Below are 288,358 nucleotides of genomic sequence, written 5' to 3'. Positions count from 1 at the left end.
AGTCAGTTTGCTGAGGTGAAAGCCATCCAGCTGGCCCTGGACATTGCTGAACAAGAAAAGTGGCCAGTACTTTATCTCTATACTGACTCATGGATGGTGGCAAATGCCCTGTGGGGGTGGTTGCAGCAATGGAAGCAGAGCAACTGGCAACGCAGAGGTAAACCCATCTGGGCTGCTGCACTGTGGCAAGATATTGCTGCCCGGGTGCAGAACCTGGTGGTGAAGGTACACCATGTAGATGCCCATGTACCCAAGAGTCGGGCCACTGAGGAACACCAGAACAACCAACAAGTGGATAAAGCTGCTCAGATTGAAGTGGCTCAGATGGACTTAGATTGGCAACATAAGGGTGAATTGTTTTTGGCCCGGTGGGCCCATGACACTTCAGGCAATCAGGGCAGAGATGCAACATACAGATGGGCCCGTGATCGAGGGGTGGACTTGACAATGGACACTATTGCCCAGGTTATTCATGAGCGTGAAACATGTGCTGCAATTAAACAAGCTAAATGTTTAAAGCCTCTTTGGTATGGAGGATGATGGCTGAAGTATAAATATGGGGAGGCCTGGCAGATTGATTATATCACACTCCCACCAACCCCCCACGGCAAATGCCATGTGCTTACCATGGTGGAAGCAACCACCAGATGGCTGGAAAGATACGCTGTGCCTCACACTGTCCTGGGCCTTGAGAAACAGATTTTGTGGCGACAGGGCACCCCAGAGAGAATTGAGTCAGACAATGGGACTCATTTCCGGAATAACCTTATAGACACTTGGGCCAAAGAGCATGGCATTGAGTGGGTATATCACATCCCCAACCATGCACCAGCCTCTGGGAAAATCGAACGGTACAATGGGCTGTTAAAAACTACACTGAGAGCAATGGGTGGTGTGACTTTCAAACATTGGGATACACACTTACAAAAGACCACCTGGTTGGTCAACACCAGAGGATCTGCCAACAGGGCTGGCCCAGCCCAGTCAGAACTTTTACATATTGTAGAGGGGGACAAAGTTCCTGTGGTGCACATGAAGAATCTGCTGGGGAAGACAGTCTGGGTTATTCCTGCTTCAGGTAAAGGCAAACCCACTCGTGGGATTGCTTTTGCTCAGGGACCCGGACATACTTGGTGGGTAATGCGGGAAGATCATAGAATCATAGAATCATAGAATAGTTAGGGCTGGAAAGGACCTTGAGATCATCTAGTTCCAACCCCCTGCCATGGGCAGGGACACCTCACACTAAACCATGTCACCCAAGGCCCCATCCAACCTGGCCTTGAACACCGCCAAGGATGGAGCATTCACAACCTCCCTGGGCAACCCATTCCAGTGCCTCACCACCCTCACAGTAAAGAATGTCTTCCTTATATCCAATCTAAACTTCCCCTGGTTAACTTTGAACCCATTACCCCTTGTCCTGTCACTACATAGTCCCTCCCCAGCATCCTTGTAGGCCCCCTTCAAATACTGGAAGGCTGCTATGAGGTCTCCACGCAGCCTTCTCTTCTACAGGCTGAACAGCCCCAACTTTCTCAGCCTATCTTCGTACGGGAGGTGCTCCAGTCCCCTGATCATCCTCGTGGCCCTCCTCTGGACTTGTTCCAACACTTCCATGTCCTTTTTATGTTGAGGACACCAGAACTGCACACAGTACTCCAAGTGAGGTCTCCCGAGAGCAGAGTAGAGGGGCAGGATCACCTCCTTCAACCTGCTGGTCATGCTCCTTTTGATGCAGCCCAGGATACAGTTGGCTTTCTGGGCTGCGAGCGCACACTGAAGCTGGCTCATGTTCATTTTCTCATCGACCAACACCCCCAAGTCCTTCTCTGCAGGGCTGCTCTGAATCTCTTCTCTGCCCAACCTATAGCTGTGCCTCGGATTGCTCCGACCCAGGTGTAGGACTTTGCACTTGGCATGGTTAAACTTCATCAGGTTGGTATCAGCCCACCTCACAAGTGTGTCAAGGTCCCTCTGGATGGCATCCCTTCCCTCCAGCTTATCAACTGAACCACACAGCTTGGTGTCATCGGCAAACTTGCTGAGGGTGCACTCAATCCCATGTCACCGACAAAGATGTTGAACAAGATGGGGAAGTCCGATGTATACATCCAGGGGATTTGATTTTAGGGGAAAACAGCCAATGAACTCAATTGTATGCTGTTGCCTGCTTTGTAAATACTTTTATAGCCCATCAACTAGATGTCTTCAGGGCACCAGCGACTGGCCCTGACTTCCCTCCGACCGTCATACCAACACAGAATGAACTTTGATAGAACCAGACGAGTTCTGCAGCAAAGGAACGATCAGCATCAGCAGGCAATGATCCAACACTGCACACAGCCTCTCTTGCCCCAAGAGACTGTTACAAGAGATGGAACCTGAAATCATGGACCAAATGGACTCAGCAGCTTTATAGGAATTGGTCCATGCACTAAGAAATGATCTCTTTCTCTCTGTCTGTGTGTATGTGGATGTATATATATAATAGCAATGGTATATCAAAAATGGGGGATCTGAGCATGACGTGAATGATATGGAATAAGGGGTGGATACTGTCCTGGGTTCAGCAGCAGCAGTCAGTTTTTCTCCTTCTTAGTAGCTGGTGCAGCGCTGTGGTTTTGACATTCGGCCTGGGAATAATACTGATAAAGCCGATGTTTTCAGTTGCTGGTCAGAATGTTTACCCTGACCAAGGACTTTGTGAGTCTCATGCTCTGCCAGGGAGGAGGGGAAGCCGGGAGGAAGCAGAGACAGGACACCTGACCCAAACTAGCCATACCACAGCACGTCATGCCCTGGGATGTAACTGGGAGTTACCTGGAAGGGCAGGCTCTCTGCTCTGTCGGGCTCGTTTTTGGCTGGTGGTATCATATTCTCTTCCCTTGTTATTTCTCTTATCATTATTCTTATTGGTGGTAGCAGTAGTGATTTGTGTTATACCTTAGTTACTGGACTGTTCTTATCTCAACCCGTGGGAGTTACATTCTTTCGATTCTCCTCCCCATCCCTCCGGGGCTGTGGGCGGGGAGTAGAAACTGCGTGGCTGACTTGCCGACTGGCTTAAACCACGACAACATTTAATGCATTTTTGTTTCTGCCATAACTATTTGTGTAGACAGCTTCAAGATTTACTGCTTCTGCTGAAGTATTTGACAGCTTGATAACAAAATGTGTATAATAATGCAAATAACAGCCTGTGTTGCTGGTGTGGGTTTTTTTGTTGTTTGGTTGGATTTTTGTGTGGTTGGGTTTTTTTACCCGTTCTCATTTTCATTAAAGTTGTATCTGATATGCAACACTCTTTCAGTGTACATCTGTACTGCTATCAGCAGTATTGCTTAGATAGAGGTAACTGAACTAGCTTTAAATGAACTAGCTCAGATACTGGAAACTGTCTAGGTATAGCAGGCAGAGTTTAGTTCAGTCTAATTTCACTGATCGAGTGAAGAAAAGAGGATCTTGGGTTCCTTACTCTCTGGGTATTTGCTATAATTTAAGAGATCTAGTAAGCTATTCCTTTGTGAATATTTTTGATAGGATGATTTTACAAAGTGTGGTGGTGTATTGTCAAATGAATGCAAATAATACCATCTCCAGTGACTGCAGAGGGCTCATCCCAAAGGACAAGCTTATTTTCCCTCAGGGACACTGATGCTAGTTTCTATTGCTGTGTTTCAAGGTTTTGGCATCCTGGAAAGGCTGTCACCCAAACTGCAGGGATGACTCACTTTGCGCTTGGGGTTTTGAGAGAGAGTTCTTCCCCTCCCCACCCCAAACACAGAGACTTTTTACAATTTGCTATATAACTATACCACTCTTCTGCTGATATTTACTGCTTCAGTGAATAATGCTGAGAGATTCGAGGAAGATCTTATTCTTCTGTTTTAGAATATCTGATCTGGTATTTTGATTTGATGCTGTTGACAAGGGGTTGCCCAAAGCATTTGGAATAACATTTTGAATGTCCAGAAACATATTATACATTCAAAACCGCTGATAATTCTTTGAAGGAAAATAAAACAGTAACAAATAATTCTCTAGTTCTCTGTATTTAAATAGCTTAAGTCTACTGCTGGGAGTGTGTATTGGTAGGATTGGTTTGGCTTGGGGTTTTTCCTCAACACAGGAAGATTAGCATTACCAGCATTAACTCACCTTGGATTACCTCAGTCAGTCATTACAGTTAACAGTGAAATGAACGATAAATTCTTTGACATCAGTGAACATGTATATAAAATACCTTCTCTTTGAATTTTCAGTGATAGTTAAAGATAGCAATCAAAAGACAAAAGAGTATTCAATCAAAATAATTTTAAGCTTTTAGCCATGCGTGTGTGTGGGTTCTTCCCAGACAGAAACTTTCCACAAATACAGGATTGTTTAAATGAATCATGGACTTTCACTACTTTTTTAAATTACAGAAACACTGATATTTTAAAAATTAATTTTTTTAATTATGTACTGTAGTTCCTCATTAGTTATTTGGAACAGAAAATCTTACCGGATACCTGTGCTTGTAGTGGACAGTGGTGCCACAAATCCGTCCTTATGAGCAGTAACAAAGATGCATTATTGGGGGGTGTTGCTGCTGGGTATATCATTGCAGATATGATGTGTGCAGGTGATGAAATAGGAAGCATTCACCTTGCCACGTGAAGTCTTGGATTTTGATGTGCATATTACAGAGCCTTATCTGCAGTACTGAGTTACAGCGGCTTGAATATCTTGAGCTTAAACTGCAAACTTTAGTTGGTCAAAGAATATGTTTTTAATGCTAGAGCACCTTTAAGTGTGTGACTGAGTGCAAGGCACCTGGAGTTATTTTTAGATTAACTTTTGTAATCTTATACAGCTTATATATTGATGTAATACAATACTACATACAACAATACATACAAGATACATACATACTAAGACTTCAGCAAATTTTCCCAGAGGTCCTTGCTATTTGTAATTCAGAGAACAAGATGAGCCTTAGCATCAGCATGTTAAGTGTGCTGAGCCTGTCAGTACGATACAGGTTAGAAAGCTTCATATGGAAGTAAGCCAGGTACGTACTGGAGGCAGAAGAAAATTCATATTTGGACAAGCTGTTTCTGACATGATGGATGTTGCCTGATACTTTTCAAATGCAGTGAGAAATGAGTTTGGGTAAGATTCTTGGGAGTTCAGATAAAAAGTTGGTTTCCAGAATGTTCAACTTTTTGCCTACTAACCTGTTCCTTACAGCATGAGGTGTAAGGAGGGGGAAGGAAAAAAGGAAGACTTTTGATGCACCTCTATTTACAGGGCTACTGCTATGATCTTGAACGATGGGGGAGTGTCATACAGGTAACTGATAGTCTTGTGGGAGGGACTTTGTTCTTACTAACACCAGGCCTGTAACAGCAGAGGAGAAGCTGAAAAATAGCTTGATGAGCACAAAACCATGATACCTTCAACTTTCTTATGCTTTTCTTACAATACAGCGCTAAATTCCCTGCGCTATACTGATAAAGTCCATCTGGGGTGATACCTGTAAAATGTTAACATTATGTCTTAGAAGAAGCGTGGTCAGTAAAATGTTGAATGACTGATTGGTGATATCATTTATGTAATGATGCAAAAATACATAGTAGAGTATCCTATGCATTGAACAGCCTGAGAGAGATGAACAGGTATTAATTCAGTTTCCAAAACATCAGTATCAGTTGTTCCTTTAACTCAGTTCTTTTAACTTCACTACTTCTACTCTTCTTCAACAAGTTTCTAACACACTGGTCACTTCAGGAAAGTGTTCATGTTTTTCCTGATTATTGAAAAATATCTCTCATTAATCATATAATATTAGCATGTTGAGCTATTCCTTTTTTTTTTTTTTTTCTTCCCCCTAGCTAGGGCATGCAACTTCAATTACATCAGCATTACTGTCTGTACAAGTACTTCCTCTTATACTGCAAGAATTATTGCTGATAAAACAAAAGCAAACTCTAACTATGCTAACTATGTGAAGGAAGTCTTAGTTTACTTCATTCCTGTTGTTCTGATGAGACATTGTGTCTGAGATTAACTTCTTTATAGTTGGGAACAATAATTTTTCATATTATAGTACATGTGAAAGTATTCTAGTACTTAGAGGAAAACAACCTTACCTGTCTACTAAATGTTCTTTGTTCTCTCAGTCTTGTTTCATCAGTCACGCATGTTGCCACTCAGCTAGTCCGAATTTTAAGTGTGTCTTGCAGTTTGGCTGCAGCAGGGGGAGTAGTGTAGCTTTGTTTGGGGGCTCTCTTTGCCCAATGCTAAAGTTAGTTGATTATTAGCCCCGAACAATGCTGCTAAGGCTCAAAAATCAGCTCGTGGTAGGAAATCTTCCACTTTCTCTAGATGGGCTAGAAACATTATTCTGCAAGTTTTGCCTTGCTGCACATCTGTAAAGCCCAAGTCCCACAGATGCAGAAGTGTACCTTCTACGAGTAAATTATGGTCAGGTTTTTATGTCCTCATGCAGAAGCAGATCAGGCCAATTAGACCCACAGTCATGTGGCTGGAGGGATCCTTTGGACATGAGCTGGTTCAGCTGGCTTCTCAGAGCTGGGCTGGTAGTGAATGCAGACCAGGGCTTTGTCCAGTTCAGTCTTGAAACCTGAGAAAATGGAGATTCTTGCACCTTTCTGAGTAACCTATTCTAATGCTTAATTATCTTCATAATGGAATATTTTTCCTTGTGCTGTCACATGCTAATGCATTGTAGATCCCTTTCAACTGGAGTATTTTATTCTATGACTAATATCCCTTGTTCCACTGCCATGCATCTCTGTAAAGAGTCTGCCTCCTTGCATTTTATAATGTGCTTTGACACTTCACTTTGTTGCCTGCATATTCGATTGTAAACCAGGGTTTTTTTCCTACTGCTTTATTTATTTCATAGATTTCTTACTGAAGTCTCTGGTTGAATGTTTTTGGTCAGTGACACAGCCTAAGAAATTAATTATCAAATTACTCTATTTTTCATGAGACATTATTCATAAGGCATTATTGATTAATGCTTACTTTGGTATCCCCGTAACATGTACATCCTTATATTTCTTATAAGGAACTTCCTTCTGTATTACAAATATATTGACCTTTCCTGAAACAGTAGTGTCAGATCCTTGCATGTGTTTCATTGTGTTGCAGCAGCTATCTTGGACTTCTTTTTTTTTGCTTAGGGAAAGAGTTGGTGTAGATAGTGGATTTGAAAATGCAATCAAGTTCAGGGTGTAGAGCAAACAGTATGGTAATGTGTATGTATACTCTTAATATCCTAACCAGAAAATGATTTTAAAATTTAATTACTGTGCAGTCTAGTATCATGTTGGTCAAATCTAGATTCATAGATTATTTTTTTTCACCTTTATATTTCTGTTGTTTTTAGTTGCAACTTAATTTAATCTTGTGCAACACATAATATGTCACTCTGTTCCCACATGAATTTAAGATAAAAATACTATTTTCCATATATCTGCCTAGCTCTTCTCTAGTGAAAAATAGTTAGGGTATTGTGTTGCTGCCATATAATTTTAGCTGTATTACCTTTTTGGCATTTGTTGAATTAATCCCTTACATACTTTCTCAAAATAAAAATGTTATTTAGATAAGTTACTGACATTATAAAATAAAGCTTTTAAAATTATATTTCTGTATATATATATGTTTGTGTAGGAAGAAGACCAAGATCAGGATGCCACAGGTGGAAAGAAGGTTATTAGTGGGACATTTCTTTCTCTTTCCCAAATTACTGCTTTGTCAGAACAAAATGAGGAAGAAATTCAAAAGTAAGAGGCAATGATAATAATTCTAGATCCAATGTAATAATGAAACAGAAATTATAGACTATTTGTTAGATTTCTTTTGTGATAGTTCCATCATTCGTCTTTAGGGGTTTTTTTACTGTATTTCCTTTTCTCCCACCCCTCCCCTTGTATTTCATATTTATATGGTTTCTGAGTTTACAATAGTATTAAATATGCTGTAAATGAAATACTAAGATGTAAATAAGAACAGGCAAATACTGAGCTTTTTTATGAGTCTCACTTGGTAACTTTTTTGCTAAAGCATGTAAGATTTTGTACTCTAAGTTAGAGTTACTGAAAAATCAGAAAGGTCTGAAAAGTTCAGGAAGGAATGGGAAGCTGAAGAAGGTATTAGTGGGTAGCCTTTACGGTGCACTGGGGAAATAGAAGGCAGACAAAGACTTTTGATGTAAGCCCATCTTATCCTTTCTGTAGCAACATTCTCCTTTGTTATTAGTGCTTAATAGCAGCTAAATTTAGGAGACCAGGAGTTCAACCTGAGACTGTAGGCTTATATTTTAAGGACGGGACTTTTCAGAAGTGCTCGAATTATTTAGAAGGACTTGTGTCCTCTAGGAAATTCTTAGTGAATTGAAAGTCAATGGGCTAGTCCACTGGACTAGGTTGTAAAAAATTGAACCTTGTCCTTCTGAGTAGGTAAACTATTTATTAGAGATTATAATATTATTCATAATATATATTCTGTTTCTCCTATTTTTCACTGTTCTGAGAAAAAGTTCTTTCTGAGATACTTTTTTAAATAAAACTGGAAAGAAAATTTGTTCCCAACAAACAGTAATAATTGTTTAAAAATCTCTCATTTACTGTTTTCTCTTGCATGATAGGCCTCTGATTTTAGAAGAGACTGAAACGTGCAACTTGAGACTACAGTGTGCTTAATGATAAAAAGATTAAAAAGAAAAGTATTGAAAGTTTGTACATTTCTTCTTAGTCTCAACTAATCACATGTGTATATATACACACTGGAATAAGTGGAACGTGAAGTATATACTGCATCTGACTGAAAAGAGGATAGTTACAGGGCACTTTATGGACTCTAAGCAGTTTAGAAGTAACACTGAAATTTTGTTAGTTTACTAAAGCATCATGTCTATACATAAAGCAGTTTGAAGGCCACAGCTAAGGTTAGAATATTAGAATGGATCTGATTCAGTATAAGATTTTTGATATCCTGCATTCGTATCTATCATGGAGTTTTATACTGCTGTCCATCTCTGTAGTACTTGAGCACCTTCCATGAAGGAAAAGATAGCAGAGTAACTAGGGAATCTAAATGATCCATCGTTTCCTGATCATTTATAGATACTGTTGTCAGTAACATGCCTTACAGAATACTGAAAAAATGAGTACTGGCATTGTTAGCGGCATCAGAGAAAAATCTAAATCCCTGAGAAGCTCTGATTATGAAAACACAGAGTTGGCAGGAGCTTCAGAGAGGATATGGACTGTTTCAAACCTTGGAAAGTTCAGCTGGCCATGTTCCACTTCTATTTCAGTACACAGTTAAGTGTTTTTAACCGACTTGCATTTGTGCAGCCATGCAAATTTGTCATGCAAGAACAAAGGAATACATGTTTTAAAACTGATTGGATTATGTATTCCTTTGTTAGCTATTGAGGCTTTAATTAAAAAAAAAAAAACCAACAACAAAAACCAACAGCTCATCTTACTTAACACTGTATCTCTACTGGCTTGGTGTAAACCCTGAAAAATTTCTGCCTATTAGAAGGTCCGAGATTAATGCCCTTCTTAGGAAGGAATGGGGACACGCACACACACAGAAGGACTTTGCTTTCTTACAGGGGAAAACTATGATGACATCTAGCATTTGCATTGTCTGGTATAGTTAAGAAGCCAAGGACTGCTTTAATATAAAACTTAACTACCTGAGACATGGCTGAATTTATACTGGCAGAACTGCAAACTGAAGTTCTAGCCCTGATCCCTTTTCTTCACCTGGAAAAATGTGCACAGTTATTACGAAAGACATAACTAATTCTATGTTTGGATGGAGTAAACATAAATGTATCAGCAACAGCATGGTCTCCTACGAGAGAGTGTATTTTTTCATGAATTTTTTAAGTTAAAGCAAGTGGAAAAATTTCCGCAGTGTGCCAGTAAAATAGGATGAGGCTCTTAAATGTCTTGACTATTATGAAAGTGGAATTTAAAATCCAAAATATTTTACATACGTTCAATAATTATATATTATATTATTTACATTCATTTTCAAATGTAATTTTTCTTTGGAGGTGACATAAAAAATAATCTTGAAAGGGAAGCAAGATCCTTTTAGTGTACTGTAAAAGTATCTCAATCTGAGGGAAATAGTGATAGCCAAAAGTGGAGACTTCCATTTCACCTTACAAACACCTTCCTGAACAAACTGATTTTTCTCTGGAGTTTTCAGTATATTTCTTTTTGGGTTTTGTAATGTTCTTATTTTTGCTATTTCATTAATCATATCTTAACATTTAGTGTCTGTTGAAGCCTATAGGTGTTTGTTTTTTCAGTTGATATGTCCTCTGATCATTAATGTTCATATCTAGAAATTGATGTGGCTAAGTCCCAGGAAGATACACACATATATACAATAACAATATATATTATAGATATAATTACAAGCAGACCAAGTTAAACTTTGGAATTTGTAATTTATTTTAAAATTTCATTATTTTAATCTGCAATTTCTTCTAGAAGCCTGGAAGGATTTCTGAATTTTAAACATTTAAATACATCTTTAAAAGAAGCTATTTTGCTAGATTACTATACTGCGGGTTTTTGGTGGGCTAAAGAAATGAACTTCAGTCTGATACAGCTCTCAGGATTCATGGATCTATTAAATTTCCTGTTGGAGAACCTCAGTGGTAAGTATAATTAAAAACTGTAAAATAAATATCTGAAGTGGAAGACAAGATTGTTTTCCAGTCATTTTAAGGAAGCAATATTTATTACAAGTAATCGTAAAATTATTTATTTTCCCCTTGAATGTTGGCATGTTATACTGGTACCTGAAAATAACTCTTATTGGCAGTTATTAAACTTTTCTTAAAGATAAATGTAGTCTTTTTAGCCGAATATCACTAATTATTTGCTTGTACAGTAAGTAGAACAAAACCACCACGTCCTAAAAAGACCTCATCTTTGCTATGGTAAAATAAATAATAATTACAGTAGAGTAAGAGCAAGGAGCTCCTAAATTCCAATTCCAGCTGTCTTGGTGACTGACTCACTGTAGCCTTGGGCACATTTCTCTGCTGTTTGAGACATTCAGTACATCCTGTAGCATTACAGCAGGTGAATTACATTTATTTTATCCTTGGAGGTCAACTCTCAGGCAGATTGCTGTATGGCAAATGCTGCACTTCTGGCACAAAATATATTGGTTAACTAAAAACCAGCAAATACTGCACTTCTGGCACAAAATATATTGGTTAACTGAAAACTGGTGAGGGAGGTAAACTGGCATCACTGCTGAGGATGAAAAATGACAATGAAAGGACTGTAGCTCCTGTGACTATGAAGAAATTTCCAACAAAGCATGTAGCTTGCATCTAGTGGGAAAAAATAGCCAGAAAAATTCATAGCAGCATCTTCTAAAACCCATTTTCCGGAGATCACAATGCTTACTTAACATTCATTTTGAAAGTGATTATGTTGAGAAAAGTCCATCCCAGAGGAAGAGTGAAAGGACTCAGCAGTTCCATTCAAAGAGATGAGTATTTAAAATCAAACTCGTAATAGTTATTATACTCTTTTATTGTAATTTAATTCAAGAGCCTTTCTGACTTGGAATTTTGACAGAATATGTACGTGCTTTATGATCATTGGAATTCCAGTTGTCCTTCCTGTCTCCAGTGAGAAAGTATCTTAACATATGCTAACTAGATTAATATAGCAATGGAGAAGAATGGAAACGTGTCAGAAATTAGTTTTATGAGACTGTATGTAATACATGTGTACCAGACAAGCTGGTAGCATAACTGATTATTAAAGCTGACTGACATTTTTCAGGAATGTGATCTTAGTTGCATAAAACTTTGACAGACTTTAACTCTTTAAACAGAAATTTTCCATAGCAATGTCTGCCTCTGATTAATTTTTATATATAAAATTACAACTAAAACAGTTCAATGGGCTTGCAGACAGAGGCTGTGAGGGGAAAAAAAAAAAGAAAAGTATTATTTTGTCCTTTTTTTTTTTTCCCCTAACAGCTCCAATGCCTTTATGCTTTGAAATAAAGACATAAGGTTTATCAAGCAAGTGTTGTGAATTTACTTTTTGCTGTTTTGTGAAAACCCATTCAGATTTGACTAAGATACATGGCTTTTAGGGAAAGAAAATGAAGTTTGTAAATGTTTACAGGAGATTTCTTACATTTTCTTCACAGCTAAGTTCCCTGAATCATAGAATCCTAGAATAGTTAGGGTTGGGAAGGACCTTAAGATCATCTAGTTGCTTTCCTCTCCCTACACCGGACCCAAGTGGTCTGAAATGTCAAGCTGATTTGACCGTAATAGCAAGAATAGAATGGAGCAGGAAGAATGGATTTAGAGAAGGAGGCTAGTGGAAACTCATTTGAGGCTGGTAAAAAAGAGGGAAAAACTGAGTTTTGGAAGCTGGAGGCTTTGGTTGACTGGGAGCTGGAGTTACTTTACTTCTGTGATTTGTTTCATCTTCTATACATTGAGGGTAAAGTGCTACCTACCTCAGAAGGACTGTGAGAGCCTTCCTGAGACAGATAGTTTGAGCTGAAACTCAGGTGCACAAAGGAAAGAGAAAATTTGGACAAGCTGGTGACAGACCTGGGCCTGGATGTTGTGACTTCTCAGAATCTTGTTATATGGCTTCATTTCCCTACCAACTGATATTTCCAGTTCTGTTACTCTTTCTCATTTCCCATGGCTTCTATTGGTTAAATTTTCAGGGGGTTGCTTGCTGTGCGTTAAAGGGCAAAACTAGACCAGAATCTTGTAAGTATTTTAATTTGTTTTCTGTACAAAGAATCAAGAAGCAGATCAGAAGAGACTTAAAACAATAAGGGAAATAAATCTATTTCACCACTGGTGGATATTTCCCCATTTTCTACTGTAGATATTTTTAGACTTAATAAACCCCAGGTAAATTGTATTCAAAACTTTATTTTCTTTAAACTCCACCATGGTTCTAGTGATGGTACACACTGTACACAAATCAGAAAGATTAATCCTTTCTTTTTAAAGGTTCAGCAAACTGATATATTTCAGATTTTCCTCTTTATAAAGACAGTTAACAAACAGAATTTAAATTTTAATTCAAAGTTGGTTTGGCATTTGGTTTTGACTTCCAGGGTAAAAATGTAAAGTCATTATCTATTTTGAGGGGTGTGCAAAAATGTCTCCAACCTTGAGGATACATGCAGAGTATTATGTATATTAATGTTTAATTATGACTGTAAGCACTTAAAACAAATTGATTACCCATTTTAATATCTGTTCCTGTATTAATGATTTATGTAAGATAAGCCATTAATATGGACAAGGTCAGAAGAGCAATATTTTACAATACATAAAGTATAATAAATTTATTTTAAAGATAAACATACTAAGCATCTTAAATTTACATATTATTCTGCCTGTGGTTATCTCTGCATAAGTAAAGAGACCAAGCTGTAGTATCTTAAACATCCATTATTGCGATCCTTACATTATGAGGGTGGATTGGTGGGTTTGTGATGGAATTTTAATGCACATTTTATTGACAAGAATAATGGCAACAGACAAAAATGTATGACTGCTGTTGCTTTTTAAGTTTCTATGTGGCTCATAACTACTTAAATTTCAAGAAGTTTTGTAATTAAAATGAAAAAAAAAAAAAAGCACAAAACAAAAAACCAAAACCCCACCCTGTCATATTTATATGTAGTTTTTGTTATTTGGGTCTACTTTGCAGACAAACATATGAGCTTAGGAGACAACTTAAAAGAACTTGGAAGAGCAATGGCTGGAACAGGAGAAACTGATACAGAAAGCAGTGGTGACTTGAATTTCTTCAGGATCGAGCAAGCCAAAGCAGTCATTGATTATCTGAATATCAGGTATTTATTTCTACAGGATATGGTCTTATTTGAATAATTTAACGGGGTGTGGAAATAGCTGATAAAGTAAGTTAACATTATTTAATTGGATATGTTAATACTGCACATGCCAACATAAGTGCACACACCACGCTTCAAAACATTAAAAAGAAGAGAGAATATGCAAGTAGAAGTATAGATCTAGCTTCAGATGTCAAAGCCCACTAAATACATTTGGACTGGAAGCTTATCAAATGTGAGATTATGCTGAAAAGCTTCCTTCTGGGCTTTGTTTCAGGTGATAAAAGTGGGAGAGTGGTGTATAGAGAATATTCTTGATTTTCTTTTAAAGCATTCTACTTTTACATTCCAGCTGAATAAAATCCTAGGTCTTGTCTATAACTTTAAGTATTTTTCTGGCCTTGACAGCTGTAGTGGACTTCTTAAATGTTTTAAAGTTATGTACTTTACAGAATTAAGTCTATGGTCATATAAGAGTCATAGAAATGTTGCATTTCAAAATTAGCAAAAGTTCACTATCTACATGAAAAGATTTTGTGACTGGTCTCAGCTTTTAAACAGTCACAGAAAGAGATACAAACAGCAGTAATTCAATTCTGTATCTGAGGAAAAAAAAAAAAAAAGGATCTGATAGCAGCCAATCATACCTCTCCATGTAAAGTCTTAACTATAAAGTAATGTATACAGACCTTTCTTCACTGAAATAATATAGCTAAGACAGTGGCTATACTCATCTATCTCTGATTCCACTACATGATAGATGGAATGCTTCTCAAGCTGTTGTATCATCCATGAATGCTGGGGGTACGGAGATGGCAAATTGGAAAGGTACTATTGTAATTTATGCTCATGCGCTGTACTACACCTGTAGCCCTTCAGCCTATTTTCTGACCTGAGGAGTGGTTAGAGCAAGATTTTGTGGCATATGGGCATAAAAAGTGAGGTCATGACTGCCAGGAAAACTTTAACATGTCAAAAAGGTTTTTTTAGAGTGTTTTCCTGGATGCAGGAAAGTATTTCCTCTTGAAGATGGACAAAAATGGTAGGATGGCTGATAGCCTTTCTGTTTAGGGTACTCAGATTCAGATTTAAACCCATGAGATTTAAACCCATTTAAACCCAGATGGAGATTTAAACCCATCACAGGCAATTTCTCTTACAGTTGAGCTATGTCTCTCTCCTGCTCTCTGATTTTTTTTCTTTTTTTCTTTTTTTTCCCATGGAAAATATAAAAAACTTCAGGTTCTTCCTGTATGAAATGAGAACATCTCTTTAAATCTCAAATTTCTGTGGTCACAGCAAACCAATGTCCTGCCAAGCACTAGCCCTAAACTAAAAGGAAACTTGGCATTTAAGTTGTCTCACTCAACTTCTTTTACTTCTCCCTTTCTGCCTGAGCCTTTTGTGTATTTATTTGGAACAAATTTTCTTTCCAAATACTGTGTCTATAGGTCTTGTGTAAATTATCCATTCAGAGATATCTTGTCCATGAATGAATTCCTACACAGTCACAATATTTTAATTCAAGAGATTAGGTGCTCCATCCTACTATCACCAAAGTATTAATTGGGTAGGAATACAATCAAGTCACAAGACTTTTGCAGCAGAATGGTATTTTTTCCACTAAATATGTAGACGTAAGCTCAAACTGCTCAATTTATTACAAGTATGTGCTGTTGCAAAGTCATGGATTTATACACATACTCTGAAATCTGTTATATGTGTCCAGTTCATACAGTCAGTAATTTCACTAATTTGAATATTTTTCTTCTAAATAAGAACTGAATCAGCACACTTATGTGGGGTGTACTTTGACCTTTATGAACTCAGAAATAGATTGACTTAGTTTTATTACAATTCAAATTAATGTATTACTTTGACATTTTTTCTTGTTCTTCACTTTTTTTTTTTTTCCTTTATTTTAAATGATAGGCCTATAGCTTCTTTCCTACTCAAGGTAGTATGACATATTTTAGTTCAGATCACGTTTTTACAGATGAGATATAAACCCAGGGGATAATAATGGAAGTGAGGACAAATACATTGGCACAAACTGTGCAGCAACTGTAATGACACCTTCAGGTTTGGTGAAAGGTGACAGTTATCATCTTTTTATCTTGTCTCCTTGGGCAAACACACATCAACATAGATCTTGACATTTTCTTTCAGAAAACAGTGGAGCTAGGGAAATATGTCATTGTTAATCACCTTCAGATTCTCCTATGACATCATAAGAGGGGTCTATTCTTAATCTTACTTGCATGGGTAAAATTTTAATTGAGTAATTGCTAAAGACATTGGTATAGATTTTTTTTAATTGCTCACAACAAACAAAAGCATTTGTATAATGTCTGATAGAAGAAAGAAAACTGCACTGTTGTTTCAAAATAAATTCTGATGTATAATTTACGTGACTTGATTTAAAGAGTGTTAAATGGAGGAATTCTTTCCTTGATGCAGGATTAAGGGTGCCAGACTGAACAAAGTTCTGTTTAAAAATAAATTAATGAAATTCAGAATTGCTAAAAGTGCTAACTTGTATTTTGGGGAATATTATGAATTATCTGTACCTTCAACATAGTCCATAAGAAATATCGTAACACATTTAGATGGGAAGAACTGATTTTTAGGTGCTGTAAATCTGGCTTATTTCCAAGGCACTTTGAAATGTGAAGTTCTGCCAATGCAGTTTGAAAGATATATATCTTATTTCTTGTATGTCTGTCTTCATTAAAATATTTTTTTCTTATTTCAAATAATCACTGTTAGAATTTTACCAAATAATAGGTGTGTATGTGAGGAGGCATGTGTATTTTCATAAACTGGTGTGAGTCATTTCCAGGTTAAGTCCTGAAGTCTGCTTAAACATAATTCTTCAATCTCCACTGAATCATGGCAGGAATTTTTTGGTGAAGTAGTGCAATAAAAATGTACTGCAAATGAAATGGCAAATATTGTAACAACTTAATTCATAGCTGTGTTGTTTGGAGTAAGAGAGCTTGTAGTTTATAGTAGCCAAATCTCTTTTGCAAGTTGGTAAAAAAATTTGGTTTTTAACTAATGGTAATTGAATGACCGCATTAAGTGTACCTGTAGAATAAAACTTTTATATAGCACATAGAACCAAATGTTCAATGAGGCTGCAGTAATACTTCTCAACAAATTAGGAAATGTACATATGGGCAAAAATGTCAGTGCCCATTTGGGTAAAAATGCATTTGAAAGTTTCACAGATACATTTGACTAACTACTGGAAGATGTACTGTTGTCTTTTAAGAGAGGCAGACCATGCCACCATTTTATTCTCCTAATTCCAAGCTGCTTTCATGGCTTAGAAGGACCACTGATGTACGTCAGAAGGCACTTTCAGCACTGAAATTAAAGCAAGTCATCTCTGATTTGCAGTATTTCATGGAACCTCTCGTACTGTGGCATGTGGCATCATGTAAACACTGATGATGACCGAGGGAAGGACAATCAGTTAAAATAGTGTGTACTGAGCACTGACTCCCACAGCTGGCTTCTCTGTTACTTGCCAGAGCCAGGATTGTGTTTCAGATACCTGTGCCTCACAACAGCAGCCTCTCACTTTGCATGCAGCTGGCTGATTGAGCCCTTCTGCCAGCCATATGGGGATGTGAGGCTGGGTGAGCGAAAAGCTTCAGAGCTGTAGGGCAGCCAGCCAGGGTGGCACCTGCAGTGGCTGGCTCCCTGTGAGGCTTAGGGAGCACCATATGTCAAGGAGCAGCCCATGCTGGTTTGTGTGGCCAGGCGCTGGTATTGTAACCATGCTTCCACTGCATTATCATGATATTCTGCTGCTAGTAGCAGTGTCTTTAGCATTAGCTAGATAATTTTATCTGTTGGGTATACTAGTTACTTTCATAGACCCATAGAAAAATTGAGATTGGAAGGGCCATCTAGTTCTGGAGACCATCTAGTTCAAAGCCATCCTCACAGCAGGCTTCAGTATTCCAGCTGCGACCTTGCCAATGCCAAGCAAAGAGGCACTGCTGTCCCAGTTGATGGCTCTTTTAAGTAACAAACCTGTGTCCTGTCCTTAGTTGGAAAGCACAGGAATCAGTTACAGCTATTCCCTTCAAATATTGCTGTATCTTTCATGGGTACATCAGGCAGAGAGCAAGAAATTCTTGTAATCATTCTTCAACCTGGACTTGCTATGAAATCACAGAGCTGTGGTTTAAATCATATGTCAAAATGACATGGCAGAAGCCAGAAGTTCTGTATCGTGATTTTAAGAGAACAAGTAATTGTAACAGATGGGCTGTGAAACACCAAACCTTTGATTAAACAAATGCAATATCATTGATCATTAGGAAAGGGAACAGGAAAAACTATTTAAAACATGTGAAAAGGAAAGGTGTATATCTTTTAAAGGCAGATAAATATTTTAGGGCATTGACAAATTCTACTTAAAGTTACTTTTGTTGTAATGCACAAAACTCCAGTGTGTCAGTCTAGTTTAGTTTTAATTTGAGGAAATATTATGGTGATTTTGCAACATAACCTTGAGAGAATAAATGCTTCCATTCTTTACTGTTTTGGTGTTCCAAGATCAACTTGATGCCTAGATTGGCAGTCCATCCCAGAATCTGAAAGCCGATTTGGCTTTGTTAATTACTTTTTTCAGAGTAGAACTGTCTTTGCAGAGTTCAATTTCATAAGGACAAAGGGGATGTATTTTGAAGTATCTTCCTGTATTTTTTATGGCCATATGATAGTAAATGCTGTAAATTAAATATTCTGGTTTTTGTACTTGAGGTTAAACAACCAATTTTTTTTTTTTTAAATTTGGAGTATTACCATGCTGGAGAGTAACTTTTAGTTTAACAGGATTTTTAATATTATTATCTTTCCAAAGATTTACAGCTGTAATAGTACTATATTCTCTTGTTTTCCAGCTTATTTAAACACTATAAACTATATGAATACCTCTTCCATAGTTCAAGAGAAGAACTTGTGACAAGTAATGAGGTAAGTCATTTATATAGATGGAACTCATTATGCAGAGTTATTTAATGAATGCACTGTAGCATATGTTTTATATTGCTCACAGCAACTTCATGTCAACGTTACTGTATTGCTAGCGTAAAATGGCTGATTAAAGAATACAAGTTAGATGTTTTGATCCTGATAGTCAGAATTAATTTTGGATTTCAAAAAAGTGTAAATGCATTGCTTGGTTAAGATGTTAGTTGTGTTAAATCAGGAATACTTTTGTGTATGTATTTATAAGTTGATGAATGTAATTTCAATTAGCAATGCATGAGTCTGACTTTCAAAATCAGCAATCAGAACCAGAAAAGGTTGTGTTCCAAGCCTAGTCTGACCACAGTCCTAATGTTTATGTACGCATGTGTATGTAAAGAGTTTCATTTCTCCAACAGTTAATTATACTGACTGCAAGGAAACAAGCTAGCTAGAAACTCAGCATATTGAAAGTATTCAATTAATAATAGTGAAATGGTTGACTGCAAACTTTGTCATGTATTCCAACTTACATGTGAGAAAATACATAGGAAAATGCATTGATGCAGGATGTGGTCTTCAATCAAATGGACAGATTCAATTCATCAAATAAACCTTTCTTTAGCCTGACTCTGCATTTTGAGGCTATATCTTAAAATACATTGAAAAGGATTTACATTTATAATTTATATTAGGAGACAACTGGTTGCTCAGAGATGCATGGTAGTGGAATTTTTTGATGGCACTTATATTTTAGTTTATCAGTACACAGTGAAGTTAAAATTAATCCACTGGAAAATTTTCTTCACACTGTCAAGCATGTGATGTAAATGATGTTTCATTTCATCATCAAATGATAATTTCTGTCTGTGTTATTTTAAATAACTGTATTATACAAAAGGATTTTTGTTGATATGGATGCAAATATTTGGAAATTATTCTCATCATTTGTAAGATGGGTTACGATTCCAACTGTGATGAAATCAGTGACAAAGCTGTCATTACATAAGTAGAGCAGGACTTCAGCATTACTCCCTTAGGGTTATTTTTTTAGATTAGCTAATCAGATCAATGGCTGGGTAGCACTTTCTAACTGGCAAAATTATTTTTAATAAAGTTTTGTTTAAGTAATTTCTTGTGTAAATTTGAGTAATGCATCTTATCAGTTGTAGACTAGCTTAAATTAAATGTCTTTGTGTTTTCTTAAAACCCATTTCTGGGTGGCTGAGATCAGTGTACACTGTCCCAGCCACAGAAGAATGTTTGCTCTGCACAGTCTGTCTGCTGGGGAGAACCACCTCTGCTGAAGCTACGACCTCTACTAAGAATGGCAGAAATCTGTTTCTTTGAATTATTTTGGTGACGATCCATCAAAATAACAAGTGCAATCTACAGTTATAACTGTCATGAAAATCCTCATGACAATTTTTAGACTTTTATGGCCTTTTCTTACCTATGTGACAGTTCAGTTTTATCCATCTGTTTTGTATTCTGAGTTACATGGCAGAAAGTCTTTAATTTGTCCAGCCACACTGCAGTCCCAAGAAAATCAATAATCATATTCCAGTAGAGTTTATTCTGATAGGGTGATGCATTGTTCTCCAGTAAGTAACAGTTTAAGGCATTGAAGCTACACATACAAATTTATGGTATTATTTGCATTTGCTTTATGTGTTAAAATGTGATGGGAGGTGAACCCAACATAGACTTCAAGTTCTCTTGCTACAACTTTATAATATTTAGAAATTCTTATCCATAAAGGAAAGCATTCCCTTCTATGTTCGCAGTCCCTTAGACTATCAGCTGAAACCCTGATGAGTTAGTGGGGCTGCTGTGGTTTGGTGGGGTTGGCCATGGCAGGAGCGTGCCTGGAATTGCATGCTCTGCAGCGTCTGCTCAGGGAACAGAAGTAGGCAGGAGATCAGCTGGGAAATCTGCAGGGTGAAAGTAGGTGATAAATCTGTGCTGAAAGGCTGACTGCTGTCTTGCTATGTAGATCAATATCTTGCTAAAAAAAAAAAAAAAGGTAAAAAGCCCATGCAGGCACACCATGGTCCTCAGCTGGATGTGATCCTTACTCTAAGCTGAGTGCTGCTAATGTCTAAAAGTTTTCTTTTAGCTCCAGCAATAAAAGTCTGTCATTTTGGAATAGGGGACTGTAAATTGTAATGGTCAGATTTGTCAAAATAACAAAGAACCATGGTTTTCCAAGACTTTAATTACAGTATTACATCCTTTTGCAAATAAAGGCTTTGAGACAAGTCAGTGGAATGACTTGCTTTAACTGAAATTATTTGCTTCAACTGAAATGGCTTGCTTTAGCTCAGTGAGTAAATTTGTGCTGTGTGTGCCAAAAGTAGTACCTACAGAAAAAAGTCGAATAGGCTAATGAGAAGACCTGCTTCTTTAAAAGAGATGCAGCTTCAACAAATAATAGCAATACTTTATGTTGTAATGGATACCCTTTTAGAGAAAACACGGTATGTATTTTCCAGAGAAATCTTACTGTGATGGATTGTAAACTCATTGAATTTTACTTTTTCTCTAACACAGGCAATTATAACAGTGTTCTCAATCAGGTTTCCTTTTTGATCTTTCACTGCAGTAATTTCCAAATGACCCTGTCATTTCCTGTGTAAAATAAAATCAGACAAGAAAAGGGAAATGACTCAAAACTCGAATTATGCATGCGATATCTGTGGCCATGCCACTTAACAAAATTTAAGTTACTGAAATGTGGCAGGTAATTAGTGGAGCTTCACAGTCTGATTAATATTCTGTGTTTGATGCAGCTAGCATAATAGAACCACCTTTGTAAAACACAGACAGTATTTAAGTCTTTAAAAAAAAAGTAAGAAATACCTGTCTAATTTAAATATATTTTTACATTGGCTAAAGCCTTTAAACCAGACTGCCTGAGGTGATCACATTGCCTATGAAAAAAAAGGTTAAAATTGAAAGACATGAATGCTTGGTTAGATGATAAAACACATATTGCACATCTAACCTACTTTGGCAGTATTTAAAATTTAAAACTTGCCTTTCTAGCTATCAAACTACTTACTTCTCCTTCATTTCAGATCTACAAAGACCTATATATTATATATGCATGAATACCTGTTAGAAAACAAGATGGTACAAGGAATTGCTGAGAAGTGTTAAGATTGCCAAGTAAATTCATTGTTGGGTTTGGTTTTTTGTTGTTTTTTTTTTTGCTTGGTTTTGTTGGGGTTTTTTTGTTACTGTTATGAGCAGTTCCCCACATTTAGAATGATTACAGAAGAAGCAGTGCTTTAGCTGTTCTGTGGCTGTGATCCAAAATAAAATGCATGTAGCGCTAATGTACCAGAGTTCTTCAGGAATATTGTTGTTAAAGATACTGTTTTTAACTTTTGCCCATTCTGGAGGTTTTACTCTCTAGCTGTGATTTAGTACACTTATATTAGCTTGCAGTTTTAAAGAGCAAAAGGAGTACAGACTAAATCTTCATGTGCAGAGATTCAATGAAGCAATTCCTATTAACATATCACAACTTATAACAAGGGTTTAAATTGTTAATATGTGTATTACATAGAAGACTTTCTTTTTCTGTTTCTATGTTAATTCATTTTTGCTTTGATAGGATGATAAATTACAGCACATCTTGTATTTTTTTCTCACATTTACAAATTGTACTTTATACCGCAGTTCATGTTTTTGCTGCTCTCTGTTGTGTATTTTTGGATGGAATGAGACTAAGGTCTTTTGGGATTATGTCTGCTTTGAAACATTTCCTAATAAAAATAATGTGGTTGGTAAATCTACTTTTATTCCTAGTTGCTTTAGCCAGCCTGACGAAGTAATCTGCTATTTTATGGCCCAGATGACTAGCTAAGTTTGACTTCTTGAAATAGTAGTGTACAATGTAATTTTCTTTAGAGATCTCATAGTGGGTCAGGTTGCAATAAAAATATCAAAGATTAAGTTTAATGGCAGTGCAGAATCAGTATTATAGCAGTTACTAGATATCATCCTCTGTACTTAGAGTTCCAAAACTGTTTCCATTAATGCCTTCTTTCCATGTACTCCTTACTTTCTGAAACATTAAGCTTTCAGACTATGTCTGGTCTTCATCCAATTGTGGGTTGGTTTGGTTTCTGGTTGTTTTCTTTTTTTTGAAAGTTTGAACAAAATCCCTTCTGTGTTTGAATTTAAGAGGGTTGTTAGGAGGAATATATTATTTGAGGACTAATAAAGCTTTTTTTTTTCTGATGGCAAAAGCCCTGAAGTCTGGAACTTGAGTTTGATATGTAATCCTCATTAGGTGTTGCATATTTAGATTGGTTAATCAATCATGTTTAAACAAATTTGCTCAATGATTTCTCAAGAACTGCATTTTAAAGATGTATGAAACCAGAATATTTCCATAAGCATATCAGTTCACACTAGAGAGACTCATTCCCCAGCTAATGGAGTGCATGTTCTTCAAAGCTTGGAGGTTTCAGATATTTGTAATGCTTAAAAACCACTGAGTTGATTTTCTGTAGCTTTGTTTTGTAAATATCACCATGGCAAAAACATCAAGACTTAAAGGAAATAAGAGCACAGGACTGGAAGGGACCTCGTCAGTTGTCAGCTCTAGTGCTATTTTCTCATAGGAAAACACGCAAAATCCTCTTCAGAAACTTGTCAAACTCTGGCTTAAAAACTTAATTTTTTTGTCTTTGCTCTTCCAGTCAGAAAGGTGCCCTAGTGCCTGGTTTCTGTAATGGTTATAAAACTTCTAGTTTCCAGTCTAAGTGTATTCATGACAAGCTTATGTGCGTTTCTCCTTGTAACAATTTGTGCCAGCACTGACTTTTAGTTCTTGTTCCATCCCCAGTGTTTATTTTACTAGTACATAAAGAGACAGCCATCTTATTGTGAGCCTTCATTTAGCTAAACTAGAAAAGCCAGCCTTCTCTAATCTTTGCTCTTAAGGTAGGCTTTTGACGCATGTATTCTTACATTCTTAAGGTAGGCTTTTGATGCATTCATTCTTACATTCATACCAGCCTTTAGTCATGCTGTTGGCCTTTTTCTCTAATTGTTCCACTTTAAATCACTTTTGTTTGAACACAAGTGAACAAACTGACATAATATTGTTCCTGAGATAAAAGCAAGGCCTTGTACAGTATCAGTAGTGCTTTCTTTTTCTCAGCTTGGAATAGCCTACAAGTCCTAGAATCACATTTTATACCTGCATCATATGGCGCTCTTGTTGTAGGTCTGTTATTCTGGTTCTCCTTTATTACTGTGTTTTCCAGCTGAGGTACTGCCAGTGCACAGCAGCTTTTTGAAAAAAATTATGTTCCTACAACGTCACCTTACAATTTGTCATTGAATACAGAAGTGAATAGTCTCCAAGGTCATTTAGTCCCATCTGTATTATATTCTTGTCCTCACATGAATTGTTCATGTCTCTCACATGTCTTTTGTCTAGAAAATCAGTTATTAAATAAACTATGAAATTAGTCTGGCATCATGCATCTTTGATAAATAGATGTTGTGTTATATTCCATTTTTCTTTAATTTCTGTGTCCTTATTTATTTTTTTCTTCAAAATGTGTTCCTCAGGCCTTTACTGCTAAGAAGATCAAAACTACAGCTTCAGGAGTAGGTTCATTATTTTACGATTATGAATGTTTAAAACTAGCAAACTGGTACTTGGTCTTTTGATGTCTGTGGGGAAATTTTTGATGTCCTTTACAGAAGTATGTAGTACCCAAGACCAGATTACTGAAGTAACCAGCTGGAGAGCCAGTCGGTTTTGTGACAAAAATCACTGATATTCAGTCCTTTGATCTTAGAAGCTTACTATGGCCATAACTAGAGAGACCTTGAAGAACTTGTGATTATTCTGAATGAAAAGTGGAGCCTGTTGGAATTGTATGCAGTATTTCTTGCAATTTTTGAAGCATATCTATATCAAAGATAGTCTTTGGTATATTCATTTGCCAGTAGTGGACATACACTGATCTTTAACAGTTACGTTTCCACATAGGTCACATGTTAATAGTCTTCTATGGCAATTTTAACATTACTGAGTTTTGGTAGTTGAGCTGTGCTGCCCTGACAGCCAGTGGGGGCTCCAGAGAGCTAGTGGAATTCATAAGCCAGTGCTGAGTACTTTACAGTAGCTTTAGAGAATGATTGACAAAATGTTTTTAAAATTATTTTCTAAGGAAACATCAAATATGAAACAAACCTGCTTTTTAATTCAGTAACATGCATGAAGTCATGAAAGTAAAAGTTCAGGCAGGAAAAATACCAAATATCTGACATAGGCTATGCCTTCAGTATGCTTAGCACTATGGTTCTGACGCAGCATTTAAACAAGCGCCTCTTTTTAAGCACATGGGAACTTGTATTTCAATGGACCTATTCACATACGGAAGTTAAACTGAGAAGTGACTGAGGTCACATTGCTTAGCACCATGGAGGATGAAAAGCTAAAGACACTACAGGAAAAAAAAAAAAAAACAAAAACAAAACAAAAGAACATTTTGAAGCTCATCATAACTTCTTATTTCAGTTGTACAGTTGACAAAGCATCACATTTTTTGACATATTTTAATGTTAGAGAGAGAGGAAAAAAACTTGAATTGTTGGCAGTAAAACATTTCTAGAACTGTACAGGAATTAATATACACAGATGTGCTCTTTGAGTTATTTAGTTAGAAAGTGGCTTGATTTCTGTATGTGTATGTGTTTAAACATAGTTCTGGTAACAGCAGTAATGGCTTATTTGTTTGCTGGAATGCAGATCAACTAGGAATTGTAAGGCTTTGACTACAAGAACAGACAGTACATGAATGGCAGCATCCTTCTGCTATTCATCAGAATGTTGTAAGATCCAAATGACTATGTGCTTTATCAGAAGGCTATTGTACATGTTTAAAAATATTAATCAATATATAAATATAGACAATGAGATTGGCAGACATGTATTGACTTGAAGAAATTTTCAAGTAGCTGAAGGCAGAATATTAGGCTATGAATTTTGTTTCACTTTTCTAATATTCCTGAATAGCTTACTCTGTTGATGCCCTTTGGGAGCTGTTCTTGTTTTACTTGGCCAGCATAAAACAAAATAATTGGAGCTGAGCGAAGATCAGTAATTTTGTTCCATAGAAGATTTTGAGATTTTTGCAGCTTGATTTAATTCCAGTTTAAACAAAACAAACAAACAAAAAACCCAAACAAAAAACCACCAACAAAAAACTCCCCTTTAACAGAATTGCTATTCTTACATGTCTATGTTTAAGCTTCCTCACACCAATGCAGTGCTCCTGAAGACCATTTCAAGCTCCGTCCTGGCACCATACAGCGTAGTTGGCTCTGCCGGAGCAAGGTCCACATGATTCTGGGGTCTGTAACATGCCCTCAGTTGTCCATAAGGCATGTTGTTGGGGAACCAGGAATCTAGAAAACAGGTTGCTAGGTCAGCCATCGTGGCAAACTCTCAAAAGAGCTTTGTGTTGTAAATAAGCTGTGGAGAACTAGGTAGGCTGCTGCTGGCACACTGGTAAAAAATAATATGCGTAAGCTCCATCCCAAGTTTTAGGTAGTTCAAAGAACATAATTTGTAAGGAATCTGCCAAAAAAAAAAAAAAAAAAAAAGACACATTTTACTTGAATTAAGCCAATGCATTATGTCTGCAGCAAAACAATACTATTTTCAGTATTAAACTCTTCCATGCATGGACCAAGGAGTTATTCAGGAAGGTACTGTGTTTCCCTTATAATTTGCTGGATCAAATTTAGCTGTTTGTTAGACTTAGTGGATATTGCTTTGCCAGAACAATTGCCCTATTTCCAAAATTTCCAGCATTATTTTTATTAATTGGCAGACAGACATCCATGAAATTATTCTGCAGTGGACAACTATTTTTATACCCCCTACCTTTATCTGCAGCTTTTCATCATCTTGAAGATTAAACTGTATTCATAAAAGAATCTGTGGAATGGACAAGTCATGTGATGTTTCATGGGAATGTATCCCCATGAGTGAATATTTATGTATCAAACTCATACATCTTGTGACCTTACGTTATGAATACCATATTGACCTTATTCATCTAAATAAACAGCATGGCATTTCTTTACTGTGAAGATTTATAATCAGTATACATTTTTATTAATTTTTATCCCTTTAGTTGGTTTTATGAGGACAAATGTATTCAAAGTCTAAATAGACAAGTTTTGCAGTCCTTTAAAGTCCCTTTTTAAAATGCATCAGAAAATTTGTATGTTTTGTAATTTCACCTTGAATTTTACGACTTGTCATAAGTTGCAACATAAAGTATTTTTACTGAACATTGAATCTGATGTATTTGAATATTTAATTCATAAAACATTATTTTGATTTCCTATGAATATGCTATGTTCAGCAAAACGTAGTGTTACTAATTAGGAAGCCGAGTTTTATAGGATGTCTGGTTGGTATGTGAGGTAACTTATACTGCTACTTAGGCTCACATTTAATAAACCTTTGCTAGGAAAATTGTTTAAATTTCAAAGAAAAGATAATAAATAAAATGAGGGCATAGAATATTAATGTGAGCTGTGCCTTTATTTTGTTAAAGCATTCAAAGTTAAATAGTGGTGGTCTGTTAACAATCTAGGACTATTTGGCAAGTCTCTTAACTTACTCAATAATCAAAACATAAAAGGACAATGGAAACTTTTCACAATAAAAGGAGAAGGAGTTGAGTACAGAAACCAAACAAATTATTCTCTGCTTTTTCTTGGTAAGGAGGTGAACTTTATAGGAAGGGCAGCAAGCTCTGAGTTACAGTTGCCTTTTCCTGTCTTTGTTATAAATTACATCTGTCTGTGAAGAATCCTCTCCAGTTATTTTGTGGTTCATGGGTACGGGGGAGGTGTGCGTGTCTATCTGGAATGGAGCAGAGAAAGGCAGATTTGGGGGGGAGCCTTCTTTTAATTTGACTTGGGTTTTTTGTTGTGGTTTTTTTTTTTTTTTTCACTTAGGAAAAGGCAATTCTTCACATTAATTTTCCTTGCTTACTAAATATACAGCTGGATAAAATTCCTAAGATCCCAGCTGTGTAAATAGAATATTAACAAAATAACTGTTTTCTTCAACATTTGTATTATTTATTATTTTAGCTTGCTAGACTTTTGGAAGACTTCAACACCATTTAGGTTCAGCATAATCATTTGAAGTGTTTTTATTAGGGCTTAAATGGAGAAAACATCTGGTAAAGGGGTGGACTTTATCCAAAGCATAATGCTTGGTTCTTTCATGGGAGCCTGAATACACTGCAACAATATTATGAAGCACCAAAAAAGTGGAAAGAAGCTGTCAAATGGTACTAGGAGGAGAGCCATATACTTGAGCTTAGTATGCTCTTCATGTTCTCTTTTCCCCATATCTAGTGAGCACCGAAAGCAAACAAGCTGAGGTAGCCCATATGCAGCTAGGCAAATAGGAGAGAGAAGCCATTACCAAGTTCCTATACCTTTTCTTTCATCATTTCTTCCTGAAGTCATTTACAGGTTGCTAGCAATACAGCAGTGGAGGAAATTTTGTCCTTCCAGTCCTCTTCTTCAGTGTGGGCTGATGGCAGCTTCCACCAGCTCTAGCCCACTGATCTTCGCTATCTTTTATTCTTCTGTTTTAGGAAAAAAGTCCATCTGTAACTTTAATCAGCCTAAGCTAACCTCGCGCTTTGTGAGTCTCCCTTAGATCCACTTCATTGCTTATGGCAGCTAAGACTTCATTATGTATTTCCAGCAGTTGCACTCAGAAAAACTACACTGAATAGGCAGACTATACTGCATCTCCTCAGGGTGGGCTTGAAAAGACAGCGACTGGAGTCTCCTAGAGTGTTTCATGAGTAAGACTATTATTTGATGTATTTTATGATTTGGCTTCCCATTACACTGTTGAAAATCTGATAACGAAGTCATCCTTAGTCTCCTCTTGACCAACTTTAAACAGCTGAGGAGGAATATTTGATTGTTTATACCTAATGTTTGCTTTTTCTTATTTATAAGAGTGGGTAGAATCTTTAGCTTTTTAGGTGGTATTTGTATGAACTTTTTTTGCATTTTTTTTTCAGACTGATTTCATCCTCAAATTTTCTCTTTGTCTCAGATTGCAAAGCCTAGGCCAGAGACCACATAGGTTCTGCAGAGTTCCTTTGCAAATGGTGCTGTGACCAGGGTAGAGCACAAACAAACATGGCTGTTTTCAGCTGAAATGCATCCGCATTGTGTTCTACACTTTTTATGATGGGTAGCCCTTTTTATCTTTTTGGTTGGTTCTACAAAATCCAACAGTATCGTAAACTGTAAAAAACATACTGCAGAAAATATTGTTATTGTCCTCAGCACAGAAAATTTTGCATGAATTACACACTAATACGTGTATCACTCTGTTTTCTTACTGTTAGAATTCATGCTTGGTAAAAGTTTTGTTGTCTCTATTCTATTCAAATAATGCTACACAAGGAACAATATCTTCTGTGCAGTTGCTCTGTAGTTTGACTGTGCATATCAAATTTGGCTTGTGAATACAGTCTAAGGAAATGTTATAGATTCCAAGTGATAAAGATGAATGTTGTGTGCTCCATTTATAGCAGACCATCCAAATATGGTCTCAGAGTTGTGAAAACATCCCATGCTTGAGAAGTTTTGAATTTTGGATTGATCAAGGCTGTGAGCAAGTTTCAGGCGTGAACAGGCTGGAAATCAGGTCTCTATCTAGATTCACTGAATATTGTGTGTTGTGAATAAATTGCAACCATTGGCAATGCGTGGAATGCTCTTGTTTAATAAAATGGAGGAGTGGTAGGAATGTTCTTTACAGAGTATTCTACTTTGAATATCTGCCCAACATTCTCTCAGAGTTTCTCTTACCATTCATTTTGTATTCATTACACCTATTTATCATTTTCATCTTTGTCTGTTATACCTTTAGGACTCTTAATGATTTTCTTTTATTTTAAGGAAGATACTTTACCAGTGTTTTGTATTCTTCAGGAGTTAGGATGTAGCTGAAGGTTTACATTTGGAGAAATGTTAAATTATCTGTAATGATGGTATTTCAAATGAAGTATTCAAAGGTTTTATCCTCACTTAGGTTTGTTGTGGGAGACTATTTTCAATTTTTAGCATTACTGTTGTCCATGCTTTCCCAGATTAAAAGAAAGCGAGGGCTAGAAGCTAGGTTGCCGACTTTGTTTTTTTTTTTCTCTTCCTCCTCCCCATCCCCCCCAGTCTCCCCCGCGCCAAGCCCTATTAGTGGCGCATTGTGGTGCCCTCCGGTGGGATTTCTAAAAATGTCGTTACATTTCTGTGCGTTTTGAGAATGACCCCTTGAGTCATTACTTGATAGGTACATGCATGTTGGCATGTAACTCAGTACTGAAGCATTCATTTCTGTTTACTAATGACATTTTGTTTGAGAAATCAAGAAATTGTCAAGATGGAAGTACAGAGCCAAATATTACTCATTTTGCCGTGACAGAGATTTTATCTCTTGTCCCTCCCTCCTTGCTGTGCTTGCAAATATAGCTCTCTGAATTACTGAATGCAAAATTAATATCCTTTTCTTTGCAACCCTGGCACAGCAAAACACAATAGAAGAAGTTAAAGACAGGATTTCAGTCTTATCTCCATACTCCTAACTACTGCTGGTTTGACTTCAGTTCCTACTCTTGTTATTCATACTGTTTTTATTGCAGTAAATTTAATTGTCTCTCTTTGTTCTGATCAATCCTCAATTAAATGGGTAAATCATAAAAGAAAGAGGGTACATAATCAAATTACCAGAAGTAATTGGTCAGCCAAAGCATTACTGGAACTTTGTAATGAGCGGAAAGAACAGGGCTTTGGTATCAGTCATAAAGGCCAAGCCTTTAAAACTGACAATGCAAACACATTGCTACACTGGCATATTTTTTTGTGAATTTAAATTACAAATTATTGTGTATAATCAGAATCAGAGCAACTGAAAAATCATACAGCATGGATAGACTTTATTAATTTTGGATGCAAATGACAGACATTAGACAAGCTTAGAAGTCTGACAGACTAGGAGAATCTTATTATTTGACAAGTGCAAGATAAAATGAAAACTTGTCTTGTGGATTTTTTTTTTCTTTCATAGTAAAAGGAACATTACGCAAACTAATAAGCAGCAAACTGTATGCATTAGAATAAAATGTAGAAGTCTGCGGTAAGGGAGCTTATTTAGGAAACAGGAAATTTAAAGACTGTACATTAAATGGCCAACAGGACATGGTATATTAAACAGAGGGCTATGGGTTGATCTGGGAATTGGGAATTAGGCACTAAAGTTTCACGGTGCTCGATTGCCATTTTAATACATTTACCACTTTGCAGATTATAACATGAATTTTTCTTGTTCCACTTCATAGCGAACAAATACAATTAAAAAGACAACCAGCTTTCTTCCTTAGCACTTATCTGTTGGTGTACTACCAATTTTAGAAGGAAATTAATTGCTTAATCAGATAGGTGTCAATAACCCCAACCTACAGAGCAATATAAATTTGTATTTTTTCATTTTTATTTCCCCTTTTCTCTTTCTGTCAAATCAACTGGGGAAGAATGGATGAAAAGTAAAGAAAAGGTAGCATGACTGTTAACAAACTAAACTCTGCTCTGTGGAATTCAGTTGTGTAAAAGGCCATTTTTATAGGTTTGTGCCACTTACAAGATTCTGTATGTCAGGTTTGGTAAGATTAGTATAGTGAGGGAAAGAGTAAAGGTTCTTATTAAGATTATGCTAAACTTGCCCAGTGCCTCAATAAGCAGTAGTTGTGCAGCAGGGTATTTTAGCTTTATTTTTACTTTGTGGCCAGATTGACTAACTAGTTCCCGTTTAAGACCCAGTTTACTTGGACTGCATTAAAACTTCAGTGTGGTGCTAAAATTCTATTGAGCTCTATCTTCAGGGAACAGTAATTTCTACTCATCAGTCACATCTTGAATTTGAAAATTAAAGAAATTGTTGAGATGGAGACTTTTGGACAAAATCATCATGGGATAACCCACGGGAAGGCTTTTAATGTCTGTGCTTCTTTTACTGCTGTCAGGTATAAATTTTGAGTGTGCAGCTAGAATTTACAATCCAACTCAGGTATCCTCAATCCAGTGTATCCCAAGTAATTTCAGGGGATCTACTAGGATTGCATTTAAAATAGACATATTACCATGGTATGTAATGGTAGCAAAATTAGGCCTCAAACTGAAAACTATTAAAAAATATTCTTGCAAAAATTAAAAAGCCTGTATTTACAGTTGTATAAAATGCTGCTATAGCTTTGTGATGTGTGTGTATGTATACGTAAAGTAGAAAATGCTGTATTAGATGGTCTTGTGGATCATTCCCAAATACTACTTCATATTCAAAACATTTTAACTAATTTCGCTTTGTATTTTCTCTAGTAAATTAAGGAGCCTTGTTGGTTTTCAACATTAAGGGAAGGTTGCTGCAGTATTTCTGCAATATAACAGGAATTATGGTTAATATACTTTGGAGGCATTTAAATTCTAATCACACAGACTAAAGGAAATTTCAAATAATGGCAAGTAAATTTAAATCACACAGCAGTAAAGACTTTCATACCTTTGAAAATATTTCAGCACTGGCTTTTTTTTCACTCGCTTTGATTATCCATGATCACAGCAGTGGAATTCTATTGCTGTTGCCATAATTTCTAAAGCATAACTGTGCTAACATGAAATATGTATATACAGGTACATTTGCCAACTTGTTCTAATTTTTGTATTTGCTTTCCACCTCAGGTACTGGGAGGGGCTGCTGATCAGTACACTGACTGAAGGCAAATGCAGAATTGTTGTAGGAGAAAATGTAGGTATGCAGGCAGTATTTGCAGAAGAAGTATGCTTTTTTACTGTAGTTTCAAAAGAGGACTAGGTTTCTGTCCCATAAGACCTGCTTCTGAGACTTCTGGGATCCCTCAGTATGCTAGCCAGCATTTGCTGGCCAAGCATTTGCAAGTGTCTCATAAGCACTGTGTAAGAGAGTGTTTTTGTGCCACATAAATTCGCCAGCTTTGCACCCATTGAAAACGACTCTGGATCAGGCCTCACAAGCTATGTGTGTCTAGAAATCTAATTCATATAGTTTAGCTCCTCTTCAAACTGGGTCTTGGCTAAGGTAGAAGAATGCAATGCAAAACAGTTAGTGACTGTGGAAAGGAGGAAGATTCTGTCCAAGGAAGCGTTTTCCTATCCTTCTCCAGCTTGATGCCCTCCCAGCATGAGACTTTCCACCTCTTCAGCAGCACCTGCTCTTTGTAAAAATGAGAAGGGAGAACCAAGCACCACTGTGACCAAAAACCAGAATTCCCCTATTTTTTTATTGCCATGTTTAACCTCTGCTCTTTTAATTGCATGCACAGCAGGAGAAAGGGGATGTGCTTTAACAACTTGTCAGGTATTAAGCGGTGCAAATTTTTAGCTGGAAATCATGCTGTCAGTTGGAAGTAAACAATAAGGCCACATATATTTAATTTTTAATAAATTTTGAGTTATGCTATTCTTTTAATTACATTAATCAGGCAGGCTCCAACACTGCAAGCCTTAGGGCTTGAAGTGCAGTTTCAATGCTTTGTAATAAATTTGCCGAACTTTGGAAAAAGATGAAATGGCTTAATATTAAACATTTGCTTGATTTAAATTTTACTAACCCATGCACTTTATAATTCATATTCTTTCAGTGCAATGTACTGCCACAGCAGAATGGTGGTAATAGTAATTGTGAGTAAGTGTTCCTTTTGCACACAGGTTTTGCTTATAAACTAGATGAGTAAAGGGGCCTGGAGTGTCGAGGGAATGCTAAAGATCTACAGAGTCTTTCACTTCAAGGTCATTGGTTCAAGCACGCGTCATTGAAGACAGAAAGTTAACATCTGACTGCTGCTTCGTAATATACATGAAATGAGTTAGTGGTGTCAGTGGAGACAAGGAAAGAATACAACCAGTTTAATAGTAAGAGGTAGGACTAATGCGTAAGTCCAAAAAAAGAGAAGCAGTCAGGAGATACTCAATTTACCAGGAGGCCTCTGTCTTCTCCTGCATGCAGTCCTAAGGGCTGGTTTTGTTCTTCAGCTTAAAAAGGTTGTAGCTACCCTTCTGGGTCTCATTTGATGTCATAAGTTTAATTGAATTGAGCTGGGTAAATAGTGTGTCAAAAAGAAAAATTCAGGTAGAAGATAGTTTGATGATGAAGTAATAGTGACCCTGGTTTGATGCTGCTAGGGCGCTTCACAACAGGCTCTTTGAAGGAATCTGCAAAACTGATAACCTGACCACTTGTCATTACCTCAAGCATATGAATCACAACCAGAAAACTGCTGGCTGTGGTGTCCTCATGACTGCCTTCCAAGTGAATTAATTACAGCCTGCCAATGATAATTCCCCTGTAAAGTTAATTGAACAAGGTACTCTCTCTTTTGATCAGTCGTGCAGTGTTGTTGTTTAAGTCTTTTTTTAAAGAAGTAGTTGCTTTTCAGTGCTGTGATCCCTTTATGTGGGACCTCTAAGAAGATTAGGTGTGTTTAGAGGAAGGAGTGTGTATAACATGGCAGTGATTTTTATAATCCATTTCATATCTAGTTGTCAAAAAGAAGTAAATTCTTTATGTCTACTGTTGTAAAAAGTGCATTATTTTCCCCTTTTGTTCTATGAACCACTGAGATTTTAAAGGTTACTGTTCTGCAGCTGTCTTTTCCTTTGGTCTTATTGTTGTCATTGTTTGTTTTGAAATCTGGGCTGAGACTGGACCCAGGACGCCTTTGCTCAATGTACTTGGGGTTTAGTGAAATAAATTATTTCAGCCGTTGTAAAAGAGCCCTATGACGTCTCCTTTCCAGAGTGGCTTTAGTTATGAACATATAGAAAAGTATAAAATAACCCCAGCAAGCTTCATGTAAGTAGTTACTTTATTAATAAGCTCTCATGAAAAACTTTTTACGAGTAAAAAGGGAAATAAGGTGAGAAAGATGAGAAAGACCAGAGAAGCAGAAAGAGCCTTCTAGACAAGGGAAGAGAAAAAGGAGTTTATGGGGAGAAATAGAGATATGCAACCCGGCTTAGTCTGCTTCATTTCTTTTGCTCTTTAGCCCTTGTTACTTGTATACTTAAAGTTTTTAGACCTTTGGAAGAGGTTTTAGTCACAGTTTTTTTGTGGTTTTAATATGTGTATACATTGAAAATATTTAGTCATATTTTATATGTAATGTTGGATTTTATTTTTATTCTCAATACTTGCCTGGAGCATAAAGCTTTTTTTTTTTAAGAGCTTTTACCTGTCTGAGCCATTGAATTAGTCTAACACAGCAGTTATTAATTTATAGGTGGTTTCACTTCATTGTAATGCGGAAGATTTTGTAATAGAATTTTATGAATGAAATTATGGTTTACCTGTAAGTAAATATTCACATCATAACTTTGTTTTTTGGCAGTGACAATTTAAAACCTCATCAGGGTCAAAAAAAGGAAGGAGCCAGAGGTTAAAAATCAGATATTTTTGCAATAGTCCAGGGGAAAACCTTTATAGCATATGGCACTGCGCTTCCTGAAAGAAAAGATAGTAATTAATCCCTCACTTTGCAACCTGTTTTTTTCACCTCTGAATTCAAATGCAAAACCTTTTTGACATAAAAATGAATTAGGATCTAAAATTATTGTCATCTGTTTAAGAAAATGACACAGATTTGAAGTAATTATTAAAAAATTCTTTAATCACAGGCTATGGCAACCTGCAGTATTTGGTTGAAGGATTTTTAGGGTTTGAAACAAAAAAAATGGATCCAAGAGAACTTTTACATTTCAAAATATTAGTGCATCAGCTTTATTGGAAAAAGATGAAATTGTTTGAGTGACCTCAGTAAAACAATTTAGACTGTGATTCCCGGAATGCTCGTGAAGCTGACATGTCTACATGTTCTTAAAAAAAGTCATAATCCATCATTCTGATGCTAGATCGATGGATTATGACTTTCTGATGTCAGATCTGTGAATTAAGGCTTTTTTGAGTACAGCCTGCTATCCAATTATTGCCCCTATTCATATATTATAAATCATTATTCCTTCACCAGGTCATCAGCAGTTTCTATTTCCTAAAGTTTCAGAGCCTTCTTTTTTTAGCCAGTGTGGCGCTCCCATTAAGCAATCAGAAATGGGAAGTGCTGACCTGGAAAACAAAGCTTCTATCACAGCAAATTATTGAGGGAACAACATTCATTTCTAATTCTTGTACTTTCTGTTGAAATAAAGGCAATTAGATTAGATTGAAACAAATCTCATGCCCTTCCTGCACAAGCAAGCAATATAATAAATTAGCACAAAAGTTTTTGGCATGTATTGACTTAATTTTTAAGTGCTCATTCCTGAGTTTCTTAAAAATGATGCTTTCTTCTGATAATTTTTTTTTTTTTTTTTTTTTTACTATATGAAGACAGATCAGCTTCTGATTAAAAGCTGAATATTGGCAGCATGTTACTTTAAATGATTGTGTCTATTAGGTGCTGTTAAACTGAAATTCCTTTGAATTAATGATTTATAGAACAATAAACTTACCTCTAATGCAATGGAGTATAAGATAAAAGTAGAAAATGCTTTACTGTAACCAATTTAGGTGCATCAAATCAAAATGCATTTTAAACAACTTTATAAAAAGATATTCTGAAAAAGAAGAGCTATTTTAGAACCTATCATGCATCCAGAGAAGTCATTAAATGAAATGTAATCATGCTGTGTTGGAGAGTTATCTCAACAGATTTCTCAAGCTGAGGGAATTTAGGCCTAGTCCATATGTGGATGGAAAAAAAATCGATAGTATGATCTTGTTGTTGGTTTTTTTTATGTCATTTTGCTGTACTGATAGTTCTTCATTAGGATGCAGTTTTCACACTAGATGGCTGTGCATGAAATATGTCCAGTCAGTACATGGCTAGCAGAATTGTTGTCAAAAAAGATAGTAATTGATGAAAGGGAGGGTGATATAAATGGACATTGTAGAACTCATCTTCTATTAACTATTTGTTCTAGTCCTGTGTCTGTTATGAGAAACCTGTTACAGCACTAGTTTGTTCCTCATTTTCTCATTTGGGTGGTCACATGGATTCTACGTTCTGTGTCCCAACGACTGTTTACGTGACACTTTTCCTGAAAACCAAAACTATGTATCTCATCCTGGTTGCTATTCAGTCAAGGATGTTATCTGAAACCACATGAGAAAGTTAATGCAGTAGTTTGCATGTCCTCTCATCAAGCAGTCAGTGGGGGTAATGCTTTAATATGTTTTAGTTTAATTCTTAAGGGAAGACATTGTCTTGGCATATTTGTCTCATTCATTATTGTTTATTTCAGGACATTAATGTCATCTTTTCCCTCACCTTCTCTTTTCTGTTATCTGTTTTACATTTTCAAATTTTGGTCATTAAGACTTCCAGAGTGCTGCAAAACGTTAGAAAGAGCTGGCTTGTTGTGAGAGCAGAGAAACAGATATTCTGCAAATGCTTCTGGAGAAAGCATGATTTCAAGGGCACATGCCAGCACAGGACGGAACCCCTGGTGGGGCTCCAGAGCCTTCCTTGGTTTAGATTGCTTTCTGATGCGATACAGCTTTAGAGCCCAATTCTGCTGATAGGGAGTCTAGCAAAACTGCTTCTGCCATCCACGGAAGTAGGCTCCAACCCATTTTAAAGTTTCCTGGGAAATGCTGTTGCCCACTAGATGGAGACACAAGATTTTATACATTAGTGGATATACAGATGGTAATCAAACCCACCAGCTGCCGCCTGCTCTTTTCAGGCACCTTGCCAACTTACTGGCAGTATGTTGACTGGAAAGCAGACAGTGACACACTTTGATCGAAAAGCTTGTATGATGATTTTTTTTTGTTGTAATATTATTGTTTTTTTAAAAAAATGATAAAAGAGATCAAGACGTGTATCTTGATCAAAGGGTACTGCTGTCTGCTTCCCCATCAGCAACTTCTAATTTATAGAAATCAGATTGCGTGGAAAGCAATCAGCAAAGGTTTGAGGTCTTTCTTGTTCTCACTGCCAAGACGTGCTGACAAGTGAGAAAATTAAAATCAGAGAAAGTAGGGAGAAAACTAGTAAAACACTGGTTGAAATATAATTATTTAAAGTTCATAATTTTAATAATTTTAGAGCTTTAAAAAAACCCAACAAACCAAACAGTTAAGAGTGCTCAAACTGTCTATCCCTTATATTATAAGAGCACCTTAAGATCTTCCTCTGTTGGAGGGTGTTGCTTGAAGACTAATTTACCATTAAGAGACAAATATATCTGTTAAGTTACTTGTCACAGAGAAATAAATTGTCTCTAGGTTTGGGGCCAAGTTTTTCAAAGGTATCCTATCAGCTCTGTTTCTTCCACATGGAGCTGTGCATCCAGTATGATTTATTAGGATGTATACATGATATAATGAACACCTGCAAAGAACGCTTAAACTAGTCAGCCCTGTAAATGTGAAGATACTGTGTGCAGAGAGACTACATTGAAAATTTGACTATTAAATTTGGTAAGGTCTTGTCTCTTTAAGGTCTCTAGTGGGGCATTTTCTCTTTTCAGCTTTTGGTATTGATTCCTTCTTTAAAAGCCATTTTTTGGTTTAGGTTTTTTGGGGGGGGGGGTTTGTCTGGTTTTTGTTTGTTTTTTTTTTTAGCCGTGCTAGGCTTAAACAACAATTAGCAGTTACAGACATATATATGTGCACATATATGGATTGTGTTGGCTGGAGAAAGACTGTGTTTTGGTGCATAAGTGAATATTTCTGGCCAACATAAAAACACAAACCCAGTGGCAGTTGTGAGAGTTGGTTCAGTTTCTGCCAGATGTTGAAATCAAATTAAAGAATCATGACAGGAGGACCTAAGTTATGTGACATTTTGTCTAGATGGAGCAAGGGATTATCGGGTGGAAATAACCTGAAGTAGTTAAGGAAGTGAATAGGGCCCACGTCCAGAAGTCTTTACAGTGCCATCTTTGATATGATATTTGGGTTATGAGTCTATTGAGAAAGAAAGTTAAAATCTTGGTTTGGTGAGAAGAGATACTGTGGTAGCCACACTAGACATTCATCTGCTTCATGCAGCCTGGCATGCTTGGCAGCTGAGGCCAAAGGGGAGTGCGAGACTAGAATAGTAAGTGTACTGTTTAGCATTGTACTCTGGTACCAGAGTGGTGAAGATGCATCTGTTCAGCCTCACTGTCTCTCCTCCATGTGTGAGACGTTCAACTCTGTTGCTGGCTACTTCCCATCGCTCGCGTTCACCTCTTCTGCATGTTGACCCATGCTTTTGCCAGAGCTGCTAAGTCTTTCCTTCCACAGGACTAATTATGTTCTTGTGTCTCCATCCACTCTGCCTTTCTCTATTGCCTGCTGAGCTTTCCAGCCATTAGTGGGTTTTCTACGATTTCCTCAACTTCTCTGCTTGGCAATCCAGACACATTTCGTGTTCCTGATGAGTGTTTCCTTCTGAGGGTTAGATGGAAAGACAGCAGCTTCAGAGTAGGCAATGTCATGCTTCCAGGTATAGCTGTGCATTCTTATAAGAAGGTGCTGCTTTTTGGTACTTGTGATGCTGCTATTTAGGAAAGCTGCCAGGGGAAAGGTGTTGCTAAAATGAATGGATAAATCCCTTTGACATAATCGCTTCTTTTTTTTTTTCTTTTCTGTCAAAAGCTGACACATTCTCTTTATCTCATCATGCAAACTCTGTGCAAACTTTATGATCACATTATCTTTGCCTATTTTTGTAGAACAGAGTTTCTCAAAAGGACAAAACACAAGGTGGGGTAAGAGGAAAGTGTACAGTTCAACCCAGTACCTTTCACATTCACTTGTTCTATAGCCAACCTAAGATTTTCAGTTCAAAGTTTGAAACATTTGCTCTCAATTCTGACTTGTGTTAAAATTCTGTGTGATTGTGGAAACCTTTTTTGAGCATATTGCATATTTTTGTTGGTTTTGATACCTATGTGGAAATTTTCTAGAAGATGAAGTTAACATAAAGTTTATAAGAGATAAGGAGGTAAATGAGTGTTGGTTTGTTGGGGCTTTGGGGTGTTTTTGGTTTTTTTCTTTTTTAGTTTGGGGAGGCATTATTTGGTAGAAATGTTTGTTTCTTCTCATGCTTTCTTTAAACAAATTTTGAAATCTCCACATTGGATTATATGATTTGTCATGAGCTTCCCAACAAGCCAAAGCAGAGTGAGATTTATGGACTTTTTTCCACCAGAAACCATTTCATGCCCCAACAGAAATGGAAATGACTCTTCTCAGAAACCTTCCAAGTTGAAGTGGGAGGAGATAATCTGTAAAGAGATGTTACCTTCTCAAAAACAACCTCACATCATCCAAGGTGTGGCTGGCTTTGGCAATTTACCAAGAGGAAATTTAGTAGATTTCAAATCACCCACCAATCCAAGCTGTGCTGAAACAAAGCCTTGTTTAACTCGCATTTACCAGACTAGCCCTGCCCTTATACACAACTGCATTTTTATTTAATATGAACGACAGTATTATAAGATAGAGTTAAAACTAACCCCAGCATTCAAGATGAGAACCAGTATAAACAGATTTATGAACATATACTGTTTACAATGGAGTATGAAATTCAAGTGTCATATAAGGAAGCGATGGTTTCTTTTGACTGACAGGCTATGGTTAGAATACTGCAGATTCCAGTTATGTGGAAATGCAGTTGTAAAGAAGTACTGATGTCTTAAACTTAGGTGGAGTTTTGTGTGTACTGGTCAAATATTCTGGTGTTAAAATAGACATTTCACATAGAAAGGTGAATAAAAACTGTATCTATGAAATTTGTGAGAAAAACTGGCTTACTTCTGAATTCCCAAATTGGTAAATGTATGTTAATAACTTCATTTTTATGATAAAAACATGAAAAAATAACTCCCTAAAATAGTCTTGAGTCAATTTTCTGATAAAATAAAATTATTTTCCCATTTGTTATTAAAATGACCTACCGTAAGATTTTTTTTAACCAGGTGTTAATTAAAAATATGGAAATGGGTTTAAAAAGCATTGCAGTTCACAGGGGAAGAATTACCATAACTGATTTGTTCTCAGAGCCATGCCTGTTTTGAGATGTTTTTAAGATGTCTAAGTTACTGGTTGTTTTTCTGCATGATTGTTTCCAAAGCAAAATGTGATTCCAATAAAAACAGTAATTGAATTACAGTCCACAGGACAAATTGTTGTTTTAACAGAAACTTACACACTCAGGCAAAGACTTTATGTTTTAGGTCTAATAACAAAGAACAGAAGCTCCCCATTTTTATGTGATCATATATCCTGAAAAGTTTTGTAATGTAGCATATTTTTGAAAAATCTGTATTGTAGTTTTTAAATTATGAGATCAATTTTTTTTCTTTTTAGCTTAGAATCAATATTCTTTAGGTTGTTTGGTTTGGTTGGTTGGTTGGTTGTTTTTTTTTTTAATGAAACCTTTTAAATGTTAGGGCAGCTTTTTTCTGCAGCATCAGCTAGGGGTGAATCAATATAGACAAGCATATACATACCTAATGCACCTGATAACTGAGAGGAGTATAGAAAGAGCTTGTTCCTTTGTCATTGGTGCGGGAATGTAGAGAGTATGAGACAGTTGTGTGAGGGGCTTATCCAGGACCAGCCTTGCATGGAGGAAATGCTGGTTTCAGAGGAAATGGGTAGGAAAGGAAGGCTCTTCAAGAATGGCGGCAGACAAAGGCTGGAGGTGGGACCTCTGTCCAGCTTGAGGCAGTGATTGCACGTTACTGTATCAACACCAAAAGATAATTGTTCTGCTGCCAGACTTTCTCGGCAGGAGCTCCCAGTCTTGAACCTTGAATCCTTTTGATTTTAAAAGTTTCTTTTAAAGTTTTCCTAGTTTTGGGGGAATCTTCTTTCATGTACATTGTACTCATGTAGATGAAGCCTGAAGACTCACTTACTGAACTAAGAGAAACCCGGTGGGCATACACACAGCTCTCTAGACACATGCCTGCTGTAACTGATGTGTACACAGCATTAGACGTGCCAGGAACAGACGTAAATGCTGGAGATAGGCATGTCTACATTCGCTTGGTTTTGGCAGTCCTAGGGCTGACCCTGTAGAACAGTAATAGTTGGTGAGACATTGCTGCATCACACATGTAACACCTGGGAAAAAACAGCCCAGGATAGTGCCAGCAGCCATCTGACTTTTACAGTATGCACTCAGGGCTGCAGGAGGAATGTATGGTGCTGTTAATCCCCGCTAAGTTTTTATAGTTGCTCTTTGAATAAATAAGGGAATATTTCATATTTCCCAGCACCAGGCAAACTGAGTAATCCAGCTTTCCTCAGTTCCAATGGGAAAGGTAAAAGGCTGTGCTTGCTGTAGTCCAGGGGAGGTATATTAAGCAATTGTTAGGTTCTTAATTTATCTTAGCTGCTCTGACTGTTTCTCAGGAGATGCAGTCATCTTTGCGCTTACTTACAAGCAGGGGTTTAGGGGATTGACAAAGCCCCTAAAGCAGGTGTGATGAATGCCACCCCCCTAAGCAATTTACGTCTTATAGGCCGTTTTGTTGCCAAATGCATATGCTCTCATGCAAATTGATTTTCTGACAGTATGAGATGGCAGCAAGTCTTTAGAAAAGGTATGAAGCCTCCTTCCAGAAAGAGGTACCAAAATGCACCTGGCCAAGTATGCTTTCAAATTTTTGTCATAGTGTTTTCAGCATTCATCTCAGATCTTCCCTGATTGATTTGGAAAAGAAGAGATGTACAGCAAGGAAATGTACAGCCCTGACCTCATAAGGTGTGTGCAATCAAAATATTAGACCATCTGCTATGCATTGGGTTCAACAGAACCTACTTTTATGGTTTCTAATGTGATCATATGACTAATTTTAAAAGTCCTTACTTTTTTAAAAGAATATTTGTAAATCCAGAAAGTTTGTTACTGTGGGAAAGGTGCTTGTTTTGTTGGTTTTTTTGAAATGGCTTTGGATCCCTGTTAAATATAACTGTACAGCCACACTAGGAGTTGCCTGTTCTTTGCTTGTCTGATGGGTGCTCTTGAACTGGAAGAGGCGGACTTGTCACTTTGAAGAGTCCTAATATGCAAGAGTTGCACTTTCAGGTACTAAAAAAATACGTTTCACCCTTCCTCAAAATCTGTATGCATTGTTTTTAAAACGTTTAAAAAGGAGTTTAAAATGGTGAGACAGACCTTCAAAAAATCATGAATGTTTCTTAAAAATATTAAAAAATATTAAAAATAAAGTATTTTTTAGTTTGGTTCCTTCTGCTTGCAGTCTGGTTTTTGAGCTTTCACGATTTATGTTTTCAATCTTTTCTCTGCAACTGTAAGAGCTAGACACTAACTTTATTTTAAAATGAAAACTGAGATGCTCTTGTAATCCCATAACTCTAGGAGATTTGGCAATGCTAAACACAATGTGAATCTAGAGTGACCATTCCAAGGTGAATCATTTAGTGATGTGTCCTCAGCATGAAAGCCAACTGGGGATTTTTTTTTTTTTTTATCTCTTATTCTGTCTTTCTAAATAATCTCTGAATGGTCAGTAATAATTGGAAGCTGGGTAAAAGCAGAAGTAGATGACCGCAGCCCAGTTAAATCAGTATTATTTTTTTCTGGTATGTTAGGATATTCTTAAGATATCTCTAGAGAGGAAGGCTTTGGTTGTTATTGTAGAAGCACTCTTTTCTACTCAGTCAAGCATTAAAATTGGCAGCAGTTCCTCGAGTAGCAAGAAAATCCTGGTTGTTGCCCTCATCTAGTTACTGAAAACAGTAAGAGGATATGTAAAAGCTTTAACTCGAAGGAAAAATATTTGTAACTCTGACAGTGTGTTTCCTTACAATAATTTATGGGCAAAATGTAGGAAAGGAGGAACACAAGCTATAAATAATATTCCATATGTAAACATAATGGCAGTAGCAAATTCTTTTTTATTTAAAAATTAATATTGATATTCATTAATATAAATTACCACATTTCAGATGACTCTGATGTCCTTGAGGCCAGATGTCACTGACTGATTTACAGCTTCCTGGGAGGAGGAGCAGATCCTGTTTTGTCAATGTAGGCACCAAATTGCTTCAGATAGCTATTTTGGACTAGATTAATTACTGATGTATTGTCAACAACGTTGATTCACATCTCGGCTCAGAAGCATGGAAAATTCTCTTTTAAAAGTATTAACTTGAATTTTGAAATGCAGGGAAAAGGGCATAAAGTATGTGTTTGACTTACTGAACTTTTGTCTCATTTGAGAAATAGTGGTTTGAAAGATCCTGCCCAGGAACATGCACACAGAATTTCCATGTGTTTCATTAGCAACTGGGGAACATGATTCAGAGTCCAAGTTTAATCTCTCATTGATCTTAATTCTACTTTAAATATTAATACAAATGTGTACAGTAAAGGCATTCAGAAGAAAGCTCTGCCATCTTAATCACACGACATAGATCATATGTCTGGATTAAGTTTTTAAATGCTTCAAAATATCCTTCAGTCCTTTGGACCCTGGGTATAGCATTGCTGCAGAATAGGATGGCAAATATATTTGTAGAGCGATCAACAGCCTCCCAGAAAAACCCCCTGTGAGAACGCTGCAGGGCAATGCCTGAGAAGGCAAGTAGGGTGGATTCATTGTGTTTGCATATGCTGGCAGGTTAAAGGTGGGGAGGAAGGCAGGTTTGAGTCAGTGTGGCAGTGCATCTCTGTCCATTAGTTATTCATTCAAATTCGACCACATAAAATACAGGCAGCTAACAAACAATATCTTGTAAATGCCTTTTATTCCAGCTACTGAAATTCAGCACATTTATAGGTGTGTAGCTGGGCATGCTTAGCATGAATGGCAAACTAATGTAAACCCTGTATTAAATATTTTGTTTCATAGCAGATCTCACATTCATGTATATATATATGTATGTATATGAGAGAGGTCTGTGCAGGTCTCTGGTAGCACAAAGTCCTGTGGCATACTGTTAGAAATACACAGATGATACAAATATAAAGAATGACACACAAAGAACACCTTTTTTAAAATGCTCCTGCCATTCATATAAAACCAAATCCATATCAGTTGGAAAGCCATTGAAAGGCTTTGAAAGATGTTACAAGGCTTTAAAAATGGTCTGTGCTGAACTTGGGATATTTTTTCCAATCCTTAAAATCATTGTTTTCCTATGTTTGGTAAGATTAGCTACAGAGAATTTATGTTAAGACTCTGTGGAATGGAGTACAGAATTTCAGATAATATTAAACTGAAATGGTGGTTTTAAAATGTTTCTGTGTTACAAAAGTCTTGTATCAAGGAGGCAAACACACCACCCCCTCAGTCTCTTTTCTCATTTCTGAAAAAGTAAACATAAACTATAAATTCTAATTTTCAGCAAGTATGTTAGTAAATCCAAACTGACCTTGACCTTAGCTTTGCTAATTTCCGAGCTCTGATATTTATTCCCAGAGTGGATTGTTTCCCTTCATACCACATACATAAATACTGCAAACCTTTCCGATGACTTGAATTAGAGTGTAAGTAAATAGCTGGTTTTAATCTACATAATATTTTGTGAACAGACGTTCTGTGCTATGACTATTAAGATATACCCAGCAGCCATTTGTATAATACTAAAATCTCTTATATATAGTATTAAAAGTAATACTATCAGCCAGGGCTTGTTTTATGCCACAGAAACTTAAATAATAAAATACAGCATAGATAAAATCTGCAATAATAGTAACTTAAGCAAAATTAATTTAAGTAACAGATAAACATCTGGGGGAAAATGTAATGGCATACTGGTAAGTTATGCAAAGCTAATTTTATAGTAACAGCCACATCTGTGGAACTCATTTATTAGAATGCTTTACCAGTCTTCTTTCCTGCCATTATTCTGTTTTAAAAATTTTCATGTATACTATTTTATTGTCTTTGCCTACATTTGTAAAAAGGTAATTTGCTAGTTCTTAACAACAAGAAAACTATGTGGGTTTACATACAGAACAACATGACACTTTTGATACTGACCTCTCTTTATGCACACTTTTACTAGAAAGAATTCCAGAGAAAAATAGTGGCATGGGGCTATACATTGAGAGCGATGTTTGAATACCAGCTACTCACCTGTGACTCCACCAAGACTGGGGTGGGAAAGTAAAGGTGACACTGAACAATATTTCCCACATTAAGTTCTCCTGGATGTTAGAGCAGCCTCTAGCCTGCTCTAACTTGTCCAGATTCAAGAGGCCTTTTGGAACCCCACCACACCTAGGAATTAGTAAGACTATTGTTTTAGACTATATAAGACTATTAACTTCTGCTTCCTCCAGTCTCTTTAAGAGCATCCTTTTATCTGCAGCTGACACTAATATGCCATCTACATTTATGCAACTGCCTTATGATTTCTTTATGTTTGAATTCTCATGCATCCATTGGGCCGCAGTGTGCAGGAAAATATTCCCGGTAATTTTAAGGCATTATCATCTTGCCAAACTGTTTCTCACATTTCGATAGTTACATTGATTCAAGAGGACACTTTGAGTAATACATCTTTGTCATAGTGAATAATGCTCACATAATGACAAATCTTCAGGAATTAAAAAAAAGGAGGATGAATTTTTTAATGTGGGTCAGCGGAATTAATTCACCATAAATATACTCAGACTTAAGAAACTAACAATGTGTTTTTAAAGCCACTGTGACTGTATAAAACTTACTGTGTCTCCTTCTCTGTTTTTAAATAGATTTTACTACAGAGCCATTGGCGCTATTAAACATGAGGTTTTGTTCAAAGGAAATACAAAGACTTAATTGTTTGGGGTTTGGGTTTGTTGGGGTTTTTTTGGGGGGGTTTTTTGTTTGTTTTTTTTAAGGAAAGTATTGCATCAGAAGGATTCATTTAAATACGTTTGTTGGCTTTGGGCTCTCACCACAATTCATTCGTTCTAATTTTCCACTGGACTAGTTAAGGACACAATGTATATGAAGGAGCAATGCAGAATGGCATTTTTAGGTCACTATATTTTGGCTGTAAACTGTAGTACTGCTAATAAATTTATTATTACTAAACAAAATACTTCATATTTAACACTGAAACTTCACAGTCTTTTAAAAAAACTTTTGGCTGAATGCTGAGACTATTATGGCTCATTAAAGAGACTAGTTCTGCTGTAATTTAGTTATTTCTTCAAGATCCAAGGGTTATTATTAGACATGGAACAGATGAGTAAAGAATGGCTCTTTTTAAAAGGATGCAGTGAAGTAAAAATATTATTCTAAAAGAGGACATCTGAAAATCTTATCCGTGCTACAAAACTGTATTTCATCAGCTAGAAATTGATTTAAAAGCCCAGTCTAGTTTTTTTACATTATTTTTTTTTTTAAATTTGAAATGGAGGGAATAAATGGAACAATGATTTAATCTAAATTAAGAAATTATTTTGAGTAAATAGTTAACTAACAAAAAATACGTTATTTTAAGGGAATAGAAAGTAATTGTGAATTCTCATCCAATTCAGTGAATATTTTTAATAAGAAAATATAAGGTAAGAAATCAGAGAAAATTGAAATATTTGCTAAATCAAAAGAGCTCTAGGTTTTTGGATTTGGGTTTTTTCATTTTTACTTTTTTTTTTTTTAGGAATTTGAAATTAAAGTTTCTTTTTATTTTAGAAATAACATTTAGCTCAACTCAAGGTTTTTGCATTTTGATGCGCAAACTACACTTTCTACCTATTCCTTTTGTGAGTCTGTAGGCACTAGCACAGTGCTGTAAAATTTGAGTCATTAGTGATACAGAAAAAATGTTTCTATAAAATCTGATTTTCTTCTTACTTAAATTCAGGAAATCTTCCTGTCAGGCTCTTGGGTTCTTATAAACATGAGTTAATACTGTCTACTTTTTTTAGTGAGCTCACACATGACAGGGAATCTTGAAGATAAAGACAAAGTCAAAACATAACTTCTGAACAATTTCCAGAACTACAAAAGAGATTTTTAATGTGATAAATTATAATGGCTAGGTCTCACTTTTTATTTTCAGTTTTTGTTATGACTTTTGCAAATGTATAGACCCTTGAACATTTTCAGCATGTTTAACTGTAGCAAGTAACTAAACAAACCAAATATCAACCTAGCTGCGATTTCAAAGGTATGAGGAAATTAATTCATGGGAGCTGCAATTACCCTGATGTGAATTAATGTAGTTACATGTTTGTAATAGCTGACTCAGAACTGGAACATCTGCCTGGTATTCTCAGTGGGCACTTCCCACTGCAGAGGCCCTAGATATACCATTTTAGTATTATATGCTGTTCCTTGCTTGTTCAAAAAACTTGTCCCCCTGTTCAATCTCATCAATTAAAAAAAAACAAACCAAAATACAACCCACAAAAACCACACATGCAAAAAAAGACACAAACTCTTGTCCCTTCAGAGGATGCAGGGCCACCTTCTGCATCACTCACAAGAGCCCAAGCACAGAATAAGTACTGCATCCAGCTACTTCAGAGGGGAAAAGCCATTCCCCTGTCAGAGCATTCCTGGAGCCACAGTTCACGCGCCAGCAGAATACCAGTGAGGTTCCCGTGTTCACAGGAAAGTGAAGTGGGAGCAGGCATGATGAAGCTGCAAAACTTGTCCCATTGGCAACTCTTAAATTATAGCTACATATTTCTTAGGGCCTTATTTGATGCAGAGTGATTATAACTTTACTCCAGCTGATTCCTTTGATAGAGTACCCTAGTGGTCACCTGGGCCCTTTACTTCCAAAATGCAACCAGATCCCTGTTCAGAAGTGATATATTTGTATTGGGAAGACTGCGTGTTATCTAGGCACTGTGTTTTCTAAACTTAATTATCCACACGAGTAAGACGCTGTAGTGTTATGAAATTATGAAAATCATCTGTTCTTGCCAAGTATTATAAAGAGGGACCCTTGAGATGCAGCTAGAAATTAAAGCTGATCTATTATCATTTTCAGTATGCTTTCCAGTTCTGAGCACCTGGATAGTAACAAAAAAGGTATTGTTTTTTGTTGTTTGCCAGCCATTTTGTTACCACTTAGAAAAATCTGCAATAAACCTCTGAGCAAAAATTTAATTTGAATTACTTTTTCTTTTTCTTACATTTTTTCTCTTTTTTTTTTTTTTTTTTTTTATATTGCCAGTCTGTGATTGAACTTGCTGAACCTGCAGATCCTCCCTTCCCTGCTCTGCTGGAAGAAGGCATACCTTCGGACATCTATTCGTCATTCATAACATCACTAACAGCTGCAGAGACAGAATCTAAGGTAGAGGGTTTTGTTCTTTGTTTTGTTGGGTTTTTTTAAAGATAGTTTTCAATGGGTCTCCTACCTCATTTATTTCTCATTGGAGCCCAGACACTAATGACATTTACTCTCAAGAACATAGCATGCATTCTCTCCTAAGATTGAATGATATTACTTTTAATGCATTAATCAGTTAGCAGAGGACATTTATTTGAGTCAGCACCTCTGAGCTCTCAAACCATGCAACTTCATAATGATACGCGGTTTGACTCCACAACTCGCTGAAGTTGTAAAGTAGGTATGCTTTTATTCAGCAGGATGGGCAGGCAAGGTGTATCTCAAGCCAGCAGATGTTTGGGAGGCTCTGTCTTTGAACTAACTGATAAGTAGAAGGATGGTGTGAAATGTTATACTTTAGAAGGCTAGTGTGAAACAATTAACTCATGTTTAGTGGGGCCCCTGAATTCCACAGATTTATAACATAGTTTTCTTTCTACAGCTTAAGTTAAGCTAAAAAGTACTTTATATTTTCCAGGCACTAGCGTTTCTTATATCAAGCCCCCTGTATCAATAACCTCAGGCCAACCTGGCCTGGGCAGTGAGAGAGACACACTGATGGTCTCTATCAGAGCAGGAGTTCTCAAAAGCAGGCATCACGTGTTGTTGCATGTCTTCAGGTTTGACACTGTTTGGTCTTGTAGACAGCAGGATAATGTTGTAACTCACACATTTCTTGTGGTTGGTTGCTGCTAGGGGTCTGACCAAGAGAAATCTGATCAAGGGGAAGAGCCCTGTCCAGAGGCAGATTCCTTTGAGGTAGATGCTGTGGCTGCTATCACTGCCGAAGATCAGAAGACCGAAGAGTACGAAATCCTAAATGAAATTATTGGCAACCTTGAGGTACTAATATTAGAAAGCTATTCACCGATTTTGTCTATGGTTAATTAGATAGCTCAGCCTTAATAAATATAAACTGTATTCATGCTAAAGCTGGCAAAAAGCCCATCCATATGCTGTAAAAATGTGAATTAACCTCTATAAATAACTCCTAGTTTAGTCAGCTTACATGTGATAAGATAAAAAATATTCAGTAATATAACAACATATATCTTCAGCATTACTATGTGTTAAGAAACATGGGCCAAATCCTGCACTCAGTGATGTCAGTGATAAAATTCCTCTTCAGTGGTTCAGGATCAGCTGCTGTGATGGAGCATATGCAATGCGATGGAGCAATGTGTGCTTAATATAAATTGTTAGATGCATCTGTGTTACACATCCTTCAATATGCGTAAGAAATAACACAATTATGCCAGTTCTAGACTTGATTTGGTAGGTGTGTAACTATACAAGAGCTGCCTTAATGGAACACATCAGGTGGCCCTGGCCTGCAAAACCCTGAGGAGTCTGTAAGTTCTTTCTGCAGGATTCAAGAAATGGAAGGAAACTACTGTCAGTGAACGGACTTAAATTTGTCGTAGAGTGACCTGCTTCTCTACGGGGAGGTCTGTAAATTGAAACGTGGAAACCCAGCAGAGTAAATCATTGTTATTTTGTAAACTGCTCCCTCAAGTGTATGAAATTATTGAAAGCAAACCAGCTAGAACTCAGTTCCACCAAGGAACTGGTGGAATTTGGTCTTACTTGCAACAAACAGGTGGCATTAGCACTTTAAACTTTAGATACAGTGCATTGGACACTGTTGAAGAAGCAGTTTATTAAATTATGAAATAATATAATTATCATTAATATAAAAATTATTAAATTAGGAATTCCCGAGGTGGGTATCTCCAGAGAGGGGCCTTCAACTCCGGAGCGAGGGGAAACCCCCCCGTCCCGGAGCCTCAGCTCTGAGCAGCGAGAGCCACCCAAGGAGCGCAAGCCTTTGCCCGGCCTTGCCCAGGGGCGGGCAGCTCCGCTGACGCGGCAGGGACTCACAGGGGGCGGTGCCAAGAGGGACGGCCCCGCCCTGAGCGGGTAGAACGCGCCCCGGGGAGCGCTGGAGCAGGGCGTGGCACTGCAGTTGGTGCCGGCAGCGCGAGCGGGATAGGAAGCGCTTGCCTCAGGGCCAGGGCCTGCTCTGGGAGCTCTGCTCTGGCTGCCCTGGCTGTGACAGCGTAGGAATTAGACAGAGCTGATGAGAGGGGAGGCGGCAGCGCAGAGCTCGGGGTGTAGAGAGTGCCTGCACTGGTCTTGTGAGGGGAGGGGGCACAATGGGCAGGGGAAATCCTTCCTGACCAATTTGGTGGCCACCTATGATGGGGCTGCGGAACTGACGGACAGGGGTAAAGCAGTTGATGTCATCTACCTGGACTTGTGCAAAGCGTTCGACACTGTCCCACACGACATCCTTGTCTCTAAATTGGAGAGATGTCAATTTGATGGGTGGACCACTCGGTGGATAAAGAACTGGCTGGATGGTCACATGCAAAGAGTTGTGGTCAATGGCTCGATGTCCGGCTGGAGACCAGTAACGAGTGGTGTCCCTCAGGGATCGGTGTTGGGACTGATCTTGTTCAACATCTTTAACGGTGACATGAACAGTGGGGATTGAGTGTGCCCTCAGCAAGTTTCCCAATGACACCAAGCTGTGTGGTTCGCTTGATACGCTGGAGGGAAGGGATGCCATCCAGAGGGACCTTGACACACTTGTGAGGTGGGCTGATGCCAACCTTATGAAGTTTAACCATGCCAAGTGCAAGGTCCTGCACCTGGGTCAGAGCAATCCCAGGCACAGCTACAGGTTGGGCAGAGAAGAGATTCAGAGCAGCCCTGCAGAGAAGGACTTGGGGGTGTTGGTCGATGAGAAAATGAACATGAGGCGGCTTCAGTGTGTGCTCGCAGCCAAGAAAGCCAACCGTATCCTGGGCTGCATCAAAAGGAGCATGACCAGGAGGTCGAAGGAGGTGATCCTGCCCCTCTACTTTGTTCTCGTGAGACCTCACTTGGAGTATTGTGTGCAGTTCTGGTGTCCTCAACATAAAAAGAACATGGAACTGTTGGAACAAGTCCAGAGGAGGGCCACGAGGATGATCAGGGGACTGGAGCACCTCCCGTATGAAGACAGGCTGAGAAAGTTGGGGCTGTTCAGCCTGTAGAAGAGAAGGCTGCATGGAGACCTCATAGCAGCCTTCCAGTATCTGAAGGGGGCCTACAAGGATGCTGGGGAGGGACTCTTCATTGGGAACTGTAGTGATAGGACAGGGTGCAATGGGTTCAAACTTAAACAGGAGAAGTTTAGATTGGATATTAGGAAGAAATTCTTCACTGAGAGGGTGGTGAGGCACTGGAATGGGTTGCCCAAGGAAGCTGTGAATGCTCCATCCTTGGCAGTGTTCAAGGCCAGGTTGGATGAGGCCTTGGGTGACATGGTTTAGTGTGAGGTGTCCCTGCCCATGGCAGGGGGGTTGGAACTAGATAATCTTAAGGTCCTTTCCAACCCAAACCATTCTATGATTCTAAATATCTAATATTACCTGAAAATAGTGTGATATTAATAAATTGTTTTCCATGGGTTGTGCATAATTGGGGAATATAAATTAGAATAATGATACTTATTTGATTTCGTATTCCATTTCAACATGTCTTTAGAAACAGGAGGGAACCTTGTCTATGTTGTCTTGTTCCTATCCCTACCTACAGAAAAAATTAAGTACCTGGTTTTCACTTGACCTTGATTTCATTAGCTTCAGTGCTGTGAGCTTTTTTCCTTTACAAAACCTGCACAGAGAAAAATGCTTTTTTTTAATTTTAGTTTTTGTTAAGTCTTCCACCAATGTATCTTTTTCACCTGATTTCTTGACCTTTGAGGTAACCTTATAAGTAGATTTTTACCTAATACATGGTCAGACTCACCGTTTTGTTGTTATGAGTGAACTGTTGATTTCACAATCTGCATTATTTCTCCAGGGAGCACAAGGCAGCTGTTGCTCTAGTTGAGTATAGAAAATAACTTTTAGTCTAATGCCACAGTGCTGACAGTAATCACAACAGCAACCATAGTGAAGCATGATGGCAGCTGATTTTCACTGAAGGTAGAATCTGAGAGAGAGGGATGTAAAAACTGGAGAAGAAAGGCAGCTGGATTGGCTGGGAGAGAATTGGCATGGAGGGTTAGTGTTCCACAGCAAAGCAATGAAATATGCATGTAATGTGAAGGGATAGGGACATATTTATTGATACTTGAGGATGGATTGAATATGGCGAAGGCCGTCCTCAAAGATAAAAAGTTGAGGCAGAAATTCCAGCTTTTTGATGCTAATCTGAGCTACTGAGAACTTTGAAAACATTTTAGCTGTCGTTGTGTGTTGATGGGTTGCAGTATAGCACTAATAGGGATTTCTAGGACTGGCAAGCCAAAAAGTTCCTAAAATGGCAAGTTACTGCAAGCTTTTCTGGGCCAAATCAGTTCACTTTATCAAAATTACATGAAGCCCACTAAGAATGTAACTCTGAATTTTGGAACAGTTTATGCAGAGCCTATAAAGGACCTATGAGCCTGTTTCAGTTGTTTAAACAAAACTTTGTGACTCTTCGAAAGATTGTCATAGTAGTCCTTCCATTTATTGCATATTTTTGCAGTGATGAATTCTGATATTGATAAATGTACATAAATTCCCCATAAAGCCCCAGTATTTGTGGCCTTTTTCCCAGTGATCCTACATTTCCAAATGCTGTAGAATTAAAGATTGCTATGGATTATCACTGCCAAAGATTTCACTAAAAAATGTCACAACCCTCTTACCTTCCCCACAAATGTTACACTGTAAATTAAGCACTCAATGTCTACAACAGTCTGGAGTTCTAGAATCAGATGCACATTCATAATTGTGTTTGTAATTAAGACAGACAAGCAACATCACAGAAATATGTTTTCTTATTGTTCATTTTCAGTAATGTTTTCTAATTCCAGCAATGTTTCAATAAAATGTATTACACTAGAGAACAAACATCTGCAACAAAGGAAAACAGTGGCAACAACCAAATCCCAAAACAATTTTTCTGATTTGGTGTTTATTGGTAAAGGCTGTTTGAAAATACAGGCAAATTAGCCTATCTCCCAAAACAAGATTACATGAGAAATGGCTGTTCCAGATCACTTCCTGTTCATGGCAGTCATGCCATGCATCAGAGTTGTGCACAGTAATATGATAAAGTGTTATCACGTAAGTACAGGCTGAAACACCGTTATGTCTGAAAAACAGGAAGGTGTGTAGGATAATGTCTGTCTTACTGCACTACAGTGTGTCAAAACCACAAAGACAATGTGCAGCCTAAGATAGCTCCATCATAACCTGTTTTTTTCTTCTGATTTTCTTTACAGGCAGACATAAATGAAAAGCTGCAAATGCAAGAAGCAGCTTATACTTCGAGTACAGAAAAATTAAAAAGTCCTGAATAGCCAGATAAGAAAGGTGATCTTGAATTTCACTGAATTGGACAGTAGGGGATGGCACGCACAGGAGACTGGCCCCCTGCCGGAACGTAATTATTTTTGTAGAAAGGAAAATGGCTCTGTTAACATTTACCTAGAAATAGTTCATCCCAGTTCCTCAGATTTACTGTGTTCTGCCAGTGGTGTTGTTTAGTTTAGACTTAAGTACAAGATTATAAACAGAAGGATGCGTAATTAAAACATGTTGAAGTTCAGTTTATTTCTGAAAAGAAATCCTAATTTAAAAGGAAAAAAAAATTACTGTAGTTTCGTTCTTTCCTTTTTCCAGTTGTGAAATATAACTAACAGTTTCTGCTTTACACCTATGTTTTTCATGAAATCTTGCTAGAAGAAGAATACATAGAGAGAAAATCTCATTTTGAGGCACTGCAGCTAGGAGTTAATTTAGTTAACAAGTAATTACACTTCTCACTGTAGTTATTCATTAATAATATGTATGTTATTTCATTTTGAATTGCTTTCTAAGCTTTAAAACTAATCTAATATCTTACACTTCTTGTATTTCCACTATATTAAAATTGCATAAATGAAGAGTTTGCACTTGTACAGCATTCCCAAGCAGAGTTCCTTTAGATTTCAGTGGAAAATTTTCTGGAATGCATATAACCTTTCATCTGAGAATGCTTCTATGTTTTGCCAGACATTATAGAAATGTTTCAAACTCAAAAGGAATCCAATCAAATAAATTTCCTCAGAAGAACTGTTTTAACGTTTATGTTTCAAAATTGTAGTCTGTATTAACTGTTGTGTCACAGATCTCTGTGCCCTAGAAAGCATGTTAAATACAAGTCATGTTTTCAAGCATAAAGGCTGGATTGGATTACATGTTTAGTGGAATATTTGAGAAATAGAGTGTTTTATTCATTACTATTTTATATTTGTTTCTCCCTAAGCAAAACAAGTTAGTTTTTTGTTTCGTTTCATCCCCATTTTTTATGGTGATAATGAAAAAGTTTACAGGCCTTACTCAGCCCTGTCAAAACAGAAAATACCTTGAAAAAATTTTCCTAAAAGGTCTTTTTTGGCATTGCCTGACTTTCAGGAGCTGCTGCTGGCTGGTGCAGGGAAGGGGCACTGCCTCCATGCTCATCAGTGGGGAGCAGTCCACAGCTGAAGGCAAATTCCAGTAGCTGCTTCTGGGTGTCAGTAGCCTGGGTGTGCTCGTTAGACCGCAGGTCACACTGGGCACAGAGCTGTTCTAAAGCAATGGTTTGACATTTTAAGTGGGCAGAGTATTTTACTTGGTCTCATGTGTTGAGAAAACTTCTTCCCCTAGTACGTGATTGGGAGAAGTAAAGCTCTGTAACGATTCACTTCCAAGTTTTCTTGATTGCTCTTTCCAGCACTGGCTAGCAAATTAGTGACAGCTTCCCTTCAGCTAGTAAAAGCTAACTGTTCTGCTTTGAACACTGAAGGAATTAATGCATAATTACAGGTTTAATGCAGAATTAAAGGTTTTACCTTTAAATTTTTTTTTTAATATTAAATTTTTAAATTTGTTAAGATTGCTGGTTATATTCTTTGTTGTTTCATTGCTTTGAAATATGGGGTTGGTTTTTTTTGCTATCAAAACTTTCTCAAATCAAAATGTCCTTTTTGATATATAAAATCAGCTCACAGCGCATTATGCTAATGTCACAAGTTTCCCTGGTTTTGAACTCAAAGGTGAGAACAGAGCTTCTGAAGAGAGCTGTCCGTATGGAAAAAAGAAAAAAAGGTATTTAAAATACTTTTTAGGGAAAATGTGTTACTGGCAACTCAGCATTGTTTAGCACTTCAGACTTTAATCTGAAGACTACATTCCTGCTGTAGCATGAAGCAGAAAGGGACTAACTGTGATTTATGATAAGACCAATGCTAAACAAAGGCTTTGCCCATATCTTTTCCTCCCTCTCCCAGATTTTGTAGAACCTCTGGGAAATTTTAAAGTGCTTTGAAGATGAGAAATTGTATATTAACATCAAGTATTGCTGCAATGATTTGTTAGCATTCAGTCTTAGTACATATGCATAACAGCTGAGGTATTGCAGAAATCCAAAGTGAAGTTCAAATCCCACAAACTGTATTTGTAACTATCTTCCTGCTGAACTAAATAATGCTACCAATAAAAAATAGCCCTAGGGATTTTTTGGGAGTGAGAGGGAAGGATAGTCAGGAAGCTGAAGGAGGGAAGATGAGTAAAAGGTAGACATAATATCTCTCTAAGAAGTCAGAGTGCATGTTCTGACACAGCATATGAACATCAAATTGAAGAATCTTTTAATGTCTTCAGAATGTTAATATGAAATGCAAAACGTCATGCTTTGGATAGATGGATAGGAACAAAATGTTCAGATGCAATATGGTGCATTAAGAACAGTCTCCATTCTGCATTCCTGGCTTTTCCATTGGTTTAAATCAGGCTTGCTGTTTCTCAGGTCTCTCGCGTCATGTTGAGTTACTGCTATAGTCATCTCTAAAAATAATTATGCTGTCATTCCTGGGACCTGTAGTCGAGGCTTTGGTATGCCAATCTTTGATTTCTATTTTTTTCTTTCCTCCTTTTTTTTTTACCCCAACACTGTTGCTGTAACATTTTTTTTACAATACACATATTTAATGTAGTTCCTAACGTGTTCCCACCCTACAGAGCTTTCAATTCAAATCAGATCTTGTGGAAAGGAAGGAAAGAGGTGTTATGATCTACCTTGTCTGCCACAGAAGTGGTAGTTTATCCAAGGGACAGAGGACTTATTTTTTTCCTGTGTAAGGTATAATATTATAATATTGATGCTTTTTGGCATCTTCATGGTAAAATCCTAGTTTTCGCCGGGATTTTATAATGAGACAGTGAACAACTTGTAATTATCCTCTAGCAAAAGAAAAGCTCTATTTTCAGGCAGTGCTTTCCTGCATTATACTGACAGCATGGTAGAAGTTTAGAAGAGATAGAAAGCATTTTTTCTAGTAAGAAGCTGGCTTTAAAAAATATGGGAGACAAAAAGAGAAAACAGTTTTTTACCTGTTTCATAGTGTTTTGCCATGACCTTTTCTTCTCAAGCCTTGCTTTTCCTCTTCTGTGCCAAAACTTGATTTGAATTTGAAAATTACCACATTGTTTCCTTCCTAAAATTGTAACTGGCATTCCTAGAAAATTTGCTTTCCCAGAAAAGCCACTCTGCGTAGGCTTCAAATTCAGCTTTTCACAAGTGAGAAAAATACATTTTCTTCCATAACCTACACTGCCAACCTGACCACAAAATGTGTGCAAAGTCAGCATTGCGCCCTTTAAATCAGATTTTTAAGTGCATGCTACAGCTGACCACCAAAACACATTCATCCAGATATACATATCATAGAATCATAGAAAGGTTTGGGTTGGAAGGGACCTTTAAAGATCATCTAGTTCCAAGCCCCCTGTCACAGGCAGGGACACCTTCCACTAGATCAGGTTGTTCAAAGCCCCGTCCAATCTGGCCTAGAACACTTCTAAGGATGGGGCAGCCACAGTTTCTCTGGGCAATCTGTGCCAGTGCCTCACCACCCTCTCTGTGAAATTTTCTTTTTTAGTATCTAAATCTCCCTGAAAGTCCTCCAGAGCATAGGTTTGATCCTGAGCTAACCTACAAGTGCATGGAAGAGATCTGCTCAGAAGAAAGTGTGCCAACATGGGCTTTATCCTCTCATCTGCTCCTTGCACATATTGGTGGTGGACTGTGGATGTGACAGGTGAGATAGCAAGGCTGGTAAACTATTCATAGCTAACATTTACAGATTTACTTGTGTGAAAGGGATGTTTGCACCGGCCAGTATGGCATGGCATGCAGCAGTGAGATACACTGCAGGTAACCAGACAATTAACCCCCTCTCTTTCTTCTCCACCCTCCCTCATTTTAGGCTGGTGTTACACCTGCCCCTGCCACAACATGGAACTACATAGTTCTTCTGTAGGCTGCAGTCTAGGGAGGGGGTGTATTCAAGGTGAAATCACCTCCACTTCTCTGCCGTGGTTCACCAGGAAGTAACAGTAATGACAAAGCACGCAAGTCAGCGTTGCATGCCACGAGCAACTCAAAACTGAATGTAACATTTGAGGCCATTCTGTTGTGGCATTTTGGGTGTGCAGAGCAGGCATTGGGCTCCAGCAATTACGGGTTCAGATTACATGTACGTGACAAAAAAAAAAAAAAAAGAAAAAGAAAATCAAAGGATAGTTGCAGTGACTCATGTAATTGAGAGTCCCATTCAGATGCTGAGCATTAAACAGAACTCAAAATTAGTAATACAGCAAAAGAACAGAATGTGAAATATTTCCAGGGCAGAAACAACCTGACTTTTTACATAGTAGCACTTATATAAAGCCTGTGCTGTCACTGATGCAACAAAGTCTGCATTAAATGTGAGATTTTGTTCATTCAGAGCTCTGCACTCACAATGTTGCCTAGGCTTGCTAGCAGTTGTATGTATTTTGAATTTTTATGCAGATGCTTCAAAGAACAAAAAAGGAAAAGGTGAGTTGCTGCAAGCACCCTGGCCAAGGGGAGTTAGAGGGAAGTCCTATGGCCTAGTGGGAAGAAATTATTTAGAGGCTACAAGAAAGAATGATCCATAAAAGCTATTCACCTAAAATGGGTATGGTACTCTTCTTTGCTGGAAAAAGCTACCGGAGCTGTATCAGTTTGGGATGCTGATATGGATGGTGACTCATGGTGGAAGCCTCTGCAGTGTGCTCTGAAGCACCATCTAGATAAGACAGTTGCTCCAGTGACTGCAAAGAAGGCCTCAGGGTTTTGCCTCCCTCCCCTGAGTTGGTCTATGTGAATATTTTTCATTTAGCTCTTTTTAACCCTTTCTGAAGATGTCTTACACAACATGTTCTTAAAATTTGAATCTTAGGTCTTTTAAGCTCCAGACAAGACAATTTTTCTTGTCTATTCTTATGTCTATTCTTACAGTTATATTGGTTATAGCATAAGAAATATGACTGGACAGAGCCAGTGTCCCAGGATCTTTCCTTTAGCATTGGCTAAGGGAGATGCTTAGGGAAGAGTATAGGAACAGAGAACCCTAAGGGTGATTCACCGCATGAAGGCATACACTTCCATTGATCAGTGCTTTAGAAACTTGTGGAGCCAGACTGTGCACCCAGACCCAACAGTAGCTTGAAATCAAAGGGCACCTTCTCCATGAATTTGTCCTATTTTGAACTCAGTTGTACTCCTGGCCACCATACTGTTCGATGGCAGAAAGTTCCACACTTTAATACTGTGTTATTGATGGACCCCAGCTGGAATGCATACAGGAGGCTGAAGATTCCTCATCTCCAAGGCTCACAGGATCCTCAGTTTTATTGGTAGCCTGTGCGTGTTGAGGTGGTATAAGTGGTTAACCACAAAGACGCTGCCTTTCATGTACGCCAGGAGGAGCTGAGATCCAGGTAAGAGAAAGCATGTGTCATACTCTGCAACATCGAGCCTACATTTGTGCCACCTGACCTGTTACTTTTCATCATGTCATTTTGTGCCATATCTAAGTTACATTATAATGCTCCTGAGCAGAGATGCATCATTCAACCTTTATCTACGTGTCGAGGGACACAGATGTGGCCCTGCCTGAATAGAGAGATACTGACAAAGGGAGGAAAAATGACCGTCTTTGGTCTGTCAGGCAGACAGTGAATATTTTGCTATTGTAATCATCAGAGTAGCAAGTTTCTTTGGAGTGTTAAGTCATAAATCACCATGCAGCTTCAAGAGGAAAACTTTGCCCTTTGATTGTTTTCCAAAGAAATGTTCTCAATTCCTTTTCTGCCAAATTCATATTACAGATCATACTAACAATTTTTCCCAAGCTTTCTTGACCTCCTCCCTTCTTCACAGTAGTAAAAGAAACTTCACTTACCACAGAGAGATGTTGAAGATGGCTAAATTTTGCTGATTTAGGAACTGAGTGAATGAAACAAGTTTACAAAAATGTAGATACCACACTGCAGAAGGCAGATAGCTCCACTAATAGGAAAAATGGAGCTTGTGATATTTCTGCTATTTCATAGCAGGTTAGTAAAGTGCCCCCTGTTAGGTTGGGGGTCTGCAGGCGTTCCCTCATGTCAAGGCCAGAGGTGTGCATATGGCGCCAGGGAGCCCTAATTTGGGATGATTTTTTTTTTTTTTTTTTTAGCTCTTCCATTGCCTTACTCCAGCAAATCTGTGCCTGGTCTTACCCAAGTAAGACAAGGTAACAGCGATGTTCACTCTGCTGCTTTGAAAGGTGTTTTATTTTGATTGGAGCTTGAAGTTCTGAATGTTCAGTAGCGTCGATTCCTCTGCTACTAAATTATTTGTAGGCAGCTGAGTAAGCCTGTCACACCTCTAGCCTGAGTAAGGGGTTTGGGATTGTTTTTCTGAATGAGCAAGGTGAGAGAAAGCCACCCCTTTACCGTGCTTCCCTGCTATTAGAGTCTTGTGTAATTGTCACAGGACAATTTTACCACTAACATCAATTTTTCACTGGAGTTTTCTTGCCAGGTGGCTGCTGGGATAAAAGCAGGGTTCAGATTTTGTGTTTGTTTTGGCCTGAGATCTCTCCAGCCTTCTTCTGAAATGTCACATTTCAACTTAACAAATTGCCGGTTCATGCAGCTCCGATGCCCCAGAAAGCATTTCCAATGACATACTATAAAAGCAGGGCTGATACAGATCTCTCTGACTGCATTTCAAAGACACACCTTTGGATTATGGGTTGCAGATGAGAGTTTAATTCTATAGAACTCAGTGGAGAGATGTTCATTTGCTACCAAAGATTCTTGCTTTAATTTTTTTTTAATTTTACTACAGTTTTCTGTGAGCAATATAGATATGGGGGCTGATCTTCTATTAAAGAAGTCAAATCAATTATTCAGCTGAATTCAATTACTATCAATGCCAATATTTCTGTGAAATTATTATTGTGTAGGGCTACATGAAGGTTTGTCTTTGTTATATACGACAGCTTTTGATATCGTCTCCCAAATATAAATTATGGGGCTAATTTTTAAGCCCTTAATCTCAGTTTTACTACCTGCCTACTCAGGCAAAATGCTTCTTGATCTCAGTAGGCCTGTTTACCTTGACGTGACTCAAGTGTAAGAGAGTCATGTTTGAGTTGCTTGGGGCTGTCAGCTTGGACAGCAGAAGCAGTAACCTGCAATGAGCCAGGTAGAGTTGGGCATGAACCGGTGCTGAGGAACCAGAAGACTGGGGCTGAGTCCCCTGCACCCACCACATGGTATAAGGCAGGTGTAGGGCCTTCCATGAGATGGGGAATCTCACACCCACTGGTGGTTTTCTCTGAGTAAATGCAGAGCTTTAAGCATCAAGCTCAAAGCAAGAGTTAGGATCTGTTTGCACATCTCTGCACTGTGGTCCTAACAGGTTAAGCATGTGTGTGTGTTACATTATTGAGAAACAGTGTGATTTAGACAGATGCACATTATTCCTCAGCTCTGTGGCAACAATCAAAAATGAGCTTTTGGATTTATTAGTTCCCAATCTTGCACCTATCTTAAATCATTACCATATAATAAGTACTCTATATGGTGCATTGTCAATAAAACCTAATATTGAGAAGATTACTGATCGTCTAGTGCAAATGGAGAGCACTGTAAATGATTTAGAGAATACGTGTCAAACGTTAAAGCTATCTAATACATTCTAAAGTAGGTTGATACTCATAAATCTAAGATAAACGACCTGTAAAACCACTTAAGAAGAAATAATACTCATTTAGTCAGGTTTCCAGTGGAAAGACTAGATAAGAGAGCAATTCACAAGGAATTATGAAATCTCTTTTAATTCAGTACTCTGATAAAAAATGCAAACCTACATTTGACAGGCAGTCTTAGTTACCTAAAACTATTGTTGTAACAGCCCTAAATTATGACCCCGCTGAAAAAAACAAAAGACCAAAGGGCTTCCTTCTCTTTTATGGTTTCCCATTTTTCCAAATTCAGCACTGTGTGTATCACATGGAGATATGAAGGGTATTTATTGTAATTATCGTTTTGCTGGATCACTGGGATGGAGTGCTGGATTGGTGTTGGTGTGGCTGTTCCCATTCACTGATAACAGTGGGTTCGTTTAATGCATTCCCTGAGAGGAGCAAGGCGTTGTTTACTGGGACAAGCCTGATTAAAATTACAATGAAACAAACTCAGTTATCACATAGTTGAGGGGTAACTTGTGCAAACTTAATCTATTGAGTTTAGTGTTTTCTGCACTTGGATCCTGAAAAAAAAAAATCTGTTTCCTTTTCTGCCCACCCCCCATTTAAAGGTGGCTAAATGTGGGTGGTGGAAAAATTAGGTCATTACCAAAGTTCTGTTTCTTCACTTCTTGTGCAGACAAAACTTCCATTCTCTTCAATAAGCTTTTAAGGCCACTTGTTAATTCCTGTTCATCCTTTAGGCTTTATCACTGCCAGCATTTATTAGAACTTGATGCAGAAGTTTTCTTGAAGCAACTGTAATAGTATATTTAGCCACAGAGCAATCTTTCCAAAGAGCAGTGTGCTGTGACTCATGTGACTCCACTGCTGCTCTGTTGACCCTAGCAGACTTACTCATTGTTTGCATAGTGGCAAACAAGATCAGATTCTGGCTTGATGCCTTGTTTCACTTGATGCAATAAATGTGCAACTTGCAAATGCATTCTACTTCAGTTCACTTTTTTTTTAAGATATACTGGGTATCCAAATTCTTTCCTGTTATTGCAAAAAATAAGGCAGCTTGAATGCTGCTCTGAGTAGAATTAGTGAATGAAACGCAAATGCATTTCATCCATATATAACTGGTTTATACTATAAAAATAACCAGGGTATGACATGGTTGTAGTCAAAATGTAGTATCACCTGCTTTCTTCTTGCTTGCCCTCCATACACTCAAGCATACACATGCTTGCTCTGCAACAGCTGTAGTTACACCGAGTTGTAGCAGCGGTGTTTGAATTGTTTGGGTTTGTAATAGGGGTGCAACCTTAGCAGCAGATTTGCATTGGCTGTGCATTTTTGAAATACTGAAGTCTATCTGAAAAAAAACCAAGGTTATTGATTTACTTTCTACTTTCTCTTCAGCTGGCATAAAGCTAGAGTCATTTTACTAAAATGCCAGTTGAACAGAGCATACATTAAAGAAAGATAATTTTGGATACCTGACAGCCTTGGGAACATTGCTTTTCCATTTCCTAAGAATACCAAGGAGTCTTGCTACTCTTAACGCAGAGCAGCTGTTGCATGTATGTGTTGTATGTCCATTGTGTGTGTGGTGTATTTTTTATTAGTTTAAATTAAAAACAAAACCCAGAGCCAGCAGCTGGACTGACTTTTACCTGGTGTGTGGTGGTTACAGGAACTACCCTGTCTGCCCGTTGAGAGGGCAGAGGAAAATTCACACCTGACTGAGAACTGGAAAAGCCTCTGAGAACTGGAAGCTGAAGCCTTCAATCATGTAAAATGGGTTGGGAAGGGCAGAATTGCTTGGAGCTGATCAATTTTTATTTTTATGTCAGTGCTTTTTAATATCTGTGTTTTGGGGTTGTGCAGATTTTTTTCAAACACTAAAGGATGATAAAAGAGGATGATGTCAGGTAACTAGTTACCTAGTTGCTTTATGGTAGTTAATTTATTGTCAAGTCTGGGAGATACAGATGGCTCAGACCAGTTGGAAATGGGAGGCCACTGGGATTTGATTAGGTATCAACAGTTTGTGTTGTTGAACCGTAAAGATCAGCTAAACAAGCACACAGGACTGCATCTTTGACTTGCATGAGCTGCAAGAACAGCATGAAGGGGCCCTTAGCAAGGCTTACACCAGTTGAGCACCTGCCCCCTCCTCTTCCACACTACATGTGGGAGAGACCATCATTCCTCACTTATAAGCAGGCAAATCACACATGCACGCACACTCCTGGGTTATAATTAAATTAAAATCTCGCTAATTTGGACGCATACCTATCATGTTCTCTTCTAGGAAGAAACTATTATTTCTTCTTTTATTCTTTTCTGCTTGGATCCCAAGCTATCAATGGCTTTCAAAGAAAAAGGAGTTTTTCTTTAGAAAAAAGTCTATTCACATTATTCATGATTTATATCAAGAAGGGACCTTTCCTCTTTCAACTAGCAAAAAAGGGGAGTTTGATCTTTCTCAAAATCATTTGAGAACCTTGTACATTTCTTTCCAGAACTAAAACTTTCTTACAAAGCTTTGGATATTCAGCAGAATAATGACTGTTACATAATTGAAGCTCAATACAATACCATGGGGCTAATAAATGGTTTCCTGGTTCTATAGAAAATGTAACAAATCATAATAGCACTTACTGGGACTAGGCCAGGCACAAATGACAAAGCTGCTTTTGAAAGTGAGTTGTGGCCAGAAATACTCTTGGACCAAAATCATTCTCTTGACTGTCAGGGGGACATTTACTCCCTTTAATTTTCAGCCTAGATTTTATGTTGATCCTGCAACATTGAATAAAATCAAGCCTGACAGAACTGCTACTGCAGCTGTTACAGATGTAAATGTGAAGAAGGCCATTTGAGACAACTCTTGTTTCCCTGAATATGCTATTTGGAAAGTATGCAGATTATATGAAAAATGGCTTCATATGTCCTTATTGTGTGTTTTTTTAATGGAAGAAAAAGATGCTATATTATTAAGTGGTTTATTAACATTTCTGATCACAGCTTTTTTACTTAGAAAATAATTGTTCTGTTGTGTGCTGTGAAGCTGCCTGTAAACAACTGGCAAAGGGGTATGCTGCTTTGTATTCTTCATGGAGAAAATATCAAATTCAATTGATTAATCAAAGGGGACATTCTTTGATGGAAGGGAATCTTTTCAAACTTTATTAAAAATATTGAATAAACCATGAGCAATCAAAGTTCATAATCTGAACTTCTGCTCTACTTTCTTGGATACAGTAAACCTTCAAAATAACTCATAAAGCAGGAGATGAGATCTGTGTAATAATATATATATAAAAATATAAGAAAAAAGGCAACTCAGAGCAGCATATTCCAAAACCTTTATCTTGATCTGGATCTCAGCTACACCATTGTGCTTCTTCTGCTTATACTGGAGTCACTCTCTATTTCCACTATGGATGCTGATAATAAGAATTGAGCCTTGGACCTTTTTTTACTGAGTAGCTAGAAGCATCCTTGCACCCTCTGTCTTTTCATGGAGGGTTTTCCCCTTATTCTAAAAGAAGAAATCAGATTGCTATCAGCAAAGCTGCCTAGTGATGAAAGATAATCTAGGTATACGACCTGCAGGCTGAATGACTGTCCTCTCTGTTTCGTATTCCAGGAAGGAAAGCGATCATATGGCCAAGTGCAGGATGGCTGGTGGGAATAAAGACAAGTGAAATGGAAATTCCCAGAGCTGAGGAGAAATCAGAACTCAAGCAGGTGGGACTATCATATCTTTGTTTGCAGTTGGCACTAAAATCATGGGCCCTATGTGAAATATTATGTGTAATATTATGCTGTTCTAGATCAAATTCAAGTGGACATTAGCAAATAAAATGCTCATATTTAGCAGCAGGAAAAAGTTACTGGAATTTTTCCAGGTATTTTGATGGGAAGAAAAAAAAACCAAAAACAAACAAAAACAATTTAGGGAAAGAATAATTGAAAGTATACCAGCAGAGAGTGAATGGGAGGAAGTGAACACGCTGATCATGGCACAGTAATCAGATGCCATTTTTAGTTAGGTCATAAGGTAGAGCAAGCTCAGAATAAGAAGCATTGAGACAGCACAGAGGGAGAGAAAGGTGTCCTCTGTGGTCACAGGGGCTCAGATGTAGACTCGAGTGATACCCTTGGCAAGCAGTTAGCCCATATAACTATATGACAGCAACAAGAAACATGAGGGTTTCATGGGCACCCTCTGCACAGGCTGTACCTCACAAAGGGATTTTCAAAACTGCACCAGACCAGGAGGTGAGAGTGGGTAAAGTATAATCCTGCCTGAAAGAACTGTTGGGCATCTGTCAGCAAAGCCTCTGTCTCTAGTTGAGTCCTTTGCACTGGAAGCAGAGATTTGCAGTGAAGACTCTTGCCAGTTCCCCACCAGGGTAAATTCAAAACCTGTAAAACTTTGATTAGTTGTTTGGGTCAAAAAAGATCATACTATACAAAAAGCAACCTTCCTGCATGTTATCCCACCCTATGCAGTACTGCTGTTGAAAGGGCTTATTCTAAATACTCCATTCTGATACGAAACACATTAAAAAGAAAAAAGGACACTTTATTAAAAAAGAAGCCCTTTCACAGAGTGACAGATGAATGTAATGACAGATTAGTATAAATTTTAAAACCTGAACATTATCCTCCAAGGGGAAAAAGCTCCTAAAGACACATGCAAAACAAAAATGGAAGAGAAAAATCTCTGACAATGCATTGCACAGAATCATTTATTAGGTCTCTGTAAGTGATCATTTACATGAAGCTTGCATTTAATCTAGTATTCAGCCATTCCCTTTTATCTTTTGTCCGCATATGTTTGTGGGAGACAGTGGTCCCGCATCCTGTCTCATCTCCTTTCCCTTACCAAGCTGCTTTTTTTCACTGGAGTATATGTGCAGAGGGACATAAGGCAGAGAAGGGAATTTGAATATCCCAGTTTCAAACTCTTTCTGCTTCTGGCTTAGACAAAAGAGGAGAGCAACCACCTCTGCTTTAGAGGTGAGCAAGTTCTTTCAGCAACAAATAAAGCCTCTGTTGTCCTCTTGGCAGTACAGCCCTTTTGGGTCAAAGCACAGGGGAACTGTCTATAAGCTATAATGCAGTCTAGGGTGCACAGAAATATTAGCTTCATTACACTGTGTCGATGGACTCTTTCTGGGATGTTAGCAATAGCATGTGGACTAAATACACGAATTATTTACTTGTGCTGCTATTGCTAAAGCACCTAAGCAAGGTATTTCAGAACTAGCCCCATGTATCTGCACGTGTGGCCATCAATGAAATTGTTGCAGTGTGAACTCAGCTTAATACCCTGGATTTCATCTGAGAACTGTTGCAGACCTGGGTTGAGAGCTAAAGCCACCTCTTTGACCTGCCTTTAAAACTAGTTTGCCTGGGGAAGTCAGCATGATATGAAATCGTCTCCCCTCTCAAAAGAAGGTGGCTTACTGCTTCTCTGGGCCAAATTGATACCTCTTGTCAAACATAGGTGGACAACACAGGTATAATACTTGCTTTGGAGATCTCAAAATCTATGTGCTTCTTTCCCCATGTAACCGCTTGTGGTGTGCGCTCAGCTGCCTTGCTAGTCTCCACCACTGATTTCAGTGAATGACAACCAAAGGCATTTCAAACTGAAAGGAGGTATTTAAATACTGTCAGGAATAACAGATAAAATGACCTCAAACAATCCCACATAAAGTCCTTTATTATTTTCAAAGCACTTTCACAGCTTGACACCTTTGCTTTTTTATATCCAATATAAAATTCAAAATGTTTTATTCCAGTGCAGTACATGAATATAAAATAAAAATATATCAAACCTCACACTACATTTTTTGTGCTACTGCTTTGAAAAAGGACCTGAAGTAAACTCAGTGTAAAGATTGAGAAAATCATTGAGAAAATTCCACTTCTCAAACTTTTGTTTCCCATTGTCTTGTATGTTTTTAAAGCAACTTTGCTCAAGCAAGCATGCTTACAGCAGTGAGGAGCAGCCTGGATGCAGATGGCTCTGTGGTTAACAGCTCAGGACTACTTGGGAATGAGCACACTGAGCTATTTCAGATATTCCTTACACTGGGGTCCCACAGACAGACTGGCTGTCCACTACCTCCCCCAGAACACCATCCCCTGACATCCGTGCTGCTCCTCTCCATGCCCATGGCTTTTTTTGTTTACACATCTTGTCATTACTGTACTCTAGTTGTTGCCAACTTCTTGTCAAAGACAGAGGTTGCTCTTATGCGGCTACCGAAGGGGCAGAATCTGTTCCACTCAACTTTACATTCTCTTAGGCTCTGTATTTCTCCAGTATGACCCTCAGCACCACCTCTCCTCTCTTAGTTACTACCATTACCTGTGTTATTGATATTACTGGGGAACTTACTTCCATGCTGCTGCTGTCCTCCTGTCCAGTAAACATGGCATCCTGCTGGTGCTTACTATTTTACAAGGTTTCCTCAGACCTCCTCAGTACACAGCTTAGTACAAGAAGCAGCATAATGACTTCTATGCTGTGCATGGCTTGGGACAAATCAGTCCTTCTGGTCAGGAGCAGGGTTGAGAGCTGGAGTGAAGAAACGCAGTCTCATCTCTCAGAAAAGTACCTGGGGCTGTGCAGTGAGGACCAGCGTGAAGGTGCATGGACTGGAAATCCCTCCTGGTTTCCTGACACCCTTTCTCTACGATGTAAAAGGTCAGTAGAAATGGTCTGTTGTGGTACTACACCCAGAAAGTTGGTATCTGATTTCTGCTTTCTCTTCTGCTAATTGCTGTTATTAAACAGCTTTGAAATTATCTCAGAGTAACTGGTTACAGGTTTGGGGCCATGTGCACACAGAAGAAGTAAATCAGTTCAAAGATGTTTGGAGTAGACATAGCTGGCAGCACTCAGCAAAGCAAATAGTTGGATGAATTTGCATCTTACTTAGTATGTCAAAAATTTTTTTTCAGCTGTGACTTGGAGAAGTCAAGCCAGGAACAATAAGCTTGTCTGGAGAATTCTGGTATTAGAAACTAAAGGATATGGAATCGTGTCCAAGGTAAATATTGACATGACTCAAGATGAACTAGTAAAACATTTAATGAAGTTGAAAATAAGGCATCTGGGATAGATGTTTATTGTTAAAAATGAAACATTCAAGCAAAAGTAGCATAGTGATGATGGAGGTTATTCATAGGGAAGCCAAGTTGGGGAAACAGCATCATCTGAAAGAAACTGACTCCAGCTATTTGTGAAACATGGAAAAAAATAGAATTATTACAGAGCTAAAAATGTAAGCGAGTAGAAGCAGTCATTATGGACATTCAGAGTGGATTGTGGAGAATGAATCATACCAAGGGACAAATTACTCAGGTGTTGAGAATAACTCTATTGACTTTGACGGATTTCAGTGTATTTGCCTTTGTGTAATTGAGAGTTTACTCCCCTACACCATATGAGGACTGAATATTAAGAAACTTTGAGAGAAAATATTGACTTTTGTTCATTCCACTATCATTCTCTTGCTGATAGAGTAAGTCACATTAGCTTCACAAGGCATTTCAGGAACACATTAGGAGCTTTTTTCCTTTTGTGCAACAGGGAAAAAAAAAAAAAAACACAAAAAATCTTGTACAGTGCTGTGAAAATAATCAGAAAGGCTCCATTACACTGGAAATGGGAACAAATTGTGCTGCTATATTGGAAGTCTTACTCACATGCAAGTCTATGGTGTTATCAAAATGCTCTGTTGTAAAATCCATCACGCCAGACTGTGGTGAGCCAACATTACATTCACATGTTCACCAGTGATGGCAATATTGGGGAAGAGATGCCAAAAGTTGAAATTGTCTGCTTAGGAGTGCACTATAAACCAGCTTTTTTCTCCCTCACTTATGCAACACTGATGCCTAAGGGCTGATGCATAAGGGCTGATTACATATGAAATGTATGTTCCCATATAGCATGCCTATAGTTGTAGTGGCATTGCTATGTTATATATATAGAAAAAAGTAGAGAGCAAGAACATAACATATATATATGTATATATATAAACTCAACAAACTATCTGGTTATTATGTACATGCAGCTGCAGTCCCACAGATGGATTAAAGTGCAATACAAGGGCACCCATTCCCCCCAGCCCCAAGGCCCAGGATAATCCCTATGGCTGACCATGTGGCAGAAGGAATAGAGGCAGGGCAGGAGGAGAAAGAGATAGGGATGCCCAAGGAAGATGGCAATTAGGAGAGCCTGCCATGCTGGGGCAGTGCGTCCATCCTTGCTCCTTGACTGCTTCTGATGGATTCAGGAAAACAGGAATTACAGAGTTTGGCTCTGCTCCATTTCTCAAAACCTTTATCCTAGGAAGTGGCAAATGCTACAATTTCTCTTTGTCCCACAAGCAATCTTTTGGAAAGATGGGGTCCAAAATACTTAAAGACTTTAAGCATAACTACCAGCTTCTTGGATTAGATTTAGAAAATCCACAGCCAACCCATCCACTTCCTTCATCTCCTGTTTATTGAGAAGGTTTCCTTTGGCTAGGCTTCTTGTTAAGGCCGTGATCAAATTGTCATTGCCAGCAGATTTTATTACCAACATAAACAAATAGCAGGTTATTTTGTTATTGTCCCAAGCTTCAAAGCTGAAGCTGGTCTTAGCATTAGTAGGTTCTACCAGTACTGACATGCAATTAGAATACAAAGAAGATGTTGATAATATAAAACATCTTGTTTATGTAGATCATTGACAGTCACTTAAATGTTCTCTGCAAAGCACCTCAGCATGTTGATTGACTAGCAACCCCAGCCAAAATAATGCTAGATCTGCAAATTCTTTGAGAGGTGGCAAAGTGGCATCCCAAAGGATGCTCTTCCCACCACTGCTCACACCAGAGAAGGATGTTGACACAAGTGGCAGATGTGTAGGATTACTCCTGGCACTGCTCTCTGAAACTTATGATGCAGCAAAGGTCTTCTCCAGGCATAGCAAGAAGGATTTAGTGAATATATCATAAGCAATATATCATAGTGAATACATCATAAGCAAATAAGGTCTTTTTGTTGACACTGCCCCTTCTCCCACTCCCCCTTCCCCCCCCAGTATTTTATTGGTTTTGTGCTCATAAAAAAATTAGCTGATTAACTCACTATCAGAAATGCAAAGCTGCTAACTAAAAGGTGTGTACAAAACTAGATATGTGTAATGCCTTGATAGTGGCAGGGTGAGATCTTTCTTTTTCCTGCTTCCTTAATTTTAAAATCCAGCCAATATAACCTTTTTCTGTCATCTCAACATTTGGTGCTACTCCCATATGTACAGATTGCAACATCTGCAAGTTTTAAAAATTAATATAAAGTTCCATAATTGTGTAGGCCTTTTTTAATGGTCCTAAACAAGCAACTTAGCTTTGATGCAAACCAAGATGCAGTCAGTAGATAAAGGTCTTTACTTGTACAAAGCAGACTGTTCTAATGGGTCTGGTATGTCCGTTTAGTTAACGCTCATGTGAATGATGATCACAGGGTAGGATCATGCTGTTGAGGAACAGAATGTGGACTTAAGTTGCTGGCACACAGAAACTTGGTAGGTTACCAGTAAGTGGAATCACAGGTATTAAATTGCAAGGCAATGGCATTGTTAGAGCTTATTTCTGTCACCCACTGTACATTGAGATCCAGCAGGAGAGGATGACCTGTTGTCTTCTGCACTGCTAGAGATATTTGTCATCATTATGCATTGATCACAAGGTGATGCACAAGCAATAGAAAGCTTTGTGGAGGACAGACAGTCATGCAAGAGGTGATGGAGCAGGCTGTGAGTGTCCTGGCTCTACTCATTAGCCCAAGTCATTGCACTGAGAAGTATTGTGCTGATTACAGAAGAGCTTGTCCAACGTGAAGGGAGAGAAACCTCATAATTTGCCTGTTTATAAGTTGCCATTTATTATCTATGCTTCTCTTTGCCATATAGATTTAGTGTTAAAAACTGAAAGTTAAACATTTAACTCTTTTAATTGTGTCTAAAAATACTATGGTTGTGTTGAGGGTGAGAATTTGCCACAATAGAGGGATTCCTGGAACTGCCTGTTTATCTGTGGCTGCAGCCAGTTAGCATCCTGCACTGGGCAGCTTGTTGTTGCTGTGATGCATGTTCTGGAAGCAGACAGGCAGCAGTCTGAGACTGCTTCCCAAGAGCAGCTGCCCCTGTATTTGCAGCTCTAGCACTTGATCTTGGTACTGTAGTCCATGTACTCTCCCCCAGCGTTTTCCTGTGAAGAGGGGGCTTTGCATCAATGTGGCTGATGTTACAGTCCAGATAGTTTAAAAGTTAAACCAAACAAGAGCATAAATTGTGGGCCATGCAAGACACAACACAAGTAGTCACTGCTGGTGTGTTCCACGGAGCAAGTCACCTGTCTCTTGGCTTCTTTTTTCCTTTAATTCTTTTATTTCTAGGTTTGGTGTTTAAAGTTTCATTTTGTCTCTCTGAAAAGCATATTGTATGTGTCTGTGTACTTGAATTTGCATGTATCTTACTGAAAGCCATAAAATGACCTAGTCATTACAGATTCAGAGATGTTGGAAGTATGGTTCAATATTCCAGGTTTATTGAAATAATGGTCCCTTGTTTGTTTTTCTAGAGGCAGGCAAAGTAGAAACATAGCAAAGAACAATAACATAAACCTCACTACTACCAAGCACTTGGCAAGCAGTTTTAGGAATGCTTCTGCTTTTCCTGTGTGTATATAAAGCCTTAGAGAACTCTCTGACTGCAATGTATTTCAGTGTAAGGGAAGAAGAAATAAAACCCAGGCCCTATATTTCATGCGTTTAGTAATGGAGGATCAAAGCAGGAAGAGACAGGTGCTTTTCTGAAAAGAATGAAAGAGCTGAGCAGCTGATTCATGGTGAAGTAATGTGCTTTTAGCTGAGGTTTATTGTAGCTGAACCTCATGCCATCCCTTTAGCTGATATCTTAGATGAATCAGCAACTTGCTAGTTTTATCTCAGCTGTACCAATAGAGTTTATAATATTGTTCTGTCAGTGCTATTTATACATCATCACATGCCTGACTACTCCAGGCTGTGCTTTTTTTGCACAGTCTTGGATGATGTCATCATGAAGTAGGCAGTTGTATTGAACAAAGGCTTTCTCCAGAACAGAAACAATTACAGCTTATGGCAGAGTACAATACAGATGCCATTGAAATACACAGACAAGCTTCCTTTAGTTTTAAGGTAGCTCGAGATAGGGCTTCCAATGTTTTAGTAACTGGTTCCCCTGGGGAGTGGCTTGAAGAGAAGTTCTGCAGCTGGCAGAGCCACGCCTGGCCTTGGAAATGTGCAGGGAGCAGCACGCTCTGCACAAAGAACTCACTAGTTGTGTCATTATTAAAAGGGAAAAAAACCAGCCTCCTCCAGGAAGGGAGATTTTCTGCTGTGAACCCAGCCTAGATCTTCACTCAGCCACAAACGAAACAGGGTTTCTCTTTTCTTCTCCCTGAAGATATTCATCCACCTTAAATGTTTTCTCCTGTACTGGGAGCTTTTCAGGATGCCTGAGTGGGCTTGGCCAACCTGAAAGCCTGCAGCCCTCTCATGTGTGTCTTCTCAAAGCCACGGGACTGAAGCCCATTCTAGTATGAAGCAGTGAAAGATCTACAGATGATTTTGAAAGGAAGAATTCAGAATCCTCAGTTGATTGCCTTTTCATTTGTAATGTTCCAGCGAGACTGAAATTCTTCACTCCATCCCTATTCCCCAGTGTGTCACATGCATTTTCAGCTGTTTATCATCATTCCACAAGGCCAGCAACATCTCAGCATCAACAGCTGTGTTCTTCTCATCTGCTACTTGTATTTGAGCTCTTAGTTTTAACCACTGAAACTGTTGATTGGTACTGTTCAGATGCAGTGTACAGATTTTTCCTGGAAGCTGTTTCTCAGGAGCTCCGTATGTCTTCCAGCCAAGCCATGACAAACGTGTCACTCGGTAACAGATGAAGGCAAAGGACAGAAAGTGCTAACCTCCACCCTCTGCCTATGTTTTGCAATATGATCACAGTAACTGAGCAATTTATTTCAGAAGTAGTCATCAGACACAATTACTGGCTACCGCAGAGACAGAGCTGGGACATGCTTATGCTGTGGTCTTCAACCTCTCTTGATTTGCAGACCTCTACCTCCATTTTCCAATAGAGGTTCAGAGCCAGGTGTGGAAAGCTGCTGTCAGCAAGGTTAGTCTTCTCCCCATTAGCCTTCATAGACTTTCCAGTGTGGTCCACAGACCCTCAGCGACCTGCTAGGCCTTGCCGGGCAGGAGAGCACTGGCCTAGGCCTGCAGAAAACCAACCCAGTTGCCTTTTTACAGTTACAGCGGCCATCCCTCGCTTGGGAACCACCCTTCCAAGTGCTCTGGCATTTTTTAATGCCTCCTTAAATGACTTCTTTCCAAAGCCTCCGTCCAGAGTTTGGCTCTGTGTGACACATGTCAGCATCTGATAAAGGCTCAAACCAGAAACATGACGGTATAAATAGAAATTAAGTAGATTAGGAAGAGGTGCCAAAGGAGCAAAACACTAATGGTATTGTGGCTGAGTGTGCATGTGCAGTGCAACCTCCAGCGCTCAACAGAGTGTCAAGCTGCCCCTCAGTATTCTTAGAAACATGGCTTGGACGAGCTTTCCCAGCTTCCCACAGGCTATTTAGAAAGCTTGGGATCCTGCAGAGATTTGGTGCCAGAGCCCCTACCAAGCCTCTCTGTGGCTGGATTTTTTCCTACACTTGGTAAGCTGTGCTTGCGTCATCCCGTCAATGCAAATAGGCTTACCCTCCCTCCAGCCAAATTGTGTGGAAATTGTGGTCTACCTACTTGTCAACTATGCCATGATACTGGATGGTTTTACTTCTCTTGTGAACCATGTAAAACCTGAGCTAGATTCCCAGGTCGTAGGAATCAACATCACTAAGGTAATTTGTACCACTTGATGGTCTTCATTATAGCCAGGGCTGGAAAGATAGAGCACATTATTTGCTACTTACTCATTATTGATGCTGGGTTTTCCACAGGGCCATTGATCACAGGACATAAATGGGTGACAGCCATTCCCTGTAAGTTGCACAACAACAGTGAGTTCCAGGTTGAGATCCTTCCAGAAATGTGGTGTTGGGTCTGCTCAGGTAGCCCTGAACCCTTCAGCTGGGCTCCTGTCAGTTTTTGCTTTTCCATGGATGGCAGCTTGCAGTTTGGTCCCCACAGAGCTGTGGGGAGTTGGACGTCACCCACCCCAGGCTTTTGTCAGTCTTGTTTTTCATCCCCAGTTCTCTTTATTTTGCACATTACATTCTTAGTTTGAAAATACAGTCAAGATTTTAGGAAACCTTTTGAGATGAGAACAAGATACAGAGTCTGGGGAAGAGGAATGAAACAACATGTCAGTCTTGGGCTGCTAAGACTATGCATATATTTTGGCCCTACTTGAATTGAAGACCTGTGCTTTTGAGGAAGAAAGGGAGATTTATTAGGTCTTTATGGGTTGCTGCCTTGCTCGAATTTTTGCTGATACAGATTGCCTTGTGCTGACTCTTTCTTGCCTTTTGCTGTGTCCTGATGCTTCTCCTTGCTAGCTTGGCTTGCAGGTATGTGGGAGGTGGGGGGACTCTGGGGCATGGGAGAGGTAATATTTGCTCTTCTGTGAAAAGCTTTGGTCTCCTGAAGCTCAAGGGAAGCTCTCCTGAAGCTGCCAAGTACAAGCAGACACAAACTGGAGGCTGTCTTCAATGCCGCAAAACAAATGGGGAAACTGAAATGATGTTTTAGGGAAAGATAACATCTCCTGTTAGACCAACTGATGCACTCAGGAAAAAAGCGGACAAGGTTTTTGGGCACATGATCCTGCGTAATTAAAAGGAGCATGCTGAATGAATGGGCCTGGAGTAAGGGAGGCAAAAATAGAAACAGCCATCTGTCAGTGCACTACTGGATGGCTAATTAGGAAGCCTCGGTTCTCAACTGCTAAATGTCCTGCCTCATTTCCTTACAAAACAGAGACAGCATCAGCAATCTCTCCTTGGGGACTGGGCACAGTTCAGTGCAAAGGGGCGTCTGGGTGAGCTCCCTTAATGCACTGCTGCAGCAGGTTGGATGCTGCAGCACATGCCAGGAGGCATTTCTGTCCTGAGGACCACCATCTTCCTGTGGCCAGGCAACAGGAAAAGTCATCGTGGCAGAAAAGGTAGGGAAAGGACTTGAGGCAGGTTCATACCTGCTGTCTCCACCTGCTTGGCCAGGAGAATTTACTTCAAAGTGAAAAGCCCGGCTGCAAAGCCTGAAACAGAGAGGAGGCAGTCCGGTTGGGGCTATTAGATTTATCAAGATCAGATCCTTATATTATTTTGAGATGTTGTCTCTACAAATGGTACTTGAACATTACAAATGTACATGCAACATGTATGTAATGGTTGATTTCATAGTCACCACACATGTTGGAAACATCATTAATGTTATGCTATAGACAGGATTTAATCGAAATTAAAGGCAGGAGATTCCAAGGTGGTGTTCTTATGGAAACTGTGACAGCCAAATTATATGGGCTTCTTAAGGGACTAAAGATAACCCCATTCATAGTAGATAAACACATTATGTACGAACAAGGAAACTGAATTGCAGTTGCAGTGGGAGCTATAAGTCTGAATATCTTGACTGTTGTGTGCAGTAAATAGAAACTTCACCATGTATTATATTAATTTGGTACTTTTTATTTAGGAGCAAATCTTGAAATTCTTCATAAAACTCCAGTGGAGGTAATGGAGAGTTTTTAATCTAGAAGGATTCAGACATGGGGATTCAATGTCCAGTTCATATAGGTGAGATGAACTTCTATCTTGATTGTTTCTTCTGTCGTGGCTTGGTGGAAGGAAAGCATCCTGAGTAGTCTTCATACTTGCTGGGAGGAGACTGTGTGACATGTAAACAAATATCGGAATTCATTTCTTGCTGATCAGAGTCTCCTGTTCTGGGACAAAACCTCCAGGATCCTGGAGAATAAAAGCCATCTGACAACATCCATGGCGCACCTCAAGGGCCTGGTACCCCTTCCCACCACACATGTCTGTTCGTAAACTGGACACTCACAGACTGTGTACAGCTTCTCAACACTTCTTGGGATGACCACTGGGACAAAGGGAAATGTCAGATATATCTGGTGCCATCAGCCCTGCTGTGCCCTTGCAGCTGCCAGGCAGTTGGCTTGGCAGAGGATCTCAGAGGAGCACTTTGGTCTGAGGAGAGCATCCTCAGTGGAATTCACTGTTACCTTTGTTTGGGGACGACTGAAAGAGGCAATGGGTTTTGCTACCTGCTGTCCCTACAGAGTGCTCATCCAGAGGGAGCATCCTGGCAGCTCCTAACCCGAGCTTCCAGGCAGGCAAGGGGAAGGGATGCCTGTGATGGCAGATCTGCGTGGGGATGCTCTCCTTCTAGCATCAAGTCAGAATTTTACAGTATGAAAATCTGATCAATGTATTTCAGCTGGTTGTTCTTCATGAATTATTTGAAACCTGGCATCCGTGCACTGGCTGCACTTCTGAGACCCAGGGGAGCAGCCAGTCATTTGGGCTTTCTCTCTGTGCTGGGCTCGGGCTCTGGCTCTGCCCCAGCTCTGGCAGAAAATGATGTTTGGGTTTTCCAGGGTGGCTATGGGAGAAGTTTTTCTGTAATTTTATTGCAGCAGCCCAACCTCACCACTGGTGTTCCTGCTCTAGGGCAGTAATTGGTCTGGTTTGTTGCCGTAACGTTACACACCTGGAATATGAGACCTTTTGCTTCTGCTTTGCTTTGTTTTAATCAGGCTTGCTTGAAATGTCATGTTTAAATGAGACAGATGCCAAGCTGTGGAAATCTCAGCCATAGACGGCAAGGCAGTAACTGTGTACAGAGCTTGACATGAGGCACTGAGACTACCTGAGATCTCTAACTGCCACCTATAAATATCAAATATCAGTGCATATAAAGGTGAATGCAGAGGACAGAAAATAGTTTTACTCTATCCTGTAGTATGATTCATGCTTTTAAGATCAAGATTAAAAGTCTCCGTTAGGTTCCAGACCATGATTTTATTTTCATTTACATCAAAGGATTTAAGAGCCTTCAAAACCCAGCATTTTTAAAAATAACTTAAAACATACTGTCTGGCAATGTGAGTCCCAGTTAGCGCAGAAGCAGCCAGGCTCTCCTCATACAAAGCAAATAACTGAAAAATCAGAATTAAAGAAATGCCTTGTCCTCAATTTAACTCTAACAGCTTGCATTGTACTTTTATTTCAGGAAAAATACTTCATGAAACGTGGACCCTTGTTGCCAGGACATAGCCCCAGGTGGTAAACCCTGCAGATCACCAAAATCCATGCACCATAAAAGCTTGTGCTTTTATGCAAGGTTCGGAGCCTTCATTTGAATTGTTGGGCTTGTTTGTGTTTCAAAAGCAAAGCTACTGAATTGCATCTTGAAAACCATGTTCCGGTGTACATTTCCTCAAAACACAGCCCAAGTTTGATGAAAAGGTTCTCAAGTCTGAAAACCTTTTGACAAACCCAATGAATGTTTATGTTTTCTAAGTAAACCCCAAACCAAGTGCATCTGCATGGGCTCTGGCACCTTGCTGTGGAGCTTTTCGGTTTGGGTTTTTTTCCCCCAGTTCCTGCCAAAATCCTATCTATGCCATGGAACTGGGCTTTCAAGGTGGGAATTCTAGCATTTTTATTGATAAACAGGGCAGCAGGCACAGAAAATAAACATCTAGACTCAAACAAAATATTTAGCTGTATTTGTACAACACTGAATGAAAAGCAATTTTGTATTTTGGTTTAATGGCTGTTCATGTGGATCAGACTGCACAGTGTTCACTTGTCCAAACCACTGAGATAATCCTTGCTGCATATAGAAATACATTTTAATTACAAAGGAATAAATAATGTGGGATTTTTTTTATTATTTTTTTTTGCTCCATGCATTTTTCTATCAGCAGACAAAAGCTGACATTTATTTTACTGATAGCTCTGTATTTCCCCTCCCACTACCACTGCAGCAGAATTTCTTCTGCCCAAGGAAATTGAGAGGATCAGAGCACATCTGATGTCCCATTAATTTAAAACGGCTGCCAGGACTTGCATATTGTAGCAGCTTTAAAGTGATTGAATTTGGATTATTTCAAACTCTGGAAAGTCTTGCCTCGCCTTACAGAGGCATATCAAGTGACAAAATAAAATACAACCCCGGTGTGAGATATCTGCGCGTACATGCGTCCTCTTCCCCGCGCACACAGTCTTGCAGCAGACAGATTAGAGGCAATGGAAATAAAAACCCGAATATATTTCCCCCCTTTTGTTGGGTTTTTCTTTGGTCGCAGCCCCCTTTCTGGAGCTGTAACCCAGCTAAGTGGAGACACCTGGTGTTTGCTGCAGCAAGTTCACTGAAAAGCAAGTGAAAGGGGGCGAGGAGAGCAGGGGTGCCCGGAGTGTTCTGTCCTGTGCACAGGGCTTGGCCGTGCAGCTGGAGAATCCATCTCATCCCTGCTGCCAGGGCCTGCCAGCAGCACGCTGCCTTCCTCCACTCTCCTCCTGCCGAGGCAGCAGCGCCCGGACACAGAAGGGCTGTTACATGAGAACTGTGTGCTGGAGGGGACTTCAGCCTATCAGGTGTTAAATTTAAGCGCTAACTTTTAGGTAATCACTGTTTTGTAATGCCTGGTGAGTAACTTGTGCAACGTCGTTCCAAAAGCAGAAACAGTTTACACACGGCCAAAGGAATATTAAAGTTTCACTACAAAAGAAATAGAATGGCTGCCAAGGCCTGATTACTCATAAAATCCACAGCATTATCACCATCCATCACTGCCGTTCTTTTAATGACCACACTAAAAAGAGAGACATCAAAGTTGGGGGGGTGGTGGTGTCGTCATTTTTTGAGAGTAAGTTTCCCTAAATACAGGATGAATATTAGAGCTCGACATACTTTTCACCCACCCCCACCCCCCCCCCCCAAAAAAAAAAAAGAGAAATCATTTGAATGAATCACAAAACATATGTTATGTTTTGCTGTAAAAGCCATGAAGTTTATGCAGTGCTCTATTATGGTGACTGCTTGGCTTTTCATGCATTCCTAAATTACCATGTAATCTAAAACCTTGTTTTCAGCTGCTCTATATTGGAAAGTCCCCTGCAATAATCAGGATGATTACAGGCTAGTGCAGAGAACAAAACTTGTTTGTATTATTGAAAATAAAAATGTGGTTTATCAGAAATTTTACCTTTCAAGGGAAAAATAAAAACAATAATAAATAAATAATGATAAACTTTCTCTTTTCTCTTGCTGGAAATATTATAAGCACGGAATTAATTTTGGCCACTCTCTGACTTAAAAACACATGGATACTTGGTGTAAAAATATGCTTCTTTCCTGTAGGGACTTGACTCTAATCGGTGTGCCAAAACTATCTCACAGAGATTTCATTGTCTTATCTACTTACATCATCTTAATGTGATTTTATTTTACTTTGTCAAAGTCATATTAATGTAAATGTGTTCTTGATAGCAAACAGAGTCCTTTTTTATGCTAAACAGGATTCAGCTGACTCTAATAAAACAGCTTACAATCCATTAGACTATAACTGTAATATAGTTATTTTGTTTCCCAAATAAAGACTGTGTCAGAAAGCTCTATGAGGATTTTTGTCTTGTTTTTTCAAAATAATTGCTTGGGTGGGGTTACATTCTGATCTTTAAATGAATAGTATCGCTTGGAACAAACACTTCATATATCTTTTATCTTCCCCTCGCAATACAGTTCTGAGTTTTCTTTGAAAATGCAAAGCTACTTTTCCAGATAAGTCATCAAAATGTTTCCAAAGTATTTTAACTGCCAGATTAACTATATCTTGAATACAAAGATAGATGGCTTACATTCTTTATGCAGAAATCTTGCCAATGCATAGCAACTAGCAACAAATTAATTTCTTTTGCAACAGTGGGGGGGAGGGGGACGGACGGACGAAGGGGAGAAGAAAACCCTGCTTTGCTATGCAAAGCTCAAAAAGGTAAATAGATATTTAAAGAGAAAATAAGGTTACTCGTTCTGAAAGAGTAATCTGTAAGCAAAGAACAGAGGATTAAACACACATTTGCTATCTTTTCAGAGTCTGTGTTCTAGCCTTCCCTTAATGTATTCAGCTAATTAAGGGCTGCAGTGACCTTGTGGCAGATTTGGAAATCTAGGAATTTCTTTTTTTTATTTATTTATTTTATTTTTATTTCTTTTAATGCTGCCTCCCCCACAGAGCTTAATACAATCTGTTTCAGGTCAAAGTCTGTTTATGTCAGCAATGTTCATACTACACAACTAAAATGTTTTAATGCATTTATCAACTGGAAAATATTGCAAACATTTCATTTCCTTTGATACAGACACAAAAAACCCTCTGCCTTCATTGCAAATTCTTGTTCATATGAATCACTCTGAGTAATATTTGCTTTAACTTTCGTGTGGTTCTACAAACAGCCTTTATATGGCTGGACTTCAAAGCTGGTAGAAATAAAGGTTAGAAATGTGATAGGAGTAATCTATTATTAGGCATGAAACATTAAACCACTTTTAGTTACAAGCCTTAAAACCTGAATAATCTGGGTTTTTAACTTGCTGCATATTTATTGTGTTTTCACTTAAAGTCATTTAGCGTGGAGGGACTGTTTTGAAAAGAAATATTTTCCATAGGGATACGAACCACAATTGGGTTTAATTTTTCCTAATATTTAATTTAGAAAAACTGCAGTATTGTAACAGACGTCTCGTACGTCAAAGCTGAAATACTCTGCTTGGTGTTTCTCGCAGTGCAAAATTAATCTCTTACCAGCACACTGACCCGGAAGGCAGGTTTTAGTAAAATAGGCACAGGGTGAAGGCAAGGGGGTGGGACAGGAAGATAAAATCTACTTCTTTAAACAGAAGGGAGGGAGGGGGGGAAGTAGCACAGAGGAATGTCACAGGCCACTATTGACATCGAATGACAAAACCTGACCCAAATATGTGTGTGGGAAGTTTCTTTGACCCAAACACCCCACACCATCCACCATTCATCCCTAGCTGCCCCACGTCAGGGGACTGGTCATTGTTAGTTCTGCACAAGGGCATTGCTTGTAAGGGAGCCCTTTGGTCTGAAAGCCAGATGTTGTGGAGGGATCGCAGCAGGTTTGCGGGACTTCAGACTGGTTCAGCTGATCAAGGGGTAGGAACCACAATCCACGTTGGTAATGTTTTGTTCTTGGTTAAGTCTGAGTACTAATACAGTAGATTAAAAATAAGCCCAACAGTCAAAAACACATACCAGTTCAAGCCAAACAGGTCAGCCAGAAATAAACCACCATTTGAAATCCAGATTTTTAAACGCTTATTAGTTTGGGAAAGTGCAGGGGTGCAGCCTGGGCCTGATCCTGGTCCCGCAGCAGCAGTGGGAATTTTACCATTGACAATGTGAGCCACATTTCTTTTTCCTGTTGATTTCAATCCTAAACAATTGATTTTGTTTCCCCAGGTCCCGCTGTGCCAAGTAACTATGGCCACTGGCTTTCTGGCTGCCCTGCACAGGATGGGATTGTGGGGATTCACTCACCCCTTCCCATGGAGGTATAGTTGAACTCAGCACCACTGTGGGCTCCAGCCCCTCTTCCGGGCATCGACTGCCTTGTGTTGCATCGCCAGAGAGACCTCAGCAACGTGGAAAACCAACCCAAGCCATCATCATATTACTCATCAGAGCTGGCAATATTCATATTTACAGTGTGAGCGTGCCGCAGGCAGGGTCTTGGGCTGCCATGCTCCGCCATTGATGTCATTGGATTGTGAGGAATTTGATGGCTTCCCTCGCAAGTGCATGCAGAAAGGTCCCTGGGTGAGCACAGGGGCAGAGCCCAGGGTCACGCCTCGACCGGGTTTGAAGGAGGGAGGTGAGGTGTTTCAGGACTTTCAGACTGACTGGGCAAAGTCACCATGCACTCCATCATGAAGCTGGAGGCACCAAGCGAGCCCCCTTACGGCAGGGTGTCGGAAAGGTTCCCTTGGCAGCGGTTGTCCCACGGGGAGTGGAAAACTCTCGCTGGCTATTTATATTTTGTTCAGTGGAAGAAAGAGGCCACACCCCCATTTCATTAGTGTAAAAAAAGCATCAACAGCTCTGTCAGTCTCCACCTTTCCTTCTCCCATGCTCCTCTATCGCGCCTGGTCCTGAGCCAGCCCAGTTTAATAGGTTACCCTGCAAACGCGGGAACTGTGGTGCTGTGCAAGGTTGCACATTCACAGGAAACATATGTGCACGGAGCCGTAACAGCAGCAGACTAGAGGAGCGATAGCCCTGGCCAGCAACGGCAAGAGATGTTAATATTGCTGGGGAAGGTGAAAACATAATTGAAACCATTTATATGGGGGCATGTGGGACTGGATGAGGCGATAGTTTCTGAGCAACAAATATCTGTAATTCACTTGCGCCGGTCTTATAGAGTTTTAATTTGCTCTACAAATTTGGTTAGTTGGAGAACATGTAAACACCAAGAACTGCACAGGGCAATCCATTAAACATTAACTTATTGTAGACTTAAAAAAAACCCAACCACTCTTATCATATTAAAAACACAAGGGGAAAGGGATGCCAGGCTAGTGAATGAAGCCAGCTGACTGCTGAGAAGAGGCTATGGTTTTGCTCCGTAGCTTTGCCGTTTTCAGTAATCTGACTCACTGAGGTATATTTAGACGCGGTAACAGCCTCCGTTGTTAGGTAATTTTTTGTTTGAATTTTCCTCAAATTATGCTGTCCTCTTGGCCCCCAAATTCCTTTCTTCAGCGAGGCAGCACTGCCCTCCACACCCTGAGGAGGAAGGGGAGCTGTGGAGGACTCTGATGATTTGGACCACATGGTGGAATAAGATAGATCTCAGAGCCAGGTTGGCAGGATATTTCTCTTTCTTCAAAGGTCTCTAAACACAGAAAGCTTCTCTTTGATATCTTTCCAAACGGATTTATCAGCATTGGGGCATACATTTGTTTAGATTGTTCCTGTAGGGTGGGACTTTTCGAAAGAGCAGAAGAGCGCCAAGTGCCAAATTCTCACCAAGTTCTCCATACAGATTTCCTTAGCTCCCTTTGAAAATCCTAGCTGTGTTCCACATTGCTCTGCGCATCCCTGCTGGAAAGGTGCCTATGGTACCCTCACAATGTGGGCACAGGGGATACAGGAAAGATTGTGACATTTCAAAAAACAGGCGGAGGAAGAACTGGCTCTAGACAGAGGAAATGCATGAAAATGTGGAGGTTGGGAGGAAGCAAAGAGGGAAATGGAGACTATACTCCCTAGACCCATCATCTTTCTTTTCCTTTCTTTATCCTTCCTTTTTGTTTACCTTTTCTTCTGTTGGTTTTCCTCGACATGTTGTTGTTGTTGTTGTTACAAGAGAGGGGAGCATACACTGTGTATAGAGAGCATGGGCAGAACTCAGATCCCACGACACCTGCTCATGCTCTGGGCTTGAGGTGTGTTGAAACAGATGCAGGTGACCTGATGACGCCAGGTCTGATCCTCCTTTGGCCTCCTAAAGGAAAAGCAGAGGCTGCTGCGCTAGGACAGAAGCCACAGAGGTTTGGCATCCGATAATCTTACGTGCTTTTCATAAAGTAGCAGTTAAGACCGTGCCAATTTTTATGCGCTACCTCAGGAGTAAGGAAGACATCTATGGGGAGCTGCATAGGAACATCCAGGCTAGTAGCTACTGAATAACAAATGCATTGATGGCCAAGAAAGGGCTGCCAGAGCTATTGTTCTCCTGCCCTGAGGAAAGGGCCTGATGAGGGCTGTTTGGAAGGGATGTCAGAGAAGGAATCTTTATTTTATGAGTAAGGAGAGACAGTGGCTATTTCTGATCTGTTATTGGTGCATTAATGATTTGTGAGCTACAGCAAGGTTTGTGTGTCCTTTGGTTTTGGGGTGTGTGTGTCAGATTGAGAAGGTCTTTCCAAGTTCTCTAATACCATATTTGTAGTCATGTACCTGGCTGGGTTTTTTTAAATACTAAGTACCTAAAGATTGCCGAGAGCCACATCATGTCTTAAATCTCGTTTCTCCTTACTGCCTCTTGATTTCCAGATGGAATTTAAGATGCTGATTTCGCTCCCAAACTCCTAGGGCTTGGCCTTGGCAAGGAAAAGTGGTTCTGTTAAGATTGGTCATACTATTACAAGCTCGGTAAGCCTCAGCACATCACTTCTTGTCCCACGTGGATCCAAGGATTAGGTGTCAGCTCCCTAATTCAGCCAGGTTGGGCGCAGATTTGCTGCAGCAGCTGTGCCCTCTGAGGAGGGCAAGGGCAGTGGGGTGCTGGGTCAGGGAGGGTGCAGGGACCTGTGGGTCTGTATCACTCGCAGAGAGACGGCGGGCAGAGGCGAGAGCCTGGAGGGAGCTTTGGAGAGACTCCCCAGTTTGCACTGGGCCACTGGGGGCCACTGGGCACTGCTGGCATCTGACTTGGGAGGTTCTCTAGATCTCAGGAACTGGTGTTTGTGCACTCCTCTTGGTAAGCTTTGGGAGATCAGAGTCCCCCTTTGATTTAGTTCAAACATTCAGCTACCAAGAATAAGATAGGAACCTTTCTTATGTGTTTTGGAGATCTAATAAAACATACAAGTCTGCAAAAGTCCTTTGCCGTGTGCAGTCAAACCACCACTACAAATCTATCTGAACATGGCACTCCAGCATCAGCCTCCAGATGCCATGTAATGCGTTTGTGGTTTGATGGTCTTCACTCAGAACGCCGGCTAAAATATTTTTATCTTTAGATTTATTTTTAGAGTTTATGGTTGAAAGATTTCAGCTCCGGGCAGCCCTTCCCATGGCTTTGAGCAGCGACACTTGCAGTTGTGTTTCACATAATTAAACAGCCAACAATACTTAATGAAGAAATAAATAACATCAATAAAGTAGTAAATAATTATATGCAGGCAAACACCAAAGACATTATCCATCAGGCAGCAGCTGTGAGCATTAGTTTTGATTAATCAATAATGTTGTGCAATAGCAGCAGGAATGCTGGCCAGGCCTCTGGGGGAATCACCTCTGCTTTTCCAAGCAGCAAGGTTTGTGATTTTAAGCAGAACTTTCACCAGAATCCTTAATTAAATGTAACAGCCTGGAGCTACTCCACCAGCAAACGCTCCACTTCTCAAAGCAGACCGAGAGGCACGAGTTTAACCAAGGCTGATTTAAGACCTTGTCTGTATTTTGGAAGGTTTGTGGTGTATCTGTGTAACGGGGTACCACGTCCATCAGTAAAGGGGCTGTTTGGCTGAGGATGCTTTGGCAGGGTCTAGGCAAACTTGGCAAGGGGCTGGCAGTACCTGGCTTGTGCTGCCTGGGAAAAACAAGCCAGCACTTTTTGGCTGTGCCTCCACAAAGGCGCCAGCCCAGCCTGCGGCTGGTGGCTGCGGGGCCTCATCCCAGTGCAGGCAGCTTCTGGAGCAAGCGCCATTCTGTATTTGGTTTCAAAATGCAACTATGGCTGACATTCCGCACGTGTGCTGTGACTCCTCTGGAGCCCAGCGAGGGCAGGCTCGTGCCGGGGTCTGGTTCATCTTTAGGTGTCCCTCCTGGGCAGAGGAGCCTCAACGAAGCTTTGAGGAGAAACTGATCTCCTCCCAAGCACATACCTCTTCCCGAGTGCTCCTGCCACCAGCTCATTGATTTCTACAGTGCTGCTGCCTCCTCGGGCAGCAGCCCTGAGTTGTGCTGAGAGACTCCTCTCCAATTGGTCAGCCCGACTGCGGGCTTCTTCCTTGCCTTTTTGTTTTTTTCCTTAATATACAAAGATCTTTACAGAATGCAAACCTTTCAGAAAGACCTATCACAGCACTAGATCCCAGCCTAGATAACAGGCACAAGGTTTTATAGCCTTTACCCCATTAAAAGAGAAAGAGAAGGGACAGGGGGGGGTTTCTGGTGTGTCAGGGACAGGTTTCCAGAACCCATGAGGGCTTGTTCCTCATGAAGCCAATCACTGATGGCTTACTGGTGTCTGAGTACACAACAGCACCACATCGCTTCCAGCGTAAATCCAATACTGGTGATACCTGTCTACCAGCAGAGATGGGAGCTCAAGGAGAAAGAGGGGAGCAAAGCAAAGGGCTGTTGCTTGGCTTGAAAGATGGAAACAAAACAGACGTGCAGACCCACATCTGAAGGTTATTTTAATTCTGCGTGATGGCAGGTGCACGTACGAATGTTACAAGCCTGAGGCATACAGGGTTGTTGAGCTAGAAATGGCAATGCTTCCCAGAGGTATGGACAGGGAAAGCCCTCAGCTCTTGTTTGAGAAATGGAGGTTTGCAGAAGGCAATGAGGGAAATGTCGCACTGCTTAAAAGCCCAAGCATTTCCCAAAGATCAACCTTGGAGTCGTTTTTTTCCAAACCCTATCAGAGGGAGGACCAGGAACAGAAATCTTGCATGATAATTGCTGATAGCACAACAAAACCCAGAGGGTTTCCTTACCCACTTCTGAACGTGCAGGTGCTAATAAACTGCTGCGATAACATTAATACTGCTGATAGTCTCTGTGGACGTCTACCTAATGTGAATTTCATTATCATCTGCAAAAGCGAAGTACATTGTGGGTGTTTAAAGGTGTAGCCTGTAAATTGTGGCATTGCTGCCTGTTCACAGCCCATCATATAACCCATTTTCAAAGCACCTGCCAGCCAGGTATGGTAGCACTGACTGCACTCCCTGGTCTGGCACAGCAAATAGGTATCACCAAATCTATGCAAATCCAGTCTGGTCCCAGATAAACGATACCGCGTGAAATCAAGTGAATAGTGCTCACAGTTCCTCTTCAAGATCCAAAGATATGATTATGGGTCTCCTCCTTCACCTGTAAAGTTTATTGGTCTTCCTTACCCCAGCACTGTGCAGAGCCCGTGTTTGGTCAGTCATCCCCCACGATATCTGTTGTGCATCCAGGGGCGCAGGGTACACACACACATTTCTCTGTGTGGGCACTAAGGCTGATGAGGATAAATCAAATTTGTTTCCTGCAAAACAAATCTGCATGTTTTAAAATAATTAATACAGTGTAGGTAATGTATAAAATTTCACGGCTTTTCTTTTCTTTAGAGGACAAGAAAGCGTATCAATAAGCCAAAGGTAAGGGCAAGGTTTGGGGCTGTTTTGAGTTCTTTGTCAACTTCTTTCACAGAGTACCCCACTGGCTGCAGGAGCAGTGTTTATGGAAGGTATTGGTTTGTTCAATGAGATAAATTAAAAATAAGTACAGACAAAGAAAAGCTTTCGGTAAGATATGGATCTCACTCCAGAAATCGTCGTAATAACAGATAATGTTGGCATGACTTCAAAATGAATCCTTGTTCTAGGTCCAGAATAAGTACCTTAATAGGTACCTTATTATTTAAGTGCCTTAAATAATATCTTTTCTTAACTGGAATGAGGTTTGTGCAACCCTTTTTTCCCAAGTAGACAATATTTAGCATCTTGTGCACTGCATCAGATAAGACAAGTGGATGATATTCAGGTATTTCTCTGCGATCCTGTTATTCCTGCTTTGTTTTATTGAGATGAAGCCCTGTATTTCTAAACCCAGGAAGGGCAGATCTCAGCAAGCCGCCTCCTTTCTTGCTGTCCTGAGCCCGTGGTTCCCATTGACTCTGCTCAAAACAGGTTTTCACTTAAGCTAGTGTTTTCTGACTGTTTTTTGTACAGGGTGGAAGTGATCCCCCCAGGTGCGCAGTGTCAGGCAGCCAGGTCTCACCTTGCCTTCAGCAGATGACCCTGGGGCTGCCACCATGGACCTAACTGCCCTCTGATTTCACCGAAATTCTGGGGTTGGGAATAAGATCTTTTTGAAGAACTGCAATTTTCGGAACCCTTTTTATTGCAAAGCTAGGTAAAGCACCTCTCAGGATCATTATTCAAATGTGGCATATGTTTTGCTGTGAATTTTCAGTAGAACTGTCTCCAGTGATTTCCAAAATAAATGAGACTTTGCATAGTACTTTTTCCGTATTTAACACTGCCTTCCCAGTGTGGCAGCCAAGGCTTCCTTTTAAAGGCATGTGCATGAGATTATGCAATCGTAGTATTCCGGATACCCAAAGCAATTAAAATAAATCAGGCTAGGTATAATGAAGATGAACCAAAGCATCTGTTTCTCAAGAGGATTTTTTAACTCCAACCAACTCTATCATCCCCAGAGGCTTGGACCCATGGTGGTTAGACCTCAGAGAGCCTTGTACTTCGGAAACGTGTCCAGCACTCGCTTGGGTAAGAAAAGTTGGAGCTGGAAATAGAAGAAAGACTTTCTGGTATGGAAGATATCCATGCTCCCTGGAAACAGCAGCTGGATAACCCCATGTGTTTGGCAGAGCTGGACTTGCAGATCAATTCCTTTTCCCTTCTAGTATTTTAGTTTGACGTGTGTACCTGAACTGGGGGGAGGAGGAATGATTTCCGCATCCTCTTCGGTGTTTACCAGACAAGTCCTGTGTTTATAATCATGGTTATTTCAGCCTGACTGCAGGGCCGGTTCAGCGCCACAGAAACCACTGTTCCCCCCTGACACCACCACCAGGGACCACAGTGACCTAGGACAGCGGAGCACTCTCTAATGGGGACAGTTGTCCTGCAGGGCAAGAAGCAGCCTTCAGGACGCAGAGCTGAGGTACCAGGAGCTATTTTGCTTTGTTTCTCTCCTGCTGCCACTTGGGACCAGATGCCAATAGCCTTTTCCAGGCAAAATTCGGGAGAAGGGGTGTTGCTGGGCAGTCCCCCGCAGATTGTTTGCTGAGCTGCCTCAAGTATGTACTTAGGTGGGAATGGCTTGAAGACAGCTTAGCCAAAGGTTAAATGTTGCTAAACTGTGCTGGATGATTGACTCACCAGTTTTGTTGCATCTGTAACTCAGATAAAGGATGAAGACATGGGAATAAATGTGTAGAAGTGACTGCTACAGTTTGCAGGGGAAAAAAACCCCAAGGTTGTGGTGGGGGACACACGAACACACCAGCCCTGCATCCTCCAGCAGTGAGCACAGGACTGGCCAGATGCCCTGCGGGTCCTTGGTGTCAGGAGCCCTTCCTCTGTGTCACTGTATCTCATCCTAGTGATGTTAAAAAAGATCTCAGTAACCGAGAGATCAAATGTTCTTGCACAAACCAAACTAGTTAAAACCAGAAAAACTCAATCCTTAAACAGGAAAGCAAGAGTTGGCAGAAGCAGTTAGACAGAGGCAAGGCAGTCAAAGTCAATGAAGATGTAAAGTCCTCTGCTTTCGAATGAGGGCAGGGCTGAAAAAACGCCAATTTTCAGTTTGGCTGGTGCATCCCCTGCCAGGGAAACCTGCTTTGCCCTCCCTGGCTTGCTGTCTGGTAGCACTGGCTGCTCTCTCTGGGATAGCTGCTTACCACCCTCTGGAGCCTGCCAAATGTATGAAACAAAAAGGCCATGATGGCTGAGATCTGCTAAAGGGAAAGAGGTCAGCTTGTTTACTTAAACTGGTTTAAATCTGGCATACCGAGAACAGCAACTTGCTTTGACCACTGACTTGGGTAAATACGGCCTGGCATTCTTAGAGCGATATTTCCAGCTCCAGCTATCTGCATCATGCAGGGGTATATATACATATATGTGTTTTCAGTAAAAACAGTTAAGGTAAATTATTTGACAGGAGCTGGATGTGAAATGGCTGGCGTGCATTTCCTGCATGTCGTTTGGAAACTGAAGCCCATCTAAAGCCTTACCAGGTGACATCCCCTTCTGAGCTTTATGGTTAAGATAGAAATAGTTTTGGTCCAGTGGAGAGATTTTATTTAGTATTTTGTGAGAAGGCAGCTATTTTTAGCAGACAAATTAGCATGTTTTCTGAAGTGATACAAGCAGGGAAGGACAGCCAGGTAGAGCTGGCTGGACAGTGATGGTGTTCCAGCTTTGAAATGACAATTCAGCCCTTCCGACTCAAGATTAAATGATCCCTGTGGCCTCAGCTCCCCTCTTTCTTTCACAGCCATCCACGCTGCCACCGCACATAACAAGACATAATTTTACATAAGTAGAAGACTGTGCTCTAAGCCAATATACAAGTCATACCTGATTGAATATTGCCATTTCAGAGCTGGCACCTAATCACATTTTTCAGGTTGTGTGAACAAAATAATGTTGTTATAATTACACACACTGTTTGTGTGTATGCACGCATGTGTATTATATATGTATAATGACATTAGGATGATAATATAGGTGTTTCTATTAGCTCTGTGGTATTAATAAGGTATGACAGAAAGTTATTTGATACCATTTGAAATCCCACTTGCATTTTCATATTGCTCTCAGATGTAATTCAGGGACTTGATTTTTATGAGTTATGGCTCTGATGTCACTTGAATTTTTGCCCTTAATAGGTCCCACTGGAGCAAAATTCATCAGACTCAATTAACAGCATCTGAAAAGTGTATCTTGGTTAGCAACCGATCAGGAAGAAACTGTGTGGGCTCTGTTTTAGCTGACCCATCACCCTCTGCCACTACACGAAACCAGCTTCCCAGGCAGCAGGTAGCAGCCACCTCAGCTCACTGTTACCAGGAGACTTATGCAAATATTTTGGGGACTGCTGAATCCCATGACTGCAGCCCTTCTTATGGGGCTCCTAATGCTCTGCAACCATCTGGGCACTCTCCTAGTTTCTGCATTTGCAGGTGATTCATCCCCCTACAGTCACTTTTTTACCATTAAAGCTCTTGATATGCAGTGATGATTATTTTTCTTAACCAGCCTGGTCTGGGAGCCCTGGGGCAGCGGGGTGCTGCTAATAGTCCTACAGGGGAGCTTAAAATATGGTGCCAGGACAACAAAAAGAGACGCAAGGTAAATAAAAATAACTCCAAATGCACATGTGAATTAAAGGCTAGGATTTGAAAGCTGATCTCACGTTGGGTTTTATGGTCGGTTAGGTGACTCATTGGAGCTGGTGGACTTTTTGGAGGCAAGATAAATGCTCTGACTCCTGGTATTTTTAATGCTTCAAGCCGGCGATTCGAATGTCTGAGCTGAAGGGCTCCCGAAGCGAGAGACCAATCCTAAAACCTGCTGAATGAACACTGAGCCTCCAGGCACCGTCAAAAGGCTTTGCCTCCCACCCCATGCAGGAGCAGGAGCAGAGGCTGGCGTCATCCTCACAGCTCCACCACGGATCTAGCTCCCACCCTGAGCACTCACGACAGAACTCCTCCATGTCTTCAAGGCCTGGAAGAGAAAAGCTCCAAATAGAAAATCACCAAGAGACCTAAAGCACCTCACAGCAATGCTGGCTTGCCAGCCCCATGCCAGCACAGCCCTGCTTGCAGAGTGGGTCAGGCTGGATTTCCTCCGGAGCATAAAACCAGGCTTGAAGACTCCAATTGCTTCCTGCCTCCCAACATGCCTGACCACAACTATTTTTAATTGTAAGGCATGAAAATAAAGTTATTTAACAAATTAATGCTTTGAATGTGTTTTAGTCTGGCTGTTTGTTAGGATCAGCCTTATTCAGCTTCTATGTACTCAATTCCAGCTACTGCTCAGTCTGATCCCCATTTTATTCCCTTCGTAATCTACTGATCTTCTGTTGTTATCATTGCTGTGCTTTATGGTTTTGCATCACTTTATTGACTCGGCATACTGTAGGCTGCTTTTTTTTCTCCCTCCACTGAAAATAGCCTTTTATGAGAAGCTTAAGCAAAAGCCTGGAATGTCCAAAGGAAAGCACAGAAACTACAACATTTTGCACATTTCTTTTGGCCAGAGAAAGTTACAAAATATTCATATGAAGAAACTTACCCAGTGCCTGCAGGACAAAATCCAGCATTTGATTATATGTGGAATTTCAATTTCTGCTATAAACAGGCTGTGTATTTTTTTTATATATCATTTTGAAATATAAAGAGGTTGTGGGGAGGAGAAGGCTCCTATACAATTGATGTAAGAGCAATGATGAATACACATACCCTTGCTGCCAGGATTATGTACTCCTCAGCACTGCTCCAGCCTCTGCTGCTATCCCATTCAAAATGCTACCAACATTAGAAACTGAAGCAGGATGCCGGAAGTCCTACCAGCCAGCAGCGCTGGCCAAAGAGGCACCATGGGCAGGGGGCTGGAGCTGTGGGGATGGAGGGTGAACCCCTTCTTTTGCCCATACTGAGCCCCTTCCCCTGCCCTACAGACACTGAGTTGGGGTGGCAGGGAAGGGACCTGCAGGATGATGGATAGATGGACATGCGCAACTCATCCTCTTTGAGTGAAGCAAATCTATACCTGCAGGAGACTAGATGTCCTCTGTAAGTGGACTGGCCCTCAGGAATTGCCTTTTGCTGCTGTCTAAAGCATGAATTTGGGCCGCTAGCTCACTCTGGACACCAAAACTTCAGACAATTGAAGTTCAGTGAGAAGAAACCTACCTACTCAGGGATCCTTTTATATCTGGGTCTCCAAGTGAGCATCAGATTGTCCCACCGTCTGATTTCTGGCTTTAGATGTAAACTTCATAGACATAAGCTCAACTTTGGAGTTGAGCTCCCTGGAATCTGGAGGTGAGATGGAGCCCTGCTGAAGCTGGGTTCATGGAGTGGTGGCTTGGGTCATCATGCATAAGCCCTGCTTCCCACCATGTTGCACAGATAAGCAAACCCTGTTCAAAGGACCAAAATGTGCCGTTGCACGGTTATCCAGCCTCACCACCTTCTTGATAATAGTTACAACACCATGGCTTAGAGGGATGCTCGCCTCCTGTAGAGTGAGATTGTGGTTGGAGGGAAGGATGGGGCTCTGCAACCCTTAGAGCCACAAGCGATGCTCCGTGCAGTGGACGGGAGCTCAGAGCCAGCACTGAAGCTGCCAGTGGTGCCTGGGCCCCAAATGCGGGGGCAGAAGCAGAGGGATTTAGGCACAAATGGAGATGAGAAGTTCGCTTTGCTACTTGGTTATATATTGTGGGAAAGGAGCAGCCTTACCTGCCTGAGATAAAGAAAATGAATAAACAAATAAAAACCTGTTTGTGCCCAATATATTGCAACAATCCTTTGAGGATGGTTTTATCTGTGTGAGAATATAACCCTGATTAAACATGCCAAGGTCTGTGAAAACAAAGGTGAATTTCTGAAGAAATGCAAGTTATTCGTGCTGGGAGTTCACTGGGGGTGAAATGGAGCAGCACTCCTCATTCTACAGGGATGTGTCGAGGTGTGGGTCTCACTTGCATCACCTCCCATACCTACCCAACCTGCAAAGCATCCTCCCCTGAGGAGACTGAGCTCCCAAGCACAAAGTGTCAGACTTTAGTGGTCAGAAGAGCTGCCTACACACGACTCTCCCGAGTTGTTCTGCTGGTTTTGCCCATCCAGGACACACACAAGCTACCGATGGCCGGTGAAAGCCCAAGCACTGGTACCTCTGCTAGCTTCCAATCTGCTCCATCCAGCATCCCAGCATACCCCCAGTGCTCACAGCCAGCTGCTCTAGCGCTTGTCCTGCCTGCTCCTGGTTTCTGAAGCCCTGGGACAGCACATCAGCTTTTCCACAAACTGAGCTCCAGCATCTTCATCTCTGGCTTGCCAGACACTAAGGGCAAATTCCCCTTCCCTGGCACTGAAGATGCCAATCTTCCACCTCGACACAGTATGAGCTCAGAGGCTGTGGGGCCACAGACTGGACAGATGCCCAGGGCATCTTAGAAGGGCGTAGGGCAGGAAACATGACACTTCTTACAAACTAGAAGGAAGAATTTGGCATTTCCTCCAGAGGAACTATAAGAAAAGCAGACTCCCCCTGGAGAAGCACTCAGCATCCGATGGGAGCCCAGAGCAGGTGCCCAACCAGACATGAGCACCAAAGGTGTTGGAGTGAAGTCCCTTGCACTCATGGTGCCATGACAAGCACTGCCCAAATTCCCATGCCTTCACCGTGCGGTCTGCCTGGGGCAAACAGAACCTTCACCTACACCTCGCACAGGGGTTGCTCCTTATTTCCCCTCACCAAAAACCACACCCCGCGGCTCACAGTGGGGTGGCCCCACACGCCCAGCGAGATGTCCAGAGTGCCAAGGCAGCCCCGCCTGCTGGAACTTTATGCTCCACTTCATCAAAACCATTTTGCCCATATACACAACACATGAATTCGGTTTCGTGACACGGAAAGCGCCCTTCTTTGCTAAATGCAAGCAAAACCGCCGGGCAACGGGGCTCACAGGACAGGGCACACGGAGCAGGGCTACCCGCGCTATAGCCGGGGCGGCGGCGGCCTCGTGGTACTGCGGGCGTGCGCCAGGGGTCGCCCCGGCAGCGGCGCCGCCGCCCGCACTTGTTGCTGCCCCCCGCGCCGCGCTGTGTCGTGATGCACGCAGCGCTGACGTCACCGCTGCCGTCATTATTGAGGATTTGTATTCATTTATTTATTTATTTGCGTCTGTATTTATTTATTCCCGTTCCCGCTGTTTCGCGGCGGTAAGGCCGGACCCGGCCCGCTGCGGCAGCTACGAGAGGGTGCCTGTCGTTCCCACCCCCGACCTGGGAGCAGCTTCCGCGGGGGGGGCTTGGGGGGAATGAGCCAAAAAAAGGGGGAGAAAGTGCCATATTGGGGAACGGGCCAAGTAGCCGCTTCGTACCGCCTTCCCCCCTCACCCTCCCTCCCCGCGGATCCGCGGTTGGCAACACCCGAGGAAAAGACTGAAGCCCCCAAAGCTACCCTCCCGTCAGTGCCCAGGGGTGGGTGGGGGCTGCGCGGGCGCGGAAGTCCGCGCATCGCCGCCGGACTCACTGGCGTCTACTCGCGGGGCGGCAGCTCATGGGGCCCCTATGGAAACTTTCCGTGCCCTGTGCTGCGGGAGGGACTTGCGCAGGTGCGGTGCCGGGATCCGCCGGCGCGGATGCTTGCCCACAGTGGAGCAGGAGGCGCCCCCCCTAACTCGCCGAGGCTGTATGCGGCTGCGGCTCCGCGGCGGTGCCCCAAGCTGCCCGAGTTAGCGCGAGGCCGCGGATGCTACGCAGGATGCTCGGAGCCTGCGGCTCTCCCCGACGTGCGGCGCTGCACGGGGGGTCGGGCGGGGCTCAGGTGAGAGGCCATGCCCCCTCCGCGGGACATGTAGCCGCCCCACCCGCCACCCCACGGACCCTTCTCGTCCCCGCGGTGGCGGCGCCGTCAGCGCTCGGCGGATCAGCAGTGCCGGCACGTCCCGCTGCGCGTTTCGCGGGTGCGGAGGGAGCGCGCCCATCCCCGCCGCGGCGGGACGCGCCTCCCCGCGCCCCCTCCCCGTTTTGTTCGTTTTTCTGGCCGAGCCGCGTCCCTCCGCGCGGCGCGGCGGCGCATGAATATTGATGTGTTTATATAATCGATAACCCACTTTTCTCCTTTCCCGGGGAGAAACGATAAATAAATTACTGACAAGCCGCCCGCTCTCCCAGGGCCGCTGGGGCGGCCGGGCTGGCCCGCTCTGAGAGACGGGCGTAGGGGACCTGGCGGCCGGGCAGCCCTCGCTCTCCGCGCTGCTCCGCGCCGCTCCGCAGACCCAGGCGCTGGGAGCGCGGCGGCCCCGCCAGGCGCGCGCGGGGACGAGCAGCGCCCCTCGCGCCGCAGGAAATGGTCTTTATATTAGACATATACAGGCAGGTCCTGTCAGATCCGCAGCGCGCCCGCCCGCCCTTTCGGGACCCCAAAAATCGCCGGGCGCCGCTAGGGCCCCCGCCACCGCCCCGTCGGCCCCGCGCCGCCCCCCCGGGGCCCGCCGCCGCCCCGTGGCATTTTTGCCGGGCCCGGGCGGGCGCCGGGGGTCCGGCCGGCGTCAGGAGGCGGCGGCGGCGGGGCGCCGCGGGGAGGCGGCGGGGCGGCGGGGCGAGGGGCGGGCGGCGGGGGGGGGCGTCGCCGTGCGCCGCGGGGCGTGGGGCGGCGGTGGCGGCGGTGCGGCACGGGGGCGGCGGCGGCGGGGGGCGGCGGGCGGCGGGGCCGGCTTTGCCCTGCCAGGACCTGCCGGGCTCCATTCACGCCAACAAGTTTGGGAGAATGTTGAGTTCAATCACGCCGGAGCCGCGATGGAGCGCAGCGCACTGCAGGTACCGCGCCGCCCCGCGCCCCGCCCCGCGCCCGTCGCGCGGAGCCTCCGCGCCGCTGCGCGCCCCCTCCCCTTCCCCACCGCCCTCCCGCGCACCCGCCTCCCTCCCTCCGCCCGCCCGCCCGCCCTCCCTCCTCCTGCGCGGCGCTGCGCGGCGCGGCGCGGAGCCGGCGCTGATGCCGCTGCCGTGTTGTTGTTCCCCGCAGTGGGTCGGCGCCCCGTGCGGCTCGCACGGCCCCTACGTCTTCTACAGAGCGTTCCGCTTCCAGCGCCGCGGCGGCGGCCGGGCGCGGGTCCTCTCCCTCGGCGACTTCTTCTTCGTGCGGTGCCGCGCGGAGGAGCCCGCCTGCATCGCGGAGCTGCAGCTGCTCTGGGAGGAGCGCACCAGCCGGCAACTTCTCTCCAGCGCCAAACTTTATTTTCTCCCCGAGGACACCCCCCAGGGCAGGACCAGTGACCATGGCGAGGTGGTAAACGCAGCGCCGGCTTCCCCCCTCTGTCTCCCGTGCCCGTCCCCACCTGCATGCCCAGGCTCGGGTCCCCCCCGCTGCTCCCACCCTTGTCCCCCTCCCCGCTGTGCGTGGCGGGGCAGCGCGGAGGGGCCGCGCCGTCGGGGCGCACCGGGAACTTGTACTGGCGGGGAGGGGGGAGCGGGAGGGAGACGGGGTCCGGGGCGCCCCCAGCCCGGCGGACAGCGGAGTGCGTACGGAGCTCGCTCTGACCGTGTCCGGCTTCGTTAACAAAAAACCCCTAAAACACACAGAAAAGAGAAAAGAATAAAAAGGAAAAAACCAAACCGAAATGGTTGGGGGGATTTCGATATTGTTCAGGGCTTTTTTTTTAGTATTAGATATGTTTAAGAGGGCGGAAATTACGAAATGGAGGCTGAGGGAGATCAAAAGCTATTGAGCTGGCAGGGACGTGTTGAATAAAGTGATAAATGACAGGTACGGGAATAATACATTCAAATAACTTGCAGATATGCCTGGGCGTATTTCGGAGCCGCCGTGCGGCCGGCGCAAACACGCTGCGCGCCGGCACCTACCGCCGGCGCCCGCGCAGCCCCGCGCCCGCCCCGTGCCACCCGGGATGGGGCCGCGGAGCCGCGCAGGTTGCGCCTCCCGTCCCCGCCCCGGGCCGCTCCCTCCGCCCTGTTCCCGCTCCCTCCCGTTATTTGCTTTTCAGATTTATTGCTCCAGCACGGGCCGTGGTCTGGGGAGGGGGGAGACTGGCGTACCCTGAAAGGGCTGCGGGGGTGGAGAGAGAGGGTCCCCGGGAGGGGATGGAAACCAGACGGGGGGGAACACGAGATGTTTTGGAAGAACTTATGTTGGAGATGTGAGAGGCGTGGGGTGTAGGTCCAACGAGTGGCCGTTGTCCACAGGGGCTGTTTCGGAGTCACGCGTGGCTATAGGTGCCGACGTAGCTGTGTACCCGTACACATGCGTACGCAGTCGAAAAGCATTTCAGAGCCACCTTCGCTCGCTGCCACCTCTTCACTTTAATTTTCTGTGCGTGCCACTGAGATAAGGCACCGTTTTCCTAAGAATCAGGGAGATGACAGTGAGCAATGGATGCTCTGAAATTGCCCGTGGTGACTATTTAAAACTGTGCCTCTCTGTGTCTCGTATGTGTGTGTGTGTAAAATGAAAGATATTTGGAAGGGAGGGGGGTGGGGAAAGGGACAGAAATCATTTTAATACGCCTTAATGATCAGCTCATGTTACTGTGGTAGGAACATCAGAGAAAATTAATCCTACCATTACGAGTAAAACGCTGCTCCGGTACAAGAGTTCTCAGCTGCATGTACCTTCCTAATAATGTGCACAATTTTATTTATTTTTACATGCAAACACCGCTAGTACTTAGCCGTGTGATTATACTTGTGCATTTCATTGGGGCTTTAACTGATGTCATTCTGCATTATTCAACCATATGAAAACAATTTTCAATTAAGATAATGGCACGCCTTGAAATTATGCAAATGCGGTCGTATTGTGCAGAATAATTATGACAAATGTAAAGCAGGTAAAAAGTTTCCTAATGCAGTTGTATTTTACACCCCGGTGATGTCATTTCCCCTCTGGCCTAAGTTAGTCATTCATTAGCAGAGTAGCAGCAGCAGCAGCAACAGCAACAGCTCTGAGTGATACTTCTCTGGCAGGGAGCCTACAGAAACCGGCACTGAGAGCCAGGGCCTAGAGAGGGCAACATAACACTCCCATTAAGAAATGTATTTTGTTTTCACTTACTCCATTAACTTGTTTATAGACATCGGAATGATTTTTTTATTATTGATTTTTAATAGTTTGGAACGATCTGAGTTGCACTCAGGGACTTGCAGGCAGGCAGACGAGAGACAAAAGGCTGGGTGCTGTCTGACGCTTTGCAAAGTGCTGTCTGGGTGGGGGGTAACTGGCTTCATCAGCGCACAGGGCACCCAGTTCACCTAACCACACCGTGGGCACGGTTCCTTACATAAATGACATCTATTTCTGTCGCCAGAGCAGTGGCAGGGTTGCCTCTGGGGTCGCAAGGTCTCCTTCTGCAGAAGGAGACGCAGCTCTTGAGTCAGAGGCAGCTTATAGCCATCAGGGTAGACCTTATTTGTGGTGTGGGACTGCTGAGAGGGTAGAACTCCTTGTCTTGCATTCAGGGAGCAGGGATGGAGTGAGCCAGAGTGCTTAAACATGTATTTCAAACCTGTGGTGTCCAAGGCAAAGGGTGACAGAGGTGCTCCCTGTCAATAAAATTGTTAGTGAGGGGAGCAAGTGGTTGAATCACAGGCTTGTGATCGAGCCCATTGGAGATTTAGGCATAGTTGCTAGCAGCTACTTGCACTAGCAGCATGATTAATAGAAGCAGCTCGCTGCCTTTTTTCTGTAATAGCAGCATTGACACTATGACAATATTCGGCTAGTGGCTGTGAGGAGAAAGGAGAAGTGACGAGATATGTAATGCTTCTGTTACTCAGAGACTTCTGATGGCGTGTTTTATCTGATTGCCAAATGTTTGAGCTAATCAGCGATGAGTGTAAATATAAGTCTTTTTATAGCTACCTGAATTCATCATCCAGATTTAAATATATCCCCAACTGCTGCTAAAACTGGGTGTTTTCATATGCTGTGGCCCAGACCCTGCGAAAGGTTTAAGCCCAGGGGTGCTTCTGCCAAGGCACCCGTCCTTCCGCCTCAGTCTCAGCATCCCAGTAAGCATGGCAGAGAAGCTCTTCTTCAGCCCCAGGAGATTGCTTCCTGGGGTGTCTCAGTGGGTGGCAAACTTGGGGTGGGGCTGGTCACACACTGTCGGTACAAGTGTTCCTGGCCCCAATTGATGCTTGTCACATTCCAGAGCAACAGGCTGGGACCAGCTCTGGCATCATGATGAGACCAGGAGTATTGCTGCACAGGAGCAGTGGAGACATTTTTGTGAGAGCAGTGGTGCAGTAGGGGACACTGTTAGATGAGGTAGAAAAGTTTTTTGGTCTTCTTCAGTGAAAACTTTGTTGCTGCTTTTGTAACACAGGGGCCTGGGTGTGCTGCTTCTGACCTGGCTGCCAAGCCCAAACACTGCAGCAGGTACAGCACTGGTCAGAGGGCAGGATCAGCTCTCTCCCCCTTCCCTCCAGCAGGGAGAAAGTGGCTGTCCTTGGTTCCTGAGAGGGCCACCGCTGAAATGGAGAAAGTGTCTGTTTTGCTGGAGGAAGATGCTGCCTTGCCCTGGTATTCTCCTCTGCTCCTGGGCCGGGATGGTCCTCCATGTCCCCTCTCTCATGGGATGGGAAGACCTCTGTGACAGCAGGCGCCTGGTGCAGGGCTTGGAGGAGTATGCTGGGATTGCCATGAAGGTCGGGAGGGAGTGGCTGTAAGAACATATGATTGCTCCTGAAACAGTTTCACAGGGTTTGTGGGGAAAGCAGACCATCAGCTTTTCTAGTGCCCACCTATGAGAAGTAGATGCTGGCTGTCCGCTGCCAGAAAGCCCTTGCCCAGTCCCCTCACACAGCACCCTGGACCTGTGGCACTTGAGGATCATGAGGTGGCCTCAGCCCCAGGCCCTGCAACCCACAGGGTCCTGGCCAAAGCCTCCTCCGGCTCATTTACTCCTCTCTGCTCCAAGGGGTAGCATGAGGCTATGGAACGACTAACCTTTGCAGAAGCAATTCTAGAGCAAAATGCTTGTTAGTGCCTTGTATTTTCGTGGTTTTAAAGGTGTTGGCATTAATTAGACTGGGCTTAAACATATATATTGGAGCTCATGCTGGTTAAATCCAGGGGTGGTATTTGATGTGATGTGTACAATTTCTAAAACCCCCCAAACAAACATTTTGGACGGTATGACGTTCCCTGCATTGCCCCCAGTTGTGAATGCTGCTTGCGCTGAGGCTGGACTGTCAGTAGGGATCTGCCTTTGGTTCATTCATCAGCAGCTGAGTTTACTACGAACTCATGTTGATTTCATCTCTTCTCCCAAACTGGGTATCTGATGCAATGCTTTTCGCCTTGCAAATAATCCTTACTCATGCAAGTAATTTACATGAGTAAGCATTGCTCATACAGAGGAGAGGAGAGAGCTAGTTTCCTGTAATTATTTCCCTAGCAGTGTTTTGCATTTTCAGACTAATTGGGAGGAAGAAAAAAAGTCACTCCATAAATGTATGTCATTTATAATTGTAGAAGAGATTCTTCCAGAAAGTTACGGAGGCAGCAGGTTTGGTCTCTCTTCATTTTGGGACAGCTGCTCAACAGCATCCCTTGAAAGCCCGATTCATTTTGGAGGCACTCTCTGTGTGTGGGAGGTCCTACCTCAGTGCATAAGGGTAGCACAGGCTGGCCCAAGTGTGGTGTCTTACGCTACTAGAGCGTATTGCCACCCCCATTGAAAAATGTGATACTCGTTTTGCACAGTAATAGATTTTTTTGAGAGACGTAGGAATATGTATGCTCTTATTTGAAATGAGAACGGCCCCGTTTTAGTCTCCACGGTGTGTGCCTTATGCTTGTATCTGTCAACAGTGGTAATGACAACATGTTTCAAACATGCAGATTATGATTATTAAAGGGTGCTTTAAAAATCATGCTAATAGCATCAATCTCCAATGTACACTTGCTCAAATTAATTCAGCTTTGGAAATCAGGCGCACTGTAATAGCAGTGTTAGAAAAATGGCATTTGTCATAAAATATCATGGTTTTGGTAATTGCATATCCACTCTGTGTATTTTTATCTCTCTTTGCAACCAGTAGCATATGCTGGCAAAGCAAGAAGAGGGCAATGATATTACTCAGAGAAGCCACATGTTGCTAGCCATTAGCCAGCAATCTGGCATATCTGGTCACTTAAGGCAGATTCTCTCTTTTTGTTGTTTTTGTTGTTTTGGTTTGTTTTTTTTTTTTTTTTTTTTCCCTTATCCCCCCCCCTTCCCTGTGCATTCAGACTGTAAAATACACCCACTGCTCTCCAGAGTTGCTGTTCCCAGTCTGATCAGTGGCACTAAACATTAAACTCTTGTCTTTGGAGAATAATAGGCCTCACATGGTACACCCTCAAGCATGTTGAGATACTGTGCAGGCTGGAAAATAAAAATGTTCTAATTGTGTCTTTTAAATAAGCATAGGAGTGAATTAATTAGACTATATTTTGTCTTTAGTTGCTTAGTTACACAATAGTATTCCTAAGCACAAGTAAGATAAATTGGCTCTTTTTTGTGCTGCTTGTCCCTTAATCATAATTACTGTATTGCTCAGGAGAGTAACGCATACATAGATTTTGCATTTTTAATAATATTCAAACAATATGCGAATGATACAGAAAGTATGTTCTGATTCAGGCTCTTGTATGCTTTTATTCGGGATGAAGTTCTACTGTTATGGGAGCAATATTTGCATTAGTTGCTCAGAGATGTAGTTCTGGGAAATACATAATTGAAATATTCTTGCAATGCTTGTTCTGGCCCTTTCATTCGCATTCAAAATAACAATGCCTTAAGTCTCTGAACAGTCATCCACTCTTGATTTAAGAGCTTTTTTCTTTGTGTGTTTGTGCGTGTGCAGTGTGGGTTCACACCCAGTGTTAACCCTGCAGAGCCTAGACGCTTGCGGGATTCATAGTGTCGTATCAAGTTGAGCTTTTTATTTTGTAGCTAACATGCAGTCAGAAGGTCAGATGAACATCGGCATTTTATGGCATCAATCCAATGACCTTAGTGCTTGGCAGGCGTCCCTGTTTCTATGCGAAGGTGCCAGGGTTATAGATAATAAAAGAGTTTGTTTTCATTTCTGGACATTTTAATCTTCCTTTGCAAAGCATCGTCTCAGGTTTGCGGGGCTTGGGGCTGCTCCTGGGGTCCACAACTTTAATGTCTTCCCGGATTGTTGAATGCTAGCTGCTAATGATGGGCAGATTGATACAGATACTGAACAATGGAAGGTTCTGGCAAGAAACCCCCTAGACATGCTCAGTGGATGTATGTGAAAATTGGCTCCATTGTTCTGCTGTATGAAAAGCAAGTAAATTATTTACAGATATTTGCTAATTAAAGCACATATTGTTTTACCAGCACAATAGAACACAATATAACAAAAGACAAAAAAATAAGCTTGCATAATTTAAACCTGCTAATGCAATGTACTCCTTGTTAAGAAAAATATAATTATGTAATCTATGAGGAAAGCTTTTCATACTGTAACTGTAGTAGGCAAAATTAGGAGTGAATTGCTTGTCAACTTGCCTAAACTAAAACAGCTCTTTGAGATCTGTGAACTATCTGATGGGAAAACATTTTGACTGAAGCCTATTTTCTCTGTGGTCAGAACTTCTATCTGCAATGACTGATATAAATTCAATTTGAACCTCTCCTCAGGAGTGGGAGGAGGGAATAAAAACACCCCAGAAATGAAGGAGGAGGCTTACAGTAGAAATGTCAAGTCTAGCTGCTCACAGCTAGCTGTCCCCTTGTGTGCTCTACCTCCACCTCACTTCTGGCTCAAATGTACCACTATCCCACTAAGCATCCTGCAAGAGCATAGTGCTGCCCTGCCTCAGGACATTTTGTGTGCTTTGCTCTGGAAATACTGAGTTGTGCACAAAAAGCTGGTTGCTGATTACAAGGGAAAGTGAATACCATAGGACTTAATGTGCTTCACCTGCGTCATTTGTCTTGGTCTCTTCTTTGGGGTTTTGGACCCCAGCGGAAGGGATGAACATGTCAGAGTGTAAGGTTCTCTGTCAGCATGGGTTTCAGGCAGCTATGTGCAGCTGTGCTTAGGCTGGGGAAACAGTGCAGTAGGCTGGGGAAATACCTGTCACCTGAGTTTAATAAGATCATTATAGCCCTTTAAAGTAATTAGTGAAGGATTAGCAGATGAAAGGTTTTGCTTCGGCCTCTTTAAAATTTTCCTGTGTGCCAGGTAAATTCTTGGGCTGTGCGTGTTTCCATTCTGAAGGCTCTCCTGTAGGTCGACGGGTAGAGAGTGGTGGTCTCTGTAGGTTCCTACATGCTGGCGGCTCTGGGGAGCATTGCAGGCTCAGACCCCAGTGGTCAGTTCTGCTTCACATATCCTTTGGGACATCTCTGTTCACCCTGGGCTGTGAGATGCATGAGGAGACACCACCAAATGAGGCACGCAGAACAGGTAATGGGGAAAAGAAGGCTGCCCTTGCTCATGCCATGTGTTGGAGCCTCTTGTGAGGCTTCCCTGTCACTTGGTGATCCCACCTGAAGAATGGGAGCAGTGGTTCCCACCTGGCAGAGCTGTGCCCCAGCCACCCAGGTCTGCAGCCTGCTTAGAAAGGTGTGCTGGAAGAGCAACATGTAATAAGGGAGTATATAGCAGTATTAGTTTTCCTTGTAGGGTGGCTGAATGGGGCACTTCCCAGAGCCAGCCCTTTTCTATGAATCAACCACAGTTTTTCAGCTAGTCTGTGATCCTGCGGTCTTCAAAGACCCCATATATACACCATGTCCACAGCAGGCAGCAGGGTAATGGGGCCTTCTTACTCTGGAGAAAGGCTCTGAGAGCAAAGCAGTCCTGTACAAACATTCTCTGCACCTTTTGGGCTGAGTATAGTCGCTGGAGGAAAGCTTGGGAGAAGTGCTGCATGTAGGAGGTGACTCTGGAGACCTGGGTTCAGGTTCCTGAATGACTTTTGGCAAGTGGGTTAGGGATGAATTGAGATGACCTGGTTTGCACCAGTGTCCCAAAGCCCTTGTAGCATCTCTATGGCAGAGAAGAGTTCTGGACTATAGACTCTGCTAACAGGGCCTTTTGTTGATTATGCTGTCAAGTAAGGGCAGTGGTGCTTTCCTCAAACACTTGGGTAAATACAGTGCTACAGAAGAGGTGCTTATTGGAAGTAAGCCCCCTCTTCCCTTTCTCCAACTCCACAACATGACTTTCCACTCTTCAAAGGGATCTAGAGCCGGAAACTGGATTCTCAGGGCAAGAACTGCATTGTTGCGCAAGGTGTGAAGAAAGTCCTTTTCACCTAAATCCCAAAAAAATAAAACATACATGGAATGTAAAAAAAGCCCATAATAACAGAGGCCTTTATGCTCAAATGAAATACGCAGTTCTGTTATCCTTGGTGAATGCAGTCCGTAAAGAGTTGCGCTATATTTTTTGCTTCCATGGATGAATGTATTTTCAGTAGCAGTGTACTGGGTTGGAAAATATGCATCCCCAGCTATCTGGTGTGCTAAAGGTTTCAGTAAAAAGGCTTGAAGAAGTTTTCTAGTGCAAATTGTACTGATCAGATAAATGACACACAGTGTCTCCTGTAATTATCAGCAAGAGCTTTTACAGTATTTCTCCTGTTTCTGTCTAGGCCACGTATTTGATGTTAGGAGACAGCCAAGCAGGTGTTCAACTCGCTCGTGCCCTCCAGAATTCCTTAAATGACCTCTGGAAGCACTGGAGTGAAAACAGCCTCAGCACGTCAAAATTTTGAGATATCTCAGTTGCTGTAATTCTTTTAAAGGCTGCCTCGGCGTCTCTAAAACATAAATCTTTCCTAGTTATTGGCAATGTGACGTACCGTATGCGGGTGTGCAATCAAGATGTACGACCTCCATGTGCTGCCCTGTGACTCCCTGCCTTGTAAGAGTTAATATTTCTTCTAAAAAATAATTATCTGCTTTAAACTATTATATTTACCTGACCCCCTTCCCTGAATGTAAGTATTTCAACCATCTGCTGAGTCAGGCAATATAGCATTCTGTGCTTTCGGGAGGCTGTGATGGTTGCTTAGACAACAGTGACATAATATTTAAGCATAACGGCTCTCAAGAAGATGCTGTCCTCTTCTCCCTGGATGACTTCTCTGAAAATGCAAATCTGATACGCTCTTAGAAAAACAAGAGAGGGATGAGAAGGGTTTATATCACCATCTTTCTTAACCATCTCCCCATTTCCCACTTGATAGGGGAAAGTATCATACATTGCTCAGGAGTCTTGTAAGATGTGCTAAAATTGCAGGCTGACTAGATACCTGCTTTTATAGAAACAGAAGAAAAAGTGCCTCTTTTTATCGTCAGTGCTTCTTTAGAGATTTAGACAACTTTGTGGCTGGGAAAAGTGTTGCCATTGGTTGGTCAGTGTCCAAAAAGGCCCATCCAAGATAAATCTCCTTCCTGAGCAGAACTGAAATCAGTGCTGGCTGTTTCCTCCTGCAAACCTCATCTTACTGTAACAGGAAAACACTACAATTGAAGACTTAACCATGCAATGGAGTCCTCATAAAATATCACTTCAGAGCGTAGCTAATACACCACCAGTTGATTTTTGCATAAATATATATTCAATGTATGCGATGAGGGTGGTTTTCTATGTTTACGCAGTTATAATTATGAATGACATGAAGGTTATACAGCAGATTTCTTTAATCTTCTAAAGGTTTGTTAGTCATGTGTCACTGTGTACCTGGTTTTTATTTATTCAACATCTGTATTCCTTTGTCATCTTGTTGATAGTGTTTCTCTAGAAGGGCTGCAGCAGTAGGTGCGCAGCAGTTGATACCAAATGGTTATAAGGGCTCCTCCAGCTGGTAGAGACCTGAAGATTCAAAAGCAAGTTTTGTTGTGACAGAGGGCTACAAGACTTTTTTGTTAACAAAAAAGGAGAGGGGCCCTTTTTTCACCTGCTGCTCCAAAAAAAAACCCCAAACCGCCCACAACTTATAGTTTGGGTCTGAGCACTTGGAAAGGTTGCTTAAGAATATGTGAAAGGTTGGCAAGGTGCATTAAAATCCCAGAGCTGATGAAATTGTTGGGTGACCTCTGTTTGAGTGGCATTGGGGCAGATGACCTCTTGTGTTAGCAAACAGCCAAGACAACCTCTTGGAAGGGGAAGACAACCTCTCTGGAAGCTGGCTGGGGTTGGGCTCCTCAGAAGGGGCTGAAGCTACCCACTGTGTTTTGCTGGGTCACAGTGCTTGTACGATGAGGTGCTGGGGTGAAAACATCTCTGGAGATATGGTCTGTTCGCTGGCAAGATCAGCGTTGTCAGTGGTGCTTTCAGGAGGACCATGGTCTGACCTGTAACTGCTGTGGTGTGTGGGCAGTTGGGGAGAACATGGATGGTTGTCTCTGAATTGGGTAGAGCAAGAGCTTAAAAGATGAGTGGTGAGAGAGAGCAGGTCTACTCAGTCCCACTGTGTACAGGGTAAGGCAACCTAAGACAGGCCCTGAAATATATAGGGTATATTTTTGTTCGGTTTGGGTTTTTTTTTGGGCTGAAAGTATGCTCGTACGTATTTTCCTTGTGCAGCTGTCATGATCACTAGCGGTACAAGGGAGGACACGAGGCCGATGCTGGTGTGGAGGATGGCTGGGCACTCCCAGGCCCCGGGGAGCCACCGCCACCTGGCCTTCCTCACGAGGGGCTTATCCTGCAGCCATGTTCTCTGCACTCTAGGCCTGGCCTTGGCCCTACTTCCTTTGACACAACCCCAGGATTCCACAGCAGTGTCTTTAATGTTAGGAACAGCTCTTGCTTTTGGCGGAGTTGATGGCAGTGGAGTTGCAGTTACTGCAGGTGCAAGATGGGCTTTCTTGTCCCAAAAGCCGTAAAGCAGGTGCTGCCATTGCTTGGTAGTGGCACAAGGCCCAACCTAGCAGCCATGTGTGCCAGGCTTGTGGTCAGCTGTCCTCCTAAGGTGATCCCAGATGATTTTGGGGGCCAGCCTGGTGCCCCTAGGGACATGGCTGTCACAGGAGTGATGGGGATTGGTCTCCTGGGGACACAGCTGCTGCAGAGGCAGCGCCAGCAAGGGGCCATTGCCTAGCACAGCCTGCATGGAGGGGGTTCAGCCCACGACCTGTGTCATGGTGCAGTAACAGCCCGAACTTCTGTATTTTATATTCGTGCACTCCACTTGTATGCTTAGCTGCTCTGTGGTGCCATTCTGAGTGCCCCTTTGCACCACAGTGGCTGTGTTTAAGAGTCCCAGTGCCATTTTGTGAAAGGCTGAGGCTAGTGCACAATGGTCTTTTCCCAGGATCTTTTCCCGGCCCCTCACATTGGTGTGGGGATGCTAAACACCACAGGTTTTCATGGCCATGCCGCTGCCACAGAAAGCATATGGCCGGGGTATGTTTGCCCCTGCCTTTGAAGGCTGCTTTTCCCCCTGCCCCTCCTGTTCCCCCTCCGTGGCAGCCTGGACAGAGCCAGCAAGTGCACCAGCACCGCTTCACCCTTCGCCCTTGTTGCAGTAGGGTTTCTTTTTTATGCCCCTTCCTTTTTTTTTTTTCCCTGTGTACACATCATGTGCGTGTGTGTGAAGGTTGTATTCTCGAAAACAAGTTTATTCATTGATGATGTAATAATGATTGTACTTTTCTTTTGGTTAATAAATTGTCTGCTCAGCTTACTTTGTATGCCAGCCAAAATTAGTCATACCAGTTCTTGGAAAGGATATGAAGAAACTGGTAATTGAAATCATAATCATTTGATCGTGAAAGCTATTTGGAAAATAATATTTTAACCAAAAACACATCTGATTTCCAAGTCAGGTTGGTTTAGATTTAGTTTGGGTTTGTTGGGTTTTTTTATACCACTGCTAAACAGATTTCTCTTGTGTTGAAGATTAGAAATTGTGTAGTAGCTGGTGACTGTATTCAACATCCTAACAGAGCAGTTCATCCAGAAATTGCTGAGACTGTCTGCAGGCAGGCTGATATTTATATATATGTATTATTTTTTTTCCATCCTGACATTTAATAATCACCATGTAATAGCTATAAAATGCATAGCAGCTACAGCTTTTTTATTTCAAGTGGATGTTGTAATGAAATTGGGTGAAACCATCCATTGAAATTGTAGTACCCAACGCTTGTTTACAAAGTATTGACGTTTGTCATAAACAGAGATTTAAAACATGACTGTTATTGTTTGTTGTTCTGTGGAAGCTCTTATGCTGTGCAGTGATAAAGGAAAAGATTTTATTACAAGCTTGCTTAGCATATAAGCATGCCATTCATTTCTGACCAAATATTTGTTATTGCACTAAATGTAATGAAGGTGCCTGCTTATAAAACGATTTTGTGTTATATAAGGGAGAGTGCAATATCAGATCTGCTTTTTTTAGTGGAGATACTTCAGGTTTTGTATTGTGTGTAACTTGTCACAATAAAGCTTTTTTTTTTTTTTTTCCCTATTGAGCAGTATTTTATTTCCTGAGGAATGTGTTCAGTGGGAAAAAAAAAAAACAAACACCCAGAGAGAATCAATCATGCTTTTCCCTTTGTTTAATAACTCAAAGAATTTCTCTCCCCTTTGCAAATACTTATGTTTATTTGAGAGAAAAATTGGATTCTGGTTTATTTATTTCAAGAAGCTGTAACCTTATTTAGTGCTAGAAATGTGCAGTGTGCAAGGTGTGGTGTGCACTGAGCTCTCATTACAACGTAAATTATTTCTGCTGCTTTAACTAAAAAGTCAGGAGTATATCTTTCTGGATATGTGTGTATGTTTGTTTATTTTTGAGGCTTTCTTGAGTTCTTGCATGCTGGAGTCAGCTATAAAACATTGTGCTTATTCATCGTGACTGAGAGGAGTTGATTGTTTCCTGGAAGGTTAAAATCCAGCAATTAGAGCTGTTTAATTTAAGTATATGTTCTGGAGGCTAAACTAAGTTTAAGTGCTTTTCTTAGAATGTATGTTTAAGAAGGGGAAAAAAAAATACAGTTCAGATCTTGAAAAAGGTTTTAAGAAACATGAGAATGTGCAAGTTTCTTTTGGTGGGAAGCACATAACATTTATGTAGTATTTCTTTTGGGATTACGTCACAGTTTTATTTAATTTTTAGGACAAAAGTTAAATTCAATATTTGTGTATAAGCCAAGGGAAAATGTACCATAAACACAGGAATTTTCTGGTGAGTCAGAGTTCCAAGAATCTGAGATTTACTTAGTCCATTTATTTCAGGACTAGCTATAACCATTAGTCATCCAGCCATGAATTTTTACATTTGCAGCTAATTGCACCTAAAAAACAAACTTTCCCTCCAGGCCTTGCGTTATACAGAATGTGATTTGGCAACCGGCATTTCAAATGCCTTTTAGGATCAGTGCGCTGGTCCCAGAAATTGTCTTTAGATCATGTGTATTTGCTACGAGTAAACAACTAATATTTCCACTTATGTGGCAGGAGGAATAAATCAAGTACTAGCTATTCTGTATTACAGAAAAATTAACCTGCCAATAGCAAGATAGGCTTTTCCAATAGCCTATGGCGGGGTGGCGTTACGGGTTTATCAGTCATCATGGAGCCCTGCGTGACATGTTGTATTTTCATTTGACCACTTCTTGCAGGATGAAGTTATTGCTGTTTCAGAGAAAGTTACTGTAAAGCTTGAGGACTTGGCAAAATGGGCACAGTCCGATTTCTCCAAGTGGAAGTGTGGTTTCCGGGCTGAGCCGGTCAAGCTGATGGATGTGGGGAAGAATGGGCAGGAGGCTTTGATGAGATACAGACAATCCACGCTCAACAGTGGCTTGAACTTCAAAGACATCCTGAAGGAAAAGGCTGACCTTTGTGAGTATCCCATACTTTCTCCCATGGGGAGGGGCCTGTGGGTGGACATCTTTCAAAGACAGATGAGCCCAATCCTACCAAGCCATTGCCAATTCCCAGGATATAACTGTTCTCTGGGTGGAGGTGTGGTGGTGAGATACCCGAGCAGTATGAGTGGTGGTGAGCTCATCGCAGGCTCCCTTGAGATTAGTGTGGGCTATCTCTGTGATACCTGCCTGCTCTATAGACATGTCCCTGAGCACTAAGGCTCAAACCTTGAAGATGAGCACACAAATAATTGTCAAGGGCTCTCCCTGGGGCTCTGTAGGCAGAGGGATCAGGTCAGAGCTGTATATTGTGGGGAGAGGAACCTGGAGACTTCTTCCTGAGGCCTCCTCTGACAGGCAGGAGAGAGCAAAGGCCTTTCACTTCTCATGTCCCACTTTCTGGAAACACAGCATTGTAAACTGCTTCTGGTGCTTCTCCTGCCTCCATATGGTTGGCTTTGTGTCTCGTTCAGTAGGGAGATGTCCCTTCCATAGCTTTCTATAGCATGTCCGTGTGAGCTTTATGTTACTATACAGCATAGGCCTGGGCAAGCACTTCACTGTTCTCTTCAGATAGACCTGTGCTTTCTGTCCCTGTCCATTTTTAGGGAGGAAAATGGTAGCACTGCTACTTTGGATGTTTGCAGACAGGCTTGCAGCTCGGGGGCTGTTTTGGTGTACAGACTCTCACATCTCTAAAATTCCGGGGCCCAAGGTCTGGGGAAGATGGGTCTCCTGTTGGTAAATGTGCCTGTTTGTGATATTAGGACCTTAGATGTGTAATAACTGTCAGAGATGGCACTTTGAAGTGAATCCCAGGGATGTTTCTCTGTTGTACCAAGCTTCTAACAAATGTTCCAAGTTTGAAGAGCATCAAGTTTAGGCCTTAATGAGTGGAAAGGTAAGAAATTAAAAGCTAAGGCTGATGCCTGTGAGGAAATGCTTTTGTACCTACGTGAACAGGAGATGGAGGGCCAAGTTCAGTTTTATAATGGCATGACTGTGTTGGCATTGAAGCCAAGTTACACTAAGCTAAAGATATGTCTTGGAGGATTTATCTTCTGCATCTTATTTTTCTGATCTTATCAAATGATGAAGTGATTCTGTCGATCTCACATTTCACCATTAGATATGTAGGTTGGAAGTTTAAAGTACAATTGTAAGTTGATCTGATTTTTCATTACAACTCCAAGGGAAAAAAAAAAAAAAATGCAATTCTTTCTCTTTTCCTTTGCTTTTCTGTGTGGTTTCTTCTGGATCATAATTACATGCAGTAATTTTCTCTGCTATTGCCCTGGCATCTTCTTTATGTGTTACATGTATTTGCATTTGTTTGTTGCGTCAGAAGAATCTTAATGTTTTTCAGACAGAACTTTTGTGTGTTACTGTTTTCTTGGTTTTGTTTGTAACAAACAAAAAATTCTCATGGTAAGTTGTGAAATTGCTGTTATGTACCCTAGGAGCCAAAGAAAATTATCTTTAAGCCTAAAGCTTATAGTTACATGTTAAGCTTTGAAAGTAGGGGTTATACTGAAAACATGTATGGAATGCAAACTATATGGTATAATTTTGATAACCCACATTCTGATGTTACTCATTTTCAGTTGGTGAGTCTGGCTTTACTGTTGGGTCTTTTTTGTTGTTGTTTGGGTTTTTGGGTTGTTTTGTTGGGTTTTTTTTTCAGTAGAGAAGGGTATTTTGACTGATGTTGGATTATGATTGCTTTTTTCTTCATCATGACTGGTTGACAGGAGTGGAACCAAAAGTTCAAGAAGACCTCTAGCTGATTAGGCACGTTGATACAGATAACTGATCTAGCCTATTAGAGGCAATCAAAGAAATTTCTTAAATCTGGTACTGAGAGGATTTTTTTACTATTTGAGAGACACAAGAATTTAAGCATATTTTGCTTCCCAGATCTGAGAAAAAACTCAGAATGGTGATCTTCATTGCTTGTGAAACAGCCCGACTTGGTTGTGTCCTGTAGGCAACCCATGAGCTTTAGTGTTTGGCTTAACTATGGGATGGAGGTTTATCACCCACCAGGTGAAGAAGATTTACTTCTCTCATTCAGAGTCAAGGCTGGCATTGTGCTCTGGGAACTGTCATCTTCCTACCTGTAGGGAAGGGCAGTAGCATAATGTGCAAGTGTCCAAGGCATAGAGATGTGAGCTGCTGGAGTTGTATCTTCTCTTCTGTCAAAATGATGGGTTTACTGCCTGTTACGATGTGTGCCCGCAGACCTTTTTCAGTACTCTTGCATCTTGCCAACAGAGCAACGCTCAGCTGCAGTGATCAAAGATTTATTAGCAATAACTTCTGCAGTAGGTCTCCAACACAACGGGATGGGGTATTTTTTCTCTTAAAATGGGGTTCTAAACTGTGAGAGAGTGCAGTGCACTGTCATGCAAAGGTCCCTCTGGTGAGAGCATCAGCACAGCTATATTAGCAAGGCTGATCAGCCCAAATGGAGAAGTGATTTGCACATACACCACTTCTCACCACCATAGCACGATTCCCCTCCCAGTCTGTTAGTTACTCAGTGGAGCATGAATGGGGATATTTTAGGAAGGGCTTCCTCATTGAGCAGAGTGGGGTGGCTGTGACAAGGCAGACCACTCTGTACAGAACTTGGATCTGAAGGGAAAAATTCCCTTCTTGTGCTAGTTTGGCAGGCAATGCAGGGATCTGTAGTGATGACCACGTTTAACCCTGAATGTAGATGAGGAAGTTTCTGAACCAGGTGTTGAAAAGGTCTAGATAAGCAAAGTGATTTCCTGGACCCCTTTTTTCCTATGAAACAGCATGTTCCCATTACAGAGAAATCCCATGAAGGTGAGTAGATTCTGGCATTCTTCCTACTAGATGTTTTTGAACTGAGCTGTAGAAGGTACTAGGAAATTATTTCCATATCAAAGAGCTTAAAAAAACTTTATAAAAGAAATGAAATCAGTTTTCATACACTATTCAGGAGTGGTGCAGGGTGGAATAACCCGGATGAAATGAAAACATGATTGATACAGAACCACAGAAGTGGCACTGCACAAACATATTTAATTAAACACATTGTTCCTGGAAGCAGGGTAGCTTTAAACAATAACCAGGCAAAGTCTGAGCAGCGTATACTCTGTGCCATACGTTCTGTGGCACTTGGCTTAGCCAAAACAAAGGTGACACCTGGTTAATCCACAACTTGGAGAAACCAATGCACCCATAATTGAAAGTTGACCCTAATTCAGAATCAGTAGTTCTGTCTCCTTTTTTATTCTTTTTTTCTCCTTTTCTTCTCTTTTTTCCCCCTCTTGTCTTTTTTCTCCCTTCTTCTTTTCTTTCTTTTCTCTTTGCCTTTCTTTTCTTCAGTAACAGATATTTTTTTCTGTAAAATGCCGTTGTTTTTATCACCAGTGAATTATGCAGAACTTTTCCTTAGGACTGTATTAAATAAAAGTTCTAGCAATGGCATATTTTTTGGGTGAGCTTCAAGTTTTCAGCCTGAAAAATGATTCTAAAGAACTATTTCTTTCTGCATGTTGAGATATTTATGTTACACATTCTGTCCCTTTCTACAAATACGTCAATATTGAGTGCTAGCAGTTTATGTCTTAAGACTATTTATAGTTTTCTGAATATTTCTTTCAAATATTGAGAAAAATAAAGAATAACAACAATGCAGCATATAAAAATAGAGTTGCTCAGGAATGTATTATTCATAATGAACATGAGAACCTGTTTTTCCAGAAGAATTGGTCTGATAAAATCATTCACTACTAGGGCCACTAGTTATTTATTTTTGTCTTTAGAATTATTTAGGGGATTTTTCTTTGTAACAAATGGACTTGTATACCCATATTTGGTAAACCAGTGAGAAGTCACCAAATGAGGAATTATTTCATTTTACAAAATTTTTAGCAACTAAGCAATGTAAACACTGTCAGTTAAATATGGCAAAGTTGCATATTTGTATTCCTTGGGCTATAGTTCGAAAAAAAATCAAATTATTTTATATAACACTGCTTCTTACAGACTTCCTTTAAGTGAAGTATGAAAGCTGCAGTGTAAGCTTTATTGGCCTATAAATATGTCATTATAGTTGGACTACATTTATATGCTTTGGATTGTTGTTTAAGCCAAGAAAATATGTCTCTACAGGTTGACTTTTTATTGAAACCCTTTGAGGCATACAACAGAATGTATTTTAGGCCAAGGTTATTAAAACAGCATTTTCATTTTTGCAGCAGACTCATTGTCAATTATGCTGCCACAAACTGTCTGTGGATAGGCATTTATGAATGGTTTCATCTCTAAATGTGTCTTTAGAAAAAGAAATAAAATATAGAGGAGTCAGAGCTGAAATTGAGAGAAGAGGCTGAGGGGAAAATGACTGAATTTAGTGCTCGCTGGCTCTGTTGGTTTGGGTTAGGCTGGGCTGTGATGCGGTGCTGCCTGGGTTTAGCTGAGCAACAAATGGCCCCTGTGCCTGCACTGGGCGGAGGAGGTGGGAACTCCTGCTGCCCTGGGCTGGGCAGTCTGCATCCCTCTGACACATGAGTCTGTCATGACAGAGGTCTAGGTTTGGTCCCCAGACTGTCATTGCCGCTCTTTCTGTCCGTCCTTTATGAGTCTTTATCATGCCAGAACGGATGGCTGAGGTTGTTGCGCACTAGATACTCAAATTCCTGCAGTGGCAGCATTAGTAATAGGGATGAGCAAGTTCTGGTGCTTACTGAAGAGGGTCTTGCTGCAGTTATTGTTTGTTTGTTTGGGTCCATTGAGGGGGAAGCCAAAGAAAATTCAGCAGTCAGCCCTGTGCTGTCTTTCATTCTCCACCCGTCCACCCCCCACATTTGGGGGTGTACAGTCTGTATCTTTGTTATCTGAAATCCAAGAAAATCAAGTACGCTTCTAGCTGAGGTTTATATTTTAGCAGTCACCCTTTTCTAGTCTATAGGTGGTGTTCCATCAGTTGTTTCCTACTTCACTCTCTTGAACCTTCCAGCAGAGCTTGCTGAGCTGGGGATGAATGCCGCAGGACTGGCTCACCCTCTCATTTCCTTCTCTTCTTTACCAGTCTCGTAATTTGCATAGCTTCACCCAGGAGATCGCAGCTCCTCTTCGGATCTTGTGTTGCTGTATAAATTGGCCAATCTGCAACGGATTGCAGAGAGTTTGGTAGGAAAAGCAGAGCAGGGATGAGCTGTCTTGCAGGAAGGGGCCCACTCCCCAGTGCCTGGCCAGCCATGGTACCTAGCCCCAGCAGGCACTGAGCTGTTGCACAGACCTTCTGATTTCACTTGCCAGTGGCCTTGCAACAAGGATGACTTCTCCAGATGAAGATTATCAAGTTGTAATGTAGTCAAGTCATAATATTATCAAAACTGATAATCTGCAGCTGTAGTGTGCAAGAGACACTTGTGGTGACTTCTGAACTGGTACTGACTCTCCTTTTTCATTGTTTGTCGTGTGCTGTTGAGTTCAGGCTTGCCTGGCTTAACTTGACGCAATAATTTTCTGACCACCTAATTGTTTGTCAGAGTACAGCTACTTTGGATACTTTGTGCCTAAGTCATGCTTCTCACTCTCTTCCTCTCGCCTTCTTCTCTGTCTGACTCTTTGTCTCTTCCTTGTGCCTTCCTGTCCTCATTGCCCTAGCTGAATGCTATTTTGGTCTTGATAAAGCTCATATAAGTGTCCCGTTATCCCATTTTCCCCTCTCTGCCCTTGTGACCTGGATGTTGGTTTTTGTCTTGTGGATCAGAGTGACCTCTCTAACTCATTTTAACTAGCCCAATTGATACAACTCTTTTGCCATAGATGAGGCTATTACATGGCTTGTCTGTTGTGCTCCACGGAGCCTGAATGGAGGAGGATGGCTTCCTTGGAGAAAAAGGAGTGTGGCCTGGCATTTTCTTCTGTGTTTGTGCAGCTGCTGGCACATGCCAGCACTGCTCCAGGAGAACAAGAGCACCAGCAGGCTGCGAAGCAGCACTGAGAGGGGCTGTGGAGCAGGAAGGCTTCCTTTAGTTGTACATCTTTTGCTTTAATTAACACTTGCCTTTAATGTTAGCATTTTTGGGACCAGAGATAACATGAGGTGCTGACTAGACAGAGAATTTTGTCTGGCCTTGCATGAAGAGGGCAAGAAAAATGTTTATTTTTTTCAACCGTTTGGTTTAAGATCACTGGTACTTGCTGGCTTCAGTGGCTGACTGCTTTTTAAATGCTAAAAGGTGATGCTGTTGTTAGGTACAGTGTATCCCTAATACTCTTGTGGTAATAACATAATTTTTTTCTGGAGGTGGTAGCAAAAATAGATACTATCTCCAGTATCTCCAGTAGCAAAAATGCTGCTATCTCCAATAGCATTTCTGGGGTCCCTTCCTTCTCTTTAGCCACTGCTTCTCTCCTCTGCAGCTTCCCCAGCTTCCTTTGGAGGAGGTTGGTGGGATCCTCAGGAGATTGTCCATAGCCACCTGGTCCTTTCTGAGGCCACGTGTTTGCCTGAGCAATGCTGTGGTGATTTAAGTGCTGTTAATTTCTGCCTTTCTCTGGGGATAGATTACTTTGTTACAGTGGAAGTGTATGGAGGTGACAAAAACATTTTAATATGCAGTACTGGCTATGGAAGCCTTTCATTCACCACTGGACTGTGTTGAGCCTCATCTGTTTGTGGCTCTTGAAAGGAGTTTTAACACCACACATCTCAAACTTCAAGCGTGCCTTATCAAAGAGGTGAATTTTGGATTTCTTCTCAAACTTTGACCTGCCTTTGAGCTCTTATAAAAGGGGGTGGTAGTGTTGCCCCTGGGAATTGAGGAGGTGGGTATTTTGTTCTTTGAAATGCAGAAGATCTGCCAAGAAATGTAAACAAAATCCCACGTACCTTCTCTCTAGATAGCCCCTAAATCACAGTGCCTGTTCCCCACCCCCACTGATTCCTGCAGTAGGAGCAAGCTAACATGATTATCAGAATTGTGCTGATAGCAGTTGTCACTGTGTCAGCGTTTTCAATTATGAATTGGTATGACAGGGCACTTTGTCACTGGTGTAGAGCACAGCCATTTGCAATTTCAGTTCTGGTATATTCAGAAACATCAGAGAAGGAACCACTGCTGCAAAATGAGAAGAGGAAGAGTTAAATTTTACTGCCTTGTGAAGCTAGAGGGAACTGCCGCACATTCTCCTGAAGCTGAAGTTGCAGAAGTTTGGACCATCAACAAAAGTTTTGTTGCAGCCTCTGGTTGGGAAAGGAGTAGCCTCTATAATTGCAAAATTAGTAGATAAAAAATAAGGGCCATTCACAAACAGTGTCAAAGCAGCCAGTGTGGGACAGTGTCCCTTTAAAAATGTTTGACAGCTTTTTTTATTTTTGTCTGGTTTTAGCACCGAGATTGACCTTGCCAGGCTGTGTAATAACCCACATGTGTCTGCTCTCCAGGATTTTTTCCCTTCTAGTCACTGTTGGATCTTGCATTTAATTCTTACTGACCATGAGGTTTTGTTCCAGTAACTGGAATTGTGTGCCTCCTGGTGCAGCGCTGCTGAGCTCTGAATCTGACTTTATCTCAATATCTGCCTATTTTTTTTTTCCTTTTTTTATTCTTAATTTAACTTTCAGGTTTAGAGGGTGCCGTTTTCCTCCCCAGCCTTCCCTCTAGTTTCCGTCCCTGCCCATATTGTTTCTGGGTCCCAGGGGGACCCAGTTTGGGATGTCTGTTGTTTTGTACTGTACTTCCCTTACCCAGCACCATGGAGGGTGGTGATCAGCAGTCTCCTCTGTGTGCCACAGTTGGTAGTTAGAGCCATCAGTCCCTCAGAGATCATCAGTGCCTTTTTTCCTGCATTGTGTCCTTTCCATGCAGCCAGCCAAAAATTGGCTGAGTACCAAGATCTGTAAACTGAACACCTATATAACATGGTATGGTTGGGTGGGCCTCGAGGACATTCTCCTTCTCCTGCCTGGCTGCTTTCCTGGGTTGTAATTCTGCTCTGCTGGAACCCAGGTCTTGAAGTCCTATAGTTAACTGACTCTGAGTGCTCCGTTAATCAAGTTGAAGCTGTCTTCATACCAGCTCATGAATCATTCTGGCTTGTGACCTGTGCTGCAGTGCTGAGATGCTCAGACTTCTCTGTGGGTGCTGTTGACACCATGGCCAGACCTGGGTGTCAGTTCCTTTCCAGTGGGGAGGAGAAAAGCCAGACCAGACTTACTCACCACCTCCTTTCCAAGTAGCTCTTCTGAGTTGCTCTTCATTACTCCCATGCCCTGGAAGACGACTTGCCATTTGTTTACACGTGCACTGCAGCATGCCTGGCCTGTCATCGTCTGTCTTCCTAAATATCTTATTCTGGTTCTGACTGCTGTGTTGCAGAAAAGCTAGTGCTTGTTCTCTGAGATACAGTATTCATCTTCTTATCGATGACCCATCTTGTGCTATGGGAGTTTGTCAGAGCATCCTTTGTGCATCTGAAATTGAAGGAGGAGACTTGCTTTTTCTCCCCCTTCTCCTTCTGTTTGCAAAATCATTTTCTATGACAGGCAAACAGGAGCAAAAGCTGGGCTGCCCCCAAGCTGTGTGGGGCTGTAATGCCAGTGAATGGGTATGTCAGCATTTATGAAGTCTTCAGCAGGAGGATGTGGAGTTTTGCTTGGGCAGGCAAGGGAAGGTGGGAGATGGGTAGGCTAGAAAGAGAAAGAAGGTGTTGGGCAACAGTGTGAGAAGAGTCTTGGCTCCAGCAGCTGAGTGGGCAGTAGCAAACCTGCCTTCTCAACATGGGCAGCCTTGGGGTTCTCCCACAGCATTTTGTGTCACGTTTGTGAGCACCTAAGGTGGCTGTATGGGTACACTGGAGAAGAGTGTGGTTCTGGCGTCCTTGTCCTTGTTAACTGAGTTTTAAGACTCAGTGTCAGTATTCCGACTGCTTAATCTTAATTGGTTCATGCTTATCTTTGCTGGTTTGGTGATCCTTGTATGATGAGAACACTGATGAGGATATGTGGGAAGGGAAGGGTTAAACCCACTATCTGTAAATTTGAGTGCAGTTTGTGGGAGTGGGTGATAGAGAAAGCATGTATTTGAAAAATGTAGTAGCATGAATTGTAACTTACTGGGTAGGTTTTGTATTGGAGAGCATTGTGGCATAGCCTTTATTTACTTCATTTAGTAAAATCTGTACCATGTAAAATAAGTTTCTTCTTAATTTTACTGCTAATAGTAATTTGCATGTAAACATGAATCCTCAACACTGTTAACCTTCAGCTTAGGTCTCTCTTGCTCTATTACATTGTGAAGAACAAATGATTAACACCATAAAGAAGCTTTTTTTAGTGATAGATAGTGTGTATTATTTTAGCAGGAGTATATTTTAGCAGCTTGTGAAAAATCGAGGTGGATTTTTACATCTGTGCACTGCTGCATAGTTAATGTACGTAGAAGCTGAAATTCAAAATAAGCTTCTGGAAAAGCACACATTTGATTTTCCTAAACATTTAAATATATGTATCACACCCTCATTTTAAGATGCTGGTTAATGACTTTATGAACATGTTGGCAGCCAGAGCATTACATGCGGTTTGAGAAATGTGTCTGGATATGCTTGGTAAGCAGTATTGTTCTGACAGTGTACTAAAGGCCATCTTCAGTTTGACTGTGCTCTGTTTTGTTATGCTGTGAAATAAAAAGATAATTCAGCAGAGCATTGTGCTGTCGGCTGGAGATGCCACACTTCAGAATACAAATACTACTAAGGATAAATGAATCATTAAAAGAACAGTAGCATAAAATATCTGATGAATGAACTCCAGGAGTCTCTGCTGGAATAAATTTAGCATTCATGGACAGTACCATAATATGTGAAATAATAGTATCAGTTCTACATTCAGATGCCAGAAACATTTATGGACCCAGAATAATTGTGAATTACAAGGCTATAAATACATAGAGGGGATTTGGTGATATCATAATAAACCATGAGAAATTCGCTAGGCTGGTTTCTCATGTTACCAGAACCTGGAGATATATTTACAACCTTGTTCACACTCCTGCAGTTTTAGGGGGCAATTCTCCTTTCACAATACGTTCGTCATTCCCATTAGTGCCAAGGGGAGTTATGCATGTGTGTCATGAGTGGAATAGATCCACACGTGTTGTATAATTCAAGGATCTTACAACAAATTGAAAATCTTATTTAAGAAAAAACTGGGAAATGTTCCCTCTCATCTTCCTCCAAGTTCCTCCATGTCCTGTGCTGCTCCTGTGAATGAGGCTAGTGAAGGGAAAAGAGGTAAAGGATCAGAAGGTAGCTGCTGTGTTCCTGATTGTTTTATCCACAGCTGCATAATTAATTTTTTTTTTCCACACTTTATTACTGAGAAACAAAACAACCAAAGCCCAGATGTTCTGGTCCCAGGTTTCTTTAAAGTGCAGGCTAGTGCATTTTAAAAGCATGTTGTAAATACCCAGGGAAGGGTGGGATTGTCAGCCGGTCCACCAAAAGGAGGCTTTGCTGTTGTGATACCAGATCCATGCCTGATAAGAACAGTTAATTGGGAACTGGGGCTCAACCTGATGTGATATTCAAGAGCATGTTCAGCTTTCAGCATGTCCCACATCACCTGTTTGTAATTAAGCCTGATGTCCTGTGCCTTTCTGAATTGAGGCAGTGACAGAGTCTCCACAGGTACTTAGTGTCGGTTCACACATCTCAATATTAGCTGGGTTACAGCCCCTGCTGCCGGACCCCCACCTCTCACCCCCAGCCAGCTGTACAGTGTTGCTGGCCCCATCCTTCTTGTAAATCATCAGCAAAATATGCATGTTCAGCGTGGTGCAGAGCAAGTCTGCTCAGTAATTCCACATTCCTTAGTGTTGCAGGAGTTCTCTTGAATGACCAAGCTGCAGTCTTTCTACTCATCTTTCTTGCAGGTTTGTGCTCCTGGCTGTACACCTAGGCCTTCCAGGGCATTTGTGGCATTTACAGTGGGAAGGGTGTATGGCTTGGTTGACATCCCTCCACACGATCCCTGTTTTACTTTTTGTGTCTTGGTAGACTAACCCCCTGATATCAGCAGATGAATGATGTCCTTGAGGTACATCCTGGATCTTCTGTTCTTGTCAGCTGATGAAGCGAATGGAAGATAATACAGGACCAAAAAACCAACAGTGAAGTGGTCGTCAGGAAGAGGGGGTCCTTGGCAGCCTTGTAGGTGACTTGTAAGCTTTACCGTGTGTCAGTGATAGGTCCTCATTCCACTAGTCACTGAGCCTGAGTTTTGTTCAATCACTGCCAGTTTATTTCATTCTCTTTCTGTCTTGAATTCGTGCATGGTTTTGCTATGGCAAGGTCATGAGATTATTGATTATTTGTTTTAATTAACTGCTAGTGGCTTTAACTTGATATTTTCAGCAATATCTGTGTGAACTTTCATAGCAAACCCAGTAGACAGGGTGTAATGCAATCTTAATGCATGCTTTTTCTCTTTAATTATTTTAAAACCACAGTCTCCACTTTTCTTTCACACTGAGTATTTCCAGATTAAAAGCTTTGTGGGCTGGAAATCAAATGATAAGGTACTATGAAAATCTATTTCAAGAATCTTGAATGTTTCAGCTCCATCTTTATTTTTAGTTTCCTTACTCCCTGAATGACCCTTATTTGTGACAGTGTTTGTCATTATACACTTCTAGTTTTGTTGCACAGGGAAAATAGCTGAAAAAGTCCTTTCACACTTGTGATTTTATTCCTCTGTTCAGGTACTTAAAAATGCGGCCCCGTAAATTCTGTGGTACAGTAAAAAAAAAAAAAAAAAAAAGCCAACCCAAATAATTTTGGCAGTTCAAATGCAGAAACTAAAAATAATTTAATCTGCAGTGTGAACATAGTTTCATATTTATACTAGCATCTGGCCTCAGGAATTGAATACTCCATTCTTTAAATAGCTTCGCTCTGGCTCTTGAATGCTTTTTGACTAGAACATTACCCTACAGTCATACACCTTGTTTACATATTTCTGTTAAAAGGCAAAAGAACTTACAGTACTTCAAAACATTGGTATAAGTTCCCTCTTCCCCTCTTGCCTTGGAAAAAGAGAAGTTAAAAAGAAAAAAATGAAAGAGTGGTCTGAAAGTGCATTTTAAATTTAGTTCTCTCGGTTTGCTGCTGGGTACATATTTTACTGTCATTTGTATAAAAAAAATGGAAGAAAAATTTTCCAAAGAAAATGTGTGCCATTCCAGATGCCCAACAGTAGTCAAACACAAATTTATGTACACTTTATTTGTGTGTTTTTTTTTAATCTGGCAAACATCTTTGTCTTTAAAAACACTTTGCCTAGAGGTAGTGGATCTTTTTTGTTACACATATGGTATAAATAAGGAGTAGGTCCCTGTGAAGGAAAAATATCAGAATAATGTAATAAAAAGGTAAACAGTATAAATGGATGGTTAATGATTAGCTTCTTGCAGTCTTTAGGGACAAAGTATCTTTTTATAGTTTTATGATCCTTGCCCAGCCCGACTTCAGGAGGGAATTGCATTTTCAGAATTATATATTTGCAACTTCAGCTGAGCTTCACAAATTTAGTAGTCCAGCCTAATAGTCTTACTGCTATTTTTTCATTCACATGTCTTGAGGTGAACCTAGGAGCAGAAGAGAAAATATCCCATTTTTAAACCTTAATCCAGAATCCATTCCTATGGGTCATTGAAACCAAATCATAGTGGTTTGGCTAAAAAAGGCTTCGTGTCCAAAGGGAATGTTCCTTAAAATGCTGGCACTTTTGCCACAATGTTTCTTGATTCTGTTTTATATGTTGTCTTTGTGCTATTGTAAAACATCAAAGTTTGGATCCCTTAGTTTTGTGTGTGGGAGGCTCCCGGTATTTCAGTGGACTGGTCAACTTGCATGAGGGCAAGGGGCTTACTCCCTTGAGAGGTGTTCAGCTCCATCATCTGCCCGCTCTTCTCCTCCCTTAGGGGACACTTCCTGCTCAGGTAAGGGGAGCTTGAAGGAGTATTTCTTTTTAATTGTGGTAACTATTCAGTGTTGTACCATGGGCTTAGGCTTGCTGCTGTGATGCTTGGTAGCAAACTTTGCAGCAGTGTGTCAGGAAAATCAAGTTCTGTCTGCCTTTGTGAAAAACTTTGAGGGAGGGTTTGTTGGTCTGTTTTTTTCTATCCAGCTATTATATCCCTCAACAGGAAGGAGCCCCTGGGATAATCATCTCACTTGGGTTTTGGGTGATCAGGGCCATTTTCTGTAGGCTTCAGACTAGCCTGGGATGCATAAGAACGTCAGTGCCAAGGCTGTACTCCGCCACAGCTGTCAGCTTTGATCCTCCCATGATGGAGCAAGAAAGAGGCAGCACAAAGCTGGAATAGGAGCAGGGATGAGGTTTGCTGCAGATAGCAATAAGGGCTGCTTCTCTACATTGTCACTAGGTTTTTTGGTGTGTTTGGCTTGATGCTTTTTGTTAGCCTTCCCTGCAGGGAAGGCTGGTGCTCAGTTTTTGCTTTAATTTTTAGACCTGGGCCCTCTGACTTGCATAAAATGAATGTGAATGGTACAGGATTTAGCCTTTGGTCATTTTAGGTACCATGTGATTCCAAGGCACAAATCATGATTTATTGGGTAAAGCCAATTTAATATCTTAAAAACATAGAGTAGGAGATCAGATGTGAGCATAGCAGCCTTAAAATATATTCCCTGACAACGTACTTAAGAATGCAGAGGTCTATATGAAATACCCAGGAAATGAGGCCAATTTTGTCCCTGCTATTTTGACGGCAGGGTGCTCAGGAGAGCGTGTGGACAAGAGTTCGTGTGTTTGATAATGTGAGCCCACCGTATTTGCACAAATGGAATAGGAGCATTTTTCACCCTCTGCTGCAGAAACTCTATCGGTAGTTTCTCTGCCTTTTTGAGAGACTTTTAACTGGTCAGATATACCAGCAAATCCGTATATGTTAATATGAAAAGTCATTCCCTCATCTCTGGCCATTTGTGTATGCTGTTTGCACAAAGCAGTACCTGTTTGCCATCTCTGTTGGCTTGGGGCAGCACAGGGACCTGATTCTTCACAAGTAAAGCTGCTATTCTGTATTAAACACTTTATCCCTCATCACCTTGTAGACAAAGTCAGAATAACAGTAGAGAAAAAGTTTACATACTTTTTACCAGGAAAACTTGTTAAGTGTTGTTCCTGAAACAAGAGACTTTCAAGAACACTGAAGCATAGTATATGGCTGGTTTGCTCAAATAAGCACTTTGCTTTCTACATTTTAGGAAAACAATGCAATTAATAGTCTTATTTGAAGAGGAAGATTGTAACAATAGTGCTTGGAAATTTTACTGTCCTGACTCTGACAACATCTTGAGTTCATTTGTCTGAAAGCGTCATTTACACCTTGCTGGGCATTTTTACATATGCAAATTTCTTATATAAAGTAATGTAACATTTCTTGGGCAGCAGGTATTTTTAGTTGGCCATGTAACTGAGGTTTTGCATATGTTTGGTTGGGTGAGTGGAAACTTGGAAAATACGCTATGGTTCAGTTTTCTCTTGTTTTTACAGTGGTTTTGTCACTTGTGCTTCTTACTGTCACAGCATCTCCAGCTGCAGCACAAGCTCTCAGGAAACAGAAGTCTTTGGGCCCAGTCCCGTTAAGTACTGAGTGGCACAGGTGGTGTAAGTAATGCTCTGATCTCATTGAGGCTGACAGGACACTTACTCTGCCTCACTGGAGTTTATCAAGACATGACAGAATGGGATGGCGTTCATAAAGAAAATGGGACTACAGTTTCCATTTTGTTGCTCCTTTTCCTTTGGAGCATGTCTGTGTGGATTGCATGTAGGACTGCGTTTTCTCTGTGCCTCCTTGAGATCTTTGCCCTAGCAATTCGTAAGAATTTCCTGCCATCTTCATTTCCTAGTCAGTTCACTAGCCAGATCACCCGTACTAAAATAGGACAGAAGGCTCCTTGGAGGAGTAGCTACAGCAACAATTTTCTTTGTCGTGTGCATTCACCAGAGGAAGTGATACCAGTTCCATGCCAATGATTGCTAACTCTGAAGCCAAGAAGCCCTCTTGTGTCTGACAGCCTGAACACAGAGATCAAATTTATACCAGAGTGAATCCTCAGTTTCATTTGGTGCAGGAACCATTTTGATATCTCTGCCTAAGATGCAGAGGCATCATGGTATTAGCAACAGAGCTATGGTAAGTCCCTGCCATTGCATTCTCCATTTGTAAACTTGTAGGGATAACAAGTACCTTATGTTTGCCATCCTCACAGCCGTTGACGGCTCCCTCCTTGGTCAGAAAATCCATGTGTTGAGCACAACACCACGTTGCAGTGACAGTCACTGCTAGGCACTCTGAAGCTCAGACTGTCCTGCCACAGTCTTGAGGTATCATTACATGTTGCTGCCTAAGTGTTGGGTAATTCCCATTGAACTTGGAGACCTTGGGTGATCACAGAATCACAGAATCCCAAGGGTTGGAAGGGACCTCAAAAGATCATCTAGTCCAACCCCCCTGCAAGAGCAGGGTAACCTAGAGTACATCACACAGGAACTTGTCCAGCCGGGCCTTGAATATCTCCAATGTAGGAGACTCCACAACCCCCCTGGGCAACCTGTTCCAGTGCTCTGTCATTCTCACAGTAAAGAAGTTTTTCCTGATGTTCACATGGAACCTCCTATGCTCCAGTTTACACCCATTACCCCTTGTTCTATCACTGGACATCACTGAGAAAAATCTAGCTCCATCATCCTGACACTCACCCTTTACATATTTGTAAACACTGATGAGGTCACCCCTCAGTCTCCTCTTCTCCAAGCTAAAGAGACCCAGCTCCCTCAGCCTCCCCTCATAAGGGAGATGCTCCATTCCCTTAATCATCGTTGTGGCTCTGCGCTGGACTCTCTCCAGCAGGTCCCTGTCCTTCTTGAACTGAGGGGCCCAGAACTGGACACAATATTCCAGATGCGGTCTCACCAGGGCGGAGTAGAGGGGGAGGAGAACCTCTCTTGACCTACTGACCACACCCTTTCCAATGCACCCTAGGATGCCATTGGCCTTCTTGGCCACAAGGGCACAGTGTTGGCTCATGGTCATCCTGCCGTCCACTAGGACCCCCAGGTCCCTTTCCCCTTCACTACTTTCCAGCAGGTCAACCCCCAACCTGTACTGGTACATGGGGCTGTTCTTTCCCAGATGCAAGACTCTACACTTGCCCTTGTTGAATTTCATCAAGTTTCTCCCCGCCCAACTCTCCAGCCTGTCCAGCTGTACAGCCTTCTGGCGTGTCAGCCACTCCTCCCAGTTTAGTGTCATCAGTGACCTTGCTGAGGGTACATTCAGTTCCCTCATCCAGGTCGTTGATGAAAATATTAAACAGCACTGGTCCCAGCACCGACCCCTGAGGGACTCCGCTAGTCACAGACCTCCAGCTAGATTCTGCCCCATTGACCACAACTCTCTGCCTTCTTCCTTTCAACCAGTTCTTGATCCACCTCACTACCTGATCATCAAGCCCACACTTCCTTAGTTTATCTATGAGGATGCTGTGGGAGACAGTATCAAACGCCTTACTGATGTACTGTTCCAGTATAGGAGTCCAAAGAGCGGCAAAGAAGAAAGCTTCTACAGTGCCATTCTGGGACTTGTTTGCGAGGTTGGGAGTTTGGGAGAGCATTTTTTCAATCACTAACTCTGTTTAGCTGGCAGAGTTAAAGCTTCCTTGTAGTATCAAGTGAAATAGTGTGCTGAACCCAGGACATGTGGCTTGGCAGTCATAGTGAAGACCTCACTGTGGCACACATTGGCTAGAGTAAGAAAAGGTCGGTATTTCCCCTTCCTCTAGTAATTGTGACTTTTCCAGATTTTACTTTCTAGACACTGTCACTGCCTGTTTTTCAAAGCCCCCTGATAATCACAGTCTTGAATTACAGGGGGGCTCTAGTGTTCCCAGCCTTGTGCTGGTGCATGAGGAAGCAGCCCATGAGCCAGGAACAAAACGCTTTGCATCTCTCAGAAATTCCCATCTCATTTGCATCTGGCATAAATGCAGTTTATTGAGTTGCTCATCATGGGCACCATGGTTACCATGCAATAAGTAACTATTTTTTTGCATGTTCTTTTATTCCTAGACATTGTAAGAATTAGTGCCTCAGTTGAGTAAGGGCAAGAATGACTAAATGAGAGTGAAATGTTACAGGTCATTAAACAAACAAACAACCCCACCTTCATTTTATTGACGTTACCTATAAATCTCATCAGTTTTCTTCTTTACAGCTAGTGGACCTGAGGGTCTGTGTGAAAGATTGGGCTGTTAGCTTAGGCAAGTTAGATGGCTTTAAGCAGCTACGAACTAGTTTTATAGGGCTACCAGCCTATTTGGTTTCCAGAAAGTGAAAGTTTGAAGTAGGTCCCAAATCTGGTTTCTCACCTGCAAGATCATTTTGCTACCCATGACCTAGAAATCAACAATGAATGTATAAATTACAGTCATGAAGAAAATTCTGAACTTACTGTAAGGTGAGTGGAAGTTGAAATTCCCTGAACTTCAACTGGGAAGAGAGAAAGAGATCACTGAATTCTAAAACAGTCTTCAATACAGACAAAGAAAATGTTATTTTAGGATAGATTAAACTTATGACTAAGATATAGAGGGATTATTGTGTCTGTTTCAGATGTAATTTCATGCCTGAGAATTTACATTGAAGGCAAACTGGTCTGGATCATATTAGCAAGGGCCCTGTTTTGCTGTCAGTTTAATTAAATGGAAACTGCTGGCAAGGAGACCCGAGTAGTTTTATAGAAGCAATACTATTTTGCATGTTGGAACAGGAAACTGTTAGGTCTTCCAGTTTGAAAGGGACACAAAAATGAAACCTGTGATTCATTTTTGTTTACAAACTCCCAGCTATATACAATGACCTTAGTGATAAATTAACTGCAATTACATGTTATATGTTGTGGGCTCTACAATAGCTGCAGACTTTGTAGTTACAAAAACCATGATCTTTGACAGGGAGGTTAGAACATGAAGCTTTTCCAAACAGTGCCTACATCTTCAAAAGTATTCATGTTTCCTTCCTTGTTTCACGTGAGTAGATTGACAAGATGTGTGGTGGGTGTTCTGTTTGCTCACCACAAGATTGTTGTCAGGCAGAAACCCCCCAAAACAAAAAAGCCCGCCATTCGGGAACATTGATTTATCTGTTAACTGTGCCTGGCATGCTGCCTTTTGGCTTTGATTTCAGAGAGAAACATACTTGGTTACTTTAATAGGCAAAAGCACTGAACCTGACTTGTAGGGGAAAAAATTGTTTTCTTTCCCTTTTTCAGTTCTGTTTATCGTATCCTGACGTTCTGTATCGTAATTGTGCAGCAGTTCCAAGTTGGAGTAAAGAAAAGTGGAACTAGATGTCAGGCTCCATCAGCCTCATTATTTGAGAGCCAGCTTTTCTAGGTGACTCAGTGAGACTGAAAATGAATGTTTATACCAGTTAATAGCAACCCCATGACACCAACTTAGATGGTATCAAATGCTTTTTTGTTCTTGAGAATTGTTCACATCACCTATTTATATATCCTCTTTTTATTTATACTTGCTTTTATCTTTTAGAAATTTTTGCTGAGCTTGAGTTGACTTGCTTCTTCACCCCAAATCTGTTTGTTCATGCTTTTTTGGTTCTTTTACATATATTGAAAGAGAAGGGGGTTTTCTTACTATTATTCTTTGTCTGAGAAAATTCAGGTCTTACCTATTTTCAGCTACTTCATGATGTCACAGTGTGAGAGTAAAAGTTGAGAATTTCAGAAAGTAAGGGTTTTAACCATGCTACAGTGATTATATTATTTATTCTGTATGTATGTACATATAGTCGTCTATGGATATGTGTGTATACACACAACTGTGTACATTTCTGAGCTCTGATACCCATAAAGCACTTGGCCCAAAGTGTATCTTAATGAAATTCTCCACATTCTTCACATAAGTATCAAAAGTAATAAAATACATCGTTTGAGACCTACAAAGATCAAAAGAGAAAGAAGGGAGAAAAAGATATTTAAAAAAACTACAATAGCAGCAAGAAAAACAGAACAAGAAGGTTCTTGGAGATCTCCATCCCTGTGAATGCAGTGTTTTTTTTCAGTGAAGCTGTAGGAGGAATCCATGTTTTGATATTAACTTCAGTCATACTGTAGCCCAGTGCCTCCAGTGAGCATGAAGCTCTGCATGGCTGGAAGGTAGGTGGAGATGAGATTTGAAGAACTGTTGCGGTTTGTAGTTGAGGGGAGGGAAGAAATGCCTCAGCCAGCATCAGTGCTTTCCCCTCTTACAGTAACTAACACAATGCAGTCCGTGCCAGAGCACTTGGTGGGGTCTTCATATGCTGGGGGAAGCACTGGAGGGCACTTGCGCTCATCTCTGGTCCTCTGCCTCAGCTGAGCAGTGGTCTCCAGAGGGCTAGCTCTAGATGGCAGTCACTTAGTAGTAATTAAAAATCAACGAACAGGCAGCAAACTCTCTTCAAATCCAGGGGCTCTCCATCAAAGCTTTCCCCTGGCTCTCACCTCTGTGTCCTAGGGGTAGAAAAAGAGCAAGAAAGGGTCAGTTAGTTTTGATCCTGACTGTGGTGAGGTAAGAAGTGCAGAGAGGTGAGGGAGGAGTTAGTACATTATTTTGTGAAGGTAAGCAGCAAAATAATTCACATGCTGGGGCAAAGAATGCTCAGTTGACTCTGCTTCCACAGCAAGGAGAGCCTTTAGCTATCTCCCTCCAGGGTTTCTAGCATGACCAGCTGGCGCAACAGCAATGGCAATACTCAGCCCCTGAACCTGTGGCCCACCAGGCATTTAGATGGCTGCGGAGAGCTCGGATAACTTTGTTTCTTCCAGCCGTGGCTCCTCATTATCTTAGACTCAATGGCTGCAATGCAGACACAACCGTCATACTACGGAGTTGTGGAATTTCTCAGTGCAGCCGTGCCAGTTGTGTTGGAAAGCTGTAAGGAGGCAAAATCTTTCAAGGCAACCTAGGAAGGAGAAAAGCTGATGCAGTTGTAATAGTGGTGGTGAGACTCAAAGCTGGGAAAGACTTCCAGTCTCTAGAAAGTGAAATGAGATTCTTTACCAGCTAGTTTATTTTAATTTTTCTTTTTCTGCTCTGCTTCGTGACAGAACTTCAAATAATTATGTTGATTTATGATTACAGGTATTTTAAAGCTGCAGTATACTGAAACAAAGCAATGCCAGCTTATTGTTTCTGGCCCTATCCAATTATACAATTGAGTGTAGGCATGTAATAATGTTATAACAGAAATATCCATCATGATGTATTGAATTTCATGAAGTACGACACAAGAATATTTATAGCTCCATTCTTAAAGCAATTTTTGGGTCAGAATATGCCTCTTTGGTATGGCCTTTAAAACCAGGATAAAATCTAAAACTTTTTTGTGTATGGCCCCTACCCCAGCCTACCGCAGCCCATTGCCTACACGGAGAGGGGAGTGTAGGTTGATGGCAAGCAAAAAATGATAGAATAGAATAATTATTTCCGCTAGAAAATGAGGATTTGGCATTATTTTTACAGTTACACAGAGTCATTATTTGACTGTGTCACTGTAATGAAACAATAAAGATCATGCTTAATTTAAGTATCATCTCCCAAAAGACTTCTTGCTCTCCTTCTACCATTTTGACTATTAAAACAAATTTAAATTGCTGGTCTAGTTTCCCACTGCTTTTTAGAGAGTGGAGTGAGCAAAGCCTCCCCTCCTCCCAGCTCTGTTTAAATGCAGACCTTTGGCATTCCAGAAATCTGACCTTGTTTGTAGGGAATAGCTCATTTTTCTATAATGTAATATGAAGCACTCCTGTGTTTTGATTCCATGAACTACAGAGTTTAATGTTCCAGCTTGCCATGATAAGGATATGATCTGATTGAGATAGAAATGGTAAAGGAAATTAGCTATTGTACTATTCTTTAACATATTGTTTGCCTAGCAGTTTCATTTAGAATCATTTGGAATAATCTCAGAGTACTTTTCTAAAAGGATTTTTTCCTTTTTTTGTGGGGTTTTTTTTTTGGTTTTTTTTTTGGTTTTTTTTTTTGGCCTGCATAAAAAGTGGGGCTTTAAGATATTTCTCCTAAAATAAATGTGAGGCCGCCTCATTTATAGTCAGCATGCCTTGATTACTTGCAGACATGCTGGAAATTTACATGTGCTTTTCTCCATTATAAAACACTGATCTGTTCAGATCATTAGCTCCCTCATGACTAGAGTTTGGCAGCAAGCCAAGCCAGGCTAAATCTGTAGCTGTAAGTCGTGAGTTGAAATAGCAGAAAGTAGATTTGTAACTTAAAAAGTGTAAACAGTTTGGAAAATGAAGTAATTTTAGAGTATGATTGATTCCCTTAAGATTGCATTTTAAATTAGCCTAGGATCTCCGATGCAGATATAGGCACTAACTGCTCATTATATATTTTCACTTTTCTTTGGAACAATGGCATTGTTGGTAGGCTTCTAAACAATGTATGCTTCTCCTAGAGTGACCTTTGAGGAAATGAATAGTTTTATTGTGTGTCCATTACTTTGCCTGAAACAACATTTTTGAGTTATTGATTTGCTGTGGACTATAAATAAAGGAATCAAAATGCAAAGCAGCTGTATTATGCTGCATACAGTTCATCAGACTTGTGCTTCAGCATCACCATTTGAGATTGATAATGCATTGTACAAATAATTTTTTTTTCCCCTGAAAAGTAAGTAACCTTTTGCATAACCTGTGGTTGCTAGAGATTGGTCCTTGAATCTCATAGAAGCGAAAATGAAGATTATTTTTAGCACAATTAGTCAATGTTCTGGGGGACTGGCACACTGCATTCACTTTTTCAAGGACCCTGGTTTGCTTAATTGTCTAGTTGAGTGTCAGAAATGCGCTGCCAAGGGTGTCTGGAATAAGAAATGTGGAACTTGTATGGTCAGTGCTCTTGTCTCTCCGTGGATCCCATGTATGCTGGTATTCTCAGCACCTCTCTGGAATAGGAGCGGTCCACTTAGCACCCTGCATTGCGGCTTGCTCAGTCCTGGACAGTGCTGAGCTCTTACCATGGAGGAAACATTGCTTGCCTGCCCATATGAGCAGTGGGCATATGCCAGCATAGCATTCCTCTGGCAGAAATGGGAGAAAGGTAATCCCAGGCTCTGCAGCCTGTGACCAGCAGTAGTCAGTGTGGGTTTCTGGGAGGCAGGCATGCCCAAGCACTGGGTTGTAGCTGCCTGGTGCTGGTGATCCCCAGCAGCCATGGCTGGAGATGAGCAGCTTGGAGGCATGGGAACACAGTGTGGTTATGGGGAGCATAAGGAGTCAGTGGGATGGGGGGCTGTGGGCTGAAAGGGAAGGTGTCACTGAGAGGCACGTTCAGGCGTATGAAAAACATATATATTAGATTTGGAGTCCTAATGGTTTAGGGTATAATCTGCCCAGCTCGCTCTGTGCTGGTCAAGAGGAGTAAGTAGTGGGAGCTACAGCATGCAGATGGTTCAAGGAAGTGTGTGCCATTTAATACCTGGTGTCTTGCGAGCTCTGGCTGTTTGCAAATGGTGGGTGAAGCCCTTTGCTGCTCTTCCCAAAGAGATACAAAATCCACCGATTTTTGTATTCCTGCCTACCAGGACACTGTGGTATCTAAAGTCACAAAGGTTTCTAGCATGAAACAACACCTCAGTGTGACTTTGTGGGTTTGGGCGCATAACTTAGGAATGTACATAGGAAGCGTATTTGTTCTGTGTATCCAAGGAGTGCTGCCTGCTGCCCTTGCATGTTCGCCATTGGAGAAATTAAGAGTCTAAAGCTATTTAACTGACATTGGTGGTGGTTTCAAATCACAATAAATGGCTGTGACTGCTTGAAGAAGATATGTAACAGAAACTTACAATTTTGTATCAGAGTGTGCTTTTCATCTCTCTCCTTGTTTGGTATCTGGCATTCAGTAGATACAAGGCTCTGTTTTGTTGCTGTTCTGGAAGCTTCTTTCCCAGAGAGTATTTTTTCCCATTGTTATCACCCCTCCTTGATCTTCTTTCCTCTCTCCCTCCACATTTGAAATGAAGATTTTGCGCTTGTGAAAGAGGTATGGCTGATCTTTTGAGGTCCCTTCCAATTCCTAATATTCTCTGTGTGTGTGTGTGTGAGAGGTCTGAGCACAGGTCTGGAAGCCAGGACCTGCTGAGAGCTGAGCTGTGACTCATTCGGTGGCCTTAAACAAGTCAGAACATCTCTGATGAGGTTATTTCATATGTAAATCAAGGGAAATAATACTTATCTATCTACCTGCTTCATAGGAATGCCCTGAGGACTAATTAACGTCCATTAAGTGCTTTGAAATAGACAGCGCTATCTATTATTCGAGCAGGTTCCATACTAGTAGATAGTACATCAGGATTGTTTTCTACTTGGGAGCCTTCCTCTCTGCTGTGTGTCCCATCCTAAGCCAAGCGCAAGCTGTCTGGTGTTTTCTGGTAGATGGGCAGCACTCTGCTGGGCCCTTCCTGGGTAGATTCACTGGAGATTGACTCTTGTTGAAAAGCTGGAAAGAGAGTTTGCCTAGAGAAAGGAGTGGGAGGATACTTGCTTATTCTTTTCAGCTCATAGGCATAACTTGTGCTGAAATCCTTTCTCACCCTGCCTCCACCTGAGGCCTTTTCAGATAATTCAGGTAGCACAGCTTCTCATCTTCTCCAGGAATGGTTTCCTGGTCCTGCAGAAGAGGAAGAGAAATCATGTATGAGTTCCCAGAAGGAATGTGGGTCTGGGCTGGTAGGTTCCCATCGCAGGGAGCCCTTTCATATTCAAAAGGCTATTCCTCTTTCTTGAAGAGCAAATGCTTGTATTCTTACCCTTCACTGGGTAACAGAGTCCTCTGTGAAGTGCTTAGAAGGTAAAATCTAATTTTGGGGATAGGATACTAAATTCTGCAGGTGTGTGTCAGCTGAAGTCTGGGAGTATTTTTGTCATTGTAACAAGGGTTGTCACCTGACCAGCAGCTCCTTTCATTCTCTGGTGCATCTTCTCTCACCATATACTTTTGTACCTCATACGGATGCCATAATAATCTAGTTCAAAGGACCCAGCCCTGTTCTCACTGAAGCCCACAAGCCTGTCTTTCTACCAATGAGACTAGGACTCAGTCCAAATTGACTGCAGAGAAGCTTTATTTCTCTCCATTTGCTCCTCATGCGTCTCTCAGGCCATGAGTAATGTGCAACAAGACGGCAAAGCCTGTGTGAAATTTTCCAAGGGAATTTTCTGTGTTTTAATAATGTTAATGAAATTGCTTAACACTTCATCAGATTTTTCAGTGTATATTGCTTTGACTTTTCTTCAGGCACTCTGACTTTTCTTCAGTACCAAAGTACTCTTCCGTTACAAACAGACTGAGGGTTTGTGTGAGCATTTTGTCCAATGATTGGCCCTTAGCCCAGCAGAAACCTTTTTTTGCATAGATATAGGTAGATACCATTTGGAGGAGGCTCTCTGCACCTCCTCTTGTGCCTGCAGGAGGGGGAAGGGATCAGGAGCAACTGACCCACAAGTTCTCACATGCCTGCAGCTAATTCCTTTTCCACAGAAGTGAGGCTGTGCCATGGAAAGACCTAATGATACAACCTTCGTTACACTGGAAGGCCATGGCATTGCTGAACTTCAGCACAATTGGTTTGTTCATTTTGTCCTACATGTCACTCAGTTCTTCATCCTCATGTCCGGGGGGGAGAGTTCATTGGCTCCCTTTTCCTTTTCACGTTTTTCTGTTACTCTGCTTCAGCTTGAGTCTACTTTGTTGTGATGCAGAATTGGATCAAGTGAGCAACCATAGATTTACTCATATACCTTTAACAGCTATTGAACCTACATGTGGTTTTTCAGAGCAGTAATTCGGAGTGCAACTTGAAAGGTTTAGTTAGGAGGTGTGAATCCCCAGGTAGCTGGGAGAGTGTGGTGTGGGGGAGTTGGGTCAGTCGCTTGGAGTTGGGCAACTCCCAGCTGGTCTTTGCTTGTGATAGTCCTCATGCTGAGTTTCATGTTGTCACCAGGAAGGAGAGGAACCAGAGTAAGATTGTATTGGGGAACAGGTATGTACTACATTGGGATGAGATAAAGGATAGCAAACTCTTGGAAAAAAGTACATGGTGCTAGCATTTTTGTAATTGCCTTTTTTTTTAAAAAAAAAAAAAAAAGAAATGGCATCATGCTAATTCTAATTCTGTGCCATTCCTGGATTTAAGCGTTATTACACTGCAGATGATAACACAAGTTTATCTGTAAAATTCTTTAACTGTGGTTTTTGTTTCCCAGCTTGACTTCTTTTTCTTTTCTTGTCTTTGATTGGCTTCCAGAAAAGTTATTAACATATTGCAAAACAAATACAAGGGGCCACCGAAACTTATTAAAAATGGTTTCTTTTGTTCATATCTGGCAGTTGACAAATTGTCTTGTGCTCTATCTTATCTGCTCCCGTGTGAAAGGTTACATGAGAAAATGGCTGCAAATAAATTGCCATTGAATGTTGTTGAAGACTAAGCATACAGCTTCTCTATTAAGGACCTCTTTTAAAGCTTTCTATTCAGGCTCCCCCCCCCCCCCCCCCCCCGCATGTCTCTCTAACACTTGTCTGTTATATTATGTTTGGCACAGAAGGAAACATTAAATAGAAAAGCAATGTCTGACTGTGGTGTTTCTAGACCCTATTATCCCTCTGTCAAATGTCCACATGAGAAGGGTAAAATTTTTGTCCATATTGATGATGATTTCTGAAGGTTTGATGATTACTAACTGTCTTCAGAGGGAATTGCTAGAAACAAATGAAATTGAAAAGCATATTTTTGCAGCTTTGGAAATCTTACTTAAATCAGTGTAATGAGACGCACTCAGTAAAATGTAATTATTCTCACTTCTCCATGTGTCAGAGAAATCAGCAGTATGGTTAGGGAGCGGAGGGTTACAGTGAGCTTGTTATTTTCGTATGGAGCCAGATACTGCTTGTGTGTAGTATATTGGAAATAGTAGATAATGCAGTTTTTACGTGTCCTAAATACCCTGCAAGAATTAACGAGGTTGTTACTTCATTAAAAGTTTCAGAGAGGGCATAAACGTCAAAAATGGAGCTCGACTGTTTAAATCACTGGACCATTCCCACCCTCCACCCCGCATGTCACAGCTTTGAGGCCGGCAGCGTCTGCCGTTGCTATTTTGAGGAGGGTGCAGTTCCTCCGAATTTTCAGAATGATAGTGAAAGGGCCTCATGTGAAACACCAAGATAAGACTTTGACTCATACTTTTGTGGGTAATGGAAGATGAAGGCAGTTGATTTTGCTGGGTGGAAGAGGTGGTGTTAACAGTCCCTTATAAATAAGGCTGCGTATGCTTCTCTCTCATTTGTGCTTGGATGGTGTGTGGAGGTGAAAAAGAGAGGAGACAACAGGAGACCTGGTTACTCTGATGTTAAGCCCAGGTTTTTCATGCCTTAAAATTTTCTCACTCAAACATGGATTTGTCGTGAAACTCTAGCAGAGAGGGCAAATAACGGACAAATAAACTCATCAGGCTGGATAATATCTTCAGGTAAAGAAGATTCAGTCTTGAGCACTGGATAGGGGAACCTGTTATATGCTTGTGCTCGTTCCAGCGATCAGTTGTCATTGCTGTAAAAATGTGTGTGTCCCTCTCTTGCCAGTGGCTCCGGTTGCACGCTTCTCTGCAGCACCAGTTTTTCATTCTCCAGTATTTTCTCTGTGCAGTGTTACACATCAGAAGGAGGGAGACCAACACACATAATCATAGTAATAATAATAAAGATGATGAGAAGGTGTTGTAAGAGAAGTTACTGGATGTGACCCTCTCTGTGAAGGCACTTTAGGGAATGTGTAACTTCAGTAACAGCAGCAGTGGAAGTACTTGTGTTTGTAGCATAACTCCCTTACTCAAGTATTTTAAGGATCAGGCTTTATGTGTAAGTACTGAAGTGTAGTTCAGTGGTATGTTGGATGGTGTTCAGAGATTGCTGAAAACGGTGCATTAAATAGCACTTTGAATTGCAAAGTGCTGGTTCAGTTTTGTCTATGAGAATGATAACACTTATTATCTGATTGTTCCCTGTGCAAATCTCACCTCAGGAAAAATTAAATTATGTTTGAATTCAGCTAAAGCAAAGTATATCATTATTTCCTTTCGTTATTAAAAGGGATTTTTACTGTTCGTTTGTTAAAACTAAAGCAGCTGCCATGTCAGAGCCATAGATGATTTAAAAGCAAATACAGAGGCAGAGCCATTTACAGTACAATTGGCTTGTTTAATGTGATTTAATTTCTCTTCTTGGCTTCATCATATTACCAAATTATGTTTTCAGCCCCCCTCCTCTTTTTAATTCTTTCTTCTTTTTTGTTATCAGCAGAATTGAAGCATTATCAGTAACCACGACAACCAGAATAAATACTTGTTTTAAAGCTGATGCACATTCAACCTGAATGGTCCACATGACCCAGAACATTCAAGAGGACAAGGCAGCATGTGCTCCCTTCTACAGTCAATCCCCCCCCCCCCCCCGCCTTCTCCCCATCTCCATCTGCTTTAGAAAGCTAATAGGGCAGTTTAAAAACCTTGGTTTTCCGTAGCCAGCCGTGGCTGTTTGGACATGGGCTGGCCTGTGCCTGTGACCTGAGCAGTTAAGAACAGAAGGAAATTTTGGGAGGTAGAGAGGCGATTCCACAGCCCGGCTCTGAACTTGGCTGCATCCCCAGCATGGGGTCACTTTTCTTGTGCTCCTCCAGTTATCATTGCAGCCGTCACCTACCATTCTGTGGGAGGGCAAACTACTGCTTTGCAAACACTCCATGAAGGGGGAATATAATCCCAGCTGGGCAACAGCTAAATAAAATGAAGGAGTGACTGGGACTGTGCGAAACTGAAAATAGCTGTGTTAGGAGACAAGCCTCTGCCTGGTTAATCCCCTGTCTCTTCTGAAGGTAGGTAGGCTGGCAGAGGTGGCCAGAGACAGACAATTCCCTTTTGAGGAAATTTAGGAAACTCTCTCTCACCCAGAAATCCCCCCAAAAGGATTTTTGCCTGGCTTGTTTGCTCTCTCCCTTGCTTTCTAAGTTGCTTGATGCTGCAGAATAAATCCTTTAAGCTCTGTCTGTCTCAGTTTCTCTCTCTGTATAATGGGGATAATAATTTTTACTCATCTCCATAAAGCAGTTTGAGGCCTGTGGAAGGGATATATAACAGTTGGAAATGACGATTGTCAGTCATTCTTCTTTTGATTCTAGAAACACCTCATAAACCTGCTTCCTAAGGTACAGGAAGATCCTGGGAGTGCAGGGTAGGAGCTGCAGTTAGGAGGAGCTGAATACTGGATTAGGGTCTGAAAAAGGATGTTGAATGCCTGGTTGGAAACTTTTTCAGTATTTCAGCTTCTTCAAAAATTGGATTTATTATTTGAATTCTAAGTGATTTAATGAAGTAAATATTATGGAAGAATTGATGATATGAACGTCCTGTCAGTTATCGATCAACATACTCGGTTTTGTCTCTGTCAAGTAGTAGAAGAACTGAGATCCAGATCACCGACTGTAAAATGTTCAACCATGTGCTGTCTTTTTTTCTTTTTTTAATGACTGTATTGCTGTTGGTTTGAACAGTAGTTTCAGTCTCCAATAGATTTGTAAGTATTCTCTTTCTTTCAAATGTTAAACTAATCTCAGGAATTCTTTGAATGGCTGATGCTCTGCTGGCACTGTGACAGAAAACAGAGGGCTGGGGAAGTGGCATGAAATTCTGAGAATTAGCTCTGCGTCCTCCTTAAAAGGAAAGAAATATCTGATACATGCAGAAAGTCTGTGCATTTATTCTGTATGTTGGCAGAAATGGCTTTTGCCTTTTAATCAATTTAAAAGCAAAATCAGGCAGGCAAATATCCACCTAAGAATTACAGGCAACTTGTTAACAGCATCATCATTATCAGGTGAACATAAATGTAATCACTGTGTTCCCTATCCTGCAACATGTTGCCTTTGTTCTTGATTACATTAGCATTCAAATAGAGGGGGGTTCTCAACACAAGGATGAGTAGTGTGCGTCCTTCCAACAAAGCAGTATTCCTGTTGTGTCAATAATTTATCCAAATTTATTTAAACCCAAAACCACAGATTTAATGTCCCATCTCATGGGGCTATATCATCACTGTATTTGCATTTATCTGAAAGAAAAATATGATTCTTAGATTAATATTTTTAGGTCTTGTGATTAATTGGCCAGCTAAGGCACACCAAGTGGTGTTACCAGAGTGAACAAAGGCTGTGGGAATGAAAAGGCAGGGTGGATTGGAAGAGCTGTGTTTGATAAGTCTTCCCTAATCACTGGAGGGAAAGTAGATTAGTGTGCTAGAGCATACAGAAGTAGTTTTGTGACAATGATGCAGCTATCTGAACTCCTCAGCTGTTGCTCCTAGATCACAGCAGCCTGGTGCAAAGGGGCATGGATTCTTGCTAGGGTTCTTAGCCTTGTGTTTGCTCAGAGGCTTCAATGTGAGAAGTGGTCAAGCAAGAATCCAGGCATTATTCTCCTGTCAATAATTGTTATTCTCCATATGAAGACAGGCTGAGAAAGCTGGGGCTGTTCACCCTGCAGAAGAGAAGGCTGTGTGGAGACTCCATACCAGTATCTGAAGGGGGCCTATAGGGATGCTGGGGAGAGACTCTTCATTAGGGACTGTAGTGCCTTGGGTAACAAAGACAAGGGGTAATGGGTTCAAACTTAAACAGGGGAAGTTTAGGTTAGATACAAGGAAGAAGTTCTTTACTGTGAGCGTGGTGAGGCACTGGAATGAGTTGCCCAAAGAAGTTGTGAATGCTGCACCCCTGGTGGTGTTCAAGGCCAGGTTGGACAGAGCCTTGGGTGACATGGTTTAGTGTGATGTGTCCCTGCCCATGGCAGGGGGTTGGAACTAGGTGATCTTAAGGTCCTTTCCAGCCATAACTATTCTATGGTTCTATGTTTTATGATTTTATGATGGTTATTTCATTGGAAGACCCATCCTTTCTCTCACAGGAGTACCCAGAGATGCAGATAATGGTTGTCATTGCTTCTTGGCCAGCCATAGTTACCTGGGTGATGATTTGGGGGTATTTGGCAGATTATGACTGTACTGTGATATGGGAATGTGTTCTTATTGAACTATTCACCTTACAGGTTTTTAGGTCATGAAGATCCAATTTCTTTGACTTTCTGATTACTCTTTCATTGTTCTGCTGTTTCTGTTGCTTTTATACTTTTTGAGAAGTTCAGGGGGTCTAGTAATTGTGTAGTAAGTTCATTTCTGTCTGCTGGAAAGCTGTGCTATCTCCCTTTGGGTTGTTGTTAGAACAACAATCCATTTGAGATGTACAGAGCCTGAATGACCTGCAGTTGTTGGTTTTGAGGGGTCAGCTATGCATGTCTTTGTCTTGTCTACATCTGTGTTCTCATCCCATACTGCAGAAAGACTTTGCCAAAGGAGTAGCACAGGGGAAGAACTGGATCCTATTTTAAGAGCTGGAAGAGCCAAAGTCCATTGCCATAGATGAGACTGACCTTTTTATCTTGATGGCAAGGGTATCAGCTGGGAGGGGATGTTTTGCCATGCATTTGGACCATCACTTTGACATAAAGGAGAGTGCGTTGTCGCTTAGGTAGAGTTAATTTCACTCACTTAATTCGATCTACAAGTGAAGACTCCAGACTAAGCTAGTTGTCGTTGATGAGGGAGTAGTAGCTCCAAAGAGTGAGTTGATCCATGTCTTACAAAACAGCATGTTGGAAGGCAATCTCTCTGATTACAGAGCAATCTGCACAACTGTCATAGACTAAAACTGCAGTATTAGATGTAATGAGTCCCATCATATGTGCTCCTGTGGGTTGCTGACAGTCTTGGGAGGGCAGTGACACTTGAACACTGGCCTGCAATAGTGAAGAGACATCCCATCTTCAGAGTTACAGCCACATTCATTCAGCACAGTTAAGCCGTGCCGTTCCCAGTCCCTCTAGACATCCTCTGTTACCTCTGTGTCTGCTACATATTGATGGCATGGTCAAAGCCATGCATACAAGCAATGATAAACTATGATATGTGCATCCCTTGGGAGAGTGCGACCCCCTTAGTAACTGAAGGTAATGAAAGAAGGCAGAGTAGCAAGGGCATCATGCAGAAGAGGAGCCTGATGGGCAGAGCCCTGCAACTTCCCTCATTTTCACTCTGTATTCCAAACAACTCCCTTGCTCAATTTGCTACCCACACACCAAAGCATTGTCCCATTTTATCTGGTTCCCCTGATACTTCCGTTGCTTGTCTTATGAAGATCTGTGTCAACATTTATCAAAACAAATGACAGGCCTGGGACCTTTTAAGTAGGTTTTTTAGTTAATAAAACCAATCTTCTACTTCTGTTATGTTAAAAGTACATTATCTTTTTATTACAAACTCTCTACAGCTCTGTCTGTTTTCCTTCTTGGCAATTTCATGACTGCTCCAGTTGATTGCTGTATGGAGAATTACAAAATCATTAAGGGTGGGGTTTTACCAGCTGACTTACAGTACAAGCCGTTTCTCAAAATAACCACAACAGTGCAATACTGATGTGTAATTTACGTCACAGTATGTTTTTATGAAATAGTTTGTGGCTTATTCATTTAGATTTAGAACCGAATATCTCTTCTCTCGCTTTTTAATCAAGCTTTCTTCTTTCTTTTTTTTTTTTTTTACTCTTTAATATTTTCCATTCCTGGGCTTGGCTTGCCTCCAATTTACCAGCTACAGTGAGGAGGAAAAAGATCTTTTTTTTTTTTTTTTTTTTGTCCTTTTGCCTGCAGTTTAACTGCAAGTCTGTTTTCCTCTTTGATGTATATATTTGTGTTAACTGCCTCAGAAGAGATGGTAGATTTGTGATAGAATATATTGCACAAAGCTTGAGCAGGGAATTGATAAAAGAGATGCAAAAGTTCAGAATTTCAAACCATACCAAGAAACTGACGCTATTTAGCCTCCTGCTCTAGTACATTTCCTTTTTAAAAATTACTTTCTGTATAATGTCTTGTAATTAGAACAGGAAATCATTGAGTAACTGTAAGAAGAATAAGAGCACTTAAACTGAAAAGAAAATTACCTTCTGAGAAATTATATTCACAATTTTTTTTTTCCCTTAAATCTTTTTTTTTTTTCTTCCCTTCACGTTAGTGTGTTGGTAATGATAGTAACAGATGTACATACCCTTATCTGTATCATTGTTCTGCTTATGTTTTTCTGGGTGAAAAAAAAAGTCATTTTCAGTAATGCAGAAAATGAATGGACAGAAAATGGGAAGTGCCTAATTACAAAAAATATTCTGTGTCACAACAGAGTAGCAATTAAATTGAAACTTCAATATAATTATCAATAACAGTTGAGCCTGGAAGTGTGCCAGGCGCGTAAAGTTGGTGCTCAGCCTTTATGTGGTTGCTAGGAGCACGGCGAAAAGTATAAAGCTTAGAGAAAGGAATGTCTAATGTAATAAAGTAACAGAAGGTAGCATAAATCATTGTGAGGGCAGTTCATATTGACATTATTTTACTTAAACTGGGTTGAAACTAGACATTTAGTCTTACAAGAGGCACAAATTCATATTTCTTCTGCAGAAATAACTGTGCTTTCTGGGAAGAAGTGGAGTGTGCTTTCCTAGCACCAGCCTCGTACATATTTGGAATCTTTTAAACAAAAATCTTTAAATGTTTGTTTCTGTTGGCATCCAGATGCATTTGCACTAATACGATTAAAAGAACTAAAGGGCAAAATACTTGGCAGCTTTTGCAGTTGAGGTAATTAGGTACAGGAAGGAACATGCATAGTTTTTCCATCAAGCTCTATAAAATCCTGGTGTGAAGGTCTTTAAAGAAAAAAATGCTTACTGATGTTGAGAGTAGATTATGGCGGTTAGCAATAACATTATAGGCTGATGTTTCCGAAAAAAGCAAACAAAAGGCGAGTTATAGTTTTTTTATTTCTCTGCTCCCTCTGTAAATAGTTCTGGCTCTGGATGGATTTGTTAAGAATTCATGCTTTTAGCAGGCTTTATTTTTTTCTTCGGGGGCTTTTAATTGTCTTGCGTTACATATTAAAAATAGTTGTGCTGATTTGAAAGTCAGTTCTTGCATAGATTCATTGTGTTTGGCATTTCATGCATCTCTTACTTACAAAGACAACTTGAAGAACATGTAATCCAACATAAATGCCAGGCTGTGCCAAATCCCAGCTCTCTTTACCCCTCACAAAAGGAACTGTTGGATTACTTCTATGCATATATAGGCAGTGCTCAGAAGGCAGAGGTGGAACCTTGACTCCTAATTACAGTTTCTCTGTTTTCAGCCCTGAAACACATAAATAAATGAAAAATTGACATTGGAGTGGGTTATTAAAATACATAATTATGATATAAACATGGGATTAGAGTAATTTCAGTGGAGCCTTACAAGCAGTGTACTGTAAGTACCATGTTCTCTCAGCTGAAGCTAAAATGAGATTCAGAAATAAAGCATCTTGGTTTTCTCAGATCTCAGTTAAATGTTTTTAGAAATTACTTCATTTTTCTTGGTTTTAATGGAATGCGATCCACATTTTGATCACTGCTTCTCCTAAGAGTTAACTCTAATATAGTATTTATGAAAAATATTCAGCAATATACATTCCACTGTTAAACAGCACATGTTAGATTTTGCTAGAAGAAAAAAATAGTTCTTCTTTGCACTTGCATTTTATTAGGGATTGATCTACTTTGATTTCTCTTTTCTCACGTGGGCATGGTTGAGAAAAAAAAGTCTTTGTTCCAGGAACACTCTGTTTGTCTTTCACTAAACAAATCTTCAGTTTATTCAGCCTTTGTTCGTTCTTAGATTTATCTATTGAACCTGGAATGAATAAGGAAAGGAAACAAATGCATCATGAAGTACTCGTTGGAATTGCACAAGCTTGTATAAAAGTGATCCTGTATAAAATGACTTGATTTTAATTTATGCCAGGGGTTTGAGTCAAGTCATCAGTTGTCAGAGGTAGAAAGTTTGTGTAATTCTGCACAGGGATTTACAGCACATTTGTCTAGAAACTAATGGTTTATTACAAAGGCACATGGAACATACATTTATATACACCCTGTTTACAAAGCTGACCACAACCTGGCATAAGAAAAGTGCTGTCAGATCAACAGATTCAGCTCTCTACTATGTATGCAAAGGTATAAAGTAGTAATTATTGTCAGGCAGGCATATATGAAGCTCTCGAAAGAGCTAAAGGATGGATCATGTGCTTGTTAATTCCTAGAACAATTGTCCTGATCTGATTTTAGAGTTTCTTAATAAAGAAAAGAGCGTATTATTCCCAAGAGCAATTGGCTCAATCGTGCTGTTGTAGGCTTCTGGGATACTTACTTGTTGAAAACAAAGAAAAGCTTGATTTTATTGACCAAAGCATCCTTATTGACCAAAGCGGTTATAGGACATGCATTTTATTTTCTTAGAAAAGTAATGTCAGTTTCCCAAAATGTATTAAAGTTACTTTTTTACACAGTTTTTTTGATCTCCCCACCTACATCAGGGTAGTGGTGAAAGTTCTGAGTTTTTAAAAGTGATGGCTTTCAGGAGCTGTGCTTGTAAAAACAGTACTTCCCAAGTCTGTCTGCCATGTTGATTTTTTTTTTTGCAGCATTGCATTCATCTGCAGTGATGACATTCTAGGTGATATATCTGCTTCCAAGGACCTCTTAAAGTTTAGCCTTTTATGTGTCAACATTTCCATTGCCTCACCAAATCAAGATGAGTTGTGACACTGTGTTTAGTTGGGGTGAACTGATATGACAATTTCTTTCGATATCTCAAGTGATTTTTACTTTAAGGGTAAGAAAGGTGATTTCAGTATTGGTAATGGGATTAAATAGAAGACTTTTTGTCTCTGGCAGAAGAAATATCTGAGTTATTCAGTAATCATAGTACAGCAGAAAACATAAAGTGAATGCTCTTGCTTTGCCTTCATTGGTATGCATGGAAAGTCATGTTCAGTTACCCCACCTGAGGAGATAAATGAGCATAAAAAGAAGCACTGTTAACTATCAGCTGCATACCTGCAAATGAATAATTTCTCATGTTTGCATCTCTGGTTGGGTTTTTTGCTGTTAGGTTTCCTGCTGGTTATCATATGATGAAACTTGATTGTGATATTTCAAAATCTGCCACCTTTATTTCTAATATTGACTAAAACCTGGGGAATGGAAAAGTCCGAGCTGTAGATTGCTTTGTATCTTGATCCCACACTTCGACAGTACAAGCTGTTTGAAAATTAATTTGCTCATTATGCTCTGCAGGTGTTTTATTGAGTCCTGCTGCATTTGCAGTTAATGTGAGGAAAGTTATTTCCACCTGTTGGGTTAGCTTAGCATCAATGACCAGGTCAGATCAGCCCACCTCGCTGGCCCAGGACCCTTTAGTAGTTGCCAGTATCAGACACTTCAAAGGAGAATTGATAGTTGTATGCTCCTGGGCTTGTATATTATTATTTTTAAAAGAGGCTAGCTGGTGTAAACATGAGTTCAGTAAGGCTGTATAGGAAGCTGAGTGAAAATGACAGATAGTGTTCCTATCAAAGCAGCCAAGTTGGCAAAGTAGAGCACTTTGATTCAGACTGCTGGCCAACTTCTGCAGAGTGGTGTTTTCTTACTCATACAGGTAGAATCCTTGTGGATAAGCATGGGAGAATTGAACAGAAAGCCAGAAAAGAAGCTGTTTCAATAATATTTGGGTTTTTTTAAATTTCTATTTTTAACCTTTCTTTCGAAAACCACTGTGCTATAGAAGATAGGTCTTGAGAAAAGATTGAACCAGTGGGCCATGGGTTTTCTGACATGTTTGAGTTACAGCTCATGTTTTGTGTTTTTCTGATATACTAAGAGGGTGGCTTTTTAATTTTCTTCTTCCAGGTCAGGATGATGAAGATTCAAACCTGCTAATTCTGAGCTACCCACAGTACTGTCGATATCGTTCCATGTTGAAGCGCATTCAGGACAAGCCTTCGTCAATACTAACAGACCAGTTTGTTTTAGCCCTGGGGGGCATTGCAATAACCAGCAAGAATCCCCAAATCTTCTACTGTCGGGATACATTTGATCACCCTACTCTAATAGAAAATGAAAGTATATGTGATGAGTTTGGTAAGTTACATTACAGCTATTTTTCTCAAAAGTAAAGACATTTTCTTCTTTTTAAGTTTCCATTGATTTCCAAAGGGAAGATGTGATTCCTGTGAAATGAAACAATACTATTTATGTTTGAAATGTTATTTATCAAATGTGCTCTTTCCTCTGTGAGACTGAAGGATTCTAGTCACTGGTGATCTTCATATTGCAACTTAAGTTTATCACATTTAAAGATATTGTTACATGGGTAGAGCATGTAGCACAGTTATTCGGTATGAGTGAAAGGGTCCCTTGTCTGGATTCGAAATTTATCTACCTTATCTTTTCACCTATAGCTTGTCTTTCCAGAAGCTTTACAAAGCACGTGGGGTATTTTTGAAGTCATTGTTGGTGCAGTGTGCTAGCAAATGCAAAATATGAGAGGGTCCCTGCACATCCCATTGCTGTTGCAGAGCACTCAACTGCATGTATGCTCCCAGGGCCCAAAACAAATGTCAGCTATAGCTGGTTTTATCTGGCCTTCCTGGAACGTGAGCTTTTTCAGCAGCAGCTTTACCAGTGCAAGGAGCTTGATTTTACAAGTGCAGATACACTTCTGGGAGGAGACTTCTTAATTCAAAGGTTTTAGAGAATACTCTGCAACTTCTTACAGCTGGGAGAGAGTGCTGCAAGATTTGACTCCTGATCTCTGTCAGGTGATTTCACACTTTTTTTTTGTGTGTGTCAGATCAACCCAAGGGCAGCAGATTGCTGCTAAATGTGTGACAGAATGCACGTTATGTACACACACAGGGTTATTCTAGCGATGGGTCCAGTGTAATTTCTTTAGCCGTGAACCCGTGCTGTGAGAATAAAGTTTATTACCCATATCACCTGATGGATGAGCACTGCAGCTTATGCCAGCAAGGTCTGTTTGCAAAGCGATGGTGCACGTTTGCTGTGCAAGACCCCTGCATCTCCGCAATGGAGCTCTTGTGATCTCTTAGAGAGAGAATTTCTCATTATGCAGTCAAGATGTAATAGTGGGAGTGAGAGGTAAGGGATTCAGTGATGTCTGTGATGAGAGAATAATCTCCCCCTTTCTTGAAACTCTAGCATGCTGGCTTTGAACTTGACGCCTAGTCCAGGCCTCCTTATGTTGACAAAGAAACACTGACCCAGCTGATGGCATTGGTGCATTTTGTGGGTAGCGCAGACTGCTCCTCTGTTGCTGCACCAGTCAGCTCCCAACAGGCAGGAGAGATCCTTACTCACATGATGTCGTCACTGAAGCACATTACTGCTGTAAATAATTATAATTTTGTCATGTCAAGCTTTTGCAGGATCAGGCCTAAACTGTCATGTCTGCTCACTCTCACACAAAACATTTACAGGCCTTGAATGAACTATGAATAAAACTGTTGGTTGCTCTTAGGGTGGGGGTGGTGAAAAAATAAATGAAATACCCTGGAAGTTTGGTCCAATAACACAAAAGTATCATGTTGATTTTTATTTACTCTGAGCTCCAGCTCAGAATATAAAGTTCAGTTTTAATTGACTATCCTTTTTATATGGAAAAGGTTATTTTAGGCTTGAAGGCGTTTGATGAGTGTACCATCTGCTTTCTGTGGAGTATTTTATTCAGGGTCATTCCTTGATTACAGGTTTGTTGAAATAGTTGGATCCATAATGTAAGCGTATCATGGAATATTAGTAATAGATGAACCAAAGGCATGTGGAGTGATGCAGAAACTACGCTTAGTGAACCATAGCAAGTGCTTTGTTCAGTCTCTGAAAGCTAACTATGCCATTCTCTTGACCTTTGCAAGGCGATTATCTCATTATCAAACCAGAGCCACAGAAATCTTAGCCATAGAAAGTAATAATGTGTATTTAAAATTTAGTTTGCTTTAAGAAGCGGCTTTTTAAAATGCCTATAAAACCAAAAAAAAACCCATAGTCTTTAAAAGTATTTCTTATGAAAATAATGATGCAGTAAAACTTGCAAGCCCTGCTATATTAGGAAGAAAAAAAATGGCCAGTGTATGGTTCCATTTCTGTATTGCAAAGTGTATGGTGTCAATTATACTACCTTTGTTAAGGCAACAGGCAAAGTGCTATTTTATTCTTTTCTTTGCCGGCAGGACAATAAAACGTACACCACTTTGTTACACAAGCAGGTTACATTGATATCATGTAGATTGATGTCACATGTGGAAAGTGATGACTGCTAAAACTAAACAGAGGCAGGGTGGTACAGTAGATAAATGGATTACTCTGAGGCACTGGTATTTATCAGTCAAATCTGGGGGAGGACCAGATTTCAAAAATATGACTAAAATTCTTAAAAGGTGTCTATAAGGAGATCCAGACACATTTAATTTGAAGAGCTTGGGTATTTCTTACATTGCAAATGAAAGAAGTGTGCCAAAGGAGCAAGATAGGAACATGTATATTTCCCTATCACCTGAAATTCTCCAAATTCTAAAGTGAGTACAAAAGTTGGGAAATAGTCTACTAATGTCTTTATATGGGAAGCACTGGCTTCCCATACAGATGCCAGATCTTCTACGGAAACACTGCTGTTGGGAAAGGTGTTACATGTTCTCTGCATGTTGGAATACTGTGTGACAGATACAGCATTAACAAGTGAGACACCCGAAACACCTTTACAAAAAGCCCCGCTCACTGCAGCATATAAGCTGTCGTCCTTGTAAGGCAGTTTTAATCGAAATGTTTTTTGCAAAAAGTAGTCTCTCTACTTTTATTACAAGTTTAGAACAAAACCAGCTTTTTTTCAGTTTTGACTCCTTCTCATACTCCCTCCTTTTTTCCCCATTCTGTAAGGTTTAACAAAAATAAATAAAGAAGGAAACGAGGAAGAAAAAGTAAGTTTTGTTGACAGTAAATAATGTGGGGTTTGGTGTGGGACTTTTTTAAGTAGAAAGGGGATGTAGATGCTGTTTGTGAGCTCCTCCAGGGATGGCTGGAAGATATGCTTTAATAGCTCAGGCAGTCCAGTGTGGATGGCTTCTGTGTTTCCATAGAGCTTTGTTAGGGGTTTGGCTGCCTTAAGCTTCCCCACCAGCTTCAGTGTGGGCTACCACAGCCAGTGCACTGCAGCTGCCTGTATTTGCCTATGTCCCGCCTGTGTGCTGCTCTATGGCGCATGCCCAAGTGCCATATATATGCAGGAATACTCAGGGCTGTTTTTCTTGCGGAGTCCTTTTCTGATTCTTCTCTAGCTTGGTTCAGTGTGCCACAACATCCCATCAAGGAGGCTGCTGGAGAAGTAGGCTGCTGAGGAATTGGCTCAGCATCTGGAAGGCTCAAAGATTTACATCTGTTTCTTTGGAGCCTGACAAGGAAGAACTTTCTCTCCATTTACAGAGGAAAGACTGCTCGAAGTGGGAAGCCTCCTTCTCCCATTCTTGTTGATGTAACTACTGATTAGTTAATCTATCTCCCTTGGAGGTTTCCCTCCAGAATGCAGATAGGCCCAAAAGCTTGCTTCTCTTCAGAACACAGAGGATATAAGCCATGCTTGATGTCTTGATAGCAAAAGTTCATTGATATGACCACAGTCAGACTGTATACTTATTCCCTTCCTGAAAAAAGAGCAATTAGAGGTCTTCACCAGCATGAAGCTGTCCAGGTGGATAATGAAATGCTGGTGTTGCTGTCTGGGAACAAGAAATCTGAGATTTTGAACCTGCACAGGAGGCTAGAGTTGTCCATGGCTGAACTTGAAGCAGAAAAGCTTGATGCCTACCTTATGGTGCCGCCAGGCTTGCAGGCTTACACGTCGCACTGAGCAAGGGCCACAGGGAGACCTCAGGCTGGACTCCATCAGCAGTGGCAGCAGCAGCAGGACCAGTGGCAGAGCAGGGCAGGCAAATGGGATCAGTTTTCTTGATGGCCTCATTTTAGTTCTCTGCACAGACTAGAGTTCACCTATGCATTTTTTTATCTAACTGCTCCTGTTTATTAGCATGTGGAAAAAACCAAAACCCTATTTCCTCGTTCCCCCCCTCCCTTAAAATGAAAATAGTGTGTGCCAGCTGAACAATTTATTTCAATTCAAGACATTTTTCAAAATCTTTTTCATTTATCAGCTGTTTGAGTTACTGTTACTGAATAACTTTTGTAAATGCTTATAATTTACTGACATTTGCTGTGTGGTCATACATGATGCAAGAGAGAAGGAATGAAAAAATAGGGATCCTAATACTTTTCGTTATAGACCAAAGAGATCTAGCTGGAGGCAAAGCTGCCTGTGTGTCCAGAAGATGTATCTGAGGGTCACTGGGCAGAAACCAGTGTGCACTTGTTGCTGGAGCAGCTCGCATCTTCTGCATTTGGTTGTCTGAAGGTGACTTGGCCTTCTACCAGACTCATGCCTGCTCCACTGCATTGAGTTCCTGGGCACATCAATGAGCATGGATGCTTTTGCGACCCAGCTGTGGGCTATGTTGCCAAATGCATGTAGGCCCCTACAACAAGGGAGAACTGTCTGCACAGATATCATCAACATGACCTCCACCTTCTACAGGCCTGGGGACTTAGAGCAGATTAGAAGTAGAAGGGTCTTGTGCTTGGGTGATGGTGGATTTCTACAGCTGCATCAGCTTTGACAGGTGAAAATCTCATACAGAAAGATTTTGTCATGGTGCTTAGCTAGATAAACATTATCAATCCTTCCTGCTAAAGATAAACCAGAAGGCTCACTTTCATTCGTGAGCATGGGGTTGCTTTTTCTATGAACAGCAGTGGGAGAGAAAACTGGATACCTTATTTCTTCTTGATTTTTAAAATCTATTTGGTAATATTTTAACCATTCTGGATTATTTGTACAGCATGCTGGGTCCAATATGCCATTAAACAAGCTGTTAGGTCCCGAGTGTACTGCAAACACATGTTCACCCCCAGAAGAAGATTAAAAGTTTTATTTTTGTATGTAAAGACCAATTTTTTATACAACATTTCATACCCAAAAGTAAGAGAACTATATCCTGCTGTGGTATTAATATAATTTTTTCTCTGAAAAATGAAACTTCTTCATTTTACCATAACGTGAGCAATGCAGAGGGAAAAACTGCTCATTGAAGAAAATTATGTATAAAGGGCATTGCAGTCTCCACTTCTCTCCTCTCCTCTTCCCCCCCCAAAAAAAAAAGAACCCTTAATGCGGTATCACTTGCATTGGAAAAATCTTCTACATTCAAAACAAAAGAACAAACCTTCAACAATTTGGATCTCCCTGTAAAACAATGCAGAAGGCAGGTTCTCTCACTTCCAGGGCTGGGAGGGAGTGGTTAGGAGTGCAGGATAACTTACCCATCCCTCCTAGCCACTGAGTTTCTGAGCCAAGAATTTCAGAAGGACTTCCATCTTGTCATTGATCAGGGAAGCCATTGCAGGACAGTGCTATGAAGAAGAAGGGACGTTTTAGGGGTAGGTCATGTGCCAGAAAAATTGTGTAGGGTGAAAGCTGATGATTTGAGGATATGGAGTGGTACCATTACTCCTGCAATAGCTGAAATTTGGTCTTTGCTTTTGTTACACATCTCAGTTTACACAAGTTTGTGACTCACAGATAAAATCAGTTGTTTAGGGGAAGAACATAACAAACCAAAACTTTGGCAAGGAATGAGACTTAACAAGAAAAAAAAAAAGGGGGGGGAAGAAAAAAGAATGTTTCCAGTCTAAATGAAGTACAGCTTTCCTGTTGGTGGCTTGCTTTATTTGTGTGAACGTGAGTCAAAGTTGGCTTTTCTTTTAAACCAGCTCTAGTACAAAAATTTTACTTTGGCCTGAAAGGGTGAGGGTTTTTTTTTAATGTTTCTCAACTGTCATAAAGTATCAGCATTATTGCTGTTGACTGTTTTGGCTACCTGCAGGGTAATTAGTATCAGAGAAATTCAGAACCACCTGAAGTTTCCAGATAGATACTTTAGGCTTCTTTGTTTTAACACAAATGTGATTTTAGAGTGGGATAGGTGTTAGTGCTCTTCTACGGCTAGAATGTTCAAGGATTTAGAACTTCAATAGGAAGAGTATAGAGGCTTTTTATTAGTGTGGATACTGGGACTTCCTTAGATGGAGTTTTATGGTGGCATATCCAACAGTCTGAAAAATATGTAAATCTTTTCCAAGGTCCTGGACAGAGTGGCTTAGCTAAATATTTCAAATTTTAGCTCTCTCAAAACAAAAACAGGACATAGCTGGAGGGGAAGTAATGATTAATGTATGATAGTGCTATATACAATATAGATAAACGTACATTTCCTCTTGCCTCCCTCCCCACCTCTGCAAACATAAGCTTTTAGCATGAAAAAGCAAATCTGGAAATGTTCTGCATTCTGGTCAGACTTCTTTCTTATTTTGTTAATTCAACTGTGGAGTAAGATATTAATGATCCCCAGATGTTGTTTATAATGATTGATTTTTCAGTTGTGAAAAAATACTTGCAGTTTTTTTAAACAATTGATATTTCATAGTGTGCTCTGCAGCATTTGAATAAAATGTCTGAAGGCAGAGCTGTTTATGTGCCCAACATAATTGCTTCTGTTAAGTGATTTCTTCATTCTTAACATTTTTAGCTCTTAATTGCTTTTTCCCCATACATCTAAAAATAAATATTTGCGAGTTTTGCATTCTGTCACTCATTGAAATGCATAAAATATTTGTATACTCAAAGCAAAAAGCACCGATAAGGGGTCACATTCTGTCTCACTTAGTGGCGTAAATCCAAATAACTTGATCCACTTCAGTGGCTGTTACTCAAGTTTTTCACCAGTTAACCAAGGGCAGAATGTCACCCGATGTTAACAGCAAGCTGTTAAGCGAACGTAAGTAATGTGTGGCAAAGTAAGATAAAATACCTTTCTGTCTGCAAGAACTTCAATAGAAACAAATGCTGTTAATTTGTTTTGGTTGTGGGGTTTTTGGGGTTTTTTTCTTTTTTTTAGTACATTTTCAGGAGCAACCATAGCTGTAACCTGGATAAATATTAAGATAGATGTTTTTTCACTTTATAATCAAAACTCCTTTATGAAGAACACTGATTTTATTCAGGTTGCATATTCCCACTGCCCTCAGGAAGACAGCAGATGCTGAGTGGAGGGACAGGAGCTGCCTGAAAAGGTGCTTCTGCCCATTTCCTCTGGCCCCCTGGCATCACTTCTCAGACGGGGCTGGTGGTGACTGGCTGTCCTGCACAAGAGTAGCTGCCCAAGAAGCCTGCAGCGGCTGTTGACACCACTGTGAGAGCACATCTCCCAGGGCGAGGGCACTTGGGAAATCGGTATGGCTCCTTACTTCTTGAGGTGCCCTTGGGTAGCAGTACGGGAGAGAGAGGGGCTGATGCTGTGAGCATGCGGTGCCATGTGCCCAGCTGCTTGAGGAAGCACCAGGGCTGTGAAGTGTGGGGTGGCCGGTAGGGCCTCCCTGCAGGGACAGGAGGGGAGGTAAGGTATCCTCACTCCTTTGAAGACTCCATGGCAGAGCTGACAGCTGCGCTTTTAGCAGCTTCTCCTTTTTAATTTTTAATTGAGTAGTGACTGTGTGATGGTATTTTGGGGTTCACATGTTTTATTGGCTGGAGTTTGGCAGAGAATTAATGGGTTGTTCCAGCAAATGAAGGGTTAATAAGTGAGCTAGTTTTCTGTGCCTGATAAATGTAACTTATCACATGGCGTTTTGTCGTCTATTACACAGGCGTCAGTTTTATTGGTGTCCATTCCCTAAATTATTGTAGATATAAATTACTAATTCCTCCTATATAAGAGTCCTCCTCAATGGCTAGTTTTATGGTGCAGCTATCAAAATGACATTCTGTCATTATAGTGAAAAGTAAGCCCAGCTGTGTTTATCATGAGTGTAAGCCATGTCCATCATACATGTTCTCATTTCTGAAGCCATCTTTTCCCTGCACCCCCCAATATCCCTTCATTAGAGCATCCCTATTTGACTGTCCCTCCTGGTTTCAGTGCCTCCCTTGGACCACCAGGCCTGCCCAGACACTTGAGCTTTGTTTTTTGAGAGCTTTCGGTCCACTGGCATCCCAAGCCTCATGAGCAGCATCCCTGAGGTGCCATGGCTCAGAGTGGCTGGGAGCAGGGGAGACCTTTGCACGCAGGGAAGGGCCCCTGTTCCTGTGCCTATACAATGGAAAAGAGAAGTGGTTTATGTCAGAATATGGTCACATTCTTCTGATTAAACCCACTCAAAAAAGACAACATTGTAATATTTTCCAATGACTGTTTATCATGAATTACGTCAGCCTTCTTTAAATTGCTATTATTTCTCCTTAATGCTTCTTGGTGCCTGCATAATTTACAGCATTGGCAGCTGCGGGACTATGAAATAACCTTTCACAACCACCATACAATAGTAAAGAACGTGAAGTTTTTGTTGTTAATTATTATGGGACTACTTTAAGTTTTTTACAAAGTGACATAAAATATTGTTGAGGTATTTATGGTTAAAGCTACTTTTACATGGATCTATTTTGCTTCTGGCTAGTTCTTTACTAAAGCAGTCATTTGTGGTTATTATGCCTTGGGAGATATTATGTCAGAACTGGTTTAAGAGTATTATTATGTATCACATGTCATATATTACATGTCAGCACTTGAGGCTGTCTTTCAATAAAAACAAATGTAATTTTAGTTAATGGTCTTTTAGGTATAGGCCATTTGTAAACTTACCTGAGTTCATTTGAAGGTATACTAAAAAGCTTTGTTCTCCCAGAGTGCACTTGAGTAATTTCATTCTCACTTCGGATGGAATTTCCGAAATATTTATCATTATTTCAATCAGATGGTGCTGCCTCTAAAAAGCAAATAGTTGCCCAATACTGAGGTTAATGTACACATTTTAAGGAGCTGTAACTGTTACTAATTACTTTGTTTACTTTTCCCCCCTCCTGAGCTTGTGGTTCCCAGGTTCCCTACTGGTCGGGCTGATAGTAGTATCCCAGGCAACTAAGCCACCTAATGACGATACTTCACTGCGCTATTTAAATTAACAGTTTGTATCTTCTAGATAATCTGGATGAAGGGGGTATAAATTAAAGCTTGCAGACGAGTTTTAGGTTCCCTTAAAGTTTCGTTTCAAATCTGGAAAACGCAAACTTGCACAAAGCAAACTTCAAATTAATATGTCATTCCCCTTGGTTCCAAATACTATGCATATTTTCCAGTACTTTCTTATTTAAAGCAAGAAATGAAGCATATAGGGTGTGCCAGAACGTTCACAAAGAATGAAAACACATAAATGACTCATGAACTTTTTCTGATTTTTTTCTTAAAATGAAATTAATTACTTACTGCTAGGCAAAGAAAAAAAAAAAAAAAAGCATGATTTCTTCCACCCCCTCCAAGCTATGTTTGAGCACATAACAATGATCAAAGCCCCTATTTGTCTCTAGTTACATTTTCCTCCATGGAACTACTCATTTTGGTAACTATAGTAGGGAAAGGAAACCCTGCTGGGCAAAAAATCAGTCTCTGTCCCCCCCCAAATGCTCATGCTGGAGATGTGAAGTTGCAAACATGAAATTAAAAAAGCAAGCAAAGAGCAGGGTGAGCATTTCATGTGTTGCTAAGGTGGAATTTAATAAGAGGAACATAAAATGGAGCTAAACTTGCCTGGATGCTGTGAGATTTTTTAATATTAGGCGGCATGCTTGATTTCCCTGGAAATGAGCGAGCAATCTGAATTTAGAGTTGTTTGGCAGGGGGAGGGGATGTTTCGTTCTCTTTTTTAATCAAAGGCATTTCACAAGCCAATTGCAAATCAAAGGGGAATCTATCATTACGTAAGAATGTAGCAAACTTTTCCATTTACTGAATGAATATTAGGTATTTCAGGAGCAGATAAAAGAGGAAGACAGAGCTGAAGTCTTAGATATTTTAATAGAGATTGAAGTTAGTAGTGAAAAGGTCAAAGTGCCATTTGTTGAGCCCCTGCTTCTGGCATGGTTTCAAAGCTCACAGTGCTGACTGGGGGCTGTGATGTGTGTTAATGAACAGTTGTGGCACTTAACTGAGATCATGGGTTGGTCACATGAATATATATAAAAGATATGAGTGAAGATTCCCCCCCCCCCCGGCTTTTTGCTGCAGTTTGGCTATTGGAAGGGCTAAACAATTAAAAGAAATATTTGAAATACTTGAACACCACATTAAGTCTCCTAGTCTGTAAAGAAAATCAGCTATGAATAATAGAATACTGCTCTAGTTAAATATAGTTATTCAAAATTGTTTTTAGCTACAGATGTTATGCCATTTTAGAAACTTAGACTAAATAATGTCAGATTGTGTTTGCTTTTTTAGTATGTTATTCATTTATTGGGAAATCCAAAATTTAAAACAGCTGGGAAAGGGTTTGGTGTTCACTAAGTAATCTTTAAAATGTGTACATTTCAGCCTTACTCTTATAGAGCTGTTTAGAAATGACTGAATTGTATATTATAGTTATAAAGTTCTGTAAACATGCTGTACCATGTAGATGACAGGGAAACATGAAATGGGAAAATGAGATAATTCTGGAGCCAAATTTTATGTATTACAGACTTGATAAAACAGCAAATGGCTTTCTCAATTTAAATAATTTGTAACTTTCCAGGAACATGCATGGGTGTTATGAACAGTATGTGTAAAATAGCAGCAGAAAATAATGTTCATTTTCCTTTAATTCTCCCTTTGATGTTTATGTCAAAACGAAGGAGTTAATTTATCTAAGAGTTTTGCTGCTTGAGTTGGACTGTACAAAACCAATCATGTAGAAATAATAGACTGTGCTGTACTATTGCAGTTTTAATAGCTCTTCAGTTCTGCTCAACAATTAGTCCATACATTTTATAGCTGTGTCTTTAAGAAACTGGCACACTCAGCAAAATCACAGTAATTGGGAGATGATGCAATGTGGGGAGAAATCGGAGGAAGAAAATAATTGAAAAATAGTGTTTTGTTCAGATTTGGGTTTGTTTTCTTTTAAAATTTTAAACACTGCAGTAGTAATTACTGATGGATGAGACTTCAGCAGAATTTAAATTCCACGTGGCTGGGGTTTTGTGAAGTTGTTTTTACATCAAATTGCAAAAGAGGCAAAATAGCACATTAAAATTCTTGCTATGGTTTTCTCTCTCTGAAATCAAGTGAGGGCATTAAGAGTGATCCGGAGGAGGGGTTTTTTCCCCTTTATTGACATTAGTGCTGTTTGAGTAAGTTCTCATTATCTGCTAGATTCTTCGTAAACCAGACAGATCACAAATAATACGTGAATTAGTTTATCATTCGCTCAGACAGCTAAAGAGGCCTGAGCAATCCCTTTTTGCTTGTGTCCAGTGAAAAAGGTACCAGTATGTTATGGTATGAGCATCCATCTTCCCAATGATGGCCAGCGGATGCTGGTAGTTTCTTCATAGGACCTTGTTTTTATGCATAAGTATATCATGCATATGAATGCAAATTAACAAAAATAAAGTTGCTTTTTTTGTAGGTTTGTCATTGGCAATTAGGACTTTGTAATGTTTTTTAATTGATTTATTTTCCATCATGGGCTAAAGGTCAGTGAAGCAGTGAGAGTTTGCATTTCAGTTGAAGTTTGGGCCTTAGTATTATATATAGCTGTCTTAAGTCTTCTAGTGAGCAGACAAGCATTTCCTTGTGCCTCAGGGCTGCCGTGTTGGTCTTAATGCCGTAAATTACTTGAGGGTAATGACAGATAACCAATTGACTGGAGTAAGAGAGCAAACCTGGTTCTTAGATGAATAAGCATGGGAATAGTGAGAAGAAATAGAGAGGTATTACTACTGCTGCATATAATGCTAGAGGAAATCATTATCAACACCCCTAAGAGCTAACATTTTGGTAAGTCAGTCAAATGATGACGGCTTTCTGCGAAAAGGATGATAAAATTTCATGGGATAACTGCACTACTAATACTCAAATGTATTATTCTGAACTATGAGCTGCAGAGATGGAAGAGCATGGAAGAACAGGAAGAGTTTATTAGAGGGATTTTTTCCCACTTTCAGCTTTGTGCCCAAGTCTGACATCCATGCTTTGCACATTGTATTAAAATACTGGACAGGGTTAAGGAGGGACCCAAGAAACAGTTCATAGCACATAAAACTTTCCTTCAAGTGAAAGACTGTCAATCCACTTAGTGCAAGGAGGAGGAGGCTTAAGAAGCAACCTGATCATAGTCTGTTAGTATGTCCATGAGGAGAAAAACTATGACGGTAGAGGCCTCTCTAATTTGCCAAACGGACACATAGCAGGACCCCATGCTTCAAAGTGCAGGCAGATAAATTAATGCTGAAACTAAGGCACAATTATCTAGCAACAAGGGGTAATTAGCCATGTGAACAACTTAGCTAGGAGTAACATAGATTCTTTATTACTTGAATCTTTTAAATCAAGACTGATTTTGAAAAGACATGATCCTTTCGCAAGGAAGAGATACTGTCTTCATCCAGCAGTTACTCTGACATTAGCAGTATTTGCAGAAAGTAAACAAAGCACAAAATCCTACCAATTCCTTCTGGCCTTTAAAAATGTTACTGTATTAATATATGTGATTTGTAATATCTGGCCAGCAAAGGATCTTGTGTCTATTACACAATAAAACAAACCTTCCTAAAATTTGCTCACGCTGTTAAAAAGACAAGGCAGAACTTTTCATCTTCCTTGTGGACCAGAGGCTGAGGAACAGGGTTACAGAGGAAACTGGTAGGTTAGGAGCTAAACACCAGTGTCTTCACTAGTCCACCTTGCTGGCTGCTGATACTCCATGTCCTCTTTGTTCTCCTTACCTGTCTCCATCCACCATAAGCAGTTGCCTCTCTCAGCACCAGTTGGGAGTATGCTCCTCTGCTCTGGTTTCTGGGGACTCATCAGTCCCTTGCCTGTTCTCTTTTGGGGAGATCATCTCAGACAGAATTGGATCTGGTCCATTTTAGGCCACTTCAGTAGCTTCTACAAAGGGCAGTCTTCTCCGTTGAAGTATAGAAAATGTATCTCACTCAGTAGCATCTTATTTAAATGGGCAGCCACACACTGCTAGATCATCAACAGACTTACTGTACCAACTTCATGAGTCTTCATTGATGGATCCTTCACAGACATCTCCAGTCACCTTACTGTTTTGCATAATAGCTTTGAAAAACATGTTAATTAAAAAGCAGGTGTTAACAACAAGTAGGTAATAGAGAAGGTGGAATTTATTTGAAGTAAGCAGTTTCAGCCCACAGAAAGGGTAAGAGAATATGCGAAAAGGCTAATGGTGATCATCCTGTTAACATGGGTAACACTTGCAGATGCTGCTGCTGCTTCAACAGAGAGGTACTGCGCAGACTTCCAGCTCTGTCATCACCCTGCAGTGTTTCACTCTGGATTTGCAACTGTTGTAGTAGAAGTTAAACTCCCAGTGAAAACAGCTCTTTGCTGTGGGGTGGCATGTTTACTTTAAGTAGGTGTTGATGATTCTACTTCTCACTTCATTGACTAAATAAGTCGCTTCATCTTCATCTTAAAGTCTTACAAACCTCAGCTGAACTTCCCTGAGATGAGCCTGTGTCCCATTACTTACTTTAACAGAAGCAAAGCACAGGTTTGAAAAATGGAAAGATTATTCCCAGGGTCTTTAGCAGCTCTTAGCTCAGAATACCATGGTCAAAATTAGCAGTATTGCTGCCATCATTCTTTTATAGCGTCCTGATTTTGCAGCGAACCATAATAATTGGATTTGCCAAAAAAATGACGGTTCTTCAGGGCTTTTTTTTTGTGTGTGTGTTGCTTGTTTTAAAAGGCAGCCTGTAATTAAGATGAGTATGTGTACATTGTGAGTGTTTAATTATGGTAGAGATGGGTTTGTTATAATTCAACAACAAGAACTGCAACAACAAACACCCCCAAAATTTCCTAATTGCAAATTATTGCAGTTGTTTCATTTAGATGTTTAAGTCAAGTTATGGAAGTCTGTGTTTACTATCTTTAGAGCTTGATCATGACATTGGAATGTATTTTGGAAAAAAAGACCCCATAAAATGAAATCCACATTTACGGGTAAGGAGCGCAGAGCACTTAGGATCAGCAGTGAGGCTACAGTATCTCTTTGAAGCGTAACAAGGAGGAGTACTTGCTGGTGCCATTTTGGGCTTAGAAGGTAGGGAATTGATACACTTGGTAAGTTCTAACACTAGCTGTAACACCAGCTGACCCAACACCATTAATTTCATGAAAATGTGGATTGTAATATCCCAATGACAGCAGTCAAAAGATAAAACTAGATCTGAAGCTCTTCATTTAAAATAAAACTTTATAATAAAGTCAAGTCTCCTAAGACGCTTCTTTTGTGCTGCGCTGTGTGTGAGTAATCTTGGTGAGTCATCTAGCCTCTGACATACTGCAGCCATCAACATTCCCAGCCGCGAGTGTTGCCCTGCATAAGGGAAATATCCTATTTTTGGTATGGCAATGTCCTCAGTTTTAAAGAATTTTCCTTTTTTAAAGTGCTCAGACAATTAATGCCTCATGCATGTATTCAACAATAGTTGCCTAGCAACCATCAGAAATATTCGGGAGAGCAAAGGAATCCAAGATGAATGAGCAGAAACATCAGCTCCCATTTCAGGTGAGCTGGAGAAGGCGTCAGGGCAGCGCTGAATGTTTAGGTCTATGCATGAATATCCGTTAAAACTGGACAGGCCCAAAGTAGCAAATACAATCTCCAACTTGCATGTCCGTCAGATTCAGAGATGAGACAAGTCGCACAGCCACAAGCAGTTGCAGGAGGTTGCCGTCAGTTGGGCTTTCTTAGTTTTAGAGCCTAAACCAAAACAATGTAACAATGGTTGAAATAAATTATAGCAAGTCAACAAACGCTCCTTAATAGCTAGGAAAAGCTTTGCTAGCTTGTGTTGTATTCCACCTGCGGCTAGAGAATGGGTGAAGTTCCCACTTCCTTTGGTAGAGGCTTTTGGACATGGATCTAAGTATCAGGCAAACTCCTTGCATGGGGCTTGGCTCCAGCCATTCTCTTGCATTGCCACCTGGTTCCCACATTCTCATTTTGCATTTTAGTTCTGGCATAACTTTTACATCACAGAAGGTTTTCTCACTCTTCTGAGTCAAGTCCTTTGTGCCTTTTTTTTTATATCAGAGAGGTTGAAATTAAATGCTTGGTCTAGGGTTGGAAGGACTGAACTTTATCATGCTGGATTGACATACTGCTGGGGACAGCTCTGCCACAGCAATGTTAGTATGGCCACGTCTGGTGCCTGTCCCTGTACCAGATGAGATTTGGTGCTGCTCCAGACTCCCTAGTGGTTGCTCCATCACAGCAGCTCAGGGCGCTCAGTGCTCAACATAGTGGAGCATGGGAGCACAGGACCCTGGGACCCATGGTTTAGTGAGACAAAAGAGTTTTGATCTGTAGAAGTATTTTCAGTTGGTTTCTTTTCATTAGACACATTAAAATTAAAGGGCCTGATAGTTGCCCATTAGTGTTGCTCAGAACGTTTTTGACTGCCTGCCCAATTTGAAGAAAATTATGAAATTCTGACATTTTCCTGTTGGATAAAAAAATCAGATTTGTGACCATCTCTACTTCAAAGGTAAAGGTTAAGAGCAAGATTATGATCTCCTTTCCACTCATGTAAATCCACAGGAGTCAATTACTTTGGATTGACAGTGATGTGATTTAAATCAGAATCTGGCATTAAAGCTTTTGGGGGTTTGCTCCTATACCCATTGACTTCAGTGCCACTTGACTGCCGACTCTTTGCTTTTGGTATGTGGTAGTGGTATTTGCATGTGGAAGCGCCTCAGGGGCCCCACATAAAACATTGGTTCACTAACTTTAGTGGAGTTTTTAGATTAGATGTTAAAATGTTGAAATCAAAATATGTAGGGGGTGGTTGGGAAGTAGCAGATGCACAATAGCAATTGGAATAATGTAATTTTTTAGGTTGCTAACTCATGACTTAGAGCTGAAAAAAATCCTTTATGTATCTTGGAAGTCAGAGACTTTTTCTGATTATAAAAGGCATTTATTTCTGGCCTTGATGGTTCATGAGATATCAAACTTAAAATACGCCATGATCCTATAGTCTGGTAGTGCTTTCTGGCACTGGGCAGTGACTAAATATAGCCAGTTTTGAACCGCTGTGATAAACCTGGAAATAACATTCAGCAGAAAATTCTCAGACAATTCCATAGACAAATGTGGAATATGAAATTACTTTTCTGGATTGCATCTTGTTCATACTGTATCTGTTTTTGTGCCCTGTCTCTCTCATCCCCATGTTTTCCAACATCTATCCTACAAATGTTTTGTGGTACAGATAAATCTTAACCAAAGCATCTCAATGGTTCATGTTGGTTCATGCTAAAGCAACAAATAACATAAAGGATTTTAAAATCCCAGTTATTTCACACATTCCTTTTGGCTTTGTAAACCATGCTGCTTTGTTTTTACAAAAAGGTGTATTGTAAAAAAAAATAAAAAAAAAAATTATAGCATGTGTTTCCAAAAATCAGTGATTCAAACGAGCATAGTCCTGGAACATGCAGATTCTTGCATTGTATTATGGGATTAGTGGTATTCATCTGTCATGCATAATGTGAAGGTGATATTCAGAGGAGGAAAAGAGCTTTTCTGAAAGGATTTTTTTTTTTTTAATTATATACTCGCATTTGGGGGGGGGTTTATTTGTTTGTTTTTTTTTTTTTTAAACTCATATATAGTTCTACTAGGCTATGTTTAATTTCAAGATGGTGTCTTTGCTAGAAAGATAATCAGATGTAATGTCTTCCACAACCTTTTCATATGCATGACTGCATAAAGCTTGTATAACAGTTTATTATTATAAAATTAGTATAGCATAGCATAGAGCAAACTGGGCCCTTGGCCAGAGGAACTAGACAATGAATAGTTATATAAGGTTTTGAAGCACATGTATTAGAACACAAGCGCCCTGTATTTTCTTCTCAATTGTCTGCTGTTTGTTAATGTTTCCCTTTCAACGTGATTGCATCTCAATTTAATAGCACTTGCCATTTCAGGGTTTACTGTGCCAGCGCTCGCATAGTTACATCCCCTCTGTGCTGCGAAGCCTGCATGTATATTAAAACTGAACTAGGCATGGTTAGCTAATGGGTACTTCAAGAGATATGCACTTATAGAATTAAGTGATGTATGTAATTGTTAATTTTGTGTTAACAAGTTTGAAAAATGTGTTTCACCAATAATTGTAAAGCTTTGTTCTGTGCAAAGTCTGACATTTTTATTCTTGTTGAGCAGTTTCCTACCTCTGCTCTGTGTTTTCATGGCAGGGTATTATTTTGCAATCAAGGTAAAAGCATTATTTATTAAAGTTCTAAAATATTATATTACTGGGAGTTTTAAGCTGCAGATCAATCTCCCGTTTCATCAAAGCATTTCATTGATTTTATTTTTTTTAGTTGGTCTTTGAATTTAAATTTAAGTTCCACATTATAGATTGCATATGATTCCAGAAGCAGGGGGATGTTTAATTGGAGACTTAATGCAGTTTTAAATGCAATGATGTACCTGTCACAGAACTGTGGGAAAGGCTTGCATTTGGCATATGCAGCTTTGGTACTGTCAGATCCCAGCCTGCTGCATTTTTGGCACAGGGAGTCCATTGACTTGGGCTGTGGGAAACCTACATTCAGCACTATCAGTCCTTGTGTCTTTTTTCTCCAAAGGAACTTTTGTTAGAGACTTCATGTCTTTGGGAGTCAAATAACTCTTCCACGCTTTCGGTGGTGCAGGACAGCCTTTCCACAGGGAGAGGGTGCTCGATAGCTTCTGGCTGCAGTAGCCCAGGTGTTGCCCAGTGGAAGAGTGACACTTGCACCTGCCTTCAGGGTTTTACTTGTTTTCTGTGTGTAATTCGAACAGCCCAGGAGTCCGGGTTCCCCTGTTCCCCATTGCTTCAGACCTCGTGTTCATCACTTCCTTGTGCCTGGCATTCACGTGTTGCCCCGCTTCATTGCATGGTCCCATCCCTGTCCTTTTTCCCACCCTGGTCCCTCTTTGTTATGCCAGAATAATGCCATTTCTCTTATGGCAGCCCTTGGTGGTTCATTCATGCCATTGCAGTTGTGGGACCAAAACCTACTTGTTACTTCCTCTTGTGGAGAATAAACTCATTCTTCCATCCCTAGTAGGCTAAAACTATGAGATTGCATAGAGCAAGCTCACACTTTTCTTCCAGCTAACAGAGACTTCATTGGCATGTTCTGTGTCATCTCATCTGTGAAGTCTGACCTTATGCAGACTTACTTGGTTGCCAGTCAGCAAAGGAAGGCAATTTAGAACAGGGGGACCACCACCGTCCCCCACTGAGTTCAGGAGCAGCTGTGGCTAGGATTTGACTTCCCAGCAGAGTAAGATTTTTCTCATTTGCCAATAAAGATAAAGAAAGGGCAGGGTGGGAGAAGCATAATAGGCTTAAAGCACAATAAAAATAGCAAAGGAAACAAACAGTTTGTGCCTAATTTGAAACCAGCTGATCTCCATGGTGATTGCAACAAATCTGTGCTATGTTTGACTGTTCAGTGAAGACAAAGGTTAGAAATAGGAGTTCATGCACCATGCTAGACCATTTGAATGAGCAGAGGAGAAGAGTTGGTACTTTCCTGATCATTGAGTGGCTGTGTGAAGGTGCCGAGGAGAATTCAGGAAATAACCTCGTTGAAACTCCAGAGGATTTGAGTGTCTTTCTTCCTCATGCATCTTCAGAAAAATCAGCCTTTATAAATTTCCTGGAATTTTTGTTTTCAGTGGTGCTGTTTTGTGTAAAGAAGAGTCTGTAGCACTGTGGCTTCAGACAAAAATAACATGGGAGAAGATAGTCAGAAACCAGGCAGTAAGCCTGAAACCTTAGATAAATAATAGGACTAACATACTTGCCACAGTAAATAATTGGACTATTAACTCCCCCAGAATTCTTGATTGACATTTTCTCAGAGTAACTCCTTATGTGAAATAGAAGCCTCAGATAAAATTTCAGCCTTAATTTACAGATACTTGAGGTGGAGAGAGGAGGGAGTGCGTTAATCCTTACCAAAGAGGAAATTCCTGTTCATGGTAGTCTGAAATACTGTCATGTGATGAGTCAGAAAGTTTTTGTTGTTCACATCTTCAGAGGTCAGGGCTAATGAGTTTTGGCATGCAGACTGGGCAGGTAGCATTTGCAAATCAACACGTCTCCTTTTGCTGAGGCCATAGACACAGAAGCCTTCCTGTTTGCAGTAGGTGTGTGTAAGTTTCTGGGGGTTTTAAATATTAATTCTAGAGGGCAGAAAATTATACTTTTGAAGTCCTTAGTCATAACGAAAAGATTTCCAGAAGCAGCTGATGAAGACATTCAGAGTGTATGCTGCACTACATCAAGATCTAGATATTCTTGAGTAAATACTGACCAATTTGACCTTTGCTTTTTCCTCCGTCAATATTTATCTCTTGGGACAATGAATCTTCATATTCACCTTAGTTGAAGTCCACTTAACAGTGTACTTGGAAATCCAGGAGTGGTGCTGATTTGCCTTTTATCTGTTTAATATTAGATATACAGAATGTTTGGCCACTCACGTCACTTTGTCAGATTTCCTGACCAAGCAGTGTCAGGGTCATGGCTAGTGAGGAGCCTTCTAGGAAAAACCTAGATCTGGCAGCAGGCAGAGTGAAGTGGAGCAATCCCTTTATTGGAAGTGAGGGTGAGGATTGCCATACAATATCAAAGCCCTTCCAGATGCTATCAGGAGAAAGGGACTGACTGGGATTAGTCAGTGAAATTCTTGCTGTGTATTTCATGAGGCAGAAAGAAAATGGTTTTGAGCTTTTTGAACCTCCCACAGTCTTCCAGCAGCCTAATCCCACATTACCCTAATCAGGTATTGTGTAGTACTAAGGAAAGGCACAGCCCAGGAGACCGATCTGCAGGCAAAGGGGACAGTGGGTTACCAGGGGTCCCATCCTTTCTTGAGATACAGGTGTGCACAGGTGAGCCCCAACACAGCTGGCTCAGTGACCAGTTACTTCCCTATTTGAAATGGCCTTTTACAGGTCAGTATTAAAGTTACTCCCCAGCCGCTGCTCCCCACTACTGGGCTTGTTATGTCCCCCTGGCTTGAGAGCTGGGCTTGGAAACCCTGCAAAAGCTTCCTGTGACTTTGAGAGCCAGGATTCAGTCACTAAGGGCATAGAGCAAATAGAGTAGCCCTGACCATGTATGCCCTGTCAAATAGAATGCTAATACCCCCCTTATTATTTCTGTAGCAATTTCAGTATTTTGGGGCCCTGGCTTAGGTGAAGCTGAGAGACAGCTTTCTCCTAGAAAGTGGAGATGCTGGGGCAGCTTACTTGCTTGGTTGCTCTGCATCTCCTCTTTACAGTGTCCTACAGCATTGCTGGGTGCTGCCAGCAAAAGCCTTCTGTCACCAACAGGGGCAACGCTTTGGCGTGGAAAGCACAATTCCTGTCTTGTGAGCTACACTGTGGGTGTGAGAACAACTGGAAAGTGCTATTCAGACTGTGGAGAAAGGCGGTGCCTGACAGATATCTGCTTATGCAGATCAAATAATTTGTCTTTTTAAAATGTTCATTTCACCTTTTCCCTGATGATATTTTCTGAATTGCCATATGCATTTCCTGTGATATTTCAGTCTTGTCAAATTAAGAAGAGAAAGCCTTATAATTAGCTTAGGATATATACCAAATAAAGTAATGTTTGTCATTTTTACTGTGTAATCAGTCAATAATATTACAGATGGCCTGCAAGTTTCAAAAAAAGGAAAAAAAAAGTCTAACTTGTTTTTGTAATCTTACAACTATCAAAGTTATTTGTTTGGGGAAAGAGCTTTGAGAAAGAAGGTAATTTTAAAATTGCACGATTACAGTAGAAAAAATCAGAGCAGGCAACCTCACGCGTTTCTGAAGAACACACTGTTTAATTTTATAGAAACAGGATTTTAAGAACGCTGACGGTACATAGGAAAGAGGTGAATACTTCTTATTGCAAAATCCTCATGGTTTGATGTATTCAAAATAGTAAGACTTAATCAGCCCTGGATTTCTCTTAAGAAAAGCAGGACATTTTGGGGAAAAAAAAAAAAAAGTAAAAAAGAAAGCCATCTGAAGCAGTAGTGATTTGTCAAAGCAGCATTCAAATAAAAGAAAGGTTTGGCATCCTTACTTAGGATAGGCTGGGAAATGCATTTATGTTTTCATGTACCTTTTTTTTTTTCCTGATGTGCCTGATTGACTTGTTTTAATACCAGTGTTATTTACATTTCAGGGATGGGCCTCTATTATGCAGGAAATTGTCCAAACCCCTACAGCTGTATTTTAAATTGAAATGAATTTTTTTTTTTTTTTTTATGAAGTGATTGTGCAGACTTAATTTAGTAATCTATTATTAAATTTATAGTTTCAGGCTGTATAAAGTCTTTATATAGAATGAAAATGGGCACATGCGAAGATCTAGGCTATATATACACCTGGTTTTGTATATTAAATCTTTTACATATGTTGGCCATTTTCAGAAACAAATAAACTGCTGCTTTTGAAAACTCAGCTTCTCTTCCATATTAGGGAATTTTGCAGACTCCCTATGTTCCTTAGCTTCAGTATAATGCTAAATCAGTTTGTACATTAGTCTATTTTTAGTTATGAATGAACTTTATGGAGTGCAGCGCACAGAATGATTTCAGAGATTCTAGCTCATAAAACCCATGTGTCATGTGCCGCAGTCACAGTGGTAAACATTATGCAAGGTCTGGGCTTACAGGGGCCCAAGCCCTGAAATTTCCAGGAGGGGAAAAGCATCCCCTCTCGCTCTTTTATACAAAACATTACTCATCTAGTAAAACTCATCACGTGAAATCAGGTTAAATTTTGTGACCTTGGCTTCAGCAAGCGACGGGCAGGCTGCCTGGCATGGCAGCCGGGTGACACTAGAGGGCAACTGAGAGTTTTCTTTAAACCAGCCAAGCTGGAGATGGTTTTAATATCAACTAAGTGTTTAAACTTGGTAAGGATTTATTTTCCTGTCCGCAGATTTCACATAAGTAACCTCTGAGTTTCCATTGACAGCAAGTAATAATCCAAGTGAACTTCTTCTGGGGGAAAATACAGTGGGAGCGGGTCCGAAGCCTGCTTTTGCCCAAATAAGGCTTTTTTTGCAGACCCCATGTGTTAGATAATGATCAACTGACAGTCGGTCATGAGTTAATAATGCTGGATGCTGAAATATGCATACCATGTGGTATACAGCAGTTCTGTGGGGAGAGACAAACACAGCTATAATTAGACATCTGAAACACAAGGAAGTGTGTAAATTGTTTAATAGTCTTTCCATTTAATTCACTCAGATAATTTCCTAAGAACCAGTATTGACTACGGAAGAATGTTGCACAACCAACTTCATACTTAGTTTAAACCCTGACCTGCTCAGATAAAATAATAGATACAAATCAGATTTATTTGGATTTTTCTGAGTGCTAGAGATTTACTGAGGCAGTAATGCAGAGATGGGCTCAGTTTGGTTTATGGTGGTGTTTAGGACGATTACACCAAGTTCACAGGCTTGCGCTTATTTAAACTGGACACGTGATCTTACCATCAGGACTTCAAAACCATCATTTTTCACGTGTTTTGGCAGTTATACAGATTCCTTTTCTTTTAGTACACAACCTGACAAAGTTACTGGAATTCCACTACTGTGTTTTACCAGTGAAAAAGTGCAGATCCCTCCCCTGCTTAGCAATACCAAGCAGCATCACCTCCGCACCCCAGCATTAAAGAGCTGTGTCAGATGTATGCAGGTCCCAGGGGTGGGAAGGCTTTGTCCCAAACTCTGTGCCAAAGCAGAGTTATTCCTGAACCTCTTTACAGCTATGTGCACTGCGATGGGATGCCTGTCCAGCCAGCTGCTGCTATGAAGTTGGTGATGACCCAGAGATGTGAATGGGAGCAGGGCTTAGGCTACACCAGCAGCTGCTCCTGTCTCCACCTAATGCATTGAGTAGTCCACATTGTGGTGGCAGCTGAATGTACGCATCAAGGGGGAAGCTCTTTAGTTTCTGTGTCACTTCATTAATATCTTCATGCAGGTTGATTATGCCTAACAAATTTTGATTACTTCGTAGTGCAATGATCAAGTACAAAGAAAAAAAAAACAAAATTATAATATTCTTACACTAAAAAAAATCTTTCTTATATAATCAGTTACAAATCAGAAATGCAAGAGATGTAAATAATGTATTTGCCGTTTTCACGTTGTGTACAAGTGGATGATCATTGCTTCGTACCTGCTGTTGTCATTCCTGAAATCAGGGTCTCAGGAAACCATGCATTTTATGCTTCTTGCATTAGTTTCTGCCTGTTTAGATTCATGCACAGCGTCCAGTCTTTACCAGTCAATTAGCCCCTCTTATCTGTATGTCTACATGTGTACAACTGGCTATGTATCTATTGTATTTCTGAGGTATGTAGGTCACGTCTCCATTGGGTACTGCTGACTCTGCTAGATAGCAATTTCACAAATACTGGCTTTTACTGGAGAGAAAAAGAAACATTGCTAGGAAAGCTGCCTTAAGATTTGTCTTTTAGTTTCTAAAGCCCTCTAATGGGAAGTCTACCTTGGGTGTTCTGCTGAGTGTTGATGAGATAGGCTGACTTGCATGGGTTTGCTGAGCATTTTCACTTCTCACTGCCGTGTTTGCGCTGCTTTTCTCTTGGCTATTACATAATCTGTTTATGCCTGCTCAGTCTTTCCTCTGTTTTTTTCTTTTCTTCCTTTTTTCTTTTTTTTTTTTTTTTTTTTTGTTTAGCCCAAGCTACTCTGAGAAGTCAGATGTGCACTTTTTGAGTATTGCTGTGACTCTCCTAAAGAAACTGGAGCCCCTGTCCACTGGGTGCAGCTTCCCATGAGGTGACCTTTGGGGGCAGGGGGCTTCAAGACTGGAGATTGACTGCAGATTTCTGAGGGCAGGGGAAACTTGATGAACCCATGTCTGATTCTCTGATGCTGCCCAAGCATGTGGTGTTTCATGATGAAATACGACGATTTCTTTGTTCAGTGCTTGAATGCTTCTTTCCCACTAGTGACAGAGCCAGTCATGCCGGCTTGGTTGTTTCCAATGCTTAACACAGGCTCAGCCTCAAAGATGTAAATAGCTCCAGTGAGGTCATCAGAGGTCTTTGCATGCTCCAGGTCTTTACAAGTTAGGCGTGCGCTTTGCTGAATCAAGGCTACAGCTCTTCATGTTCCTTGTCCTGCATAGCACAGTACTTTACGGTGTTTGATCCTATACTCATGCAGTTTTGCACCAGAAGAACCACTGAGTCATTTAATCTGGTATGAACCCCAAGTAGTGGCTCATCGGCCAAAATTACCGGCAAATGCTTTCATCCAGTTCACCACCTTTTTTCTGCAGAAGAAGGGAAACAGCTGTTTGAGCAAGGACCACAGCCAGACAGCTGGACGCCTCCTCTGTGCAGCCAGCCAGGCTGCTGCAGCCGCCCGCAGTGACAAGGCTGTCCAGCAGCAGCCTGGACCTGGCTCTCACTGTGACTGAGGCGGGATGTCCAGCTTCAGTGTGATACCTTGACAAAGACCCTCAAATGCATTTCTGGCATGCATTTCTTCCTGCACTGTGCACACCAGCTTGTGTCTGGCTCAGGCTTTTCCTGAAAGCTGGTCATATGCATGCCTGCGTATATTGGCATACACTGCAGTGTCTAGGCATGCCTGGTTATGCCTCCTCGCTTCTGAGTACCAGCTTTTTCTTACCTTTGAGGCACTCAGATTACCTGGTGAAATCACTTCTCAGTCATTTTTGCTTACACTGGGCACAGCTTGAGTTATTCAGACTTCCTCCTTGAAGGCAGAACTCCCTTTGGCCACAGCATCTTCCTATGAGGTGTAAGTTGAATTTCCAGTGTGGGGTGGCCTGTAAAGTGTCACCCTTGGCTTGGTGAGTGGGACCTGTAGTCCTTGCTCACAGATTTCATGCTGGAGCTGTACTGAAGAGCATTGTGTTTGCGTGGTCCATTTTTCCTTCCGATTACTCATTTGTATGACTCAGTGTTAGCATTGTGCCAGTCCTTTTGTCATTGTGACTGTTACTGTCAGGGACCTTATATTTATTTCACTGACAAAAACACTGAATACTAGCAAGACTAAGAGCAGCCCCTGTAGAATCCCACCAGAAATATTTTCATTTGATAGAAATTCCTCACTGATGCCTGCTTTTAGCTCTGTCATTTAGCCAGTTCTTAATCCATTTAATATATGCTTGAATAAAATTATGTAGTGCTCTTTTTTAATCAAGGTGTTATCTAGTATTAAATCAGCTGGCTTACTGAAATGCAGGTAAGTTCCATGCATGCGATTAGCTTCTCTAACCAAGCTTATAGTTCCAAAGTATAAAATAAGGTGCTTTGGTTTTCTTTTCTGTTGTTTTAAGATCTGGTTTCTGTAAAACTAAGTCAATTGACTGGCTTTAATTATATTCTTTTGCAAGCGTATCATCTGGCTTTTTTGCAAATGTGGAACAAATATTTACCAAACACCTCTGCCTCTTCTTGAATCATTAATAATAATCCTGTCATCTGCAGCCAGAAATAGGCCTACACTGGATTTTTATTACTATTATTATTGTTTTAATTTGCTGTAAGGTCTGCTTGAATGTCATTTATTTGTCAGCCATACATTTTTCTCTGAAGTCTTCAGCTTCCCTTTTCAATTTGCCACACTTCATAATTTCTAACACATGTATAGATTTTGGGGGAAAAAAAAAAAACAAACTTTTTCAATTTTTTTTTAAACCAAAATTAGTCAGCAGGACATAAAGAAGCCAAAGATCAAGCAAAAAACTTGCAACCATGCTGAAATGAAGAAAACAAGACTCCAAGCCTCATCCTGAATCTTGTCCCCATCTTCCCTGGAAATTAAAAACATTCAATTTTGGCATAATTGGCCAAACTGATATTTGTAATGCCTCAAACTTTTCTGTTAAAAGCAATGCTAGTCTGAACTGTAATCCATGAAAAATACTACCTTTTTGTTTTTTTCCAGAGATTGTCTAGTCAGGAGGGGGGTCAAAACAACAGTCTGCAGCAAGTCATGTGTCTCCACATTAATCCACACAAGGAAGTGTCTGTTTCACTTATTTCCAAATGAGGAATGTTTTCTTTAGAGAGGTAGCAAATTGATTTTCCCCACATGGAGCATGGGATATCTCATTTCCAAAACAAAACTTTAAGAAATGGCTTCACAACTCCGCTCTTTCTCAGCGTGGGTTAGAAAGCAGTGTAGGTCCTTAGTGTTCCCTGCAAGGCTGATCGCTGCAGTGTTTCCAGGTCAGGTCTGGCATGTTCAGTTCTAAAGAAAGGAATAAACAACAGTTTGCACTTTTAAAAAAAATCTAGTGAAAATAATATTAATACTCAAATTATGTGCAGTTTGAGTAAGCAAGAGATGTGTGTTTGTAGATAGCCTGTGGGACCTCCAGAGCTCAATGAGAGCTTCAGTTCTTGATAGGTGCTCATCGCTGTCTTCCACAGGTGTACTTAGGATCCTGTAGAGAGTTTCCCAAAATCAGCTGACACTGTTGTTCCTAAACAAAGGTCTGGGGGGGGGTTTTAGTGTAGTCTGATCTTTTGCTTTATTTTCCTGTTACTTCAATTTCTGATCCTTTGATATAATACTAGGTTGGTTGCAGCTTGCTTCTCTCCACCAGCTCTGCTAAGTGTGCCTGCGTGATAAATGCTCCAGGCCCTCTTTCTCGGACCCTGTTTCCAGGAGGCAGAAGCTTTTAAATAAACTTTGAGGGGTGCAAGGGAAATAAATGAAATGTAAGATCCTGAACTCAGGATGCAGAAAAGATAATGGTGTAGGAGAGAAAACAAAGAGATGGAAGCGATGAGAAAATCAAGGAAGCAGCTGGGACTCCAGAGCAGTATGCGAGATTAACTAACCTTTGAACGTTTTTTGAGACGGTGCTTAAACATAGCAATATGCTTTGCTTAACTTTCAGATATTACAGAATGCCAGAAGCCCCCTAGAGGGGTAAGTGTTAAAACCATTAAAACTGTTAACGTTCTATTCATTACATTTTAAAAGGTGCAACATGTAAGCATGTTTTTCAGCCAAGAGCTGACTTTTGCTAGGCTGCTTTAAGGGTGTCCTCAGCAACCAGGTATTTGCCACCTGCTAGCAGGCATGGTCACTTCATGGATTTTCTGGAGATCAGGGACCATTCTTCTCACCTTGACACTGATTGTCAGGCACCTCCATATGCCACCTCCAGCTTCTGTTTGGTACCTGAATCATTAATAACTCTGTGATCTGACACATCCTGCCATTTCCACCTGCCTAAGAGGGAAAGTATCCTAGTTTGCTGAGTAGCTACAGATACTGGTTTTGGAGCTTAGGGCCAAGCATTCTGCTGTCACAGCTTTTGTGCATGTGTGTAAAAACCGGAAGGCATATGAAGGACTGGCACAGTGCAAAAGGATTCTATGAGGAGATGTTCTGCGAGGTGTCCTACAGGGAGGAGACAGTGTTGATGTATTTAGCAGGTGTGCTGCAGTTTCCCTCTCGCGAGCACACTTCTCTTCTGAATCCATCACCACAGTACATCCCTGTTTATTAACTTCCTGCAGCTTGCCAGTGCTCCACCTTTGTGGTTACCTCCCTCTGGTGCACTTGCACCTGACTGTGTAAGCCCACCCTAAATGTAGACCCACATCTTCCACTGGCCCTTCTTTGCTGATGGCCCTGGACATTTTCACAAGCTTGGTTGGGATTTTTTGTGTTCTCATACTCTTGCAGTTGGCAAAAATGCTGTTGTTCCTTCCTTTTTCCTTCATCTCTCCACAGGGCAGAAACATGGTCACAAAAACAACAGGAAGCCAAAATCTGATTGACTGTGTAAGTTGTAAGTGCATTAGCAATGCTGAGCAGCTATCTGGGTACATTCCTCAGTGAAATATGACAATAGCTGTCATTTTCTTTTCCTCTTTACCTTTTTCGTCTCACTTTCTACATGTTTCTGAGAAACTGGAGCACCAGCAAGCCAGGACCAGAAGTCATATCAGGAAATAGTTACACAGATCAGAGAGGCCTGGAAAAGGCAAGAAATTTGATCATGGGCATAGCAGTTGCTTAGATGTTGTCTAGAGTAAGTAATATGGAGTGAACAAGAAAAAGGTACATATTTGAGTCATGAGTACAGTACTGTTTTCTTACATGGTTTGTTGAGCAGCCACCAAGGTCCAAGGTTATTTTGGACTCAGCATGAGTAAGTGATCCAGGTACGACAAATGAAGTAATGCATTCCAGGCTCATTAAAATCGCTTGGCTACAGCACTAATTTTGACAAAGTGCCAACATAGCTTGACCTCAGCTGTGTGAAGGCCACTATTTTTTTAACACCCTCCCTATAACAACACATCTTTTACATCAGCCTAAATATGTGCATCTAGAGAACAGTGTTACGGGGTCGGTTGAACTCACTGGACTTCCGGTGATAATCAGAGTCCTAAAAAAAAATAATTCTACTGTAACTAACCTGCCAAAGTGAGGTACCCCAAAACCACAGCCATTGTCTCTTAACTTATTTGTGCACCTAGTGGTGGCAGTACATTGAATTCTTGGCATGGACATAGCTCAAGTGAGTCTGACTTGATCACAGGGAGATAGTAAGTCCAGCAATCACTTCCCCTTCCTGGGAATACAGTTAAAGAAGGTGGCTGGTTGAGGTGCTGTCTTCTTGTGGCAGCCTACACTTTTCAGTCATATGTAGTGTTCAATCATGGCTGACCTCGGCAACTCCCATTCTTTGGTACATCTCTTTCCCCTGCATAGAACTTACATCATTGGGTTTAACTCAGAGCTGGGAGTTGTACTGGGCGGTGAGGCTTGGAAATGCTCCTGTTTCCCATGTCCTGATGAGCAGACAACTTCCCTGAAAGCAGAGCAGCTGAGGGTGGTGAAAGTTGAGCAGCATTAGAGCAGTGGCCTTTAGAATTTTCTGAATAGCTGTCTCCTTCCTCACCTTCTGTCCCTTTCCCGATCACTGCAATATTCTGATGCTTGCACAGGCTGATGAGAGTGCTGGAGGGGAAGATGTAATTTTTGAGCAATGGTACTGTTTCATGGTTTCATGAACAGCGAAGACCTCTAGCTTCAAGAAAACATCTAGCTGGTCTGAGCAGTATTAACTTTGAGCTCCTCTCTTTTCTGTGTGGCTCTCTTGCTTTGTGGGTCAGAACCTGATACTCAGCTTATCTCCAAGACCTGGTCTGTAATTATCTGCTGCAAGTGCCTTTGGATTCTCCTTGTTCAATTGTGGTGGTCTGTAGGCAACTTACAAGAACAGGCTTTGGGCTTCGGGATCACCCTTCTTCATAGGGCACATTTTAGTCAGCAGAAATTTGCCAGTCTAAATCTAGAGGCTCTAGGCTGCACGTAACACAGGGTTTGCATTTAACCTCTCAGGTGTGACGGTTTGTAGTCACATGTAGGATATTGCTGGTGTTTTGGCACTTGAGAGCTTAGCCACAATTGGGAGAGGAGGGTGCAAGATACAAGTTTCCATTTAGGAAGAAGAGCGATTAAACCTGAATTTCAGATTTTTGAGGTTAGTTACGTTACATCAGTGACTAAATGCTTTTGGTTTTGTTAAAGGCAGGTGTGCACGTGAGGATTTGCACAGAAGAGGTGTCAGTGGCAGCTTCTGCACTTCACCTTCCCTTTCACTCCCTACTCATGAAGACAATGGCTGAGTGCTCCTCCTTTTGCTGTCCTGCAGGCCAGCAAAAGTTGCTTCCCCTACCTAAACAGAAAAAGTTGAGGGCAGTACTCCTCTCCCTTTCACCCCAGGGACACATGCAGGGGAGGGAACAGCTGGGCAGAAGGATTATGGCTGCCTTCTCCTGCACCCTACTGACATCACACACTGGAGACTGGCAGAGCATGGGTGGCTGGCTGTGGCCTCTCCCACTATGTGGCACAGGAGGAGCGGACTGGGGGCACATCTCCCACCTCTCCCCTCTCTGGCTTCCCATCTTCTCTCACTTCACTGGCATGGGCACAAGCTGTTCCCGTTTTTTAGCTCCCCAGTTTACTTGTGTCCCACTCGGTCATGAATTAATATTTCATGGTCTTCCGAGAAATACTGATCCCTCATGTTGAATGACAAGCATCAATCTCTGTGTGATTTTCAATGAGTACCCATTTCCAGACAACACGTAGGGCCTCTTTCAGACATGGAGGGGAAGAAAACATTCTTGTCTCTGGGCAGATTCCTATAAATAATTTTCTTTTCCTTGAGAATTTACGACTAAGATGGCAATAAGATATATTCCACAATGGGAAGAGTTGTTAAGATACAGTTGTCGTCACGGCTTGTGTAACTGTTGATATTCATGACATACTCATTTAACATGCTTTCCCTAATAGGAGGCACAACACTTTTACCACCAAGTAGTAGTCAGCTGAACAACGAAGTCCACACCACATGCATATTAGTTAATAATCACACCTTTTGATCTTTATGGTTACAAATGCTTGTGCTTGAATTAGGTCTTTGTTCATCTTGGATTCTTGCTTGATTCCTTGTGAAACCCCACGCATCCTGAGGAAACAGCCTCAGCATCCTCTGCCATGCTGGGCAGCATTGCAAGCAGTGGTGGTTGCATGGCAGAGACAGCCAGGCTGGTGGGCTCTGAGGGACAGGTTGATTTAAATGATGCCAGCTGCATCTGCTGCTCAGGGAAACAAAGAATCAACACTGATGTAGAACTGACATCCAAGGAGTGCTGAAATTGTCCCTTTGAACTTAAAGGTAGCAGGCACAACAGTGATGTATATGAGAAAGATAACCAGCCCAAGATGGAAAGCATGCCCTTGTGCTCCTCCAGCTTTCCAAACAGGAGTTTTAGCTTGTGCTGTGAACATTTTGCAGCAGGCTGTGTTTTACTTGGTCATACGTGAAATGTTTGCCAGATTAGCAGGTAAAGTAGCTTTCCCTGCTGGGCTCTATAGCTATTGCACCTACAGATTTTGCAGAGAAGATAATTTTTTGTGTGTTGTTGCCATTTTCCAAATGAACTTGCCCTTTGTGATGACTAGCAAACTTGGGATGAGCTGTAGTCTCAAGAAGAGGCTCCTTGAGTCAGCAAGGCATAGGCTTCTGTGGACTTCAAGTGGATGAGCATTTTTTTGCTTCTGGAAGTCTGAACTTGGAGATTTAGGCCATTTGTATTGTACCAGGTGTATGTCTCTGTTAACAGCCCTTCCTTGCCTGCCTGCCTTGAGCAGCAGCAGCTCTGCTCTCCCAAGGCATTGTCACCTGCTGATTGCAGGCAGGGGGGGTGTTCTGGTTTGCATTCCAAACCTCAAGCATGCAGAGCACCTATGCTGTGCTAATACCAGTCCTTTGAACCACACCAAAGTAGGGGCAAAAAAAGTTCCCAGCAACCAGTCAAGCAACCAAATGTCCCAGTGGTCATTTTAGTAGCTGATTTTCCTCCTCTTTCAGATACGTCAGGAAGCAAATAGAAAGAAAGGAAGGGGAAAAAGCCACACAAATTGGCAAAAGCAAACATCTTGTCAAATGCACAGGAAAGAAAGTATTTAAACTGGTACTCTAATAAACTGGTATCTCTAATACTCCTGTTTCAGACATTTAGACTAAAGAGGTGGCAAATGAATGTGAACTTTTTCCTGTATGTATTTGTTCCATTTTGAATTTAATTTGCTTTGCTTATGTTCACACCTTCTGGGAATGTACAAGTTATCAGGTCTCACTGCCACAAATGCTTTCAGAAAATGAATTTGAAAGCCATATGCACAAACATGTGAAGAAATTAAATTGTTTCACATATTCTCAGGTAGTCATGCCAGAAGTTCTTCTCTACCAGAAAGCAGAAGAAAACATGTGGTATTCGCTTAGCTGTCCAGTACATACTGAACATCTGGTATCATCAGGAAAACAGTCTGGGACTAAGCCACAACATGTTTAAATTGCTTTAAAATACTTATGAATAACGAATTCAAGAAATCTACAGTGCGCTCATGAGTATGTCATAAATGAAACAAAACCTGAAAAAAATTAAAACAAGTATGTGACTTGTAAATTATTTCTTCTGTCCTAGTCATATTTCCTAGCTCAAGAGAACGAAATGGATATAGCTGAAATACAAATAATCTTCGAATAATGCATTTATTCATAATGATTTAGGAAGCAGATATTAATGGCTTTGTTTCAAGTGTGACTGGAACTATTTCAAATGTTTTGTTTTCTTCAGATGTTTTACGGAATAGATACTAGAGAGAAGGACCTTCTCTTCTGGTATTAATTCCTGCTGCTACTTTCTTGTTAATTATGTGTCTGATCTGGAATGGCTTAAAGTGATTTACCATTGGATGTGTAGGATGGTCTTCATGTGTGCTGCAGGCAGACCTTCCTGCTGCAGCTCCTGAGCCATGGGGAGAATACAAATACCCTATTTCATAGTGGGTTTGTGCCAGTTCTGCCATGGAACCCTCCAATTCAAACAGTGTTTATATGCAAGCTCAGTATACCTGGAATTTAGAAACAAATGCCTTCTTGCTTTTAAAGCTTTTAGCAAAATACTAGAAGTGCTTTATAGTATGATACAAAGTACAGAGTACAGTGCCAAAACTCAGGATAGCAAGTATGTTTGGAAAACATTAAGCCTTGAACTAGTTTATTTATTAAGAAGAAAGAAAAAGTAATTCACATGCAAGTATACTCGATCCTAGCTGGACCACATCCCCCTCCAGCCGCTGATTGGACTGGGCTGGGGGATCCGTTCATTTGAAGGTTAACGTTTTAACGTGTGTGCCAGAGTGTAGTAAAATGAGGGAACATTGCTGTTTTCTTATTTTTAAAGAAGGTGTGACTGCTGGGGCTAACCATGGTTTGGGATCTGTCCATCCCTTCCAGGTCATGTGCAAAACAAAGTAGGCATCAGAAAGACATCAAAGACAGAGGGATGAGCCGGGTTTATAAATACAGGAGGGCGGCGTGGCTGGGGCTGGCAGTCTGGCAGCCGGCACTGGAGTCCTCGGAGTTCATCCCACGCTCCCGCCGAGTCGCTCATCTCTGTTTATATGAGTAATGGAACGGCTGGGGGAGGGGATTTGTAAGCACAGAGCAAATACTCTTAGTGTTCATTTTGTGTAAGGCTGACATCCACACCAAGTCAAGACTTCCAGCAACGTGGTATGCAGTCACATGCTATAGCATTCATGAGTACAGATATAAATCAGGCAGATGTTTGTCGACTGGAATGGGTAATAATTTCTTTCTCTCTTTGTTTGATTTTGCATGTTAGCCTCAGATGACAATTTCAGAATTGCTTTCTGCCGTACTTTTCAATAAGCAGAATGTGCTTCACTGGGGATAGATGGAGATATTTCTGTAGGGAGATAAACATATTTTTATATAGACACAATTATGGACTTACACACATATGCACATGCATATATATATATATTTAATTTTTTTACCGTGTGCCAGTGCTGGGGGAAGAAAAAGGACATCTCTTCTGGTTTTAAACCCATGGCTTTTCCTCTGAACAGACCGAATATGACACTGTTACTCAAACTATAAGATCAAATTAGCACCCTTTATTGTGTTTGTAAACTAATTAAAATGTAAAATGTCGTGAAACCACTGACTTACCGTGTGACAAATGTAAGATTAGAAACAATTAGAAGGCACTCAAGAGGTTTGTGGTGTTTAGATTTCTGACATTGTTCTAATCATCCCGTTAAGTAATGAAAACAATGGTTACCTAGAAATTAAAGGTTTAACGGAAATTATGTTCTTCGGTACAGTCATTAGTTAATGATTGTTTATCATTTTAAATGTTGCTATAGTAGGCTGAGGCTGATTTTTAAATCTGAAAGCAGGCAGGACACGTAATAATGAGCAAACATCTGCTTCATCTATTATTTCTGCATGTGAACATAATTTATATTGTAATATCACTATTGAAGGATGAGTCTGATATTTTTGATGATGATCCATATCCCATTCTATGTATGGCTCAGAGCTGTTAGGATTTAGTCACTGTGTTATTTCAGAACTGTTTTATCTTAAGAATTGGAGAAAGCTGAAAGTGATTCATGTTAATTTATATGTGTGGTATGTAACCCTTATGAAACAATCAATCACTTATTTCAGTACTTGTCAACTTCCAGAACTGTTGTTAAGGGGCTTTTTTTGATCCATTTCAGGACTCAAGGGTAATTTTTAAATTTTTTTTTTATTTTTTTTTTAGAACTTTGACAAGAATGACAGGATATATAAACATTTCTTGGAGCTGTAAGGAATTTCAACATTTCAGAATATTTCCAAAACCAGATGTTTCCTGAAGTTGGAAATTTTAGTTAGTACTATTATTTGAAGATTAGGAATAATAAAAGCAGCAGGCTGATTAATGCAAAGTTACCTATTAATATTCTGGGTTATTCTTTTTTGTACCATGGAGAAACATTTGTGCTTTTCCTCTGATTCCTTCGGAGACCAGTGTTTGACTTTATATTAATTAGCTGTGTGAGAGTAGAATAGATTAGCCTTGAGGTATATTCTATAGAAACATACAGTGTGTCAAGATGTAACTCATGGAGGATGGGAATCTTGTAATAAGCATTTACTGTAGACAGATGTGTACATTTCTGTGATGATTGTAGTGGAATTATTTATTATGCTTTCAGCTGTTTAAAATCTAGTATAAGACAATGTGCTCAAATTGTTCTCCATTAATTTTCAGCACCAAATCTTAAAGGCAGACCACGCAAAAAGAAGCCTTGCCCACAGAGAAGAGATTCATTAAATGGCATTAAGGATTCCAACAATAATTCTGAAAGCAAAGCTGTTGCCAAGGTAAATCACTTAATAATACTCTTTTCAGCACACTCTTCTTTTTTAGGTACAGCCCTGCCTTTGTTTCCCAGCATGCTGTTTCAAATTTAGAATGTAACTTATTTTCTTCGGGGGGTAAATGTAATTTTTTTTCAATAGTTTTATTCTTTACTTTAAATCATGTCTGTGTTCAAAGTTACCAGCAACTATAATCACCTAACAACCTACTACTATCAGCTTGTTGGTAACTGGTAGTGCTTTAAGCTTTCTTGGCATCTAGTGTTAGTTTTCACATTCTGTGACACACAAGCATAGTTTGTGACAGTATCTTTGAATTAAAAATAAACCTGGGAGCAGCTCACGCTCTTACAATGTACTTCTAAATATAAGTTTGACGATAAACAGGCTGTGAAACAAGAGACACTTCAGTAATGGTTTCTAAGAAGCACGCACAAACGACATTACCCTGATGTTACAATCTCAACCTTTTTAAATTAGATTAGAAAAAAAAAAGATAAAGAAGTTCAGTACAAAAACTTAAAAAAAAATTGGGGCCATTTCTTTAATACTTAGTGAGCTGTGTGTTCCAGGGTTTGTTGAATAGTGCATGCTTTTACAGAGTCTTCTGTATGTGCTGCAGTGCTTAGCCCATGTTGAAAGTAAAAATTGGATCATTGATTTGTATTTATAGGCTTAATCATTCAGATATTTATGGGTTTGTATCTTTTCCTTAAAATATTTAAAAATGGAATTTCTGTAGTGTAATTTACATCTTATTTTCTATGTTGTCTAAATGGCTTTAAATAGGAATTTGGTTTCCTCTTTAAAAAAAATCAGCAGCACAAATGGCTCCTTTCAAGATGATTTAATTTGAAACTCTAAGATGCAAAGATGGAAAATTACTTAGAGCAATACTTGTAGATTTTTATCTGAGGCAGAACTTTGTCAGTGTGATCCTTTTGAGCTAAACAGCTGAATAGGTTTGCATAGACTGAATTTTTAGGTAAACTCCTCCCAAATCCATTGTTTCAATAAATTAGATAGATGTGTATCTGAAAAATGCCTCCATTGTTGTAACTATCTCTTTAGGAAATACAGTGGATCTATACATCCATTTGCCTTGGTATTGTTGTATGCAGTGAACGTCCTGGGAGATTAGTAGTTTAAAGAGGTCAAGTGGAAGTGTTCTGCTCTCCATTTCTCATAGGAAGGCAAATTAAATTCCACCTCCTCCTCCTCTCTAGGAGTTCAGTTAAAATTGTGCCTTCTGTTGATGACGATAAAAGAGGCTGAAGTTCATCATGAAGCTCTGCCCTTAAGTCACTTTCTCTTCTTTTTGTGCCCTATTGTGCTCAGTTGGAGTTTTACTATCATATTAAACAGGCATGGCAAAAGGCAGTGGAGCCTGGTATGTTGAGTTGCAGGGTTCTGCCAGATACTATAGAGTTTGCCTGAATGTTTTTGCTCTGTGGAAGAACATGCAAAATCTGTGGTGTGAAAATGTCTCAATTTGCCTCAATTTGTCTTCTCCCTAAGCAGTTTTTCATGTTAAAATATTACCAGCAAGCTGCAGCCTGGACTGTGTTGTCAAAGCACCCTAGACTGTAGCACAAGTAGTTCTGCCTATTCTGCACCTGATATATAGGTATTAGATAATTAAAAACAACAGTAACACTTCATACCAAATTGTTTATCCTTTCTGTTTATATTTGGGTTCGCACTGCAAGTCAAATGGGAGGATGTTTCAGATAAGAAGTAATTCCACCTATTTATCTAGTCATACTGTGCTCATCATTGTGCAGATATTAATAGCATTAATTATCTTGGCCAGCTTAATTTCATTATAAATAATAGACATGTTCATGATATAATGTCCTTGCATGTAGTCACACTGACTTCACTGTGGTTCTTCACATCAATCTGTTTCTCAGGGCTTTGGAAATATTTTAATAAGAGGAGGACAGTGAATCATAAGCCCTCTACAACAGATGCACTGCACTTCATACAAAACCTGCCTGTTGGTTTCTGTGGAAGGAGAAGTGTATTTGAGAAAGGGAAAGGAATGGAGACTCACCTACTGTCTTCTCACTGTTGGGAGCTGTTGGGATGTTAAGTCATCATGTTGGGCTTCACCACCAGTTTTCCTCCTCTGACTTGTGCTGACAATAGGTCTATGGAGAGCATGTTTGAACACTGCTAGTGTAAACGGGACAAACCCACTTGTGTCAGATGCTGAAGCATTTTGGCAATGGTCTTGGCCGTATTCCTGTTCCAGCTAAAATCCCTTTTGATAAGAATTTGTGCTGCTTTCATCCCTAGATATTGACATCCAGTGTCTGACAGCAGCTTCATTTCTCATGTGGCAGGGCAACTTCTCTGATGGAAATGCAGTGTCTGTACAGTTTGAGTCAGAACATGGCAAAAAAGGCACTCTGAAGACAGTGGGTTTGAGCCTGTGAAGACTAACACAAGTGACATGACCATAATGACTCGCTGGATTTCATGTTCTCAGCTGCCAGTGACTAGAAAGCTGTACATCTTTTTACAACTTCATTCTCATTAGGCATGTTTGCGTTGAACCATTAGCAGATCATTTTGTAGGCTTTTACCATTACCTGACACAGAAGAGTGTTTGGTTGAGTAGGAACAGCTATGAGTAAATTCCAGTGTAGGTGGCTTGTTAAAAATAGAGTGATAGCGGAACAGACAATGTGGTTCTGGATATGCAGGTGCTGCCAGGGAAAGTGGATCTGTCTTGTACCACTTACTGCTTTTTATGTCCTTCCTGGTCACTGCATCCATTTTGATGCCTCCTAGGGAAGATCCCAGGGGAGATCCCTTCCAGACTGGGAGTGTAAAAGTCACAAGAATATGCAGCCATCTACTGAGACAGGATCAGCTCTCCTGGAGAGGCATTTATCAAGCTCTACTCTCCAAACACTCCCAGGACTCTGAAGGCTTTCGTGCTTCACGTGTCATCAGTGCTGGATAGGCTTTGGGGACTTTCAGGATCCAGCATGACCCTTGTCATACCTACTTCATGCTCCCAAACAGTGCTTGCACTGAAAGACCTTTTAAAACTCGGTGATCTGACCATTTTGAAGAGCTGAAAGGATTAACACCTTAAACATGGAAATTGTCCCCAAATTAATCTACTTATTACATATCCTGGTGCAAATGCTGAAGTAAATCTTTCGCTTCATTTTTACAGCCAGATCTGGGAAATCTGTTTGAAAGTTGCCAGGATATGCTTTTCCTGTGGCCACAGGTGGCCTGACATGCTCTCAGACCTGGAGATGTATTCTGAGCAGCTCAGCCATTATCTGATTGAAACTTTAAAATGCAAGTCTGTGGTGGTCTGTCTTGTGTGTGACCTCTGCCAGAAGACAAACACATGGGTGCACCCATGAGTATTCACAGGCCATTTGGTCATGGATCATAACCCTGATGGAACACACAGCAGGAGGTGGTCACATGTTCCCAGTACCTGTATCAGTGCACCCTGGCATATCCACACTGTGGCACTAGGTTGCCTGTCAGGGCCTTAGTCCTCAGTTTCATGTTGGAGGTGTTACATGGAGGCTACAGTAAAAGAGCTTTAACTCCTCCTGTGGAAATTGAACTCTGCCTTTATAATGGAGTCGTTCAGACTTTCTGAGCAGAAAAGAAAACAGAGCACAGCCAAGCAAAACTCTGCATTGAGGACCTTCTTCCAGATTTTTGCCCTCTAAGAAAATTCAAAATTGTGTTCTGAAAGAGAAGGGCATTTTGTGATGCCTGGTGCAAATCATGGAATCACAGAATCATAGAATGGTTTGGGTTGGAAAGCACCTTAAGATCATCCAGTTCCAACCCCCCTGCATGGGCAGGAATGCTTCACACTAGACCATATTGCCCAAGGCTCTGTCCAACCTGGCCTTGAACACCGCCAGGGATGGAGCATTTACCACTTCTTTGAGCAACTCATTCCAGTGCCTCACCAGCCCCACAGTAAAGAACTTCCTCCTTATATCTAACCTGAACTTCCCCTGTTTAAGTTTAAACCCGTTACCCCTTGTCCTATTGCTGCAGTCCATGATGAAGAATCCCTCTCTGGCATCCTTGTAGGCCCCCTTCAGATACTGGAAGGCTGCTATGAGGTCTCCACGCAGCCTTCTCTTCTCCAGGCTGAACAGCCCCAACTTTCTCAGCCTATCTTCATACGGGAGGTGCTCCAGTCCCCTGATCATCCTCGTGGCCCTCCTCTGGACTTGTTCCAACACTTCCATGTCCTTTTTATGTTGAGGACACCAGAACTGTACACAATACTCCAAGTGGGGTCTCCCGAGAGCAGAGTAGAGGGGCAGGATCACCTCCTTCCACCTGCTGGTCACGCTCCTTTTGATGCAGCCCAGGATGCAGTTGGCTTTCTGGGCTGTGAGTGCACACTGAAGGCAGCTCATGTTCAGTTTCTCATTGACCAACACCCTCCAGTCCTTCTCCGCAGGGCTGCTCTGAATCTCTTCTCTGCCCAACTTGTAGCTATGCCTGGGATTGCCCCAACCCAGGTGTTGGACATTGCGCTTGGCCTGGTTGAACTTCATGAGGTTTACATGGGCCCACTTCACAAGCGTGTCAAGGTCCCTCTGGATGGCATTCCTTCCCTCCAGTGTATCAACTGAAACACATCTTAGTGTTGTCGGCAAACTTGCTGAGAGCGCACTCAATCCCCACTTGTCCATGTCACCAACAAAGATGTTGAACAGGATCTGGCATTGCTTGTTACCGGCTTTGATACTTTTACGCTGGATTTACACCAGTATTTCCCAGAATATCATTTAGCCCTTTTGGTTCTCGTTAATCATTGATCATTGCATTCATCCATATCTCCTGTCAGACAGTGGGGAAGTTCCAGAGTGAGGCTTGGGCCTTGAGCGCCAAGCAGGTGGAGCATTGCAGCCTTCATCAAAGCTTTGTTGAACCTGACACTGCTTGGAGTCAATCCATTGCATTTTGGCACCCTTTGAATTCCACAGGCTCTTTGACCTCACTTCTCTGTACACTTGAGTGAAGGAGGTTGTGTGTAACGCGGCGTATTCTCTCTTCTGGTGACTTTTTTAATCTTACTTCTTTGTTTCCTTTTCTCTCCTTGGAAGCAACATCCCTTACCATTAGTTTACTTGCACAGCAATGAGCTCTGATTTCATTTAGCATTAGTGCCTAGCATGTCTTGCAAACGTAGTTCTGAATTGTCCGGTTTGGAAAAGAAAACCCATTTAAAAGATTGATTGATTGATTGGCTTTACCTAGCAAGTGGGTGACAAAACTGACAAATTGTTTCCAGTGAATTTGTTCCAAGTTTTAGTTTGAACAAATTTGCAGCTCAAATTAAAACCCTTAAATTTATTTAAATCATGGGTTCATATTGGGAGTGCTAAACCTGTCTTCGGTATAGCACTGAAAACTATGACAGTGTAATCTAAACTTTATAAGGGGAAGCTGTTAAATAATTTTGTGAGGAGCCAAAGTAAAAAAGTCAAGGGATTTTCTGAACTGAAAGTGGATGAGGAAATCCAAAGTTAATTTAATAGGAAAAAAATTCCATTAGCTCCATTGAGTTTCAGATGAAACCCAGGATCTTTATAGAAGTTTAATCAATAAAGATATCTTTTACTAAAAGGCAGAGCATGGTGTCTTATGCTGTAGGAAGACAATATCTCTTTGAACCATACAACCAGAGAATATCGAGCAGTAGAGCAGACATACTTCAGCAGCAAGTGATGAAGAAAAATCCTGCAGGAAGACCATTTCCCAGTCCCTGCTGCATTTCCTGGGAGGTGTGAGCCTGTAACCTGCAGTGTCTAACAGCGAGATTTTTCAGCAGCATTGACTACCTTGGAAGATTTTGGCCACTTGTCTCCTTTGGTTGGTGTTGCTTTGTCTAGCATTTGTGGAAAACTATGGAGGCAGCTAACCTTAAGTCAGTGCTTTCTGCAAAGTTAATACTGTGGAGGAGTAGAAAAGATTTTGCTTTCACTGAGCCTGAAACACACAGTAGCTTTATTGAGAAAAAAATAAGCACATCACGGTCTTTGAAATTACATGTTTGTTGTTTGCTTACAAGCACCCATGTAATGCTCTTCATAGCACTTACTTCCAAAATGCCAGCAGGTTTCCAGGAAGCACTTGTTTTAGAAGGGACAAGATTGAAGGAGAGTCAATGGCTTACTTGACCAAAAGCTCCTGTCTTGTTCAGCAAGATACCCTGCTTTCCAATGCTGTCCTCCTAAAATACCAAATACTGGCTCGTACGGTCTCCCTGCTCTGTCTGAGAGCACAAAGGACATGTCTTGGATGGGGTATGGAGCTGCCAGAAGGCTCTTTGCAACACTAAAAAGCATTGAAGGAACAGTGCAAATGAAAATGTGGGTAACCATCTCCACTACCTTGTGTTAGAGGAATTCCAATATTTCACTAGAAATGCATCTGGTCTCGGTCATGGACAGCTTTAAATATCAGTTTGCAAAATTCTTCTCTTTTTTGTTGTTGTTGTATGCGTAAATTACGGGAATGCTTGAGTTGTAATTTGCTTGATTCAATGAGAGGATTATCTTCAGGAGGACTGCAGGATTAAGCCAGTCTTGCTGGATAGTTTTCCCCATGTTTGAATACTGATGAGGTAAAGTGGTTCCAATTGGTTGACTTCCTGACTGGCATTCATCTGCTGGGGAGGCCAGTGGGAGACCTGAAGCTCAGGGACTTGTGTGCACTGGGACTGCTGGTGTCTACCAATAGAGGCTTCAGCTACCAGCCTCTTCCATCTGCTGAATACTTAGGGCTGTGCTTAAGTTTAAGCAGTTTAAGCAGGTGCTCAAACCCACTTGACTTAAGTCTGTGCTACAGCAGAACCTCCACTTGTGTGTGCTGAGAGCTTTGCCTGGGTAAGGCCTGCCAAGGTTTGCTTCCATTTTGATGGGCCGAAGGAGGGAAAAATGTGTCATTTCAGAGCTGGATGCTGAGCGTTCCTGGAAGGGGCTGAGCACCCTCAGCTCCGAGGGTTGTCTATGGGAGTTGACAATGCTCAGTGTCAGTCCTGGAACGAAGGTTATTATTAGACTTGCTAATGGCAAGTGTATGTGAGAGATGGGAGCTGTCTGTGACATAGCGATGTATAGTCATAAAAATGCAGATCTGGAGAGCATTACCAATGGGTTATAATGATTTAAAGATGTGGCTATTTAAAAATGTTGTGACTAAGATTCAGAACAAGACATTTAGCTCTATAAATAGCTTCCTTTGTTTCCCCTCAAACACAGTTGCATGGTTTGGCCTTCATTTTTTTTCAACAAACCGTTCTGCTAGGAGAGGATATTTATTCCTTAAGTGAAAATTAAAGGTTACCCAGATCTGATATGACATCTTTTCTTTTCCCAGGTAAAATATGAGGCTAAGTCAGCTTTGCCCAAACCCAAGAGTAACAACAGCAACTGTAAAAAAGGCTCAAGTGAGGATAAATCAAAGATTGCCATAGGTGAAGAATGCAGAGCTGATGAGCAGGCTTTCCTTGTGGCTCTTTATAAATATATGAAAGAAAGAAAAACACCAATTGAACGAATACCCTATTTAGGTTTTAAGCAGAGTAAGTATCTTTTTTCTCACTTTCTTGTTGACATTTTAGAACAGTTTGGTCTCTCCGGAGAAAGCATTTGCACACAAAGCCTAATTTAAAGCCTTATGGATGGGGGGACCATGTTTATATCTACACATTTTCCAGTCCAGGCATTTCGCTCTTATGCCTAGATTTTCATCTCTTCCTTCTTGGGGTAGTTGCTGCCAGATATTTATAGGTTTAAATCCGCTGATTATGACTAGAAATAGGCATGTCGAAAACTCTCTAGTTTTCTGTTTTGTAAATCTGCAGCGTCTGTAATGCCTTTCTTCTGAGTTAATAATATGACGTATCTTTATTGTGCCCAGATGTTCTTTATGAAGGGACAAATATTAAAGGAAGACATTTAAAGGTGGTCAAGAAAGGCACAAAAGGGATCATATTTTTAAGCCCCAAAATGTGTTTATAGTTAATAAATTATTGACTTCGGAGAATATAAAACCAGACTGTATCTGTTTAATACAGAATGCAGTGTTTAGAATTGCTTTGGCATGTACAGTTTGTAGTGACACAATCTGTAAAGCAATTGCGGGTGGAGAAGATACAGTTGCAACTAAATTTTACATAAATATTGCAGTGCAGTGCAGATCTTTCAGAGTTTCCAATAAAAGCTGTAAATGGGGGTATTTTTGCTCTTTATCTATAGATCGAATGATCTATATTTCTTTTATTTCCTTAAAGGGAAGACTTCATGGATTGGAATATTGTTTACTCTAATTTATCTCCCAGATTAAAACCATGCGTTATTTTGATGAAGAATATCAAACCTGTATGTTTTACATAACAATTTGCATACCTAATAGCAATTGGCACTGATTGCAACAGGCCTCCAGCAGCCATTATAAACTTAAATAACTCCGAATGATTACAGTGTTTGTCTGAAAACTGGCTGCTTGAAATGGAAGTAAAATTAATGTACTATGAACAGTGTCGTTGCATTATGCATTGATTCGGATTAAATCAAGGCCTAAGCAAAGCTCTTGATAGCTTTGAAACAGTACAAGGTTCAATGAGGCTTTCAGAATATTTTGTGTTGAAGAGAGGATTTCCCCCCTTCCGCCCCATTTTATTCTGCACTTCTGCAAGAATGGGGACAGGGTAGGCTTGAAAGACAAGCTGAAATATTATTTCTAAAATGCTCCACCAGAGGTAGGGCTCTCTGCTAATATTTCACTGAAAAACACTGGAAGTTGCCTGACATTCATTATAAATGAGGGGCCTGATCCAGCAAATACTTAAATGCCAAGAGAAAGTATTCTGAGAGGAGTAGAAATGTTTGCAGGACAGGGCTTTGTATTTATCCAGCAAGGCTTGTGCAAACATTGCCAGTATAAATAGGTTAGTGGGAAGAGGCAGTATGTACACATGAGAGAGTCCCCCTGTGAAGCAAGAGATCCTGTCCTCTGTGGTCTGCAGCGTTATTGCTGAGCCTAGCCTGAAGTATTTGTAGTGCATCTATGGGGAATCACTGTTAGTGAAGTTGTGCATACGCATTTCATAGAGCACAAGATATTAATCTTTCTCCTAGCAATTAAAATAAGATAAAAATATAAAATAAAATAAAACAAAATAAAATAAAACAAAATAAAATAAAATAAAGACACCATGCAATAGTGGGCCAGGATGAAAAGCACATCGGAGAGGAGACATTCTTCCAGGAAGTAAGAAGAGTTAGCACATCTTTTGAATTGAGTTGCCTTTGCTCCTGCGACCCCACAGCCATGGGCAAGGCACAACCATTCATGCCATAATTATTATGGTAATTTTCATTTGTGCTCCCTCTGGGTTCATTCATGCCGGACCTGTTAAAATACAGCTTATTGTTTATTGATTATGGAGGCCATTATCTGAGCTCCGGTAAATACTGGATATTGTTGTTTAATCAGTAGTCTTTCTCTGTTATTCAGTGTGTGGATGGATATCCAGTGTGTGGATATCCATGCTTGCTTGCTGATGAAATCAGTATTAAACAAATAATTAAAAGCAACATTCTTCCCAATAAGTAATTTTTATTATCAAAGTTATGGAAATGTGCTACAGTCATTACACTGTGCCTCTTATCAGCAAAGTCAAATGAGCCCATTACTTTTGTCTCAGTGTATTTTTCCAATCCTGTTAAGAAATCTTAAGTGTGTTCTCTTATATGTAATTAAAATTATATATAGTATGGGCTAATATTTACTCTTCAGATTATGTAAATACCTCTTTGGAAAATGTTTCACAGAAGGTTTTTCAAGGGCTGTGAGCTTTTTTTGTCTATTTTTTTTTTTTAATGTTTAATTTTCATTTCTTTGAAATATGTTGGTTAATGCAATGCTTATCTAAATACTTATTGTCCCTCTAACAGTTAACCTTTGGACTATGTTTCAAGCTGCTCAAAAACTGGGAGGATATGAAACAGTAAGTGTTTAAGTAACTTAAATGAAATAATTGTGCAATCTTAACTTTTCCCTCTTAGAAAAAAAATGTGAAAGCAAACAGTCATTTGATGCATTTTAGGCTAGCTGTACACATTGTGGGTTTATTGGACCATTTTTGGAAGCAGTCCCAATTAGTTCCAGGTTTGGCAAAATTGTAAACTTGTCGTAAAAACTACAAGTGGAAAACATATGTAACTCTTCCCTGTCAAGGAAATTAGTTGGGTCTGTAATTTTTTCCCATGTTGAGAAAAGGCTATTATTGTACAACAAGCCAAGATTGCATAAAAGAAATTTCACTTGGCAACATCCCTGACATCTGTTCATGTCTAATATGGGAAATGTATTAAAGGCTTTCAAAAGTAATCAGCATTGTCCATTAAGGAATAGTATGCTGCAGTATCTTCTCTTATTCCAAGTGTAAAAGATCTTTATTAGACAAGGGTCAGTACCACATAAACAGGAAGTTATCAGAGTAATTCAGAAAAGTCTCTGACACTTTTTATCAGCTAACCATATCTGACAAGAGCAGTTTATTTTTAGTTCACAAGAAAATTTGATGGCCATGGATTTTACAGCATGTATTTTTAACCAATAAAATATTAGAGCAACAAACTTAGATTAAAATCTTGAAATGGGAAGAAAGAGCTGCATTAATATGGCACATCAAGATGACATCTGTAATAAAAAACAATTGACATAGGAAGATGTCGTCATTGGAAATATTTTCTTTGCACACAATGATCAGATTAAGTTGTTCAGTTCCTGCCGCAGTTGGATGAAAGAAATTATTTTTGCTTTGTTTACGAAGTAATCTAGGACATATCTGTCTGTAGAGAAATAACAAGAAGAAATGCACTATCAAGAAACTGAAAGTCGTTTGAACCAAAATGCAGAATTTACTGTTTTCCTTCCTTACAATAAAACACATTGTTCTATAAATCAGCAGCCCAGGTTGATTAGCATGGGCGTGGCTGGGATTTCAAGACACATAAAATCTAACATTCTCAACAAAAATCTATGCTTGATTTGGCTTTTATTGTTCCTTTATCTTTCATTAATCAGCACATACCATGCTTATGTACAGGGGTGTGTGTAGGTGTGCTCATGGGTATATATGAATGAATAGCTACCGTAGGTAGATTGTTACAGCAGTTATGAGCCAACAGTAATTGCTGTGTGTTGTAAAGTGCAGTGAAAATGAGGGCTAACATCTTGAATTTGATTCAGAGCACAAGGGAAGCCTGGGAGGGAGATTGAGAGTGGTGTGTTCAGAGTGCATAGAGAGGTGGGAGATTTTCACAGCTATGTTTCAGGTCTGCTTGAAGGGACCAAGTAGAAAAGCAGGGATGCCAAAGTGGTGACTTGCTGGAGAGAGCTGAATTTTAGTGCCGGAATGAGAGGGAGAAGGATGTATTTAGAAATGCTGGAGAAGGTGAACCTCTGTGCCTGGAGCAGAGCAGGAACAGGATGGTGCATTTGTGAATACGAGGCCAGAGAGCCAGGTCCGGTAGCAGAAACATGAGAGGATTAGAGGGGAAGGATCACAAATGTGAGAATGTCATCCAGAGTAGCATCAATCCACCCTTGCCTCAAAGCTCCTGTCCTTTTCTCAGTGGCAGACGTTCTCTATTGTTTAGGGGCATTTGTCACCTCTGATGAAATGTACCAGGGCTGCTTATTTCTTCATAGAGAAGAAACTAAGCAATTGCTTGCTGGCCAGTAAATGGCAAGGCAAGCTTATCTGACACCCTCTGACACATCTGAGAGCCCAGCTTTGGTTTGAGACTGGCTGAAGTGGTGGGCCTGGTACTGTTTTTATGATGTGAATGGCATCTGTGCTCTCTGCAGAAGAGCTGAAGCTGGGAGGACCATTGTGATGTAACTTAAGTTGTATGTGAAGCATGAGGTTTCCTGACCTCATTGTCTTCTGTTAACAATCTCATCCTCAATATTTATCTGCCTTTGCTTTACATTCCTTGAATGTTAAACCAATAACTGTTGTAATACTTTGACCTGTGCACACCCTGGATTTTATTATTTTATGACCAGTTGATACTCACTGAGTTTGCCAAGCTGTGTTTGTTTGTATATGTTTTATCATGGCAAGCATTGCTAAGAGGCTTTTGTGTTTGATTCGTGATCCATTTTTCAGCAACACAGTGGATGACTGGGGTGACAAGGACCTCAGTATCATTTCCAGAACCTTAGGCAGGTCTGCTTAGATACAGAAATTTTGAATGAGTGCTGTAATTCAGTAATGACCAGAATCCACCACTCAGACACACTGTGCCAGTATCTGTTAATGATGCAGATCAAAGGCTTTCTTGAACTTGTTCTGAGTAATATATGTTTATCTATGGACCCTTCCATCTAACTTGAACAAGTGATTTGTCCATTATAAGAGCTTTATCATCTTTAACTTGTTTAAAAACTTCAAAAGTTTCTGATTTGGGCATTGAGATAGAAATGAGTCTTTTCTCTTGGAAGTATTATAAAGAAAATAATATTTGAAATTAGATATTTGGCTTCAGCGTGTGACAGCTGTTTTATGAACAGGAAACAAAAGACTGGTTAAAATCACATATGGGATCTTAGAGTGGTCAGATGACTAGTTCTTTACTAGTAAGTGTAGAAACCTTCCCAATTAAAGTAGTTGCAAACTTTACAGCCTTGTGTTTGGTAGAACAATGATAGTCAGCCCATTTTCAATTTCATCTTGGCCCTGTCCACCTTGTCCATGTATAGATGCTTCAATGGAGTTTTAAAAACATCTTTGAGAAATGAGCAGACATTATGTATGGTGTTTTTCAGCTTCTGCCCAGATTATAGAACGGTGAAAGACCTCTGAGTTCAGTCCTGTTGGTTAAGGATCTGGGAGTGAATAAAACAGCCAGTGGTCTGATTTGAAATGTGGAGAACAACTTTCTTAGCCGTCTCCCTGACTTTCCCTTATTATCATGTATCAGGGGCTGGAATGCATCCAGTGAGGCTTGACAGAGAGTATTACCTATACATATGGGACATACATACAGGATATCTAGTAGTGTCAAGTCATGATTGTGTGTCATATTTAAAGGCTCTCCTTTTGGAGTACTTGCAAGGGTCATTTCTCATGTGTCCATTATCTGTTTGATTACTAATTCTTAGTTAGCTGTCATCTGTAACTGCGTAATACCACACTCCTATGCACTTCTTGTTGAACATAATACAGGCTTAATAAAAATAGCAATCTGTAGAAATTGGTTTAAGTCCTTAACAGATGAATTTGCCTCTTTGGAATTGGTGGGATCATGTTTCTCTTAAACAAAAGATACATGAAATGAGCATCTTTGTTACTAATAATAGAGTGCATTGGTAAGTACTGTATAGCAGACCTTCACAGTATGAATGATTTAAAATGTCCCCAAATCCCTGGATGAAATACAAAACAATGTCACATTTTAGGGGGCTGCAGTGGAATTTAACAACCATTACCTGGAATTTTCTCAGTTGGCCTAAGTCAAGTTAGTATAAGGTTCATAGATGGGAAACTTCCAGGATTTACCTAGAGTTGTCCTTGGCAAGTCATGAAGTGGTGTTTTTTTCTTTAGAGCCAACACAAAAGGAGTGCCTTGGCATGTTTGCAAAAGGCTGTCGTGCTGAGTGGACTCTACCTGGGGGTATCTTAGAAAGATAAATCTTAAAAATAAAATTAGGTGGAACTTAACCTTTGTGTGTAGCAGCTTAATTTTTGTGGAAGGTCAGTAGGATCCCGTTTAGCTACTGCTTCTGGAAGCAACAATAAAGGGCTTTAGTTTTTAAACATTAATGATTGACGTATACAGCAGTCCTGCATCTGGGCAGGCCCAAAGAAACTGATATATCAGTGGAATGCAAAGCTACCTGGGTTTGTTTCATACAGAGCTAACACCCAGAGCTGTGTTTTGAAGTGTTGTGAACATCAGATACCATGACCAGAAAATCCGCCATTATATTTGCAGCAGGAAATAAGCAAGAAGATTTTTCATGACGCTGGGAGCTGGGATTGCAGTACAGAAGACCTTAAGATTTCTCAAAGCAGAAGACATCATTAAAAGCATATGTGTAAACAGTCCTTTAATAGATAAGATCATTGCTTTAATTTGGTTGTTCTTGAGTACCAGTCACTGCCTAATACTGTGCCTGTAGAAACCAGATCAGATCTGCTGTCAGATCCGTGGACAGAGCGTTCTCTTGGTTAACTCCAAATTCTGTTGATTGGGAAAGATGTCATGGAGGTTTTCGAAGTTCCTGGCTTCCAACGGGCTCAGCTCTAGAACAGTGAAGCTATAGGTTGGAGCATATTTTGGGAGGGGTCTGGAAAACAGAAGACTACTTTAAAACTAAAGCCATCATTGGAATTGGAAGCTGTCAGAGATGAGACTGACCTGTGCAATTGCCCTGATTAATGTGTGAGCCTGCGCTTTCAGAAATGTGGCAGGCACTGAAGGGATGTGTATACTGGTAGGAGTGAGGAAAACAAATTGGAGAACTGAAGCAGCAGAGGTTCTTTGTCTTCTGTATGTTTTCTGCTGGAGCAGGTCAGCTTACATCAGAAAACTGAATTAATTTAAAGCGTGAAATGAAAGTGGTGAGGACATTTGTTAAAGCTTTTGCAAGATCTTAGTTGTCTTACACCACTACAGCTCCATGCCCTTAAAAAACCAACACTTTGCTTCTGAATATTCATGGAAAAATCACTGCCCAGACAGCTAAAATATATTACCATTTTCATACCTTTTGTTACCTGCCTTTCTGTTCCTCATGTGGCCTGGTCATAAATATAGTGCTAACGAGGAGCACATATGAGCCGTTTCAGTTACAACCACTGTGTAAGAGAGGCAAGACTGGCATTTTTGGTAGGAACAGCAACCATAAGCAGAGCATTGCCAAACACTGCCCTTTCCTGGGTCTTCAGAAAGCTCTTCATCACTGTGGTGGCTGGGACAGACCTGTATGAAAGAAGAAAGCAGTCCTCAATTTGGATGTGGCCAGCATGAGCATCCAGCTTGATCAGTACTGCCGTGCATGACAGCTGAGGAGTTTCCACAGTGCAGTATTTTGCTCAGATTGTTTAAGGATGTAATTTACCAGTTACTTTAGTCCTTTGAAGTTTATTAAGCATAAAAAATAAAACATTCCAGAGCAGAGGAAAACTCAAGCCCAGGCTTTTTTAAGAATAACAATCATTGCAGGGCGCATCAAATTTAAAGTCAGGTCTGTATGTGGGATGGCACAACTCTGCTTATTACCAAGGAGTTCTGGTCCATTGTAGAGGCAGAATTGGATGAAACTGGGCAAATGTTTGTGAAAATGCTATTATTCTAAGCAACACAGAGGAAAGAAACACCAAAAATGGTGCAAGGGTCTCAAAGGGATTCATTTTTCCCATTAAAGTTGATTGTGTTTACTGATGTTCCAGCTTGAGGATTGCCTCTTGAGTCAGCTCATAGTTAATGTGACTTGGGCTCTGAGGTTTACATTTTACTGTTGAAAATAGAGACCATGCTTCTTAGTCACATTGGGATGTTTAAAAAGGGGACTTGCAGTAGTCCTCTTGCTGACTAATCCTTTGCTTTCATGTATAGCTTCTGCACAGCGTCACTGTACTTAGCCAAAGCAGCAGGTTCTGGCCCACAGCCTTGCAAGCCAGCCAGGCTGTGCTTGCCAGAGGGCCAGAGCATAGACCCCAAATTGGCTTTGTGCATCTTTCTTCCCCTAGTCTGCAAAGCTGCCAGAGACTTGATTTAATATAAAACCACTTGCAGCAGTCCTCAGGGTATCTGTGAGCTACATGAAGGCAAGGGCTATCTGGCCATGCCTCCGCCCTTTGCCTGTCCTGATATGTGTGGGAGGCAGGACCAGGAGTAGCTTCACATCCAGGCATTCCTCCGCAGCAGGGTGCTTGGTCCAGCTTTTTTTGACCTTTCAGGTTGCAGAAGATGTGTCTGTTTGTATTATCGGAAGGTGATGTTCTTTATGTTTCATTCATTAGGACTCCAGTTCTTCAAGACTTTTAGCAGTAATAATAGGTAGAAGTGTGGATAGTCTAGGGAAGAGACTGCATAAGAACGTAAACAAAATAGAATTAAAATTAACCTGATCCTCAGATGAGTGTTTGATTTGTGTGTGAATAATTACTTTGTGCAGGATTTATCCTTGAATTGCAGTCCCTCTGTTGTGCCTGTTGTCTTTGGGTTGGTTACAGAAGACAGAAAATAAAATTAGTTATTCAGTAATGCAGTCCATTTTGCTTTAAATAAGGTTTAAGATAAAACACTTTTTTTTATCTATAGGTGCAAAATACATAAAGGTGCTAATAGTGAGTTGGAGATGGTGATGCTTACTAAGGAGAACTGTATAAACAATAAACTTGAAGAAATCATAACATTATCAAATTATAAGTCTCCAGCCATGCTTTTGGCTTTGGAGAATAATTTCTGCAAAGGAAGGGTTTTCCTTTTATATTGAGCAAGAAAGAAATGCCTCTTACCCTATAATGACGGTAGCTATCTCCTCTTGTTTAGATTAAAATTACAGGCCTCAGATTGCAAGTTGTAATATTTGTTTTCTCCTGATTGCTGCCTTTAGCTCCTCAGTAAACGCCATTGACTGCTCTGTGGGTAACTCAGAAGAAGCCTCCGGGGCTGAATATATTAAAATCCACAGCATTCCACAGAAAATGACAAAATTCTCCCCAGATTGCCCCCACAATTTTCCACTGGCCTTCTTTATGAGATGCAGGCAAAAGAGAGTGATCTGTTGTGCTTGTCTTATTCCTGTTTTTCTTCCTGTTTTAAATATAGTAGAATATATAAAATAATGAAGTGGTATTCAGAAACAATTCTTTTGCCAGGTCTTCCATCTGTTATTCTGTATAATCCTAATTTCTGTACAGAAAAAACCAGAACCATGGTATGCAACTCAATATGTTACGAGATGTTTATTTTCATCAGCATGGTCCAATAGAGTACATAGCTCAAATATTAACATTGGAGTATGTTTTCTTTATTATTTGATCTATATATTTTACTGACATAAATGGATAAAAATAAACAGCTTGTAACATATAGAGTTACAGACTATGCTTTTGTGGATTTACAGAATTCTGTGGTGGATTTGGATTTTGCAGCAGATTTATTTTCTCTAATTCAGTTAAAATAACTATGTAATCATTATTTGTGCTGAGTATGGTTTGAGGTTCATTTTCATAATTCACCATGGGATTTGTCTGCATAACTTCTGATGCTTAATGACCCTGTATTGATTGAGATTCCCTTTTGTGAGGCTGTATTGCTTGTGACTTGATAATGAATCAGTCAGAACACTCCATTTTAGAGAGAAAGAAAATAGAAATACTGCTAACTTACCAAAAAAAAAAAAAAAAAGGACACCCAAAGCTCTGTGTACTCTATATATTCTGTAGGGACTTTTATAGTGCTTGTAGTACATGCTGTTCTGAAAGTGTCACACATGCATTTGTTGTTGTGAACTCAAACGCTGTAGAATCTGTAAAGATGCAAGATTAAATTTTCCATTGCCATTTTTACAGATAACAGCCCGTCGACAATGGAAACATATTTATGATGAATTAGGTGGTAACCCTGGAAGCACAAGTGCTGCTACATGTACTCGCAGACATTATGAAAGGTAAGATAACAAATCTGAAATGCTTGTTTAATAATGAAAAAATTAATTTGGAGAGCCTTCAAAGCTTTTTATAAAGAATTAGAGAAAGAGAGAGAGAGAGAGTGAGGCTTCTTGAAGATATAGTTAATATTCCCCTAACAGTTTAGTCAGATAATCTATTGTAATTTAAACCAGTGTATGTCTCTAGCAACTAAATAAATAAAACGAGCATCTGATTTTTCTTTGGTACGTATCTTAATTTTTACAGCAGCTTTCCAGTTAAGCTGAAAAACTGAGCAAAACATAGTCAAGGAATAATAAGAAACGACAGCTAATTGATGCGAACACTTGTCTTCTGTCATTTTTGAGGAATGCCAATTAAGCAAATTGTGGTTGTGATCAAAATGATGGGGTGGCCCACAATGCAGGGTGCTGTTAATGTTGTAGGTCATGCAGAGCGTTGCATTCCTCTTCTTCATTGCATTCCTTCGCTCCTCCCTGCCTGCAAGCTGCTGCCAAACGCTCTTTCTCTGCAGCCGTTGTTGCTGGTCAGAACTGTTGATTTCTTATTCTTCCCATGTAGATAATAACTTCCAGGGCTTGTGAAGCCAGCACACATTGAATAAAATACTGGAGCTGGAATGTTATTCTGGTTTGATACGGGTTTTAGAAACAGCTCTCCTCCTCCCTTTTTTTCCTTTTTTTTTTTTTTTTTAATTTAATTTAGTCAAGCAAATTGTAGTAAAAGCTCTTCAATTTCAGGCTCAGATAGAAAGTTCAGTCTTTTGTTTGTTGGTCATAAACAAGTTACTTTGCTGGGGTCAGGAAGAGATTTCATTTGCCTGTGCACAAGGTGGCACAGCAGAGCTGAACCCAGTGGGCAGTTGTTCATCTTCTTTTAATGCCTTCTGCCCAGCTAATGGAGGGGAAGGTTGATCATCCTCACTTACAGGAGATATCTCCAACATAAGAGCTTGGGTGCACAAATAAGTTGCATGTAATGCCACTATACAAGTTAGAGTTAGAAGCTTTCTGGAGATCAAGCCAAGCAGCAGAGCAAATTGAGTGGGTTGCTGTGCATGTCAGACAGGGCTTTTCCCTGCCTTTGTGTTGCAGAAAAATGTTATAGATTGTTTTAATTGACTCATCAGATTGTGCGTATTCGGCTCTTCCCCTCCATCAGTACAGCCCTGAGAGTCTCAGGGCTTCCTCTTGCACCCAAGCCAGCTGATGGGTTTCCAACTGGCAGTCTGGGTCTTCCCTCACCAGATGTGCTTTGTAGGATGCTGTTTATTTGACAGAGGAGACTCAGGCATGCATGAGAGTTAGGTCTCTGCAGGCCTAGGTCAGAGAGGGAGCAAACATTGCTGGGCTCTGTGTTGAAATCCTAGAGTCACTGAGAGAGCACATCTCTTGTAGTTTTGGAAAAATAAATGAGCCATTCACAAATACTCCATGAACCCCTGTCTCCTTCTTCTGCTTTCATGATAGTGGTTTATTTTTTTACATGCAAACCCCTTCAATTGCACTCCTCTTTGATGCATAGAGACTTGTCCATGTGACTTACTCAGCAGTTATTCAGGGGTATGCTACGTGCTATGAAGTACCACAAAGCCCATTGTGCTCACTAGAAAACCGGAGCAGATTCATGATGCCTTCAAAATGGAAAAGCCTTTCCAGGCTACCCAGAAGCAATTCTGCTTGCCTTGAGCCAGTCTGAGGAAAGAGTCTTTTAGTTTATGATTGAATGGGTCTTAGCACACCAAAGAGCTCAAATCTGAGTTCTTGGATGCCAGTCTATTGTGTAGTTCTAGGTTAGGTCTGATATGAGGCAGCACCTGTTTTCCATTTCTCTGGCAGGCTGTGGAAAGATGGCATTTGGAGAAAAAGTCTTGAAGGATTTTTGGGTTAGCCCTGAGTTTACCTAAAATATGCTTTACCAAATCTGGTCTGAAAACCAATTATACAAAATAAACCTCAGTGACTGGTCCCATCTCTAGATTTCTAGTGTTAGACACTTCCTTTTTTCCACCATAGGAAAGCTGTATTAAGCCTCAGACTTGGAAAAAAGTAAATGAAATTGTCATGGTTTGTTTCAGCTGGTAATTCTAGCTACAGCACCTGTAAATGTAAAGCTCATTTATAGCCAAAGTGCTCAGATGACATTTAATCTAAAACTAGAACTGCAGTGCAGGAATACACGTTCATGATTCAGCACATGCATTTTCTAACTTGAAGGTGAGCTGTAAAGCTAAACTGGAAGTTGAATTAAGCTGGGAAGTAAATGTTGAATAAACCTCATGATTTTTCCTTTCTGAATCCCACTGGCCTTTCCTTGCTTACTGGAGGCAGAACAGGCAGTACCCTGACTTCACTGATCCTCTTGGTGTTTAACTTAGCTGTGCCATTCATCTCTACAACTGGATCTCAAGGGCATCCATGTTGTGTTAACTAGCTGTCTTCCAAGATGACAGAGAAGCTTCTAGCTGTTTGCACCAGCGTTAACATATCAAGGCTGCTTAGGTGGCAGAGGCCTTTCAGTGAGATACTTAGGATGCTGAGGCACATATGTCCCATTCAGGTACTGCATCCCACCTTCCTGCCCTCTCCAGGTTCCCCTCTCCAAGGTGAAGTTTAACATACAACTTCTAAGGGCAAAAAGGAGTGGAAAAAAAAAACCTGAAAAAAAAAAAAAAAAGGGAGAAAAAAAAAAAACCAGAGAAAGGAAAAAAAGAAGAAGAAATCAAGAGGACAGAATTGGCTCTCTGTCTGGCAAATCCCATGAAGAAATGTTGCTTTTCTCAAAAGGTGCTTATAACCCCTAAAAAACCAGCATGTTGCTGCAGATCCATGATACCAAGGATGGCAAAAGCTGAAACAATGCCAGATTTAAAGGCTGTGGAGAATGCTTTGCTCCCCTCTCTGTGCCACTGTCTGGCAGGGGTTGTAGTGGTCACTACTGCTGTGCTATAGGTAGGCAGAGTCCTTCAGTCAGTGTAGTGTTTGCTTTGTTTCCCTGGTAAAAGAGTAAAAAAGGGTTTGTGTGCATTATCAACTGATTCATTTTTCATGTAGTACAGTTTGTGTTTCCAGTAACTGGTTTCATTTTAAAACAAGGCGAGCCTGCCAGTGTTTCAGTAAGTGTTATTTGTATATTAGTTAGACAACTTTTGTTTCATTAATGAGTATAATAATGAAAGTGCAGGTTGCTGAGTAGAAGCAATGGGTGTTTTTATTTAAAGCATAGCAGGCGTCGTATAATGCCAATGAATGCGTTATTGTCACTGTAGGCATGGCTGGTCTGAACCTGCCTCTGATTGGGTTATTCCAAATAGGCCCAAGCACTTCATAAAAATGTCTTTGTCAGCCTAGTTTTCCTTCCAAAGCTATTCATCTCTGTCAGTTTTTAATATTAGTACCAGGCTCTTGGCTATAGTCCATTAGTACTGTACTTAATTGCTCATGTTACAGATGATTACCAGTATAAAAAGCATTAATGTTTTCCCATCGTGGGGCTGTTGCTCTGTACACAACTCAGACTGTACAGAGCTTATGAGTTGCTGTTTAGTCTTTACTTTCTTCATTTGTGTTCCTTTAAGGCACTTACCTTGTATGATCACAGAAAAGTAGAGGCATGTGTGGTTGGTATTGACTGATTCAGCCTGAACCTTTCCTGTGAAGCTCTTACAGCCCTTGTCAGTACCCTACATCTCTCTCTCTCTCTTATCAAGAAACCCTCAGAAACGGCTACTTTTCTGCGAAGCACTCTTCTCCATGCTGCCTTCCCCTAATAATGCAGATGTGGTTTTCACATACAGGGTTTGAGGTTTCTTTTGCTTTTACACAAAACACTTGATCACAGCTTTAATTTTCCGGCATGAAAGATAGACTGTATTTCTTCAGTGCTCATGACGTTGTTAGGGATTTTTCATAAATATTGCACCACCACCACCTCACAAAAAAAAAAAAAAAAAAAACCAAACAAAAAAAAACCAGTGTCCTATTTTGCAAGGTATATAAAGGTCCCAATAAAATGCATTGAACAAATATTACAAGCAGTTGCCTTTTTCTGCCTCCAAGTCTGGCTGTGATTCATTTTGGTTTCCTCCAAAGCAAGCCTTGAGCACAAGCTATGCACAGCCATGCAAGGGACAGGGAACTGTGATGTGCAGTGGCACACAGTAACTCCTCAGCTTCTTTGGTGAACAGACATGTCAATGTTCAAAACATCATGGCAGGCAGCTGGACAGTCCCATAGAGCAGTAGCCCTCCTGGCTTCTACAGGTGCTGCAGGGAACCTGGGTCACTTAAGGTCTCCAGCAGGGATAGACCCAGAGCATCCCACAGGCTGTCCTGCTCTTCAGCAGTGTATCTCATATCCTGGCCCTCAAGAATCATTAATGCCTTGAAAACCAGACAGTCCTGGTCAGACTCATCTGGAGAGGTGTTTGCTAGGCTTTATACTCTCATCAAATTCTGGCAGCCAAGTGGGCTATGACCACATGGGACTTGATGAGGATCAGATAGGTGAGATGGGTGCCCAGAGCGGGCCATGGTTCTTCACAATCCGGCAGGTTGGCTGTGCCCTGGGTTTTGGACGCAGACCTGCAGAAGGTTTTACTCTGGCTGTGAATGTGGCCCCTGGGCACTTGCAGAGCACCCTGCACATCTCTCTGTTGCCAGGGGACTAAATGCCAGGAGATACAGTGTCTTGTACAGTTCAGAGCCAGTTCTACCATTTTTCTGTCTAAATCACTCACACAAATGTTATATATTATCAGAAACACAAGGCAGGTCAAAAATAAGTCTCTTATATGGTTTCCCTTTAACAGCCGTTAAGTCTCTCTACCCTAAGGATATTGTGCAGCAATTCAGTATGCAAGAAAGCCCTGTGTTCCATGCAAATGCTGTTTGGTTTTGTTAAAGCATTTGGATAACTTTGGTAACATGCAAGCATTTCAGTGGAGTTTTGTAGCAGCCAATCTTTTAGAGGGAAAAAAAATTAGGAGTCTAGTATAGCATCTACATGAAAATGCTTATGGTTATCTTTTAATACACATCATAATTAATATAAGGTTTTGATTTACACTGTTAAGTGTGAAAACATCCTCAGGCAAAAATTAATCAAACATTATGTCATGCTGTAAACTACAGCTCGTTCTTTGTTTGACCCAAAGAAAAACTTGCCAAGCAGCAGTTTTTTCTTGTCATACTAACTGGGTTGTTTTATTTTTGTCTTCACCCCACTTTCCTGCCCTCCTCCCACTTCAGCTAGTCCCAGACTCCCAGAAAACTTCGCAAGTTGCAAATTGTCTCAATAGTTTTCCATCAAGCACGAATTTAAGCCTGAAGATAGATGAGGTGTCTCAGTTCTCTCTTTCTTTTCCTGGGTTTTTGGTTGGGGTTTTTTTTTTCTTTTTCCTTTTTGATAAATAACAAGAGGTTTCTACTTATGATTTTCTGCCCTCAGGGCTTTATCATTAAGATTAAATAACTGTACTCTCAAGCATACCACTGAACAAACATCTTTTCAATTATGTTAGTAACAGATGCTTTAACAAAGGAACTATTGAAAATTCAGAAAGCTTCCCCCCTCCCCAAAATTTAAAAAGTATCAGATGACAGAGGAATGTAATTGTTTACCATTAAAACAGATCCTTAGCTGTCCATTCAAAACATATGAAAACACACGGTTTTTTTCAAAATTTCTGGTGTTTTAGTCTCAAGAGACTTACTGGCCAGCACTGGAGTCAGAGGGAGTCCTTGGCTGCAGGAGTGCTAGACAGTTGGGCACTGCCTTGGATCTCTCTCCTCACAGGGAATTGTTTTCCCAGTCACATCTTCCTTTCCACTCAGGATCTTGTCCTATCAGAATTGGGTGATGCTTTGTGCTACCCAGTGCTCCTGGATGGGTTGTCACCCAAGCAGAGGGAAACTTCCCAAACATGCCTGCCATACATATGCACGTCAACACGGTCTGGGTGCTGAGGCTCTGCAGTGTGCCCAATGCTCTTGAGGTCCCAGCACTCCTATAAGCTGAGCTGAGTGCTTGTGGTTGGTCAGCATGAGGTAAAGTGTGTCTCACATGCTAACCTCATTTCTTGACATCCAGAGGTAGGGACAAGGCCCTTTTCCTTGCTGGGAGTTGAGTTGCCCCAAGAGCATGCTGTGTGATGGGAGATAAGCCATTCTTCTTTGCAGGAGCAGCACCAGAGATGGAGAGCAAGATCCCCCTGATTCCTTACAGATTCCCCAGGTCTGCTGGGAATCTCCACCTTATACTGTACTTACACTGTTCTATTAGCAGAACTTTGGTAACATGGCAGGGGTTGCCCCTCATTTGTTCAGCTTTATGCAACGGAAATGTGGCCTAGAGCTCTTCTGGGAGGGTCAACAGGATTTTGGAGTCCTTGCAGGAGACCTGCATCCCATAGGCTATGCAAAACAGCATCTATAAGCTTTTCCTGAGCATAGAGACCAAGCATTTCAGGGACTGTGTGGACTTACCAAACAAAATGTATCTGTGTTTAGATGCAGAAATGGTGACTGTGGACAAAACAGGGGCTTGTAGCAATTCTAGTAGAGTGACCTGGGGAAGCCGTTCTGCTTTTGTCACCTTTCCTTTGAATCTTTCCCATGCAGTAAATCTGCACCAAAGGCAAAAGACTAGGGTTGTTCATTTCCCCCTGCTGAACTGTAGGATTGAGAGAGTACCTGAGCTTCCCTTGCCTGGCTCTGCAGCTAAATCAACAGCTGTGTTTGTAATGTCACTAATTTCCAGTTTACTTAAAACAAAGTGTCTTTGAATTCTTTTACAGCAGTGCAGTTCCCACCTTTCGGCAGTGAGCCATTCTCATTACCCACCAGCACTCCCAGTGAGCTGTGAGGAAAGTTGCTGGCGAAAGGATGAGCCATTTCTTTAAGGAAGGAAAGTTCTTTGGGAAGAAAATTTAACTCAAACATTTTTTGCCTTTGCTGATAAAATACATGCCAGTTTTGTACTTCAGACAAATGGAAATAAACCCATTGCTATTGTGTTGTGCACAAAAGCACGAGGCTTGCTTTCATAACCCTTGGATTGTACAATGAGGTCCAGAGTGATCAGGCTTGAGGAACAAACTGCTTGATTTCCTGAATATATTTTATAATTTATAAGACTGAGACCTTAGAGTTTGGGTTATTCCTCTCCCCTCTTCTCTGATGAGAATTTGTCCATGGCTGTGAAAAACTGCTTCCTAGTCCAGGCCATCCCTACCATCTGATTGCTGTTGAAGGTGGCTTGTTTGCCTTGCTCACACTGAGAGCACTGCTTCCAAGATTTATGCCCTTTGAAGAGCATCAGGGTAAAAAAGACAAAACTTCTCTTGGCATCATGAGAGCTCAGGCATTCCTGCTGTTCCCTTAAAACTACTGAATGCTTACCCACTGAGTTTCCAGGGAACAAGAATCAGGTTTCTGTCACTAAGGTTATCGATACGGGCCCCTTTGCACTGTGGGGGCTGTTGCTGGAGCTGCCCTAGCTCGGATGCCACTCATCCCAGCCCTGCACTCAGACCCTCTGGCTGCAGGGGGTGCAGGCATTTCTGCCCGGCTACTGTGAGGAGAGGACCTATTGAAACAGATGGTTGCCCTATTGAACCAGGCAGACAAGCTGTCCCCTCCCCAACTCCAGCAGTGCCTTCAGAGGAAGGAGCAAGAGCCACTGTGGCATAATGTGCCCAGGAGGGAAATGTTTTCCAAACTCCTACCAGTAAAGAGATTTATTGCCTGTCCCTTTTCAGTGTTTTTGAAACTCTAAGAGCTTAATGTTCTCATGATTTACATTAGCATCTAATCCTTGCATAATCTCACTAATCCCTTGGCCCCAAGATATCCATTGGCAGTGAGTTCCACGGGTTAACTGGTTGCTGTATTCATTTGGTGAAGCAGATTTAAATCTTTTTTTCCATTCTTGTTGCAATCAACCTTCTTAACCTTCTGGCCAAGCACAGGAATGGGTCAGCATCTCCCAAGGAAGGAGCTTCGGTATTTTAAGTTCTTCCAAGATTATTCTGTGGCTGACAGGCTCCATTGCACACTGTTTTGTGTTGGGCTTGGAGCCCTTAAGAAATCAAGATGATGTCTATGGGAGACATACTGGAATATTTTATTTTGCCAGAAAGAAAACAAAAATAAACACAGAAACAAGCGATATAAAGATTATTGTAGAGATTGTGCTGAATTGCCTCCTTCCCTCCTTTACCCTCTGTGTCCTGGGCATATGGTTCCTCCCCAGCCTGAAAGCCCCGTCATATCCATACACAGTGGGGAGAATTAAAGAGGAAACTGGCAGCCTTAACATTTAATTTCCTTCCTGTTTCTGGGCTGGTCAGATCCTTTGCATTATTGTAACTACTTTTTTTATCATGTCTATGAATAGATATGCTCTCATGTGTCCCGTGAAGCAGAGTCTGGCCAAAAGAGTCATTCATTCTGCATAATCAATACATGAAAATGTAATGGTTACTGGCGCAGATGAGATCTTGTATTGTTAGTTCTGTAGCTGGGAAAAAATGTTGACTAATAAAGATTAAGGGTGCTTTCTTTTTTTTTTCTTTTTATGAAATGCTGCTGCTGAAGCCATGTTTGATATAGTGTGAAATGCATTTCTCTAATGTGAAGTTTCTGCTTTTTGTTGGGAGAGAGATGCAATCCCTGGAGGATTTTCGAATTTGTAAATATAAAATTATCTGCTTCAGTGTTTTTTAAAAAAAGATTGGCAGAAAGCCAGATTACTTACATTACTGTAATAGATTTGCTGACCTCTGACATCTGCTGCAGAGAAGTACATTGAATTTTTCATAATATCAGATGATGCAGATCTAAAAACTCGGTACACTCTGCACCATTATTTAATTCAAGACTTAGTAAAGCTAAATCTTTTTTTGAGTAGCAGTTTATACGTGATTAAACTTCATATTGCCGATTGTAATAAATCAGGATTAGTATAGTACTGATTTGTTAATCTAACTTGTATTGATTTTAAGTTGTCTTTATTTAAAAAAAAAAGAAAAAAAAGACTGGCTTTTCACAGTGACTGAATTTAATAAGAAGCCCTGTGATAGCAAAGACTCCCCTACTGTTTCTGCTCTTGGCTGGAAAATGTTATTCTTGTATTATTCCAGGAAAAAAAAAAACAAACCTTCATGCTGCTAAAAATCTGGTGCCTGTGGAAAGATTTTTTAATACACTAGTGCTTACATATTCTATTTATGTTAATTGACTTATAAATAATACATTTTATTAATCTTAATATTGGAATCTTGATCATGAGAAAGACCCTTTTATTTGGTCTCTTCGCAGGCTTTACAAGTAAATATTCTTTAGACCACAGAATATTCTCCCTCTCTTTCTTTTTTATTAATACTTTGATACTTCCCCCCTGCCGTGAAACACAGCCACAGTTCAAAGCGACTCAAAACGTGAATGTTGTTTCCAACGTGTGATACAGTCAAGGTATCTAGCTCTGGTTTTTTGGACGTCGACTTTACCTCTCCTTGCGCAAAGATTGATTAAATCTTACCTGCGCTGCAAATATTTCTCAAAAAAAAAATATTGCGTGCTGGTTTCAGACATGTCGCATTCTGCTAAACTATTTGGCTAACAGCAGATCACATTCTTCGGGTGTTGGGCAATATTGACCTTAAATTGGCTAAGCCAGCTGCTTTCATGGCATGTGAGCCGGCTGCTTACATGTTCCGAGAGCTGTATTAGCTTTATTACTCTTGCACTATAAAAACTTCTAATAATCAAATGATAAGATCATATCCTGTGGGTAATTGTGTTGTACCGTGACAGGATAACTGAAAAAACATTCAGTGAAAATTACAACCGACGGAAATCTCTATGTGTAGCAGCAATTGTTGACGTTGCTTGACTCAGTGCTGCTCCCCGAGATCTCACAACCCATGTTCCTGCCCAGCTCCTCTCCAGCTGCCCCCAAAGGCCACCTCGGCAGCAGCAGGGAACGGCAGCCTGCTGGCTGTCGTTTCAGATGAGGAGGAGAAAATCCTAGAACAAGCCATGCTTGTGTTTTGATTCAGTTTTACCTTAGTCATGCCGCCTCCCCGATACATGAAACATTTCATTCCAGATTTCCTGCCGCTGGCTCCGGGCCTTTGACCGGCTCTGTGAAATGTATTTTTACTGCTGTGGGCCTGCCAACTGCTGAGCTCAGTGAAAAATAACTAAAATGAAAACCTTGTACTCCCACATGAATCCTTAATATCAGAAAAGGAAATTTAAGCCACAGTTACTAATTAGCACCAACGCTAATGAGTTCTGGTGAGGTGCAGCAGGAGGAGGAGGAGTTTGCGTCCCACGTTACCCTACAAGGCTCGGCGAAGAGCACATGAGCAGTGATTAATTGTGTCGGCCTGGGCCTCACTCCTGTCCTGGCCATAGCCATGGGGTTAATCATATGGCATCATTGACGGAAAGGCCCACTCGTGGGCCGGGAGCATCTCCATCTCCCAGGGGACACGGGACAGTGTCTGAAACCTTTACGGATGGAATATGTAGATTTTTAATGGGCAACGCGTTCCCATGGAAACAAAACAAAGTCAAACACTCCCCTTGCAGTGCTAACAATTATTGTAATAAAATGTGTTTTTATTAAAAGCAATTTTAAATATTTAACACATGGCAGAGCGGCCTCGACATTGCCCTATGTGAAACCCAACCCTGTCTCTAGTGAAGTCCAAAGCGCTTTGTGCAGTGCAGGGAGGAATTCAGTGTTTTCACCAATACTGCAAATGAAATGCAGCAGCCTCAAGTATGAGCAAGATTTTTTTTTTTCCTTATTCTGCTTAGTTATGCTTTTTATTATATAAACATTAACTGTAATATTACAGTGGGAAGCAGGTATTTGGCAACTACGTATTATTTTGCTAAGTTTGCATAGAGGGAGCAGTTTCCAGTTTTAGCAGCTGTAACATGTTTAAACTCAGTTTGTAATGGGATCTGAAGATGAATATTCCCTGTGGGCTCTGCTTAGCTTCATTACTGGAGCCCTGCCAAATTCAGGGCTAGAAAGTATTATTCACGCCTCTTTGCACATACCATGTCAGAGCATGCTCAGTTAATGAATTTTGTTTCTAATATAGCATAAATTAGGTTTATATTTTAACATAATTTATGTTGTATTTTATTAAAATGTAAAATATTATGATCACGAGCAATCTAATTTCTGCTCTCCTAAGCCCAAACTGTGTTTGAACATCTAAGTATGTAAATCAAAATTGCATGCTTAGAAACTGATTCTAGGATAACAAACGAATATCTGAACCAAAGAGGTTTTTGCCTTGGAGTCTTAGATTAAAGATAATTAAGAATTCCTGGTATTTGAACAGATTTATGTTGTTTATAAGCAAAGTACATTTTCTTCATACAGTCAACTGGGGCTTTTTTTAACAAATTATGTTTGCTGTATTAAAGTTTGTATTTTAAAAGTCTGAGTCTTGTATTAATCCCACAGTGAGTCATTAATCATACCAAACACATTATAAAAACTTTAATCACTGAAGTTGAAACTGAGATTGTAATGCAATCCATCCCTTTTAATTATATCCTTTTTTTTCCCCTTTCAGATCAAGATTGCAAAGAGAAAACAGATAGATTAAAACTCAGTGTGTTTGGATATTTTTTTGTTTGTTTCTTACTTGCTTTTTAAAAGCAATTTTGTGCATTTTGTGGTGGGCAGTTACACAGTGAAAAAATCCTTCTCTTTTAACTCTTTTCCTCTCCCCTTCTTTAAAAATGACTCACTGGCGAAGGCAGGGACCATGGTGCCTGCCACCATATGGGTACATTGCAGTGGTGGCGGTGGGCTGGTGCTGACTGCAACTTGCTGGGTGCTGTGCTCACTACTGTAGATTTCCAGCAGCCCTACTCTCATCTTCTGCCAAGTTCCTCACACTTGGCCTTGCGCTCAGGGGAACCACCAGCCTGGAAATTGTGTAGCTGTTATCAGCTTGGCTGTGGCTTTGTAGGTGTTTTCCTGGCATTTGTTGCATGCTTTTAAGGGTAAGGAGGGAAAATAAAAATAAATGGTGGAATTTTTTTTAAATCAGTCTAAAACATAGTGGTTCCTATTCTCATCGCGTACAAATTGGTGTAGCCACACAAACCACTGCAGCATTACTGACAGCCAGTCCACACCAGCTCCACTGAATTTATGCCACATGATAATCTTGCCAAATAAATTGATTTATCATACTTGAATTTATAGATGTACAGTTTACACCGTTGCTTTTAGGGTACAGAAGAAAATGGATTTATTAAGTAAACTGCTGGTAGTAGATACATTTTGTTCTTTGCTAGAATGACAAACCCTGATCAATTATTTGTTCCTTAATCCCCTAGATTAATCCTGCCATATGAAAGATTTATTAAAGGAGAGGAAGATAAGCCACTGCCTCCAGTGAAACCTCGAAAACAGGATAACAGTTCCCAGGAGAGTGAAGTGAAAACAAAAGTGTCTGGAACAAAACGCATGAAAAATGAAAACCAAAAGAGCAAGAAGGAAAAAGATAATGCGCAGAAACCCCAAGATGCATCTGAGGTTGGTTGCTTTCCTGCTTTTCAACTTTTCAATTAAGAACGTGCAGCTTTAATCACGTGAAATCCAGTGACAAAATACATAATTTAAACTGGAGAATTCCAGCCAGTTGGCCTTTGAGTTTGCTCGGAAATTCAATTGTTGTGGTATTGTCTGTGTTGGGATTTTGCTGGCCTACAGACGGCAACCGGTTAGCTCCATACTGCACAGCAGTGATGGCAGAATACCAAGCACTGGATGTAACAAGTACCATTTCTGCTCATTGTATTATGCAGTGGTCACCATTAAAAGATCAGCAGCTGCCAAAAGGAAACCACACAACTACCACAGTTATTTCCTAATCTAAGTATAGGGCGCGGGAACCTCTAATACTGTTGATAATAATGTGGTAACTGTTGGAACCAGCTGATTTTTATAATGGTAACCTCTGGATCAGCCCTTCTGTGCTCACAGATGTATGCATGTCTGTCAAAACACATATGACTTCCCAGGATTTTTATCATGTTATGCTAAATTTCTCTTTAGTCTAAAAGGTCAGAGTTTGAGGGAACCACCTTCCAAGCCCTACCTGAGACCAACTTCCCTGTCACATGCCACAGATGGTTTTCAGCTGAGATAGGTTCCTAGTCTGTCACCAGCTTCACCTGGTCAGGCCTAGGTTTTTACATAAAGCCATGTTACCTACAGACATAGGACAGCCCTTAATAGAACAGATTTTATATTCACAGCCTGGGGTAAGAGAGATCAGTAGAATTCATATTTATCTGCAAATAAGGGCAAATTTCATATGTTGTTAAGTGGTATAAATCAATGGAGGTTTTGCTACAGTATTACTTAAGCACTTTCTTTTGCACATCCTGCCCACTCTCCCCTGTGCCCTGCTTGCGCCCTACACGAACAAGGCAGTGAAGTTCCTCACACACAACCCCTACACAAGACATTGCTTTTCCTGTCTCAGTCTGCCAGATCACAGCTGCCTTCAAGGCGTTGCAATGAAAGCAAGTACTTAAAGAATGTCAAAACACATGACATGCCTAGCAGACTATGGCTGCTCCTTTGACTTCATTGCTGTCTGGCAGGTACGTAAGTCCTGTACCTAAACCAGTTTAGTATTGGGTCAGCTACCAGCAATCCTCCCTCTCATTGTTTAAAAAAAAAAAACAACAGTGCAGGACCAGTAAACATGGATGCCTCAGAGACTTTGTGTACCCAGTTTTGAGAACAGGAGATTTCTGGTTTTGAGTTCCACTACCTCGTTAAGTTGTGCTTACAATTTCAACTCCTGTCCAAACCAGAATTTGTGTTTTAAATTGCCTTGATCAACAGTGCCTTTAATATCTAGTGTGAGAACATTCCACAGAGAGGGGAGGTATTTTTGTTTTCTCTCGCACCGTGATTTTGAAGCAGGAATCCTGTTGGGGGAAAACCTATCAAATTCTGAAGAAAAATACATAGAAAGCGTGCACAAACCTGCTTCAGTGACTGGAAGGTTGCAACACAAATTGCCCAAAGCAAGGAGATATACACTGAAGACTTGTCCTCCCTTTCCCTGTCATTTCTTCATGCCCAGTTACTTATTGAGGGGTCTTGGATCAGCACGATACATTGCACACTGTCTGTACTGCCATTGCGAAGCACAACGTAACAAATCAGCAACAGAGCATCAGCCTTAACTTTGAATTTCCTTGCTTTTGTTGTTCCCTATCTCAAACTTCCTGCTGCTTAAACTGCAGTTATTTTTGTGTGGTTTGCAGGAAGCGCTCTTAAGCTGTGCTTATCGGAAATGTGGGGAGCCTAGACGAGACAATAAAAATGTACAATTACAGCAGTTTCCTATTGTAAAAATGGTACCTTTTATAGCAGAATTCACATCTCTTCCCTAACTGGGATGTAAGACATGTCCTGCACCGTTTTAATGAGGGTGGGCTATTAAGGACCTCAGCCTTCACACAGGTCACCATATAGGTAGTTGGTCACATAATGTCCAAGCAGTGAAGGGGCCTGCAGAGGTGGCTGCTTCCACCCAGGATGAGTGCAGGGCTGCAGAGCTCGTGTGCTGTGCCATAGGGAGGGCTCCCTGCCCAGAACATGGCCCTCATGGGGCCAGCAGAAAGGAGACATTCAGCTTCTTTGGGTGGAGCAAAATCCAAGTCTGCTAGAGCCAGGCAGAAGGTTATATGTTGCTCTCACCCCAGCTGACCCCCAGCAGTGGAGCCACATTGCCAGGCTCCACATGTGGGTGCAGTCCTCATCCAGGCACAACAGTGGTGGTGTGTTGCTCACAGGGAGCCTCTACATATATGGCTCCAACCAAGCCACCACTTAGGCCATTTTTGCATGTGGCCTAGAAGCTGGCCATAGCCATGAGCTATAAAAGAGTAATCAAGTTACAAAAATGTGTTTTCCTCTCAATTGCGTGCTCAATTTATACACTGTTAAGAAGTCTGCAGATAGAAAATAGAACTTTAATTTATTAGGGTTGCATTTGCTTTTGTGCTCTTCACTGTTTTCCTGCCATCACAATGACATTGTCAATGTAATGAGATACCAGCCAAAATGCTATTAGCCTTAGACTGCACATTTCTTCACAATAGCTGAAACTTCAATCAAAATGTTGCTTAACAGAGAGAAAGAGCAGAATGTACAGTTATTAAATATGATTCCTCTTTTTTTTCTTCTCCTTGCTTTGCTCATCTGTCTGGTATTTTCCTGTAATTTTGTAAGCTCAAGAGACTAGTGATGGTACTTTGTAAAGGACCTAATGATGGTGTTTGGCTGCAAAAGGCAGCTATGAGTTTAAAAAGAAGTTAGGATGACTAACAGACATTGTAACTAATAGGCCAACCAACCAGACAGGAATATTTAAAAGCAGCTGTGAAGAAGTAAATCTCTGAGAGGGTTAGATTTGTTAGGACCTTCTACAATCCCCTGCTCCTATGACAGACCATAAAGCAGCATTTAGATAATAACTTTCTCGATGCATCTTATCTTTACAAGGAAGAAAGAAAGAAAGAAAACAATAATAATAAAGGGCTCACACAATGCTGCTGTTTTATGACTGTCTTCTGCCACAACCTGTCAGAGGAGAGTGACAGCAGTTTTGAAAAGGTCTGTCAGTCAGCTGGATCACAGATGGGACGCTCTGGTGACCTCTGCGGGTCACAGTTCAGCCAGCTACATAATGGGATGAATAGTGTGAATTGTGCACACAAGCTTTATTAATGGGGGAGCAGAAAAAGCTGCAGTCCCATTGATGATAACGTATAAAAGCCATGTTTGTAATAGCAGGCACACACACTTACTGAATGTTGACAACTTCATTTTAATCCGTTAATAAAAAAATGTGTGTCCTAGTTAAGCTGTGGCAGTGATTTGCTGCCTACAATAGGGATTCCTAGTATGCCATTTCTATCATTTTCACACTTTAATGCAGAACTGGGTGTGAGTGATCTCCTCTGTGATTACTGAATTTTAAGATAGCTATGCTGAAGAGACTTTATGCAAGAAAAAACATGGGAATCATGTTATTTTCATAGGTGAAGTTGGCTAGTGGGATAAATTTCTACAGCTTTGTCATTTCTGTTCTGAAATCTGCTCTCCTGCATTTCCCTAATTAATTTTAAAAGAATATAACCTCAGTGTTTAGCTGTCTGCTCAAGCTCATCAGGTTACAAACATCTGCTGTTCTGAAATGCCTTATTGTGGCCCTGGCAGGGGTGGTGTATTTCTGTATATTTCCAGGAGGTACATCTCTTTGTTTGAATCCAATACCTGGCATTAGAGCCTTCACATTGCAGCAGGGTGATTGACAAGTACTCCTCTAAAAGTAGCCAGTGGTGTACTGTGTATAATCTTATGAACAGTCTGCCAAAATGCACCACATTCTTAATTACTGTCTGTTGAATCATTTTATTAGGTTTCATCAGAACAAGAGAAGGATCAAGAATCAGCAGACCAGAAAAATTTCCCTGAACACCCTACAGTGGGAGAGATGAAACAACCTGTGCAAGGCCCTCCGTCTCTTTTACCAGAGACAGCTCGGCCACTGCCCCTGGAAAAGACAGACCTGACAGAAAACAGCATAAGCAATGAGAAAACTAAGGAGGAGGTTCAGCACTCATCCTCTTTCTCAAGTACATCCATGCCCCCGGAAGAAGACACTGTTCTGGATGCCACCATCACAAAGCAATTACACCCCCCAGCAGATGCCCAGGAAGACAAAAAGCCTGAACAAAGACTACACAAAGCTTTTACTGACAGCTTAGAAAACGAACCTGCAGAAATGCCCTTCACAGCTTTCCCAGTCCAGCTGCCCACTCAGAGCGACATGGAAGATGACAAATTGCCAGAGATGGCCGATTACATCGCAAACTGCACAGTGAAAGTGGACCAGCTGGGAAATGAAGATATCCACAACGCACTAAAGCAAACACCCAAAGTACTGGTGGTGCAGAACTTTGACATGTTCAAGGAAAAAGAGCTGCCCCGATCAATGAACGATGACTCCACTTTCGGTTACACACCGCTGCTTTACTCAAAGGGTAATCCAGGCATCATGTCACCCCTGGCAAAGAAGAAGCTGCTGTCTCAGGTCAGTGGGGCAGCCCTGTCATGCAGCTATCCTTATGGTTCTCCTCCACCTTTAATCAGCAAAAAGAAACTGAACAGCAGAGATGAACTGTCCTCAAGCATGTCACAAGGTCCCCATGCCCCTAATTCTGATCCTGTAGCAATCAATAGGCCCTCAGTCATACAGCATGTACAGAGTTTTAAAACCAAGGAAGAAAGGAAATCAATTAATGATGTTTTTAAACATGACATGCTAAGTAAACCAGATCCTCAGCGCTGTGATTTTTCAAAACATCACCTCAGTTCGCTTGGTGAGTCATACGTACCGAAGACAGACGTCCAGGACTGCAAAGGTAAAATGAGTGAGAAAAGGGGACTGCAGCACTCCCATGTGCCCACTTTCTTGGCAGATTTTTATTCATCACCTCATCTGCACAGCCTTTATAGGCACACAGAACACCACCTTAATAATGAACAGACATCAAAGTACCTCCCCCGGGACATGTTCAGAGAGTCTGAAAATATTTCTACTTTTACTCAACACAAACACCCAGAAAAACTAAATTTAAATTATCACCCATCTTTGCATCAGCAAGAAAAAAAGGCAGCAGTGGAAGCCTCTTCAGATGATCAGCCAACAGATTTGAGTCTTCCAAAGAGCATACACAAACAGACTGCAAAGGCTCTGGGCTCCAGCCTCCCTCATTCATCCATGGCCCAGCAAGAAGGCAAAGGTATCTCCCCGTTCCAGGCTGCGAGCAGCCAGGCGGTGAGCCTAGACTGTAACCCCAAAGCTTGCCGTGTGTCCCCCATGGCCATGACAGCCCCGAAAAAACACAGTGAGTTGCTCCACAGGTCTGGGAAGCAGCAGGCCCAGAGGCTGGAGAATCTGAGGAAGATAGAGGGGATGGTGCATCCTATCATCAGCCGCAGAATGAGCCCTCAAAACGTGGGGGCTGCCCGGCCTTTGAAACGGAGCCTGGAGGATTTGGACAAAGTCATTTCTGAAAAAAAAATCCGAGCTGTCTCTCCTCTGCACTTACCAAAGGAGACCACGGCGAAAGACAAGGTTCCCGACCCAGAGGGGGAAGGCAGCAAGCCGGTGCATGGCCTCCATTCTGGCAGCATGCTGGAAAGCCACAAATATCCCCTTTCAGCCCCCATCTTCCCAGGCTTGTATCCGGGAAGCCTGTGCACGGGGCTGAACAATCGCCTCCCGCCTGGGTATTCTCATCCCCTGCAGTACTTGAAAAATCAAACCGTGCTCTCCCCACTAATGCAGCCTTTGGCTCTTCACTCCTTCATGGTGCAAAGACAATTCCTCACATCCCCTGCAAACTCTCAGCAACTGTACAGACACTTAGCTGCAGCAACACCTGTAGGAAGTTCCTACGGTGACCTTTTGCATAACAGCATTTATCCTTTAGCTGCTATAAACCCTCAAGCTGCGTTCCCACCTTCACAGCTATCCTCTGTACATCCCAGCACAAAACTGTAAACCCCCTTGCTCACAAAAGAAGATCTGAGGAGAAAAGTTAAGTTAGCGACATTCCTCCCCCTGTGACGATGCCTCACAGATTTAGCAATCTGTATTTTTGTCAGCCAGGATGCAGTCGTGTCTTGCCTAGAGGAGCGCTTCAGCGTTTGATGGAGACAGGACTGCTTCTTTAAATCTGACTCCCACATCAGTCCCCTCACCCTTTATCCCTGCCCCAGAGAAAGAAAACCAACCAAAAAAAAGAAAAAAAAAGAGGAAGAAAAAACCCCATTGGATCTTGCGTATGTGTTTTCTGAAAGGACTTGTATATGGTAAGAGCAGATGTTCAACGGGAGCCGTGGAAATGCAGGCCCAGTCCTGAGCTCACTGAAGTCCCATGCGAGGGCTGTGTTTGCCTTTCACTGAGCCAAGGACCAGAGGCCATGCGTTGTTGCCAATGACTCGAGGACTTGAGATGAACCTGGAAAGGAGAAGTGGGCCGAGAATCCATACAATCAGTGGATGTGCTTTTTTGGGTAACTTTTCCTGACTTTTAAAGATTCAATCAATGCAATGTATAGTAAAACGGCAATAGATTCTTCATTTTAACACTATTAGAACAGAAGGGTAAACACTGTTTAATTTGACTGTACATATCCACTTCGTAAACTACCAGTGTCACATTTGGTCACAATAATTTATATAGTTTTGTTTGTCCAGTATATTCTGTGCTCTTTATGTTTGGTTTTCTGTTTTGGGTTTCTTTTCTTTTTTTCTTTTTTTTTTTTTAAATTAAACAGTATCATTTTATCTGCAACTTTTTTAAAGGCTGTGGCTGTCCTATTTTTTTTCTTTTATGTGTCTGTAATTTTTCCAGTTTCTTTACACTTTTGAGCAGCATTTTTGTTTCATTTTTGTGGCAACGTTTACAAACTGAAACAACTGGTTCAGATTAATCTTAATGGTTATAAACATACTGTAGGTAATGTTATGGTGCAAGGGTGCCAACAAGGTTCCTTTCCCCACAATCTGCCCCTGTGAGGTGCAGAGCACCTCTTGCCCTCCTCCCATAGTTGTGATGGCTCCCACGCCGCTTCTCCCCTCCCACCGAGCTTTGCTTTCCCATGTCGTGGTCCATGAATTTGTCGAGCGTTGTACTTAACCTTACCTAGGCTGCGAAACCTTCCTGCCTACCAGAGAAACAGTCTAGAAAACAAAACCTCCCTGGCACGAGCTGCTGGATGACAAAAGAGCCCAGAAAATGGATTTGTGGTTTGTGAGAATGTCGGGAATTTCAGAAATCAGGACAGGGGCCAGTGTTGATTTGGGTCAGAAGCTTACAGGTCCTGTGCCTCACGAGCAGGCCAAGCTCAGTAGGATGGGTAGGGAATTGCATGCAGTGGTTGGGATGGACCTTTCACACCCCCAAGGGTATCTCAGCCTTTCCCTGGGCATCCTTTCATAGGGGGAAAGCCTGGGTGTGGAAGGGCTGAGTTTTCCTAAAGAAAGAGCTTCTCTATGGCTGTATATTCACTTTGCAGGACATCACCACCACGCAGCCGAGCATAGACATCGATAAAGCAAAGCGTGACCTGGAGGCTTTTTAGAATGTGAAAATTGGTTGTGATTCAAACCATCTCAGTTACTGTTCAACGACAGCATAATCAATACGAAAAGAAAAATGGAAACTGCTAAGAAACACTTTGCATGCTAGGCATGTCATTAAATTTTCCCGTGATATGAAGCCAAATACAATATATAATGTATCATATTTAGTATCCAAAGGTGGAAACCAGAATAATATACTCATCTACTGTTAAAGATCCAGCTTCTTCAATTAAATACTTTATATTCCTGTGGTAAAGCTATATTTAAATGATCGATAAACAGACTAGTAGAACTTAGAACATGGACATACCAGTGCAGAGCATCCTGCTGCTCCACAAATCGTACAGGAAACAGAACCACAGGCTCATCCAGGCAGAGACCACAGTGTGGAGGACATCTGTTGTAAAGTTGCACTAGATCTTAATCATGTGAGAATCAGGGGTTTAGGGGTAGGGAGGAGGAGGGCGGGGGAAGGGGAGAGAATATCAAAATCTACAGCAAATGCAAACGGAAGCTTGTTGTGTGTTTGGCAAAGCAGACACTTCTCTTCTGTCTTTTGGTTGTGTGTCCTGGAATCGTGCATTTGTTTATGCAAATTGTCTGATTTCCCTTTTGGTCGCATCCTGTTGGAGTTCCATGGCAGGCTTTTCGGAGCTGTGCTGGGGCAGCGCAGGGCTGGCGGACGTTGAGAGGAAAGGAAGGATCCTCGCTTGCCCCATGAGGAGGCTGCCCACCGCTGGCTGGGGAAGCTCATCATACACTGTGCAAATAGTAAGGGCAATGGAAAAGAAATGATAGCGTAAACCCCAACAGAAGCATTATTTGTTTAAAAACTTCTAACAGAAATCTTGGAAATCTTTCAAAAGACTATTGAATTCCCTATTGGCTGAAAGGTCCTTTTTTTTTAATGTCTTAAATGGGGCTTTGTTTGCATTGTTTGAGTTCAAGGGGCCTTATTATTGAAAGAAATTGCACAAGCTTTTCTTTGTGCAATCAAACCATTGTTATTGGTAAGTTTGTAAAGGAAACTGTGGAATCTAATTGGTAATAGCGTCATAAAATCTATTTACCAGGAGCCAGTTCCAAGAAATGGTGCAATTCAAACGCACTATGTCCAGGATTCATTAGGGATGCTGAAGGTTGTGAGATTCAAAGGAAAAGGCCCGGCAGCAAACAGCTCGCATGTAGCTTCTGGCCGCACGCTGAGCCGGACTTTGCGGAGCACGTGGGAAGTAAGGTCCCGCTCCCGGTAAAATCCAACCCCCTCGCTGGGCTGGGCAGGAACAAGCTGCGTTTTGCTGCAGGTCTGTCCTGCCAGTCTGGCGGGAGATGTCCCCCCCGCTGCATCCGCGCTTAGGAAGCAGTTAGTCCAGGCTGCAGAGGTCATCTTGACAAGCGCCTGGAGCTGGTGCAGGGGCAAGTGCTGTGTCTGCCCCCCCGGCACCTGTGGCCTGTGCGGGGCAGCAGGGCTGCTGCCTCCTAGGGCACCTCTGGGGTCCCCCCCGGTCCCTTCCTTTGCAGTGGCCAGTGAAGGAGGTCACACCTGGCCCAACTGTGCGGGTGTCGTGGTTTTAATGCTGAAGGGGACTTCATGCACTGGTGTGAAGGGGCAGCATGGGCAGTGCAGCCGTGAGCGCACCCTGGGTGTTTGCTGTACGCGTGGTGGATATTTCACTCGTTCTCCTCCTCCTCCTCCCCTCTCCCTCCAGCCCTGCAGTTTTAAATATGTTCTAATAATGGCAGCATAATCTACTAGCTGTTTATACTTTTTTAACTTTCTTTTGTTGTAAATATTGTATACTTTTTGTGATTCAAGTTATGTAGCCTATATGCTCTGTAAGGTGATGATTTGTATATATAAAAATGGCCCAGTAATATTATATAGTTTCCCATGTAAAAGGTTATTGAGTAACCTTTGCGTTAAACACTACCAGAAATAAAGCTGAGCCAACTATAAACACTCAATTTTTGTATGTTTTCCAAATTGTACTTATTAATGCTTTTGATACTGTATTATGTGCCAATAGTTTCCCAATCACATAGCAGGCAAAAGATATTTTGTACTTTTTGATCCACTGTAATATTTAATAAAAAATGTTACTATCTGTTCCCTTTTACGTTTGATTAATAATTCTGTAAACAGCCGTTATCGCAATGGATTACATATTATCCCATCCGACCTTTCAGCCCTCTTATATTGGCTTTTCTGGAGAAAGTATCTCCTCCTGCAAATGGTTAGATTAAAGAAATGGAAGTCTGCAATTTCCTAAAGGAGGAAGAGACAAGATCTTCAGTCAGTGCCCCTCTATTTTTGCAATGTGCTCACATTAAAGTGTGGCTGTGGTGAGGCTGACTGAAGGAATGGCTTTGGGGGGGATAACATCCATGCTTAGCCAGTGGCTTCTGCAGCAAATTTGCTCCATTTGCATCTCGGAGCAGCATTTTTTCCCACCAGTGCTGCAGGCTGGAGCCGGGATGTGAAAATGGCCCCATTCTTCCCAGCACAACCATGAGTAAGATTTTGGAGTCAGATACTAGCTGGTAATTTTGCAATCGCCAAGTAAACTTAATGTGTACTCTGTGCCTTGATGGGTCCAAGAAGCCCCCCAAACCCTGGTGGCCTTTGAGGAGCTCTTTACCACAGCAAGCACTGTCCAAGTGCTCTTACTCTCCTGGTCTTCATAGATGAGAAAATCATCTGGTTTTGTGTAGGTCAGAACTGGCAGTGCCCTCGCCCGGCACATCCTGGCCACAGGGGCAGGGCCACCTGGTAATCCCACATCGTGGCTTAGCTCTGCGGTCCTAGGGGAGCGTGTACAGAGAGCCCTTCCCCATGTCTGGGGGTCCCAGGTGAGTGGCAGCGGGTGCGTGTCTGAGGCTGTTCGCTGCACCAGCCTTGGCTGGCACACAAGTAGCTCCTTCGCACTCAGTGGCTGCGAGGGCAGCCCAAGCCCAGGGAGCGGTCCCGGTGCACAGCACTGTCAGGGACCCACCCCAGCCTGTGGGGAAGCACGGAGGCACCGTGAACCACAGGGAAGTTTCCCCCCAGCGCTGCTGCAGCCGGGCGAGCAGAGACCAGTTTGACGTCACCGTTAGATGGGGCTTCCAGATACGTGCTGTGGTTAAGGGAAAGTCTCAAGAAAACCCGCATTTCTTGTGTGTGCCGGGAAGTGAGGGGAAGTACCAGCTTGGGGAAGAGCAGCCGCTGGGCGGGCGCAAAGCAGCACGGTGCCACTGCACACGTGGGGCGGTGTGGATGCCCCCACTGGGTGTGCCCAGGGGGAGGCAGGGCGATGCCTGCCCCCACTGCTGCTCTAGGGGAGATGGTCCAGGAGCAGGACAGGCACCAGGGTGTGGTGTCCAGAGCTCCCAGCAGCACAGCTCCCACCAGCACAGCTCCCAGCAAGGCACTCCCTGAGACAGTGCGAGGGTCGTCACTGTGCTTAATTGCCCTTGATAAGTTCTCTTGTCTTCTGATGTCTGAGTCCTTGTTCAATCATTTGCTGTTTAGGGTGAGCTGTGCCAGGACTGCCATGGTTTCAGTGTATGCTGTGTATGAGCAGACAGAATAAACCTTCCTCTGGTTTAACCTGCTGCCTGATAACTTCCTTTGATGCTTGTATCGTGAGAAATGGTAAATAATCACATCATATGTGTTGTCCCCACACCAGCAGTGAAGCTATGGGAGAAGATGGGACCCTCTAGCAAATAATCTCCTCCATCCACTTCTGTCTTTGCCAAGCTGAGGCATTTTATTCTTCCCATATTGAAATACTGCCTACTGGTGAGCATCTGAAGGAGGTGAGGGTGAATGCAGACACATATGGATGCTGGCCCTAGCCGTAGCTGCAGAGGTGGCCAACACAACTTGGTTTCCAGCACCATGTTCTCTTCCTTGCGCTTTTTTTTTAGCCCTTCCTAGCCTGTGGATTAATGTGAGCCAGCGCTGCATGTTCCTGCTGTGCTGCTCTGCCCACACTGCGCAGCATAGCTGGAGGAACACCCCTGGGAGCAGCATGCTGGAGGTTTTCGCACCCAAATGAGCCTGGCCTGTGATGGCACTGAGGGGTTGCAGCATCCTGCCCTGGTAAGTTTGCTGGGGTCACTTGGGTGTCGGGAAACCCACACGCATGTGGAAGTGATGGATCCAAGGAGCCTGTGCTAACATGCCTCAAAGGGCTTGCAGGGGAACACAGGCACCCCCTTGGGGCTCAGTGGACCCCACCATGTGCTGGTGAGGCCTGCAGGTCAGAGCCACACTTTGGAAGAGTTTGTTACCTTATTAGCGACTCGCAACCACTTCTGGTTTTCAAAGTGAAATGTCCCGCAGTCTGGGTGAGGACAAGGAATGCTGTGCCACTGGCTTGTCACCTTGTCACACCCGGTTTTAGTTCAGCTGCCAGCAGTGGGAAGTGAACAGTTTTGGGAGTCTTAAGCAAAGTAGAGATGCAAAAGCAAGCGATGCTGATTGCAGTTTAGTTCTCCGAGCTGAGCTCTGGGTCTGTGTCCTGCTGGCTGCCATCCTGTGATTGCACAGCAATGCCCCATGCCGTGCTCCTTGCAGTCACAACCAATGTGCAAGAACGATCTGGAGCAGTTCCTCTGGTTTTCCCTGGTTTCTGAGCCACAGCAGCCTGCATGCCTGATGCCACACAGGACCTTCATAAGCCTTTCACCGGCAGACAGGGCACGGAAGGCTGGAGGCAGACGGGTCCTGGGGCAGGATCCCCCTGCCCTGGATGGATCTCAGGGTGTGTGGCTGGTTGCAGATGCTCAACCAGCAGCTGCATCTCCCAGCAGTCTCTTGGGGCCATCCCTAGTCCCATGGTGATGCTGAGCCATTGGGAGCAGGGCTCTTCCTCTCCCCCTGCACTGCACCAGCCATGTCTCTGCCCCAGAAGTTTTGAGGAACAATTTTAGCCAAGTTTCTGGTGCTGCCAGGAGCAGATCAGGCACAGACACCACCGGTGATCCTTGCTGGCCCTGGAATTGCCCTGGGAAACGCAGTGCTTACCTACAGGCTTTCCAGGAATATCAGACACCTTTGACTCCTCCTGCAGCAAGAAAACCCGAGCCTATATCTTTGCCTTCCCCAGGTGGAGCCGGCTCACAGCTGAGGTGTTATCAGAGGGTGCTGCCTCCCCAGCTGAAGGGAATACCTGGGAGTGGCCTCTGGGAAAGCAAAAGGAGGGCCACCGGAGCATCCCCTGTCCCCTTCGTGTGCGTCCGGGCCTGCGACTGCTGGAGGTCTGCGTTTCTGCAGGAGAAACCATGGCTGAGCCCTGGTGCAGGCATTGCCGCTCCTGCCTGCTGCTATTGAGGCGGCGCATGTCCAGTGAGCAAACAGGGATGCAAGGGCTGCTGGATACAACTTAATCTGTGTTTTCATTTAGCTTTTCAATTTATCTTTCATGGGATTAAAATACCCAAGTATTCGCGATGTTAGATGCTCCATCTAGTGTCTCACCTGGGAAATGAGCCCTCAGTGCCACTGCAGAGCCTGGGATGGGACATCCACCCCCTGTCTGGTGCTCGGTACATCACGGACTGGACCCTCCTTCTCTGCAGCAGTGAGGTGAGGTGCGGTGAGGTGAAGGCCGGCAGGCTGGGGCGCTGGGGACAAACGTGTTCAAACTGAATAAGGCAAACGCATGAAGACTTTTGTGGCTGCTGAAAACCAATGGCTCAAGTTCAAGTGCTGCATTACAGGGAATCAGAACGCCTGAGCTGCTCAGCTGTGAAGATCTCCCTGTGCTCACCAATGGGTAGGAGGTGCTGGGAGGGGTGGCCATGGGGCAGGATGTGTACCTTGTCCTTGGGTGCTGCACCCGGCTTTTTTGGGGCTTGGGGGTATGAGGAGCATAAAAGCATTTAAAAAATTGCTGATTAGCCAGTTTGCATCTCACGGCCATCACCGTGGCATCCAGCCCAAGCCAGGTCCCTTAAGAAAGTCAAAAAGGGGGAAAAAACCCAGAACTTGCAGATTTTATTCAGTTTGCTCTGAAATGTACTCAGGAAAGAAAAAAATCCCCCCAATGCCTGAGGCAGTCCCATCCCCCAAAGCACATGTGTGGCCACGGGGCAGTGGTGGTGGGCTCCCTCCTCTGCTGCAGACCATGCCATGGGGCAACACTGTGCTTTGCGGTGATACCATCAGGTGATGCCACGCCATAAGGTGATGCTAGGAGGTGGTGCCATGCCACTAGGTGATGCCATGCCGTGAGGTGATGCCGTGCTGTGAGGTGGCGCTGTGAGGCAGTGTCATGCCATAGGGCCATGCCAGGCTGTGACTCAATGCTGCAAAACTCCACATCTTGTACAAGCCATGAGAGATGCTCTTTAGCCATTTTGGTGCCAAAACCATTTGTTTGTTGAAATAGCCAGTTTGTAACCTCCAAGCACCTGTTCTCTCAGCAAATGCCCCCTCATGCTGGGAGACACCAGAAGGATGAGCAATGGCTCCTGTTTAGGGGCCCCCACACCCGAGTGCAGGACCTGCAGTACCAATGGGCAATGCTGTGTCCCTAGGGCTGGACACTGTCCCTTGTGTGAGGAAGCCGCAAGTGGGGCTGAATGTGTAAGTACCACTGTTTTCTTCTGGTGGTGCTTTAGTCTGCAAGCTCCCCAAAAAAAGCTAGGCAAAGCAAATTCTCCCCCTCCTGCCCCCCCAGTGCATGTGGAGCTCTCAAATGAGGGATAAAGCCATTTGTTTCTAATTATATTTGGCAGCCACTCAGAGAATTTAGGACTAAAGCACGCAAATTTTTTTGCTCCTGATTAAAGCACTTGACCTCATAAGCGAAAAGCAAAGATTTCAACAAACGCCCACAAGTAGGCGAGGAACAAACTGCACAGAAGAGACCAGAAAGAAAAACCCCTCCACTCAGATACACAAAATAATCCAGTATGAAACAAAAGGCAGAATATTTAGTGCATAGCTCATGCCTGCCCAGGGCTCAGCTAAACACCCAATTACTGCTTTAAACACCCAACTGTCTGCTTTAAAAAGCAGAGGGCTCTTATTCTGAGCTAAGGCTCATGCGGCAGAGGCCCACATGCTCCATTGGGCCCATGGCACAGATGTGACCGAAACCCATTTGCTGCCCATGGAAAAAAAAGCATTTTCCATGGGATGGCTCAGCTTGCTGGGCTGGCAGGACAGCGGGGCCTGGGACAGGGGGTATGTGAGTTGTCATCGGGTTTGGGGGGTTTATCCCACATTCCCAAGCTGAAATAGTTTCTGCCCATCAGAAGAAGGATGCAGCATCCTTCGCGCCTAATTTCAAGTTGTGGCTGCCCTGGAGTGCCGGTGACAGCGAGGCAGAGCCTCCTCCCTTCCGCCCATCGACACGGGGTGACACAGCGTCCAGCTCCAGTGCTTACTATTTTCTCCGTCTTTAATAACCACGCAAGGATGTGTCGCAACTGCAGAAGAGTTGTCTGGCTCCCAACCAAGAGAAATAGCAGTGATCTTGATGGCACCCTTTAAAACAGCGGAGAAAATAGCTCAAACAGAAATTAACTGCTCTGTGAGGTTCTGTGGTCTATAAAATGCTTCCCCTGGCTCCATGGTTTTAAAATAACATGAAAGAAATACTTTCCATAAAAAGCAGTTAACTAGCTTTTTTTTAGTCATAATTCTGAGAGTCACACCCAAACAAAATAGTTATACAAGCATTAAATTATACATGAAAGAAGGCTGATAAAGGCAGTTACAGAGCTACCACGTAAGATTTCAGATACACAGATAGCAAGCGTTACCAACATTTCTATTAAAGGTGACCTACAAAAGAGGGACAAAAATAATCTGTGCCACTTCCGATTTCTTGTGATGCGGGAGAAAGTGAATGTGAAATGGCTGGAGCCCAGCTGCCACCCAGTCCCTCTGTCACCATCCTGTCGGCCTCCGCTCTCCATCCTCTTCCCCAACAATAAATGAAGGAGAGCAGAGATTTGCTTTCAGCCAGGACTGCAGATACGGAACTGCTGATGTTCTCTGTTTGTGCTGGGGAACTTGCTCAGAGGGCAGAGAGAGGATGTTTTCCTCAGAGCTCACCTGAAGCAGCGTGAGGATGGGATTTAACAGAGATAAATTCACTCTGCTTGGTGGGCACCAGGGGTTTGACCACAGAAGCAAGGGCAGCAGTGGGCTGGGCTGGTTGCGGGGCTGGGGAGGCTGCCTTCTGATGGGTAGCTCCTCGCAGAGGGCTCATCCTGCATGTACCCTCTGTCGGTTCTTCCCTTGGGGGTTCCCCAGGGCCTGTGAGGGTTGGTTCTGTGCTTCAGCTGTCCCTGAGGTGGGGGGTACCAGCTGCCTCCCCACCAGCCACCTGCAGGGTTTCATAAAGCCTGTGGGCATCAGGAAATGTGTAACTATAAAAGTATATAATAAAATACATTAAATATATTTTTATATAGATAAAGGCATATAGTATGTCATTATATATAAATACATAACGAAATACTTAACTACCTCCAAGACTGCTGCTCCTCCATTCCTGCTGGGTGGGATTGTTTAGCAGGTTATGTGGTTGCTGTTAGTTTCAAAATATATTTGGAGGAAACCAAGGAACAAATTGAAATGCACAGGCACACACGGAAACACACCACAGCTGCATAAGCAGCGTGTCTGTAGGTGATTGAGCTCACAAAATGAGGCTGCCCAGTGTATTTGCTTTTTCCTGCAGCCAATGGGCTTGGCTGTAGGGCTGCTGCTACCGCTCTGTCCAGGTCCCCCCAAGCCACCCGTCACATTTGAGGACCTGTGGATAGATGGGAGCTGACTTTCTGGTGGAGAAAACTGCCTGTAAGGAGCAGAAAACGTTGATTTTTCGATGCAACACTAACATACAGAGTGTGTGTGCTCAGTGCTGCTACTGCACGCCTGCAAGACTGTGTCCCTGTCAGGGTGGCAGGGGCTGCCGCCCTTGCCTCTCGCCTGCTGAATGTGAGGGAAAAGTCTTTTTCTAGATGTCTCTTGAGCAAGGAAGTGAGACCAATACAAAATAATGCAGAAAAGATGGTTTATTTCTGTTAACCCCTAAAGTTCCAAGGACCAGCATTCTCCACCAGAGCAATGGGGTTAACAGGATCACTGTGGGTTTGCACCTGAGCGGCTTCCTGCAAGGAGCTGGTGGCTGTTTCTTGCGGCGACATTGCCCAGAAACCAATCATTCAGCTCTGGTTTTTCCTGACCTTTCGGTACAGTTGGAGCAGGGATAGGGATGGGGAAAAGCCAGTGAGGAGGAGGAGGGGTGGGAGAGGTGATTCCCATACTGGGCAGCCATTGGCAGAGCCCATCTCTGTCTGTGGCAGGCCTGTGCGATCAAACACAGACACCGGGGGGGGGGGGGTCGCAGACCATCTGTGAGCTGTGTCAGCCCTGCTCTGTCACTGCAAACCTAGCACCTTTGTTCCATCAGGGATATGCTTGAAGCCGGTATCTTGCTCTGGTGCTTCGTCTTTGGCAGCAAGGGATGGAGGAAAATGGATTTTATTTTCCCACCTGGAGTTATATTTCAGCCCAGGCAAACATTATCCAATAACTGATATAAAATAAACTTGAAATACATAAAATAAAGCCTGAGAACAACCACTATTTTATGAGTTCACCTCAGTGAGATCAGGCAAAACCATTTCAGTGTGGGCAGGTTTCCAATCTGAACAAGGTCTCCTGTAAAGCTGCTGCTGATGCTACTCTTCTCTAAACTAGTACAAAACATCTAAGGGTAGAAAAGAAGAGTCTGCACTGCAGCAAAGGGACTGGCCTCTGAAGCAGGAATGGGAAGACAGGGGTGTCAATCATTAAAGTGGTAAGTATGCCAATGGGAAGGCAATTTTTCTCTCAGTAACTTAAAATGCGGATGAAAGGCGTTTGTTAAGGTTCCTCTCATAGAGGCAGACCCTGGCCTCCATTTGTCTCCATCACCATGCCCTGAGCTGCTGGCTCTCCAGGGCTGCAGAGGAGCTCTGAGAAAGCAGCCATTACCCCAACAGTCCCCACATCATCCTCTGCACCTTCTGCTTTCAGCTGCTAACGGAGACTGAGGAACAACTCCAGGAGTGGAGCCACTGGTTGCATTTTGCACTGGCTGCAGTTGGGGTGTGTGTTTGTTTGTTTATCCCCTTCTCCCTCCACTGGTGTGTGATAGCTGTGCTCAGAAGGAGCGCCTGTTCTTCATTTAGAGCCAGCATTAAGCTACTTTTGCAACAGGATTGATGGAGGCAGGAGGAAGTCAAATGATTCATCCAAATTCAGAGGAAGTCCCACTAAATAGCTTGCCCATAGCACTTATTGGTTATCGGTCCTCCTTTGCTCAGAGGAATTGTATGAACCAAAGAACTGAAATGAGTATGGCAGGGAACAGCGGTTCCCAGCTCTGTCCAGATTCAGCTTTTCAGACTGGCCCTTATAAGGCTATGTAACGAAAATCCCAGAGAGGGCAGAAGGAGCTGTATGCTATTAGAATTAGGCTACATCTCCATATCAGATGCAAAGGAATTATAGCCGCACACTGCATCCTTCAAACAAAGCAACAAGGTTACATGGCCAGCAGGTTACAGTGGCCCCTCCATCTCCAGTGGGCTGGCTGGGGCTTTGCATCCTGCTGCGTCCTCCTTGGTGCCATCCCTGCTCCTCAGCACTGCTCCCTTCTCTGGCACAGCAGGGTTTGGATACATTATTAATCCTTATTCTTACTGGACTTTCCAAAACCGACTTTCTTTGATTATTGAGTATTGCTGTATGCACAGTTGCTGTGCTTTCTCTCTACACAGTGACTCTGGGTTACGCAGGGTGGTATAGCTGTGCATCACTCTAGAGGCACGTTAGGATACCAAAAGCTTCCCCAGAGATATCCATGTTCTAAGCAGGCACAACAAACCACCAGTAGCCTCTACATGCTGAGAAAGAAGAGAAGGAACAAGAGCACAGGCAGCAAGGTCAAAGCAATAAACTGTGGTGGAATACTTCAGCAATGGAAAATAACTTGGCCAAGAACCGTGGGGCACTGATGGTTTCCTTTTACTCCCATGCCTTCCCCAGGCAGACACACACACAGGTTTAATTGGCAGTAGAAATGGGCACTGCCTGGTGGTTTCATAGCTGAAGCTGCTCTTCCCCTGGTCTTCTGTCCTGGCTGATCTTTCTGCCCACCAAAAAATGCGTACTCCCAGTTTTCCCCCTTCCAAGGACTTCCTTTTTCTCTATTTGTTTTTCTTGTTTGCCACATCACTTTTTGGTTTAATCTCACTCTTATTCACTGTCAAAGGGAGGTTTGTCCTTTTCTGTGGATGAATGTCTCTCCTCGGAGCAGGCAGCCCAGTACCTCTTGCACTGAGAGTGCAGGGAGCAGCTTTGCCCAATGGGAGCAGCGTGGCCAAGGGCTGCTTGCCGCTTGCTCTGCTGGTCAGGGGTGCACCCACACCTGGGCCCCTGCGCTGCCTGTCACTGAGCCCTCCCTGTCTGATCCCCCTGGTAACCAAGCTGCGTGGCATAACTCTGGATTAATGGCATTAACCAGGCAGTGGAGCTCCTGCTTGGGCTGATCTGGCCTCCTGAACACAAACTGCACTTGATAGAAGAGCACAGCATGTGATGTCATGATAGCTACGCTGCTGCTCCTGCCCAGGCTGGCTGCTCCTCATGGCCATAGCTACTGTTGTGTGCCAGATCATCTGGAGCTGAACCGGGCACTGCTCCTCAGCACCCTGCTGCAGCATGAGGACCTTGACTCCCCTCCACCAGCGCAGAAAAGGCAGCCGGCAAATTAGCAACAGTGCCCCATGGCCAAGTGAGAATTGCTTCATTGACATGCTCTGGCAGGGGGATTGGACTAGATGATCTTTTGAGGTCCCTTCCAATCTCTAACATACTGTGATACTGTGATACTTCCTTCACCCAGGTGAGCAGCCCGCAGTTTTGACATCGGTATAACCAAAATAGATGGTTGTAAGAATTGCAAAAATTCTGCTTCTGCCTTTTTATTTTGTTTTCCTTACTCAATTGAAAGAGTAGGAGAGGAAAGGTCTGATGCTACTGCTTAGATTCATCTAGCTGAGAAGCAACAGGCAGGTGCAGAGGTTGGCTGTTGCATTTTACAAGCGCTAGGACTGTGATGCAGGGCAGCCTGAGCCCCACGAACCCCAGCTGCCCAGGTTCCCATTGTATGTGTCTTAACAGGCTGCAGACAGTGTTGAAATGTACACATACGTGTATGCACACAATAGACAGCACAAAGACTTTAAAATTTTAACCTCAAGGTAATGGTATGATTATTATCTGGAGTAAGTATGGATGCAATCTGTTCCTCCACTCCTCCTGCTCACAGCCCCTGAATTACACTCTGTGCTGAAGAGGCAGATTCTTAAACACTCTGGTTTAGGTTGTAGTAACATGTAACATTTAGGTCTGGCTGCTAAATGTGTTCAGAAAGGTTTGCAGTTTTTGGATACTTGTAATTCTAGAAGGACAGATTTAGATCAGATATTAGGAAAAACTTCTCCCCTGTGAGGGTTCCCCAGAGAAGCTGTGGCTGCCCCATCAAGGGCCAGGTTGGATGGGAATTGGAGCAACCTGGTCTGATGGGAGGTGTTCCTGCCTGTGGCAAGGGGGTGGAACTGGGTGATCTTTAAGGTCCCTTCCAACCCAAACCACTCTGTGATTCTGTGCTGAGGAAGGTGATCATGCTGCAGACCTCTGCTCTTCTGGGGAGTTTCAGGTGTGACCTCTGCAAAAGCTGAGGTAATTCTGTGCTCAGGTATCATCTGTACCAATTATAACCAACTCTTCTGTCAGTTATCCTGCAACTTATCAGGTGAGAGAGCTTCTGTGATCCACCCTGAACAAATGTGAGCTTGTTCTGCCCATAAAGATAACCACGTACGAGCTGTGCTTTGTAAGGACCCGACTTCTCCCAGCTTGTACCATCCAAGTTTAGCTGGTGTTAACCCTCTTACCCACTCACAGTGATAGAGAGAGTTTGGTGGTAAAGGGACACATGAGAGGTGCAGAGCAAAGTCGAGCTATTAGAAGAAAAATGCTCAAGCACTTACTACTACTGCCATGGGGAGCGGAGGGATATTATTCAAGTTCAGTATTTTGTATGAAGACAATTCATTGCAAATGTCTCTCATGTGAGCCAGGCTGGACTCCCTCCAGGAAGAAAGACCCGATAGTGTACCATGTGCTCCACCGATTCCTAATTTCAAGCAGCTTGGAGGCACCCATAATGCAGTTTGGGTAGTGCTGACTGCTGCAGGAGCATGGGAAGACTGCGCATCCACAGCCATAGTGGAAAACCTGAGCAGCAACATTTCACTGACTTCCATTAAACTGTGAAGGAAGTAGGAGGGAAACAAGCGCCTGGCAAACCTCTCCAGGGCTTCAGTGAAGGCTGCTGATCGCGAGCTGGGTATCCTTCCCAGGGAAGCTTGGATTTACCCAAATAGCACACTTTGTGGAGCTGTGACAAACCAGATCTCACTGTGGTGCCCAGATACGTGTCCCCCCTCCCTGGCTGTCCCCGCGCCAGGAGCTGCTGTCCTGTGTGGCCCCTCCAAGCTGTGCTGCAGGCAAGACCCACCCTTCACAGCCAAAATCCTCCCAGCTGCTCTTGTGCTACTCGGGCCTGGCTTTCTGTGTTGCGCTTACGTGTGTGAACAGGCCTTGTGCTTGGAGCCTCTGGGCATGGAAGCATAAACACGGCTATTCTCAGTAATAGATGTGCTGAGCACCGTGTGCTGCAGCTTATGCAATCCTGCTTCAAACGAGTGTGAGGAATTCATAGAATTCTCATAAATCTTGATCGCTTCACTTTCACTGGGGGGTTTTATTATTCCTTTTTTAATTTTGTTTGCTCTGTTTTCCTCCCCCCATTAATCATTCTCTTGTTTAGAAGTTTCCTCTCTCCAGTGAGGGAGAATTAAAAAGCTCTGCTTGGCAGAGCTGGTGAACCACACCAGCTGCATACTAACGAGGATGAGGATGGCTCTCGAGCAATGTGTGGGCAAAGAAGGGATGCAGCCACTCAATCCAGCATGCAGTCTTCAATGGAAACCTGGATGCTCTTCGTAAGCAATCTGGAGTAACCTGATCCTAACCTCAGTCTCACCATTTTGGGGGATGCCACTGCAAGCATCATGACATTTGGCCATCTACATCATGCTCCATCTTCTGTAGTTCTGCAGTTAACTATGTTTTTATGTGTATGATCTACTCTTTGGCTAACCTGCTCAATTTTAAAAGGTTCAGTACCTTGAAACACTCTCCTAGATAACCATTGTCCTTAGATACCACACCAGGAAAAGCAGAGAATGGGGCACAAATAAGGTGGAACCAGAGTATCCCAGTGGGAGCCAGCCAGGAGGGAGAAGATGAGTGGGACAAGCCCTGAAGTAATCTACAGAGGAGATGGGGATAGAGGGATGCTGGAGCAAACCATGGGGTGAAACTGGAAGTGTGCCAGCACTGGTGCATGGAGAGTTTTGCTTCAAACAGGCAACTTGTGGGGTTTTGTCTAAAACCACCATATTTATGAGTCTCACCTTTCATTACAAAATAGTCTTGGAGGAGAAAAGTCCCTGAAGCATGACCTGCTGGACTGAATAGCCAAAATGTCAATACGGGTATTCCTCTGTTACTTTTTTAAAGACAGCTGCCTCAGCATTAGGATCTGAGGTTGGCCAAGACCTCATTATTCTTAGCAAACAGTTGTACTTACAAACCTGCTTTACAAGCCCATGCCATGTAGCCTCTAGTCCTGGTCAGACACTCATCTGGAGAAAGACACTGCGAAAGGAGCGTCAGACTTGAGTCCTGCAGAAACCCAGCAGCGCCATTGCCCCTTGTGCTGGCAGAGCACCCCCAGAGGTGGGAGCAAGGGTGCGAGAGAGCCCACAGATCACAGCTGCCTCCCCGTCCTCCGAAGAGCAAAGAAAGAAAGAGCCGGTTGGGGCTATCAGCAGCAACAACCCCACAGCCTCTGACCATGCAGCGTATCACCAGTGAAGTGGCTTTGACATGTCCCTTGCCCTGATTATTGTATTTTTAACAGTAGTTAGGTGGTTAATTACCTGAAAGTTGCAAGTGAAGTCTTGTTTTTCATACGTGACCTAGTAATTAAATTACCCCAGTTGCTGTTACATAATGTAAGTAACAGCTACATGATTTTAAAAGAAGAGTCAAATTTGGCAAACAGTTTAGAGTAATTTCATTTTATATTGGAGCCTAACACTAAGAGATTGCACAGAAAGCAGAAGGCAGCTGCCTGGAATAGTTTGAAATTAGCATGTGGAAACCAACAACTATTATTATTGCATTACTGCTTGTAATTCCCAAATGGAAAATTAAATTTCTATAATAGATACAGTTTTTTAACAAAAAAAAACCAAACCAAACACAAACAACCAAACAAAAAACCAACCAACCAACCAACCAAAACTTCTCTTTTTCTGGCAAGGAAAATTCTTTTAGGAAATGATACCATTGAATGCATCTTTCCAAAGTAAGAAGTGAGGGGAGAAAATACCCAACTTTGCAAGATTCCTCTGCACGGGGCTTTGGCCTTCTGCAGATGCCGCTACAGGATTGTCTGAGATTTCTTCTAAAGGGCTGGCAGAAAGGTAGATTTATTACTTAGAGAAGAAAGCAAGTTACTTACTTGGCTTTTGAGCTGTAATACACGTTCACGGTAACTCCATTTAGCTTGGAATTTTGCATTCACTTGCCAAAATACAAGATATTCCTCCTTCCTCTACAAACTGACGAGCCTGACAACATGCATCTGACCAAGAACAGTGCAGAGAATTACAAGGCTGGTCCTAGGAACACAGGATCACATTTCAGGCTCTTGGAGCTTGATATTGGCTAGTAGATCTTTTACCTTAATTTTAATAGGCTTTTACTTCTGCATATCAGTTTCTGTGGGAAGGCTGGCTCGGGCATGGGGACCTGGCCACCAACCTGGTCTCCCAGTCAGACCAACAGTAACTCAAACAATCAGTGCATCTTTAATTTGAAATGCTTGATGACTAATCTCTTATTTTCTTTAATTAACGATCTACAGTTAATCATTATGAATGGTAAATAGTCTATTTCAGCATTGGTAGCAAGATTTCCTATGGGAAAATCTTCCCCTATAGCTTTAATTTAAAGTTGCATTTTCACATCACACTTACCAATTCCTTACCTTTATGCTATTGCATGATTACAGGTCCATTAACTAATCACATTTGACAACTTGTTTATTGAGGGGAGCAACTACTTTACATCTCTTGCCTGGGAAAGAAAACACTCTAACAAACAATTATTCAGCAGCTGCAATCATGGAGCACTGAATTAATTGCTTTGAAGATTTCAGTCAAGATCTTGATAAAAATCAAAGAAGACGTTGTTTGACAGAATGCATGAATGAGAGTGCCAGAAGGGACTCTGGTTAGGGAAAGTACAGCCCTGCTCTCAAGGATCGCACCTTGAAAAGCCAGACTGCAACGGAGGAGGAGGCAATGGAAAAGCTCATTTGCTTGTTTGTTCTTTTATGATTTAGTTTATCAAAACTGGAACTCATACATATATTTTGATTACAGGATCAAGATGGTGCTAAAAGGGCAAACAAACCCGAGCACGCTCAGGTCTATAAAGGCTGACACATGGATATTTCATACATGTAACCTCTGTGGCTGACTTCTCTTGCCATACAAATAATTAACCCAAAGAGTAATGTGAGGCTTAATGATTATAAAGCACTTCAAGACTTTCTCTGGAAGGGAGCTGCTGTGATTGCACTGGCATGGGATAAAAAGCAGAGCAAGGCATGAGGCCCTCTTGGCTCTGGACCTGGCTGGGCAAAAGTGTCTCCATGCACAGCAGTGCTCGGTGTCATGCACTGGGAAAAACAGCAGTGCTGGTGCCGTCTGCTCTCTGCCATGTGTCCAGGGAGGTGTCAGGAGAGTTTGCGTGTCGAGTGTGCATACTGGTGCTTCGCTACGACTAGGGCATTGTGGAAAACAGGAGGACCATTGCTGAATGAGCATCGCTTGGAAAGGAGTTTCTGATATCTCTTCAGCTCCCTTGTCTGCTGGGCATTCATTGGAGTAATTGCTGCTCTTTCAACAGCACAAGGAGGATCACAGTGTCTCACAGGAGACAGTCCCAAACTCTGCTCCACAGACAAGACACAGCCTGCAACACTGGCCAAGCACAAGGCCTTCTTTCAGCTGCTGTACCTCATGTGCTTTGCATGTCAGCTGAGATGAAATATGTTCCTGCCAGATAAAACTAATTCCTATAGTAACACTGAAAGGGAAGGAGAGCTTAAAGGTTCAAAACCCTCTATTGTAAGGGGCTTAAAAAGTGAAGTACAAGGACTAAACAATATAATTTCTGAATATTATGTCACTATTCAAACCAGAAAAACTTGCCCAGTAAGCTGAAGAACAGTTATAATGCCATCTATTTATTAGAAAACATCCTAATTGAGCTGTGGGTCATATGAAAATCCCAACAGTCAGCTTTTCAAAACTGCCCTGTTCTCACATTAAAAATATCTTTGTTAGTGTCATCTCTCTAGAAACGGGGAGAGCTTGAATTCTTTTCTCTTTCCTGCATGCCCTCAGTTTAGAAGAGTCTGTGAGGAGGGTAGTATTTAGGTCATGGCCATGAAACGTCTTTACTGTTTTGCCAAATTCAGCACCAAGGAGGACTAATGCCTCAAAAGGAGTGATGGAAAATACTGTCATGACTGTCCCTATTAATAAGTGAGGAGCTGTGCAGCCGTGGCCCTTGTATTGGCTCTTGTTCAATATAGGTGAAAGCCTACATTGAACAAAATTTATACAACAGGATTATACATTTGCAATTATGTATCCTGATTCAAATAACTGTTTCTGCCGTAACCCCTTGGCTCTCTTTCATGCTTCAGTAAGAGACAGATGGAGCCTAACTAAATAATTGCCTCTGTCTTTTGCTTTTTTTGTTTTTGCAGGTATGGTTGACAGAACTTGCCCTGCTGAAGGAAATGTAGAAAAGTAAACAAATTGTTGCTAAAGTTTGTATTAATCACTCCAGCAAGGTGTAGGGTAGAAGACAACTGATACATTCTGGTTATCCAGATGAAAAATGTAAATAGCAGGTTACACATTAATGCTTGGAAATCACAAACTTTATTTGCCAAGGAATTATACAATTACTTTAAATGGATGGCTGGAAAAATGTGCCTCAGTCTGTAGGCTTTACTGGCTATTGCATGCACCAGGATAGATCTGAGTTAGTCCCAAGACAGCAGACCTTTACTGAAGTATAATGATCAAGCAAATATTTAAGAAACTTTCTAATCAGGCCAGGAGTAGAATGTGATGTATTATTAGACACACAAATGAACTCTTATTAAAATAATAAAAATTGATATATTAAAGGCATGGTATAATAAATCCAATTTGACCTGCAGCTATGTGTGGAATACCATTATTAGGATTTGTTCTTAATAAATTTTATTAAGCAAATGGAAAGCTTGTTAAGTGAGACTCTCCTAACTTTGAGCAAAGTTTCTTCCATGTTTGAAAAGCTAGACTGCCCCACACCACTTCAAATGGCCCATGCAGTGAGATAAAGCTGTGCTGGTGCGCAGAGCAGCCCTGTCCTCTGCGTTCAGTCAGTAAATCTGGATTCAGGCCCTCAGTTTTTGTACAAGCCAAATACATGCGCTAAGCACCAGGCAACTCAGTACTCTGACAATTGCAACTCTGGCTCATACATCCACATCATAAGAACAGTCAATTAAAATGTGCTCAGTTTATTTTAAAAGCTCTCAACCCTTGCATACAGACATGCGGGACTACAGAGTAACAATCATTCAAAACCAAATGAAGTAAAGCAGCTGCTGCCATCTGAAAAACAAATGCTGTGTGGACAAAGTGACTTTCTTGTGCCAGCTACACCTCCCTAAGATTTTTCCTACTGTTGAGAAAGTTGCCAGATGTTAAGCTCACCGTAACAGCGCTAGGATCTTTCTTAAGGTGCACCTTAATTTAAGCACAGACCATTCTGGCCATAGAGTGATGGCTAATGAAGAACGAGCAACTAAAATGGATATAACACTAATGAACATATTACGTTCTTGTAAACCAAAGGCACCCCTGAGCTGAAGTGCATGTTCAGCTCTGGACACCGAGCTCAAGAAAGATATCGTCAGAATACAGGAGAGATTTTGAAATAGACAGTAATTAGAAAATGGAAAATATAACCCAAAGAAAGATGGAAAAGACTGGGACTGTTTGCCTTCAGGGTGAAAAAACTTAGGCAAATATATTCATATTTTGGTATCACCTTCATAGCCAGTGACAAAAAAAGGAAGATGATGGACTGACTTTTTCCATGTTAGCAAAGGAAAATACACAAATTTTAAAGTTTGGAAAGAAAACTCCTGTGGCATACCATCAAACTGCAAGTTCCATGAGGCAGCAGTGATGCCAAAATGTAATTATATTAAAAAAATACAATTTTTTACTTTTAACTGCCACTATGAATTCATGTCCAGACACAGACATGCAGTGAAACTTTGACAGGATAAAAGGCTTCCCATGTCTGCATATAAAAGAGCCTGTAATTACTAACGGGCTAGGAAGAAACCATTTGTGTATGAAACAGGATTCCTCGACTTCCTTTTGCAGGTATTCCTGTATCACCTTCTGACACAGGTGACACTGGACAATATCAAAAAAACCCTCAGGTGAGATAATGTAGGTTACAAATTATGTTCTTTCAAAACTATTTTGGAAGAAGTTTGTAGAAATGTGAAGAAAAGCCTTAATAGAATAAAAGAGGCTTCACTAGTTACTATAATTTTTCTCCCTTTGGGGAAGTACATGAAGAACATTTAGAAAGCTATCTTGAGATAAGAACCTTGAAAGATTGTTTTTTCCCCCATGAAAAACAATTTATTTTGATGTCTCACAGATTTTTTCTGTGGATATACAATACATATATGGAAGGATTACAGCTTAACCACTTGCTAATGGTTATACAAAGAGATCATCATATATTACTTTACTATGATCCCTTAAAGCAAACTGCAGCATAATTTTCATTAAATCACTCATCTGCATTGGCTTGCCTTGCAATTATCAATCACACTGTTTTTTTCATGGACTCTTAAATCAGTCACATATTCTAAAATTGAAATGTCTAACAATTCCTTCTACTTTTATTACCATTCTTTTACGATAATTGGGCCGAAAGAACACTTTACTTGAATGGCACAGTTGGTTTTAAATTAGCAACGCTACACCAAGCTCTAGCCGGTGAGGTAAACAGGAGTTCCCCTTCAGCACAAGGCTGCCTATGAAAGAAAAAAAATTAATGGCTGGTATTAGTAGTGTCAGTGACTCATTTATGAAGTCACCTTACACAGCAGATGGAATTATGTAAATCTGCTTCATGACACATTTTCTTGCAAGACTATGCGAGAAGTAAAAAAAGCACCTGAACTATTTAGGCACATTTGTGGAAACAAGGCACAGCTCATGTAACATTTCTAACGTTACACATTCACACAGAGATCTCTTGGACACATTGGACAATTCATTGAGCAATCACGCTAGCTGCCAGATGTTTGGGGTTTTTTCTCCCTTCCTCCAGCTTAGAAAACTGAGGCAAACACTGTTTGCTACTGTCAGCCTAGAGGGATACATTCTGCAGGCCCAGCAGAAAAGTATCTACCCGTAAGTTCTTATTTTACAGCAGCCATCACCCGTGGTTTATAAACTGGAGTAAAGCTTAATGCAGTTTTAGATTGAAGAAAATTACACCAAAAGTCTTTTACTCTAGGAACTTTAATTTCACTTGCATATTTTAACAGAAATACATTATGTTAGCAGCAAAAGATTTCTATTCTAACATTTCACAATACATTAGTGTCCAAATCTGCATTTTTCTACCAAGGCAATCTACATTAACTGTACATCAGCTCTGACAGTATTTCCAAATATGTACACACCACTGTAAAATAACTATTAATATAATTACCATAGAAAAACATAAAATCACAATACTAATAAAAATGTAAACACTTTAAGCTAATGTAATTAAAATTGCAAAAGGTACCATCTACCATTCCAAGACCAAGTGAACAGCTGAAGACGTTAGATATAACATAAAAAGTTACTAAATTAAGTCTTCATTCAGTTAATATTTCAAAAGTTGTTCCTGTTCTGTGAAATTTATATTCAAGTTTGGGATAGCAACTGCTTTCAAGTTGTACTTTCTAAAAGAAGAGTTGAGGTTGACTATTGTCTCTGACCAACTTCAAGACGGCAATCTCACTACTTTTTAAGTAGCAGTTAATTCATTCCAGCAGCGAACAAGCAGATACAGTTTTCAGAGCAGGCCTGACATATTCCTCATAAAAGTACCTAATCACACGTGTAGTTCAGCCATAGCAGATGCTACCAATGTCTTTACTGTGCCACATTGGGTAGTTTGAGCTGTTCATTCTGAGTGCAGTGACTCTGAACAAACGCTGTGTTTCCATAGACTCCACTGCCAAGCAGCAGCACACCAACTTACCTTCACACATGGGAACATGGGGCAATGGGACCTAAGGTCTACAAGAAGCCACAGGCTTCCTGCTGTCTTCCAAGCCTTGTCCCAGCAGGAGGCTGGCTAATATCACCTGTGCCTGTGTAAAACATTTCCTATTTTGGCACTCTTTATAAATACTAATCAAGTAACTTCACTGATATTTTGACTCATGCAATTAAAGCACCCTCATGATTGAATGAAACTGACAAGACGACTTAATGGGTACATTCTCCTTCAGTGCCGAGAAGCAGCAGTTAAACAGTTTCCACCATGTCCCATAAGAAACAGGCTGCTTCTACCTCTTTGCTTCTTAACACCCCTTCACCTTTACTCTGAAGGATGGAAGCTAACAGCTCCCCAGCCCCACGTGCTACCAACAGATGGGCTTCTGTTGCTGTCTTGGGCCACGATCTTAAGACAGCACAGCCTGGGAAGTGAATCAGTGCAAAGTCTAAAATGTCACTGTACCACACTGCAACATAGCTGCCTTCCTCATATTAGTTCATATATTCCTCATATAGTGCTTGGATACAAGCAATGTATTCATTTTAATTCCTGTTTTGAATATTCATCCTCATTATAGCCAGGAAAACTTGGGGAAAATAAACAAAAAAAAACCAAAAAATCTCCAAACAAACCAAAGGAAACATTCTAATTTCTGAGCAAGCTTATGCCATGATAAGGGACCAGTATCAGTAATAACGTATTATAATTTGCCACTATGTGGAAAAGCCAAAAAAAATGACCATTTGCCTCACAGATATATCTTCTAATTGCACTCTTGAAATTGTTCTGTTTTTATTACTAATATTTATGTTCTCTTGCATAGACAAAAGCTGAGTACAAATGTATTTCCTATAACTGACTTTATTGTATAGTTAAGATTTGCTGGTAGCCTGTAGTTTTTATCAGTTAAACCAACTTGCTTAACAGAAGATTCAAAGGCAACAATAAATGGCAATACAAAAGAGAAAAAAACCAAAATGACTGAGTCAGTAACAGTAAATACTAAACCCTGAAGTCAATTGATGCTTCATAATAGGGATTATATAGTGTTTTTTTAAAATAACAAACTTTCAGTAGCAGAAGCCTTTCCAGCTATAGGAGCTTAAATGTGCAATTAATTAAACAAGTCTCAACATTGCCATGACATTTCACAGGACTGTAAGAACAGTACTGTTGTTCTGAAGCAGGATGATCCGGGTAATTAATGGTCTAGTTTGCTTAGTAGGGATCAGGGTAATATAGTGAACTGGCTCATATGAGTCTAATTTAAGGATAGATATAAAATGTCAATCAACACAGCTTCCTGGAGAATAGATCTTGAACAACAGCTTGAATTTTACTCTTTGATATAGTAAGCTTGGCTTGCAAAGACACCTGCCCTTGAGGTGTTACCCACAAGAACCCTAAGTCACGTACTGACAACCAGATGAACGTGTCATTTTCCTTAAAAATATCAGTACCAGAACAAATCAATATAGAATGTTATGCTGGAGACAGAAAACTAATTTCAAAATACGGCATTAACAGGGAATCCATAAGAACTACAGCTGGTTTCCATCTTGTTCAATTTTTTAAAGGTTCTGAGGAAAAAAGGGACACAAACTCAATGGCCTGTTTGCTTTTCCCCACCTCCTAACCCATGTCACTGATGTAATAAAAACTTATCACCTCTCTCTACAAACCTTGCCTTGCATTCAATTTTAAAAATCAATGATCTGGAACAAACTGTAAAAATCACATGCAATAAATTTGCAAAGGACATGCAGACTGCTGGAGTAGTAAAGAATGAGGACAGGTCACTTACACAGAGCAATCTGGATCGCTTCATGAGCAGTATTTTAATGCTGGTAAAATACAGTGTGGATTTCTAAGAAAAAATAAGGTAGGATAATAAGAGGATGATGTACCGCATTCTTGAAAAAGGCTCTGAAGAGGACTTGAGCCATAAAAGTCAGTATCCAAGACAATGCTTCCACAAAAAAAGGATAATACCATTTTTGAGAGAAGAAGGGAATGAGATATTAATCAGAGTAAGAGGATCACGTTTTGTTTTTGTATAGTCCTGATGGATCATTATTGACATGTGGCATCTAATTCAGATGTCACACTTAAAAATATTTCAATACATGAGAAGCACAGAGAAGAATGTGAAGATTAATTAGCCTTGTATAACATTCATTGCCATAAGAAAGTTAAGGAATTCAGTGCATCTCATCAGAGAAAAGGTTAAAAGGGACAGAATCATGATTTATAACTGCACACAAGCAATTAGAAAAGCTGATACTACAGAGATCAATATAAGCAATCAAATGCATAAAAAGACCAAAATAACTTAAGGTGGAGCTAGAAATGCAAATAGAAAATCAAGTGTAAAATGTACCTGGGATAATTAACTATTGCAACAGGAGGTATGAGTGAATCCTCATCACTTGAAGGCTTTAAATTAATATTAAATGCCTTCCTAAAATATGTATGTTCAGTTCAAAACAAAGCCACTGAATTTAAGAGAAACTGCTCGTTGAAATTCAATGGCCTGTTGAATTTAAAAATAAATCCTCATTACAGTGCCTTCCTGCCTTATATATTTATGAGATTTATTTTTAAATATAACAACTAAATGGAAGGGGGTTACTAGGAAAAAAGTATTCATTCTTTCCAGGGCACAGTAACATTTAAGGCTAGACTTAAAGCTAAGTAAACGGCAGCTGCATTTTGGAAAATATGGCTTTTCTTCCTCTCTTTATTTTTTCCTATTTCTTGTTCAGAGTTGCACAGTCCACTGTGTCTGATTTACATAATCATGTAGTTATTCCTCAGTTTTTCTGTTCCTATTTATAAACCATTCACAAACCATACGCTTAAATAACAGCATGATTTATTGTAAGAATTATTATGGTTATTTCAGAGGGAAAATGGAACGTGATTAAATGAAGAACGAACAAGGACATTCTAGAAACAAAGGGCTCTAATCCTGCAAAAGGATTTGTAAATGAAACCTGCCTCTCAAGCCCCATCCCAAATAGGCAATGAACTACTGAGGGAATTCAGCAGACACCTTTACAGCTGTGCAGCCAAGAGCTTAGCAAAAGACAAAAATTAGACAAAACAAACCAACCATGCACACAATATCTTCTGGAGAAAGAGCAAAGCTCTCAAAGCCATCTGCATTTTACAAAAAAAAAAAAAAAAAAAAAGAAAATTAATGAACTGTATGTCTACTGTTGCTCCTGGATAAGTTTCAGCATCTGACATAAATGCATCAGCTAAGGAAAGGGTTGGATATTTAAGTTGTGGATCCAGGAAAACAGAATCCATTTGCAATAGACATTTTACAGGTGCCACAGGAATCCTAATAACTCATGCTTCTTACAAAAATGGTAAGTCTAGATGGACGAATAAGATGGACGAATAAGATGGAAGGATATCAAAGTTCAGTATTTTGACCTGAAGTACTTACTCTCTGCTATTTCAGAAAAAAACAAGTGGTGAAAGACCTGACTGCTTACCAGTAACACTGCTGTGTTTACAAACCAGGAACAGCTGAGAGACTCCACAAAGGAGAACCTATGCTACAGAGCCCTGTTTGTCAAAAAAAACCACAAACCCAACCATAAAAATGAAATCTTGAATAGGTGTTCATATGCAGTACAGCTTTTAAATGTTCATGTTAGTCTGAAACAAGTAGCAGTCATGGATCATGTTCTTGCTCATACACAGATAATCCTGGTCTACTTGGACAGCACATGCACCAGCAAGAACGTAGGCTATCCCATGCTAAATTGATAGAACTGTTTCAGAAATTCATACGGAGTTATAGAGCTGTTCAGAAGAGTACTATAACTTTTCATAGAATATCACATTATAAGGAGCGGTTCCCAAACAGTAAGGGAGAGAGAAAAATATTTTAGGTGATGCCAAGCACGGAGCCCAAGAAAATCGATTTTGCGAGATCTGTGCTGAGTCTGTGTGAAATTCCCACTTGAACTAACCTGAGAAGATGCAGATGGGCTAAGCTAATGGTCTGGTAGAAGGTAATGGTAACAACCCTGCTGCAGGGATACTGAGTTACCCTGAACGTTGCAGTTTTTTCAAGGGGAAGGCACTGAACCACTCCTCAGAAGTAGCACTGTTATTTCAGATAGAGACAACCCTCCCAGTTATTAGTGCAACTATTTAGATGTTAGTGATACTGAGTACAGCTGAGACTGCAGCTAGGAGTAATGCCCTACCTAAAAGGAAAAAAACAGCCAACCAAACAAACCCAAAACCAAATCCACTTCAGCTTCAATAGTTATGAGCTTTATGCTAAAATCTATTTTCATTCAAGAGATGTAGAAGGCTGAGCAACTTAAAATTCCAGACACTTCTCTAAACTAATTATTATGTCTATGGCTGTAACCAGGATCTAGGGTCTAGCATTTCTCTGATGCATTTCTGTCTAGGGGCTGGTACAGGTTTGGTTTCAGACTCAGTCTTGTTAACCAATGAAATGGGATTCCCATGGCCAGCTAAAGTGCTTTTATTACAAGGACCAATTTTGCAAGGAGCAGCAGTGGGTGTCTGCAACTGCTGCAGTTTTGCAGATAACTTCGAATCAAAAGAAGAACTATTAGCAGATGTGCAGTCAGGCTTCTCCCAGTTTGCCTTGCCCACTTGCTCTGTGTTCACCTGTGCTTTTGCACTATAGGGTGACTTATCGGAGGGTGGAGGTGGAGCTCTTCTTTTCTTTCCTCTGCTATCATTAGGACTTGTAGTATTTCTTTTTGGGCTCAGATGCATGTTTTTCTGAACCACCATCTCATGAGATCCATCAAAGAGTGAAGCCCACAGGGAAGATGCAGACTCTTTTTGCTGGCCAAGCAGGAAATCACCATCAGTCTCTTCAATTTTTCTTTGTATGATAGCAGCTAAGCCCTCATGTTTCACTGGAGAATCAATGCCTATAATTTTAAGGGACAGCAATTAACTCAGATTAAAATGCTACCAATGATTTTACTGCTACCTATTTTGTTATTACTATTCAGAATACAAAACTGTATTAGCTGTGTCTTGTGAAGTCCTAACTACTATTAAGAGTGTTAATGGATGAAACGGAAAAAATTACATATGTTTTCAAAGATTGCTCTGAGGCGACAGGAGGGAACTGTTTTCATGACAGCTGGCATTCAGGTAACAGTGTAGGGCACTGATATTTCTTCCCAAGTAAAAGTAGAAAAGATGATGTGCTATTAGAAAACCTGTATGTATTAAATATTAAACATCTTTTGTTGTATAGTGCTTTGAAATTTTCATTTCACAGAAGGCCTATGAAAAAGTCTATGACTAAACGTTTTTGTACTTCCAGCCTGCAGAAAATGGGCTATCTTCACATATATCATTTTTCTTTATGTGCTTTAAGATTGTCTTTTCCCATTTCTTGTCCATCATATTGAGTTTTCTGGGTATACTGCAGTAATACTAGCCTCAAACAGCAGCAGTATCTTTTCTATTGCAGGCCACATGTTAACAGTTTTCAGCACATTTTTAAACACAGGGTTTTACCTATAGAAGCATAGAATCATTTAGATGGGAAAAGACCTTTAAAATAATCAAGTCTAACCGTTCATCTGCCACTGCCCAATCCACCACTAAACCATATCGCTAAGTCCCATATCTACATGGGTTTTGAACATTTCCAGGGATGGTGACTTCACCACTTCACTGGGCTGCCTGTTCCAATGCTTGACAGCCTTTTCAGTGAAGAAATTTTTCCTCATACCAAATCTAAACCTCATCTGGCACAACTTAAGGCCATTTCCTCTTGTCCTATCACTTCTTACTTGGGAGAAAAGACTGACCCTCATCTCGCCACAACCTCCTTCCAGGTAGTTGTAGAGAGCAATAATGTCTCTATTCTGCTTCCTTTCCTCCAGACCAAACAACCTCAGTTTCTGTAGTCACTCCTCATAAGATTTGAGCTTCAGACCCTCTTTCAGCTTTGTTGCCCTTCTTTGAGCCTGCTCCAGCACCTCAATATCTTTCTTGTAGTGAGGGGCCCAAAACCAAACCCATTATTCAAGGCACAGCCTCACTGATGCCAAGTATAGGGGGACTTTGAGTACTATAAATAAGCAGGAAAATTTGTATATTAAGAGTGAAACAGAGTATGCGTGCTGCTCCTCACTAATGTTCTTGAGTGTCAGCAGAATTATGCTACCATGTTACCTTTGTAAAACTTCCATATAGGTGATTTACTGCCTTTCTGCTCTGCATTCTTAGCTTAGATAGGACTCTCTTGATTGTTCAGTGCTCTGATGCACAGTAACTCAATGACCCACACGGCATTTTGAGCATCTTCACAGTTCCAATCTTAAGCAGCAAGCAGTCAAGCATTTATAGTTAAACAGTATTTCTCAGCCAATAGTGTATCAGATCCATTAAAACAAAGTGACCTACTTTTTCTAGTCTGTAAATATTACTTCTGTAATGAAACTATTAAAATAATCCTGCTGCATACCACTTTCCTCTGTAAAAATACAAGTCTCAAATACATGCTAGCTAGATTTTCCAAGCATATTTTCCAACATCATTACCAAAGACCAAAAAATTTGATAAGTTCTGCTTAGTAAGCCTTTAAATAGCTTTAAGAACAGCAGGTTAATTTCATGCAACTAGTTAAAGACATTATCAGTTTGCAGACTGGACTATTTAACCTTTACATTTCTTGAGCTTCATATTACTCTTACGACGAATGTTTACTTCTAACGACACCTTTTTGAATATGCTCAGGACTCCCTAGTTATAACTCAGATTACAGATTTCTTTGTGTCAAGGTATAAAAATGTATTCATTATTTGTGCTATTACAAATTCAGATTTATTATGTACTCCTTGGTATGCAATTTTGTTGCTCTCTCATTGTCTGAACCGTCCTTAAGAAACTCAGTGTTTCGACATCAACGCCAGAAGCCATCTGAATACAGACAATGTTGTTTCTGTTACCCTGCAACTTGAAAACACAAATCCCACTTACTCATATCATGGTAGACGAAGGTTGCTTCTTTTGTCAAGAACAAAGGTGGTTTCCGTGGTGACATAATCTCAATTTTCATAAGTTCTTCACAACAATGTTTCCACTGGCCTGAGAGAGAAAAAAAGAACAATGACTGGAACTTAAACACTTCAGCTTGAAAAAAGTTGATGTTATTCAGCTGTGTTAGGAAACTGTCTCCAATGCAATGCTAATCAATACGCATTTACTTTTGTTTAGCAGAAACGCTCAGCATGCATTTTTATTTTCAATTCTGTACTCTCTTAGCACACAGGTCTATCTCCAATTTAAGCATTCTAGCAGTATTGTTATACTATGCAGGTTAAATATCATAATTTGCCTTCAAATCCCCGCACACAGTATAAACTCACCAATTAAAAAAAGCTTCATGAAGTTATTGGGGACAAACTCCAATATACTGCAAGACGGATGTTATACAACTATGTTACAATGTTCTAGTAAAGGAACATTATGTCTTTAATAGAGGATAACTTGCCTTTTATCTGTTAGCAGACAAGGAAACCTCTTTTTCTATTAATAGATTTTGACCTTAAGGAAAACAAGACATGGTAAAATTACTTTGTTCATACCAATCATTCCAAGTTTTCAGAGCACATTAATTTTAAGGGAATTTTAGAAGCAAAGAAGAAAAAAGGCATTTAAATGCCGAGTGACCCATTTTTTCTGAACCTAAGGAAAATGTCTCAAAAAATCCATGGGTATTCTATCTATAATGAATAAGAAGTAGTTCTTTTACCCTACTCTACAGTTAATTTAAAGATGATGCCCTAGTTTTTTCTTGGTGTGTTTCTTTAATTGATGGAGCCTTTTCTCATTGTAAATCAGAGCTAGAAAGGACTAGAAATACAAGTACAATACCGAGTTTTCACAGGCTCAATTCACTGATTTTATTGGTGTGGCCTCTGACTAAAGACTAATATTTCATTCACTGACCTGGTTCTGTTTTTTTGAAATGATAAAAATGACTACTGGGAACCAACTAAACCTGTCAATGTTGGCACAGTAACTGACACTTGTTCTTTACTCTCAATAAACCTGTGAGTCAAACTACTAAAGCAGAAGAAAAAGATGGAGAGGAATTAATCAATATTGTTCTTATAATAAATATTTGATGTTAAAACAGCAACACAGTATACTACTTCAATACCATTTCGCTGTTTTACACCAATAAATGAGTTTCTTCTCTCATGAAAGAAGAGTGTTGCTCCAGAGGGTTAGCCAAACAATCAGGGTGTCAATTTCTCATTTCATTCATATCACCTATTACAAAGCCTCAGGTACAGATTTTACCAGGTTCAAGAAGTATGTATTTGCACGACTGGACTGGAGTGTGGCTGGGTAAGCATACTCCTGTGTGACAAGGGGTACCAAAACCTTAGAATTACCAACAGAATCAAGTAATCCCTATTACAAAAATAGTGATTTAATTCAGCTATTCATACTGCTGAGCAAAGAATTCCCCGATAGATGTGCCTCCTTGCAAGGGCTGGCTGAATCTATACCCTAGCCAAAGCCCGAAATGAATCCAGCATCTTTATCACTTCCCACTAAGGCTTCCACACCCAAAGGTTTCATACTTGCAGAGTCTCACAAAACCAACACAACACTGGTAGGATGTCCAGGCAGAGGTGAACTCTTCCTGCTACAGTGGAGGAAGAGATGGAGAGAATGTGGCAGTCCGTAAAACAGATTAACTAGAATACTGCTAAAAGACACCAAGTTCAGTTGAGATTGATGGGCATATTCCGCCTCTGATTTCTTGCAAAACCCCACACCAAACACATTGAATTTGGTTAGTCAAATATTGCCTTCCAATGCCTTAGACCACCACCAAATATTATCCCAGAGAACATTTTTCCTTCTCTTTTCTTGCAAACAAAGGCTTAAGAGGCAGTTCCAATTCAAATTGTTCAAGGATCCCTTTGATGTTACATAACAGCCCACTTGGAGGGCGCACTGCCAGCACTGCCTGCTTACTTACTTAGGTCATAAAAGTGCTGCCAGAAAGCCTCCATCCACTCATGAAATTCATCCCTACTGTCAGTAGCAAAAAGTTGCGTCACAGCCTCTCCAGACACACGGTTGATAACAGAGAAGTTTTTAGTCCCTCTTTTGGAATCCTTATCCACAGCTCGAATTCTGGTTTCCTAGGAACGACAAACTGTGATTAATGAGTTATTGCTTCAGCTCCACACTGGTATCACCTTATGGCCAATGACACTATAAGGGATGTATAATTTGTCTTTTTATCTAATCCATATTATTTCCAAAACAACCAACTGGAAAAAAAAAAAATAAAAACCCAAACAAAAACCCCAAAACTAATGTCAGGAATCACTTATGAAAATATAAAACTATTAAACATAAAACTATTAAAATGACATAAAATATGAAAAATAAGGGAATGAACAATTATTGCTGTTTTGTTTAGAATGTACATTTTACGTTTTCCTTCCCCCTGCCTTAACCAGCTCATCTCACACTGCTCATTCTTCACAGTAGTTTAGTGAACCTAAAATAAAGGCAAGTAGCTCCTTTTCTCCAAACTCTTCAGCTGGACAACCACATTGTTACAGCCACTGTTTAGGTCTCCTACTGTACTTCTGTGGGCTGCTGATTATGCAGTATTGTATTATTTTATGTTCATCTTGGTGAATCAGGACATTCAGGGCTCGTACTATAGTGATGGGAAAGGCAAAAATTAACTTATTTAGCCCACATTTAAAGAAGCATTTGTAGCAGTTACCCATGCAGTTCTGATAGAATCAATTTCCAGGATGAAAAAACCACTTTGCTATAATATAAAAAAAATCCTATTTGTCATTTCAAAATAGACATTTTTGTTATGCCTTACTAGGCAGAGCTACACAGAAACAATTAAAAAATGTATGTGAGAAGTATATCACAGGTCTATCAAATTTCTTCAGCTATGTTAGAAAGACTTTCAGATTACACAGCAGCTTTACACTTTACAGATTACACTGTTACAACTAAGGTTTCCCCTTCTGTTTGGGGATGTAGTTCCTTAAGTGGGGAAAAGAAAAAAAAGATAATTCATACGTAAAATACCAAAACATTTTGGTAAAAGTCGGGTAAAACACAACTGAAAAACTTTCCAGAACACAACTGGTCAACATTGCTGCTCATCACAACCTGATGAACAATTAAAAATAATGAATGTTACTTTATTTACAAAAGTAAATGCAGAAACCCTGGGAATATCTTTGCATATACAATTCAACCTGACTGAACAAGCAATGGCCTATTACAACACAGCCCTTAAAAGAATTTTTGGCATACCCAGGAGAACAGCATAATCCCAGATCCTGTTGGGATGATGAGTGTCGGCGCCAAGGAGTCAACTAGCACCCTACATTTGGCCAGCACTAGAGCTTGGCAGGACATGAGGCTGCCTAACACATGCTAAGACCACACAGCACCCTCGTGACACACAAGGGTGCCCCCTGGCATGGGGAGCGCCCCAGGTTTTGAAGGAAGCTAACAACCATAGCCACAGCTGTGTTCAAACGTCTCCTGTCTCACAGGACAGTGTATCTGACCACAAAGGTGGCCTTGGGCATTCCTCAAAATACAGTGGGGACAGCTCAACCATGTTCATTTGTACACAATTCCACCAAATGTCAAACATCTGCTAAAGATGTTAAACATACACCTACAGAAATTAAGTTTACACATGGGATCCCATGGGGATAAGCCTAGTTCTGACACTCAGAAAACCAAAAAATTATTCTACAGATTTTAAATGCATTACTGAAGTAACCATTTGAAATACCAACAGCTGCTTGTAGCATATCTGATGGATATGCTCATTTAAATTCTTCTGTCTAAAAATAGGAGATGAAGTAATTCATCCATAAGTGCTCTATATCCCATTAACTCAGGTAACCATAGATACCAGCAAAAAAATTAAATCAAATAGATTAACATTTGACAGGTAAGAACTTCAAGTATGCCATACACACAAGTTTACTTAATGATGTTTGCTGCAGGTTTTATCCCACAACTATGGTATTATTCAAAGGAGATAAATCCTCAAGCAACAATCTATATCTGATGCTTGAATATTTAAGGAGTGATACAAGATGCTCTTACAGTAATGAGCTTGATGATTTTACCAAGCTTGGACGAATTACACTACATGTCCAGTCCCACTTAACCACAAAACAAAACAAAAACAAAAAAAAAACCACACCAAAAAAAAAAAAAAAAAAACAAAACAAAAAAAAAAAACAAAAAAAAAAAAAAAAAAAAACACCACACCCAAAACAAAACCAGAGAGAGAGAGGAAGTTTTTGTATTGCTAAAATGCAACACTTTCCTGCTAGGCCAATCCCAACACACTGGGGAGCAATGGTTATAAAGGTCACTTTAAGACATCAAAACAAGCCACAGTTCTTGAGAAAAATATTGAATAACCTAAGATCCAGACCTGTGTATTTATTTTAAGATTAAAAAAATCAAATCACATATAACAAACTTCCTTCATGTTTTCAGTACCAAAAAAGAAGCCAAGAAATAACATGACACTGGAAACAAAATATAATCTCTTCATGTGTTGGTTGCTGTAATGTTAATAATTTCCATGGGGTCTCTTTCAGGCAAGCAGAGAAATTCAGTTAAATTTAAAATTGGATTTCAAACACATTAATGCACAAGAGTGGATTCACCCTATCAGCTATGAATACTTCCTCCTTTCATCTTCATTGTTTCGTGAACTTCTGTTAACATAACATCTTTGTGGCCACTGGGTGGTAAGTATTATGTGTAAGTATAATATGGAAAAGCAATATTAGGATTTCTATGTTATTTTAGCTATCTTAGGTACAATGCAGCAGCTAAAAACCAGGAGGAGATGGCATTGTATGACCAACCAGCATTCTGTGGAGCACCAGGGAGCCTTAATACATAGTTTCCAAACCACTCAATTTGAGCATGTGTGTTATAAGGTCCACCGTGTGGGATCTAGTTATTATATCTGCTTCCCCTGCCCACATTCACAACCTCTTTCAAGCAACTGCAAGACTAAATTGAGCAATATGATGTGAGATACCAGACATTCGGAGGCACTTAACTAGTCTGTGCTTTTCCAAATTGTTTTCACATGTATGAAGGCTTGTTGAAGCCAACCAGTGGGACAAAGCCCTTACTACAGAGAACATAGATATTCTCAGGGCTCCTCTCATTTCACCACTGCTGAAGCTCCCTGACGCACACAGAGAATATTGCTCACATTGCTGGCTCCCTAAATGTTCACATGGTCAAGAACTCAAATCAATATACTTCCGCTCCAGACCAAGATTGAACTCCCTGGTTGCCTAGAAGTTACATTGCTGCAGCCATCGTTACCTTTTCAAACAAACACTACCTGACCTAGCCCAGAACAGGTGTTCCAACAAGAACTGTCATTCAAGGTAACAGTTTGCAAAAATCACACAATCATAGAATGGTTTGGGTTGGAAGGGACCTTAAAGACCATCTAGTTCTAACCCTCTGGCATGCGGAGGGACACCTTCCACTAGACCCGGTTGCTCAAAGCCCCATCCAACCTGGGCTTAAACACTGCCAGGGATGGGGCAGCCACAACTTCTTTGGGTAATCTGTGCCACTGTCTTACCACCCTCACAGTAAAGAATTACTTCTTAATATCTAATCTCAATCTATTCTCTTTCACCTTAAAGCCATTTCCCCATGTCCAATCACTACATGCCCCTGTAAACAAGTCTCTCTCCCGATTCCTCGTAGGCCCCCTTAAGGTATCAGAAGGCTACATTAAGGTATCTCTCAAGCTTTATATTCTCCAGACTGAAATACCATCTTGATTTTGCCCTTTCACTCCTGCTACACTGTTTAGCAATCAGTCTGTGAACCCTGAGCCCAAGGCTGCAAACATTTGCTGTTTCTCATCCTGTTGACCTCAACAATTAGCATGAACAGATATAGCTCTAGGCCTGCTGCACTGCATGGGGCCACAGCAAAGACTGCAGTGGCAAAATATGCCAGGAAGGAAATCACAAGCCTATGATAATTTGAAACGACATCCCAGAATTCCTCAAGCTTCAGGCATACATAGCACACAAAAAAGGTTTTATAATCAATAACAGAGATACAACAGAATATGTATTCCAAATACTGAGCCACCAAATGCTGGCACACACCCCTATTTGCTAAGCTATCAGGTGTGGGCAAGGCCTTTATTATTCATTTCAAACTAAAGAAAACTGGAACTGGCCCACAAGGAATATTTCTTGTTCAAATTGGATTCCAGCAAATTTTCTTTGCTACAGAAAAGATCATTTCTCTTTTCCTACTTAGTTGTGCAATATAATATGTTATAATCACATTTAGCTGGAACAATAATAGTAACACTTGCATAATAGGAGCTGCAGAACCATTCTTGCTCAACAGCAGTAGCAGTGAAGTCATCTGAAGTCGAAGTAATGACTTCGCTAGTCTTAATGGCTTCTTTGAGTCTCAATTCAAAAGGAATGGGAAATAAGGCTACCAGTGTGAATATTTTCCAGAGAGTTTCTCACAAATCCAGATGATTTCATTACTTTTCAAAAAGTACCTTTCAATTACATGTAAAGGATCAGCTCCACATTATAAATGAAAATGCCACATATGCAACCAGAAGAGATTTTAGTTAGAATGTCTAGAGTGGATGCTCAAGCTCAACTTTCATTTTGAAATTGCTGTTTCTATAACAACACATAACAGACAAGCCCATATGATTAGTCTGCATTTAATCTGTAAGAGAAATTTCATAACAAAGAACTCAAAAAATATCTGCAGGCGTTAAGTTATTTTCAAGAGAAGCTGTTTAAGTAGTAAAGTATCCAAATACATTTAAATTGATTTTTTTTCTGGTTTTAATTTAAATTGAAGATTCACAGTCATATTCTCCAGCAGTCTGACATTTCTGTAAAATGATATAAGATACATTATTTTTGTACCTTCTACATGTTAGCTTTAAGGATAATTCTGCAAACACATGGACAGTTTCTAGGCAAAGGTTTATTAAGCTGGATTTTAAGTTCTGAGCATATTGGTAACTTGGAGGGAGCAAAATACCTTAGTAGAATATGGATATTTTGAAAGGAAAAGCAAAACTAGGATATTGATAAAAACAGAGATGAGACAAAGATAGATACGAGGCAGCCTGAGAGATACTTTTAAAAAATAATTACTGCCACATTTTAGAAGATGGATTTAATAATTCTATAATTTACTAAAGTTTAACATTTCTCAACTCATATTGTGAGCAGCTGGAAAACAGTATTATGGCAAAGGCTGAGTAGTACAATTAAAAGTGATTGAAGATGTATGCAAGTAAACTTGCTTAAATAGTTTCACTATAATGACATTCAGGCATTTAATGTAAATGCATGATCAACTGGAATTAAAAATGACTTTGTTAATAGATACAGCACTAGCAGAATGGTGGTTTTAAGGAATCAATTTGAATCTTAGCAAATTAAATACAAAGTACTAACACAAACAGGTAACACTGTTATACTAGTTTAAATGTTTGGTTTACATACAAGTCTCACTATAGGTAAGAATACAGCCATATTTTCCAGAAACTTTAACGCCACCAAAAGCTGATATTGCTGTTGTAAGAAGCAGTTCTTTATTAATCCATGTCCCTACTCATTCCCAGTCGTAGCCTAGCCCCTTTCTCATACCACACAAGCATTTGTGTAGCCATGTAGTGAACTGGCTAAGAGACTTTATTAAAAGGAATCACAGTTGAAGCCAACCCTCCTCCTGCACCCAAAATGAGCTAATTTTAACCCACACTGGTTCTCTTGTCCAATTCATCAGCCAGCTGCCCTAATGCCTGCCCTGGGTATAAAACAGCGCAGTAGCATTAACAAGTGACTGGACAAGAGGAATATTTCTTTCAGAATTAGTGTTGGCATCAAGCATCCACAGTAGTACAGCATCAGAATCCAGATCGACCTGTGCTTAACACAGTTTTCATATGTGTCTGTCTACTTACGTAAGATGAATCCCCCTGTGTCAATTGCAAATAACATTAAATCCCTTAGCTCGCCCTTGTGTGCTAGTAACTCTTGATAACTGCACCAAAACCAGGTTTTGAAAGCATCTGTTCACTTTAATGATCACCATTCTAAAAAGTCCTTCCAATAATATTCCTACATTGAACACTTAAACATTACTTCTAATTAAATACTTAATGCTTCTTTAGCCAAATAGTAAGTAACATTTTAACTTTACGTTTTAAACTTAGCCTTTCTAACCAGGGCATGAAAAACAGCAATAACGTCATTCTAGGGAGCAGAACTTCCAAAGTTATTGTGCCTTATAAAAAAACACTATTAAGAAAAGCAGCTTATTTTAAGGCACTGAAATATTTTGAACAATTTTCTAGCTCTCCTTCTAATTAAGACTGTGGCCAAATAACACAAAAGCAGCTTTTGCTAAATTCCACCTTGCTGAGGACAAAATTCTACCAGAGCTTTGCTAAGGGACTGTAAGCAATACATTTCCAAGGGCTGTCCTATGGAACTGTCATATAAGAAATTAACACTTTTCCCAAAGAAAAATATCCTTTTTTTTACCTTTATGTTAACCAGTCTAACACAATAGAAGGAACTTACCTTCTCAGATAAGAAATGTAATATCCTTGCTAAAAGGTTCAGTGACTGCAAATTTCACTGAAGCATATCCCACCCACATACTAACTATAGAGCATTCTGCATACCAGCAGCTTAGAGCCCAAATGACAGTATGTCTTAAAAAACATCAACCAACCAAACAAAAAAACAACCTCCCCTGAAATAAACAAAACCCAAACAAAATAAAAAAACCCATACAACAAATTTTACCTTGTTGATGGGAACTGTCAATGCTGGCTCCAGTTTAGCTTCAATTTCTTCTGGTGAGTTGTAACAAAAGAGTTTGCCACCCCTTAGTATGCAATACAGCCTCCTCCAGCTAGTTAGACTTCCTGTCATTTGCTAAGAGGAAGAAATAGTCATAAATTGCCAAACATAAACTACAAATTAAAAGTGTATTATAAGGTTCAGATCAGCCCTATGTGAATAAAACTTAGCCACACCTAATTCTTTCCTAAAAAAAAAACCAACCAACTTTCTGCTGCAGAACACTTCTGAGTCACTGATTTTTGAAATGTTAGCAATGCTTTGAATATCTTTTGGTGTTTTACAGTTTTTGCAGAATTATTGCCAGGTTACACTAACAATACAGAATTTGCTGGTTCACACAGAATGAAATCTAGAACTGGTGTCCACCGTAAGAAAGAAACCACCTTTTATTAGCTATAGTAATTACACAGTAAGAGAAATAAAAGGAGTATCTCACTTTGGAAATACACAGTACATTCAACAAATGTCAAAGACATTTGTCTAGCATTTCCACTTTCTCAAATGAATTTTATGAACAGCTTTCATAAATGTATTATAGTTTCACAACAAGTTTAAAGCCTGTAATTCAGCACTCCTGACAAATAACCCAGCCCCTCTGGCCCTCCACTAACACCTTCCCATTTGCCTAGTTGTGCAATGAACCAAAATAGAGAAGTAAACTGAGTTCACATGAATCATTTTTGAAGGAATGAGTTTAAATACAGCTTGGTTCACCAGCCAGATTATCCCATGCTGTGATATGAACCCTTGTGCTAGCACAATGAGAGGCAGATACAAGGATGAGAGCCACAGGTTTATAAGGACTATTGCCATCAAGTACCAGCCTAAACCAATTCTGAAACAACTACTATACTTGATCTTTAGGTAACAGCATAAATAATTTTATTGATAAGCATGCCAAGGAAACATCTATTTCTTCACATTTAGCCACAAAAGATACTGTTAGTGAACAGTGTTTTGAGATAGTTTTCCCCTTGCTCTAGAAAGAACACATGAAAAATAACAGTTCTCAAGAAACCACTTCAGGTAAAAGCAAACATTTTAACAATTGACTCTTAATGACAGCTATTAACAGAAGAAGATGTAAACACAAGCAAAGTCTTCTTACCTGTTGATTGAGAAAACCTGACATCATATCCCTAGCCATGCAGGAAGGCTGAGCCACTAAACGGCAACACATGTTTCCATACAGGGGTAGCCAAAAAGAGGATTCCTCTAGAGAAAGACCCAGCAAAAGAAAGACAACGCTTAGCTCCAAACATCTGCCATACATACATAATTTGACTTTCTTTATCCAGTTTTACATTAAGTTCAAGAATGTAAAAAAACATTTTTAAAGTTTTCATCATGTAACTGAAAACTAAAAATCAGGTTTAGTCTAATAAAATTCTTTTTATTAAAAAGAAATCAAGTAAAAATGAGATATTATTCTACAAGAACAAGTTGTTCTTACATAAAGTATAGCTCTAAATCTCATTTCACAGCTAGAGACATTTTGAAAGACAAATACACTGGTCACCTCATCTAAGCAGGATCCCTGAGCCCATCCCATTGCAGTGCACAGTTACATCTAAATATGAGCACTTTGCTGCAGATTGTTTAATTAAGGCTTAGAATTTGTGTCTACTTCTGTCTTCAGCACCAGAAGAGCATTTAGGATTCAAAGGACTTTCTAATGAATTACAATATCCCTCCTCACTCAGCTGTGCAATAGGCTCTCTCTTCTGTAATTAGAAGCAGGTAATACAAAGTTCCATTGATACTACTCTGTCTTTGGCCATGTTTTAGAAATGCTTGTAATGAATCAAAATTTCCAGGTATGCAATTTCTCACCAGACTAAGTTACGTAAATTAATGACAGAAAAAGGAATCTGAAGAAGGAGTATAAAGTACTAATAAAGAAAGGGTTTCAAAGATACTCAGAATTATTCATCCAACCCTTCAAGAGAGAAATGCCTCATAAATCTTCAAATCTGTACTTATTTATAATTAGTGCAGTGTAAAGAATTAAATTCTCTTTGAGGTCAAGTTTACCCAATTAAAAGATAAAGTTCTCAGATGCTACAGTGAAATATAGTGAAAGTCCCATGTCTGAAGTTAACAGAGAGTGGCTTATGGGAGGGGCCATCCTTTCAGAAAATAATGGACAAAGCATCAAAAATGGTACTCTTGCTACTTAAATCATTAACTTCAGTTGCAGCATAAACATAGTCCCTATGTTAGCAGCTAGCTTGACTGCTGCCAACTTGTGCTGCCCCAGAGGTTAACTACAATGAAAAACACAAAATGCAAGCACACATGCTTACGTCCTCTGCTAAATTTGGGCCTGAAACAACCTAGCTGAACTGAAGCTATTTTTCTACTTTCTTCCTGACTACAGAGGAAAAAAGCTTTTTTTCATTCTGATACCCTTCCTTGGTTGTGAGGAAGGGGAAATAATTGGTATATAGCTATAACTCACTTAAGACCAAGATGCAAATGACAGAAGAAACTCCCAAAAGAATTAAATTTTCATCTGGACTTGAAATTTCATTCAACTTATTGTTTATTCAGCTGTGTACAAATGCCTGGTTTAGAGCCGTTAAATATTTTATTAAAGTTGTTCTATATTAAGTATCAAGAAAAATAATATCTTTAAGCCTTTAGTTTACAAGAGAGAGAAATGCAAAATGTTACTGGGTTTTTTATTTCCTTAAATTAGTACCACATGTACTTACCATTTCCTGTAATAGTAAGGTTGTGAGTCCTAAAATTGTCCTCAGCACTCTCCAGCCCCAAAGTGGTATATGCTAGCATACTATATTTTGCTCCACTAAATGTGAAAGAAAAGGCACATGTAAGATATTTCTGCTTCACATTGCTCAGGCAGTAATTAAAGGGAGTCTTGACATGCCTGAGGTAACACATTTCGGTACTAGGGAATGCCAAGGTGCAAGGCAGCACCTGTCAGTGACCACAGATTGCCACCCCCAAAACCTCTTCCCACAGAACTCCCATATCTCTATTTTCCCTCGTAAACCAACACTGCCCCACAGTCTGTTCATCTGCCTCCTATAAGCTTCTCTCCTGCTTCCACTCAGTGCATACCTCTAGCTCCCTCCCACCCCACAACTTCTAGCCCAATGACACAAGGCTCCATCAGGGGGCTTTTTCCATGGCCTTCTCCTGGACCTGTTTGCCAGGAGACTTCTGACCAGGGCTGCCAAACCTATCTGTAAAGGTTGTGCTATCCAAACTCTCTGCACCCTGAGGACGCTAAAAGCATCTCTCTCCTCTAGTCAGACACCAAGTAACTTTAAACAGCTTTATAGCTTTTATTTCTAGGCCTAAAGCAACTAGATTTGGTAATAGGTTCAAAAACTGCTATAGTTCATAGAACAATGGATGACGTAAACTTCACCTGAAAATACAGGTTAAAAATTAAAAGGCTTTATACTGCTCCTCCACGATGCTCTTCTATTTTGCCTGTGTAGACTACACTTTATAGAACAGTTGTTTATATATGTATTTTTTAATATTATCTAATAGCTTGATTCTTTGCATGCAGAAATCTGTGCAGAAGTCCTACAGTGAGTTTTGTTGCATAAAGGACTCTTTCACTTGTGCTTAGAGGTTTCAGAATGCTATATCTTTGGTTTGGATTTTGCCTAGGGGAAAAAAAACGCATTTACAATTCAGCAGTGCATGTGGAATGCAATTCTTGGAATAAACTAGTATAAATTTGGTACATGTTTAACCTCTTCCCCCAAATACTCTTCAGACCAAGTAATAGATTTACAGTTCAGTGATACAGTAAGAATTCCACCTGGCTAATGGCTGTTTAAACAAAATTCACAAGAAAACAAACCCCTCAAAGTCACTAACTACTCTCCCTAACAGGATCTAGCATAAGAACTCAGGAGAGCATAAGACAGCTTAGTGATATAAAAGATAAGAAGACACCACTGAACCAACATCACTAAAATAATAGTTTTCTATCACAACATTTTTCAAATGTTATTTTTCCTAATATCACATTGGGAACATACGTTTTTACAATCTTTAGCTCTTCAGAGAAACAGAGCAGATGCCTACCTAACCCTAACGAAAGAGGAGAAGGAAAGTAGCAAGTTTGTTAGCAGGCAGATCTGTTACACATGTATCTCAATGGAAGAAAGAGAAAATTAAACATGATATACCAGTCCGAGTGAAGAAACAGTACTGTGAAACATTACAAGAAGGCAATTCGAATGAAATCTCATCGGCATTTGTATATATTCCCTGCTAGACTGTTCACTAACAGAAGATTCTCCACTGATTATATTATGCTATGCAGTTGAGCAATACATTGCTATTCTATTTAAACTATATCAAAAAGTTCAGTTTCTCTTCACAGATAAAAACTTCTTTGCTGATTTTAAACTTTTTTCCTAAACCATGACTAATTACCACAACAACCTTGCAAAAAAAAAAAATAGCTACTTCACTTTTAAAATATGCTTCACACTAACATTTTCAGTCTAAAATACAAGTTGTTCCTTTCAGCCAGCCGCAATATGATTTAGAAAAGTTTCATCTGCAAGCATTTTTTAAATTTAACAGGCTACTCAGGATTGTCGACTATATTTTGCTTCTACATTTCACAGAATTAGCCAACTGCCTTAAATGTCGATATCTCTGTTTAACAAAGAATAATCTGCTTGCTGTATCTCATTCAGTGCTTCGCAAATCTATAGCATTCTTCCATGTAATAACTTTATTAAAAAAAACAAAACAAAACAAAACAAAAACCAGTTCACCTCCACAACATGCCTGTGGCAAAGGTGCGTTGTTAAATCTGTTTACTGACCAAGAGACAGAGGCACCAAAGTTGCCTCACAAACACTGGCATGGGAAGGTGTAACTGTATCACCCTTTCTATCAATGCATATTAATACACCTCAGATTCCAGAATATTAGCCCCAATATTAGAAATCCCAATGTTAGTTCACTCATCCAGATATTCAGAGTGGAGGATTTGTGAGTTAAACGAACAAAAAAAAAAAATCTGAAAAAAGTCTAATATGCTCACCTTTCAATCAGACCTTAAATAACAGAAGGCAAAAATAAAGATAACCTTCAGGTACTAGAAAGAACCCAGTTGTAAAAGTGAGGCCATCAGAATAGACTATGTACTTCTAGCAAAATATCACTATGAATTTGCCAATTCAAACAGACACCACAACCATGCCTCCAGCTCACTGGAGGACAATACATAAAAGGCAACAACTCTATGCAGAGGCCCATTCTGCAGGTGAATAAACATGCACTTCATGGAGTTTCTCTAATGATTTATCCAAAGAGCAACCTACTCACTCTGGAATTCAATAGTATAACTTCACTATGACAAATATATATATATATATTTTTTTTAAAAAAAAAAAAGGCTAGAATAGAAAAAATAAACAGGCAACAGACTGTATAAAAATTTTTTGACAGATAATTAAGAGTAGAGAAAATATTAGTTAGTATAATTAAAGCTAACCAACCTAAGCAAGCATTCTAAATACTTTGTCACTAAGCTTTTACAAGAAGTTAGAAAGCTGACACTTTCTTCACTAACCAAGGAGATTTCTAAGCTAAGAAGTTTCACACAGAGGGATCATAAAGTTTCTGGAAAATGGAGAACTTCATCCATGGGTGCTCTGAAAAGAAAAATGCCTGTATAAATTAAATCTACTGAGAAAAAGATGTTAATATAAGACAGAAAATTCTTCTTTGTTGCAGTTGAATTTCACCTGCGCTCTGGGAATACTTGAAAGATCTCCTGTAACCTTGCAATCTCTTCCCTTGTATAAGAGCTACATACCAAGATCTTACAAATATGTATCTTAAGGAAAGTCTATTAAAAAAAAAAAATTAAAAAAAAAATTGTCAACTTCCTTTCTGCCTATAACTTCCTTCTTTTCAAGAATCTTTTTTAATCACCTAGCAAAGCAATCATTAGACACATCACTGTTCATTTAACTTTGTTAAACAAGGAACAGTCACTGTGAGATGATTATTTACAGTAGAAACAATAAACTTCAAGATGGAGGAAAGGAAAATGCAATTACAATCAAGAAACCAAAAGCTAAACAAAAGGGAAGAGGCAACTATTTAGATTATCCACTGATGCTTCTTCCTTGAAAGACAGGCAATCTATATTCTAGAAAGTCTGGCCAGGAAATAAGCTAGTCGTTATATCTGAAGCAAACTGTAATGATAGTGTGTCATCGCCCAACTGGAGCTTGTAGAAAGCACAGTGACCTAAGATGATCTAGACTGAAAGATACATTGTCATTAGGCGGAACACAGTGGAAAGTTAGCAATGAAATTTGCTTTGCTCTGTGAAGCAGATATCTTGGATGTGTATTTTTGATTGAAACAGTAGTATCAGTATACAGTAATATCAGTTTGACAAAGATAGAATATGCTTGAATGTTTCTTTTTAAAATCCAGGCAAATAGATACATGAAGGTAGACTAAGACTACATTCAATAATTAGAATTAGGCATTGATTCTTTATTGTTCAGCTGCCTTTTTAGATTTTGATTTATTACAAGCATTTCTAAAACATGGCCAAAGACAGAGTAGTATCAATGTTGATGAATCTTTGTTTGATGAATCAAAATTTCCAGGTATCCAATTTCTCACCAGACTAAGTTATGTAAATTAATGACAGAAAAAGGAATCTGAAGAAGGAGCATAAAGTACTAATAAAGAAAGGGTTTCAAAGATACTCAGAATTATTCATCCAACCCTTCAAGACAGAAATGCCTCATAAATCTTCAAAAGACTTTAAAGTAATACCTTGAAAACATTGCTTTCTTTAAAAAAATAATAATTTAAAAATAAATACCATTAGTATTTACAATTTAAGTATTTGGCCTGCTTAAACCTTAACAAAATTAAAGTAGCCAGGAAATATTAGTGGGCAGTTAGCTTCTTTAAAAAATGCATGAAAGACTTCAGATTGTTTTTAAAAGGAAACAGGTAAATTACTGGGAACAGCACTTATTTCTACAAACACTGAAAACCAGCAAGACATTTTAAAATGTTCTGTGCTAAAGTCAATTAAGAAAACTCCTGTTAAGCAGCTTTCCAGTTTTACTGAAAAGCCAGCAAGTGGAATTGTCCCCATGTGCACAGCATATACCCCAGGCACAACAAAAGAACTTGGTCAGCTTCATTACAGGAGAGGGTATAAGAAAGTGTTCTCCTGCCTACAAACCACACTTCTTTATTTGACACAACCTGTAGATTTTAGACATGTTTACCTCTCTGTCAAGTACAAGTAAAATTGGCTAGGTGCAAAAATAATACTGGGGAGGGGGTAAATGGTAAAGGGAAAAGGAGAAGAAGATGCACAGAGGGACCCAGACAGACAGATTGTACAAGCTTGATTTCCTCCGGAGGTCAAACTAAAAACACCATAGGGTTTGCAAGTAACAATGGATTTGCCAGCTATTTAGCTGTATAGCAGAAAAATAAAGCCTACTTTTGTGTTTCAGGATCAGAACCAGGTCCCAGGACTGAGCAACATAACTGGAATTCACACTTACTTTCTCATTTCCTATTTAAAATGTAATTTTTTTTTCACTTGCTAAGTACAGAAATAAACACTTCATTGGCAATTTGCCAAAAGATTACAATAAATTTGGTTTATTTCTATTTTAAAAACAATAAAACCAGAATATCAATATGTATGCCTTACTGGATGACAGGGTCAGGAGGCAAAAGGAATTCAGTGCTGTCTTCTTCCAGTGAAGCTTTGAGTTTCTTCCCTGTAGCTTTGCTGAGGGATGTTTTAAGCTTCTTTGCTAGTTTCTTAGGTGTATTTGTTACACATAAAGACTCCTCTGTACAGCAACTATACACTTCAACCTTCAGCTGGAAATCCGGTCTTGCTTCATCACTGAAGGGTTGGAGGAGAAAATGCCAGAGCATCTGTTAATAAACAGAGTATGCAGGCAAGGAATGCTACTGCTACTTTATATAATAAATAACATGTATTTCTAATGAAGGGAAGGAATGCCATAAGATTCAGGCAAAGACATACATTAATACGGAATTAAAGACTAGAGTACACAGGAGTAACATAGCACTGAAGCCATGAGATGGAGTTTATAATTAAACCATAAACAAATGCAAACAGGAAATTCAACGTTTAGGCTAAAAACTGAAAAAACCCTCCATGTTATGGAAAAACACAGGCAAGACATTCAAACATACTTAAATCTGCCCTCTACTGTTATGCAAAAATCACGATCGAAAACCTATCCATGCCTATGACCCTAAATCAGATTGAGCTGTTTTAAAGATATCTTAGTTGCACCCCATTCCCTTCGCATTACTTCACATTTACAGGGAAAAAAAAAAAAAAATCCTATCTCACTTATAACCAACAAAAATTGTCATTCATAACTTAACTTCTGTCCGCAGCTTATGCTTTCTCTTTTCATTTCTATTGTCTTGTTCTCAAGCTCAGTCATCAGACTGGAAGCCTGACCTCATCTTTCAGGGACAAATCATTTAATTACACACATGCCCATAATGCTTTTATAAAAGAAGGTCTGTCTATCTCGGGGGATACAAGGCAAGTTGGACTGCCTCTTCTGCTTTTGTTGCAGTATTTCACAGAAAATTCTAATGGTCAAGTTTCATATCTTTGAAGAAAATCTGATTTAAAGATCTACTTTCTCTCAATCACTCAGTTTTCAGGATCTTTATTTAAAATTTTCACTAGTTTCAGCTTTCCAGTCAATCTTCCTCAAGAGACCAAATCTAAATTGCTAATAAAAAAAATAAAGGGTGGAGGAGAGGGCAGTTAAGTACCTCTCAGGACTCTATTAAAAATTCTAAAGGCACAAAGAATTATGAGAATACCTTTCTACTGTTTTCCAGGTTACTTTTCAAGAAAAGTGAATAATTTCCTGTCTAGTATTCTTCATATTCTTCAACTATAAGGACTGTGGCCATAGCACATGTTCATATAGGTGTAACAGAACATAAAGTGTAGAAAGAGATCATAGCTTTCTGTACAGAACAATACTTAAAACGCTGGGTGCAACATCCATGCCTATACTTTCATAATTCTTTCAGGTTCTAGTAGTAAACTAATTCTGTCCTTGAGGTACAAGTTTGTTTATCTCTTCATAAAAGAAAAATGCTTCAGCATAGCAAAAAATGAAAAGAAGTACAGTTCAAGTGGCACAATCAGCATCATTAGGTACATGAAAACCAACCTTCCAGAGAAGGGGTTCCACCATCCACAGGACCTCTACTGATTCCTTTGTCCACAGAAAAACTTAGTGGACCTCAGTCAATCTTACTCATAGTCATACCCACTTTCAAAAGAAACAGCAATATTCATACTTCATTCAACAGAAGTAAATTATACTCACAATATGGTTACATTTTCAAAACAGAGATCTGTTATGGCTTTATCCACAATAGCCACCTCTGTATCAAAAACCTCAGCTCCCATTCTGAACAAACAAAAAACTGCATAGCGCTGTGATTCTGGAGAAAGCCAAAGAAATGTTTTATTAGCCACATTACATATAGCAATACTAAATACTTCCAGTAAACAAAAGCAGAAGAAACGGTAGTTCTGACCTCTAAGGAATTGCCCTCCAATTCTTCCCACCATAAATTTTCATCACTGGATTTTATGATAATTGAGCTATCAAAGCTGCTGTAAAGGTAAAGCAATATTCACAGAGGAAAAAAATGCCTACCTCTGCTCAACTTTTTCTGATAATCACTTATAGTTTGTGGTAGCAACTTCAGAAATGTAAGCAAAAAATATAATTTTTTTAAATAAAGCTGATATTAAGCAAAAAACCTCCAACATTCGATCCAAAGCCTATATCATTTTATGAATATACTACATAGGATTAGAATATTTCGCCACGCTTCGCCCCTCTGACCATATTGAAAATCAAAGTAAAATCAATGCCAGGTGACAGCTGGAACAAATTTAGGGTTAATCTCCATGACACAGCAAAACGCGTGCACTTGAAGACTATCCAATAGTATATTTAACACTAACAGACAACTTTCATTTAAATTTCTTACTGGAAACAGGCTCCAATATACTCTCTCAAATGTAAACAAGACATAGAACAACATGTTTAATCAGAAGTTTCTCAGCTATCCACTTAATAGCAACACTTGTCTGTTGCTTCCTCTGGAATTTCTCCTTACGAGGACTTTTTAGAGACTACGGTCTAAACATTCAAAACCACAGGACTTTGAACTAACTCAGCTTGCCACAACCAACAACTTCAAGAGGCACTAAAGAGTAAAACAAGGACCTACTGAAAGGTTAAAGAAGGGGTTAAAATGAGTATAGACTTCCCCGTCCAGTTTAAATTTACAAGCATAAGCAATTGTTTTTCACAGTAGTTATTACATCTTACATACTTTCTTTATTACTGAAGTGATCAGAGCCTTTCCACATTAATGGTATTCGAATATCTAAAGAAAAAACAAAGGTAGGGAAATTAAGTTATACTCAATACTGTAGATCTGTGATCAAAACAAATTACAAAAAGTGTCTTGTTTCCTTTCCTGATGTTCTGGAGGTAACAGAACCTTCTACCCAAAGAATAGCATAAGTATTTCAACTTTATTATCCATTTCAAAAGAAAATTCATCAATTAGTTCATCTTGAAATGTCATTTTCTTTTAGAAAAACTAGAATAAACAATTTTTTAAATCTCATTTGAAAGTACCTGAAACAACATTTCACAGTGGCTGTGTAACAGTTCTGAGAGAACACAGAAGTTCTGAGCCCATTATTATGCACGGATGTAAACTGAAACTCTGTTTGCCTTGTGCTGAAAACCACTCAGCCAACTGCAAGAGGAAAAACTTCCTGGTTTAATGGAAAGACTGGGATACTTATACTGCGAAGACTTAAGTCTTGTTTTGCTAACCTCAGAGAAAATATCACTTATAATCACATTCCCAGTTAGAATTGTCTAAGTTGGCACAAAAAGTTTAGAACTTTTTTTTTTTAAATTCAAATATCCTTCTACTTCAGAACCATACTAGAGAGGCAATTAGAGACCATTATTTTAAGTCACACTCTCGCCATTTTAACACCAGCAAAGTATTTTCTTGAACAGATTTTCCAATTTATCTACTCACTCCAGCAGAGTAGAATGACATTTTCCTCCAGCTTCAAGGACCCAGGTTTAGTCATAATGTTTCTTATTAGTCCCTTGTTGAAAGACAAATGCAGCGGGGCCTTTATAAATCCAAAGTTCTTTTTTTAAGTACAACAGAGTGTTGTTTAAAAGTATATGCAATATATTAAGTGACACATGAGGGCAGCAGTGAACAGCACTAGCTCAACTGTATTTTAGTAAAAATCTTTAATAATGTTATAAGGAAGCATTGCCGTCTCCAGTGTTGATCTCCATATGAGACTGATGGAAAAATCCACATATAGTATGCTAAGATGCAAAACAGTAGTGGTATTTTGGCATGGTTGTCATGTATTCTGACGGGGCTTTACGCACAGAACTTACTGTTGATTTAAGCGAAAGTGCATATAGTCAGAGTGTTTCAGAAGTTATATTAAATAAAAAAATAAAACTTAGGCTAATTTTGATTATATTATGGGACATCTTATTATACACACTATTTTAATTCTGAAACTTGCAAATTCGTCTATTTTTAAGTGTTCATGAAAACTAACGAATTTTCAACAGAAAACTGCCAGTATACAGCTTTAGACTGCCACAACTTCCTGAAAATCAATACATCACCACATTCTGAAACTGCTATTCAAAGACACATTTGCATAGTAAGAATTTCTAAAAATAGTTTTTTTGGAATAAGTAAACAAGTAGTTCCATAGAATCATAGTATGGTTAGGACTGGAAAGGACCTTAAGATCACCTAGTTCAAACCACACTGCTATGGGCAGGGATGCCTAGCACTATATCATGTCACACAAGGCTCTGTATAACCTGGCCTTGAACACTGCCAGAGATGGAGCATTTACCACTTCTTTGGGCAGCCCCTTCTGGTGCCTCACCACCCTCTCAGTAAAGAACCTGCATCTCTCCTGTTTAAATTTAAACCCATAGCCCCTTTCGCTATATTTTCATGTTTCATTAAAACAGTTACAGAAGTCTCTCTCAAAGTTGAAAAACATAGATGTATTTATCTCTGTCAGAGGCAAAGCACAGAATGTTTCTTTCTGAAAAGACAAAGGTCTTAAATTTACATAAAAAAGTGAAAATAGTTACAACAAAAGCTTTTTTTCACCTTTAATCACAGCAAACTCTGAATGGCAATTTTAATGTGCTCAATAGGTCTTGTCAACAATTAGATTACTAGGTTAAAGATTATTTCTGTATGCCACTTTCAATATCATGCAAGATGAAAAATCTGTACCTTAGAAAATCATCAGGCTACAGATAGTCAATTGCTTGAACAAGTTTCCAACATGTTACTTGTAAATCAGTTTTCAATTCATTCTTGGATTGAAAGTGCTGCCATTTATCAAAAACAAAGATCAATTTTCACACACCTTAATTTCAGTTACCATTAGCTGTAAATCCATGTGGATTCAAATTGAACACATTCGAACGCTACAATTTATCAGATTTAAAGCCAATGATTTCTTTTTAAACTTACTTTAAATTATGATTATGCTTTTCGATCAACATTTAATGTATTATCTTCTGATACATTTTTGACAATGTATTATTAAAATAATTGATAACACAAATATATAATTTATTCACACGTGGGGGATAAGTAAGTAAAAATAATACAAGTGTGAAAATCTGCAGATTAAGGAATGCACTCCCCACACAGTATCTGACATACAGTTGCTTTCTGTGGGAGTACATTCCTCAGTACTCCTGCATAGCTGTTCCTGAACTTTTAGTGTTGACCACATGATCACACTTTTTTTTGGTAATAGTTTAAGCTTCTGGCATGTACTAACCATATGATATGCTAATATATTTATAAGTAGATGGATTACTTTCCCCCCAAAAAAACCCCTGTATCTTCAGTTCTTAAATTACATGTCCTGTCATATTACATGGACTACCACTCACTCATTTATTTCCAGCCTCTCCCAGACAATTCAGTCACGACACCTCCTGATTCACGCTGCTTGTATTCGCAACTGCATTCTCAACAAGGCAGGCACATGCACACACATGTGTGCCTTCCAAACACACAGGGCAACTTCAGTTTCAAAAACACTTAAGCTTGGCATACAAGAGAGGAGAAATGTAACATGCTGGTTTGCTATACAAGGCTTGGGAAAAACAGGGAAAGAATAATAATGGAACATTACAGTATGTGAACATACTGCAGCTGTGGAAGCAGACAGGACCTAGTTTGGCATGCTAAATTGACACAGGGTAATGGGTCAGAGGGCAACAAAAGGAGAAACCAAGGAGGCATTCATCTATCTTGCCCAGAGGCTCCTCCCTTGCTAAGCACAAACAAGCCTGTCCCCACAATTACTTATCATGTACCCGATTTTTCTGGTTTTAGGCAGAAAAGAAGGGGAAAATGAGTTAATTACAGCAGATCTATAGACAGCATGAATCTCTCAGCAAAGGTCAAGAACATAATTTAGGTTTTCCTGCTGTAAAACAGAGCTGGCTAGGCTTCCTGGCACAAGTATCTGAAGGGGATGAGGCATGGCAGCATCCCAGCACTCACAGATTTGAGTTCACAAGGTAGTTGATGTCTCTCTCTGCTCTTCACCTCAATCTGTGCCATACTTCTGAGGATCATAACCTCCAGCTTGAGAACCACTATGCTAGTAACTGGACAGAATCATTACCAGATGGCATATAATATGAAGTGGTGTATTTCAGCCTTCTGCTTTCTTGTCTCGTCAAAAAACTGGCTAAGTGTTTCACATCTTAAACAAATTTCTCATACTAAAAATACAGTCCTTACACAATTCTGATTTTCTAGAGATAACAGAAGTATACTATATGATCCTAAAGACTTCACTGCAGATAACTCTAGAAATCCAAAGAAAGGTGCAACCACAGCACAGACAGACAAACAAATGTTTTCATCCAACCACCATAAGGAGGATTTTTGCATTCTGCAAACAGCTGTGCTGGCAGAAAACATTATTGAATCAGGTGCTCATCACTCTTCTACTAGAGGTTACCTTGCTTAAAGATATATCAAAATATGTGTAATTAACCTAAACAGTTTAAGTAGTGAGCCCTCCAACACTATTTTATTTTTAACTAAGCAGGTCAGGAAGCACAAACAGATCTCTTTGCAGAGCTACCATAACAGCCACAATGAAAACTACAGGAATGCTGAATGTAGCAACATCCACTATTGGCACAGGCAAACAAAATGGTAAATTCATAGTGCTGAAGTTTGAGAACTGGCTAAGAAACAATATACCGGCCTACTGGAAATGACTGCTAAATATTCTCCTTGCTAGTTTGCATGGAAGCCATACCACTATACCTTTGTTGTAGTAATGTAATCTGCAGTAATTAGATAACATTTGCATACTAGTTATAATTCAATTCTGCCCTCAACTGGTTAGCCACACCCTGTGTGATCCCTTCAAAGTTTGTCTTTGTTGGGAGAAAAAAAATAAATTATCAGCACATTCACACTTACTTAGCTTTGAAATGTATTCAGTTTCTCATGACAAATAGAAAAAAAGTATTTTCCACTGTGAAAGACCCTGAACATAAAACAGAAATAGTAGATAGGATCTTTAAAAGCAGGTGTGTGACTTAAAAGCACAAGTCCCCTTGAAGCACAAGAGGACTTATGCCCCACACACACACACTTTAAAAATACAGTCTTGTTTGTACAGTTTGTATTACAAGTTACTGTCCAGCAAATTAGCTCCCATAATTAAGTAAATACCCAGCCACCTACCTGATATAGCAACCTTTGCTCTGCATGCCATCCGGTCTTTTCTCCCATTTTCTGAAAGCCTGCCAAAAAGAAGAAAAGAAAAACGAGGCTTGAGATCTGTGCATTTAGACTTCAAAAAGTCAACCCTTTAAACATCAAAAAGTGTCAGGGTTTTCGTATTATAGCTCATTTCAAATACTTTTCTTTAAAGTTAAATTTGGTATCTTTGGTTTAAGATATGAGTCATTAAGATTCTTGAGGATAATCTGGAAGGAAGGTACATCATCAATTTCCTTAATTCCCTAGAAGATTTTACTCCAGAGCTTATTTAACCCAGGTATTTAAAGACAAGTAGATTTGTCTTTCTTGTCTTTTCTAGCTCCAACAGAATTAAATACATTATCAACTTTTCTCCTGCTGCACACATCAATGAATAAGCAACTTAATTTATCAGTTCTATTATTGGTTAGAGAATTGCTACCTCCTCTATTAAAAGAGTAATTATAAAATGTTGCATTGTTACTATTGTGATTTTACATGGAGGCAGACAGTCTGCTAAGCAGCCAGAGTGTACATCTCAAAGTTAACCTTAAATTGAATCAAAACAATCTATAGATAATAAGTAACAATAGAGCACTTTTCTTATATCTGCTACTGCTCCTAACTCCTAACCAAATAAGGTGAAATGAAAATTTTTAGCTGCTACCAATATCCTGACTTCAAGAGACAGTTCTAATATCTTCTGAACTCACAGATTACAGATGAACATAACAAGAAACAGGCAAAATTCATTTGAAAACCCTAGAATTTCCTAAGACATCATCATTTTATCTGGATTAAGCTTTAACCAAATTCCATTCTTAGGCAAATGTTGAAAGAAGTGCAAATGCATTATCAGCTGTCAAAGATACGATCTAAATGGTAGAGAAATAACTCTATAGCATGCACCTCTTCTTATGACTTCCACTGACAATTCAAAGTATCCCTTAAGACAGACTCTAAGCAAAGAATGACAGATACAAGTCAAGTAGAAAATACAGCTCAATATTACTGTAAGAAAGCAATACAGCTGTTCAGATATATCTTCAAGTACTTCAGCCCTATTCTAGACGTGTTCTAGCCATCACCATTCTGTGGTCAACAACATCAAAGAGTGTTGAGTAAATACCTGATGCTATTTCATCCTTAAAAACAAAGATGAATTGCTATAAAGGTCTTCACCTTAGTAGAAAAAAGCAATACAGTTGTGATAATTACAGAACACCACGCATTATAAGTGCTAGTTTTCAGAATCGGCTTTCATCATAATGGTTGATGTAGTCAGAAAATGCAGTTCTTTCCTTCAATAATCTCCTATAAGGCCACATTTGCAATAGCAGAAGTAGCAGGACTGTTCCTATAGATACAATTAACTGGAGCTAAGCACATACTCAAGGAGTTTCTATGCTGAAGTGCAATGTAATATTTCATTGAAGCAATAACGTAAGCGCAGTAGTGTCTCTGCACCATGATTCTCAACACTGTCCTCAAAATACATTTCATTAGGCAAAAATTATGACACTATTCAAAGAAACACTCTTCAATCAAGAATTATAATGTAAGAATCTTTTTAACTAAACTGATTTTTCTTCATATTTATTATTACTTTGCTGTAGTTAACAGAAGTGGCCACCAGAGGGTACCAATTAACCATGATGCTTCCATCATTAAAGTGACCTTAATGACAATAGAAAGATTCAAAAATAGGTGTATTCTTGGACAATTTTGTTCCTTCAGATTTAGTTAGGCTTCTTTTCATATCCTAAAGGTAATCAAGCAAATCTGACTATTATGTTACCTGATATTCAGATGCTGATTTGCAGTTTAATTTCAATAAAATCTATACAGAAAAACATTACTTGTATTTCATTTTCTAAAGTAAAAAGAAGATACTGGAATGGTCTTATAAAGTAACGTTTTAAGGCAACAGTAATGTATGCGTGTATGGGGGAAGACAGAAAGAAGGGTTTAAATCCACTTTCCTAGACAGGCTGCTAAGAATTCATGTAAGCAAAAGCCTCCTTCATAATGCTTCATTTGAATTTGAGCTGTTACTCACTGTTCTTTGGTTCTGCATGAGATCAGCTCTTCTTTCTGGTTCTGTAGCTCTGTCCTGTATGCAAGTATACGAGCATTGCAAACCATCAGGTTTTTAACCGCTTGCAAGAGTTGGTCTTTTTGTGTGCTCGCTGCAAGTAGTTTACAGATACCTTCTCGCATGCGGATTTCAAAGTTAATCTTCTCTTGAATGTTGTACTCCTAGATACGCAAAAAAACAACGGACTAAAAAAAAACCAGTATCCTGAATTTTTAAATAAGCTCTACTTATTTCACAGTTGGAATAGAAAACCCTATGTTTTAATTATACACAGCCATTACAACAGTTATTAAACATAAAATGATGTTTCTCTTTTCAGGAAAGAGTAAAACACAGGATGTAGCAGATTGATTATATCCATTATGCATGTAAATTCCATGGTAGCTAACCATAGCATCTAAAAGTTACTAAAAATTTACATGCCTCAAGGTGTCATTTACAGGATCATAACATATGGTTCCTCAGATGGTCACTGAGCAAAGCTTATCATTTAATAACCCACTTTTTATAGTAATCCCTACTAGAATAAACCCTAAACTCTGGAAAAATATCAGAAACATTTCTGATTTAATTTCTGATTTAAAATATCAGAAATTCAATCTCATTACTTCTCTGACCATCTCAAAAAGGGTTAAAAAAAAAAAAAGTGGGTTTTTTTCACTTCTGGTTGATATAAAATTCAGGTAACATGGGAAGCAAAAGAAAAAAAAATAATAATATCTCAATACTTGACTGTTTCAGGCTGTGAACTGAAAGTCAGACAGCTGTGGCAGCTTCAACACCACACAAGCATCTCACCCTACTTGTTGACAGTCATAGAATCATTGAAAGGTTTGGGTTGGAAAGGACTTTAGGATCATCTAGTTCCAAGCCCTTGCCATGGGCAGGGACACCTCCCACTAAACCATGTCACTCAAGGCTCTCTCCAACCTGGGCTTGAACACTGCCAGGGACAGAGCATTTACCACTTTTTTGGGCAACCTGTTCCAGTGCCTCACCACCCTCACAGTAAAGAACTTCTTCCTTATATCCAATCTCAACTTCCCCTGTTTAAGTTTGAAGTCATGACCTCTTGTTCTATCACTACATTCCCTAGTGAAGAGTCTCTCCCCAGCATCCTTGTGCAGGATAAAGTGCTTTTTCCATGTTCAAACCAGTGCAGGATAAAACAATGCACCAACACCTCCACATCCCCAGCATCTGCTTCTCTATCCATACTTTTTCTCAGCACTTGTTCGTGAAGCGAACCAAATAGCTTTCATCAGTCTTCTTTTATTCCAGGTCAAATCTTACATAGCTATAGAAAGCTAAGCAAGGCTCACACCTGTCCCTAAGAAATAATTACTCATTCTTTCAGCCTAAACTACTAATACATCAGCTGTTACAAACCTGAATTTCATTTCAGAAGAGTAAAACAGTACTTCCCCTAAGATTTCCCAGGGCAATAGGCCTCTGAACTGACCCAGTACAAGCTGTGGCTCCTCTCCAGGTTTATCACCTGGTACATAACTATGGTGAGGAGATAAACTCTCATAGTTCAGAGCATCTCCACATACCTGGACTAGCATTAAAGGGTTGTTGGACCATAGCTTAAGTAATTGCACAATACAAATCTCATCTGAAGGAATGACTTAGCAGCCTGATTTGGAGTGTATGAAGTTCTTCATGTCCACAAAAAAAAAAAAAAAAAAAAAAAAAAGAAAAAGAAAAAAATTGGTTGGCTTTTTTGATTTGTTTTGTTTTGAGTTCCTTCTAAAAATACAAGCATACCATCTGGACTCGAGGAATGACGCAGCACTGTTTTGCCATATGCTGTCTAGTAAGGCACCATTTCCCTTGTGGTCTCCATGCTTTCCCCACCAGTGGCAGCATAACCCAGACAAAATTACTAACAGCTGTTGATATTTGCAGCCCCACACTCAGGAACTGCCTAAGCAATACCTTCAGGAAGAGTCTAGGTATTCCTCACCTAAGTGTACCTAGGATATAAGAAAATGTCAAGGATTGTCAATTTTACACAGTGGTGGAGTCACAAAACAACAACAACAAAAAAATCCAACAACTAAGAAAACTATATGGATACTACCGAAGGCATGACAGATTGAAATCTTACTTTATTTAATTGATATCTTAAAAACAAGCTTTCAGAACCTTATTCCAAAGTACATTTCTGATTTATTAACACTGTCACTTACATCTAAACATTTAAAATAAGCAAGTGGTCAGGCAGCAAGTATTCTTCTAAAACAGAGTATGAAAGCAAGATACTAGCTCGGGGACTTTTCTAGCTAGACACAGGAACGAGTATTTGTCACAATTGACAGCAACAGCCTTACAGATACAGTCGAGTGCAACTAATTCAGGTTTTTAAGTGATTCGACGTTTAATAAAACCCTTGTGAATAGGAAAATCAATGGCTAAAAGATTAAGGAGTTAGAAGGGATCAGCTTCACATTCCAAGCCCCTGAGCAGGGTGCGCAGGGAGCTCACTCCCAAAGCAGCATCACCTCTGTCCGGACAGCCATCCGGCAGCTTTCCCAGCATAGGCCGTGCCCTCACCGACCAGCACACCTCCGCTGGAGGACCGATGTACCGCTCCAGCCCGGCCCCGCGGGGGCCGGCTGCCACAGGGGCCATGCTCCAGCCCCACGCGCAGGCCGCTGCTGGAAGGGACACGGCGAGCTCGGAGGCAGCACAGGCTCCTACTCACCGAGGACCGCCCAGAGCCGAGCAGCTGCCGGTACACCACCCCCAGAACTGCTATGGGCCACAGTCCGCTTGTAGCAGGAGGAAGCGCTCGTCGGCCCGAGCCGTTAACGGACGGCACCTGCGCCGGGCCGCTGGCGACCGCCTTGTCCCCCCGGCGCCGCCACTCCCGTCCCACTCTCCCGCCGCCGCCCGCCCACGGGATGTGGGTGGGCGGGACACCCGCGCTCACCGGCTCCTCGCTACCGGCGCCCAGCACACGCCGCCGCATCCTGCTCCCCTGGCGCTGCCGCCGTTCAAAACTCCCGCCCCCCGCAACGGCCGCTGCGGTCCCGCCCACCGCCCGCCCACTCCCCTCCGGCAGCCCGGGGACAGCCGCGTTTGGCGGCGCCCCCGAGTCTCGGCAGACCACGCGCGATAGCAGCGCGAAAGACCCGCCCGTGGGAACGGGCGCGGGGCGGGGGTCCCGATCCACTCCCTTCCTCTCCGCGCCGGCAGCGATCGGGCAGCACCCTGGTACTGCGGGGAGCTGCGGAGATGCCGTATTGGCTATAACTGATAGTGGTGGTGGTACTAACTCCCAGTTATTTAGCTGGAGTAGTGAGTCATACCATATATATATATTGCCATATCATGGCAATACCTTTCTCGGCTCCCTGCTGCTTTGTTCTCCGCTGATTTACTTTTCTGAAATAGGCCGATGCCACTTCTCTCTGATGAATGTTCTTTAAACGAGCGGGAAGGAGAGCCTCAGATCCGCTTCCCCATCGGCAGCGCCGTACGCAGCCACCCCTGCTCTGAAACTAGCCATGAATTTTTAACCATGTTCTGGGGTTTCTGCAGTTCACTTAATTATGCAGCTTTAATATGACGGTACTTCAATAGAGGTGAGCTAATAGCACGCATTGTGGAAGGTATATTACACTATTATAGATTAAAATAAAAGTGTGCTAATTATTCACTGGATTGACTGGAGAGGAATAGGAGCCATCTCTCTTGTCTGCTGCCAGTTCTGCAGCTCTGGTTGTCTTCAGCACATACAGCAAATGAGCCAGAATTACGTCTTCCATCCATGCCTCATCCCTGATTTTGTGGCTTTCCTCGCTGAATTCCTCCTCGGTGGGTGATGGTCACAAATACGGATCCTTGTCACTTCGCACATGGTTGTCAACATTTGCGAGAAGTGAATGTGCTGGAACAAGTGAGATACACAGTGTTGCTAACAGCTTTCCACAGAAGACAGAAGTCTCCTGGCTAACATATGCTTATTTAAAATATAAGAAAATGCAGTTAGAAGGGAAGATTTGAAAAGCCTCTTGTCTTAATCAGGATTTCACATCCCGGCAGCTCTGCTTGCCCCCTGACATTCACAACCAGGGCACAAATGCAGGGGGCTAGCCTTCAAGGAAAATCATGAACTTCTGGACCAAACGTATGTATTCCTTGGTGGAATGCAGAGGACAGGGAGCTATGCTTCCCTTCACAGCATTTGAGTCTCACCTCAGGGCAGAGACAGCAACAGCAGCTGTTCAGCAGTTCCTGTTTCCATCTTGGGCCATGTTCCTGAGGGTAAGGAGGCATTCTGATATTTGTAAAATACCTTCATACCATGCTGAAGTCTTCTGCATACCACTGGCAGGACGCATGCTACAGCTGGGAAGCCCTACCCTAGGTTATATATTTAGAGACACTACAGTTTTTCTCATTTTTAGATACTCCCCTCCGTTCTCTAGCTACTGCAGCTTTCCCAAAAGAAGTCTTTCTGCACTACATCCAGTGGAGAAATCCTGTTAGGAAGCCAAAAGGCTTTTGCTTATTCAAGGTATGATCCTTACAAGCTGTGTGTGGACAGCCAAGATATCAAAGAGTGGGTTTGAGGCAGATTGAATGTAATCTTGGTGCTTCATACATCCTAGCAGAAGCCTCATGTTCTCATCTCTGCTAGAGTTCAAGATTTCAGGCACATCAAGAGACCCATCAAAAGAGGGGAGAACAGGAGACCCCAAAGCAGAGTACACTTTTGCCGCACAGTAAGGCATACATCTTAAGGTGAGATCTGACCTCTCCTGAATCAGTCAGGCATGGGATTTGAGCCCCAAAAACTTCCAAATAATTTTCTGGTCTACAGAGGAAAACTAGAAACAGGAACATGTCATGGAGAGACCATTCCTGGAATTGAAACCAAACACGTGAATGTTTCAGGTTAACTGAACTGCATTATTGCTGAATCAATGCTTGACAAAAGTAAGCGAGGAGGAGCTCCAGTCTCAACAAGTATCAATGACTGAGCTTTATGTAAACTATGGGGAGTAGCTGGAAATTATAGCCTTACTGTAGAAATAAACAAAAAAGGAAAGAATCCCTTAATTCTGCAATACAAAATCCATTCGTCAATTCACAAGATAGTGCGCTGCCACAGAAAACTAATACAATATGTGAATAAAATACTGAAACACTTTCCACCCAAGTGGTTCATCACTCCAGGTTAGACTAGAACAAACCACTGGTGCAAGTTTTCCAGAAGCACTCCTCCCTGTGAGAACAGCTGTCTCAGGTGTGCACCAAAAGGGCTTTGTTAAAAGCCAGGGTGGCTACCACGGATGCAGTAAAGTATCACTGCAAAGGGACAAGTTATGCCCCAACCTATTTCAGGCAATCAGCATCTCTAAAGCCATCTTTGCTGGTGGTGTAGACAGCTCCCAGGAATCTGTGGCAGCTTTCCAAGAATTTTAGATACTAATTAGCATGGTTTTGCAGTACAGTCTGTTCAGAAAATCCTAGTCTTAATAAGTCCCACAATGTAACTACTAACAGCATAAAGAGCCCATGCCTGCAGTCCTTACACATTTCTACTGACATTGACTTGAATTGGAACCCTTAAGAAATCAGTGGGAGTTAAATGTGTAGGACTCAGTCTTAATTAACTTGAATAGTATCTTCTCAAGCTCAGTGCATATCTGCTCTTTAGCTAGTTCAAATGCCCAGTTTTCCACTACGTTAGAAATATGTTACTGCAAAATCTGCTTTTCACACTCTTGCACCTGCTTCTGCTTTGGTCCTTCTTTGCATTCACTTCCTAAAGACGTTCATTTTTTTCTCTTTAAAATCAAGCTTCATAATTCACTTGATCTGTCAAATGCTTAATTAAAAAATTAAACATTTCACTGAACTTCTAGTCCTTTCTCCTAAGGGAACATGAGCGGCGTTTTGGCAGGTGTTATACCACACGAGAAGTTCTCTACGCACATAAAGTCTAACTCCAGCTATGCTGTCCTGCTGTTGGAGCACACATCCACACTAGAAATGGAGACGAATTTATGCCATCTACATTATTCAGAGATTTGGGATTAAGCTAGCAACTATTCTGCTCTCTAATTTAAGAGTAGTCCCACCAGATAGCAATAATAAAAAAGGAAGCATTGTAACTGTGTATTCTTCTCCAGCCAAGCCTTCACCATGGGGCAAAGAAACACAAGGCACAGAAACCATATGGCAAAGAAACAGCCTACAAAACAAGGAAAATCCTGTGCAGTCACTGCTTCAGTAGTGCAGAGAAGCCAGAAGCAGGTAGGGTGAATTAAACAGGGGATCTGTATCCTGCATCCTGGGGTTTCTCAAATGAAAATTTTTTTTTCAGATGAATCACACCTTCATACCATTCTTTTATTTGCATTGCAAACCATTTGGCTTCCTTCTAGTATGAGGGAAATTGGATAGCAAAGGAAAGATCATTGTCTATCTAAATCACTATTCTGCTTGAGTGTTACATCAGCATATTATTTTAAATGTTAGGCCCATCATTTTGGTTTAGCAGGTACAAAATGTCTACACCTACTCTTGACAGCACTGCAGTATTTTTCTTAATTTTTTAGTTCCCACAGCTTGCTACACCTACTCCTTGAATATCATCAGAGTGTGCCAGTAGAAATCTATTCAGTTCCTATTCAGATTTATCCTAAGTGGAAATATATGAAGGTTTGTACTGGACACATGGAAAAGAATTTGAAAGGCTTTTTATAACTGACTTCTACTTCTTTAATTTTAAACTGAAAACCAAATTGTTGCCATTGATTGCCACTGATTTTGATTACCATGATGTATGACCATTATAGATTGGTTAAATGGGCAGAGACTCTAGAATTTAGGCTGTTTACCTGAATGCTTAGGAGTACCTTAGCTTTAGCTAGGGGTAAGTTAAAAGGCAAAATGATTAACCTTGGTAACTTATTTCTTCATTTCAGTCTGCTGAGGTTGGTTGAAGTCTTTCCATTCACTTAGCTGCGGCAGAAGGTCAAGGTGTAATCCTACAAAACATTAAATATGGGTAACTACCTTACTACCATGTGCTTCTGATTCAGTTTGGATAAGGTGAAAATTAATCATCTGTTCAATGACAATGAGCTAAAACCTAACCCTATCAAGGCAAAAGCAATGACAAGAGAAAAGTTTGTAGGCTTCATTTTACTTAACTGAGCAGTGTTAAGTAGCTATCTTCTCTAAGGTAGTCATAGAGTCAGTCATTGAAGATGACAGCTTAAAACATTTGGATGCCTAAATTAGCTAGGATGCATCATCCTTATCTTTCTCTGATAATTAGACACAGAAGCCAGAATAGCTTAGAGTAAACTCTCATTATTTCAGGTGTTTTCAGATTAATTTTACCCTGAGAGCTTGCTCATCTTCTGCTCAAGGGTTTTTAATATTCTGCAGTCCTCCTTCAACTTTTCTGGTGCTCCAGGTTGCACTGGGGCCATGTCTCTGCGTGATGCCATCAATAGAACATTGATACCAGGTGCTTCAAGGAACTATTTTGTTGATCATTGTACATTCCTGTAGGATTTCTAAAAGAAACTGTAAAAGGCTGAAAAAGCACAAGGAATTGTTTTTCCTTTTTTCAGAAAAATGTCCAGAAAAGAGCTCCTCCCAGTATTCCTGGTATCTCTCTTCTTGAAATACCTCCATACTAAATTACTGTAACCTCTCTAAATCACTGTATATAAGATAAATGCACTCAAAATCTATTTCATAACAGAAATAGTAAGTTACAAAAAATTTATCCCCATATGAATCTGGAAAACAATTTCTGAGATCAAACCTAAAACCTTAAAAGTCAAATTAAATACTACATGACTTTAAACTGCAGTTTGATGATCCTCTATATCTTAAAGTTGCTCACATACAAGACGAGTTATAAAGTGTGGTTTACTGACGTAGACCAGTCACATATATTCCTCTTTTTCTGCTTGGGAGCCCAGGGGCATTGGTTTTGAAGCCAATTCACATGTGGTTCTCACATAAGTACAGAATCAACGCCATCAGAATTATCCTGAGGACAAGGATCCTCACAGGTGATTGACAACTTCACTAGAAGCCTTCCTCCAGCTGAGAAGACACTTCTTGTGGACACGCAGTGTCTAACAAAGCATAAGTTTCGCAGCCTTTCCCTAAGTTCAGAAATTTATATGGTCTCTCTTTTTTACCTGACTTCCTATCTCCACAGCAGTTGAAGGAACAAAATTACCTACAATTCCTCTCAACATCAAAGTTGTTTGAAATTGGCTACTTAGATCCATTGCTAATAGGGGACATTTGCACACACAGAGTAATTATGGTCATATAAAAATGATGTTATTAGGTAAACCCAGAGAGGTTCTTTCAGATCAATATTAAAGGGATGTTCAGTATGAAAAGGATTTCTTAGAAGTTCTACACTATCACTCCCATATCATACCCTTATACCAGGATTTCTCTGTTGGGTATACAGTCCTGCTTTGACTTCTTGTGCATTTACTGCAGGTGGCATTTGGTGTGTAAAATATACATCGAGATGGTTGCATCCAAATGTTTGCTGGGCAGTCTGCTTGGGAGGTCACCATTGTGTACCATGGGAGAATCTAACTGAGAACCGTAAGTTCTGGTTTTAGAGCCAGGTCTGTTATGAATTTTTCTAACTGATTTTGCACAGACAAGTGAAATGTCACTGGATCATCTAATGGGTTGTCATTTTGCATTTGAAACATGGAGTAAGCACACTCAGAATATCACAAATGTGAACTCCTATATGAGAAAGTAATGACAGAAAACCACCTTCTTTTTGATTGCCAGAGGATTACCATCTATTGCTGGCAGAGTAGATGTAATCCTGCTTCTGATAGCAATCTCCCAGGAAGGAGAGATTATCCAGTTAGCTCTCAGGATTGGCATCAGATTTTTTTCATCTGAAGGTAGATACAAGCTGTGTATTTGCAGATGGTCTCTTTATTTTTCTTCTCCCCTCCCCCCCCCCCCAATTTAGACTATCTCTGCAGAATACAATACATGGCAAATGGTCTCTGCCTGAAGTGAGTGTAGTCTGGTCTGATTTTCCAAGTACTGGAGTGTAGACATCTAGGGAGAGAAAAATGGCACACATGGTCTTGAGGCCAAGCAGCACCAGCTGCCCTCTGGGCAGCCACAGGCATTAAAGGTCCCCCTGCACTGCAGCATTGCTAAGGAAGTAAATGGTGACCGTCCCTTACTGAGGCACGTTTTGAGATGACAGCTGTTGTCGTAAATAACTGAGGCATGATATCCCATGTCTGGTAGAACAAGTGATTCAAATATGATTTCTTTGCATTTGACACAGTTTTTGGACTATTTTGATCCCGTCTCAAGGAGGATATTCAATGGGGCATGGGTAGGAATATATAGGTTACTCAAACTCTCACTTTGCCTGAAGAAATATTTTTCATTGGTAAGCAACTGGTTTGTCTCAGCAGCTTTCCCAGTTACAGTTAGGGCTGTAACTGTCTATAGCTCTGTAGTTCTTCCTGTCTGGTCACAAAAAAGTGGGTTTTTTCTGCATTTTTTAAAGTCCTGAGTCGGGTACCTGCTGCATAAACAAGCATTTGTCGTATGGATCAGGCCGAGAGAGAGAGAAAGCCAAAACAAGCAGGATTAAGGCAAATGTTACTTCATGAAAATAACACAGTAAAAACCAAATAGTATCTCATTACTATTAATGTACTTTTCTAAAGCAGTATAATAACCATTTGTGGTTGGAAATTTCTATCAAGAGGTTTTAAGCCTGTGGTCCTTAAAGAAAAGCTGGCTTGCAATTATGCCTGGTTTCTCACAAAAATAGATACTGAAAAACTATTGAGCAGTTCATCCACTCAGGCGCTTAAAGAAATACATCCATGGGGATAAAAGGATTTAAATTTTTGAAACTTCCAGTTAATTTTCCATTCTGAGCATCCCTAGTCCCTGTGTTTCCACCAAGCTTCCCCCTACATCCAAACTTGGCTGTGCTTTCCTCCTGCCAGCAGTGACTAGAGGCAAGGCAGTGCCCTTCCCTCTCCTCCCGGAGTGCAATAGCACTGTGAAATAACTTGCCTCCATGAAGCCTCAAAAAGCCATAAGGCGACAAAACGCTTTTGCTACAGCACAGCTGATTCTGGGACCCTGCTCAGGGACATAATGCTGCTCCTGGGAATAAGCCCAGTGTCAGAGACTACATCTTTACACAGGTGATGATTTTTGCTGAATCACTCCAGTGTTGGATCAAAATCGACAGTTCATGTGTAATAGTGACTAAAGTATCTCTTTTTCCTAAGGCAGAAAGATCTAAGAAGATAAACTTGCTGCAAAGGACACTATGCCCTGTGAACGCCCCACAGTTGAGATGACAGGCAGCATAACTTCTTCAAGCTCACCACAATTTCACTGCAGCAAGCCAGTCCAGCTGTTTTTTCCTATTACTCCAGTTCCCCTTGAAGTTGAACCACAGGGAGAGGATGACATTGGGCTACATCTGTGCTCTCCTCAATTTGAAATGGAAACACATCCTGCTAATGATAGTATTTTGGGGCTAATAAGATGACCCATTTTTACTCACCATTATGAAAAAGCAGGGTTGAGTAGCAAACATGAATAACTACATTTAACTGAGGTTGGTTTGTCAAAGATTTCTGTTATCCTTCTAACCATTTCATGGCCTGTTAAATGAGCTGAGACAACACTTCATGTCACTGTTAGCATTTTAAATTATAAATAATGGTAACGATAAATAGCACCTCATGTTTTTACAGTCAATTTCATTTGGATGAATAAAAATAACTAGTTCTGCCTGGATGTGTGCATGACTTACATGCACATATTTACTTGCTTATTTTAAAAAACAATTTGAATGCTAGGAAGCTATTCCTAGCACTTGATTCTAACCGTGTGTTTGTATCGTGTCATCAAATTATAACCAGACTGTTTAAAGAAAACCCAGCGAACAGCAGGGAAATTTTCACAACAGGTTCTTTAAGGAGCTGACACAGACCTAAAAGGGAAGTTATCTGGGACACAGAGGATCACCTTTTTACAGAATTCCTAAACATGTGCAAACAGCTTTTGTGCACTAAGGCCTGCAACTGGCAGTTTTAACCAACAAAATAAAATCTCTGCCTTCTCTTATTCTTTGCCTGTTGGGGAATGTCTTCCTTGACCCCATCCATCAACAATCTCTGCAAAACTGAGTCATCCCACTTACATACACAGGCATTAGATTTTGTGAAGAAAACACAAAAGCAAGCTACTACCTAACATGAAGACCATTTTTACTTCATTTATTTCAGACTGCAGCCTTAATGTTTTAAAAATACCACTTTTGTATCATACAGTCTTTTCAAGAGCTGTTTCAACTTCCATCTTTAAAAACACCAAGCCAGGAGGGAGCTTGAAAAAGCACGAGTGGGTTGCTGGTCCTCAGCTGCCCTTTGTGTCACTCAAAGTCTCTCCCTAAACGTACATCTCTCTCCATACTTCCAAGCATGTTCTTTCACACACGTGTGTTGCTACATCTGTCTGCTACACAGACAAGTACACGCTCTTGCTGAATTGATTTAAACAGGCGATTGGCACTAACAGGCACTGAAACACCCAGAACTTTGTTGGTAGCTTTCATGCAGGCATTGCACACATTAATAATCTGAACAGGTTTTTCTCATCACCACCCCAGTCACACAAATTTTTAGGGATTCCTTCTAAATTATCTTGCTACATGGCATCGCTAAGTTGGTGGAGAACAAACTATACTTTGATATTTTAGGAGTAATAACTTTCATGCATAATTGGCACCATATTGGTTCACGTGCTGCCAGCCGAATTTTACTGGTGGTCATCTCAATAGTTGTCTAGAAAGTCAACCATGGCATAAAGGCTTCTACAAGCAATGTCTCCAAGGGCTCAGATTTTTGTAAGAGACAAATCATTCTCTTGTTAATGGTTTTACCTCTGGGCATTTCTAAACTAAATTTACTGATCTAACCAAATAACCCGACTTTAGGATAAAATGTTTCAACAAAAAATGGGAAGCTGGCAGTGTGTCATAACTTGAATCCTTTGTAGCACAGTAGCTTTCATGTAAGCTTTCAAGAGAAACTGCAGGTAAAATTTCACAGGCTGGGAAGGCTCACTTGAGTCTAACATAAGAATTAGTCAATCTGGAGATGGGAACAAGCCCCATTTGAATGGGAGCAATCTGGGCTCTGTTCCTGCTCCCTGTGGGAGGCTCCTTGGCTGCAAAGTCAATAAAGTTAACAGCCATGTGGGTGCAAGAAATCTGAAGAAAAGAGAAAGCACCACCCCACAATACTTTTTTTTCCTTTGGTGAAGACATGGTTCCAGTTTCCAGCTTCATATGGAGCTAGAAGTGTCTAGTCACATCTAACACACCTGTTCTCAAGAATCTTTTTACATAGCAGCTGTTACTTACCTTCAAGTTATAAGTGTTCCTAGGTTTTCATTGCAGATGTGGCAGTGGCAGGAGCACAGTATTTCCTAAGGACTGTGACTTTTACTTATTTATTTTTCCCAAGGATACATATCTGAATGAGAACACCATTAGCTTCAGCATAAAACTGGTAGCTAAACCTGCTCACATGCTCATAGTGCCTTCAAAGTGTTAAATATTAAAGACGATCCATCACCTTGCTCTGAGCACTGCAGATTTAACAATTGCAAAGGATAGTATTCATTATAACAACAAAAATAAAATTGTCCTTTGAGGGACAATGAACTTGTGACTCATTTTGCACTACACAAGACATTGTTTCAACATAGGCCATTTGGCACAAAATACAAGATATAAATAGAGGCCTATTTTTGCAGCAAGCTAGCACCTAACACTCCTGTGATGAGTACCATTTAGACAAGAGCAGGGCTGCAACAAGGGACAAACAAAGCCTTGCTTTCATGCTGGCCCCATGTGCTCAGGTGAATTTTATCCTCTATG

General features: G+C 40.9%; 3 protein-coding genes across 4 annotated transcripts; 2 read left to right on the top strand and 1 right to left on the bottom strand.

Moving 5' to 3' along the window:
- Nucleotides 1-5,318: 5,318 nt before the first annotated feature.
- On the top strand, nucleotides 5,319-54,677 carry CABCOCO1 (ciliary associated calcium binding coiled-coil 1; the record flags this gene model as incomplete). Its single annotated transcript, XM_080622011.1, has 9 exons — nucleotides 5,319-5,337; nucleotides 5,880-5,992; nucleotides 7,690-7,802; nucleotides 10,539-10,708; nucleotides 13,773-13,917; nucleotides 18,840-18,912; nucleotides 49,175-49,297; nucleotides 50,030-50,176; nucleotides 54,600-54,677. 9 exons carry the CDS (start codon nucleotides 5,319-5,321, stop codon nucleotides 54,675-54,677), a joined length of 981 nt encoding a protein of 326 aa, XP_080478137.1.
- A 42,890-nt stretch (nucleotides 54,678-97,567) lies between these two features.
- Nucleotides 97,568-220,539, top strand: ARID5B (AT-rich interaction domain 5B; the record flags this gene model as incomplete). 2 transcript variants are annotated; one of them, XM_080620912.1, is made up of 10 exons in its annotated part: nucleotides 97,568-97,588; nucleotides 97,794-98,054; nucleotides 111,397-111,619; nucleotides 147,686-147,916; nucleotides 182,741-182,853; nucleotides 190,246-190,450; nucleotides 192,828-192,880; nucleotides 200,471-200,568; nucleotides 212,950-213,148; nucleotides 217,062-220,539. In XM_080620912.1, the coding sequence occupies 10 exons, from the start codon at nucleotides 97,568-97,570 to the stop codon at nucleotides 219,210-219,212; spliced, it is 3,555 nt and encodes a 1,184-aa protein (XP_080477038.1). In that variant the 3' UTR covers nucleotides 219,213-220,539. The 2 variants fall into 2 exon arrangements, with proteins under 2 accessions (XP_080477038.1, XP_080477037.1); XM_080620911.1 differs by lacking the exon at nucleotides 97,568-97,588 and having other exon boundaries at nucleotides 97,764-98,054.
- A 26,226-nt stretch (nucleotides 220,540-246,765) lies between these two features.
- Nucleotides 246,766-278,028, bottom strand: RTKN2 (rhotekin 2; the record flags this gene model as incomplete). Its single annotated transcript, XM_080622010.1, has 12 exons — nucleotides 246,766-247,319; nucleotides 249,391-249,498; nucleotides 251,411-251,576; nucleotides 258,303-258,434; nucleotides 259,471-259,577; nucleotides 261,080-261,174; nucleotides 266,077-266,277; nucleotides 267,767-267,884; nucleotides 268,791-268,844; nucleotides 273,276-273,334; nucleotides 275,353-275,552; nucleotides 277,882-278,028. 12 exons carry the CDS (start codon nucleotides 278,026-278,028, stop codon nucleotides 246,766-246,768), a joined length of 1,941 nt encoding a protein of 646 aa, XP_080478136.1.
- Nucleotides 278,029-288,358: the final 10,330 nt, after the last annotated feature.

This window comes from Psittacula echo (assembly GCF_963264785.1).
Source record: "Psittacula echo genome assembly, chromosome: 6".
Taxonomy (NCBI): Eukaryota; Metazoa; Chordata; class Aves; order Psittaciformes; family Psittacidae; genus Psittacula; species Psittacula echo.
This window is presented reverse-complemented; position numbering and strand designations above follow the sequence as displayed.